Raw genomic sequence first — 288,358 nt, 5'->3', positions numbered from 1 at the left:
CTCCTATCAGGCACTAAACTGTTTTATTGTAAGGATCACTTACAGTATCTTCTTGATATTTTCTATTCTATATTATTTATATCATTGACCTTCCACTTTCCCACTATATTAAGAGTATGTACTCTTAATATTTAAATGTTTTCATCAAATATAACACATTCAAAAGTGCTTTACAAAAATGAAAGACATTAAGAAAAAGGCATTTTAAAACAGTCATTAAAAAGCAACCCAATCTACCTGCATTGCATTACTCTAAACGTGTAATAACGTGCTTTAACCAGTAGGAGGTGCGGGTTAAAAAGCTGTCAAGTTTACAGTGTTAACAAAATAAAATATACTGCTGTTTCTGGTTTAGTTTACGACGGATATATTCTGTTATTGTTTTGATATTTGTAACACAAAAGCGATGTAAAAAACCCACAGTAACACAGAAAAGATGGTCTTAACATGACCCAGCGGTCTAGTAGTTCATAAAAAACAATAATATCAAAACAAATTATTACTACTAACTTTATTGTGAAATTAAAATAGAACGGTAAAAGAATAGTTTCCGGTCTATTCTGAGGCCCGATCTCTGTAGATAAATAAAGAACTACGACAGATGTGTAATGTTTAATGCAGCCAAACCATTCATTACAATGCATTCATGTGATGACTTTCAAAGAGTAAAGCAAGCACTGCTGAATAAAGTATGATTTGATCTTTTACGAAACGTTTTTTTCATTGTAATGCAGTTGGAGGTCAACCAATCACAGAGCTTGAGGCAAAGCGGAACAATAGCTGAGGATTCTGGGTAGTGTAGTGTCTTCTACCATCCACACACTACGAACAAATATTTATATCGCATGATAGTCCATAGTTAATCGCGATTAATCGCAAATTAATCGCACATTTTTTATCTGTTCTAAATGTACCTTAGAGGGATATTTTTCAAGTTTTTAATACTCTTATCAACATATGAGTGGACAAATATGCTTTATATGTTTGTTTATTATCATTTGAACAATGACAAATATTCTCATGAATATTAAACACAACAACCTCTGAACATTACAAATATTCGCCTCAATTCAACCTAGAACCTCTCTCATACAATACTGTGTGTGTGTGTGTGTGTGTGTGTGTGTGTGTGTGTGTGTGTGTGTGTGTGTGTGTGAATGTGGAGGATCGTTGGAGCTATGTGCAGCTCAAGGCATATATGCCTGTGTGTATGAGCTGTGTTGCGGCACTGTCCGTGCTGAGTGTGCTGTCTGGCTACCTGCATAAAGTCAAGTGCTCGGCGCAGTTGTCGGCGAAATGTCGCTCCTCTGTTTTCATTGAAACAGCTCCTTATATCCGTTAGCTCAGCTAGCTAGCACCAGATGCTAACAACAACACGTAAGGTGTGCTTCGCTCGCGCCACACATACACACTCCCTCCCGGTCCTCCCGATGGCCAGTCCGGGCCTGCCGGTGAGCGTGGAAGTGTGGTCTGCCACAAGCGGGCAGCAGGAGCGGGGCTGTCAGCATCAGCTTGTAGATGGTATTTTAAACTCGATGCGCTCTGAAACTACGGCGGCCGAGGACAAAAAATACACATGCGTTAATCGCGTTAAAATAATTAGTGGCGTTAATTTTTTTTTGCGTTAACGCGTTATTAACGCGTTAACTTGACAGCCCTAATAAAAATCCAAATGATGGAAGAGTATTTAGAGGTAAAACACTTTTACGTAAATATTGTAAATTATGATATATTGTGGGGTATAAGACATAGTTGAGACTTGGTTGTGTTATAATATAGTAGTATATATATATATCAATATATATTATAGCAGAGGTGGGAAGTAAAGTACATTTACTCAAGTACTGTGCCATCGTTAGCATTACAGATCGCCTACCAGCAGGGTAAGGCTACATAAAGGGTTACACTAGCAATGCTAATTCATGCTAACTGCTAGCTAGCTGGTGAATCTGATAACATTTAAATATTGTCCTCTTGCTGGAGCTTGACTCACTTTTTATTTGGATCATTCCAGAATTTGAGGACATTTAGACATCCAAACATTTGATTAAATTAAGCCTTTTTTTGTTTTCTGTGTATTCAGTATATTTGAGAAATATGAAGACTTCAAAAAATTGATCAGTCCAGCTCAGACATCAATGGTTCTCTTTGTATCTGATGTTTAATTTGTTGCTTTTTAACAGCGCTCAATGGTGGGTTGAAATCATTAGAAAGCCGATTTTTTCCGGCTGTGTATTTTCAAATTCTAGCGCACTCGAGCTGGTTTCTCCAAAATTACCTACCCCACCTTTAAGTTAATTGTGAAGAGTAAATGTTAATGTGGTTGTAACCTCAACATGCAGAGGCACACATTCTGTATTCTGGGAACATACAGTAATATATGCAATCAATGCAGCAGGGTTATTAATCCAGAAACATATATATATATATATAATAGGGAACAATCTTATGCACCGTTAACAATAGAGTACTTAAATACCTACACACTTTAACTTAAAGTGGACCTATCATGCTATATTTAAATGATATATTGTAGGGCCATACCTATATAAGGTATATTTATACGTTTCTGTTTTCAAAATACCAAACAGATCATGCATTTTAGCCATGCCTCATTTCGCTCTATGTGCTGTTTGCTGTCTACGGGTCTGATTCTGCTGACCACGCCCCCCTGCAGGAGAGGGGAGACGTGCTCTGATCAGCTGCTGGGCTGTCAGAAGAGGGGGAGAAAAAGAGATCTCCATCCTCCGTGTTTTATTATATAGAGTTGTTATTCATTTGTTTTAAAGCTCAATAAATAACAAAGAAGACCTTTGACCGGCACTTTTCTAATTTTGTCCAGAAGATTTAAACTTTAACGGACATCTTGACCGGCGAAACAAACTGACACTGAAAACTTGGAAGAGGCGGAGAGGTGGGTGTTTGTCATCTGCTAGTGGACTACCGGAGAGAATTACAGTGCTTGCCTCGACGGGGAGGGATTGCATTGAATTAAAGCAGCGGGAGCAAACGCTTGCCTCGGGGAGGGAGAAAAAAAGCCACAGCGGAGAATAAACAGAAGGGTAATGTTGATAATTCGTGATCTTCTCGTTCCCAGGAAAGAAACTTAAAATAACGAGACTAATGGAGTCTCTGAAAAGGTTCAAATGGGTAGTTTAATTAAGTAACGTGGTAAAAGAATAAGCATTGGGTAAGGGAGAGACAAAGCCGGCGTTGTCTTCAGGGAGGCTGCAGCGAAGAAAAGGGGCGAGCGGTCCTCTGTCCGCTGTTTTTATCCATGTCTCGTCGTCTCCCGCTGTGCAAATAGTGGGTGGCCCCCTACTCATTTGCCGGTTCGATATCGCGAGAGCACAGATGATTTCGACATTGATATTCTCTGCCTACTTCCTTAAGCATTTTCTCCTCATTATCTCTGTCATGACTTTCTATTTAATACCTTATAAACAGCTGTAATACTTAGTTTAGAAGTCCTAGTGGTTCCGCTCCGGCAGTTCTTATTTTACGGAAATTCCCTCTGACGTCATAGCTTCTCACGTATCTGTAAACACTACGATCAACTAGACCATTTAATATTCAGCAGTAATAATATCTTAACGTCTATCGATGTAGTGTTAAAGTCCGTACGATTTGGTGTGTAACACTCCAAGTCATTTTCACTTTACATTCAGAAAACGCAACATTAGTCACAAGCTAACCGGATAAAGGATTTTTCAGAATAAAAGCTTGGCATTGATTTCCTGAGAACTTCCGGGCTTTTCCACAATAAAACAGCTTTAAACTGACGATATGTTTTAGACTGAATTATGCTGTTTAACATTGATTTTAATTTCTAACAATCCCTCCTTTCACACCATTTAAGGTGTGAACACAATACTAAAAGTAATAAGTTCTTCATCTGACTGCTTTTAAACTGACGGTATGTTTTAGACTAAATCATGCCATAAAACATTGAATTTTAATTTCTAACAATCCCTCCTTTCACACCTTTTAAGGTGTGAACACAATTTCATCATTTGAAATATCACATGATTTGGACATTCTTTGAACAATCTCATCATTTATCATCCATATCATTTAACATCATTTACACACTGTCTTCATTTTCATCAATATCTGTATATGGGTTGAGTCGTCTTGTTCTGCTAGCAATTGAAACTGTTCCCTTATGAGAAATTTACCCTCCCCCCTTTCATACTTTTTAAAGTATGAAAGTAATATGTTCTCTAGAAAAGGCCGTGGTGATCAATCGGTACGTTAGGGTGCGGGTACATGGAATGCAACTAACATCTAGCACTCCCCTGGGCCCCCCTATGCTATCCTTACCATCAAACATCTACGCTGGGATACGGCATTTCAGACAGTCATTTCTGGGAGAAGATTTTGGTCAGTTACAACAATTGGAGAATTTCATCACTTATGGTTCCTACTTCATTACCTGTGGTCTGTTCTAATGCAGTGATAAAGTTCCTTAGATGGTGTGAAAACCGGTGGAATATCAATAACTCATTATACTCTTCAAACATAAAAGTTTTTCCTTGTGCATAACTTCTAGTTTTAATCATTCAATATAGCAGCAACTTGTGGTATTGGAACATTTCTTACTCCCTCCTTTCACAGAAACCGTTCCCATACCACATTCAGTTGTTAAGGCACTTGTTATACAAAGTATAAAAACATATCATTTGAGAATCGCATCAATAATAACAGTATAAAACATAAAAAAGAAACTATTTTAGAATAGTGTGGTAAGAAAAAGAAAAAACACAAAACTTGGTGTAGGAATGGTATAAAGTAAATAAAAAATAAACTATTCTTGGAATAGTGTACAGTAAATTGAAATGGATTCACTCCATTTTAGTATTGCAACTGGTTCACTTTTTTACAAGATTTCATCATTTAAAGGATCAGCTTAGCTGGACATTCGCTGGACATTCATTGAACAATTTCATCTCTGAACATCCCTATCATTTAACATCATTCAAACAAACTCATCATTTTCATCTATATCTGTGTACGGGGGTGGGTTGTCTTGTTCTGCTAGTATTTGAAACGGTCCCCTCATGAGATATTGACCCCTAGTGTATTCCTGGTTGAGGGCCCCATTAACCAGTCGGTTTGCAAAAGTGCGGATGCATGTTGAGCAACAACAACAACACAGTACCAATATCACGACCACACCTGAGATAGACATCAGTCCACTCAGTACTAGATTCTTGTATTTTCCCAGCAGACCATCAAAGAAATCTCCTAAAGGGTTTTGTCCTATCCCACTATTGTCTGCCATCTCCCTACTCAAAACAGCGAGTCCCTTTAGTGCCTTTGTTACTGATCCGTCAGGTGCTGTATTATTTGGGATGAAGGTACAACATAATGTTCCGAAAATTTCGCACACACCCCCTTTTTCTGCCAGAAGCATGTCTAGAGCCATTCTGTTCTGTAAAGACATGATGCTGGTCTTGTCCAGTTGTTCATGTAGTCCCCTAAACGCATCTAAGGAGTGATTTATGAACCTCTGCTGATTGTAGTAGATATAGTTAATCCAGTCAACATTCTTATTTACTGTGGGCCAAAGGAAAATGGATTCCAATCCTGCGAAGATCTGGTTTCTAGCTTTAAACTCGTCTGGTACTCCCCTAGGCACCCCTATGCTGTCCATGTACACAGTGGAATCAAAACTCCCTCTAGGGGCTGACCTTTTGGCCCTGGTTGCTTTGGGTTGGAGTGCCATTCTTATCAGTTGCTCGGCCGTCATTGGTACTGCATAAAAAGGCATCACTAGCTGTACCATAGCACAGGTCCCCGTCCAATCCCGTGGTAAAACTGGGTACAAGGTTTTAGTGCCGCAATACCACCACACATCTGCTCTGGGAAACTGGGTAATGGGCATAGCTATGCCTGGGAGAAACTCCTGGTTCATTACAACCTTTGTAGAATTGCACCACTTAAGAGTTCCTACTTCAGTACCTTTTAGGTAGTTCCTTGTGATGCAGTCATAAAGTCCCTCGTAAGACGTGAAGGCAGGTGGAATGTCATTATTGTTTACCACTGGATACTTTTGAGAAATGTCAACACAATCTGCTGGGGATTTTTGTCCATAGAGTTTGTACATACAGATCTGTCCTCGTGGGTTATTGTGGGCGTTAAATGGAAATGGTACTGTTCCCAAACTTGGTCGAGCAGCCGCACAGGCCAGACAGTCCGCCATATTGCTCTGCTTAACAGAATACACAACCCAGTCTAACCAGGAATTTTTGTCCTCGTATCCCGTTTCCACTGCCATGGCTTTCTGTATAGAAGTCGTACTCAGATAGGTGACCAGTGGATTGTTCTCGGATTTCGCAGGGGGTACTTCTGGTTTTGGCTGGAGAAAGGATTCAGTGTGTGGGGCGAGATCAGGGATTACATCAGCTTGGGGTTCAATTATTTTCACTAAAATTGATCCCATTGGGTCTTTTCCAGGAACTTCTATCCCTATCAGTAAATGAAATGCAGTGACATCTCCCTTTTTCTTAAAGACGGGAGTGAGTTCACTTTTAAAAGCAATTATTATTGGATAATAATTGCTCATATCTCCACTATGGCGACCTTTGGAAAAAGATAGCTGAGACCTAAACGCCAAACCAGGGGGATTGTTATTTCCTTGAGCCCTAGCACTCCAATATACCTTCTCTGAACTGGGACACCATGAATTATCATCTGGCCGTCCCCAAGCATGGATGCACCCATAAACGTCATGGCCTGTTTTGTCATGCAAATCTCCACAAACAACCACATCACAGACATCAAGACTGACCGTAACTGCTTTACCTCTTGGAATGAGTATTTCTAACATCTCTTTTTTCGGCTCAGCGGATCTTTTGGCTCTGGGGGTAAATGGAAGTTTCTGAATCACAGCTTGAGTTTTGTTAGTGTTATTGGCACTTTCTATGAGTTCACAAATGGATTCGGGTTTTTCACGATGCTGTACTCCCCACCCGATCAGAAAGATGCCAATGGTAATGAATAAAACTAACAATGATATCACAATTCTTATCCCTAGGGGGCCCCTCAATTGCTCTGACTTTTTCAATGGCATTTCATCAATTTTATCCATGGTTATATCAGTTACAGAGTTCTATAATGATGAGTTTAAAAATAACAGACACCAAAATAAAAACAAAATCTTGGACTACACAGAAATAAAAACAAAATCTTGGACTACACAGAAATAAAAACAAAATCTTGGACTCTTTTTTGTGCACAACAAAAATAGGTTTCAGATGAAAAAACAGAAATAGTTATTCTGCTTTAGTGATCAATCTATAATCTAAAGACAATTGGTCTTTTGAGCTGTTTCTATCTGAATGTCTCTTGATCTGATTTTTATTTATCGTTTTGTTCCAGCTCTGCCAAATCAGTCCTAACTTCCGAGAGCTTTCTGGAAGGTGCCAGTGCAGGGCGACAATGTGTCAGGTGGTGCCAATTTGCTCCTTTTTTACCTTTTATCCGGAGCGCGTGTGAAGTTCTTTCAACAACTTCCCACGGTCCAGTCCACCTGGGTTCAGCCCACTTTCTTTTGTGAACTTTCAACCTCACCCAATCACCCGGCTTTAGAGGAGTCTCTTCTGGTGCTTCGTCTGGTTTCTCTGCAGTTCTTTGAACCTGTGTAGACAAAACTTGGATAATGTTACTCAGAGCCCTGACATATTCATCAACTTCTATTTGTCTGATATCTAAAGCTGGGCCACTCCCTCCTTCTCTAGGAGGACCTGGCATTGGCCTACCAGTCAACAACTCATGGGGCGAAAGATGTGTTTTAGCACCCTGAGATGATCTCATTGACATGAGTGCCAAAGGCAAAGCATCAACCCATTTGATTTTTGTACCAAAAGTGACCTTTGCAATTTTCCCTTTTAATGTTCGGTTTGCTCTTTCTACAATACCCTGAGACTGTGGGTGGTATGCTGACCCAAACTTATGAATTATACCGAAATATAACTCTACTTCCTCTAAATGTTTGCTTGTGAAATGTGTGCCATTGTCTGACCTTATTATCTTTGGCACTCCATAGCGGGGTATAAGTTCTGTTTTAAGCCACTTAATGACTGTCTTTGCATCTTCTTTCTTACAGGGAATGGCTTCAATCCATCTGGTATAACGATCAATCATTACCAACATATACCTAAACCCTCTAACTACATTCTCTGCTCCCATGTCTGTGTAATCAATACAAATGTCTTTGAATGGGGCTTCTGGGACTGGATATCTTCCCATTGGGCATTTGTATGGCTTTCTTACATTAAATGCATTGCATGTGTCACAGTCGTTTACAAAGTTTTCAACCATGTCTTTCATGTAAGGATGCCACCACTGTTGTTCAATGTCTTTTGTTGTTCTTGCTTTGCCTACATGAGTGGGACCATGTGATTGTTCTATTAGCAGGTGGCATAACTTTGCAGGTGCAACTAAACGGCCATCGTGGGCTCTCCATAGACCATCTACTTCTTTTGCTCCTTTCTGACTCCATTGATTCTGTTCATACACTCCAGCATATTTCTGCATGTCTATGATGTGTTCGGTGGTTAACTCTTCTTGAGTATTGGCCTTCGTACATATCATTTGCTTGCTGTACCCTCCTGCCTGCTTTGCTGCTTTGTCTGCTGCATCATTTCCTCTGGATATTGCATTGTCCAATGTTTGATGTCCTTTGCATTTCATCACTGCTACTTGTGATGGCAACAGTACAGATGTTAGCAGGAGTTTTAGCGCTTCAGCATGTTTTACTGGTGTTTTAGCAGATGTTAGAAACCCTCTTCTGATCCACTGTGGTCCGTCTATATGCACTGCTCCATAGGCATATGCTGAATCTGTATAGATATTGACTCTTTGTCCCTCTGCATGCTCCAAAGCTTTGGTGAGTGCCACAACTTCTGCCAGTTGGGCCGAAGCAGGCTGGGAGATGATTTCTGCTTTTATGACCTGTATCGTGTCTCCCTTCTGCTGGACTACTGCATAGGAGGCCACATTTCCGTCGTCTCCCTTGTAACAACAGCCATCACTGTATAAAGTGAGATCTGGCTTGTCCAAAGCGTCTATCTCTAAATCAAATCTTATCTTGAGATCATTTCGGGAGACAAATTCACAGTCATGGGGTGTGTGTTCATTTGTACTCAATCCTGTAGACATGTTTGTTAACCCTGCTTGGTACGTTATGTGTGGTTTCAACAGGCTACTCTGAATCTTAATTTTCCTGATTGGAGAAAATGTAAATGCCTGTGAATTTATAAATGCTACTACTCCATGTGCTGTGTTGACTTTCAATGGGTGGCACATTACCACGTGTGCAGTTTTCTCGATGACTTTTGCTAGTGCAGCTAGATGTCTTGCACATCCTGTCTGGCCTAGTTCTATATTGTCCAACTTTGAGCTATGGTACATCAGTACCTGTCTCACTCCCCCTTTTTTCTGAAACAGGACTCCATTGACTATTCCACCTGATTCAGAAACATCAAGGAAAAAATCATTGTCATAATCAGGAGTGGAGAGGTGTGCCGCTTGACTCAGGGCTTGCTTCGTCTTCGTGAAAGCTTCTTCGGCTAACGTTGTCCACTCGAGAGTAGCTTTAAGATTTCTGTTTCCTGCTTCTGCAATTATGTGTCTCAGTGGTTGTGTCAAATCCACATAGTCAGGTATGTAGGTCCTGCTGTATCCTGTTAGGCCCAAAAATGCTAGCATCTCTTGCACTGTTTTAGGCTTCGGTTGGGAGAGGATGGAAGATCTTTGTGCTGGTGTCAGAGTCAGGCTGTTGGAGGAAATCATTCTTCCCAGGAATGTAACCGTTCTCCTTGCGATTTGAGTCTTCTCTCTCTTCACCTTGTATCCAACATTGGCCAGTAGGATTAGCAATTTCTGTGTCACAGCGAGACATGTTGCTGCATCCGGTCCGGCTAGGAGCAAATCATCGACATACTGTATTAGAGTCACTCCTTCTGGTAGTTGTAATGCACTGAGATCTTGTTTTAACGCCCGATTAAATAATCCCGGACTATCTTTGTACCCCTGTGGCATCCTATTGTAAGTGTATCTCTGTCCCTGGTAGGTGAAAGCAAATATGTCCTGGACATTTGGATCTAATGGCAAGCAAAAAAATGCATTAGCTAGATCTATGACTGTGAAATATTTGTGACCTGGATTAAGACTTTGTAATGCCACATGTGGATCTGGGACCGGGATATTTGCAGTTTTAGTGACTTTATTGATTTCTCTTAGATCATGGACCATCCTCCAACCCTTGTTCCCAGCTTTTGGTACTGGCAAGATGGGGGTATTCCATTCTGAGCAGGTGTGTCTGATTACTCCAGCTTGCAACAATCCTTGGATGGTATTTCCGATCCCCTCAATCTGTTCTTGTTTCAATTTGTATTGAGGGCGCCAACATGGTCTGTAATCTTCCAACATCTTCACTGAGACTTCATGATTTACTAAACCAACATCATAGTCTCCAGTAGTCCAAAGATATGTTGGCACTTGTGACAGCATGTCTTCTGTGTCTGGATGGTTTGTGTGTTCTCTTCCATGATCTCTGTCCAATTCCTGTTTTTCCAATAATCCTTTTTCCTTGCTATTGTTTCCAATCCTCCACATCGTTTTGTCTGTTGATTGCCACAGGAAAGGTGATTCTGTTGGCAACCAGTCTGCGTTCAAGGCAGTCTTTATCATTGGACCCAATGATCTAGATTCCGCTCCTATGGTCATGGCAAGCGTGACATGAGGAACAGCTTCTTCAGATAAATTGTACCATTGTCTTTGTTCTGATGAGAGTTTTACAGCTGCTGCTACACCCTGCGGTCCTACATAGATGTCCGCCACTGTCAAATCTTCCATCATTCCCTCTTTATCTTCCAACCAAGCGTCTTGATATTCTTCGTCCGGTCTTCTTAGATAATTGTACGTACAATGAAGGGGATCTTGTGGGGGCCCATAGGGTCCTAGTGTATTTATCCATGGCTTCCAGGCCATGTAGGTTCTTTGCACATGTGGAGTATCGATTTCAGTGGTGATCAGGCGGCTCCAGTACACTGTAGTTGTGTCATTTTCTTCATCGTTCTCTGGATTTGCTGCCATCAACATGATTCTTTGTTGGCCGGCATACGTTTGGTAGAGTGGTATTTGTCCTGGGAATTGGATTATGAGTCCATCTGGGGTGCACAAAATTCTTGCTCCTGATTTTACTAGGAGGTCTCTTCCCATCAGATTTATGGGACAATTTGGTGCATAGAGGAATGGATGTTGGAGAAGCTGCTTTCCAATTTTTGTGACCAATGGTAATGTATATGTTTGTACATCAATTTTTCCCGAGTATCCAACTGTTTTGAGGGTGTGTTTTGAGAGTGGAGGTGGTTTTCCTTTCAAACTAGTTAAGCAGGAAGCTGTGGCTCCTGTATCCACCATCATTTCCACCTTTTCTCCCTCAATCTCACAGGTGACCATTGGTTCATCTTGGGCTGGAATTACGTCACCTGTGATTGGATCCTCTGGGCCTCCTCATTGGTATGGACCACTCCAAGCTGTCAGAGGCATTTGGTTCATGTTTGGCACCCCTCTTCCTCCTGGTTGTCCTTGAAATCCTCCGCCACCACTGGGACCTCCCCTCTGTTGATACATGGGTGCTTGCGGCTGTAGTTGGACAGGAGTATACACAGGTGCTTGCTGTTGCTGTACTTGGGGATAATACTGTTGTGCCTGGGGCTGCTGAAATTGTGCAGGATCGAATCCTGGTGCTTGTGGTGGGTATTGCGTTAGTAGTAGCGGACAATCTTTGGCCCAATGGCCCAGTTGGCTGCAATAGAAACATCCTTGAAACCGGATGTTTTTTCCTCTGCCTTTTCCCCCTCGGAAACCTTCTCCTCCTCCTCCTCTTTGTTGGTTCTGCTGATAATTGTCTTGGACTTGCATTTGAACTGGTAAAGGTGCCTGCACTGCATTCTCCGTTGTTTTGGCCATGTCTGTCGTAGCTACTATCATCTGCCTTGTGGCTTTCTTGTTTTTATTAGCTTCGTTATCTCTCTCAGCTACTTGCATCTTCAAAAGTCTTTTTGCTAGTTTTCTTGTATCTTCATCATCTTCCTCCTTTAATTCCTGATGTTTAGTGTCATGGTGAATGAGATGTAGTCTCCATTCTTCTGGGAGTTTCACTTCTAGTCCCACCACGTCTCTTAGGCGTTCCTGGACTGATTTAGGAAGGGCGTTAATGACCGCATTCTTCCACAACATTATGACAGCCGGAGAAGCGTCATGTCGTTCTCCAGTGCAGTCCTCCCACAGTCCTTCACATCTCTTCAGGAAAGCATGCATGTCTTCCCCCGGTTCTTTTCTCAGGCTGTTGAGGGCTTGTAAACTGCGTGTTGTTGGGTAGATGCTACGAATAGCAGCCCAATACCTCGACCTGATTTTGTTGAACGAAATGTCATCTGGAGAGTTGGTGCATTTGGCCTTGGAATCTACTGCTCTTGCCTCTAGTCTTCCTTCTATCCGTCCAAGCAGTGCCCTTATGTCTCCCAGGCACAGGTGGTCTTGGACAGTATATTTCTCCAGATCATTTACCCACTTCTGTCCTCCTTGGGTGAGTGGCGGTAGCTTTGCCACTAACGACTCCATGTCCCTGTGTGTCCATGGTTGGTAGTCAAATCCTCCTCTTCCAGCCGCTATCAATGGCATGGAGGTATGAACACGGGTCTTGGTTCTTACAGGTTTGGGGCATGTGTCAGGGTGCTGTTGCTCGATTTCGTCACTACTACTGTTCTCTGGGGAAGATACAATACTGCTTCGTTGGTGTAACTGTTCTTGGTATGGGGAGTGTCTACTGGTTACACACTGTGCACTGCCGCCGTCCTGTTCTTGTCCTTTGGAATAATCTTTGTCAGGAGAGTAGTTTGTTCGGCGTGATGTTTGAGCTTCTTCCCATTTTTTAGTTACTCGTTTTCTTTCTTTCTTTTCTCTGTCTTGCTCATGTTTGTTTTGTCTTTCTTCCATCATCATTTCTTGGGATCCTTCATCCTCTTGACGTCTTCGCACCTGACTTTCTTGGTAATCCTCTTCTTTTCTTGTTCTTCCTGCCATCCTGTCATTATATGCCTCCTCTTGCTTTCGTCTTTCTTCTGCAGCTTGTCTGTGTTCCTGTTGATCTATGAACTTTTCCTGTGCGTCTCTCCCTGCCGCTGTTGGTAGTAGTAGAGAGAAAGACGGCATGTCTAAACCTGCCGGCGATAATGCCTCAGCACTGAGAGGTTGGTTGCTGGGCTGGAATGACATGGGTGTTCGCAATGTGCTTTGCTGCTCTCTTTGATCTCTAGTCATGTCCTTTATCTCTTGCATGTTTTGTTCGAGGTGGTCAGACTTACTGTGTAGCATTCTTACTTCATAATCTAACTCTTTAATACTTCTTTCCGTAGGGACGTCGTCCAACTTCAATATTCCTTCTGAGACATGAAATGTTGGGGCTTGTATTGAGGTATGAGAGGAAAGATCTGTTCCTGTCACGTAAGGAGGAGGTGGCTCAGACAGGCTTGGGTAGAGCCTTGCAGTTTGGATCACTGGAACATCTTCTGTTGTTTCTGCTGTGTCTTCTTTTGCTGGCAGACCTGCTTCTTGAATCACATACATGCTGTTTGTCGATTCTTTGCAGACATATTTCAGATGGAGTATCAGAATTGTAACGGTTGTTTTCCTGTTTTCCGCTTTTTTAATAGCGCTTCTTCCAGGCTTATGCCAAGAAATTCGTCCGGCTTTCTCCCAATTTTCATGCTGAAGTAGGTATTCTCCATTTTCATAGTCAACTACAGCTTTTCTATGGGCTTTTGTTGGGCCAGGTTGGTCATCTGCTGGAATCAATCCTCTCGTCTGCCATTGATCAAACAATTCCTGTATCTGTTTCCAGATCTTTTGTCTGTCTGATGCATGTGTTGTGGCATCTGATCTGACATGTACCTTTGCCTTGATGTCTGCAGTTGACCCTGGCTCTGCGGGTGCTCCTAACTTAATGTATTTTGGCGACATATTGCTTAAGTAGTTGGATATAGTTATTAAATGTATCAAAGATGAATCACTAATCTTCTGAATAGTACCTGCGCTCCTGATAAAAAATATCCTATGTCATCCGAACTTAACTTCAATACCTGGGATTCTTTCTTTTTTTTTTTTTTTTTTTTTTTTTAGATTAATAAAGTAAAGATAAAAATTATGCAAATTTTACAAAAAGATTTGAAAAATAAAAAATTGTACAGTGTATAGTTCTTGACTTTGAAATATGAGTGTATTTAATATACCAATGTGCATGAAATTATGCTAATATCATAAACTGTGTTCACTTCAATTATGTGGTGTTTTAGATATTCTACAGTCTAGGTTGTAAAAAACCCCTGTGATTCTATCTATGTGTGATGAAGTACTCGTTCATTTATAACACTTGAAAGTAAACTTTAGCATATTATTATAATTGGTGATATTTCTATACGTGTTTCTTTTTTACCCCTTTGGTGCAACAATTCTGTACAACCAGCAGAGTGCGCTGTTTGTAATTTTTCAGTTTTATCCACCCTTTTTAGCCCTCCTTAAAACGGACTTCTTTTTAACAAGAAGCTTATTTTCTTAATAACTACCTTTGATATGGGAAGGAAATTCACTTTATGATTAAACAGTAAAAGCATCAGCCATCACATTTGCAAACACGATTTAAACAGTATGGAATAAACCAGCCAAATACAATCACAATGCTTAAGGATTTAAACAATAACACATAATCCAGCCATCACATTTGCAAACACGATTTGAACAGTATGGAATAAACCAGCCAAATACAATCACAATGCAATCACAATTTTTAAGATCAGATAGTGCTGGTTGCAATCTCCGAGAATTGTTTAGAAACACCAAACACCAACTCCAATATCTATAGATAACCTGATTTATCAAAATGTACTATTTCCTAAATCCAACTGGGTCAAAAAGAATGGTTTGTTCTTCACAAGATGGAGGTCAGAAAAAGGACTTGGCCTCATGTGAGTGAAACCACATGGATTACAAAGAACAAAGGAGTCTGTCGAATTAGCATTTCTTGAAATGGCGACTGCCTTGTGTGAAATACAGTCAAAACAAGATGGCTACTGATTATTTCGAACTCTGACCCCCAGAACAAAGAGATGTTGAAATTATCCCATGTGGTTCTCACTGATACGTTCAAATAATGGCTTGGTGATCTTTAAATGGACAAATGGAAACCCTGGTGTGGTATGACAAAGTTGAAAAATGCAACACAAAAACTATACTTTATATTCAAAATAACATTTCAATGAATATGGGCTTTATCCTAGAGATATCCTATCTTAAAATGAGGATCCCTTACGTCATAAGCCTTAAACCTATCCACGTAATATTTGACCTTATGGTCTGGTGATTATCTGATGTTGTTTAAATACGCTAGTGTGGGACCAATATGGAGACCTATCAGCTACCAAGAACAGACCGTCGTCATATATAACGTAATGCTGCTGTAACTCCTATTACCGTAATCCACTCTACAATATCTTGGTTGAAAACACAACAGTATAACACCTACTAGCCTTCCTTACTAGTTTTGTCGTCCCTAACGACTTTCACACCCTCCGTGTCTTTTAATATTGTCCTACACAATATTTATCGTCCCTAACGACTTGTATCGGCTGAACCGACTTTAAAAGATTAATATTAAAAACATGCAGTTGGTTAATGAATCAAAGAAAGGAATAGAGACTTACCCTTTGCTTGCTCTAAAACAACGCCACGTGGTTTGGTTTAAATTGAGTTATTTAACATTAAATTAACAGCTGTTCTCAGGATGTCCTGCTCGCCACAAAACACACAAATCTAAATGGTTCTATATAAGCTATTGAAGAATTTGATATAACTGGCTTCTTCTTACCGTTTGCATATGGGCCCTTTGTGTGTCTTTTGGTTCGCAAAATCTCCGTCGAAACTAGCGATTTCTCTCCCAGTGTCGATATCACATGTCAGGGTCACCAAGTTGTTGATAATTCGTGATCTTCTCGTTCCCAGGAAAGAAACTTAAAATAACGAGACTAATGGAGTCTCTGAAAAGGTTCAAATGGGTAGTTTAATTAAGTAACGTGGTAAAAGAATAAGCATTGGGTAAGGGAGAGACAAAGCCGGCGTTGTCTTCAGGGAGGCTGCAGCGAAGAAAAGGGGCGAGCGGTCCTCTGTCCGCTGTTTTTATCCATGTCTCGTCGTCTCCCGCTGTGCAAATAGTGGGTGGCCCCCTACTCATTTGCCGGTTCGATATCGCGAGAGCACAGATGATTTCGACATTGATATTCTCTGCCTACTTCCTTAAGCATTTTCTCCTCATTATCTCTGTCATGACTTTCTATTTAATACCTTATAAACAGCTGTAATACTTAGTTTAGAAGTCCTAGTGGTTCCGCTCCGGCAGTTCTTATTTTACGGAAATTCCCTCTGACGTCATAGCTTCTCACGTATCTGTAAACACTACGATCAACTAGACCATTTAATATTCAGCAGTAATAATATCTTAACGTCTATCGATGTAGTGTTAAAGTCCGTACGATTTGGTGTGTAACACTCCAAGTCATTTTCACTTTACATTCAGAAAACGCAACATTAGTCACAAGCTAACCGGATAAAGGATTTTTCAGAATAAAAGCTTGGCATTGATTTCCTGAGAACTTCCGGGCTTTTCCACAATAAAACAGCTTTAAACTGACGATATGTTTTAGACTGAATTATGCTGTTTAACATTGATTTTAATTTCTAACAGTAACCATGGTAACAATGGGCGGGAAGTCTTCTTCGCTGCTTTTGTGGCAGACTACAGCGCCACTTACAGGCCTGTTGTCCTGACGTCAGGACAGTGTTCAAATCTGGATCAGTTTTTATCAGATCCGTTGCAGCCCCTTTTTTAGAGATTTGGGTATGGAGGAAAATAGAGAGGGTTGTGTTTTCTGACACTTGGTGAGTTCCCTGGAACACCGGGGACACATATTCATGTATAAAAGACGTACACAAGTGCATTTTGCATGATAGGTCCCCTTTAAGTGAGGTTTTGAATGCAAGATGTTCACTGGGTTATTTTTTGTTATCACACTGTGGTTTTAATATGTTTATTTCAATAACTTTGTTGAGCTTGTGTTTAGCTCTATTTCTATCTCACTGAACATAGTCTCTGTGTGTGAACTGGTTCAGCTGATAAGGCTGGTTATGAATCAAGAGGAGAAGCTGCAGACAGGAAGGGAAGTCGAAAGTGAAAGTAGGAAGTCAGACTTGTCAGAGTGCCAGAAGCCATTTTACAGCTCGACGGAGCAGGAGGACAACAGGTGAGTGTTAACACCAGGATCTGCTTTTTAACACATTATTTACTCTGTTTTACTGGATGTCAGAACATCAGCGTCCTAGAGTCCAAAGAGACTTCTACAAGTGGTGTAAACTCTTTTTATTTCCTGTTCTGACTCATCAAAGCAACATAACATGCGACAGCTCAGCGCAGTCAAAATGGGGAGCGGCCTGTCTGAAGTCTGACTGATTTGATGTATTTGAACCAAGTGTTAAACTTTCCTGTCGGCTCCCAGACCGTAGTGGAGGAAACAGGGGTGACTCTCTGCAGTCTTCCAGGACCGAAGCAAGAAACGTTGGGTTCAATAACCCACTTTTCAATAAGGCAGACAGGCGAGCTCTTCTTTGGGAGGCCGTTGCATTTATTAAGGTCTTTGTTACAGATCTAACTTTGAAGACACACGACAGACCTTTGCTGCTGCTTCGTTCACTTCACCAACCCACCCCCCCCTCTCTCTCTCTCTCTCTCTCTCTCTCTCTGCTCTTCTCTTCTCTTCTCTCTCTCTTAAAGGGACAGCTGCCTGACTCTGCATGACCCTAATATCATAACACAAGTTTATTATTATGATGGTTACGATTTGTGTGTGTGTGTGTGTGTGTGTGTGTGTGTGTGTGTGTGTGTGTGTGTGTGTGTGTGTGTGTGTGTGTGTGTGTGTGTGTGTGTGTGTGTGTGTGTGTGTGTGTGTGTGTGTGTGTGTGTGTGTGTGTGTGTGTGTGTGTGTGTGTGTGTGTGTGTGTGTGTGTGTGTGTGTGTGTGTGTGTGTGTGTGTGTGTGTGTGTGTGTGTGTGGTGTGTGTGTGTGTGTGTGTGTGTGTGTGTGTGTGTGTGTGTGTGTGTGTGTGTGTGTGTGTGTGTGTGTCTCTCTCTCTCCAGTGTTACTAGTTTATCTCTCAGACTGGAGAAGATGAGTGGTTTAAAAGATGAGGAAGAGGACACATCTTCAGTCTCCAGCTGTCTGTCTCTGAAGAGTGACCGGTCTATAGATCACCCTATATGCTTCAGTAATGAACCTGGACCCTCAGACACAAAGTAAGAGTTTCTGCTGTAACCTGACCTGAAGAGGATTCAGTTTTTCTGTAATCTTATAATCTAACCTGTTCTTTAATGATCGCAGTAAAGAAACTTAGTAACAGTACAGTAACAACGTTTAAACTCTTGATCCCTGGCGTCATCAGCGATAGTAAATAATCTACATACAGACAGAAGTCAAAATGTGCTCTCTGAATGAACTAATGATGTTTAAAACATGTGTTGTTTCCACAGACAGAGAGCAGAGTCTCCAGTCCCCAGCTGTCTGTCTCTGGAGAGTGACTGGTCTAAAGAGTCTCCTCCAGACTTCAGTAATGAACCTGGACCCTCAGACACAATGTAAGAGTTGCTGCTGTAACCTGACCTGGGGCCTCATTTATAACGCCTTGCATAGGATTCACGTGGGAAGGTTGCTTACGTAGTACAAAGCAAAAAAATAGGTACAGAAATGTTCCGACATTTTCCGATTCACAAAACATACCGGCGAGGGAAGTGCGTACGGCACTTCCTACGCCTGTTTCCCTTTATAAATCACAATCAACTCGAAATGCGGCGCAGCTTTTGCGGGCTTCCCGTCACACCCATATTTGCCCATAAATAGTCATTGATACGCCCATAATGAATATTCATCAAACCGATTTCAGGCAAAAACGAACATGGCAAAGACAGAAAAAAGAGGCAAGAAAAGAAACTTCAATAACTGAAGTTGAAATCCTTGTTGGAGAAGTAGAGACAAGGCAAAACATTTTGTTTGGTGGCCATAGTATTAAATGATAATTAATATTGCTATTTAATTTACATTGTTGTAGCCTACTACTGTTAAAAGTTATTATCGATAATTGATTTTAGACCATGCAAGCTTTTTTAATCACAGAAACGTATATAGGCTAGTTGCACACCGAGGTGTGCCCGCCACCAGACGCACAGGATAGCCTACCTCAGATGTAACGTAATGTTCTTCCCTTTTTAGAAAAACTGAACCGAGTGCAATTAAGCTGGGTTAGCACATGCATGTAAAACAGTTGGGGCTTTGTTTACAAACGTGGTTTGTGTTCCAGCTGCCGATCAGCTGTGCGCAGCGGCTCCACTGCACCATCAATCAATCAATCAATAGGATACGGCTGTAGTAGGCCTAAGGCCTTTTAGTCGCTCATAAATAAGTAGATCACTGTTCTTATATACTATGGATGCTGGCAACAGTCACATAGTCCAAAGTGAAGGTGATGTTTGACCAGTAATAGTCGAGGTGGGACTTGAGACAGTTAACTGTCTTGGATGTGACAACGCTTTCTGGCAGATCATTCCACAAGTCGACCACACGCAGGCTGAAAAAGTTGCGGCGGATAGCCAGTCTTGAGTACTGTTTCTTCAACTTGAGGCAGTGTCCATGTGTGTCTCAACGCCACCGCAACAACTCTACCCACCACTTAAATGAAATAAAACAAATGTGTTGTGTTAAATCAGCTGTACAATTATCCAAATATATGGTGTTCTTAGTTTCCATACCTCCTGTGTTTTACGAGCGACTTATCAAGTCTTGGCAAACGGCATAAAACACGATTAAACGTGATAGTATATAAAACCATGCTCGTATCTACAACCTATAGAAATGCAAAACGGCGTCAGTTTAGACGTTATTCTGTCCTCCAGGAGGACAGAATAACGTCTAAACATATTTGATAAATGAGAGGTAACATTTTATTTATAGTATTATTTCCACATATTTCTCTCCATTCTTCCTTCTGCCAACGGTGTCGCAGTTTCTCGTCTCTCCCGTGTGTGTGCTTAGTGCGTACGCATGGGTTAGAGTTTGCGTGGAGGACCGCACATTTTCCCGTCAAGTTAGTATTTTATAAATTGCAAACATTGCGTAGAAACTGGCGCACGCCATTTTTTGAGCGTATATCCCTTTATAAATGAGGCTCCTGAAGAGGATTCAGTTTTTATGTTATCTGATCATCTAACCTGTTCTTTAATGATCGCAGTAAAGAAACTTAGTAACAGTACAGTAACAACGTTTAAACTCTTGATCCCTGGCGTCATCAGTGATAGTAAATAATCTACATACAGACAGAAGTCAAAATGTGCTCTCTGAATGAACTAATGATGTTTAAAACATGTGTTGTTTCCACAGACAGAGAGCAGAGTCTCCAGTCCCCAGCTGTCTGTCTCTGAAGAGTGACCGGTCTAAAGAGTCTCCTCCAGACTTCAGTAATGAATCTGGACCCTCAGACACAAAGTAAGAGTTTCTGCTGTAACCTGACCTGAAGAGGATCCAGTTCTTATATAATCTAATATATTAAACTGTTCTTTAATAATATCATGTGTGCAGTATAGCACAGAACAAAGGCAGCAGAGTACAGCAAGCTAACATTATTTGAGGATATTTCAATATGCATTTATAGCATCATTGTATCAGTGGCATAAAAAGGTTTTAAATGGCAAAGATATTGATAAATATTCACTAAAAACTAAATATATCGTCCAAAACATTATTTACTACTTGGGCATGTTTATGATATGTATTTTAAAGATGTTTATTAATGATAGTGATAACCTGGTGAGCTGGTTGTGTTTCGCATTAGCAGATATAACAGAGCTTTGTGTGATTACCAGAGGTGGGAGTAAGTCCTACATGTGCAAGTCATGAGCAAGTCTCAAGTCTTGACCTACAAGTATCAAGCAAGTCCCAAGTCACTGTGGTGAGAGTCAAGCAAGTCAAGTCAAGTCATTGCTCAGGTCAAGTCAAGTCAAGTCAAGTCATACGAAATTCTGATCAATAAGCCCAGTTTCCGCATTTAAATCAGTTAAAAGACAGTGGTTATGAAAATGGATTTAACCCACACTATGATCTTCATTACATACACAGTTAATCATTTGAAATCCTATTTAGACCGATGACAATCATATTAGATTCATATTAACCCTAGAACTGCAGACAATATAGCTAGGACTCAATCAAACAGTCTGTTCAAAAAGGCAGAATTCCAGGTAAGAAAATCGTATATGGCATTTGCCATTACACATATTTAATTTAAATGTCTGTTAACACTAGAACCGCCAACAGCATCAGCACCTACATAGATATAATTTTCAAATCATTTAATTTGTTCCTCTTCATCATTTCCTTATAAACTAAGCAGGACGATTTAAAACTCACTTAATTGGGTTAATTTAGAAATAGCTTCAGTTTATCATCATAACAGATCAAAAAGTTCAGATTCATTTTACAATAAATCAAAGAATGATGCACTTCTACAAACAAAAACAACATTAAAACATTTAAACAAAGTACTAAAAGTAGATGAACTACATTATTCAACAGTTTACAGTAACTTCTGATAATAACACAGGGGAAATAAACGAGGCATCTCTTTTCCTCTCTCTCTCTCTCTCCCTCTCCTGACAGCCCGTCAGTATCAGGGTTAGTCAAAATGAATCCCTTGGCGGTTCTAGAGTTCATTTACCGTTTTGTCTTCTCTTTGCAATGCTTAATCGATTTGAAACCAAGTCTAACGTAGCTTAAACTTAACGTTAGCTTTCTAGCTAAGACAACACATTCACGCACCTTTCTCTGTGGGGTTTTTTGTAGTGACGAATGAAGTTGGATGTTGTGGTGGTCGTGTCACTGATCTTTATGCTGCAGACCCTGCATACCGCTGTTCTCTTCTTATTAGCGTCATCGACAACATAATCCTTGAATCCAAACTTCACTATTTTTGGAGTAACGCTAGCCGCTGCCATGTTAACTGACTCTCCTGCCGTCTAGTGGGTTGCCAGGTTTGCGCGCATGGCGCTATAATCACCCAATCACGTTTTTCGAAAAAACTAAACGTAATATCTCAATACAAAAACAAATGCAAATATTTAATTTTAAACAGACAAGTCCTTTCAAGTCATCTGTCTCAAGCTTAAGTCAAGTCTCAAGTCATGAATACCAAGTCAAAGTCAAGTCTTTTATCAATGTTAGTCAAGCAAGTCTCAAGTCAAAAAATATGCGACTCGAGTCTGACTCGAGTCAAGTCATGTGACTCGAGTCCCCACCTCTGGTGATTACATGTAGAGTCAATGCAAAGACCCAGATCCGTACCTGGAGACACCAAGAAAGTGAAGAGGTGAAATTCATGTCACCTGCGTATTCGTGCAGCGTGACACATTTCATCTTGAGAGTGACGTTTGTGACGCTCTGCCCATTGGTGAGAATCAGCTCCACTAATGTGACGTGCTGTAAAGGATGTGTTCATCTCCACAGAGGGAAGAGGAAGAGTGGTGTTCCTGTGGAGGAGCAGCTGTCCAGCTGTGCTCTGTGTCAGGACGTCCTGAAGGATCCAGTCTCTACCAGCTGTGGACACTGGTTCTGCAGACAGTGCATCACCTCATACTGGGAGCAGAGACCTCCACCAGGAGACCCCTCCTGTCCCCAGTGTGGGAAAAGATCCAGAACCAGAGCTGGCCTGCTGACAGCCAGTCAGACCAGCTCTGTACGAGGTAAGAGGCCGAACACATGCAGCGTCTTATTCCTCTTCCTGGTTCATTTGTTTCTGAACAGGTATACTGTTGTAGAGCATAGACAGTAAGCTGTTTATAAAACATTTAAACTCAGTCTGTTTTTTGTTGTTTTATTGTTATAATTAGATTCTCAGAGCATTTTCCTCATTCTCTCATGTTTCCTTCTCTTCCAGCAGATAGTGGTCTGCAGGAGGTTTTAGATGAACATAGGCTCAGTCTGAGGAGGAGATGTGAACGTGTGACTGAAGGAACTGATCAAAGTGAAACCCTCCTCAACAGGATCTTCACTGAGCTCTACATCACACAAGGCCAGAGTGAAGAGGTTAATACCCAACATGAGGTGACGCAGCTGGAGACAGCTTCCAAGAAGAAGCCCCTCCATGACACTCCAATCAAGTGCCAGGACATCTTTAAAGCCTTACCTGACCAACAGACTCTCATCAGAGCGGTCCTGACCAACGGAGTCGCTGGAGTTGGAAAAACCTTCTCAGTGCAGAAGTTCACTCTGGACTGGGCCGAGGGTTTGGGAAACCAAGATGTCAGTCTGGTGATCCCGCTCTCCTTCAGGGAGCTGAACCTGATCAAAGGTGACCAGTACGGTCTTCTCAGGCTGCTCCATGTTTTCCATCCAACCTTACAGAAGGTCACAGCAGAGCAGCTGGCTGTCTGCAAAGTGCTGCTCATCTTTGACGGCCTGGATGAAAGCAGACTTTCTCTGGACTTCAGAAACAATGAGGTTGTGTCTGATGTCTCACAGCAGTCCTCAGTCAACGTGCTGCTGACAAACCTCATCAGGGGGAAGCTGCTTCCCTCGGCTCTCGTCTGGATAACTTCCAGACCTGCAGCGGCCAATCAGATCCCTCCTGAGTGTGTGGACAGGGTAACAGAAGTACGAGGCTTCACTGACGCCCAGAAGGAGGAGTACTTCAGGAGGAGATGGAGTGATGAAGACCTGTCCAGCAGAATCATCTCTCACATCAAGAGCTCCAGGAGCCTCCACATCATGTGTCTGATCCCAGTCTTCTGCTGGATCACTGCTGCAGTTCTGGACCACATGTTGACTACAGACCAGAGAGGAGAGCTGCCCCAGACCCTCACTGACATGTACTCACACTTCCTGCTGGTCCAGACCAAGAGGAAGAAGCAGAAGTATGAAGAGGGACATGAGACGAGTCCACAGCAGCTGACGGAGGCTGACAGGGAGGTTCTTCTGAAGCTGGGGAGGCTGGCGTTTGAACATCTGGAGAAAGGAGACATCATGTTCTACCAAGAAGACCTGCAGCGCTGTGGTCTTGATGTCACCGAGGCCTTGGTGCACTCAGGAGTTTGTACAGAGATCTTCAAAAGAGAGAGAGTGATCTTCAAGAAAACAGTCTACTGCTTTGTTCATCTGAGCATTCAGGAGTTTCTGGCTGCAGTCTACATGTTGCACTGTTACACCAACAGAGACACAGAGGTACTGAAGGATTTCCTGAGGAGAGACCGGGAACAAGACAGTGATAGCAGTGATGATGATGATGATGATGACCAATCCCTGAAGGACTTCCTGCTGAGAGACTTTAACAACAGCAGTGATGATGATTACCCATCCCTGCCTGTCTTCCTGCAGAGAGCCATGGAGAAATCCCTCCAAAGTGAAAATGGCCACCTGGACCTGTTTGTCCGCTTTCTCCACGGCCTCTCTCTGGAGTCCAACCAGAGACTGTTAGGAGGCCTGCTGGGTCGCACAGACAACAGACCAGAAACCATCCAGAGAGCCATCAGCAACCTGAAGGAGATGAGTAGTGATGAAATCTCTCCTGACAGGAGCATCAACATCTTCCACTGTCTGACAGAGATGAAGGACCACTCAGTACATCAGGAGATCACAGAGTTCCTGAAGTCAGAGAACAGATCAGAGAAGGAACTCTCTGTGATCCACTGCTCTGCTCTGGCCTACATGCTGCAGATGTCAGAGGAGGTTCTGGATGAGTTGAACCTGGATCAGTACAACACATCAGAGGAGGGACGAGAGAGACTGATTCCAGCTGTGAGGAACTGCAGGAAGTTCAAGTAAGTCCAGATGTGATTAACTTTATAAACTAATGTGGATCAGGAGTTTAATTATTCAAATAAACACTATAACATTTCTGCTGTTTAAATACTGAGAAAATAAAACCAACACTGATCTTCTATTTATTTATAATAATAGTTAAACTGAACTGTTCCTCTCTTCATATTGAGTGATGGAGGCGACATGTCAAACACATGAAGGACTTTAGAGGTTTCTCAGCATGTGATCACACCACACAGCAGGACTTACAGTTATCACAGAAACATGTTATTATTACTTTCTAGTAGTTTCTTTATCATTAAACACGTTTTTATCACAATGTGTTAGAGTTTAAAATCAGATCTATATCATTTCCCACCAATAACAGAGTTATGTCTTAATGCTGATATACTGGGAACATCTGATGGTATCAAGTTGAACATATTGAAACTTTATTGGTTTGTTAATTGTGTTTGTGTGCGCAATAAATGTTCAGATGCTCAGAGAAGCCAAAACATCCTTCATCCATCATTCACATCCACATATTAACTAACATTTAAATATGTACATCTCTAATATTGTCAAGTGATTCATTTAATTTCTGTTTCTTTTGGTAACAGTCAGTGACAGCAGGAGCACAGACATGTGATCAGATCACACTGACAACTCATTACACTCTATTATCATATATTATTATATATTATATTAAATGGACTAAAAGCAAATGTCTATCAGAACATGTCAAATCTTTTTTCATCAAATGCTTGATGTTAATATAATGTTTCCTCTTTTTTAACACATGTTGTAATATATGTTTTATTATAGATTTAGTGGCTGTGTTCTCTCCATTCCTGGATGTGAAGTCGTGGCCTCAGCTCTGAAGTCTGAGCCCTCCCATCTGAGAGATCTGGACCTGAGTCAGAACACTCTGATGGATTCAGATGTGGAGCTGCTGAGTTCTGGACTAAAGAGTCCAAACTGCAGACTGGAGGCTCTCAGGTCAGTTCACTGACTGCAGTTCATATTGATCTGTTTGTGTTTATGATTTTCTGAATTTGAACAAATACAATGTTATTTTTATTTGTTCCATGTTTGCTAATGACTGAATATTGATCAGAGTAACAGAGAGAAGGTGAATGTGTGAGGGAGAGTGTTTGAGCTTCCACAGACTCACTCTGTGCTCCATGAGTCAGTGGAGATGCTGTCAGTACTGATGAGCTGTGAGGGAGATGAAGGAGTTGTTCAACATCTGATCAAAGTTAAAGTTCCAGATTATCAGTGGATTGTTTCTGCATCATCTCTGACATTAAAACCCTGTTTCACTCTGAACAGATTATTAAACCTGAAGTTATTTCAAACAGGAAAATTGTTTTCTAAAGTTACATCATGTTTTCTTTATTCAGACTGGAGGGCTGCAGTTTGTCAGAGATCAGCTGTTCTGCTCTGATCTCAGCTCTGAAGTCCAACCCCTCCCATCTGAGAGATCTGGACCTGAGTCACAACTACCATCTGCAGGATTCAGGAGTGGAGCTGCTGAGAGATCTTCTGGAGAGGCCAGACTGCAGACTGGAGACTCTCAGGTCAGTTCACTGACTCTCTGTTACTGCTGGAGATCTCACATGTTCACTTTGGAATTTAACCTCATTTATATTCATTAATAACTTACATCCATAAAGTTGTAAATGTCCTTATATTCATATTTCATTTTAAAGATTAAGAAGTAAGAACTGCAGACATACATGTTGACTGTTTCTTGAAGGAACTGTAATAGATGTTAGTTGTGAAAAGTAAATCTATGTATTTAATATTTAGTAAACGATAAAGTCTGAATAAAGGTCATCTGAAGTCATTTTAGTTTTACATGATAAAGTTACATTTTTGAAGTGGACAGATTTGTCTGTTCAGATTCATTTAAATGTTGAGTAACATCTGATTGGATTATAAACAGATTTGTATCCTCATCATGTTTTCTTTATTCAGACTGGAGAGCTGCATGTTGTCAGAGATCAGCTGTTCTGCTCTGGTCTCAGCTCTGAAGTCCAACATCCATCTGAGAGATCTGGACCTGAGTCACAACGATCTGCAGGATTCAGAGGAGCTGCTGAGAGATCTTCTGGAGAGTCCAGACTGCAGACTGGAGACCCTCAGGTCAGTAAGGGGTCTCTGCTGGTTCAGCAGTATTGTATGAAACACAGGGAGGTGTTTCTCTCACTGGGGAATCACAACAGATCAGTGATGTTACCCACTGACTGCAGGCTCTGTCATTCTTCCATCAACTATAGAAGGCCAGCTGAAAATGCAAAGCCACATTTAGTAAGTAATCAACTTTCCACCAGACATATGGGATTTGACAGAAGAGTGGAAAAGGTAGTCTGTTTTTGATGGGATGTTTTTAGCTCCTTGACTAATGACTGTTACTTCCTGTAATGTAGCTGAGAGCTGTGGCAGTCAGTCGTAGTGTTTGCAGAGAAGATATGATGGGATGTAAAGCATGAGATCAGTCAGGACTCTGAAGCTGACTCAAAGAACAAACACTTATTTTAAACTGGATCCATAACTGTTGGATTGTGTTCATCCCTACAGGATCAGAGATTATGAGACGATCAGAGCCAAGATCCAGAAGAACTGTGAGTACTGAATATCCTCCATTCATCAAGATATGAAACTCTTTCATGGAGCATGTCCTCAGAGGAAAACAACACTCTTGTTTTTCTCTCTTCATCATTTTGGCTGTTTCTCTTCACAACAACTGTCTATCAAAACAGTGACGCGTTCACTGACACTCTGTAAAATGTAAATAAACTCTGAAGAATAAAACACATGAAAACATCAACATTAGAACCAGTCTGTTACAGTATTACCATCAAAATATACTTGAGTAAAAGTAGAAGTACTCAGATCTTGTACTTGAGTAAAATTAGAAGTACTTAGATCTTATACTTGAGTAAAAGTAGAAGTACAAGAGTGTAGGAATACTCTGTTACAGTAAAAGTCCTGCATTCAAATGTTACTCAATACAAGTAGAAAAGTATTAGCATCAAAATATAGTTAAAGTACCAAAAGTAGTCATTGTGCAGATTGGTCCATTTCAGAATAATATAAGTTTAAGATAAGTTTTATAATTATTGATCATATCAGGTATTAAATACATGTAGTGGAGTAAAAGTACACCATGTACCTGTGAACTGTAGTGGAGTAGAAGTACAAAGTAGCATAAAATGGAAATACTCAGGAAAGGTACAAGTACCTCAACATTGTACTTAAGTGTGGAGGCGTGTGGCGCAGTGGATAGAGCGTTGGTGTTCGGATCAAGGGAGCACAGGTTCAAACCCCACTGCAGTCAGCATGTCGTTGTGTCCCTGAGACACTTCACCCCAAATTGCTCCTGCGGGGATTGACCACAGTATTGAGCAGTGTTGTAGTCAAGTCACCAATTCACGAGTCCAAGTCACTCTCGAGTCACCACTCTTCGAGTCCGAGTCCAAGTCCGAGTCACCCAAGGAGTGTCCGAGTCGAGTCCGAGTCCGAGTCATCATTACCTGTGTTCGAGTCCGAGTCACCCAAGGAGTGTCCGAGTCGAGCCCGAGTCCGAGTCATCATTACCTGTGTTCGACTCCGAGTCACCTAAGAAGAGTCCAAGTCAAGTCCGAGTCACAAGTCTTCATGTATTAATCTTCGTGGATATATGTGTTGAAATGTAGCTGCTCCTCTACATTACTTTTATCCTGTCATGTTATACTAATCTGTCTATTGAACTGCTGTGAAGCCAGTTTGGCTACAATTCTTGTAATAGGTGCTATACAAATATAAAGCTTATTACTGTGGAGGAAACTTCTGTGTAGTAATGCATGGAGTCACCGACTCAGGAAGGAGACACGGTGAGAGTTGGAGCTTTGATGTCAAACACTGATGGGTTTATTCATAGTATTCGGCCGGAGGATTCACATCACAAATCAAAGAGTCAGAGGTTCCGACTTCACGGTAGAGTTGCCACGTCAATTCTGAAGAGCCTCTCTCTATGCTAGACCTTTTAACAGGTTCACAGAGAATCAACATCTCTGAAGGAGTAGACTAAACAGCTGGGAACACTGAGCCACCTGCGTCCGACACTCATGGCCTCAAAGATTTCACATCTTAGAGTCCACAAACACCGATAAAGAAGTGCCTCAGCGTTCTCACAACAATTACCATTCGTGCCAGACAAGTTGACCGGTCACAAACTGGTGACAACAACACATATGGCACCAATGCCTTTCCTTAAAGGAGATAACAGACGTCAGAGTAGATCATAAAACATCACAGAGCAAAAGGTTAGATATCTAGAAGAATTATTCCTTAACAATTACTAATATTAATATTATTATTATTATATATAAATAAACTATATTTAAAATGAGTTACCTTTTAGAGAAGTGATTATATTTGTATGCCAATATTTTCCTATGGTAAAGTTTTCGTTTTGCACTTTTATTTTGATATTAATAAGATCGGGACTCTTATTTTGAAGGAACTTTTACCGGTTAAATCGGTTTACTGATAAAGATTTAGCCCCAGAAAGCACATGGCTACTTAGCATGCAAAATGACGTCATTCTGCATGTTAAGTAGCCGTGTGCTTTCGTGTTATCGGCTGAATCTTTATTTATTGATTAGATCACGTTACTCTGATGATAGTGTTCAAGACAGCCTATATGTCTGAACTCGATGTTTAGAGTAATGTGTTACGGAGCCTTCTCTTCAATATTGTTTCCACATAGAGCATTTTGCGCTGCTCTTTTCCAATGTGGAAGCAGAATGTGTGAAAGCATACAGCACGATGCGGGGTGTGTCTCTAGACATCTTTAGACTGGAATAGCGGGGCCCAGTACGTGAACTCGCCTCGCAGCCGGTGCACACGCCAGGATAGAGGACATCAGACTCCATAGAAAACTTGCTCGAGTCCGAGTCCGAGTCCAAGTCGGAGCGTCAATGTACAAGTCGAGGCCGAGTCATCGTGGGGGGAAAAATTCACGAGTCCGAGTTCGAGTCCAAGTCCAAGTCAGCATCCAAGTCAGCGTACGCGATAATTCACGAGTCCGAGTCCAAGTCATCGTGCGCGAGAATTCATGAGTCCAAGTCCGAGTCGCGTCAATCAGTGCGCGAGTCTGAGTCGAGTCACGAGTCCCGAAAATCGGCACTCGAGTCCAACTCGAGTCCGAGTCCAGGACTCGAGTACTCCATCTCTGATATTGAGTATGTAAGTCACTTTGGATAAAAGCGTCTAACAAGTGACATGTAATGTAAAAGTACAGTGCTTGAGTAAATGTACTTATGGCGCATTTCCACTACACGGTCGGCCTCGGCCACACTCGGTACGGCTCGGTACGGCTTGGCCGCGTTGGGCCTTAACAGGGCCGACTCACTTCATGCTGCGCTTCCATTACAGTTTAGGAACTGGGTAGTAACGCAGTGTAGGCGGAGCCGTGACGTCATCTTCAATGAGAAATCCAGAAACACAACACAGCCGTTAGCTGTGAGCACTCAGAGCTCACAGCTCCTTATATATGTTCAGAAACTCGACAAAAGTTAAACAAGTACACACCACAGACTGCCTGTGTCATGGTGAATACAGTCGCTGCTTAATTTATGTCTGTATAGGCCGTTGTTGTGAGTGTGGACGGTCGGGGACATATACTGCGTTAGCTTAGCCAATCTCCATCTAGAAAAACACGAATTTTAAAAGGTTTTTCGCCTGCCGTCTGTCTGCAGACTTGACAAAGCATTAATTCATGGTTTTTACTAACCGGTATCAGTATGTTGTTACTTCGGCATCATTTTGAAACGTGTATTACAATTAAATCACGGTCAAATATGTCCATCTTGTTGTAGTTCTAGCCCTCTTGCCAGCGCTCCTCTCTCTAGTTTAGCATACTCAGCCCGACTCAGCCCTGTTTGTTGGCCCCGATAGAACCACAATTTTCTAGGGCCAGAAAAGAGGGGAAAAAGTGGCCCCGCGCCGTGCCGCGCCGGAACGAGGCCTAGTGGAAGCACAACCAAAAAAGGGGACGGCACGACACGGCACGCTTAAAGCGAGCTACGCGCTGCAATGGAAATGCGCCATTAGTTCCTCTCCTGATCTGTAAAGCTCTCCCAACATATGCAGGTTAGCATCCGGCAGCTTCTATGTGCTGGGGACCCGTACTGTACATTTCTCTCATCACACTTTGGGCTCCTCAACATGTGTGGGTTCCCAGCAGGACTCTCTGAGCTGCAGACACATTCTTTCTGTGACTTTGTTCCAGATATTTGGAGCATAATAACTGAAGCTGTTTCTCCATGTTCAGGAACTCCCATCCCCCGAGTCCTGCGGCAGGAAGCGCTCCTTCTCTCCAAGAACTCCTGGACCCTGCAAGCTGCTCCAGAACCAGAGTCCCAGTGAGGAGTCCAGCCAGTCCACCTCTCATAGTTAAACTAAACTACAACATTATTAAAGATCATGTTTAAAGTTAAAAAAGGATGCTTTCAGACTGAATCCAGAAGTTTCTCAAGCTGCAGTCAAAACAGATCATTTGAGAAATATATAAAACAATTATAAAACTGTAATAAGAATTACTCTGAATACTTTCTTTGGACATTTTATTTACATTTATTTTAAACAAATATTTCAAATGTTTCTGACTTTCTATCCGAGTGCTTTTCTCATGAATTAACGACTTCATTTCATTTCCATCTTTATTTCGAACAGATTAAAAAAACAAATAAAAAATAACAAATGTGAAAAACAGAATACCGTATTGTTAGAATACAGTATTCATCAATATTCATAATAATAATAATAATAAATCATATGTGTCCGAAAGGGAGCGGGAGGAAGCAAATGCTTATTAATTCCCACCCCTTACTTACCGCTGATCAATGATTATCCTTTAAATCATTTCTGCAAGTTATTCCTACTTACATATTTACATTTATACATACATTTACAATAATCTCTCATCTTCAATCACCTTAAATCATTCTCATAGTTTTCCAAGAAAGTGTTTCTGTACATCCTTTTAAAGTGAATTATATTTGTGCTTTGTTTGAACTCCTGCTCCAAACCGTTCCATCAAATCACCCCACAGATTGTTCTACTCATACTTCTCACAGTTGTTCTGACCTTGAGTTGTTTCAAATGTAGATTTCCTCTCAAATTATACCCGCCCTCTCTGTCTATGAACAATGTTTGTAATTTCCTAGGAAGTAGATTATGTCTTGCTCTGTACATGATTTGTGCCGTTTTAAATGTAACCAGATCAGTGAACTTCAGTGTGTGTGACTTCAAGAATAATGAATGAGTGTGTTCAAGATATCCAACATTATTGATTATTCTTATAGCCCTTTTTTGTAATGTGCATAACGGCTGTAGGTTGGTTTTGTAAGTGTTTCCCCAAATCTCCACACAGTAACTCAGACATGGCAATATGAGTGTATTATACAGAGCATAATGAGTTGTAGTCCAGAATGTGTCTTGCTTTCCCCAATATTGAGATAGTCTTAGCCAGTTTTGCTTTTACATGATTGATATGAGGTTTCCAGCTGATCTTGTGCTCTCAAACCACACCAAGGAACTTCATTTCATATACTCTTTCTATGTTTATGTTATCTAGTATTAATTGCACCTGAGGATTTGTTTTATGTTTTCCAAATAGCATAATATTTGTTTTGCTTATATTTAATGTTAATTTGTTCTTAAATCTTTTTTTTTTTTCTTGTGTATTTCATAAACAGGATATTTGATTTTTTTATAATAAATATTATTTTCTCAGCTCTGTGATAAAAAAACACATTTTAAAAATAAATATCCCACTTCTTGTACTTATATCCTGATTGATGAGTCAGCAGTAAAGCAGCCAGGCGTTAACGGTCAGCTGGCATGTGTATCTGTTCATTGGCTCATATGTGTAGCATGTTTAATGGCAGTGTGTTGAAAATGGCTGACAGGTGAATATGTCAGATCTCTGTGTGTTACTCAGAGAACCGTGTGCAGTGTTTTAGAAAGTGCAGAGTTGAATTGCAGATTGTGTGCAGAGCTGAAAATGTGTTTAGAGTTCTGTTTGATTTGATCCAGCCAGTTCTGCCGCAGCAAAGCATAAGGGCTCAGAGCTTGGACCTATTGTGTTCACATTATATACGCTTCCTTTAGGCAATAAGGAATCACTCGGGACATTTTCATTGTTATGTGGATGATACTCAATTATACACAATATAGACAAAAGTATTGGACCACCTACACATGAGAGAGATACCGCAGGTCCTTCCTTCCTGCAGCGGTCAGACTATATAACCACCACGACCCCTAGTAGACCCCCCACACAACAACACAGATTATAACGCCTATTATAATTTCTTTTTAAAATCTTTAATACTTTGTTGTATGCATGCTTTAGGTAACATGAAGCTGTCTCTGGCTCTTTCTGCTGTAACAATGTACATGTATCCTCTGTGGGACTAATAAAGGGATTCTGATTCTGATTCTGATTCTGATTCTGATTACACCTCCAGGAGCTTTCAGGACATCCCATTCCAAACTCTTGGGCATTCATTTGAACTTGGTCCCCCTTTGCAGCTATAACAGCTTCCACTCTTCTGGGAAGGCTTTCTACAGATCTTGGAGTGTGTCTGTGGGAATTGTTGCTCATCCAGAAGAGCATTAGTGAGGCCAGTGGCGGTTTTATATGAACAAAAGGGGTGGGGTACGAACGGCGGGGGGGAATTACATAATGTCGGAAGCCATGAATGAAGAACACGGAGCAACACTGTCAGCGCATACATTTACGTGCACAGCGTGGGGATGTCATATTGCAATGCACCTTAATACATGCAGTAAAGGGCACCATCACAAAGCAATACTTAACAATAACAACAACCGTAATGCTTCAGCATTAAACACCAGACTGTAAATATAAGTATCACCGAGGTCACAATATCAATGGATCCAGCAGAGCAATAGCCTAAAGGCAAAACACAGAAGATCAACAAAATATATGACATAAAATGAACTTACCAAAGCTGAAGTAGACGGTCAACTTCATTCATTTTCTTTCCGTTTGACTGATTGTAATCGCTCTACGCTGCTCTCTCTCGTCTCCTCTTCACAACTACACTTTTCGCAGCACACGTACTTACAGCCAATCAGCTCTGAATTATGAGATGACATTTTGGTGGGGTTGCCAGCACTTTGCCCCACTTGTGATTATTTTTTGGCCGCACACATTAAATACAAAAATACTCTGAGCAGGCACAGTGTAGTTTTTACATTCATTCATTTCTACAGCGAGAGAGGGGCTAGATCGAGGCTTGTCCCACATCGCTCTACACAGCTCAATAGGTACACTGTAGACACTAATTAGCAAAATAGCAATGTACAGACGAATCAGATGACTAAACATGATCTTAAAATATATTTTAAGATGTATATTCTTTGCATATTTTTGGAATTATTATTTTAATTACTTTCTGCTGACACTAGGTGGGGCTGTGTCCCTAATGACGAGTCGCCACTGGTGAGGTCAGACACTGATGTTGGACGAGAGGCTGGCTCTCCGTTCTAGTTCATCCCAAAGGTGTTCAGTGGGGTTGAGGTCAAGTTCTTCCACACCAAACTCATCCACCCAGGCCTTGATGGAGCTGCTTTGTGGGGCTACGTCATGCTGGAACAGAAAGGTTCTTCCTCCCCAGACTGTTTCCACAAAGTTGGAAGCATAGAATTGTCCAAAACGACTTGGTAAGATGAAGCTTTAAGAATCCTCTTCACTGGAGCTAAGGGGCCGAGGCCAACCCCAGAAAAACCACCATAGCATTACCCCTCCTCCACCAAACGTTACAGCTGGCACGATGCAGTCAGGCAGGTAACGTTCTCCTGCATTCCCCAAACCCAGCCTGGTCCATCAGAGGTCCTTCACATGCTGATATCCAAGAGAGGGAGTTACACAGTCACAAGATGGAGGAATATAAAGCAGTATTCAATGTTTACTTCAGATTAGCTCCACGTCAGAAATGATCATGCTGGTCATATGTCTATCTCCATAGAGGCTGAATCATCATGTTAATCACATAGCTATCATATGCCTAAAACAGTCCTGATGCTCTTCTAGGTAATCATACATCCTGTCATGTACACAGATACAGTTGGGATACCTTTGTTATCATGCTACTCTGATGTTGGAAGAGGACATTCAGAATTTTCCCAACAGTGGAATATCTAGGAGAGAAGACATTTCACAAACTGACTTGTTGCAATGGTGGCCTCCTATTACAGAACCACGTTGGAATTCAGCGATGTCTTTAGAACGACCCATTCTATCACAAATGTTTGTAAAAGCAGACTGCATGGCAAGGTGCTTGATTGTATACAGCTGTGGCAATGGGACTGAATGAAACACCTGAGTTCATTGATTAAACACCTGAGTTCATTGATTAAGAGGAGTGTCCCAATACTTTTGTCTATATAGTGTGTGTCATAGTGTATAATGTCGAAAAAATCAATCTAAAAGTCAATCATCTTCCACAGCAAACACCAATCTAGGAGTTACTGACAGAACCAGGTATTTTGTCATTTTTGAACAATATACGATAATACTTTATTTTGAAGGATTGTCTTTTAGATTAATTTTTTCATCATACTATACTTTGACTTTTTTTGTCGTACTGTAATGTGTAATGTTTTCTCAGCTCTTTTTACATACTATACTATTAATTATATTAATATACTATTAGTTAATGGGTTAAAAACGATTACAAAGGGTTTAACACAAGAACATATGTAGGCGAATCATCACAGATGAGAGAGAGGGGGGGGGGGGTCTTATATAATGGAGACTTTACTGTAGAATCAACAGCTTCATAAACTTTATTAATTATTCAATGTTTACTTAAAAACAAACGCAAAACTCAGGACGACTGTGCAGTTTCTGAACATTTGATTTAAAAAACATTTATTAGTGTAACAATGATTTTTCACCCATTTGACACCATACAAGTACAACATGAGCAGTTATATATCTGGACGTTGATCGTAATACATGTATTTTACCACTGCAAACAATAACATCATCAACATTTAATCAGCAAGACTCTGAAATGCCAACATTAAATATGACATCAAAGAATAATAAAGTACGTGTCATTTAAATAGAAGTAATTACAGAAGATGATTGAATTTAGATTTCTTTTTTAAATACTATGTTTTTTTCCTGGTATTTTCAACATTGTACACTATATATATATATATGACATTTCTCTCATCTCTATTTACATACTACATTATGACTTTTAGTTAAAGGTCAATGAAATGAAATAAACAATATATAGGGGTTGCTTCTTCTCTGAACTTCTATGTATACTGCATCCCTCCATATAAAATAAACCATAAACTAATACATAAAGTCGTGTTCACTGCAGCGATCTATTTCACCAGGGTTGCCAACTTTGGGTACCTGGCTGGAGTGAGATTTTGATATCATGGGTTTAATTCGGTTTAATTACACATATGCGCACGAAATGACTGCTATCGTGTCAGCAGCGGGAGCTTAGCATATATATAGGATATATACAATATATACAAATACACAATAATGGACACAGACTATAAAGGGCACACAGTTTCATTCACTAATGAAAGTCAAACATGTTTGTTTCCACTGTTTTATTGTGTGCCTGTCGCGATAAGCAATTCATTGACTTATCGTACGATAAATAAAAATGAACTCGATAACTTTTCTGACCTCGATAAATTGCCATTTACATGAGGATGTGACTAGCAGTTTGAAAGGATGTACTTGAATTATTATTATATATTATCATGTCAGTGGTCTAAAATGGTCATACAACGGTGCCGACAATATTATCGTTTACGCAATAATTTCCGGGAAGATGTATCCAACAAAATTAATTATCGTGAGAGGCCTATACATGAAACACACACACAAACAAATCTACAGACTTACTCCAAACTGCCAAATATATTAATTAACACACTCTCACTCTCATATACTCTTTGACTCTATTTTGGCCTAGTAGAACAATAAGCAGCAGACTTTTACTTTTTTATCATTTCTACTGGATCTTAGATCTGCGCATGCGCAATACGGGTCGGCAGTTGCGGCTCCAGAGTATTTTTGTTGGGTAATCTATGGTAGGGCTAACCCATACAGTGGTGGGGCTCAAGTCAGTATTTGCAATGTAATTACATACACGCTCCCCCCGACAGTGAAACGCCACGCGTGAGGTTTAGATGATCAAATTAAAACTATAAATTGCGTCACTCGCTACTCTCTTTATAACATGTAAAATCACATTACAACGTACCCCAGTCCATCTGCCTACCCTTTAGCAAGTAGGATAGCTGCCAGAAGTGATCGTTTGGCTCAGGGGAGGGGACGCGGATCAGTGAAACTTCCTGCAGACTCGTGGGGACTCAGAGGAGCCGACGGCTCCTAGTCCTAACCGTAATAGCATAGCAGATCCAGAGATCCATACTCGTCATGTGCACGAGCATAGCCCCTCCTCCAGCACCCGGCTCCCGCGGCTATATTATGCACGAGTCAACAGCAGACTCGCAGATTCGCAGATTCGCAAATCCTGACTCACTGTGCAAAACATAGCAGACTCGTGCGGACTCAGAGCCGTAACCGTATAGCAGCAGATCCAGAGATCCAGCAGACTCGTCCTCATGCACGAGTCAACAGCAGACTCAGTTTCGCTAAATCGCAAAATGACCCTTTTTTTTGTGATCAATATGTTTTATTAAAGCAAAAGACACCACTTTACACACATTTAACACATACAAACACCAGTATTGCAATGATTACGCAGTCCATGAGAAAATATGGGCGGCATATGATTAGATATAATTATATGTTTAATAATAATAATAATTGTATAATTAAGACATTTTATATATTCTAACTGTTTTGCAATCATTTGTCATTGTTTGTTTCTTTTTGTGTGCTATGTTCAAAATAAACGTTTTGCCAAGTAAGATCCTTATTGGAAATGCAGCTATTACACGCAGGAGACTGTTGCACAACATGACAATTTTGTTAGAAGTCTACACTGAAACTTCATTTAGAGCCGGAAACATAATGGACTTAATCAAAATCGCGGGATCCGTGAATCCAGGTCAATGATCGAGAGAGACCAGTAGCCTACGAGTTAGTCAGCGGAACTTCACAGACTCAGATTCGCAAATCCTGACTCACTGTGCAAAACACAGCAGACTCGTGCGGACTCAGAGCCGTAGCCATATAGCAGCAGATCCAGAGATCCAGCAGACTCGTCGTTATGCACGTGTCAACAGCAGACTCAGATTTACCAAATCGCAAAATAACCCTTTTTTTGTGATCAACATTTTTTATTAAAGCAAAACTACACTACACTACACGACATATTTAAAAAAATGAATGCCATTTTAGTTTTTTGTTACTTTGTTCTGAAAGCTGAACCTGCTGCTCCTCACAGATACCCCATTCACACCAACGGTGTTTCAGGGCCGGTTCGGAGCTGGAGCTTGAAAAGCACCGGGTTTTCCTGTTCACACCGCAGCGGAGCAGCCTCTAAGCTCCGGAATCCGGTTTGTTTCGAGCACCAAAAAGTTGTCCGTCTAGAAGCAAGAACCGCATACGTCACGCTTACGTCGGAGGGGGGCGAGATTAACCTGAGCTAACACTTAAGGCGAGTACGGCAAATAAAAGTTGTAACAAGCAGTAGTGCTGAGCAAAGTGACTAGAACGCAACCACACACTTGTAAAAAAAAAAATGTTAAACAGTAAGAGTAGTAGTCATATTTCGTGAACCCTTTGAAGAGTACTGTCACCGGTGTGGTCATTCTATAATACACAATTTAAGCCCGGGGGAGAAATGCTAACGCTAACGCTAGCAATCTTTTCTACTTCATGCTATCTGCACAAATGGTTGACATTAAACATTAAAACGACCAGGCAGTTCAGAGAGAATCAAAGGAAGGCAGGCAGGCAGCTTTGCATGACATTCTTCAGGACGTGTTTCATTGTGGTGATAGTGAGGGTAGTCAATCGTTTTGTTGACAAGACAGTAGTGACGGCCATCTTGGTGACGTGTGTTGTTGACCAGAGATGTAGTTCATTGAGCGTTTCACACAAACAAATGTGTTACTTCACAGTTTTACGACACATTTTTTTTTTTGACTTGCAAAATTATCTTTTAAATTGACAAACATCATATGTGTAATTCGTGGCACAATTCAAACGGGATCGAAAGATAATCTTTCTCTTTCCATTGACTTCAATACATAATTTTTGCGAAATAAGGTCCCATGGAGGTCCACCGGAAGGGGAGGGACTTCGCCACTCTATACATCGATACAACATTACGTGTTGATTGAAATCAACACGTAATGAAATAAGACCCCACGGTTTGATGATTGATAGGTGTGTGGGCTGTCTTTCATTTTGACACACAGAACAATGGGGGCAATCTACGCTTATCCACAATGTAAAGTAATTCACACAGCCTCTTCCCTCTTCTCTCTGTGAGGAGCAGCAGCTTCAGCTTTCAGAACAAAGTAACACAAAACTAAAATGCCATTCATTTTTTTAAATATGTCGTGTAGTAATAGATTTATTTATTTTTCTTCTCAAGAGAGTACCAGAATGTGTATTTTATTTTAGTATTTAAAAAAATCTCCTGGGGGTGAATCCCCCCAGACCACCCTGCAGGGGTCGGGTCTTCAGCATGTCAACTCTTTCACCTGTGGGGAAGTTGCAGGATTGGCTCCAGGTCGCCCTTTTTATTTACTACAAGACAAATGTGCCTTTTTATTTCATACAGTTCAATTTGGATTGAGAGAGACAGGGAAATCATCTAAACCTCACGCGTGGCGTTTCACTGTCGGGGGGAGCGTGTATGTAATTACATTGCAAATACTGACTTGAGCCCCACCACTGTATGGGTTAGCCCTACCATAGATTACCCAACAAAAATACTCTGGAGCCGCAACTGCCGACACGTATTGCGCATGCGCAGATCTAAGATCCAGTAGAAATGATAAAAAAGTAAAAGTCTGCTGCTTATTGTTCTACTAGGCCAAAATAGAGTCAAAGAGTATATGAGAGTGAGAGTGTGTTAATTAATATATTTGGCAGTTTGGAGTAAGTCTGTAGATTTGTTTGTGTGTGTGTTTCATGTATAGGCCTCTCACGATAATTAATTTTGTTGGATACATTTTCCCGGAAATTATTGCGATAAACGATAATATTGTCGGCACCGTTGTATGACCATTTTAGACCACTGACATAATGATAATATATAATAATAATTCAAGTACATCCTTTCAAACTGCTAGTCACATCCTCATGTAAATGGCAATTTATCGAAGTCAGAAAAGTTATCGAGTTAATTTTTATTTATCGTACGATAAGTCAATTAATTGCTTATCGCGACAGGCACACAATAAAACAGTGGAAACAAACATGTTTGACTTTCATTAGTGAATGAAACTGTGTGCCCTTTATAGTCTGTGTCCATTATTGTGTATTTGTATATATTGTATATATATCCTATATATATGCTAAGGTCCCGCTGCTGACACGATAGCAGTCATTTCGTGCGCATATGTGTAATTAAACCGAATGAAACCCATGATATCAAAATATCACTCCAGCCAGGTAACCAAAGTTGGCAACCCTGTCTTTGTTACAGATCTAACTTTGAAGACACTCGACAGACCTTTGCTGCTGCTTCGTTCACTTCAAAAACACATACCACCGCTCGCTCACTCTCCCTCGCTCTACCATGCGCACACACATGCACGCGCCACCCCCCCTCTCTCTCTCTCTCTCTCTCTCTTAAAGGGATAGCTGCCTGACTCTGCATGACCCTAATATCATAACACAAGTTTATTATTATGATGGTTATGTTTGAAACGTGTGTGTGTGTGTGTGTGTGTGTGTGTGTGTGTGTGTGTGTGTGTCCAGTGTTACTGGTTTATCTCTCAGACTGGAGAAGATGAGTGTTTTAAAAGATGAGGAAGAGGACACATCTTCAGTCTCCTGCTGTCTGTCTCTGAAGAGTGACTGGTCTAAAGATATACCTCCAGGCTTCAGTAATGAACCTGGACCCTCAGACACAAAGTAAGAGTTTCTGCTGTAACCTGACCTGAAGAGGATTCTGTTTTTATGTTAGCTCATACTTTGCTTAATATATACAGGTAAGGGTGGGATAATCAATGTTACAAAACCAGTCGCAAAGCAATCTCGCCTCTGATATTAATATTATAGCTTACCTGTGGTTAACTTGCCAGCCGAAAATGGCATGCGCGCCTCGAGAACGGCACTCGTGGTCGTGGAGCAGTAAGGTGCGCACACTGCGCAGGTCGGATGTGACGCAGCAAAAGTGTTCCGGCAGTGCTCTGGTATATTACAGGTTCCCCCGCCACCCCCCACCTCCGCCACTGCATTCATATTATGGGTAAATACAGTAATATCCAATAAATGCAGCAGGGTTATTAATTCAGAAACAAATATATATATAGGGAACAATTTAATCCACCATTAACACTAGAGTATTTAAATACCTACACACTTTAACTTAAGTAAGGTTTAAATGCAATTTATGTAAACAAATATTTGTTTACATAAAAACAGGCAGGGGTTAAATTGGGCCGGGGCTGTCCGGAGCTGTCCGGGGATCAGCCCCGGCACATAGGACGATGCTCTGACATTATCACCCTCGCTCATTTGTCATTTGTTTAAGCCATATGTTAAAACATCTTTCGTTCTTAATATAGACTTTATTTAGGGTCGATATCTGTTGACTTTACTTGAAAATAGCAGATCTCTGTGAGGATATCGTTTTTCCGCTTAGTGAACGTGTGTCTCTACTCCGATCAGGAGCTGCAGCACCGCGACTCCTTCGTGCAGAGAGTCTGCAGCGGTGTGTGCGTGTGTGTGTGCAGAGAGTATGCAGCGGTACCGCCAAACCCCCGACCCGTCTTGTAACACGGAGCCCGTTTCCTACACCATCAGGGCCGGTTCTAACCAATTTGCTGCCCTAGGCGAGATTTTAGCATATCCAAGGAATACACAATAGAATATATAAAAAATAAATGAAAAATCTCTACAAAAGACCAATACACTACAAAAACAGAAACGTATTGACATAGGTAATATACATCAAAAAGGCTTCAAATGTATTCAGTATTGTATGAACATGTTTTAATTGGGGTGTGGACGTCAAATCCTCTAGGGGGGTCCGGGGGTATACCCCCCCGGGAAGAAATGTTTGAAAATGTAAAGTAAAATGCTTCAATCTGGTGCACTTTAAGCACACATTACTAGAGACCTGATCTACTGTAGGGGGTACAACTCCAAACACCCATATGAAAAAGATCGGTTTACATTTTAATAACCAAATATGTGAACATAACCAATAACCTGCTGCGGGAGTGTCTGAGTGCGCATCTCTCCCAGATGAGCTGAACAGTTTTTTTGCACGCTTTGAGAGCAGCCAGGCTGTGGAGGTACAGAGGGACCAGGAGCTAGAGCCCTGCCCTTTTGTTTTCAACAGGGCAGATGTGTGTAAATCCTTTAAAAGGGTTAACCCACACAAGGCTCCTGGACCTGATGGCTTCCCTGGCCGTGTTCTCAGGGTGTGTGCAGTTCAGCTGGCAGAGGTGTTCACAGACATCTTCAACAGGTCCCTGTTGCAGTCTGTAGTCCCCACATGCTTCAAACACTCCACGATCGTTCCTGTCCCGAAAAAGACAATAATCACCTGCCCCAACGACTACCGCCCAGTAGCACTCACCTCCATCATAATGAAGTGCTTTGAGCGGTTAGTCAAATCATTCATCACCTCCTCCCTCCCTGAATCTCTGGACCCCCTGCAGTTTGCCTACAGAGCAAACAGGTCCACAGACGACGCCATAGCCCTCACCCTCCACACTGCCCTCTCACACCTGGACCCGAAGAACAGGAACACATATGTGAGAATGCTGTTCATTGACTACAGTTCAGCATTCAATACCATTGTGCCCTCCAAGCTGGCCATCAAGCTCAGAGACCTCGGGCTCAACAGCGCCCTCTGTGACTGGATCCTGAACTTCCTGACGGGCAGACCCCAGGCAGTGCGGGTGGGAAACATCACATCCTCCACCCTGATCCTCAACACCGGTGCCCCTCAAGGCTGCGTGCTCAGCCCTCTCCTCTACTCCCTGTTCACTCACGACTGCGTGGCCACACACAGCTCCAACACCATCGTGAAGTTTGCTGATGACACGACCGTCATCGGCCAGATCACAGACGATGACGAGACGGCGTACAGAGAGGAGGTCGAAAACCTGACATCTTGGTGCCAGGATAACAACCTCCATCTCAACATCAGCAAAACAAAGGAGCTGATTGTGGATTACAGGAAGCAGCAGGGAGAGGGACACGCCCCCATCGCCATCAATGGGACTACGGTGGAGAGAGTCAGCAGCTTCAGGTTCCTTGGGGTCCACATCACCGAGGACCTGACATGGTCTCTTCACACCACCACCATCACCAAGAAAGCTCGACAGCGGCTCTTCTTCCTCCGCAGGTTGAGGAGGTTCAAAATGGATTCCAGGATACTCTGCAACTTCTACAGGTGCACGATAGAGAGTATCCTCACTGGCAGCATGACGGCCTGGTACGGCAGCTGCACCGACCTCGATCGTAAGGCTTTACAGAGGGTGGTGAAAACTGCACAGCACATCACCAGGACGGAGCTGCCATCCATGGAGGACCTTTACTCCCAGCGGCTCAGGAAGAAACCACTACGGATTATCAAAGACCCCCATCACCCCAGCCACAAACTGTTCTTTCTGTTGCCGTCTGGCAGACGTTACCGCAGCATCCTGGCAAGGACAAGAAGATTCGGAGACAGTTGCTTCCTGCGGGCAGTGAGACTGTTAAAAAATTGAACTGTTGAAACAACATCAAAACATTCTTCAGCTACTCAATAATATGTATCTAATACCTAATATATATATATCATTCCAATAACTTGTATATAGACTCGTATTGCAATATTCCACACCATCACTTTATTTTATAACCATTTTTCTTTATGTATTATGTTATTATGTTGCATTGTTGGAGAAGCCTGTGACATAAGATTTTCAACTACATAATTACTCTGTAGCTATGTCAGATTGACAATAAAGAACCTTGAACCTTGAACCTTGAACCTACCACAGCCAATAACAAATAAATGTAACTTATTTTATTTTTGTTATTCATTCATATCTTATTTTACCTAGTTAACATTTATGTATGCATATTTTGTATCTCTCAAGTTTTAAATGATATTTCTGGTTTACTGTCCTATAGTATACATTGAAATGATTTCAAACCTGTTTATCCAAATAATTATAAAGGAGTGCCTTGGAAATATTTGTTTACATAAATTGCATTTATCTCTCTCGCTCGATCCCACGCCCACTTTGGCTGTGAGCTGCGGATGCCTGATAAGCCAACACTGGTTCAGCTGATAAGGCTAGTTATGAGTCAAGAGGAGGAGCTGCAGACAGGGAGGGGAGTTGAAACTTTAAGTGAAAATAAGAAGTCAGATTGCCAGACGCCATTTTTCACCTGGACGGAGCAGGAGGACAACAGGGTGAGTGTTAACACCAGGATCTGCTTTCTAACACATTATTTAGTCTGTTTTACTGCATGTCAAAACCTCAGCGTCCTAGAGTCCAAAGAGACTTCTACAAGCAGTGGCGTTTTCTCCCGAAGGCCAAGGGAAGCCAGGCTTCCCCTGTTTTTTCGGATTGTAGTTATAATTTAAATAAATAAATAAAAACACTTTGTTTTGTTTCGATCATTCTCCTTTGCTGTTGCTGCCGGCCCGTCTCTCCCCCACTCTCATTGAGTATTTTACAAAGAGTGAAACAAACAGCGCCCCTCTAGATGTTATGGTGAAACAGTAGATTGCATTCACTGTTTCGAGAGGAGGCCAGCCGAATCGGGCTTCCCTTGGTGACATTTTTTTTAGAGATTGACCAATCAGATGAGGCCCACGTGATGCCCCTGCTAACCTGTGATTGGTCAGGGCCATGCCAAGGGAAGCCAGCCGCCTCTGGCTTCCCTTCAGAGGCGGCTGGCGGCTGGCGATTTGATTGGACACTGCCATCCAATCAAATCACATCAACATCAGTTTTACTACGTACTGTAGTAGCCTACTCTAACTGTCATCACCGCCGTTTGAAATTATCAAGCAAATGAAGCATTATGGAGGGTGGAGATTTGGCGTACTTAATCAAACATAACTTTAATAAACTTCCGCTACAGCAGGAACTAAAAATTAAATCAGATGACAGACCAATGCCCACACTCGAGCTGTGTACACAGAGGAAAAAGGGAGCGAATCGGACGTTCAATGAGGACAATTATGTCCGCACGGAGTGGCTAACTGGAAGCGCTAAACTTCAGCGTCTATTTTGCTGGCCATGTCTTCTTTTTGACAAGGATTCGTGCTCCCTGAACAATCCTTGGGCAACTTCAGGATTCATTGACCTTGCCAACCTGTCACGGACAATTGAGAGGCACGGTAAATCCAAAAATCACATAGATTGTGCTGTTTCGGCTGGAGAGTGCGTGCGGAAGTCCTGCATCTGTGTGATACAAATGTGTGTAAAATGATACCGGGCGCTGTAATCACTCATCTGGTTACGTTATTGACCACCCCCCCCAACCCAAAAAAATGGGCTTCCCCTAAATGTTTCCCCACGCCACGCTACTGTCTAAAAGTGGTGTAAACTTTATTATTTCCTGTTTTCGGACTCATCGAAGCAACATAACATGTGACAGCCTAGCGCAGTCAAAATGGGGAGCGGCCTGTCTGAAGTCTGACTGATTTTATGTATTTTAACCAAGTGTTAAACTTTCCTGTCGGCTCCCAGACCGTAGTGGAGGAAACGGAGGTGACTCTCTGCATTCTTCCAGGGCCGAAGCAACAAACTTCGGGTTCAATAACCCACTGTTCAATAAGGCAGACAGGCAAGCTCTTCTTTGGGAGGCCGTTGCATTTATTAAGGTCTTTGTTACAGATCTAACTTTGAAGACACACGACAGACCTTTGCTGCTGTTTCGTTCATGCACCCACACACATGCACGCTCCGCCCCCCCCCCCCCCCTCTCTCTCTCTCTCTTAAAGGGATAGCTGTCTGACTCTGCATGACCCTAATATCAAAACACAAGTTTATTATTTGTGTGTGTGTGTGTGTGTGTGTGTGTGTGTGTGTGTGTGTGTGTGTGTGTGTGTGTGTGTGTGTGTGTGTGTGTGTGTGTGTGTGTGTGTGTGTGTGTGTGTAGAAGATGAGTGGTTTTAAAGATGAGGAAGAGGACACATCTTCAGTCTCCAGCTGTCTGTCTCTGAAGAGTGACCGGTCTAAAGAGGAACCTCTATACTTCAGTAATGAACCTGGACCCTCAGACACAAAGTAAGAGTTTCTGCTGTAACCTGACCTGGAGAGGATTCAGTTTTTATGTTATCTGATAATCTAACCTGTTCTTTAATGATCGCAGTAAAGAAACTTAGTAACAGTACAGTAACAACGTTTAAACTCTTGATCCCTGGCATCATCAGCGATAGTAAATAATCTACATACAGACAGAAGTCAAAATGTGCTCTCTGAATGAACTAATGATGTTTAAAACATGTGTTGTTTCCACAGACAGAGAGCAGAGTCTCCAGTCCCCAGCTGTCTGTCTCTGAAGAGTGACCGGTCTAATGATCAACCTCTAAACTTCAGTAATGAACCTGGACCCTCAGACACAAAGTAAGAGTTTCTGCTGTAACCTGACCTGAAGAGGATCCAGTTCTTATATAATCTAATATATTAAACTGTTCTTTAATAATATCATGTGTGCAGTATAGTACAGAACAAAGGCAGCAGAGTACAGCAAGCTAACATTATTTGAGGATATTTCAATATGCATTTATAGCATCATTGTATCAGTGGCATCAAAAGGTTTTAAATGGCAAAGATATTGATACATATTCACTAAAAACTAAATATATCGTCCAAAACATTATTTACTACTTGGGCATGTTTATGATATGTATTTTAAAGATGTTTATTAATGATAGTGATAACCTGGTGAGCTGGTTGTGTTTAGCATTAGCAGATATAACAGAGCTTTGTGTGATTACATGTAGAGTCAATGCAAAGACCCAGATCCGTGCCTGGAGACACCAAGAAAGTGAAGAGGTGAAATTCATGTCACCTGCGTATTCGTGCAGCGTGACACATTTCATCTTGAGAGTGACGTTTGTGACGCTCTGCCCATTGGTGAGAATCAGCTCCACTAATGTGACGTGCTGTAAAGGATGTGTTCATCTCCACAGAGGGAAGAGGAAGAGTGGTGTTCCTGTGGAGGAGCAGCTGTCCAGCTGTGCTCTGTGTCAGGACGTCCTGAAGGATCCCGTCTCTACCAGCTGTGGACACTGGTTCTGCAGACAGTGCATCACCTCATACTGGGAGCAGAGACCTCCATCAGGAGACCCCTCCTGTCCCCAGTGTGGAGAAAGATCCAGAACCAGAGCTGGACTGCTGACAGCCAGTCAGACCAGCTCTGTACGAGGTAAGAGGCCGAACTCATGCAGCTTCTTATTCCTCTTCCTGGTTCATTTGTGTGATGATTAGATTCTCAGAGCATTTTCCTCATTCTCTCATGTTTCCTTCTCTTCCAGCAGATAGTGGTCTGCAGGAGGTTTTAGATGAACATAGGCTCAGTTTGAGGAGGAGATGTGAACGTGTGACTGAAGGAACTGATCAAAGTGAAACCCTCCTCAACAGGATCTTCACTGAGCTCTACATCACACAAGGCCAGAGTGAAGAGGTTAATACCCAACATGAGGTGAGGCAGCTGGAGACAGCTTCCAAGAAGAAGCCCCTCCATGACACTCCAATCAAGTGCCAGGACATCTTTAAAGCCTTACCTGACCAACAGACTCTCATCAGAGCGGTCCTGACCAACGGAGTCGCTGGAGTTGGAAAAACCTTCTCAGTGCAGAAGTTCACTCTGGACTGGGCCGAGGGTTTGGGAAACCAAGATGTCAGTCTGGTGATCCCGCTCTCCTTCAGGGAGCTGAACCTGATCAAAGGTGAGCAGTACAGTCTTCTCAGGCTGCTCCATGTTTTCCATCCAACCTTACAGAAGGTCACAGCAGAGCAGCTGGCTGTCTGCAAAGTGCTGCTCATCTTTGACGGCCTGGATGAAAGCAGACTTTCTCTGGACTTCAGAAACAATGAGGTTGTGTCTGATGTCTCACAGCAGTCCTCAGTCAACGTGCTGCTGACAAACCTCATCAGGGGGAAGCTGCTTCCCTCGGCTCTCGTCTGGATAACTTCCCGACCTGCAGCGGCCAATCAGATCCCTCCTGAGTGTGTGGACAGGGTAACAGAAGTACGAGGCTTCACTGACGCCCAGAAGGAGGAGTACTTCAGGAGGAGATGGAGTGATGAAGACCTGTCCAGCAGAATCATCTCTCACATCAAGAGCTCCAGGAGCCTTGACATCATGTGTCTGATCCCAGTCTTCTGCTGGATCACTGCTGCAGTTCTGGACCACATGTTGACTACAGACCAGAAAGGAGAGCTGCCCCAGACCCTCACTGACATGTACTCACACTTCCTGCTGGTCCAGACCAAGAGGAAGAAGCAGAAGTATGAAGAGGGACATGAGACGAGTCCACAGCAGCTGACGGAGGCTGACAGGAAGGTTCTTCTGAAGCTGGGGAGGCTGGCGTTTGAACATCTGGAGAAAGGAGAGATCATGTTCTACCAAGAAGACCTGGAGCGCTGTGGTCTTGGTGTCAACGAGGCCTTGGTGCACTCAGGAGTTTGTACACAGATCTTCAAAACAGAGAGAGTGATCTTCAAGAAAACAGTCTACTGCTTTGTTCATCTGAGCATTCAGGAGTTTCTGGCTGCAGTCTACATGTTGCACTGTTACACCAACAGGAACACAGAGGTACTGAAGGACTTCCTGCAGAGAGACTATAGCAACAGCAGAGATCAGGATTACCCATCCCTCAATGACTTCCTGAAGGGAGCCATGGAGAAATCCCTCAGAAGTAAAAATGGCCACCTGGACCTGTTTGTCCGCTTTCTCCACGGCCTCTCTCTGGAGTCCAACCAGAGACTGTTAGGAGGCCTGCTGGGTCGCACAGACAACAGACCAGAAACCATCCAGAGAGCCATCAGCAACCTGAAGGAGATGAGAAGTGGATCCTCTCCTGACAGGAGCATCAACATCTTCCACTGTCTGACAGAGATGAAGGACCACTCAGTACATCAGGAGATCACAGAGTTCCTGAAGTCAGAGAACAGATCAGAGAAGGAACTCTCTTTGATCCACTGCTCTGCTCTGGCCTACATGCTGCAGATGTCAGAGGAGGTTCTGGATGAGTTGGACCTGACGAAGTACAACACATCACCGGAGGGACGACAGAGACTGATTCCAGCTGTGAGGAACTGCAGGAAGTTCAAGTAAGTCCAGATGTGATTAACTTTATAAACTAATGTGGATCAGGAGTTTAATTATTCAAATAAACACTATAACATTTCTGCTGTATAAATACTGAGAGCAAAATAAAACCAACACTGTTCTTCTATTTATTTATAATAATAGTTAAACTGAAGCGTTCCTCTCTTCATATTGAGTGATGGAGGCGACATGTCAAACACATGAAGGACTCTAGAGGTTTCTCAGCATGTGATCACACCACACAGCAGGACTTACAGTTATCACAGAAACATGTTATTATTACTTTCTAGTAGTTTCTTTATCATTAAACACGTTTTTATCACAATGTCTTAGAGTTTAAAATCAGATCTATATAATTTCCCACCAATAACAGAGTTATGTCTTAATGCTGATATACTGGGAACATCTGATGGTATCAAGTTGAACATATTGAAACTTTATTGGTTTGTTAATTGTGTTTGTGTGCACAATAAATGTTCAGATGTTCAGAGAAGCCAAAGCATCCTTCATCCATCATTCACATCCACATATTAACTAACATTTAAATATGTACATCTCTAATATTGTCAAGTGATTCATTTAATTTCTGTTTCTTTTGGTAACAGTCAGTGACAGCAGGAGCACAGACATGTGATCAGATCACACTGACAACTCATTACACTCTATTGTAATATATTATTATATATTATATTAAATGGACTAACAGCAAATGTCTTTCAGAACATGTCAAATCTTTTTTCATCAAATGCTTGATGTTAATATAATGTTTCCTCTTTTTTAACACATGTTGTAATATATGTTTGTTTATAGATTTACTGGCTTAGGACTCTTAGAGGCTGAATGTGAAGTCGTGGCCTCAGCTCTGAGGTCTGATCCCTCTCATCTGAGAGATCTGGACCTGAGTTGGAACCCTCTGAAGGATTCAGAAGTGGAGCTGCTGAGTTCTGGACTAAAGAGTCCAAACTGCAGACTGGAGGCTCTCAGGTCAGTTCACTGACTGCAGTTCATATTGATCTGTTGGTGTTTATGAATTTCTGAATTTGAACAAATACAATGTTATTTTTATTTTTTCCATGTTTGCTAATGACTGAATATTGATCAGAGTAACAGAGAGAAGGTGAATGTGTGAGGGAGAGTGTTTGAGCTTCCACAGACTCACTCTGTGCTTCATGAGTCAGTGGAGATGCTGTCAGTACTGATGAGCTGTGAGGGAGATGAAGGAGTTGTTAAACATCTGATCAAAGTTAAAGTTCCAGATTATCAGTGGATTGTTTCTGCATCATCTCTGACATTAAAACCCTGTTTGACTCTGAACAGATTATTAAACCTGGAGTTATTTCAAACAGGAATATTGTTTTCTAAATGTACATCATGTTTTCTTTACTCAGACTGTGGCACTGCTGGTTGTCAGAGATCAGCTGTTCTGCTCTGGTCTCAGCTCTGAAGTCCAACATCCATCTGAGAGATCTGAACCTGAGTGAGAACGCTCTGCAGGATTCAGGAGTGGAGCTGCTGAGAGATCTTCTGGAGAGTCCAGACTGCAGACTGGAGACCCTCAGGTCAGTTCACTGACTCTCTGTTACTGCTGGAGATCTCACATGTTCACTTTGTCATTGAACCTCATTTATATTCATTAATAACTTACATCCATAAAGTTGTAAATGTCCTTTTATTCATATCTCATTTTTAAGAGTAAGAAGAAAGAACTGCAGACATACATGTTGACGGTTTCTTGAAGTAACTGAAATAGATGTTAGTTGTAAAAAGTAAATCTATGTATTTAATATTTGGTAAACGATAACGTCTGAATAAAGGTCATCTGAAGTCATTTTAGTTTGACATTGTGATGGGAATTTATTCATCAAATGTGGAGAGAGAATCAAAGCATTCAGCTCTTTGTCGTATTTTATTTCTTGAAGAAAGTTCAGTCAGTCACACAGAGAGCATACAGTCTGCAGAGAGGAAGAGTAGAGTTTGGGTTGCATATTTAAACACAGAGAGAGGAGAAAGGGAGGGGGGAAGCTTGGTGATGATGAAGGAGCATTCTGGGAGTTAGGGAGTTAGGGAGGCCGTATCAGGAAGTCCTCAGTTCACCTGAGGTGAAGGTCATACTGTTGGTGCACATAGAGAGTCACTAACAACACTGCAACACATCTTCTTCATAAGGACTTTCCCCAAGCTTAGCTAAGAAGAGTGAGAAGTAGTAAATATAGATAAACATTAGCAAATAAGAATCACACAATGATATTATTAAAGTAAGTAAGTGAGTATAATTGTTGTTGTTGTTGAGTAACATCTGATTGGATTATAAACAGATTTGTATCCTCATCATGTTTTCTTTATTCAGACTGGGTAACTGCTGGTTGTCAGAGATCAGCTGTTCTGCTCTGGCCTCAGCTCTGAAGTCCAACATCCATCTGAGAGATCTGGACCTGAGTCTCAACGATCTGCAGGATTCAGGAGTGGAGCTGCTGAGAGATCTTCTGGAGAGCCCAGACTGCAGACTGGAGACCCTCAGGTCAGTAAGGGGTCTCTGCTGGTTCAGCAGTATTGTATGAAACACAGGGAGGTGTTTCTCTCACTGGGGAATCACAACAGATCAGTGATGTTACCCACTGACTGCAGGCTCTTTCATTCTTCCATCAACTATAGAAGGCCAGCTGAAAATGCAAAGCCACATTTAGTAAGTAATCAACTTTCCACCAGACATATGGGATTTGACAGAAGAGTGGAAAAGGTAGTCTGTTTTTGATGGGATGTTTTTAGCTCCTTGACTAATGACTGTTACTTCCTGTAATGCAGCTGAGAGCTGTGGCAGTCAGTCGTAGTGTTGGCAGAGAAGATATGATGGGATGTAAAGCATGAGATCAGTCAGGACTCTGAAGCTGACTCAAAGAACAAAGACTTATTTTAAACTGGATCCATAACTGTTGGATTGTGTTCATCCCTACAGGATCAGAGAGGATGAGACGATCAGAGCCAAGATCCAGAAGAACTGTGAGTACTGAATATCCTCCATTCATCAAGATATGAAACTCTTTCATGGAGCATGTCCTCAGAGGAAAACAACACTCTTTTCTCTCTTCATCATTTTGGCTGTTTCTCTTCACAACAACTGTCTATCAAAACAGTGACGCGTTCACTGACACTCTGTAAAATGTAAATAAACTCTGAAGAATAAAACACATGAAAACATCAACATTATAACCAGTCTGTTACAGTATTACCATCAAAATATACTTGAGTAAAAGTAGAAGTACTCAGATCTTGTACTTGAGTAAAAGTAGAAGTACTCAGATCTTGTACTTGAGTAAAAGTAGAAGTACTCAGATCTTGTACTTGAGTAAAAGTAGAAGTACTCAGATCTTGTACTTGAGTAAAAGTAGAAGTACTCAGATCTTGTACTTGAGTATAAGTATAAGTACTCAGATCTTGTACTTGAGTATAAGTAGAAGTACTCAGATATTGTACTTGACTAAAAGTAGAAGTTCTCAGATCTTGTACTTGAGTAAAAGTAGAAGTACTCAGATATTGTACTTGACTAAAAGTAGAAGTTCTCAGATCTTGTACTTGAGTATAAGTATAAGTACTCAGATATTGTACTTGACTAAAAGTAGAAGTACTCAGATATCGTACTTGAGTAAAGGTAGAAGTACTCAGATCTTGTACTTGAGTAAAAGTAGAAGTACCAGAGTGTAGGAATACTCTGTTACAGTAAAAGTCCTGCATTCAAAAATGTTCTTCAAGTAAAAGTAGAAAAGTATTCTCATCAAAATATAGTGAAAGTAGCGACAGTAAAAGTAGTCATTGTGCAGATTGGTCCATTTCAGAATAATATATATGATATGTTTTATAATGATTGATCATGAAAGTGTTCTCAAAGCTGGTAAAGGCGCAGCTAGTTTGAATGACTTTGTATACTGCAGGGTAGCTTGTGAATTTACTCCAGGTGGAACTAAAGTCTGATTTAACACTTGATTATATTTCACATCATTCATCCAGATCTGTGAAGTAACTAAAGGTATTAAATACATGTAGTGGAGTAGAAGTACACCATGTACCTCTGAACTGAAGTGGATTGGAAGTACAAAGTAGCATAAAAGGGAAATACTCAGGTAAAGTACAAGTACCTCAACATTGTACTTAAGTACAGTACTTGAGTAAATGTACTTAGTTCCTCTCCTGATCTGTAAAGCTCTCCCAACATATGCAGGTTAGCATCCGGCAGCTTCTATGTGCTGGGGACCCGTACTGTACATTTCTCTCATCACACTTTGGGCTCCTCAACATGTGTGGGTTCCCAGCAGGACTCTCTGAGCTGCAGACACATTCTTTCTGTGACTTTGTTCCAGATATTTGGAGCATAATAACTGAAGCTGTTTCTCCATGTTCAGGAACTCCCATCCCCCGAGTCCTGCGGCAGGAAGCGCTCCTTCTCTCCAAGAACTCCTGGACCCTGCAAGCTGGTCCAGAACCAGAGTCCCAGTGAGGAGTCCAGCCAGTCCACCTCTCATAGTTAAACTAAACTACAACATTATTAAAGATCATGTTTAAAGTTAAAAAAGGATGCTTTCAGACTGAATCCAGAAGTTTCTCAAGCTGCAGTCAAAACAGATCATTTGAGAAATATATAAAACAATTATAAAACTGTAATAAGAATTACTCTGAATACTTTCTTTGGACATTTTATTTACATTTATTTTAAACAAATATTTCAAATGTTTCTGACTTTCTATCCGAGTGCTTTTCTCATGAATTAACGACTTCATTTAATTTCCATCTTTATTTCGAACAGATTAAAAAAACAAATAAAAAATAACAGATGTGAAAAGCAGAATACCGTATTGTTAGAATACAGTATTCATCAATATTCATAATAATAATAATAATAAATCATATGTGTCCGAAAGGGAGCGGGAGGAAGCAAATGCTTATTAATTCCCACCCCTTACTTACCGCTGATCAATGATTATCCTTTAAATCATTTCTGCAAGTTATTCCTACTTACATATTTACATTTATACATACATTTACAATAATCTCTCATCTTCAATCACCTTAAATCATTCTCATAGTTTTCCAAGAAAGTGTTTCTGTACATCCTTTTAAAGTGAATTATATTTGTGCTTTGTTTGAACTCCTGCTCCAAACCGTTCCATCAAATCACCCCACAGATTGTTCTACTCATACTTCTCACAGTTGTTCTGACCTTGAGTTGTTTCAAATGTAGATTTCCTCTCAAATTATACCCGCCCTCTCTGTCTATGAACAATGTTTGTAATTTCCTAGGAAGTAGATTATGTCTTGCTCTGTACATGATTTGTGCCGTTTTAAATGTAACCAGATCAGTGAACTTCAGTGTGTGTGACTTCAAGAATAATGAATGAGTGTGTTCAAGATATCCAACATTATTGATTATTCTTATAGACCTTTTTTGTAATGTGCATAACGGCTGTAGGTTGGTTTTGTAAGTGTTTCCCCAAATCTCCACACAGTAACTCAGACATGGCAATATGTTATACAGAGCATAATGAGTTGTAGTCCAGAATGTGTCTTGCTTTCCCCAATATTGCGATAGTCTTAGCCAGTTTAGCTTTTACATGATTGATATGAGGTTTCCAGCTGATCTTGTGGTCTCAAACCACACCAAGGAACTTCATTTCATATACTCTTTCTATGTTTATGTTATCTAGTATTAATTGCACCTGAGGATTTGTTTTATGTTTTCCAAATAGCATAATATTTGTTTTGCTTATATTTAATGTTAATTTGTTCTTAAATCTTTTTTTTTTTTCTTGTGTATTTCATAAACAGGATATTTGATTTTTTTATAATAAATATTATTTTCTCAGCTCTGTGATAAAAAAACACATTTTAAAAATAAATATCCCACTTCTTGTACTTATATCCTGATTGATGAGTCAGCAGTAAAGCAGCCAGGCGTTAACGGTCAGCTGGCATGTGTATCTGTTCATTGGCTCATATGTGTAGCATGTTTAATGGCAGTGTGTTGAAAATGGCTGACAGGTGAATATGTCAGATCTCTGTGTGTTACTCAGAGAACCGTGTGCAGTGTTTTAGAAAGTGCAGAGTTGAATTGCAGATTGTGTGCAGAGCTGAAAATGTGTTTAGAGTTCTGTTTGATTTGATCCAGCCAGTTCTGCCGCAGCAAAGCATAAGGGCTCAGAGCTTGGACCTATTGTGTTCACATTATATACGCTTCCTTTAGGCAATAAGGAATCACTCGGGACATTTTCATTGTTATGCGGATGATACTCAATTATACACAATATAGACAAAAGTATTGGACCACCTACACATGAGAGAGATACCGCAGGTCCTTCCTTCCTGCAGCGGTCAGACTATATAACCACCACGACCCCTAGTAGACCCCCCACAAAACAACACAGATTATAACGCCTATTATAATTTCTTTTTAAAATCTTTAATACTTTGTTGTATGCATGCTTTAGGTAACATGAAGCTGTCTCTGGCTCTTTCTGCTGTAACAATGTACATGTATCCTCTGTGGGACTAATAAAGGGATTCTGATTCTGATTCTGATTCTGATTACACCTCCAGGAGCTTTCAGGACATCCCATTCCAAACTCTTAGGCATTCATTTGAAGTTGGTCCCCCTTTGCAGCTATAACAGCTTCCACTCTTCTGGGAAGGCTTTCTACAGATCTTGGAGTGTGTCTGTGGGAATTGTTGCTCATCCAGAAGAGCATTAGTGAGGCCAGTGGCGGTTTTATATGAACAAAAGGGGTGGGGTACGAACGGCGGGGGGGAATTACATAATGTCGGAAGCCATGAATGAAGAACACGGAGCAACACTGTCAGCGCATACATTTACGTGCACAGCGTGGGGATGTCATATTGTAATGCACCTTAATACATGCAGTAAAGGGCACCATCACAAAGCAATACTTAACAATAACAACAACCGTAATGCTTCAGCATTAAACACCAGACTGTAAATATAAGTATCACCGAGGTCACAATATCAATGGATCCAGCAGAGCAATAGCCTAAAGGCAAAACACAGAAGATCAACAAAATATATGACATAAAATGAACTTACCAAAGCTGAAGTAGACGGTCAACTTCATTCATTTTCTTTCCGTTTGACTGATTGTAATCGCTCTACGCTGCTCTCTCTCGTCTCCTCTTCACAACTACACTTTTCGCAGCACACGTACTTACAGCCAATCAGCTCTGAATTATGAGATGACATTTTGGTGGGGCTGCCAGCACTCTGCCCCACTTGTGATTATTTTTTGGCCGCACACATTAAATACAAAAATACTCTGAGCAGGCGCAGTGTAGTTTTTACATTCATTCATTTTGACAGCGAGAGGGGCTAGATCGGGGCTTGCCCCACATCGCTCTACACGGCTCAATAGGTACACTGTAGACACTAATTAGCAAAATAGCAATGTACAGACGAATCAGATGACTAAACATGATCTTAAAATATATTTTAAGATGTATATTCTTTGCATATTTTTGGAATTATTATTTTAATTACTTTCTGCTGACACTAGGTGGGGCTGTGTCCCTAATGACGAGTCGCCACTGGTGAGGTCAGACACTGATGTTGGACGAGAGGCTGGCTCTCCGTTCTAGTTCATCCCAAAGGTGTTCAGTGGGGTTCAGGTCAAGTTCTTCCACACCAAACTCATCCACCCAGGCCTTGATGGAGCTGCTTTGTAGGGCTACGTCATGCTGGAACAGAAAGGTTCTTCCTCCCCAGACTGTTTCCACAAAGTTGGAAGCATAGAATTGTCCAAAACGACTTGATAAGATGAAGCATTAAGAATCCTCTTCACTGGAGCTAAGGGGCCGAGGCCAACCCCAGAAAAACAACCACAGCATTACCCCTCCTCCACCAAACTTTACAGTTGGCACGATGCAGTCAGGCAGGTAACGTTCTCCTGCATTCCCCTAACCCAGCCTGGTCCATCAGAGGTCCTTCACATGCTGATATCCAAGAGAGGGAGTTACACAGTCACAAGATGGAGGAATAGAAAGCAGTATTCAATGTTTAGTTCAGATTAGCTCCACGTCAGAAATGAGCATGCTTGTCATATGTCTATCTCCATAGAGGCTGAATCATCATGTTAATCACATAGCTATCATATGCCTCAAACAGTCCTGATGCGCTTCTAGGTAATCTTACATCCTGTCATGTACACAGCTACAGTTGGGATACCTTTGTTATCATGTTACTCTGATGTTGGAAGAGGACATTCAGTATTTTCCAAACAGTGGAATATCTAGGAGAGAAGACATTTCACGAACTGACTTGTTGCAACGGTGGCCTCCTATTACAGAACCATGTTGGAATTCAGCGATCTCTTTAGAACGACCCATTCTTTCACAAATGTTTGTAAAGGCAGACTGCATGGCTAGGTGCTTGATGTATACAGCTGTGGCAATGGGACTGAATGAAACACCTGAGTTCATTGATTAAGAGGAGTGTCCCAATACTTTTGTCTATAGTGTGTGTCAGTGTATAATGTTGAAAAAATCAATCTAAAAGTCAATCATCTTCCACAGCAAACACCAATCTAGGAGTTACTGACAGAACCAGGTATTTTGTCATTTTTGAACAATATACGATAATACTTTATTTTGAAGGATTGTCTTTTAGATTAATTTTTTCATCATACTATACTTTGACTTGTTTTGTCGTACTGTAATGTGTAATGTTTTCTCAGCTCTTTTTACATACTATACTATTAATTATATTAATATACTATTAATTAATGGGTTAAAAACGATTACAAAGGGTTTAACACAAGAACATATGTAGGCGAATCATCACAGATGAGAGAGAGGGGGGGGGGGGTCTTATATAATGGAGACTTTACTGTAGAATCAACAGCTTCATAAACTTTATTAATTATTCAATGTTTACTTAAAGGGGACCTATCATGCAAAATGCACTTTTGTACGTCTTTTATACATGAATATGTGTCCCCGGTGTTCCAGGGAACTCACCAAGTGTCAGAAAACACAACCCTCTCTATTTTCCTCCATACCCAAATCTCTAAAAAAGGGGCTGCAACGGATCTGATAAAAACTGATCCAGATTTGAACACTGTCCTGACGTCAGGACGGTGGCGCTACGGCTATTGGGCCAACTCCACCAATCAGGAGGAGACAGCCACGGCCATTGCCGTTCGAAAGCGCTGGAGACGCTGTAGTACATATGCCAGGCCTGTAGATGGTGCTGTTCTCACTGAATCAGCCCTTGCTAAAACAGGGGTAAAAAAGTGCAAATTGAGCAAAATGAGGCATGGCTAAAATGCATGATCTGTTTGGTATTTAAAAAAAAAAAAAAGTATAAATATGCCTTATATAGGTATGGTCCTACACTATATTATTATAATATAGCATGATAGGTCCACTTTAAAAACAAACACGAAAATCAGGACGACTGTGCAGTTTCTGAACATTTGATTTAAAAAACATTTATTAGTGTAACAATGATTTTTCACCCATTTGACACCATACAAGTACAACATGAGCAGTTATATATCTGGACGTTGATCGTAATACATGTATTTTACCACTGCAAACAATAACATCATCAACATTTAATCAGCAAGACTCTGAAATGCCAACATTAAATATGACATCAAAGAATAATAAAGTACGTGTCATTTAAATAGAAGTAATTACAGAAGATGATTGAATTTAGATTTCTTTTTTAAATACTATGTTTTTTTCCTGGTATTTTCATCATTGTACACTATACAATATATATGACATTTCTCTCATCTCTATTTACATACTACATTATGACTTTTAGTTAAAGGTCACCTATTATGCAAAATCCACTTTTTAATGTCTTTTCTACATCAACATGTGTCCCCTCTTCTTCATGTCTCTTCTTCATCAACATGTGTCCCCTCTTCTTCATGTCTCCTCTACATCAACATGTGTCCCCTCTTCTTCATGTCTCTTCTACATCAACATGTGTCCCCTCTTCTTCATGTCTCTTCTACATCAACATGTGTCCCCTCTTCTTCATGTCTCTTCTACATCAACATGTGTCCCCTCTTCTTCATGTCTCTTCTACATCAACATGTGTCCCCTCTTCTTCATGTCTCTTCTACATCAACATGTGTCCCCTCTTCTTCATGTCTCTTCTACATCAACATGTGTCCCCTCTTCTTCATGTCTCTTCTACATCAACATGTGTCCCCTCTTCTTTTTGTCCTGATCCATTTATATAAAAACCTGTCTGAAAATGAGCTGATCAGATTTTGGCCACTTGTGTAACCATTAGCCAAAAAATACTCACCAATATTTCCTGTGTATTTATTTGAGATACTTTATTAAGTCGTTTTTTCTGATATTTTAGAGATACTGTACTATGACTTTTTTTTTTGAGTTTTCTTTTACACACAAAAATGTTCGACATACAATACTGGGACTATTTATTCGAGATACTATACTAAGTCGTTTTTGTCTGATATTTTCAACATACTATAGTTTGACTTTTTAGTTAACAACCTCTACAGTGATGTTTTTAAACAGACTTTAATATGGACTTGAAACACTATGATTTTTTAAAACGTTTTTTTCAGACTTTTTTCTGAAATGTCAAGGAATCTAAATAAATCTTCCTCCACAGCAAACATCAATCTAGGTTTTATTGACAGAACCATGTATTTTGTAATTTAACACAATATTTTGTACGATATACGATACGATAATAATGTAATGGTTAGATCAAGTCTGACATGTTACATCACAGCAGCTCCATTTGCAACATCAACAAGGACAGATATGAAGACATGATATTATTTAGATTTCTTGACATTTCAGACAAAAAAGTTGAAAGAAGTCATCGTATAGTATGCCGGAAAATAAATCATGGAAGATGATTAACTTTAGATCTATTTTTCAGACATGCTATGTGTTTTTCATCATCATGTCTTCATATCTGCCCTTGTTGATGTTTCATAAACTAGTATGTAAAAAACGATAAAGTATAGTATTTCTAATATTTAAAAAACGAGTATAATAGTACATTGAATATTTAAAATAATGACATAGTTTTTCAGCAGGAAATACCTTTTCTAGCCTAACCTGTTATTTAATGATCGCAGTAAAGCTAAATGTGCTCTCTGAATGAACTAATGATGTTTAAAACATGTGTTGTTTCCACAGACAGAGAGCAGAGTCTCCAGTCCCCAGCTGTCTGTCTCTGAAGAGTGACCGGTCTAGAGATCAACCTCATATATACTTCAGTAATGAACCTGGACCCTCAGACACAAAGTAAGAGTTTCTGCTGTAACCTGACCTGAAGAGGATCCAGTTTTTATATCATCTAATATATTAAACTGTTCTTTAATAATATCATGTGTGCAGTATAGTACAGAACAAAGGCAGCAGAGTTCAGCAAGCTAACATTATTTGAGGATATTTCAATATGCATTTATAGCATCATTGTATCAGTGGCATAAAAAGGTTTTAAATGGCAAAGATATTGATAAATACTCACTAAAAACTAAATATATCGTCCAAAACATTATTTACTACTTGGGCATGTTTATGATATGTATTTTAAAGATGTTTATTAATAATAGTGATAACCTGGTGAGCTGGTTGTGTTTAGCATTAGCAGATATAACAGAGCTTTGTGTGATTACAAGAGTCAATGCAAAGACCCAGATCCGTGCCTGGAGACACCAAGAAAGTGAAGAGGTGAAATTCATGTCACCTGCGTATTCGTCTCCGCCTCAGTTTACAGTCCACTGAAATCTACTTGTTGTTGCTCACATACACATTACCCCTTTCCTTCCAAGACTTGGCAAATTATACATAAATACAGATATTCATTTAAAGGTAGGGTAGGTAAGTTTGAGAAACCGACTCGAGATCGCTAGAATTTGAAAATACACAACCGGAGAAAATCTGCCACTTCCTTACAAAGCCCCTCCTCCAACACACACGAACGCGCACATGACCAATGAGGGCACGAGATAAGTTTGTGCACAGATGGAAGGCTGACAGGCACGTCGGCCATCCAGTTATTTTAGCCGGGCCGGCTAAAATGATTGGTCGTACTTTTTACAGTGCTACGGCTTCCACAGATGATATTTTTTATGGATTTTTTGTCAAAGCACTTAAGATATTCATTGCTATCGGGATGTTAAGAGCATTCCATGGAATATAACACAAAGTGTATCTCGAGCCGGTTTCTCAAACTTACCTATCCTGCCTTTAACCTGTTACGCACCGCCCCCCCGGTACCGGGCGGATAAACGCGTCATTTGCAGGAAACAACGTCTAAGGAATCTTAATATTTAATAAACTATGAATGTGTTATATCCATGTAAAGGGAAGAAACTCAGCTAACTGATCTTTTTAAAAAAAAAATCTAAAAAAACCCCACAATGCTAACACTCAGCCTCTGAATTAGCCACAAGCGAAAAAATTTAACCTATCACTGCACCTAAACTCACTCATAACCAGAGTTGGGTGTAACGCGTTACACCCAACTCTGTAACGCGTTACAAAGTAACGCGTTACTGTAATAATATTACTTTTGTCGGTAACGGAGTAGTGTAACGCGTTACTTTTATAATTCAGTAATCACACTACAGTTACTAACATTGCCCCGACACGCGTTACTTCGTTACTTTTATAGAATCAGTCATCACACTGACAGACAAGAGGGGTTTCCGCCGCAGGTTTCTATGTACGTAATCTGCGCGACTTGCGCGTCCACATCTCCGCGTGCAGTGCTGCATAAACATGGCAGAGTCAGCGATAACTTTCGAGGGGTGGAGGTATGCCCATTATTTTGAGTTCGTCCGAAGAATAGACAGGAATGTGACGGTGAGGTGCAAACTGTGTCCAGGCCAGAAGCTGTTATCCACTGCTGCAAACACCACGTCAAACCTCAACAAACACCTGCAAAGAACAAATGCTAAGGTGAAGCTAATAGCTAAGGACCCCCGAACCCAGAGTGAGGATGTTGTGAGTGCACCGCCGCCGAAGCAGAGATGGACAGGCTTGTACCATCCTTCATAGTAGAGGTAATGTTGCCCATTTGCACAGTGGAATCACCATCGCATCGTTCAGAGATATACTGCGCAAAATACAGATAGCAGGAGACAGAGGACAGCCATAGTCAGAGCTATCTGGATCAGTCTTATGCGACAATGGAAACTGAACTAAAGAGAACATTTGAAACTTTAGCAGTCTGCGTGATCTGCCTGTAGGGAGGGGCGGGCCGGCCCTGCGAGTAAAGTAACGAGTGAAGTAACGAGTAAAGTAACGAGTTACTTTATGTAGAGAGTAACGAAGTAGTGTAATATATTACTTTTTTTTAAAGTAATATGTAATATGTAATATATTACTTTTTTTTAGTAACGACCCCATCTCTGCTCATAACTCCCTTATTACTTATCCTAGATGCACAGCCAACCCCTCGATTAGCATCTCCTGGAGACACAGAATCTGTGGGTGCCCACCTCAACACTCAGTGATAAACATTTGCGACGCTATAAACGAAAGCGTACATCAAAACATGTGGAGCTAGGTAGCTACAAACGCTAACATGTCTTACCTTGGTCAAAACTGGTCTTCAATGGCATTAAAACGATAAAAAAATGATGCTGCAGTTAATCCATAGGTTGATCCAATGTGTCTGTGTCCTCTTTGAAATGATTTCTGATAATCCATAAGCAATAAAACTGCTTTTTCGTTTCCAAATGTCAGAGCGAGAGATCGCTTCACTCTGGTGCAAACCTGCATGCGGGAAGCCCCCACCGTTTGTTTTCACAACGAGTGTGTGTGGGGGACTCCCCCTTCGATCCTATTGGCTCTAACGGTCAGAAAGAGGTGTCAACCATCCAAATCGACCAAGGGGGGCCAGAGATATGGAAAGAAAACCATTTTCACCCAAATCACTTCAGAGGTGGAGTAGTTTTGGCTAAACCTCTCTAAAAAGGTCAAATGTCACTTGTTTTGCATCAATCTTGATACAGGGTACTTACTATATGTTGTACTTTGGATTCCTAAAGCTTTTAGTCTACTAACCCATCATCCAAGGGTAGTTTTCACTATCTGTAAAAAAGAATTTTTGGACGGACACTATAATTTACAGTTTTTTACTATGTAAAATCTGAATTTTCTTTAAAATAAAAAACATCTATATTGATTCTGACACTTCTACATCCAACTCACAGATGTAACCTTGCTTTGATAAAAGAAATTATTCATAAAACCCTTTTAGAAGTTAAGTTGTAGTCATTTGTTTTGGGCATGTCATTTTCGAGCCTGAAACATGAAAAACAGGCTTGGTGCTTAACAGGTTAAAACTCTCTGACCTTTCCCTGGGTAGTCGTTGCAGACAGGTATGCTTACAAATCCGGAACAGGTGCTTGTTAAACATTTAATATAAAAGAAAATAATAACCAACCAAAAAGAATATGTAAATAAAATAAATATAAAAAGGAGGTGTTTAGAACTCAGATATCACTTGTGTTATCGGTTTCCATCTTCTCTCAAATGTTTCTAGTTTCAGTCGTAGTCTTGCTGTAGTTTTTTCCACAATAAAGAGCTTTTTACTCTGTCTCTCCATTGCGTGATGTTGGGGGTTGTGGTTTCAACCTCACAATTGTGATTATTTCCCCCAACCTTCCCACAATTCCTCCAACATAGATCAGACGTTTTATTATATTTTGAGGTGATAGATGGGGTGTTAAAATAACGCATCTTCACCTTCCAATCAAACTCCCTGCACGTTGGACTGTTAGTTAATTTATGTCCAGACCTGAATGTCTCCTCCCAATCATCATCCGTTATTATTACATTTGCTTCCAGTTCCCATTTTTCTTTAACATCCATATTATTGTCATTGGATTCATCTTTTAGTGCTTTATAGGTCTTTTCTAAATTAGCCCTTTTTTTTACTCTTCCTCTGTAAATGTCATTAGCAATTCTTCAACTTTGGTTGGTTCCTTGCATATTTGTTCCCACTCAATATGTTTCTGGAGGTAGTGTCTCAGTTGCAAATATTTATAAAAGTCATTATTTGGTAAAGTAAATTCCTGTTTGAGTTGTTCAAATGATTTAAAAATGTGCCCCTTAAAAACTTGTGCTATAAATATTAACCCCTTGTTTGTCCATTTCTCGAATCCTGCGTCTATATTACCTGGTATCAAATCTGGGTTTGTGGCTATTTTTGTAGCTTTGCTTACAGAGCTTGATATATTACATTTATTTTGTATTGTCGACCATATTTTCATTGTTTCTGTAATGCACTCATTTAGAATCTTAAGGTAAAGAGGCCTTCTTCAGATTTTAACATTAGTGTGTATTGTGCAGCTCGTTAAGTCTAGACATGGGCGTAGGAAGCATCCTGAATGTGGGGGGGACATTTTTATTTTATTTTTTTTGGGGGCGAAAAAAAATATAGATTTCCTGTATTCTGGTGCATTTTAACAGGTGGTTTGATACTTTTATGTGGCTATACGAGCAAGAGGAAAATGATGGGTACATTTTGTAATTTCATCCAGTAGTAAAGAAAGGAAACATATTTGATTATTAATTCAGAGCTGTCTTTGAATGAATAAAAAGCAGTTTAAATGCCCATTTTTTGTACATTTATATACAACAATAAATATTTGTGAGTGCATTGAGAGATATTGTTGTGGAGAGTCATTTATATATAAATCGCAAAATACATTTGTGAATCCTTCTGTGAGCATTTATTAATATTGAGACTGATCTGACTCCATACGGATGTTAAGTTCACCTAGGAATGGTATCATTGACTTAAATGTTCAAATACATGTTGCTCTTCTGTCTATATTAGTCATATGATGCCCCTTGACTGAAATGTTTCCTGTTCAATATCCCCACTGATTTCCTTAAAATCCTGGGATGAGAGTCCACATCACAATTTACTCTCAACTGTCATTTCCCTTTCATCACTCACCTCAGCAATGGACCTCTCTCCACTGTCCCTGTATTCTGCCTCTGACTCACTCTCAAGTGCCTAGATGTGAAGTGATAATTATTTATTGAGCAGTATACTCTTTCACATTGAATCATGTAAATACAACTGACTCTAAAGTAAGTCCCAGTCTGTGACATTGGACATTTTGAAGACTCAAAGTCCCAAGCAGTAGGTAGAATATTAGCTAGTCTATGTAATGTGCACAGAAAATAAATAGTTAACTGAATACTGGGATGGAAATAGCCTATAAGCACTCAGTAAAACATAAACACACACAAAAAGCTTCTGAATGATAAGAAGTATAATTAAAACATAATGCACATTACCATTTTGAGAGAGAGTACCTAAGTTAAAGAACTCAGAAAATAATCTCTCATCGAACTGAGGCTCCAGTAAAACACACTGACTGCGTCTCTACATGGACATCAGTAAGCCGTTTATGAGTATTATCCTGATTATGATCATATTGGGGATATGGTGTTTACATGAGCAGAGAGATCGGGTTATTCATGTTCCCTGTTTACATGATAAATACTAGTAACCTGGCATTTCAATGCCTTTTCTCATCTAAACTATTCAGTGTTTGTATCTCTCTATCATGACATGAAGACGAAACTCCTCTCCAGAATTGAGACGCCGCCATCACTGTTAACTGATTAACTGCTACCAGCTGATGACTTATTTTCCTCTTCTTTGAAAAAAATGTTCTTATGTCCATGTTGTCTGGGGGAGAAAACATATCAAACCAAGAGATCGTCAGCTTTGATTTTCGCTGTATTAACCATTTCCTGAACATTTGGTGTGTGTGCCTTACCTCCGCTACCGGCATCGCTTCATACAACAGATCTGAGCTGTCCAACTATGACAACACTCCTTGAACATGCGCGCGCTATGTGAGAATCTGCCTTGGTACAAAGTAGCAGTGAAAACATGGTACGGAGTTTCATTGATTTGGGCATTCTCTCAATAAGCAAGTGGAATGGATTTCATTTGATAGTGAAGCACTGACACAGCGCTCTACAAAGTGTGGCGAGTGGATAGACCTATTCACGGACTTTCCGCATAGTAAAAGTGGGGGGGTCTAAACTAATCATTTGAAAAAGTGGGGGGGACTTGTCCCACCCTCATATAATGGCTGCGACACCCATGAGTCTAGAGTGCTTTGATCTCAAAACAGAGTGGAGGAGAGCTTGAAATTCGCCTAAAAACAAGAAATGTTAAACCTGCCGTAAGTCCCAAACTCTGCACTCATTTGTTGATGAAAATGTAGGAAGACATCTCTTAGGTTGAAAAATAAAAACATTTAAGTATAGAATTTGAAATAAAGGCTGTTGAAGGCGAGGATGTGACAAAAACTTTTCACATGAAACCCTCTCCTTTCACTGATCACTACACAGCTACAGTCACCATTCAGCTATTCAGATATTCAGCTTTCTCTGCATTTTCAGCAAAGCTCAGCAACACATTTGAGCAGCTTTCAGCATTCACACGCATTTTCAGCAGGAAATACCTTTTCTAGCCTAACCTGTTATTTAATGATCGCAGTAAAGCTAAATGTGCTCTCTGAATGAACTAATGATGTTTAAAACATGTGTTGTTTCCACAGACAGAGAGCAGAGTCTCCAGTCCCCAGCTGTCTGTCTCTGAAGAGTGACTGGTCTAAAGAGTATCCTCCAGACTTCAGTAATGAACCTGGACCCTCAGACACAAAGTAAGAGTTTCTGCTGTAACCTGACCTGAAGAGGATCCAGTTTTTATATCATCTAATATATTAAACTGTTCTTTAATAATATCATGTGTGCAGTATAGTACAGAACAAAGGCAGCAGAGTACAGCAAGCTAACATTATTTGAGGATATTTCAATATGCATTTATAGCATCATTGTATCAGTGGCATCAAAAGGTTTTAAATGGCAAAGATATTGATAAATACTCACTAAAAACTAAATATATCGTCCAATACATTATTTACTACTTGGGCATGTTCATGATATGTATTTTAAAGATGTTTATTAATAATAGTGATAACCTGGTGAGCTGGTTGTGTTTAGCATTAGCAGATATAACAGAGCTTTGTGTGATTACATGTAGAGTCAATGCAAAGACCTAGATCTGTGCCTGGAGACACCAAGAAAGTGAAGAGGTGAAATTCATGTCACCTGCGTATTCGTGCAGCGTGACACATTTCATCTTGAGAGTGACGTTTGTGACGCTCTGCCCATTGGTGAGAATCAGCTCCACTAATGTGACGTGCTGTAAAGGATGTGTTCATCTCCACAGAGGGAAGAGGAAGAGTGGTGTTCCTGTGGAGGAGCAGCTGTCCAGCTGTGCTCTGTGTCAGGACGTCCTGAAGGATCCAGTCTCTACCAGCTGTGGACACTGGTTCTGCAGACAGTGCATCACCTCATACTGGGAGCAGAGACCTCCATCAGGAGACCCCTCCTGTCCCCAGTGTGGAAAGAGATCCAGAACCAGAGCTGGACTGCAGACAGCCAGTCAGACCAGCTCTGTACGAGGTAAGAGGCCGAACTCATGCAGCGTCTTATTCCTCTTCCTGGTTCATTTGTGTTTGAACAGGTATACTGTTGTAGAGCATAGACAGTAAGCTGTTTATAAAACATTTAAACTCAGTCTGTTTGTTGTTGTTTTATTGTTATAATTAGATTCTCAGTGCATTTCCCTCATTCTCTCATGTTTCCTTCTCTTCCAGCAGATAGTGGTCTGCAGGAGGTTTTAGATGAACATAGGCTCAGTCTGAGGAGGAGATGTGAACGTGTGACTGAAGGAACTGATCAAAGTGAAACCCTCCTCAACAGGATCTTCACTGAGCTCTACATCACACAAGGCCAGAGTGAAGAGGTTAATACCCAACATGAGGTGAGGCAGCTGGAGACAGCTTCCAAGAAGAAGCCCCTCCATGACACTCCAATCAAGTGCCAGGACATCTTTAAAGCCTTACCTGACCAACAGACTCTCATCAGAGCGGTCCTGACCAACGGAGTCGCTGGCGTTGGAAAAACCTTCTCAGTGCAGAAGTTCACTCTGGACTGGGCCGAGGGTTTGGGAAACCAAGATGTCAGTCTGGTGATCCCGCTCTCCTTCAGGGAGCTGAACCTGATCAAAGGTGAGCAGTACAGTCTTCTCAGGCTGCTCCATGTTTTCCATCCAACCTTACAGAAGGTCACAGCAGAGCAGCTGGCTGTCTGCAAAGTGCTGCTCATCTTTGACGGCCTGGATGAAAGCAGACTTTCTCTGGACTTCAGAAACAATGAGGTTGTGTCTGATGTCTCTCAGCAGTCCTCAGTCAACGTGCTGCTGACAAACCTCATCAGGGGGAAGCTGCTTCCCTCGGCTCTCGTCTGGATAACTTCCAGACCTGCAGCGGCCAATCAGATCCCTCCTGAGTGTGTGGACAGGGTAACAGAAGTACGAGGCTTCACTGATGCCCAGAAGGAGGAGTACTTCAGGAGGAGATGGAGTGATGAAGACCTGTCCAGCAGAATCATCTCTCACATCAAGAGCTCCAGGAGCCTCCACATCATGTGTCTGATCCCAGTCTTCTGCTGGATCACTGCTGCAGTTCTGGACCACATGTTGACTACAGACCAGAGAGGAGAGCTGCCCCAGACCCTCACTGACATGTACTCACACTTCCTGCTGGTCCAGACCAAGAGGAAGAAGCAGAAGTATGAAGAGGGACATGAGACGAGTCCACAGCAGCTGACGGAGGCTGACAGGGAGCTTCTTCTGAAGCTGGGGAGGCTGGCGTTTGAACATCTGGAGGAAGGAGACATCATGTTCTACCAAGAAGACCTGCAGAGCTGTGGTCTTGATGTCACCGAGGCCTTGGTGCACTCAGGAGTTTGTACACAGATCTTCAAAAGAGAGAGAGTGATCTTTGAGAAAACAGTCTACTGCTTTGTTCATCTGAGCATTCAGGAGTTTCTGGCTGCAGTCTACTTGTTGCACTGTTACACCAACAGAGACACAGAGGTACTGAAGGACTTCCTGCAGAGAGACTATAACAACATCAGAGATCAGGATTACCCATCCCTGGATGACTTCCTGAAGGGAGCCATGGAGAAATCCCTCCAAAGTAAAAATGGCCACCTGGACCTGTTTGTCCGCTTTCTCCACGGCCTCTCTCTGGAGTCCAACCAGAGACTGTTAGGAGGCCTGCTGGGTCGCACAGACAACAGACCAGAAACCATCCAGAGAGCCATCAGCAACCTGAAGGAGATGAGCAGTGATTCCTCTCCTGACAGGAGCATCAACATCTTCCACTGTCTGACAGAGATGAAGGACCACTCAGTACATCAGGAGATCACAGAGTTCCTGAAGTCAGAGAACAGATCAGAGAAGAGACTCTCTGAGATCCACTGCTCTGCTCTGGCCTACATGCTGCAGATGTCAGAGGAGGTTCTGGATGAGTTGGACCTGGATCAGTACAACACATCAGATGAGGGACGACGGAGACTGATTCCAGCTGTGAGGAACTGCAGGAAGGCCAAGTAAGTCCAGATGTGATTAACTTGATAAACTAATGTGGATCAGGAGTTTAATTATTCAAACAAACACTATAACATTTCTGCTGTTTAAATACTGAGAGAGCAAAATAAAACCAACACTGTTCTTCTATTTATTTATAATAATAGTTAAACTGAAGCGTTTCTCTCTTCATATTGAGTGATGGAGGCGACATGTCAAACACATGAAGGACTCTAGAGGTTTCTCAGCATGTGATCACACCACACAGCAGGACTTACAGTTATCACAGAAACATGTTATTATTACTTTCTAGTAGTTTCTTTATCATTAAACACGTTTTTATCACAATGTGTTAGAGTTTAAAATCAGATCTATATCATTTCCCACCAATAACAGAGTTATGTCTTAATGCTGATATACTGGGAACATCTGATGGTATCAAGTTGAACATATTGAAACTTTATTGGTTTGTTAATTGTGTTTGTGTGCGCAATAAATGTTCAGCTGCTCAGAGAAGCCAAAGCATCCTTCATCCATCATTCACATCCACATATTAACTAACATTTAAATATGTACATCTCTAATATTGTCAAGTGATTCATTTAATTTCTGTTTCTTTTGGTAACAGTCAGTGACAGCAGGAGCACAGACCTGTGATCAGATCACACTGACAACTCATTACACTCTATTATCATATATTATTATATATTATATTAAATGGACTAACAGCAAATGTCTATCAGAACATGTCAAATCTTTTTTCATCAAATGCTTGATGTTAATATAATGTTTCCTCTTTTTAACACATGTTGTAATATATGTTTTATTATAGACTTACTGGCTGGGGACACTATGGACTCTCAGAGACTCACTGTGAAGTCGTGGCCTCAGCTCTGAAGTCTGACCCCTCCCATCTGAGAGATCTGGACCTGAGTGGCAACCATCTGAAGGATTCAGAAGTGGAGCTGCTGAGTTCTGGACTAAAGAGTCCAAACTGCAGACTGGAGGCTCTCAGGTCAGTTCACTGACTGCAGTTCATATTGATCTGTTTGTGTTAAGGATTTTCTGAATTTGAACAAATACAATGTTGCTGCCCTTTTTATAGACTTATCCAAGGCATTTGATACTGTGGACCATGGCATTCTAGGCCAGAAGTTATCTTATATAGGCCTGTCTGACCAAGCTGTTGGTTGGTTTGCAAACTATCTTTCGAATCGCAAGCAATGTGTAAAATTCAGCGGTCTCTCCGCAAGCTTTCTTAATTTAACCAGAGGTGTTCCTCAAGGTTCGGTCTTGGGACCGACCCTTTTTACTATTTATATAAATGATGTGGGTCAAAGTATTGATGCCTCTGTACATCTATATGCAGATGATGCTGTTGTGTACTGTTGTGCTAGCACTGTTGCCCTTGCATTTGAACGTCTGCAGTCTGCTTTTGACACTTTTCAGTCACATCTGTTCCACCTTAGGTTGGTGTTAAATTCAGACAAGACAAAAGTCATGTTGTTTTCCAATAAGAAAAGGTTACCAACTGTTCTTCCCTGCATCATGTCTGCACAGCATAACCCCATTGAAGCTGTTAACACCTACAGATACTTAGGCATTACTATAGATGAAAATCTCTGTTTCAAACCACATATTGACAATCTCTTAAGGAAATTGAAATTAAAACTGGGATTCTTTTTTAGAAATAAGGCCTGCTTCTCCACAAGTGCGAGGAAACGGCTTGTAGCTGCCACATTTTTGCCGCTCTTGGACTACGGGGATGTTTTGTACATGAACGCCTCAGCTCACTCACTTCATCTGCTGGACGCTGTCTACCATGGGGCTCTGAGGTTCATAACCAACTGTAAACCCCTCACACACCATTGCACGCTGTACTCTTTAGTCAACTGGACATCATTATCAATGCGCAGATCACTGCACTGGTACAAACTCATCTATACCGCTATGCTTGGACTGCTGCCCCTCTACATATCCACTTACATATCACACAAACAGTACAGCTATAGCCTACGATCTCAACATTACATCACTCTGTCCGTCCCCTCAGTACGCACGGTGCTTGGGAAAAAAGCCATATCATACTCTGCCCCCTCGACCTGGAACACACTTCAGCAGGAACTTAAGCTGACCAGTTTGATACCCATCACAGATTTTAAACTAATTTAAAAAAAGCTGGAGAAATCATCTGTGGGTGTTTGCACCTGCTATATCTGAATACTTTCTATGGATTTCAATGACTACTTTTTTACGATGTTGTATTTTATTGTTGCCTCTGTGTTTAGTGTCCTGTCTGTCTGTAACTTTGTGTGGTAGTGTTACCACTGACAGGTCTCTCTTGCAAATGAGACCTTGTGTCTCAATGAGATTTTACACCTGTATAAATAAAGGCTAAATAAAAAAAAAATGTTATTTTATTTGTTCCATGTTTGCTAATGACTGAATATTGATCAGAGTAACAGAGAGAAGGTGAATGTGTGAGGGAGAGAGTTTGAGCTTCCACAGACTCACTCTGTGCTCCATGAGTCAGTGGAGATGCTGTCAGTACTGATGAGCTGTGAGGGAGATGAAGGAGTTGTTCAACATCTGATCAAAGTTAAAGTTCCAGATTATCAGTGGATTGTTTCTGCATCATCTCTGACATTAAAACCCTGTTTCACTCTGAACAGATTATTAAACCTGGAGTTATTTCAAACAGGAACATTGTTTTCTAAAGTTACATCATGTTTTCTTTATTCAGACTGGAGCACTGCAATTTGTCAGAGATCAGCTGTTCTGCTCTGGTCTCAGCTCTGAAGTCCAACATCCATCTGAGAGATCTGGACCTGAGTCACAACAACTATCTGAAGGATTCAGGAGTGGAGCTGAGAGATCTTCTGGAGAGTCCAGACTGCAGACTGGAGACTCTCAGGTCAGTTCACTGACTCTCTGTTACTGCTGGAGATCTCACATGTTCACTTTGTAATTGAACCTCATTTATATTCATTAATAACTTACATCCATAAAGTTGTAAATATTCTTTTATTCATATTTCATTTTTAAGAGTAAGAAGAAAGAACTGCAGACATACATGTTGACTCTTTCTTAAAGTAACTGTAATAGATGTTAGTTGTAAAAAGTAAATCTATGTATTTAATATTTAGTAAACGTTAACGTCTGAATAAAGGTCATCTGAAGTCATTTTAGTTTGACATTGTGATGGGAATTTATTCATCAAATGTGGAGAGAGAATCAAACCACTCAGCTGTCTTTGTCGTATTTTATTTCTTGAAGAAAGTTCAGTCAGTCACACAGAGAGCATACAGTCTGCAGAGAGGAAGACGAAGAGTAGAGTTTGGGTTGCATATTTAAACACAGAAGCCTCGTCTCAATACCCCTCCTCGACTCCTCTTTTCCCCTCCTCCGGGACTTGACCCGGAAATCGATCAAGACACGCCATTTTGAAGGACGTTTTTTTGAGGGGTGAGGGAGGAGGGGTGCGGGAGGAGACCAAAGGGAGGATACACGAGAGCAGACTACGCGGAAATGTTTTCACTACTCGCGTATAAAAGCCCCGCCCCCACCTTCACAGCTGGTCGATTTCAAGAGAGGAAAACGGAGAACTGGAAGAATGAGTGGAAAAGCTTCACATAAATGTATAAGTGCTCACAGCTCCGTGGGAATTATTATGTGCAATTCATTTCTTAAGGTTATACTAACAATTTAAGTCATGTTTAATGATCTTGAACGTCACTAAAACATAGCTATTAAGAAAGCTATTTCATAAATGGCTAGATCTTGATAAATAACAATTATTTGTTTTGTTTTGTGTTAAAATATTGAGTAGTTACATTTTTTAAAATGCAGTCCTGAATGTCGGGATCTACAGGACACACATGTTCAGAGTAAAGGCTTTCACATTACTATAATTATAATTTTATTGAAATGTACATTTGACACCAAAACGTAACACAAAAGCAGGACCAACCATCATACATTGAATTCCTTGACTAACAAGAGAAAGATTCATCATTTAAATAAATATTTAACAACAAATGGGCCGGTTCTAAAGGTTATTCAGTTAAGCCCGATGAGAGGGGATACAGCTGTGCACATGTCATCATTAACAGACGTCGTTTAAGAGTGACGTTTGAGTGAACGAGGACATCCCAATTAATACCTGAGGACTCCTCTGTCCTCGCGTCTCCTCCTCGTGTCTCTCGCTCGCATCTTACGGAGGCGGAGCTAAGACGCAAGGAAGGGACGCGAGTGAGGGAAAGGAGGAGTCGAGGAGGGGTATTGAGATGAGTCTCGAGAGAGAGAGGAGAAAGGGAGGGGGGAAGCTTGGTGATGATGAAGGAGCATTCTGGGAGTTAGGGAGGCCGTATCAGGAAGTTCTCAGTTCACCTGAGGTGAAGGTCATACTGTTGGTGCACATAGAGAGTCACTAACAACACTGCAACACATCTTCTTCATAAGGACTTTCCCCAAGCTTAGCTAAGAAGAGTGAGAAGTAGTAAATATAGATAAACATTAGCAAATAAGAATCACACAATGATATTATTAAAGTAAGTAAGTGAGTATAATTGTTGTTGTTGTTGAGTAACATCTGATTGGATTATAAACTGATTTTTATCCTCATCATGTTTTCTTTATTCAGACTGAGGAACTGCAGGTTGTCAGAGATCAGCTGTTCTGCTCTGGCCTCAGCTCTGAAGTCCAACATCCATCTGAGACATCTGGACCTGAGAGGAAACGCTCTGCAGGATTCAGGAGTGGAGCTGCTGAGAGATTTTCTGAAGAGTCCAGACTGCAGACTGGAGACCCTCAGGTCAGTAAGGGGTCTCTGCTGGTTCAGCAGTATTGTATGAAACACAGGGAGGTGTTTCTCTCACTGGGGAATCACAACAGATCAGTGATGTTACCCACTGACTGCAGGCTCTTTCATTCTTCCATCAACTATAGAAGGCCAGCTGAAAATGCAAAGCCACATTTAGTAAGTAATCAACTTTCCACCAGACATATGGGATTTGACAGAAGAGTGGAAAAGGTAGTCTGTTTTTGATGGGATGTTTTTAGCTCCTTGACTAATGACTGTTACTTCCTGTAATGCAGCTGAGAGCTGTGGCAGTCAGTCGTAGTGTTTGCAGAGAAGATATGATGGGATGTAAAGCATGAGATCAGTCAGGACTCTGAAGCTGACTCAAAGAACAAACACTTATTTTAAACTGGATCCATAACTGTTGGATTGTGTTCATCCCTACAGGATCAGATATGATGAGACGATCAGAGCCAAGATCCAGAAGAACTGTGAGTACTGAATATCCTCCATTCATCAAGATATGAAACTCTTTCATGGAGCATGTCCTCAGAGGAAAACAACACTCTTGTTTTTCTCTCTTCATCATTTTGGCTGTTTCTCTTCACAACAACTGTCTATCAAAACAGTGACGCGTTCACTGACACTCTGTAAAATGTAAATAAACTCTGAAGAATAAAACACATGAAAACATCAACATTATAACCAGTTACAGTATTATCATCAGAATATACTTGAGTAGAAGTACTCAGATCTTGCACTTAAAGTGGACCTATCATGCTATATTTGAATAATATAGTGTAGGACCATACCTATATAAGGCATATTTATACTTTTTTTTTTTCAAAATACCAAACAGATCATGCATTTTAGCCATGCCTCATTTCGCTCAATTTGACAATTTCTAGCTCTGTGTTTGTAAGGGCAGATTCTGCGAGAACAGCACCATCTACAGGCCTGGCATATGTACTACAACGTCTCCAGCGCTTTCGAACGGCAATGGCCGTGGCGGTCTCCTCCTGATTGGTGGAGTTGGCCCAATAGCCGTAGCGCCACCGTCCTGACGTCAGGACAGTGTTCAAATCTGGATCAGTTTTTATCAGATCCGTTGCAGCCCCTTTTTTTGAGATTTGGGTATGGAGGAAAATAGAGAGGGTTGTGTTTTCTGACACTTGGTGAGTTCCCTGGAACACCGGGGACACATATTCATGTATAAAAGACGTACAAAAGTGCATTTTGCATGATAGGTCCCCTTTAAGTACTCAGATCTTGTATTTGAGTAAAAGTAGAAGTACTCAGATCTTGTGCTTGAGTAAAAGTAGAAGTACTCAGATCTTGTGCTTGAGTAAAAGTAGAAGTACTCAGGTCTTGTACTTGAGTAAAAGTACAAGTTCTCAGATCTTGTGCTTGAGTAAAAGTAGAAGTACTCATATCTTGTACTTAAGTAAAAGTAGAAGTACTCAGAGTGTAGGAATACTCTGTTAAAGTAAAAGTCCTGCATTCAAAATTGTACTCGCGTAAAAGTAGAAAAGTATTATCCTCAAAATATAGTGAAAGTAGCGACAGTAAAAGTAGTCGTTGTGGAGATTGGTCCATTTCAGAATAATATATATGATATGTTTTATAATGATTGATCATTAAAGTGTTCTCAAAGCTGGTAAAGGTGCAGCTCGTTTGAATGACTTTGTATACTGCAGGGTAGCTTGTGAATTTACTCCAGGTGGAACTAAAGTCTGATTTAACACTTGATTATATTTCATCATTCACATCACATCATTCATCCACATCTGTAAAGTAACTAAAGGTATTAAATACATGTAGTGGAGTAAAAGTACACCATTTACCTCTGAACTGTAGAGGAGTAGAAGTGCAAAGTAGCATAAAATGGAAATACTCAGGTAAAGTACAAGTACCTCAAAGTTGTACTTAAGTACAGTGCTTGAGTAAATGTACTTAGTTCCTCTCCTGGTCTGTAAAGCTCTCCCAACATATGCAGGTTAGCATCCGGCAGCTTCTATGTGCTGGGGACCCGTACTGTACATTTCTCTCATCACACTTTGGGCTCCTCAACATGTGTGGGTTCCCAGCAGGACTCTCTGAGCTGCAGACACATTCTTTCTGTGACTTTGTTCCAGATATTTGGAGCATAATAACTGAAGCTGTTTCTCCATGTTCAGGAACTCCCATCCCCCGAGTCCTGCGGCAGGAAGCGCTCCTTCTCTCCAAGAACTCCTGGACCCTGCAAGCTGGTCCAGAACCAGAGTCCCAGTGAGGAGTCCAGCCAGTCCACCTCTCAGAGTTAAACTAAACTACAACATTATTAAAGATCATGTTTAAAGTTAAAAAAGGATGCTTTCAGACTGAATCCAGAAGTTTCTCAAGCTGCAGTCAAAGCAGGTCATTTGAGGAATATATAAAACAATTATAAAACTGTAATAATAATTACTCTGAATACTTTCTTTGGACATTTTATTTAAACGACATTTTAAACAAATATTTTTAAATGTTTCTGACTTTCTATCGGAGTGCTTTTCTTATGAATTAACGACTTAAATCTTGTTTTCTTTCTTGTGTATTTCATAATCCTACAGGATATTATATATTTTTTCACGTAACTTTAAGACTAAATATTATTTTCTTCCATAAATATCCCATTTGTTGTACTTATATCCTGATTGATGAGTCAACAGTAAAGCAGCCAGGCGTTAACGGTCAGCTGGCATGTGTATCTGTTCATTGGCTCATATGTGTAGCATGTTTAATGGCAGTGTTTTGAAAATGGCTGACAGGTGAATATGTCAGATCTCTGTGTGTTACTCAGAGAACCGTGTGCAGTGTTTTATAAAGTGCAGAGTTGAATTGCAGATTGTGTGCAGAGCTGAAAATGTGTTTAGAGTTCTGTTTGATTTGATCCAGCCAGTTCTGCCACAGCAAAGCATAAGGGCTCAGAGCTTGGACCTATTGTGTTCACATTATATACGCTTCCTTAGGCGATAAGGAATCACTCGGGACATTTTCATTGTTATGCGGATGATACTCAATTATACACAATGTAGACAAAAGTATTGGACCACCTACACATTAGAGAGATACCGCAGGTCCTTCCTTCCTGCAGCGGTCAGACTATATAACCACCACGACCCCTAGTAGACCCCCCACACAATAACACAGACTATAACACCCCTTGCTGTTAAATACCAACTATGTGCAAGATGTGCAATATACAATATATATATATATGCCGTTAAAAACTGTGTATTTTGTAAAACGTGTAACTTTTTTTAAATTATAATTTCTTTTTTTAATCTTTAATACTTTGTTGTATGCATGCTTTAGGTAACATGAAGCTGTCTTTGTCTCTTTTCTGCTGTAACAATGTTCATGTATCCTCTGTGGGACTAATAAAGGGATTCTGATTTTGATTCTGATTTTGATTCTGATTCTGATTCTGATTACACCTACAGGAGCTTTCAGGACATCCCATGTTGGACGAGAGGCTGGCTCTCCGATCTTTTACAAATATTTTAAACATAGTATATGCAGTATACAAAGTCATTCAAACTAGCTGCACCTTTACCAGCTTTGAGAACACTTTAATGATCAATAATTATAAAACATCATATATATTATTCTGAAATTGACCAATCTGCACAATGAATACTTTTACTTGTGGTACTTTAACTATATTTTGATGCTAATACTTTTACTTTGACTTGTAACCGAGTATTCCTACACTCTGGTACTTGTACTTTTACTCAAGTACAAGATCTGAGTACTTCTACTTTTACTCAAGTACAATATCTGTGTACTTCTACTTTTACTCAAGTACAAGATCTGTGTACTTCTACTTTTACTTCAAGATCTGAGTACTTCTTCCACCTCTGATAGTAGAAAATGAATGAATACTCAGCTTTGTGTTGTACTACTCACCATAACCGCAAGATGGCGGTAGTGACCCCCGGCTGTAATATAACACCACGAAGAAGACGAAGAGTGAACCAGAAGTGACGTCAGCTCCCTTTTCCTGCTACGAAGCTAGATAAACAAACAAAAGCAATACATTAATTTAATATATTAACGAGTCTGAGGTCATTTTATATTCCTCCTATGTAAATATATGTCTACCAGGAACTCTATGTTTTCATGAATCCTCTACAAGTGAAGGCTAATACAGGTTAGCATTGGTTTTAGCTGTCTGTCAGTAGTTAGCTTCGTTAGCTCGTGATGTTTGTTTTACGTCTGGGAAGAAGCGACATGAAAAACAACGTTAAGATAACACTGACTTAACAATTACCAACATGGAGAATATTTCATTCAGATGTTGTATGATATGTTTTAACCCTTTAAGGCAATCACATATGTTGGAGAATTCATTGATTGCCATTATCTACATAACACCTATATCACACTGTTATTAAACCCAAATTATACATGAATACACCAATGTTACACCATTAAAACACCTATATTATACACATGTTACACCATTATTACACCATGTTACACTGTTATTAGACCTATATTATACCCATGTTACACTGTTATTAGACCCACATTTTACACAAAGATACAGCCTATCAAATGACTGCATCCCCCAGGATACAGAAACTATTTAATAATAATAATAATATATTTATTTTGTTAGCGCTTTTACAGGTGCTCAAAGACACTTTACAGATATAGTGAAAATAAAATAAAAGAACAACAAATACATATATATAGTTAAAGTTAGAGTACTTAAAGTTAGGGTAGGTAAGTTTGAGAAACCGGCTCGAGATACACTTGTTGTTATATTCCATGGAATGCTCTTAACATCCTGATAGCAATGAATATCTTAAAAAATCCATAAAAAAATGTCATCTGTGGAAGCCGTAATACTGTAAAAAGCACGACCAATCATCTGAGCCGGCCCGGCTAAAATGACTGGATGGCCTACCTGCCTGTCAGCCTTCCATCTGTGCACAAACTTATCTCGTGCCCTCATTGGTCATGTGCGCGTTCGTGTGTGTATACAAAAACAATCACACATTAAAAGCCAGATTGAAGAGGTGAGTTTTTGTAAGTTGTTTGAAGCTGGTGAGGTCAGTGCAGTCTCTGATGGGTTGTGGGAGTGAGTTCCAGAGGGAGGGGGCAGCGACGGAGAAGGCTCTGTCCCCCCAGGTCCGGTGATTGATGCGGGTGGGGATGGATAGGAGGTTGGCTTCTGATGAGCGGAAGCAGGGGGAAGGGGTGTGGTGGTGCAGCAGGTCTGTGAGGTAGGGGGAAGGGGTGTGGTGGTGCAGCAGGTCTGTGAGGTAGGGGGAAGGGGTGTGGTGGTGCAGCAGGTCTGTGAGGCAGGGGGAAGGGGTGTGGTGGTGCAGCAGGTCTGTGAGGTAGGGGGAAGGGGTGTGGTGGTGCAGCAGGTCTGTGAGGTAGGGGGAAGGGGTGTGGTGGTGCAGGAGGTCTGTGAGGGGGGGCTGGTTGGTGAGGGCTTTGTGAGTAATGAGGAGGACTTTGAAGTGGATTCTTTGATGGACGGGGGAGCCAGTGGAGGTTCTGGAGGACGGGAGTGATGTGGTCTCGGGAGCGGGTGTGGGTGAGGAGGCGGGCAGCAGAGTTCTGGATATGTTGGAGTTTATTGAGGAGGTTGGATGGTATGCCGTAGAGCAGGGGTGTCAAACTCAAGGCCCGGGGGCCAAATCCGGCCCGCGACTTCATTTTATGTGGCCCGCAAGAGCTTGCAAAGAATATAATACATTTATTATATGGTCACATGCCACTTTACAGAAGCAGGTTGCCCATAAACTACATGTCCCACAATGCATCTCATTTTGTGACATGCGCACTGAAGAGACTTGCAATTATTTGCCCTGGAATTCTGCTTTCAGACGTAGTTAATTATGAAGTTATTACCCTATCCGATAATAATCCAATGCAGAGGCAATAATGTAATATAATACATTATTTTATGTATATTATATATTTATATATGTATAGTTATATAGTTACAACCGGCCCTTTGAGTGCAACCATAATGCTGATGTGGCCCGCGATGAAATTGAGTTTGATACCCCTGCCGTAGAGGATGCTATTGCAGTAGTCGAGTCGTGATGTGATGAATGAGTGATGGGGTATTTAAGGGGTAAATGTGATATTTAAACTTACATTTGGGGCTCTATTTTAGAAATAAATCCTGTGGTCTTTATATTGTTGCATCGACTCAGTTGTCTTGTGTCTTATCTTATCTGTCAGAGAGAAACCATTATTTATTTTATTTCTATTATCATACCTTTGACCTCCTTGTGTCTATCTGATCAAATGTTATATTTTGCTGCATGTACCTTTTTAAAGTTCTTAACAAATAATCTGAGGGGAATTTCTTGGTGTTTGTTTGTGATGTGTCATTTTGTAAAGCACTTTGAGCTGCATGTGTTGTATGAAAAGTGCTGTATAAATAAAGCTTTATTATTATCTTCTTCTCCTCTCTCCTCCACAGATTGTCAGGTTGTGGGAACCTTGGCGCAGGTTTTAACCCGAAGTGCTCTCCTTTCATCTGGTCTTCATGGCGTGGGCTCTGAAGCTTCCTCTCACGGACGAGGTGATCGAGTCTAGTTTGGTGCAGGATTTCGATGCCAGTCTGTCGGGCATCGGGCAGGAGCTCAGGGCGGGGGCGTACAGCATGAGGTACTGCAGACATCTGAATCAGAAACCCTTTACTAACGGGAAGGGGGTTGAATATTCTATATCAGCGGTTCCCAACCTTTTTCAACTCAGGGCCCACTTAAGAATACAAAAAAATATATATAAAAATGTTTCGTGGCCCACATCGAACAATAAACAATACGGAGGCTAAATAAAGTTCTGATTGGTCGATTCAGAACAGGGTTTCCAGGGTCTCCAAGGTCTTCAGGGTCTCCAGGGTCTCCAGGGTCTCCAGGGTCTCCAGGTCCAGACCGTGACCCCCCAGCTGGTTCTGAACTCTCAGGGTCAGATCATCGCCACGCTGGGAAACGGATGTGCTGTGACGTCGGCTGCAGTTCTGCCCAAAGTCGCTGCTACTCCAACATTCACCAAACCCATCTCACAGGTACAGCCTGTCTGTGATTGGGTGGAATACAAAGTGGTTTCTGCTTTGAAACAGACCGAAAGCTACTGAAAGCTTATAAAGTGGTGCAGTGATGACGTATTTTTGTAGGCCGCATGGGTTCCCTCGACAAAAAAAGCAACGGGATTTCTCCATAGGATTTTGGAATATTGTAAAAATGAAGATCTGTGGAAAACGAACCTGTTTGATAAATGCACGTTTTGTTCAGCCGGATAATCTCCACATGTCTTCCCTACTTATATAATTTTTCAAATCATAAATCTAATCGCCAGAAGCAAAATGCTAACGTTATGCTATAAAGGAACTACAGCCGAGTCCAGGGTTGCGTTCGAATACTCCAAAAAAACAGCTCCTAAGTTCTAACCCTATCGTCTATTCCTTGACCTCTGAGTGAAACGTCATGGGGTTAAGGGATAGTGGATAGGAGAATTCAAAAGGATTTAGGAGAAGAGACTGCGGCACTTTAGAGAATCCGACTGCACTTTCACTATCCGACGTGTTTATGATGCGCCAGCAGAGGTCATAAATGTGCGCCTGCTGCTGTGGGGAAACTATGGAAACTACAGTTTTCTATACAGCGGACTACAACATGGATGTTTAATAAGAACGAGGGACTACTGTAAACTCATCTAGAGACTCTGCACCGTGCTCTGATGCTGTTGTTTTATGCTTTATGAACGGGGACAACAGAGAAACATATTCTTCATGACCAAAGTTGGAATTGAAATAAAAAAGGAAAGTGAAACTTATGCTCGTCACCCTCTCCCTCCGGTCCACATTAATACAAATGATCCCAATACGTATGATTGTATGAAAAGATCTTAAAATCAATACAAATGTATTTATTATAAACGTTAGTCCTTAACATCTATCACTGTGTATCACCATTCAAACATCTTTTAAAAGTTGAACAAACCCCACACAGCTCAGTAAAGACTGTGAAATGTTGACTTTATTTGATCATTTCAGTAAAAACTAACGTTCATATTTCTCTTTTTGATTATAATACTGATGAACGTTCAAAACAAAGCACTTTGGCAACTTACCACATACGTTTTAAAATGCTTAATAAGCACCGTAACTTTCATGATATCATTTCTCGTTCATAATCGGTTGTTTCCGTGGACGGCCGACTGTTGTGTGACGGCAAATGCTGCGGCCGCAAGGCATTGTGGGGCAGCATTTTCTCCTCTCCTTTCGGTTAGGGAGGTCCAGTGGTTCCTAAGCTAAAGGAGGTTATAAAGGAAGTTTGAAACCTCCTTTCCTTTTAATTTAGAGAATTCGAACGGCACTTATCATGGCTGCCACTGAGGGACTTCCGGGTCATTTCACTCCGTTAGGAAGGTTCCTAAGCTATATGGACTATTCGAATGCAACCCAGCAGCACGACTTCAACGTCACGCCAACTTAAGATCCATATTCAAACATACAGACTCTAAATGGTACGAGTTGAAGCGTTTGTTTGAACAGTTTGCAGGAGGCAGGTACTTGCTTTCAAGCAGAACAGGGCAAACAAACTTAGAGGAGTGTTTACGTGTTCGGCGTAATGACGTACAACGGCCTCCACAACTTCTGTAGTCCTATTCAGCCACTTGGTAACAACCATCGTTTTTCAGACACGTCAACTCTTCACAAATCACCAGTGGGGTCACTGCTGATGGATTTAATGTCGTAGAACAAAACGTGATCCGTCTCTTCAATGTGTCTCAACCACAGACCTTATTTCCAGATATTTTCCAAAAACTAGTTAAGTTAAAAACCCATTGACTCGAGGGAACAGGAAGTGGGGAAATGTTGACGCACTTCCGGGTTTTAGGACTCGTTCCTGCACCACTCTATACCGCGTCTAATGTGAGTGTAGTGGGAGTCTCTTCTAACTGTTTCTGTTCCCCCAGGCTTCAGTAACGACCGTCAGTCAGTCCCCGATCGTCATCGCCCCGCAGCCGTCCCTCATGAAGCCCCCGCTGCCCCCCGCGGTGAACATCAGCTGTGGAGACATGGCTAAAGTGGGCCAGCTCATCGGCAGTACGTCCCCCCCCCCCTCTCATCCACTCACTGATCCACACACTGATCCACTCACTGATCCACTCACTGATCCACTCACTGATCCACACACTGATCCACACACTGATCCACACACTGATCCACTCACTGATCCACACACTGATCCACTCACTGATCCACACACTGATCCACTCACTGATCCACTCACTGATCCACTCACTGATCCACACACTGATCCACTCACTGATCCACTCACTGATCCACACACTGATCCACACACTGATCCACTCACTGATCCACACACTGATCCACTCACTGATCCACTCACTGATCCACACACTGATCCACACACTGATCCACACACTGATCCACTCACTGATCCACTCACTGATCCACACACTGATTCTACACTGTAGCTTTGTGCAGATGACAATAAAACCTTTGAATCTTTTGAATGTAGAGCCGCAACAGGTCATCAGCGGCGAGGAGGGGATAAATCTGGACGAGATCCGAGAGTTCGCCAAAAACTTCAAGATCCGCCGGCTGTCTCTCGGTCTCACGCAGACGCAAGTAGGCCAGGCGCTCACCGCCACCGAGGGCCCGGCGTACAGCCAGTCCGCCATCTGCAGGTACTTCACTGAACCCAACATGAAGCCCTGATTCCCTCAGTAATGTAGGGTAAAGAAACAGCAACTATTCTCTCTTTATAATGGAAGTTGTTTCCATCCATTAAAACAGACATTTCTCACGCGTTATCTTTTTATTTATTCGTTTTACTAACAGCTGTTTCAGCTTACGTCTGAATCACAGTTTTCACATCAGACATCAAATCCTGAATACAAAATGTTGAATCTGGCCTGATGTTCATGAAACTTGTGTTAATCACACGTTCAAAAATAATTCTTCCATCACACATTCCCAAGAGAATAAAGGCCTTTACATTAGTCAAACAAACCCAGACAGAAGAGGCAACACTCAAATAAAATGATAAACTAAATGACATCATCTTTCTTTCTCTTTTATGGTTTATGTTATATAATTTAACTTTTAAAAAACTATGTCTCGACAGCTTTTTATGTCTCTTAAAATCTGGCTATATCATTAACATACCCTCACTAAAGAGATGTATTGTTAGATTAAAGCTGATGTAATTACAGTAATATATATCCTGCTGAATATCTTTGGCTCCGCAGGTTTGAAAAGCTGGACATCACCCCTAAGAGCGCCCAGAAGCTGAAGCCGGTTCTGGAGAAGTGGCTGGCCGAGGCGGAGCACTGGAACCAGAAGGGACAGCAGAACCTCATGGAGTTCGTCGGCGGAGAACCGTCCAAAAAACGAAAGCGACGCACGAGCTTCACGCCGCAGGCCATCGAAGTCCTGAACTCATACTTTGACAAGAACGCGCTGCCGACGGGACAAGAGATCACGGAAATGGCTCGAGAGCTGAACTACGATCGAGAGGTGGTGAGAGTTTGGTTCTGCAACAGGAGACAAACGCTGAAGAACACGAGCAAAATCAACGTCTTCCAGGTCCAGTAGCAACGTCCTTCTGGAGATATTTCACACAGAAACGCAGGGAAGGACTGTGAGGAGAATACAAGCCAAGTGGAAACATATGAACTTTGGTAACACTTTATTTTAAGGTACACATATTCGCCATCATCTAGTTCAGGGGTGCCCAACCTTTTTTGAACCAAGAGCTACTTTTAAAGTTGCCAGTCTGCCGAGATCTACTCGCTTCTTTGCTTCTGCCATAATTGCGGTCTTGTGTGTGTGCGGACTGTCACTCCTGTTGCCACGGACAACGTCAGCGAACAAGAGCCCACTGCCCACTAGCCACGCCCCGACACATGGGGTCACGCCAATCACAAAGCTGTGGTGCGTTCAAGTGCATTATTCTGGCACAGGAAGATTATGTTATAGGACATTAACGATAAAACAGAATATTGTTGTTCTATTTTTAGACACATCTCGCGATCGACTGGGATCGACTGGTTGGGCACCCCTGATCTAGTTGTTAATTAACATGCATATTAGCAGTATATTGGCTCTGTATTAGTCATTATAAAACACGTATTAATGCCTTATTCTACATGACCATATTCTACAGGCCATTGGTTAAGAGTTTGTCCTCAATAACCCTCTAATTAGTGCTTATTTATTGTAAGTAAGGACGTTGTTGTGCATGAGTTAGGGTCTTAATATGCTCAATATGGGCCTAATAACTCTCATAATAACACTTAACAAATATGGTCTATTCTTATGTAACAAGACATGAAACTACAAGTGTTAATTGTGTCAAAATAACTCAAAATGAGGTTTTTCTAACTCAGAATAAGTTCCCTATTTTAAAGTGAAGTCTTGTTCATAACCAATAAGCTAGTAGTTTGACTCTAATATGTAAATGATCAACTAGTTGATGGTGAATATGTGTACCTTAATCTAAAGTGTTACCTGAACTTTTTAAGAACAATGAAGAGAAATTACACATAAAAGAGTTCTAATAACAAGTTTCTATCGTATTTTAAGATATGTGTACACAACTCCTGTGAAGTCAAACTGCATGGTCCTTTTATCATATAGAGTGATGATAATAACATTTCATATTTAATAATATTTGAACTTTTATACAAGTGGTTTTATAGGAAAATCCCTCTGAATGATCAAAGTGGCAGTGCATTGAGTCACATTGATTTTAGTCGCATAATTGTCACTTTACGCTGATATTTGAATAACCACCATGGATGTTTTGAAAAATTCTCATTTATTTTATATTCCCGTGGTAGTTGTGCTACATTGGCAGCTTGTAAAACCTAAATAGGATGCTGTAGACTGAAAAACAACCCTTTATTAATCAGAATTCGTCGTCTAATTAACACCAAAAATGAATTTTCCATCCATGACTCTGCAGCCATGTTTGGGGACAATCACCATTTTTATATTTCTTATTGAAAATCACCGAAAATCTGCATTAATTTCCTCTCGTTCGGCTTTCATATTTTTATTGAGCAGCATAAAAATAAATGTGCCACACCGTCGGGGGTCCAGAGGGAATGATTTCTGACAGAAACTTGACTATTGCCCACGAAGCCACAACTGTAAACTAATCAGTTTTTATAATGTTACTTTCATACTGTGTGTGTGTGTGTGTGTGTGTGTGTGTGTGTGTGTGTGTGTGTGTGTGTGTGTGTGTGTGTGTGTGTGTGTTTTGTGTTCACACTTTAATGTGCTTTAATACTCTGAGAGTGTGTGGTGTTTCCTCCCATTTCTCTGTTTTAACCGGTGCTTCTGCTGCATTTTTAATCTCAAGTTAGATTAAGTTTATTGTCACAATAGACGCTTAAAGTACGGTGGCCGACGGGAGCGAACGCGCTACTACGGCCCAAAACATTTCCATCAGGAGAAACGCTCTGCAGTTTCAGAAACGATGCAAATATAAAAACACAAATGTGCCAAAACATATGCAAAGAAATGAAGAAACATGAGCACCAACTTGAGCAGTGTTTACTAAAAGCTGCATAAAGGAAACGCTCAAAACACAACGGAAACCAGGGGACACTAAAGAGTGACGCACACAGCTGGGAGACCAGGGGACACTAAAGAGTGACGCACACAGCTGGGAGACCAGGGGACACTAAAGAGTGACGCACACAGCTGGGATACCAGGGGACACTAAAGAGTGACGCACACAGCTGGGACGGAGCGCTTGGTGACGTTCAGGATGATAAAGCAGAACAACTGTCTCTGTGTCAGAGTCAGTCTGTCTCATAACTGTCAGTGTTTGTCAGGATATCTGAAATGACTAGGTTAGCTACGTTAGCTAGCTAGCTTACAGCAGATCTGCAGTAACATCAGAAGGAGTCATGTGATCACATTGTTAAAATAAGACCATAAAACCTTTTAGGTAAGTTTCCAACAACAGAGACAGTTGTCACTCTTTAGTGTCCCCTGGGGTCCTTCTCAGGTCGATTAAATGGAATCCTTGCGTCCCTCACTTGCGTCGTTTCCCTGCGTTTAGTCCCTCCCACCAGGGAAGCATGGAGAGACGCAAGGAAACCAGGAGAAGCAGGGAAATGAGTTTTAAGAGCAATGGGACGTCCTTTCCTCCGGAGCGTCACCTGAAGCGATGTCCGTTTGTGATGACGCCGCACAGCTGTTCGTCTGACAGCAGCTCTGTCCCCGTTATTTTCACAAACACCCCCGCCTCTGTTAGTACACATTTACTGACACAAACATTTGTATCATCTGTTGTAGACCCAAATACATCAAATCAAATAAGAACTCATTCTCACAAAAGATAAACGCCATTCTTAAAATGTATAAACGAACAATAGTTGGATTAATATTGATTAGAGTGCACAATAGAAATAAAAATAATTCAGAGAAGAAAAAGAGATATGTTATCTATCAAAACCCAGTTAGATTAACATTCATTAATCATTGGATTGCACACTTTGTTTGTGTGGATATGTAGCAAATTAACATGTTAAATAGCACTTAATGACTGACTGAATGGAAATGACAATAAATGAAAATGTAAAACGAAAAAGCGATCATGAAAATGTTTCCAATAAATGAATAAAATAATTTTTGACCACTTTGTTGTTCAGATATATCACATATTTGTAACTGAATGATGCATTCATTGAAACAAAACACAGTATAAACTGAGGAGTGAGTCCCGTGAGTTTCATGTGTTTTCTTCACTTCGCTGGGAAACTTTGCTCTCATGTCAAGAAGCATCAGATCAGTGCATGCGCTGCATCGTCCAATCAGTGAGCGATACACAGTAAGGGGGCGGGGAGAGTATCTGAGGATTTCACCGGAGGATGGTCTGGTGGTTCCTCGGTTATCGCTCCTCCATTATCGCTCCTCGCTCCTCGATCCTCGGTCCTCCGGCAGAAATAAGAGCCATGGGACGCTACTCAAGATGGCGCAGACAAATCCCTGGGGTCCTTCTCAGGTCGACTATTTTCATTTTCTCGGTCCTCGGTCCTCGGTATCACCGGAAGTTGATTTGTCTGCGCCATCTTGAGTAGCGTCCCATGGCTCTTATTTCTGCCGGAGGACCGAGGATCGAGGAGCGAGGAGCGATAATGGAGGAGCGATAACCGAGGAACCACCAGACCATCCTCCGGTGAAATCCTCAGATACTCTCCCCGCCCCCTTACTGTGTATCGCTCACTGATTGGACGATGCAGCGCATGCACTGATCTGATGCTTCTTGACATGAGAGCAGAGTTTCCCAGCGGAGTGAAGAAAACACATGAAACTCACGGGACTCACTCAGTTTATACTGTGTTTTGTTTCAATGAATGCATCATTCAGTTACAAATATGTGATATATCTGAACAACAAAGTGGTAAAAAATTATTTTATTCATTTATTGGAAACATTTTCATGATCGCTTTTTCGTTTTACATTTTCATTTATTGTCATTTCCATTCAGTCAGTCATTAAGTGCTATTTAAAATGTTAATTTGCTACATATCCACACAAACAAAGTGTGCAATCCAATGCATGTTAATCTAACTGGGTTTTGATAGATAACACATATCTCTTTTTCTTCTCTGAATTATTTTATTTCTATTGTGCACTCTAATCAATATTAATCCAACTATTGTTCGTTTATACATTTTAAGAATGGCGTTTATCTTTTTTGAGAATGAGTTCTTATTTTATTTAATGTATTTAGGTCTACAACAGATGATACAAATGTTTGTGTCAGTAAATGTGTACTAACAGAGGCGGGGTTGTTTGTGAAAATAACGGGGACAGAGCTGCTGTCAGAAGAACAGCTGTGCGGCGTCATCACAAACGGACGTCGCTTCACGTGACGCTCCGGAGGAAAGGACGTCCCATTGCTCTTAAAACTCATTTCCCTGCTTCTCGTGGTTTCCTTGCGTCTCTCCATGCTTCCCTGGTGGGAGGGACTAAACGCAGGGAAACGACGCAAGTGAGGGACGCAAGGATTCCATTTAATCGACCTGAGAAGGACCCCGGGTCTCCCAGCTGTGTGCGTCACTCTTTAGTGTCCCCTGGTCTCCCAGCTGTGTGCGTCACTTTTTAGTGTCCCCTGGTCTCCCAGCTGTGTGCGTCACTCTTTATTGTCCCCTGGTCTCCCAGCTGTGTGCGTCACTTTTTAGTGTCCCCTGGTCTCCCAGCTGTGTGCGTCACCTTTTAGTGTCCCCTGGTCTCCCAGCTGTGTGCGTCACTCTTTAGTGTCCCCTGGTCTCCCAGCTGTGTGCGTCACTTTTTAGTGTCCCCTGTGTTTTGGAACATTTGTGTTTTTATATTTGCAGTGTTTGCAAGCTGCAGCAGGTTTCTCCTAATGGAAATGTTTCTGGGCGGTTGTAGCACGTTTGCATCAAACACCGTATTAATTGGCCTAAAATGAACTTAAAATGGTCTCATGTTGCCTATAATCGTTAGCAACCATTTATATACTTTGAAAGCCTAAAATCAGTCAAATGACTGAATCACACATTGTAAGGACCTGTTCAGCCAATGAGAGGTGATGTTCTCTAATATGTTTAATCTGAATGAGTGTTTGCATGCGCAGTGTGAAATTATTTTGGTGTTTTTTTCTGTATCTTTGCCAATTCTTCACAAATTCTTTGCACTTTAGTGAAAGCAGGGAAAGCAACAAAGGGAAATGAATGGTTTGAATACAGGTTTCATTTATGTGTGGGAGAATTTGATTTCTGCATTTTCATGTAGCAGTAATGGTGACAAATGCAATCATCAACTTAACTATCATTAAGATTAATGTAATTTAAAATAATAATATCATTCAGTGAACTATAAGGTGCATTTTATGATCTACATCATATTTTCCTTTTGAATCATTTTAAACAAGTCTCTCTATATTACAGTGGACATACAGTGAAATACAAAATAATTGATATTGCAAAGATTACGCTTTAAAGGTCCCCTATTATGCTCTTTTCAACAATATATTATAGGTCTCAGATATATACAGAGCCTGTCTCTGATTGGCTGAAACACCAAACAGATCATTGCAGCATCCCATAATCCCCTCTGTTTCAGCCCTGTTTCCAAAGTGCTGATTCTGTGTCTGTTACTTTAGATGAAAATAAGGAGCCCCTCCCCACGCCCCTCTGAGAGAGATTTGGTTACAAAGAACACAATGGTGCTCTAGGAGGAGATTCAGGTGATAAGGGGGGGGGGGGTTACCTTGGTTGGTGATTGGCTAATGGTTACACAAGACAAAACATCGTTAGAATCTCTTTACACAGAGGGGACACATGTTGATGTAGAAGAGACATGAAGAAGTGGATTTTGCATAATAGGGGACCTTTTAAAATGTGTGTTTCTGTTTTGTTCAATAAGAAAGAACAACGTCAATTCTGAAGAACTCTACCCCAGACCCGTGTATTTAGCTAGTTCAGAGAGAATAATCAACATTGTGGATAACAAGATAGAATCATAACACCTCTATCAGCTGACGCCAACAGGCAGGAACAGGGAGGCAAAACACTGAGAGCACAGCAGCCAAGGTTACAGGCATGGGCGTAATTTCCACTGGGGACAGGGGGGACATGTCCCCCCCACTTTTCAAAATCCCATTTGTGTCCCCCCCACTTTTTAATTATTATTATTATTTTTTTTTTACGCAAGCGGTCATCGTCACCGAGGAGCGTCTGTGTGTGTGTGTGGCACGAGCGCATCTTGTGAGAGAGAGATAGAAAGAGAGAGAGACAGAGAGAGAGAGACATAGAGAGTTACGGGGGTTGTTGTTAGCATTTGGTGCTAGCTCGGAGCTAATGGAGATTAGTAGCTGTTTCAACAATAAGGAGAGGGAGAGCTCTTTCCTGTCGGACTTTGAGAGACTGAGAGAGACAGAGAGAGAGACAGAGAGAGAGACAGAGAGAGAGAGAGACAGAGAGAGAGAGAGAGAGACTGAGAGAGTTACGTGGGTTGTTGTTAGCATCTGGTGCTAGCTCGGAGCTAACGGAGATTAGAAGCTGTTTCAACAATAAGGAGAGGGAGAGTCCTCTCCTGTCGGACTGAGAGAGATAACGTCAGCTCAGGGAGGTAAAGGACTCTCTGAGTGATTAGGTTGTAAACTTTAGTCTAGTTATCTCAGTGGGTCTCAAACGGTTTGGTCATCTATGTAAACAAATATTTCCATCTATGTAATATATAGTTGTATATCAAATAAGTTAAGAAATCCTTCCAATGTGTACTATAGGTCAGTACAAAAATAAAAAACACAGTTTGAAAGGGGAGTGATTAGTCAAATATGCATAAATAAAAAGAAAAAATGCAGACTAGGTAAGATAAAGATAGGAGAGAGGAGTTTATCAATGATTTGTTATTGGTTGTGAGCATATTCTAATGGCTTTTTGATTATTGAAATATATACAGTTCTGTTTCATATGAGTGTTGAGAACTGTATCCATAAATCTCTTAATGTTGCCCTCAAAGTGCACCAGATTGATGCATTCAACTTCAATTTAAAGAAACAAATCTTCCCGGGGTGCATGCCCCCGGACCCCCCTAGAGGATGTCAGGTAATCACAAATAAAACAGGTTCACATGGATAGGATACTAGATAAGTGTGCACACTCATTATATACACTACACATTTTTCTTGGATTTGTTAACACTATAGTCCCTAATATATTTGTAGAAAGGCAGGAAATGGAATTAAATTGAGAAAATATTTCATTGCGGAGGACCCCCTGTTTTGTGTCCCCCCCACTTCTCAAACCAAAGTTACACCCTTGGTTACAGGTGCCTGCGCTCAGTCAGGACAGTATGAACTGATAAACTGGGTCAAAGCTATGGGCTTTGGAAAATATTTCCCCAACACTAACTATCATTTTAACTCAGTTGTGTTTGTCTTAAGTTAATTGTGAAGAGTAAATGTTAATGTGGTTGTAACCTCAACATGCAGAGGCACGCATTCTGTATTCTGGGAAAATACAGCAATATATGCAATCAATGCAGCTGGGTTATTAATCCAGAAACATATATAAATATTAGGGCTGTCAGTCGATTAAAATATTTAATCGCGATTAATCGCATGATTGTCCATAGTTAATCGCGATTAATCGCAAATTAATCGCACATTTTTTATCTGTTCTAAATGTACCTTAGAGGGATATTTTTCAAGTTTTTAATACTCTTATCAACATATGAGTGGACAAATATGCTTTATATGTTTGTTTACTATCATTTGAACAATGACAAATATTCTCATGAATATTAAACACAACAACCTCTGAACATTACAAATATTCGCCTCAATTCAACCTGGAACCTCTCTCATACAATACAAAGTGTGTGTGTGTGTGTGTGTGTGTGTGTGTGTGTGTGTGTGTGTGTGTGTGTGTGTGTGTGTGTGTGTGTGTGTGTGTGTGTGTGTGTGTGTGTGTGTGTGTGTGTGTGTGTGTGAGAATGAATGTGGAGACACTGTGATGGATCGTTGGAGCTATGTGCCGCTCAAGGGATATGCTCGAACGGGAGCTGCCTGGATGCTGCAATCATGTAGCGCGTACTATCCGTGCTGAGTGCGCTGACTTTTCGTACAATGTCCCACTGTCTGGCTACCTGCATAAAGTCAAGTGCTCGGCGCAGTTGTCGGCGAAATGTCATCGAAACAGCTCCTTATATCCGTTAGCGCAGCTAGCTAGCACCAGATGCTAACAACAACAACAACACGTAAGGTGTGCCTCGCTCGCGCGAGTCGCGCCACACATGCACACACCCTCCCGGTCCTCCCGATGGCCAGTCCGGGCCTGCCGGTGAGCGTGGAAGTGTGGTCTGCCACAAGCGGGAGGCAGGAGCGGGGCTGCCAGCATCAGCTTGTAGATGGTATTTTAAACTCGATGCGCTCTGAAACTACGGGGCGGCCGAGGACAAAAAATACACATGCGTTAATCGCGTTAAAATAATTAGTGGCGTTAATATTTTTTTGCGTTAACGCGTTATTAACGCGTTAACTTGACAGCCCTAATATATATATATATATATATATATATATATATAATAGGGAACAATCTTATGCAGGAGGACAACAGGGTGAGTGTTAACACCAGGCTCTGCTTTCTAACACATTATTTACTTTGTTATACTGGATGTCAGAACATCAGCGTCCTAGAGTCCAATGAGACGTGCTTTCAACTTTTTTTATTTCCTGTGTTATGATTCATCAAAGCAACATAACATGTGACTCTCTGCAGGCTTCCAGGGCCGAAGCAACACACTTCGGGTTCAATAACCCACTTTTCAATAAGGCAGACAGGCGAGCTCTTCTTTGGGAGGCCGTTACATTTATTAAGGTCTTTGTTACAGGTCTGACTTTGAAGACACTCGACAGACCTTTGCTGCTGCTTCGTTCACTTCAAAAACACATACCACTAGAGATGGGCGAGTCCTGATTCATCCGGATCATTAACCCGGATCCTAGAAATGAGCTGGTCGTGACGAGTCTCCCCTCTCCATTAACCCGAGTCCTTGAGTCCCACACTTGGTGTGACGTACAAATTAAAACTATAAATTGCGTCACTCGCTACTCTCTTTATAACATGTAAAATCACATTACAACGTACCCCAGTCCATCTGCCTACCCTTTAGCAAGTAGGATAGCTGCCAGAAGTGATCGTTTGGCTCAGGGGAGGGGACGCGGATCAGTGAAACTTCCTGCAGACTCGTGGGGACTCAGAGGAGCCGACGGCTCCTAACCGTAAATAGCATAGCAGATCCAGAGATCCATACTCGTCATGTGCACGAGCATAGCCCCTCCTCCAACACCCGGCTCCCGCGGCTATATTATGCACGAGTCAACAGCAGACTCGCAGATTCGCAAATCCTGACTCGCTGTGCAACACACAGCAGACTCGTGCGGACTCGGAGCCGTAACCGTATAGCAGCAGATCCAGAGATCCAGCAGACTCGTCCTCATGCACGAGTCAACAGCAGACTCAGATTTGCCAAATCGCAAAATAACCCTTTTTTTTGTGATCAACATTTTTTATTAAAGCAAAATACACTGTGTAGCGGAGGTTAATATAACGTCAGTTTAATAGATAGATAGATAGATAGATAGTACTTTATTGATCCCAAATTGGGAAATTGTTGTTGTTACAGCAGCATAAAAGGCATTTTACAATAAATCAAAACTACAAAATATACAAGAATAGAAATAAAAATAAAATAAAATATAAAATATACATGTCGAAATAGAAAATATACATGCAGATATTATATATATATATATATATATATATATATATTCAAAATATATGGAATAATAATATGCTCGTGAAATGCAACAACTTTTCGGTTTCACCAATAGGATTTCTACGGTCTTGGTGATGCTGACTCATATGACTCAAATGACTCGTATGATCCGGATCTCTTCAATGACTGACTCAGAAGACCCTGAGTCCGTAAAAGGATCCGGATTTGCCATCTCTACATACCACCACTCGCTCACTCTCGCTCGCTCTACCATGCACACACACATGCACAAGCCAACCCCCCCCCCCCCCCTCTCTCTCTCTCTCTTAAAGGGATAGCTGCCTGACTCTGCATGACCCTAATATCATAACACAAGTTTATTATTATGATGGTTATGATTGAAACAAGTGTGTTATTATATTGTGTGTGTGTGTGTGTGTGTGTGTGTGTGTGTGTGTGTGTGTGTGTGTGTGTGTGTGTGTGTGTGTGTGTGTGTGTGTGTGTGTGTGTGTGTGTGTGTGTGTTTGTGTGTTCACTAGAGAACAAGGAAGTGTGAAGAAACTTTAAATGAATTGACAGAAAGTGTAAGATAACTTCACGTTTTATTTGTTATGTGACAGAGTTACTTCCTTCCTCTTCACCAATAAACTGATAATGAGCATTTATATGTAGTGTATGACATACAATGAGACACCTGTGTGTGTTTGCAGGCAGCATAGAGATAGATATACAAGATAAAAGCAAAAAAGTGTTTTACAATGTTGTACTTGAGTATTTCCATTTTATGCTGCTTTGTACTTACCCCACTTCAATTCAGAGGTAAATGGTGTACTTGTACTCCACTACATGTATTTAATACCTTTAGTTACTTTACAGATCTGGATGAATGATGTGAAATATAATCAAGTGTTAAATCAGACTTTAGTTCCACCTGGAGTAAATTCACAAGCTACCCTGCAGTATACAAAGTCATTCAAACTAGCTGCACCTTTACCAGCTTTGAGAACACTTTCATGATCAATCATTATAAAACATATCATATCTATTATTCTGAAATGGACCAATCTGCACAATCACTACTTTTACTGTCGCTACTTTCACTATATTTTGATGAGAATACTTTTCTACTTTTACTTGAGGAACATTTTGAATGCAGGACTTTTACTGTAACAGAGTATTCCTACACTCTGGTACTTCTACTTTTACTCAAGTACAAGATCTGAGTACTTCTACTTTTACTCAATCTGTACTTCTCGCTCCTGTGTATTCCTCTTCAGGACAGAAAAGGCACATATATGGATGTTTGTGATTAAATGCAGAAACTGATGTAACACCGACCTCTAGTGGTCAAGGTGATTACAAGTACATTTACTCAAGTACTGCACATCAAAAACATTTAAAGGTAGGGTAGGTAAGTTTGAGAAACCGGCTCGAGATACACTTTTTGTTATATTCCATGGAATGCTCTTAACATCCCGATAGCAATGAATATTTTAAGTGCTTTGACAAAAAATCCATTAAAAAATGTCATCTGTGGAAGCCGTAGTACTGTAAAAAGCACGACCAATCATTTTAGCCGGCCCGGCTAAAATAACTGGATGGCCTACCTGCCTGTCAGCCTTCCATCTGTGCACAGACTTATCTCGCGCCCTCATTGGTCATGTGCGCGTTCGTGTGTGTTGGAGGAGGGGCTCTGTAAGGAAGTGGCAGATTTTCTCCGGTTGTGTATTTTCAAATTCTAGCGATCTCGAGCCGGTTTCTCAAATTTACCTACCCTACCTTTAAACATAATATACTTTTTATCAATACGTTAATCTGTCTAGATCGGACAAGGTTTCTATACTGACTGCAAACAGTCTGAATTTGAACATGCAAAAGCTCTTGGGAAATCTGTTGAGCGAGCTAAAAAACAGTACGACAAAAACATTTGTCAAACCCAACACAAAGTGAGAGATGCAGTCTGGCACCTGATTAAAGGCACCACAAGGGTTAAAAACAAGGTACGAAGGTTTCTGCCATCCTACGAGGGTCCTTACTTCATTGTAGGCATGTTGGATGACCTGATCTATAGACTCAAAAAGAGCCTGTTGAGATCTTCATATTAGGTTGAATACTTAAAACGAAAGTTAATTATAATCAAGTATAATCAATTATATTCTTGTATAACCCACAATGAAAATGCATCATATGTTATGATTTTCTATATTTACAGTATAAACAAAGTGGTTTGTTAAGTTGAGTGTGAGGCCTATGATGGTTCATGGGTGTCACTGATAAGAGAAGAGGCAGTTTCTTCCCTCTTCCTACAGCGGTGCACAAGGAGGGGGGCTCTGGACTTAGTGATAAAGAACTAAGAGGCCCCAAAAAGGTGTTTTTGCCATAGCCGAGAATAATGTTTTAGTTCTGTACATTAGAGGTCATGAACTTTTGTTACATAAGCCTGAGAGGGTGTGTCTTGGGTTTTCTGCCCTGTTTTGAGCTTTAAAACACTGGGCTTTTACTACAAGATCTGAGTATTTCTACTTTTACTCAATCTGTACTTCTCGCTCCTGTGTATTCCTCTTCAGGACAGAAAAGGCACATATGGATGTTTATGATTAAATGCAGAAACTGATGTAACACCGACCTCTAGTGGTCAAGGTGATTACAAGTACATTTACTCAAGTACTGCAACTCAAAAACATTTAAATATAATGTATCGTTTTATCTGTACGTTAATCTGTCTAGATCGGACAAGGTTTCTATACTGACTGCAAACAGTCTGAATTTGAACATGCAATGGCTCCCTGGTGCCTGTAACAAAAAACACCATTCATATTCTGGGAAAAATACAGTAATATATGCAATGCATGCAGCAGGGTTATTAATCCAGAAACAAATATATATATAATAGGAACAATTTAATGTGATGTTAACATTAGAGTACTTAAATACCTACACACTTTAACTTAAGTGAGGTTTTGAAGACAGCATGTTTACTTGTACTGGATTATTTTCACACTGTTTTAATATATTTATTTCAATAACTTTGTTGAACTTGTTTTTAGCTTTATTTGTATCTCACTGAACATATGTGAACTTGTTCAGCTGATGAGGCTGGTTATGAAACAGAGAAGGGGGGGGGGCTGCAGACAGGGAGGGAGGGAAGTTGAAAGTGAAAGTATGAAGTCAGACTTGTCAGAGTGCCAAACGCCATTTTACAGCTCAACGGAGCAGGAGGACAACAGGGTGAGTGTTAACACCAGGCTCTGCTTTCTAACACATTATTTACTCTGTTTTACTGGATGTCAGAACAACAGCGTCCTAGAGTCCAATGAGACTTCTACAAGTGTTGTGAACTTGTTTTATTTCCTGTTTTCTGATTCATCAAAGCAACATAACATGTGACAGCCCAGCGCAGTCAAAATGGAGAGCGGCCTGTCTGAAGTCTGACTGATTTGATGTATTTTAACTAAGTTTATTATTATGATGGTTTAGATCAGGGGTGTCAAACTCACATCCCGCCACTTCATTTTATGTGGCCCACAAGAGCTTGCAAATAATATAATACGTTTATTATAAGGTTACGTGCTGCTTTACAGGAGCACGTTGCCCATAAACTACATGTCCCACAATGCATCTCATTTTGTGAGCTGCGCACTGAAGAGACTTGCAATTACTTGTAATTATGTGCCCTAGACTTCTGCTTTCAGACGTAGTTAATTATGAAGTTATTACCCTATCTGATAATAATCTGATGCAGAGGAAATATTGTAAAATAATACATTATTTTATATATATTATATATATTTATCTATGTATATTTATATAGTCTTTAAGTTACCACCCTTTGAGTGCAACCATCATTCTAATGTGGCCCGCGATGAAATTGAGTTTGACATTCTGTGTGTGTGTCAGAGTTTCCGTTAGCCGGTAATTACCGGACTATGACCGGTAAAATATGCTGAAGACCGGCAAATCTAAATCTCTCCGGTCAAAATGTCCGGTCAAAAATAATTTCCCTTTAGCACAATACCGCATCAGTTGCACCGCTTATGTGACAGACAAGAATAGTATGTGACAGACAAGAATAGTCAATTCTAATGTCTAACATTTAATGTGGAGAAAGAGTGTCCTGTATGGGTTGATTGTGCGTTGATCTGTTGGTAATGCCTCGGGGTTCCGGTGGGCATGTAAACAAATGCATAATGCTGCGCTATACTTTGTGGCCTCACCCGGTTGCATAGCGACGCTTATTGTTTAGGTGTCTTTTAATAAGCAGGTATTCATATCATTAGCTAGAACTAGCTAGATCTGATCGATATGGACATAAACGCGAGTAAAGTCTAATCTGACGGGAGAGAGAGATCAGCTGCTGCTGACGAGTCGACACGCAGCTCTGCATGATAACATGCAGCGGTGAGCGGAACAAAACACACACTTAGGTTAGAATATCACGTAGCTATTTTAATTACCTCTCAAACTACCTAAACTAGTTATAGATATGTTTAGTTTTACTGTCGGGTCACTCATTACTGGATCCGCGAGCTGCATGATACTGACGGGCTGTCAGGAGAGGGAGAGAGAGCGCTCCGTTTATTATTCCCGTGTTATAAATTACTGTACACTTTTGAATAATGTAGTTAATCTACTAGAATTAGTTTGTTTAATATCGAATCATATCAATTTGTTTAAAAGCTCAATAAATAACAAGGAAGACCTTTGACCGGCACTTTTCTCATTTTGTCCGGAAGATTTCAACTTTAACGGACATGTTGACCGGCAAAAAAATATTCTAACGGGAACTCTGGTGTGTGTGTGTGTGTGTGTGTGTGTGTGTGTGTGTGTGTGTGTGTGCGTGTGTGCGTGTGCGTGTGTGTGTGTGTCATAATTACTGACATTATTAATACAAACGCTTTAATCTTAGAGCAGCTTTTTTACTCCTTAATATAAAGTTAGATAGTTTAGTCCAGAGGTTCTCAACCTAAGGGTCGGCCCCCTCCAAAGGTCACCAGGTAAATCTCGGGTGGAAAGAAGCAAACGATTTCTAAAACATAAATCTGTTTTCCCTTTCTAGACATGTCTCCAACATTGTATTTGTAATGAAATAATGATCATTTGTTATTTAGATGAAACCATGTGGGTTCGATAAATGTAGTCAGTAATAAGTGCAATTTTTCCCTCTGAGATGTATTGGATTAAACAAAAACAACGTACAGTACTTGAGGAAATATACTTAGTTACAGTCGGCCACTGGTAATATTAAAGCATTTAATGAAGTGAAGCTTTAGAGAAATGTTCATTAACTGAGAACATATTGTGTGTATTTACCACGTGTTGTTCCTGTGTTTCCAGCAGGGGGAGACACATCCTAATGAACACGTGGTGATCAGAGATCTGACCCTAACATACCAGCAAGTAACAGACCGACATTATATTACATTACATTACATGAAATAATATGATGATACACAGCATGTGTGTGTGTTGATCTGTGGCTAACAGGAGTAAACAAGTGTGTTGTTTTTGCAACTTTTTTACATTTTTACTAGGGCTGTCAGTCGATTAAAATATTTAATCGCGATTAATCGCATGATTGTCCATAGTTAATCGCGATTAATCGCACATTTTTTATTTGTTCTAAATGTACCTTAGAGGGATATTTTTCACGTTTTTTTATCAACATATGAGTGGACAAATATGCTTTATATGTTTGTTTATTATCATTTGAACAATGACAAATATTCTCATGAATATTAAACACAACAATCTGAACATTACAAATATTCGCCTCAATTCAACCTGGAACCTCTCTCATACAATAATACTGTGTGTGTGTGTGTGTGTGTGTGTGTGTGTGTGTGTGTGTGTGTGTGTGTGTGTGTGTGTGTGTGTGTGTGTGTGTGTGTGTGTGTGTGTGTGTGTGTGTGTGTGTGTGTGTGTGTGTGTGTGTGGTGTGTGTGTGTGTGTGTGTGTGTGTGTGTGTGTGTGTGTGTGTGTGTGTGTGTGTGTGTGTGTGTGTGTGTGTGTGTGTGTGTGTGTGTGTGTGTGTGTGTGTGTGTGTGTGTGTGTGTGTGTGTGTGTGATCGTGATCTCTCAGACTGGGGAAGATGGGTGGTTTAGAAGATGAGGAAGAGGACACATCTTCAGTCTCCAGCTGTCAGTCTCTGAAGAGTGACTGGTCTAAAGATCAACCTCCATACTTCAGTAATGAACCTGGACCCTCAGACACAAAGTAAGAGTTTCTGCTGTAACCTGACCTGAAGAGGATTCAGTTTTTCTGTTCTCTGATAATCTAACCTGTTCTTTAATGATCGCAGTAAAGAAACTTAGTAACAGTACAGTAACAACGTTTAAACTCTTGATCCCTGGCGTCATCAGCGATAGTAAATAATCTACAAACAGACAGAAGTCAAAATGTGCTCTCTGAATGAACTAATGATGTTTAAAACATGTGTTGTTTCCACAGACAGAGAGCAGAGTCTCCAGTCCCCAGCTGTCTGTCTCTGAAGAGTGAGCTGTATATGTGGCTTCCTCCATACTTCAGTAATGAACCTGGACCCTCAGACACAAAGTAAGAGTTTCTGCTGTAACCTGACCTGAAGAGGATCCAGTTTTTATGTTATCTAATAATCTAACCTGTTCTTTAATGATCGCAGTAAAGAAACTTAGTAACAGTACAGTAACAACGTTTAAACTCTTGATCCCTGGCGTCATCAGCGATAGTAAATAATCTACAAACAGACAGAAGTCAAAATGTGCTCTCTGAATGAACTAATGATGTTTAAAACATGTGTTGTTTCCACAGACAGAGAGCAGAGTCTCCAGTCCCCAGCTGTCTGTCTCTGAAGAGTGAGCTGTATATGTGGCTTCCTCCATACTTCAGTAATGAACCTGGACCCTCAGACACAAAGTAAGAGTTTCTGCTGTAACCTGACCTGAAGAGGATCCAGTTTTTATATCATCTAATATATTAAACTGTTCTTTAATAATATCATGTGTGCAGTATAGCACAGAACAAAGGCAGCAGAGTACAGCAAGCTAACATTATTTGAGGATATTTCAATATGCATTTATAGGATCATTGTATCAGTGGCATCAAAAGGTTTTAAATGGCAAAGACATTGATAAATACTCACTAAAAACTAAATATATCGTCCAATACATTATTTACTACTTGGGCATGTTTATGATATGTATTTTAAAGATGTTTATTAATGATAGTGATAACCTGGTGAGCTGGTTGTGTTTAGCATTAGCAGATATAACAGAGCTTTGTGTGATTACATGTAGAGTCAATAGCCGTGTTCACACCGGAGTACTTTTCACCGTACTTTTCGAGTTTAGTTCCGTTAGTACCCCTTATGTCGCGTTCACACCAAAAATCGTACTTAATCTCGGGAACTTTTACCCCCATTTTTAGTGCCCGCTGAGAGATCGTACTTTCCTGTGGGTAAAAAGTGCCCCAGTGCTGATTGGCTGGGCGAATTGCAAACCACGCCCCGTACAACTGTGAAAATGTTGTGTAGAGCCGCCATTGTTTTTCCTCGCTACAAAAACCCAGCGCACCGACGGAGAGTAGTTTGTTTTTGAAAGCAGTTATGGCAAGCATCAAGAAATGATGAGGAGGTGTCGGCGCTTCTGGAGATCTACGCCGAGGACGCGACCCAGGGAAAGCTACTGAAGCCAGTTCAGTAGCTTTCACTCGACCTGGGAATCGTGCACCGCGCCACGGCATACCGGATAAAAATAAATAAACTCAGGCAGGACTACAAACGGCGGATTCAGTGGCCAACGATGACGACCACGACGAAGGTAAAATCAACTACATGCACTGGGGTTTTAATCTGCACAATAATGGTCTCAGATGTACTTTTATTTGCTCAGTAGATCAAGCTAGCCATGCTAGGCTGAATAGGCTAACACCGGCCCCGAGCTAGCTACATCTAGCTAGCTAGATATTCTCGGCCGTATGAAAACGTTTTGTCTTGTGAATAACTGTGCAGTGTTTCTGTAATTTGCTTCACTAACTCATGGAACTAATCGTCTGTTTCAGGCGAGGATGGACAACTCTCGGGATTTTAAACAAGCGAGCTTTGCATTCTAGATCACAGCGCTTGGTCGTCCTCCTTACCAGCAACCAAACGCAAAGGTACACACACTGTAACTTTGTCTTGAAAGAACGTTACGCATCGAACTGATGTTCACAATCATGTTTATTTCCTTCTTGGTACAATTATGAAACAGCGTGAAAACGTATTCGCCTAGACCGGCATTTACAAATGTTCGCGCCTTTTTACTCTCTCACAAACATTGTAAACATCCGTGCTAGAGGTCACATGACTTCCGGTAAGAAAACTTGCCTCAACAACATTAAACAAAGTTCAAGCATACATGAAGCACTCTTCAAAAAGGAACAATCCTCCGTGTTTGAACCTCTTAAATCGCTGCATAGCCGATTTATTTGGACTGGATTATCCCAGAGAGGCTAAACATTCTTTATAACACAGTTTCAGATTTGTGAAACCTTAATTATATTTGTGAAAATACAAAAAAGGGGAGATTTCAGTGCTTTTTCGCATCCTGGCCACATTAGACCAGGGGCCTCATTTATAAAGGGATATACGCTCAAAAAATGGCGTACGCCAGTTTCTACGCAATGTTTGCGATTTATAAAATACTAACTTGATGGGAAAATGTGCGGTCCTCCACGCAAACTCTAACCCATGCGTACGCACTAAGCAGACAAACGGGAGAGACGAGAAACTGCGACACCGTTGGCAGAAGGAAGAATGGAGAGAAATATGTGGAAATAATACCATAAATAAAATGTTACCTCTCATTTATCAAATATGAAGAATTCATTTTCAAACATTGATTAAAGCCAATCTTTAAATGATTAAACAAACGCCTGTTTGAGACTCCTCAGTGCACACAAAAACATAACTTGGAGAAATAAATAAATACGGATATGTTATTTAAAACCACCTCGAATATGTTGTGTTAATGTTATGAAATGTTTTCTCATAAATGATGCGGTAAGCAGGAGGACAGAATTACGTCTAAACTGCATTGCATTTCTATAGGTTGTAGATACGAGCATGGTTTTATATACTATCACGTTTAATCGTGTTTTATGCCGTTTGCCAAGACTTGATAAGTCGCTCGTAAAACACAGGAGGTATGGAAACTAAGAACACCATATGTGGTAAATTGTACAGCTAATATAACACAACACATTAGTTGTATTTCCTTTAACTGGTGGATTATGGATATATAGTTGCTGATCGACAGCTGGAACACAAACCACCAAATACAACAAAATAATTCAGATCCAGTCGTCATGACTACACTCCGGAGGGATTCCCCGATCATTTCTTACAGTTTCTCATCAAGGGGGGGGTCTCCTGTCCCCGGGACAAACACACTGCCTGAGGAAGGTTATGTGTATTTTTTTTGTCATTAACTTTTTTCGGACCACTTATTTATTTATTTTGGTGACGATCCGACCTCCATGCTGCTACTCTGGTTCAAACTGCATCCACCAAACAATATGATTTATCTCCACCTCCCCACAATAACCAAAATCTGACACGGTGTGAGATGTCTTTTTTAGCTGTTCGGTCCTCATTTCCTGCGATCTTCTTCATGCAGTCAGTCACAATGAATGAATGAATGGGCGTTTCTTTGACTATGTATAGGCACATATGGGCGTTACGAGTTGATTGTGATTTATAAAGGGAAACAGGCGTAGGGAGTGCCGTACGCACTTCCCTCGCCGGTACGCAATGTTTTGTGAATCGGAAAATGGCGGAAAATTGATGTACCTATTTTTGTGCTTTGTACTACGTAAGCAACCTGCCTACGTCAATCCTACGCAAGGCGTTATAAATGAGGCCCCAGGTCCTGATCTAAAACCACTATACCTAGACTCATCAAATCTGGACTGGATTATCCCAGAGAGTCTAAACATTCTTTATAACACAGTTTCAGATTTGTGAAACCTTAATTCTATTTGTGAAAATACAAAAAACACATTCCTAGTATGTTGTAAAACTACATGGCGACTAAACAGATCTTGTATCTTGCTTATTTTCCCCTCTTAGGAAAGCGGACACGGGATGCGAATTTCTTTGACACCGTCCAGGCGTTGGAGGACCGGCGTGCCGTGGTGAAAGAGTCGATGCACGGGGATCAGATGGTGCTGTTCACCAAGGCCCAGGAAACGGAGGACAAGATGCTCACCAGTTCATTTTATATTATTGTTATTACTGTTATTATATAGTCTTGATACAACTGACACTTTATTTTATATTGATAATGTTAATTTACATAAACATCTATTTTATTTACATTAAAAATGTGAACTTCTATTTACTGTTAAACAGATCCTGTAGCTTGCTTATTTCTCCTGACACTTTATCTTTAGTGACCGTAGCATCCTATACATCACATGTAAGTGATTATTCTGATACCATCATGTTTCATCGGTTATAAACTGGCAAAGCTTTATTTGTCATTTATTTATCATCAATGTTGCAACCTTGTGGAGGAATGGCAGGGGCACATACACAAATATGATAATTGATATCATTTTAAATATTATTTGACCTAAAACTAAATGTTTTTATGATTGTCCTCTGAGGAGGACATGGGGATTTGCAAACTTTTAATTCCCCCCCCATTTTACACAACACAAAATGGAGTCCACTATGGGTCGAAACTAACATGTATGTTTCCATAGTGTTTATGGCAGACGGATGCAGTGGGTCTCAGGAAGATAAATAATAACGGTGGGTTTGCTGCTGAGCCTATTTACTGTGCATACAACACACCTGGCACAGTGTATTGTTATTATATTGCCACACTGTACACTATTGTAATGTTGCCTGTCTTGACTGGAAAATAAAAGAGAAACAAAAGCACTGTACAAAAGATCATCTTTATTGTCAAAATGTTTACAATTTACACGCTGTTCAGATGCCTCATAAAGCTGGGTCGCCGGTAAGGCAGTCCATTCGTCCCTGTACTCATTACTTTCACAAAGGTTATGTAATATGCAACATGCTGCCACCTGGATTTTGATCTTGTCCATCTTGCAGTCGTTTCTTTTCATCAAGCACCGCCACCTGCCCTTCAGTCTGCCAAAAGCGTTCTCCACCACCACTCGTGCTCGGCTTGTTTTGTTATTGTACGCAAGTTGCTCAGGCTGCATTAACTCAGTTACAAAGCTGTATAACATGAGCACAAACAGCACAACTTCAGTCGACTCCATCTCCATCATGTCTGAGGTCGGAAGGTAAACAACAGACGCCTAATGTACAGCGAGTGGGTGGGCGTCGCAGTATACGCGGGAAGTTTTTTTTCTTCTTCTCTTGTTTTGCAGCGGATTGCAAACAACTTTAAGGTGCATACCGCCACCTACTGTACTCGCCGTGAAGTGGTTTGTGGCCTGCCAGTAAAGCCAAAGCAGAAGAAGAAGAAGTGACGTCAGCGGCTCATTTGCGTAATCTTCCCTCAGGGAAAAGTACTCCGGTGTGAACGCGATCTGTACTAAGTGCCCTGGGGTGAAAAGCGCCGGGGCTCTTAGTGCCGGAACTAAGTACAGGAAAGTACTTGGTGTGAACGCGGCTAATGCAAAGACCCAGATCCGTGCCTGGAGACACCAAGAAAGTGAAGAGGTGAAATTCATGTCACCTGCGTATTCGTCTCCGCCTCAGTTTACAGTCCACTGAAATCTACTCGTTATGGCTCACACACACACACACACACACACACACACACACACACACACACACACACACACACACACACACACACACACACACACACTACCCCTTTCCTTCCAAGTCTTGGCAAATGATACATAAATACAGATATTCATTTAAACTCTCTGACCTTTCCCTGGGTAGTCGTTACAGACAGGTATGCTTACAAATCCGGAACAGGTGCTTGTTAAACATTTAATATAAAAGAAAATAATAACCAACCAAAAATAATATGTAAATAAAATAAATATAAAAAGGAGGTGTTTAGAACTCAGATATCACTTGTGTTCTCGGTTTCCATCTTCTCTCAAATGTTTCTAGTTTCAGTCGTAGTCTTGCTGTAGTTTTTTCCATAATAAAGAGCTTTTTAGTCTGTCTCTCCATTGCGTGATGTTGGGGGTTGTGCTTTCAACCTCACAATTGTGATGATTTCCCCCAACCTTCCCCCAATTCCTCCAACATAGATCAGACGTTTTATTATATTTTGAGGTGATAGATGGGGTGTTAAAATAACGCATCTTCACCCTCCAATCAAACTCCCTGCACGTTGGACTGTTAGTTAATTTATGTCCAGACCTGAATGTCTCCTCCCAGTCATCATCCGTTATTATTACATTTGCTTCCAGTTCCCATTTTTCTTTAACATCCATATTATTGTCATTGGATTCATCTTTTAGTGCTTTATAGGTTTTTACTAAATTAGCCCTTTTTTTTACTCTTCCTCTGTAAATGTCATTAGCAATTCTTCAACTTTGGTTGGTTCCTTGCATATTTGTTCCCACTCAATATGTTTCTGGAGGTAGTGTCTCAGTTGCAAATATTTATAAAAGTCATTATTTGGTAAAGTAAATTCCTGTTTGAGTTGTTCAAATGATTTAAAAATGTGCCCCTTAAAAACTTGTGCTATAAATATTAACCCCTTGTTTGTCCATTTCTCGAATCCTGCGTCTATATTACCTGGTATCAAATCTGGGTTTGTGGCTATTTTTGTAGCTTTGCTTACAGAGCTTGATATATTACATTTATTTTGTATTGTCGACCATATTTTCATTGTTTCTGTAATGCACTCATTTAGAATCTTAAGGTAAAGAGGCCTTCTTCAGATTTTAACATTAGTGTGTATTGTGCAGCTCGTTAAGTCTAGAGTGCTTTGATCTCAAAACAGAGTGGAGGAGAGCTTGAAATTTGCCTAAAAAAAAGAAATGTTAAACCTGCCATAAGTCCCAAACTCTGCACTCATTTGTTGATGAAAATGTAGGAAGACATCTCTTAGGTTGACAAATAAAAACATTTAAGTATAGAATTTGAAAAAACGCTGGTGAGGATGTGACAAAAACTTTTCACATGAAACCCTCTCCTTTCACTGATCACTACACAGCAACAGTCACCATTCAGCTATTCAGATATTCAGCTTTCTCTGCATTTTCAGCAACACATTTGCGCAGCTTTCAGCATTCACACACATTTTCAGCAGGAAATGCCTTTTCTAGTCTAACCTGTTATTTAATGATCGCAGTAAAGAAACGTAGTAACAGTACAGTAACAACGTTTAAACTCTTGATCCCTGGCGTCATCAGCGATAGTAAATAATCTACATACAGACAGAAGTCAAATTGTGCTCTCTGAATGAACTAATGATGTTTAAAACATGTGTTGTTTCCACAGACAGAGAGCAGAGTCTCCAGTCCCCAGCTGTCTGTCTCTGAAGAGTGACCGGTCTAAAGATCAACCTCATATATACTTCAGTAATGAACCTGGACCCTCAGACACAAAGTAAGAGTTTCTGCTGTAACCTGACCTGAAGAGGATCCAGTTTTTATATAATCTAATATATTAAACTGTTCTTTAATAATATCATGTGTGCAGTATAGTACAGAACAAAGGCAGCAGAGTACAGCAAGCTAACATTATTTAAGGATATTTCAATATGCATTTATAGCATCATTGTATCAGTGGCATCAAAAGGTTTTAAATGGCAAAGATATTGATAAATACTCACTAAAAACTAAATATATCGTCCAATACATTATTTACTACTTGGGCATGTTTATGATATGTATTTTAAAGATGTTTATTAATGATAGTGATAACCTGGTGAGCTGGTTGTGTTTAGCATTAGCAGATATAACAGAGCTTTGTGTGATTACATGTAGAGTCAATGCAAAGACCCAGATCCGTGCCTGGAGACACCAAGAAAGTGAAGAGGTGAAATTCATGTCACCTGCGTATTCGTCTCCGCCTCAGTTTACAGTCCACTGAAATCTACTCGTTATGGCTCACACACACACACACACACACACACACACACACACACACACACACACACACACACACACACACATTACCCCTTTCCTTCCAAGTCTTGGCAAATGATACATAAATACAGATATTCATTTAAACTCTCTGACCTTTCCCTGGGTAGTCGGTACAGACAGGTATGCTTACAAATCCGGAACATGTGCTAGTTAAAAATTAAATATAAAAGAAAATAATAACCAACCAAAAATAATATGTAAATAAAATAAATATAAGAAAAAATTTAAATAAACATAAAAAGGAGGTGTTCAGAGCTCAGATATCACTTGTGTTCTCGGTTTCCATCTTCTCTCAAATGTTTCTAGTTTCAGTCGTAGTCTTGCTGTAGTTTTTTCCACAATAAAGAGCTTTTTACTCTGTCTCTCCATTGCGTGATGTTGGGGGTTGTGGTTTCAACCTCACAATTGTGATGATTTCCCCCAACCTTCCCCCAATTCCTCCAACATAGATCAGACGTTTTATTATATTTTGAGGTGATAGATGGGGTGTTAAAATAACGCATCTTCACCCTCCAATCAAACTCCCTGCACGTTGGACTGTTAGTTCATTTATGTCCAGACCTGAAAGTCTCCTCCCAATCATCATCCGTTATTATTACATTTGCTTCCAGTTCCCATTTTTCTTTAACATCCATATTATTGTCATTGGATTCATCTTTTAGTGCTTTATAGGTTTTTACTAAATTAGCCCTTTTTTTTACTCTTCCTCTGTAAATGTCATTAGCAATTCTTCAACTTTGGTTGGTTCCTTGCATAATAGTTCCCACTCAATATGTTTCTGGAGGTAGTGTCTCAGTTGCAAATATTTATAAAAGTCATTATTTGGTAAAGTAAATTCCTGTTTGAGTTGTTCATTGCCATTGAGATGCGCCGGTGAAGATGGCCGCATCGTCTTTGTGCTCCTCTCCAACTTTGCCCATTTTCGTATTTTGTACATATTTATTTTACTTTTGCCGTTTTACTTTTAACATGGTTCTCAACATGCTAGCCGACCGCACCTACTCTGCCATACAATATAGCAGAGAGGAACTTCTCCAATTGCGAAACTTCGTGGACAATAATAACCCTCCGACAAACAATGGAGATTCACCATGGCTACCTGTTGCTGTTCTACCTGAGAGACGCAAGAAGAGGACAAAGCGCGGATGCCGGGCCGGGCTGCTGGTCAGACTGAGGAAACGACAGAATCGACCCCCTCTTCCGAGTATTCTTCTGGCTAATGTTCAATCCATTGAAAATAAGCTAGATGAACTCAGAAGCCGGATTGCTTTTCAACGTGACATTAAGAACTGTAACGTGTTAATTCTCACTGAGACTTGGCTCAACCCCGCTATCCCGGACTCCGCCATTGTCCCTGATGGATTCTCTATTTTTCGTCAGGACCGGACTGCTAACTCGGGGAAAAGTAAGGGAGGCGGTGTGTGTGTAATGACTAACAACAACTGGTGCTCAGATGTGAAGATTATTTCATCGGACTGTTCCGCACATCTAGAGCACCTCATGATCTCATGTCGGGCCTTCCATCTGCCGAGGGAATTCACATCTGTTGTGATAACAGCAGTGTATATCCCGCCGCAGCCACTCGCCGACAACAACACGGCACTCGATCAGCTGTTTGGGATTATTGATAAAACCGAGACTTCACGGCCAGATGCGGCGTTCGTTGTGGCCGGAGATTTCAACACCGCCAACATGAAGAAGGTTTTGCCAAAATATTACCAACACATCAGCTTCCCGACGCACGGGGAAAACATACTGGACCATGTTTATTCCCCTTTCCGGAATGGATATAAGGCTCTCCCTCGCCCTCCCTTCGGCAAATCAGACCATATCTCACTACTGTTGTTGCCTGCGTACAAGCAGAAACTTAAAAGGGACAGACCGGTAATAAGGACAGTACAGCGATGGAGCGAGGAGTCAGATTCAGCACTGCAGGATTGCTTTGCATCTACGGATTGGAGTGTGTTTGAGGACAACAACATCAACACACACACGGACACTGTCATCTGCTACATTGGGAAATGCATCGATGACGTGGTACCGAAGGTTTCAGTACGGACATTCCCAAATCAAAAGCCCTGGGTAAACTGCAATGTGCGCGGCAAGTTGAAAGCGCGCACTATCGTGCGCACAGCGGGTGATTTGGAGGAGTACAGGAAGTCTAGGTATGATCTCCGGAGAGCAATTAAAAATGCAAAGAGACAGTACAAAGAGAAGGTGGAATCTGACTTCAAAGGCTGTAACACTAGGAATATGTGGGCGGGACTAAGAACAATGACTGACTACAAAGGAGCAGCGGGGGGTGCTGCGGGAGTGTCTGCGTGCGCATCTCTCCCAGATGAGCTGAACAGTTTTTTTTGCACGCTTTGAGAGCAGCCAGGCTGTGGAGGTACAGAGGGACCAGGAGCTACACTGCCCTTTTGTTTTAAATAGGGCAGATGTGTGTAAATCCTTTAAAAGGGTTAACCCACACAAGGCTCCTGGACCTGATGGCATCCCTGGCCGTGTTCTCAGGGTGTGTGCAGTTCAGCTGGCAGAGGTGTTCACAGACATCTTCAACAGGTCCCTGCTGCAGTCTGTAGTCCCCACATGTCTTAAACACTCCACCATCGTTCCTGTCCCCAAAAAGACAATCATCACCTGCCCCAACGACTACCGCCCAGTAGCACTCACCTCCACCGTAATGAAGTGCTTTGAGCGGTTAGTCAAATTATTCATCACCTCCTCCCTCCCTGACTCTCTGGACCCCCTGCAGTTTGCCTACAGAGCAAACAGGTCCACAGACGACGCCATAGCCCTCACCCTCCACACTGCCCTCTCACACCTGGACCCGAAGAACAGGAACACATATGTGAGAATGCTGTTCATTGACTACAGTTCAGCATTCAATACCATTGTGCCCTCCAAGCTGGCCATCAAGCTCAGAGACCTCGGGCTCAACAGCGCCCTCTGTGACTGGATCCTGAACTTCCTGACAGGCAGACCCCAGGCAGTGCGGGTGGGAAACATCACATCCTCCACCCTGATCCTCAACACCCGTGCCCCTCAAGGCTGCGTGCTCAGCCCTCTCCTCTACTCCCTATTCACCCACGACTGCGTGGCCACACACAGCTCCAACACCATCGTGAAGTTTGCTGATGACACGACCGTCATCGGCCAGATCACAGACGATGACGAGACGGCGTACAGAGAGGAGGTCGAAAACCTGACATCTTGGTGCCAGGATAACAACCTCCATTTCAACATCAGCAAAACAAAGGAGCTGATTGTGGATTACTGGAAGCAGCAGGGAGAGGGACACGCCCCCATCGCCATCAATGGGACTACGGTGGAGAGAGTCAAAAGCTTCAGGTTCCTTGGGGTCCACATCACTGAGGACCTGACATGGTCTCTTCACACCACCACCATCACCAAGAAAGCTCGACAGCGGCTCTTCTTCCTCCGCAGGTTGAGGAGGTTCAAAATGGATTCCAGGATACTCTGCAACTTCTACAGGTGCACGATAGAGAGTATCCTCACTGGCAGCATGACGGCCTGGTACGGCAGCTGCACCGACCTCGATCGTAAGGCTTTACAGAGGGTGGTGAAAACTGCACAGCACATCACCAGGACGGAGCTGCCATCCATGGAGGACCTTTACTCCCAGCGGCTCAGGAAGAAATCACTACGGATTATCAAAGACCCCCATCACCCCAGCCACAAACTGTTCTTTCTGTTGCCGTCTGGCAGACGTTACCGCAGCATCCTGGCAAGGACAAGAAGATTCGGAGACAGTTTCTTCCCGCGGGCAGTGAGACTGTTAAAAAATTGAACTGTTGAAACAACATCAAACATTCATCAGCTACTCAATAGTATGTAACTAATACCTAATATATATATATCATTCCAATAACTTGTATATAGACTCGTACTGCACTATTCCACATCATAACTTTATTTCATTTTATAACTATTATTATTTTTGTATTGCTCATGCTCTTATTGTTATTATGTTATTATGTTGCATTGTTGGAGAAGCCTGTGACATAAGATTTTCAACTGCATAATTACTCTGTAGCTATGTCAGATTGACAATAAAGAACCTTGAACCTTGAACCTTCAAATTATTTAAAAATGTGCCCCTTAAAAACTTGTGCTATAAATATTAACCCCTTGTTTGTCCATTTCTCGAATCCTGCGTCTATATTACCTGGTATCACATCTGGGTTTGTGGCTATTTTTGTAGCTTTGCTTACAGAGCTTGATATATTACATTTATTTTGTATTGTCGACCATATTTTCATTGTTTCTGTAATGCACTCATTTAGAATCTTAAGGTAAAGAGGCCTTCTTCAGATTTTAACATTAGTGTGTATTGTGCAGCTCGTTAAGTCTAGAGTGCTTTGATCTCAAAACAGAGTGGAGGAGAGCTTGAAATTCGCCTAAAAAAAAGAAATGTTAAACCTGCCATAAGTCCCAAACTCTGCACTCATTTGTTGATGAAAATGTAGGAAGACATCTCTTAGGTTGAAAAATAAAAACATTTAAGTATAGAATTTGAAAAAAGGCTGTTGAGGGCGAGGATGTGACAAAAACTTTTCACATGAAACCCTCTCCTTTCACTGATCACTACACAGCTACAGTCACCATTCAGCTATTCAAATATTCAGCTTTCTCTGCATTTTCAGCAAAGTTCAGCAACACATTTGCGCAGCTTTCAGCATTCACACGCATTTTCAGCAGGAAATGCCTTTTCTAGTCTAACCTGTTATTTAATGATCGCAGTAAAGAAACGTAGTAACAGTACAGTAACAACGTTTAAACTCTTGATCCCTGGCGTCATCAGCGATAGTAAATAATCTACACACAGACAGAAGTCAAAATGTGCTCTCTGAATGAACTAATGATGTTTAAAACATGTGTTGTTTCCACAGACAGAGAGCAGAGTCTCCAGCCCCCAGCTGTCTGTCTCTGAAGAGTGACTGGTCTAAAGATCAACGTATATACTTCAGTAATGAACCTGGACCCTCAGACTCAAAGTAAGAGTTTCTGCTGTAACCTGACCTGAAGAGGATCCAGTTTTTATATAATCTAATATATTAAACTGTTCTTTAATAATATCATGTGTGCAGTATAGTACAGAACAAAGGCAGCAGAGTACAGCAAGCTAACATTATTTGAGGATATTTCAATATGCATTTATAGCCAGGGGTGCACACAACTTTCTCAGGTGGTAGTGGAGTACAGAGCTTCGTGACCGCAGAGCGTGTGAACGTTGTGATCAGCTGTTTTAGCGCACTGCTGCTGTACAGACCGACGTTAACAGCAGCCCTGTCTGTGCACACGGAGACCGACTCTGTCACTCCGCTGATCTAACCGCCTTCTGGAAAAGCTTCACAAGTACGTCGGTACGCAAATGCGCTTTGTGACACAAGTGACGGTACGCATTTCAGATTGTTGCCGCGCATGCGTACCTGCGTACCAGTTATGTGCACCCCTGGATATAGCATCATTGTATCAGTGACATCAAAAGGTTTTAAATGGCAAAGATATTGATAAATATTCACTAAAAACGAAATATATCGTCCAATACATTATTTACTACTTGGGCATGTTTATAACATGTATTTTAAAGATGTTTATTAATGATAGTGATAACCTGGTGAGCTGGTTGTGTTTAGCATTAGCAGATATAACAGAGCTTTGTGTGATTACATGTAGAGTCAATGCAAAGACCCAGATCCGTGCCTGGAGACACCAAGAAAGTGAAGAGGTGAAATTCATGTCACCTGCGTATTCGTGCAGCGTGACACATTTCATCTTGAGAGTGAAGTTTGTGACGCTCTGCCCATTGGTGAGAATCAGCTCCACTAATGTAAAGTGCTGTAAAGGATGTGTTCATCTCCACAGAGGGAAGAGGAAGAGTGGTGTTCCTGTGGAGGAGCAGCTGTCCAGCTGTGCTCTGTGTCAGGACGTCCTGAAGGATCCAGTCTCTACCAGCTGTGGACACTGGTTCTGCAGACAGTGCATCACCTCATACTGGGAGCAGAGACCTCCATCAGGAGACCCCTCCTGTCCCCAGTGTGGAGAAAGATCCAGAACCAGAGCTGGACTGCAGACAGCCAGTCAGACCAGCTCTGTACGAGGTAAGAGGCCGAACTCATGCAGCGTCTTATTCCTCTTCCTGGTTCATTTGTTTTTGAACAGGTATACTGTTGTAGAGCATAGACAGTAAGCTGTTTATAAAACATTTAAACTTAGTCTGTTTGTTGTTGTTTTATTATTATAATTAGATTCTCAGAGCAGTTTCCTCATTCTCTCCTGTTTCCTTCTCTTTCAGCAGATAGTGGTCTGCAGGAGGTTTTAGATGAACATAGGCTCAGTCTGAGGAGGAGATGTGAACGTGTGACTGAAGGAACTGATCAAAGTGAAACCCTCCTCAACAGGATCTTCACTGAGCTCTACATCACACAAGGTCAGAGTGAAGAGGTTAATACCCAACATGAGGTGAGGCAGCTGGAGACAGCTTCCAAGAAGAAGCCCCTCCATGACACTCCAATCAAGTGCCAGGACATCTTTAAAGCCTTACCTGACCAACAGACTCTCATCAGAGCGGTCCTGACCAACGGAGTCGCTGGAGTTGGAAAAACCTTCTCAGTGCAGAAGTTCACTCTGGACTGGGCCGAGGGTTTGGAAAACCAAGATGTCAGTCTGGTGATCCCGCTCTCCTTCAGGGAGCTGAACCTGATCAAAGGTGAGCAGTACAGTCTTCTCAGGCTGCTCCATGTTTTCCATCCAACCTTACAGAAGGTCACAGCAGAGCAGCTGGCTGTCTGCAAAGTGCTGCTCATCTTTGACGGCCTGGATGAAAGCAGACTTTCTCTGGACTTCAGAAACAATGAGGTTGTGTCTGATGTCTCACAGCAGTCCTCAGTCAACGTGCTGCTGACAAACCTCATCAGGGGGAAGCTGCTTCCCTCGGCTCTCGTCTGGATAACTTCCAGACCTGCAGCGGCCAATCAGATCCCTCCTGAATGTGTGGACAGGGTAACAGAAGTACGAGGCTTCACTGACGCCCAGAAGGAGGAGTACTTCAGGAGGAGATGGAGTGATGAAAACCTGTCCAGCAGAATCATCTCTCACATCAAGAGCTCCAGGAGCCTCCACATCATGTGTCTGATCCCAGTCTTCTGCTGGATCACTGCTGCAGTTCTGGACCACATGTTGACTACAGACCAGAGAGGAGAGCTGCCCCAGACCCTCACTGACATGTACTCACACTTCCTGCTGGTCCAGACCAAGAGGAAGAAGCAGAAGTATGAACAGGGACATGAGACGAGTCCACAGCAGCTGACGGAGGCTGACAGGGAGCTTCTTCTGAAGTTGGGGAGGCTTGCGTTTGAACATCTGGAGAAAGGAGACATCATGTTCTACCAAGAAGACCTTCAGCGCTGTGGTCTTGATGTCAACGAGGCCTTGGTGCACTCAGGAGTTTGTACACAGATCTTCAAAAGAGAGAGAGTGATCTTCCAGAAAACAGTCTACTGCTTTGTTCATCTGAGCATTCAGGAGTTTCTGGCTGCAGTCTACATGTTGCACTGTTACACCAACAGAGACACAGCGGTACTGAAGGACTTCCTGCTGGGATACTTTAACAACAGCAGTGATCAGGGTCACCCATCCCTGGATGACTTCCTGGAGGGAGCCATTGAGAAATCCCTCCAAAGTGAAAATGGCCACCTGGACCTGTTTGTCCGCTTTCTCCATGGCCTTTCTCTGGAGTCCAACCAGAGACTGTTAGGAGGCCTGCTGGGTCGCACAGACAACAGACCAGAAACCATCCAGAGAGCCATCAGCAACCTGAAGGGGATGAGCAGTGATGAAATCTCTCCTGACAGGAGCATCAACATCTTCCACTGTCTGACAGAGATGAAGGACCACTCAGTACATCAGGAGATCACAGAGTTCCTGAAGTCAGAGAACAGATCAGAGAAGGAACTCTCTGAGATCCACTGCTCTGCTCTGGCCTACATGCTGCAGATGTCAGAGGAGGTTCTGGATGAGGTGAACCTGAAGAAGTACAAAACATCACTGGAGGGACGACAGAGACTTATTCCAGCTGTGAGGAACTGCAGGAAGGCCAAGTAAGTCCAGATGTGATTAACTTGATGAACTAATGTGGATCAGGAGTTTATGAATTCAAACAAACACTATAACATTTCTGCTGTTTAAATACTGAGAGAGCAAAATAAAACCAACACTGTTCTTCTATTTATTTATAATAATAGTTAAACTGAACCGTTTCTCTCTTCATATTGAGTGATGGAGGCGACATGTCAAACACATGAAGGACTCTAGAGGTTTCTCAGCATGTGATAGCACCACACAGCAGGACTTACAGTTATCACAGAAAGCTGTTATTATTACTTTCTAGTAGTTTCTTTATCATTAAACACCTTTTTATCACAATGTGTTAGAGTTTAAAGGGCCCATGTCATGGCCATTTCCACTGATCATAATTACATTGTTGAGGTATACTAAAATAGATTTATACTGTGCAATTTTCCAAACTGACATTGGTTTCGCATACAGCATCTCTGTAAAGTATGTGTATTCAGCAGTATTCACTCTCTCCACTAAACGACTCGTTGGAGCTCTTGCCCCCCCCTCCCTGTGAGCCTATTGTGCTCTGATTGGTCAGCTCGGCCACTCTGTTCTGATTAGTAAACCACCAGAGAGGCTCCGCCCATGTCTAACAGTGCTTTTTTCGGCTCGCTCTCGGAACATCAGTCTTATAATGGCGTCGGTACAGCCGTATATTTTATACGCTAACTAACCGAACTGTACCTACAACTGTTGTTATAGAAGAGTAAGTTATTTTTACCTGTAATAAACTACTACTGTTTGATGAAAAATCAAATCATGGTTTGCTATATATGAATGATATGTTATAGGCAGGGGTGCACATAACTTTTTTAGTGAGTTACTCAGATGAGTACCAAGAGACAGCGTTTGGTACTCACCCCACACGAAGCGTGGTCCTCCTCAGTGTCTCCTTCACTGTCCTCAATTTACACTTCTTGCATGCTAGATGATGAAGATGATGAAGATGCACCTCCCTGTCTCTTTTTAAGCCTCCGATTTGCTTTCTCCAAAACTTGTTGCCAAAACTGTGAAGTCCTTGCATTTCCTGAGGCCAAGTTGAAGGATCAAATACTAAGAAATGATCACATGACTTGAAGTCATATCTGATTTCAAATGTGGGAAGTAACAAAGCACACTTATTTACTCAAGTACAATTTTGAGATACTTGTAGTTGACTTGAGTATTTCTATTTTATGCTACTTTGTACTTCTACTTTTACTCCACTACATGTATTTAATCCCTTTAGTTACTTTACAGATGTGGATGAATGATGTGAAATATACTCAAGTGTTAAATCAGACTTTAGTTCCACCTGGAGTAAATTCACAAGCTACCCTGCAGTATACAAAGTCATTCAAACTAGCTGCTCCTTTACCAGCTTTGAGAACACTTTAATGATCAATCATTATAAAACATATCATATATATTATTCTGAAATGGACCAATCTGCACAATGAATACTTTTACTGTCGCTACTTTCACTATATTTTGATAATACTTTTCTAATTTTACTTGAGTAACATTTTGAATGCAGGACTTTTACTGTAACAGAGTATTCCTACACAAGATCTGAGTACTTCTTCCACCTCTGTCTGATTTCAAACTCTTCCATAACACCCTGAGTAAGTTTGCAGCTGTGTGTTTCACTCCACTTTGGTGTAAATAAAACTGCAGCAGCTTGACCACAGAGCGTGAACGTTGTGATCAGATGATTTTGCGCAGTTCTCCAGTGTGTGCGCGGGGCACAGAATGTGCACAGGGGAGTCTCCCACCGCAGCCAGTTGGCGGACTTTTGGCACAATTCTGTTGTTTATACGGACGTTAACCCTGTCTGTGCACACGGCGACCAACTCTGTCGTCCAGTGATCTAAGCCTCTGCCTCCTGGAAAGCTTCACAGGTCCGTCGGTTATGTCCTGCGCGGCTCACCCAGCTCCAGTTCAATCAGTCATAGAAAGACTTTTTGCAGGGAGCGAAACGGCAACGTAGCTGCTTAATGTCTTTGGGTTTTTTGACATGCCTAGTAGTTTACTCCATTGAGTGTTGACAAGAAACACGTGTAGACGAAATATGTGTTTTGTTTTGATGTTTTGAGGTACGCAAAGGCGCGTAGTGACACAAGTGACGTTACGCAATTCAGATTTGTGCCGCGCATGCGTACCTGCGTACCAGTTATGTGCACCCCTGGTTATAGGAGCAAATCATTCAGGGAAGAAAGGATAGGCCTACTAAGTATTTCCATCATACTTTATTTTTAGAAATGTACAAAATGAACATGCGTAAATATATATATATACACTGTATATCATCCATTCCTCCCCTTATAGGCGTTTTCGGCATCTTGCCTATCGCAGCTTTGTAAGCGGCTGCCGGGGCTTTTTAGGACGAGGCATCAGAGTGGGTCATCCCGTGTGTGTGTTGTCCGCCAGATACGCCAGGAGTTTCCTGATCTGGCTGGACGAAATCAAATGCAAATCACAAAATATTAGAGAAACTTAGTTGTTTTAGATTCGTTAGTAGTAGTTGTGGTAGGAGTGTGGATCTATCTAATCCATCTATCTAATCAACACAGTAAACTTGCCAGCTAATATGCTAACCTAGCTTTCTTGTTTACCTTGGTAGCAAACACGATATGAACGGTATCTCGGAGGAACGGCAACTATAATGTAGTGTAATAAAACTACTATGAACAAAAGCTAGTGGTTCATATTAGGCTAGCAATAACGTGTTTATAATTGCAATCTTTTAATACGGGTAGTCTGCTACGTTCGGTTATTCATTGTAACTGGCATGAATACGATGTTTTCCGCTAGCATGTATAGCTAGCCTCGTTAGCTAGCCAACTGTAATGTACCCGGAGTATACTGTATGAGTATTCCGTGTGTGAATGCAGACATTCTCCTGCCATGACAAACATGTAAGGCCATCTGCTGACATTGTAGTTGAGATATTTAAACGCTAGCAACGTCGTTAGCCCAGTAAGCACTGTGTCAAGTGTTTTCCCGAGCAAACCCATGTCTAGCTCCGTTGGTAGCCTTGTTGTTTAGCTCGGTAGCATACACGCTCGGAACGCCAGCTATTATGTAATTACGTTTCGCGACTGACCGTACGGTAAATCACCTGGAGTATACTGTCTATGAGTATTTCGTGTGTGAATGCAGACATTCTCCTGCTATGAGATACATGTATGTAAGGCCATCTGCTGATATTAGAGTTGATATGGAAACGCTAGCAACTTAGTTAGCACAGTTAGCACTGGCTTAGCAGTCCGAAACACGTTTACACATTTAAACAGTCGTGGTAGATACCTTGTTTGGGAGACATTCCTAACGAAATGAAGTGCCAATCACAAAATATTATTGAAACTTAGTTGTTTGATGTTCGTCAGCTTGCCAGCTGGATTACAATGCTAATCTACGTTTGCTAGTTGTTCAGTTGTTCAATATGCTATACTATACTATGAACAACAGATAGTGGTTCATATTAGGCTGTCAAGCACATGTTTACAATTGCAATCTTATATGGGTAGTCTGCTACATTCATTGTAGCTGGCATAAAAACAATATTTTTCCGAGCAAACTCATGTCTAGCTCTGTTGTTTAGCTCGGTAGCATACACGCTAGGAACGCCAGCTATAATGTAATTACGTTTCGCGACTGACCGTACGGTAAATCACCTGGAGTATACAGTCTATGAGTATTTCGTGTGTGAATGCAGACATTCTCCTGCTATGAGATACATGTACTGTATGTAAGGCCATCTGCTGATATTAGAGTTGATATGGAAATGCTAGCAACTTAGTTAGCACAGTTAGCACTGGCTTAGCAGTCTGAAACACGTTTACACATTTAAACAGTCGTGGTAGATACCTTGTTTGATAAATACACAAATAACAATGCAAACTTACAGGTTGTGTACCCGAATCTTCCCCTGCTCCAAACGGTACAAACAAACTAGGAATAGCATCGTCCTTCAGTTTCAAATGCCGTGCATATCCGGCTTCAAACTGGGCAATGTTTTGGAAGCTTTCGTCTGTGAAATGCCGCGCACACAGTAACGTTCTTCGAACCTCTGAAGGAACAGTGTTAAAAATACATTTCTTCCGTCGGTAGGACAAACAGCTCAGATTTCTCCTCACATTTCAGGAAACAGGTCCTTGGCATTGGCATGACTGGATCGATTGTGAACTGAACCAGAGCTTCCAACAGTAAATGTTAGGCTGGCAGAGGGTGCGGCCAGCGCCGCTGGGTGTGGCCATAGCTCTTCCCGGATTGGTCCATCTTGTTCCGGGTACCGCATGACATCATGCGGTACCCGGAAGAATCAAATGGGCAGTGACGTATCTCCAACGAGGCGTTTTGGGGAGGTATTTTCTGTGTTAGAGTTTTACTCGCTACAGGGTGTACTTTGAGGGTTTTGACTCTTCACACCGTTTACATGCATAAAAACCTTCATAACACACTAGGGGACGGGTAATAAACGGAAAAGCATGACATGGGCCCTTTAAAATAAGATCTATATCATTTCCCACCAATAACAGAGTTATGTGTTAATGCTGATATACTGGGAACATCTGATGGTATTCAGTTGAAAATATTGAAACTTTATTGGTTTGTTAATTGTGTGTGTGCGCAATAAATGTTCAGATGCTCAGAGAAGCCACAACATCCTTCATCCATCATTCACATCTACATATTAACTAACATTTAAATATGTACATCTCTAATATTGTCAAGTGATTCATTTAATTTCTGTTTCTTTTGGTAACAGTCAGTGACAGCAGGAGCACAGACATGTGATCAGATCACACTGACAACTCATTACACTCTATTATCATATATTATTATATATTATATTAAATGGACTAACAGCAAATGTCTATCAGAACATGTCAAATATTTTTTCATCAAATGCTTGATGTTAATATAATGTTTCCTCTTTTTTAACACATGTTGTAATATATGTTTTATTTTAGACTTGCTGACTGTGGACTCTCAGAGACTGTCTGTGAAGTCGTGGTCTCAGCTCTGAAGTCTGACCCCTCCCATCTGAGAGATCTGGACCTGAGTGACAACTATCTGAAGGATTCAGATGTGGAGCTGCTGAGTTCTGGACTAAAGAGTCCAAACTGCAGACTGGAGGCTCTCAGGTCAGTTCACTGACTGCAGTTCATATTGATCTGTTTGTGTTTATGTTTTTCTGAATTTGAACAAATACAATGTTGTTTTTATTTGTTCCGCTTTTGCTAATGACTGAATATTGATCAGAGTAACAAAGAGAAGGTGAATGTGTGAGGGAGAGTGTTTGAGCTTCCACAGACTCACTCTGTGCTCCAGGAGTCAGTGGAGATGCTGTCAGTACTGATGAGCTGTGAGGGAGATGAAGGAGTTGTTAAACATCTGATCAAAGTTAAAGTTCCAGATTATCAGTGGATTGTTTCTGCATCATCTCTGACATTAAAACCCTGTTTAACTCTGAACAGATTATTAAACCTGGAGTTATTTCAAACAGGAACATTGTTTTCTAAAGTTACATCATGTTTTCTTTATTCAGTCTGAGGCGCTGCTGGTTGTCAGAGATCAGCTGTTCTGCTCTGATCTCAGCTCTGAAGTCCAACATCCATCTGAGAGATCTGAACCTGAGTGAGAACGCTCTGCAGGATTCAGGAGTGGAGCTGCTGAGAGATCTTCTGGAGAGTCCAGACTGCAGACTGGAGACTCTCAGGTCAGTTCACTGACTCTCTGTTACTGCTGGAGATCTCACATGTTCACTTTGTAATTGAACCTCATTTATATTCATTAATAACTTACAGCCAAAAAGTTGTAAATGTCCTTTTATTCATATTTCATTTTTAACATACTGAGATAAGAACTGCAGACTTCAATGTTGATGTTAGTTGTAAAAAGTTAATCTATGTAATTAATATTTAGTAAACGATAACGTCTGAATAAAGGTCATCTGAAGTCATTTTAGTTTTACATGATAAAGTTCACTTTCTGAAGAAGCCAGATTTTTCTGTTCCCATTCATTTAAATGTTGAGTAACATCTGATTGGATTTGTTACAAAGTGAGGTGCAGGTGAAAGAACGATACGTGGAGAGAGGGTTTTCTTGCAAAAATAAACAGGCGTTTTATTCTTAGCCTTCCACATTATTGCACAGAAACAAAAACTGCATGCCTGGTGCTGCGTTCACCAGCAAGGAACAAACTAGTGATGGCAGTTTGACACTGAAGCTTCAAACGGAGCTTCAACCCTGGACTTCCTATTCCATAGAAGCAGTGATTCGAAGCTTGCTTAAAATCACGTGACATATGACGTCAGAAGCAGCAACTGCTTCAAATCACGTGACATGTGACGTCCGAACCAGTAACTGCTTCATTTCCTGAATGAATCAACTCACTGGTTCGCCGTCCAATCAGGTGATTCAATGCACTGCCTCGTCTCTATTCTGACAGGTGACAGGTTGAAACAGTTTCGAATTTGAGCGCTTCAACACTTTATAACCGCTCTAAACAATGCGCAATGTGTGGGTTGTTGTCGTAGTTTACGTTGTTGCTGTTGAGTTGTTGTTGGTATTGCATTTTAATTGGGTCATTATAGAGCAAGCCAGGAAGAAAGATAGGTCGTTCTGGCTCGGGAAACACTTCGAAATGTGGAGAAGTTGTGAACAAAAAGACAATTATCATTAATATAAAAACCGTTCAATAGTTTAAGGAATAGATAGCCCAGTGGATAGAGCCTGCGGCCCGGATGCGGCGATGTCCTCCACGCAGCTGGTTCCAAACCCGGAATGGGTGAACTTTTAATCATTGCTTTTCAACTTTAATACTTTAATAACTGATAAAAGGCCCTCTCCGCCCAAAAAAATTTCCAGCACTCTCTAGTCTCTTCTCAATAACCCAATACACACAATTATCAATCTTTAATTGCAAATAGAACATGATATTCAGTCTTAGTGTGTGTGTGTGCATCGAATATTTTTCAAGGCAAAGATACGTTAAACCCACTGCAGCCTTGCACTTCGCCAGGAGAGGTCGCTGTAACTGAAGCTTCGAGAAATGAACCGATTTCCGACACAATTGTCCAAGTGGTTCGATGCTTCATTCAAAGCTTCATTTTGCCATCACTAGAACAAACACCAAATGCTCCCCTCCCCTCTCTTCCCAACCACATTTATAGGAGACTGCCCGCCTTCCCAATCCAACCTGGCCAATCAGGTCATGGTTCTGAAAGCGGAGTGAAGGGTTAAATACAAAATTAAACACTGTGGTCTACATTTAATAAAATCCTAAAGGCTTAAGTAAATTCATAATTGCATCAACATAAATATTGTACCTTCAAAAACAACAAGGTCTGCTTAAAACTGACAGTTTTTAACCTAATTGACACTCATAAAATCACACATTTCCTGACCAATCACGTCCAAGACTCCGCCTACTCATACGGCACATATAAGGAGTACTTTGGAGGCGTGCTCCCCCTTTGAGCAGTGACACAAAATGGCTTCCAGGTCTGAACAAAGGAAATGGTGATTACTTTGTGATTGTGTGTTTTACAGACTGACAAATTAATTTAGATGCATTTTATTAGTTTTTCTATGTAAACTGTTTTTATAACTTTAACTGAAATAAAGACAACTGAAGAAATATGTACTACCTTTCTTAACAAACAAATAGTTAAGCCAAAATGTTAGTGAGGGAATGTGTGCGCTTCCTCACAGGATTATAAACAGATTTGTATCCTCATGTTTTCGTTATTCAGACTGAGGCGCTGCAGGTTGTCAGAGATCAGCTGTTCTGCTCTGGCCTCAGCTCTGAAGTCCAACATCCATCTGAGAGATCTGGACCTGAGATACAACGCTCTGCAGGATTCAGGAGAGAAGCTGCTGAGAGATCTTGTGGAGAGTCCAGACTGCAGACTGGAGACCCTCAGGTCAGTAAGGGGTCTCTGCTGGTTCAGCAGTATTGTATGAAACACAGGGAGGTGTTTCTCTCACTGGGGAATCACAACAGATCAGTGATGTTACCCACTGACTGCAGGCTCTTTCATTCTTCCATCAACTATAGAAGGCCAGCTGAAAATGCAAAGCCACATTTAGTAAGTAATCAACTTTCCACCAGACATATGGGATTTGACAGAAGAGTGGAAAAGGTAGTCTGTATTTGATGGGATGTTTTTAGCTCCTTGACTAATGACTGTTACTTCCTGTAATGCAGCTGAGAGCTGTGGCAGTCAGTCGTAGTGTTTGCAGAGAAGATATGATGGGATGTAAAGCATGAGATCAGTCAGAGGCCTGTACTACGAAGCCGGATTTTCGCTTTTAGCCGGCTGACTTCAGGGAAAATTCGGGCTTTCCGGTCCTACGACGCTGGTTCTCTTTTTAGCGGGCTAGATCTCCATGGTAACTTATGCTGAGTGGCTAACCTCCTCGGGAGGAGGTTAGGTTGCAGGCTAAGAGATCAACTCAGTGAAAGCAACGCCTGCTGACCAATCAGAGCTCCGTGTCATATTACAGGATAGAGGAAATACAGAAAAACTGCCGTTGCAGGAAAGACGGCCGGCAAAAATCAACTGACTGTGTGAACGTGAAAATTAATAGAATATCCCCTCCCATCTTCAGAGCAATCTGACTATTATAACATTAGCGTTAAGAAAGCTTACTTAAATATCTGCCACAACATAAGTAACCGGATCAGAGTAACATTAAGTACAGTCCGCGGCACTGTGAGTGCAGATGTCGATGTGTCCCATTATCATTCATATCATATCACATCATAATGTATCATATTTCCTTATCTGAGTCAGCTTCTTGAGCCGTATCTGGCCGTGCAACACTCACAGTGTCACATACTGTATGCAGAAGTATTATTTTAAGCAACACATTAAGTTGACGAAACACTCGAGTCAAATGTAATTAATTTTAGTTAATGTACGCATTCAAACGCTTTTTCTTTTACCAGCTGTATTCACCTTGCAGGTGCAGCTATGTGGCTTTTATCCTGGATAAAGTGTTTAAGTCATGGATGTTTAAAGTTTAACTTCTTCATATTTGTCTAATATTAAAGTTCACTTTTCATTCAGGAAGTATGACGCTGCGCTGTCAGTACGCTTGTCCATGTTTGAGATTGGTCGAATGCTCCAAATACCACCCCTTTCATGTGAACGCGCCCCTAACTAGATAGGACACGGCTGGCTTGAGCGATCCACTTGATATCCAGCGTTGTAGTACAGCTTAGCGAGAGCGCGTATGTTTTGGCTTGGGCCAACCGGCTAACTCAAACATATCCAGGTTAGGTTGAACCAGCTTCGTAGTACAGGCCTCAGGACTCTGAAGCTGACTAACTCAAAGAACAAACACTTATTTTAAACTGGATCCATAACTGTTGGATTGTGTTCATCCCTACAGGATCAGAGATGATGAGACGATCAGAGCCAAGGTCCAGAAGAACTGTGAGTACTGAATATCCTCCATTCATCAAGATATGAAACTCTTTCATGGAGCATGTCCTCAGAGGAAAACAACACTCTTGTTTTTCTCTCTTCATCATTTTGGCTGTTTCTCTTCACAACAACTGTCTATCAAAACAGTGACGCGTTCACTGACACTCTGTAAAATGTAAATAAACTCTGAAGAATAAAACACATGAAAACATCAACATTATAACCAGTCTGTTACAGTATTATCATCTAAATATACTTGAGCAAAAGTAGAAGTACTCAGATCTTGTACTTGAGTAAAAGTAGAAGTACTCGGATCTTGTACTTGAGTAAAAGTACTCCGATCTTCTCCTTGAGTAAAAGTAGAAGTACTCATATCTGGCACTTGTGTAAAAGTAGAAGTACTCATATCTGGCACTTGAGTAAAATTAAAAGTACTCAGATCTTGTACTTGAGTAAAATTAGAAGTACTCAGATCTGGCACTTGAGTAAAAGTAGAAGTACCAGAGTGTAGGAATACTCTGTTACAGTAAAAGTCCTGCATTCAAAATATTCCTCAAGTAAAAGTAGAAAAGTATTCTCATCAAAATATATTTAAAGTAGCGACAGTAAAAGTAGTCATTGTGCAGATTGGTCCATTTCAGAATAATATATATGATATGTTTTATAATGATTGATCATGAAAGTGTTCTCAAAGCTGGTAAAGGTGCAGCTAGTTTGAATGACTTTGTATACTGCAGGGTAGCTTGTGGATTTACTCCAGGTGGAACTAAAATCTGATTTAACACTTGGTTATATTTCACATCATTCATCCACATCTGTGAAGTAACTAAAGGTATTAAATACATGTAGTGGAGTAGAAGTACACCATGTACCTCTGAACTGTAGTGGAGTAGAAGTGCAAAGTAGCATAACATGGAAATGATCAGGTAAAGTAACTCAACATTGTACTTAAGTACAGTACTTGAGTAAATGTACTTAGTTCCTCTCCTGATCTGTAAAACTCTCCCAACATATGCAGGTTAGCATCCGGCAGCTTCTATGTGCTGGGGACCCGTACTGTACATTTCTCTCATCACACTTTGGGCTCCTCAACATGTGTGGGTTCCCAGCAGGACTCTCTGAGCTGCAGACACATTCTTTCTGTGACTTTGTTCCAGATATTTGGAGCATAATAACTGAAGCTGTTTCTCCATGTTCAGGAACTCCCATCCCCCGAGTCCTGCGGCAGGAAGCGCTCCTTCTCTCCAAGAACTCCTGGACCCTGCAAGCTGGTCCAGAACCAGAGTCCCAGTGAGGAGTCCAGCCAATCGACCTCTCAGAGTTAAACTACACTACAACATTATTAAAGATCATGTTTAAAGTTAAAAAAGGATGCTTTCACACTGAATCCAGAAGTTTCTCAAGCTGCAGTCAAAGCAGATCATTTGTGAAATATATAAAAAAATTATAAAACTGTAATAACAATTACTCTGAATACTTTCTTTGGACATTTTATTTAAACGACATTTTAAACAAATATTTTAAATGTTTCTGGCTTTCTATCTGAGTGCTTTTCTCATGAATTAACGACTTAAATCTTGTTTTCTTTCTTGTGTATTTCATAATCCTTCAGGATATTATATATTTTGATATCCCATTTGTTGTACTTATATCCTGATTGATGAGTCAGCAGTAAAGCAGCCAGGCGTTAACGGTCAGCTGGCATGTGTATCTGTTCATTGGCTCATATGTGTAGCATGTTTAATGGCAGTGTGTTGAAAATGGCTGACAGGTGAATATGTCAGATCTCTGTGTGTTACTCAGAGAACCGTGTGCAGTGTTTTAGAAAGTGCAGAGTTGAATTGCAGATTGTGTGCAGAGCTGAAAATGTGTTTAGAGTTCTGTTTGATTTGATCCAGCCAGTTCTGCCACAGCAAAGCATAAGGGCTCAGAGCTTGGACCTATTGTGTTCACATTATATACGCTTCCTTTAGGCAATATTATATATATATATATGCCGTTAAATACTGTGTATTTTGTAAAACGTTTAAAAAAATTATAATTTCTTTTTTTAATCTTTAATACTCTGTTGTATGCATGCTTTAGGAAACATGAAGCTGTCTTTGTCTCTTTTCTGCTGTAACAATGTACATGTATCCTCTGTGGGACTAATAAAGGTATTCTGATTCTGATTCTGATTCTGATTCTGATTACACCTGCAGGAGCTTTCAGGACATCCCATTCCAAACTCTTAGGCATTCATTTGAAGTTGGTCCCCCTTTGCAGCTATAACAGCTTCCACTCTTCTGGGAAGGCTTTCTCCAGATCTTGGAGTGTGTCTGTGGGAAGCCCTTTCATCCAGAAGAGCATTAGTGAGGTCACACACTGATGTTGGACGAGAGGCTGGCTCTCTGATCTTTAAAAAATATTTTAAACATAGTATATGCAGTATACAAAGTCATTAAAACTAGCTGCACCTTTACCAGCTTTGATAACACTTTAATGATCAATCATTATAAAAATCATATATATTATTCTGAAATGGACCAATCTGCACAATGAATACTTTTACTTGTGGTACTTTAACTATATTTTGATGCTAATACTTTTACTTTTACTTGTAACCGAGTATTCCTACACTCTGGTACTTGTACTTTTACTTGCAAGATGGCGGTAGTGACCCCCGACTGTAATATGCAACAAGGGGTGTTTCTCAATCGCGAGTAAAGCTGCTTCAGAGCCACTATTTCAAGCATACTACGTCATCGAGTGCCGCCGAAGTACTGTTCCAATCTCCAGTATACTTGGAAATCTACCGAGCCCGGCGTACTCCGTTTGGAGAAATATCGAGTGTGCACATGAGTAGACTTCGCGGTCTTAAAATCCCCACAATGCTTTGCGCACGGACCAATTTCCCCAAATCTGTGGCGGGCGGAAGATGTAAGGCGGGGCCTCTCATATGACGCACACCTGCACACTTGCTAGCGTGTTCCTCTCTTTGTTTTCCGAATGTCAGGAAGTATTCTTGACTCGCTTCTGAAGCAAGATGCTCGGCAGACATGTGCTACCAAGCAAGCGTACTCGCGATTGAGAAACACCCACAGTCTCACGGCATTTTGTTTGTTTATCTAGCTTCGTAGCAGGAAAAGGGAGCTGACGTCACTTCTGGTTCACTCTTCTTCTTCGTGGTGTTATATTACAACCCAGTCTCACGGCATTTCGTGTTATAGTCACGAAATTAATCTATTGATTGGTGTTCACAAACACGATTTCGCCAATTTTTTCTTTTTCGTGTCACACAGAACGATTTTAAAAGCAATGTAAATAATAACAAATTAGAAGGAAAAAGACATTTAAAAAAATACAGATTTAAGTATTCTGACACAGAACGATTTTAGAAGCAATGTATTTATATTGGTAGTATGTTTCGTGCCTGCACCAAATAATAACAAATTAGAAGGAAAAAAAGATGACATAAAATACAGATGTCAGTATTCTGAGGCTCTGAGCCATTTCTTTTCCTCACTGACGGCAAAAAAACTCAGACATTATACAATTATGCAAGAACCAGGTAAGAACATGTTTTTATGAACCACACAGCTTCTGGTCTTCCAAGACCCGACCGGACAAAAAGACGTGTTGCAGGCACGAAACATACTACCAATAGAAATACATTGCATTTAAAATCGTTCTGTGTAACACGAAAAAAAGGTGAAAATCGTGTTGGTGAACACGAATCAATAGATTAAATTATTATTAAAAATGTCGTGACTAATAACACGAAATGCCGTGAGACTGGGTTGTAATATAACACCACGAAGAAGAAGAGTGAACCAGAAGTGACGTCAGCTCCCTTTTCCTGCTACGAAGCTAGATAAACAAACAAAAGCAATACATTAATTAAATATATTAACGAGTCTGAGGTCATTTTTCATTCCTCCTATGTAAAGATATGTCTACCAGGAACTCTATGTTTTCGTGAATCCTCTACAAGTGAAGGCTAATACAGGTTAGCATTGGTTTTAGCTGTCTGTCAGTAGTTAGCTTCGTTAGCTTGTGATGTTTGTTTTACGTCTGGGAAGAAGCGACATGAAGAAGATGAAGAAGCAGTGTTAGCATCTGCTGCACAACTGAAGGTAAGATATGTCTATTTAATATCATTTCTAACTGATTTAAATACATGAAAAGCACAAAAAACTGTCCTTTTACTCAAGTTATTATTGTTGTTGTGCATCAGTGCATGGTTGCTTACAGCGTGTGAAACGTCACCACTGCAGTGTTTTTAAAATAATAATAATAATACATTTTATTTATATGGCGCTTTTTTATGGTACTCAAAGACACGTGACATGTTTACATTCTTAACAGCAACATTTAAAATAACATATATAAAACACAACGTTAAGATAACACTGACTTAACAATTACCAACATGGAGAATATTTAATTCAGATGTTGTATGATATGTTTGAACCCTTTAAGGCAATCACATATTTTGTAGAATTCATGGATTGCTATTATCTACATAACACCTATATCACACTGTTATTAAAATTATACATGAATACACCAATGTTACACCATTATTACACCTATATTATACCCATGTTACACCCTCATAACACCCGTATTACACCTGTATTATACCCACATTACACTGTTATTAGACCCATATTACACATGAATACACCCATGTTACACCATTATTACACCTATATTATACCCATGTTACACCATTATTACACCTATATTATACCCATGTTACACCATTATTACACCTATATTATACCCATCTTACACCATTATTACACCTATATTATACCCATGTTACACTGTTATTAGACCCACATTTTACACAAAGATACAGCCTATCAAATGACCGCATCCCCCAGGATACAGAAACTATTTAATAATAATAATAATATATTAATTTTGTTAGCGCTTTTACAGGTGCTCAAAGACACTTTACAGATATAGTGAAAATAAAATAAAAGAACAACAAATAAATATATATAGTTAAAGTCAAATTAAAATCAAGCAATACAAAAACAATCACACATTAAAAGCCAGATTGAAGAGGTGAGTTTTTGTAAGTTTTTTGAAGCTGGTGAGGTCAGTGCAGTCTCTGATGGGTTGTGGGAGTGAGTTCCAGAGGGAGGGGGCAGCGACGGAGAAGGCTCTGGCAGGGGGAAGGGGTGTGGTGGTGCAGCAGGTCTGTGAGGTAGGGGGAAGGGGTGTGGTGGTGCAGCAGGTCTGTGAGGCAGGGGGAAGGGGTGTGGTGGTGCAGCATGTCTGTGAGGTAGGGGGGGGGGGGCTGATTGTTGAGGGCTTTGTGAGTAATGAGGAGGACTTTGAAGTCGATTCTTTGACGGACGGGGAGCCAGTGGAGGTTCTGCAGGACGGGAGTGATGTGGTCTCGGAAGCGGGTGTGGGTTTGGGTGAGGAGGCGGGCAGCAGAGTTCTGGATATGTTGGAGTTTATTGAGGAGGTTGGATGGTATGCCGTAGAGCAGGGGTGTCAAACTCAAGGCCCGGGGGCCAAATCCGGCCCGCAACTTCATTTTATGTGGCCCGCAAGAGCTTGCAAAGAATATAATACGTTTATTATATGGTCACATGCCACTTTACAGAAGCAGGTGCCATGTCCCACAATGCATCTCATTTTGTGACATGCGCACTGAAGAGACTTGCAATTATTTGCCCTGGACTTCTGCTTTCAGACGTATATAATTATGAAGTTATTATCCTATCCGATAATAATCCAATGCAGAGGCAATAATGTAATATAATACATTATTTTATGTATATTATATATTTATATATGTATAGTTATATAGTTACAACCGGCCCTTTGAGTGCAACCATAATGCTGATGTGGCCCGCGATGAAATTGAGTTTGATACCCCTGCCGTAGAGGATGCTATTGCAGTAGTCGAGTCGTGATGTGATGAATGAGTGATGGGGTATTTAAGGGGTAAATGTGATATTTAAACTTACATTTGGGGCTCTATTTTAGAAATAAATCCTGTGGTCTTTATATTGTTGCATCGACTCAGTGGTCTTGTGTCTTATCTGTCAAAGAGAAACCATTATTTATTTTATTTCTATTATCATACCTTTGACCTCCTTGTGTCTATCTGATCAAATGTTATATTTTGCTGCATGTACCTTTTAAAGTTCTTAACAAATAATCTGAGGGGAATTTCTTGGTGTTTGTTTTTGATGTGTCATTTTGTAAAGCACTTTGAGCTGCATGTGTTGTATGAAAAGTGCTGTATAAATAAAGCTTTATTATCTTCTTCTCCTCTCTCCTCCACAGATTGTCAGGTTGTGGGAACCTTGGCGCAGGTTTTAACCCGAAGTGCTCTCCTTTCATCTGGTCTTCATGGCGTGGGCTCTGAAGCTTCCTCTCACGGACGAGGTGATCGAGTCTGGTTTGGTGCAGGATTTCGATGCCAGTCTGTCGGGCATCGGGCAGGAGCTCGGGGCGGGGGCGTACAGCATGAGGTACTGCAGACATCTGAATCAGAAACCCTTTACTAACGGGAAGGGGGTTGAATATTCTATATCAGCGGTTCCCAACCTTTTTCAACTCAGGGCCCACTTAAGAATACAAAAAAATATATATAAAAATGTTTCGTGGCCCACATCGAACAATAAACAATACGGAGGCTAAATAAAGTTCTGATTGGTCGATTCAGAACAGGGTCTCCAGGGTCTTCAGGGTCTCCAGGGTCTTCAGGGTCTCCAGGGTCTCCAGGGTCTCCAGGTCCAGACCGTGACCCCCCAGCTGGTTCTGAACTCTCAGGGTCAGATCATCGCCACGCTGGGAAACGGATGTGCTGTGACGTCGGCTGCAGTTCTGCCCAAAGTCGCTGCTCCTCCAACATTCACCAAACCCATCTCACAGGTACAGCCTGTCTGTGATTGGGTGGAATACAAAGTGGTTTCTGCTTTGAAACAGACCGAAAGCTACTGAAAGCTTATAAAGTGGTGCAGTGATGACGTATTTTTGTAGGCCGCATGGGTTCCCTCGACAAAAAAAGCAACGGGATTTCTCCATAGGATTTTGGAATATTGTAAAAATGAAGATCTGTGGAAAACGAACCTGTTTGATAAATGCACGTTTTGTTCAGCCGGATAATCTCCACATGTCTACCCTACTTTTATAATTTTTCAAATCATAAATCTAATCGCCAGAAGCAAAATGCTAATGTGATGCTATGAAGGAACTACAGCCGAGTACAGCAGCACGACTTCAACGTCACGCCAACTTAAGATCCATATTCAAACACACAGATTCTAAATGTTACGAGTTGAAGCGTTTGTTTGAACAGTTAGCAGGAGGCAGGTACTTGCTTTCAAGCAGAACAGGGCAAACTAACTTACAGGAGTGTTTACGTGTTCGGCGTAATGACGTACAACGGCCTCCACAACTTCTGTAGTCCTATTCAGCCACTTGGTAACAACAGTAGTGTTACCAATCCCGCTTCAATCACATTAGTATGCATAAAAAAGTGACAGGTCACACCTTCTAAGTCCCGCCCCCTAATTATGCTAATGAGCCCCCTTTGATATGCTAATGAGCCCCTTTGTTCGAGGTGTTATCGCGTATAGGTGTTACATCCCCCCGGTAGCCCCCACCCCCCTCAGCCCGCCCCCCTCCCCCTCACATACAGGTGTTACATCCTCACCGGTAGCCCCCACCCTTCTCAGCCCCCACCCTTCTCAGCCCCCACCCTTCTCAGCCCCCACCCCGCTCAGCCCCCACCCTCTCAACCCACCACCTCCTTACAGCAGGTTTCACATCCCCCCTGTCGCCCCCACCCCCCTCCTCAGCCCCCACCCCTCTCAACCCCCTCCTCCTCCCCCCTCCTGTCCGGTCGGCATGTTCGTTACAGTTTAAATCTTCCGGGGCAGAATTAGAAAAGTGCCGGTTAAAGGTCTTCTATGTTATTTAATGAGCTTTGAAACAAACTGATATGATTCGATATTAAACCAACTAATTATAGTAGATTAATTAACTATTCAAAAACGTGTACAGTAATTTACAATAACACGGGAATAATAAACGGACTGCTCTCCCCCCTCCTGACAACACGTCAGTATCAACGTCGCGGGTCCAATAATGAGTGACTCGACAGTAAAACTAAAACATATCTATAAATAGTTTAGGTAGTTTGAGAGGTAAATAAAATAGCTACGTGTGATATCTGAAGAGTGTGTTTTGTTCCGCTCACCGCATGCAGAGATGCATGTCGAATAGTCCGCAGCATCGGATCTCCCCCCGTCAGCAACAGCGGGTCTCCCCCCGTCAGATTAGACTTTACTAGCGTTTATGTCCATGCGCAATCAGCCCATACAGGACATCTTTTGTCTGTCACACACTATTCTTGTATGTCACATAAGTGGTGCAGCTGATGCTGTATTGCGCTAAAGGGGATATCATTTTGGCCGGAGAGATTTCCCTCCACACACACACACACACACACACACACACACACACACACACACACACACACACACACACACACACACACACACACACACACACACACACACACACACACACACACACATACCCGTATTCCCCTCCTACCCAGCCCCTTTTTATTTATTTTTAATAAGAGTTGGGTTAATAACTAAGGAGGCTCTCTTGAAGTGTACGGATGGTGAACTAATGTTTAATTACTAAACTAACTATAAGGGCCTCTCTTATTGAAAGGAGGGGTAATCTGGTAATAAATGCAACAAAGTCTCTCTGAAGAGGTTGGCAATAAATTAAAGATCTTAATGACCCCATGGTGTTTGGTTTTTTCTTTATGTTTAATTACATCAATCCATTAATAAAATAATCCCTATATGAAGTTATATGTGTCATCTTTCCTGAAACTGACGTGCTGTCCGTTTTACAAACAAGTTATCTTTCTGCTTCTTCACCCCTGAATTTTCCTCCCCCGTCCCTATTACTTCAGCCATCACAACAGCAATCAAGTCAGATCTGTGAAATTAAACACCTCTTCCCAAAGCGTGACTTCCCTATTGGGGGAGTGGGGCAGTAGGGCCTAACCCGATTTGGCCAAATATACTAACATGCAGAACATATGGTATGTTTGAAAAAAGACTAACCATCTATCCAGTTCAAGCTGTCTTTAAGATGTGACATTGCGCTCTGACTTTTTCCCGTAAAATCGTGACAAACTATTACTTAAATTTGACCTCATACTGCTTGGTTGAAAATGATAGATGAGCATTTTACCAACAGATCAACGCGCAATCAACCCATACAGGACATCTCTTTCTACACATTATGTGTTATCACTATAATATCATGTCATTATTTAATGTTGTTTTGTTTGTGTGTGTGTGTGTACAACGAAGTCTCTTTGAGAGGAAAAATTATAATTTAAAGATCTTATTACCCCCTTATTGTTTAACTACTTCACACAACTATTAAAGAATCCCTATATGAAGTTACATGAGGCTACATTTACTGGTGTGCTTCCCTAGATGATGTAAATAGTCTAAGTGTCATGTTAGGGGGGCATTACGGACCTCAGGAGTCCGCCCTTGGAGGCTTGGAGAGCGGATAAAGAGAGGTGTATTTTACTGGTGTTGAGCGCTGGATGATGTAAATAGTCCAAGTGCCATGGAACTCAGGAGTCCGCCCTTTGAGGCGTTGTTAACATTAATGCTTTTTGCTTTTGTTTTTGTTACTAAGATACTTTTTAGCCTTATGATAGGATGAACTTAAGCTGTAGTCAATAAAGACATGTTTAATAGAGTGTTGCTGGTAGAGAACATACCTGCGCAGCACTCCACCACGTCGTGGCTTTGGCTTCATGGCCTTCACTGTCCTCTCCCTTTGAGTTTTTTCAAAGGCTGGGATACATTTTCCAAATGATCACTTGTTACATGGTGACAAACATATGGTTATATAACCTTAAAGAACTAACAAAAAATAATTAAGTATTTGCAATGCATAAACATAGAAGTTATCACTGTCATATTATGATTACTTAATGTAAGTAAGTTTAAGTAAAACTAACACAAGTCAATATTATTCACCTGGGCATTAGTGGGCTTGAGGGTCTCAGGGAGCGTGGACAAAGTGACTTGTCTCTGTATTTGAGGATTCTCAGTGCAGGCACTAACAGGAAGCTGCTGTGCATTAGTGGAGAGTCCTCTGAAGGCAGCTGTTATTTCATTCACACACTCATCTGTTACCTGCTGACTCCTCATAGTAAGTCTAGCCAAGTCAGCTGTTAAGTTGTCCATACCATCGCTTGATAACTGGTAACTTTTGATTGACAGTCCAGCCATGGCAGCTGCCAACTCGTCCATATAATTCTTAAGAACGTGGTGACAATACTACAAAAAAGTGTATATATTAGGTCAGTTAACCTTGAAGAGCTAAACAGTTCAAGTGGTAAGTAACTAAGTATTTGCAATGAATAAACATAGAAATGATCACTGTCATATTATATAATCACTTAATATGGAGATAAGTAAAACTGACACAGACAGTTTAAACTGCTTGTTAAAACGCTATTGCTTATTGTGTTTTCTCAGCACACTAACATAAATAAGGATGTATAATATAAAAAACTAGAAAACGATATAGTATTTTCAAGTCTTAATTTAGTATGGTAAAATTAAGAATAAGTCACATTAAAGTGTGTCATGATTTTCCGTAAAAAAGTCAAGTATAGTTTGTCAAAAGAATATGAAAAAATCATTTTGTAGAGTAGTATGTTGAAAATCTCAGTGTTTAACTGAACACACCTACATGTGATAACGCCTCGAACAAAGGGGTAATTAGCATACAAAGGGGGGTCACTAGCATCAGAGGGGGAAAGGTGCTACGGGAATGAACTTTGAGGAGGGGGAACTTGTAAGAATTTCCAGCTTTTGAAGACAATTATATGGTACCCGTCCTTACAGCTAAACAAATCCTATGCCAGGTATTCTACAGACCACAAGAAGCACAAGAAGCCCCAGAAAGGATTACATTCAGAGCTAATAATGGTGAAACCGAAGAAGAAGCAAAGCAGATTATAATCGTTGCGGGTGAAAGGATAGAGAATTTGCAAGTGATGTTAATGCACTTATCTGATATAAAAAAAAATGCATTCATTTACTTCCAAGAGACCCCTAAACATCTACTTGGGCAATGTGAATTGAACGATAAACCGATCACTGTAAATGAAACGCGGAGAGAAGCAGCAGTGCAAATCGTTAAGTCTATTACCTTGAATGCACTACGACATTAACTTGGTCAAATGTAATATGTCTTTCTGAAAATGTGGCGAATGGTGTGTTTTTCAATTAAGCAACCATAACAAATGAAAATGTGTTTTATTTTTGCTTTCATATATAGTAATAGTATTAACTCCTTTGACTAGACTGTACTAAAATAAGACGTTTCACTGTTAAATAAAAAATGGAAGTAGAAAATCGAGATAATGATGAGGTTCGTTATGTATCCAGTAACTATGAACAGCAGTTGAAAATGTTATTTAACCCTTTAACTCTAATAGACAAATCTAAAATAGCCTCTAGCTTATCTATACATTTGGGATTTTAACACTTATTCACTGACACAAGGCAGATTATGGCTTTTTTCTCATGCCAAGATACTTTTAGACACACTCTGAGGTATGCAAAACCTTAAAACTAGAAAATGAAGTACATTGTCTGATTAGATTTTTTCGTAAAGACTGTTTCTCTAAAAGGCAAGTTTGTGATTTTTAACACTTATTTACTGACACAAGGCAGATTTTGACTTTTTTTCTCTTTTCATGTGTTACCAAGATACCTTTTAGATACACTTTTATGTATGCAACACTTAACAAAGGGGTATAATATGAAGTACTTTGTAAGGGAATGGGGGTTTCTTTAATACCCCTTTTTTATTTCTAAAAAACACTTGTACAGTTAAATAATGTAGGTTTTTCTCTGATATTCTAGTTATTTTCAGCTACCAAGATACTTTTGTTGATACACTTTTATGTAGGAACATTTGGCAACTGGTAGAATGTCAATTATTTTGTAACAAAAATGTATTTTCTTAAAGACTGTGACTCTAAAAGGGAAGTTGGTGATTTTAACACTTCTATTTTTCCCCCGTTGTCTTTCACTTACTGTTTTGATACAGTTTTATGTATGACAACTTTACAACTGGTAGAAAGTTAAGTACTTTTTCTTTCATATTATTTTAACACAACATTACTTTTTTCATATTTTTCAACATACTGTGATATATATATTTTTTTTTTCTCTCCATTATATTTTGATGTGGCGAATGGTGTGTTTTTCAATTAAACAACCATAACAAATGAAAATGTGTTTTATTTTTGCTTTCATATATAGTAATAGTATTAACTCCTCTGACTAGACTGTACTAAAATAAGACGTTTCACTGTTAAATAAAAATGGAAGTAGAAAATCGAGATAATGATGAGGCTCGTTATGTATCCAGTAACTATGAACAGCAGTTTGAAAATGTTATTTAACCCTTTAACTCTAATTGACAAATCTAAAATAGCCTCTAGCTTATCTATAAGTTTGTGATTTTAACACTTATTCACTGACACAAGGCAGATTATGGCTTTTTTCTCTTGCCAAGATACCTTTAGACACACTCTGAGGTATGCAAAACCTTAAAACTAGAAAATGAAGTACATTGTCTGATTAGATTTTTTCGTAAAGACTGTTTCTCTAAAAGGCAAGTTTGTGATTTTTAACACTTATTTACTGACACAAGGCAGATTTTGACTTTTTTTCTCTTTTCATGTGTTACCAAGATACTTTTTAGATACACTTTTATGTATGCAACACTTAACAAAGGGGTATAATATGAAGTACTTTGTAAGGGAATGAGGGTTTCTTTAATACCCCTTTTTTATTTCTAAAAAACACTTGTACAGTTAAATAATGTAGGTTTTTCTCTGATATTCTAGTTATTTTCAGCTACCAAGATACTTTTGTTGATACACTTTTATGTAGGAACATTTGGCAACTGGTAGAATGTCAATTATTTTGTAACAAAAATGTATTTTCTTAAAGACTGTGACTCTAAAAGGGAAGTTGGTGATTTTAACACTTCTATTTTTTCCCCCGTTGTCTTTCACTTACTGTTTTGATACAGTTTTATGTATGACAACTTTACAACTGGTAGAAAGTTAAGTACTTTTTCTTTCATATTATTTTAACACAACATTACTTTTTTCATATTTTTCAACATACTGTGATATATATATATATTTTTTTCTCTCCATTATATTTTTGAATATACAGCAAATGTATTGCTTGCCTCGACGGGGAGGGATTGCATTGAATTAAAGCAGCGGGAGCAAACGCTTGCCTCGGGGAGGGAGAAAAAAAGCCACAGCGGAGAATAAACAGAAGGGTAACCATGGTAACAATGGGCGGGAAGTCTTCTTCGCTGCTTTTGTGGCAGACTACAGCGCCACTTACAGGCCTGTTGTCCTGACGTCAGGACAGTGTTCAAATCTGGATCAGTTTTTATCAGATCCGTTGCAGCCCCTTTTTTAGAGATTTGGGTATGGAGGAAAATAGAGAGGGTTGTGTTTTCTGACACTTGGTGAGTTCCCTGGAACACCGGGGACACATATTCATGTATAAAAGACGTACAAAAGTGCATTTTGCATGATAGGTCCCCTTTAAGTGAGGTTTTGAATGCAAGATGTTCACTGGGTTATTTTTTGTTATCACACTGTGGTTTTAATATGTTTATTTCAATAACTTTGTTGAGCTTGTGTTTAGCTCTATTTCTATCTCACTGAACATAGTCTCTGTGTGTGAACTGGTTCAGCTGATAAGGCTGGTTATGAATCAAGAGGAGGACCTGCAGACAGGGAGGGAAGTTGAAAGTGAAAGTAGGAAGTCAGACTTGTCAGAGTGCCAGAAGCCATTTTACAGCTCGACGGAGCAGGAGGACAACAGGGTGAGTGTTAACACCAGGATCTGCTTTTTAACACATTATTTACTCTGTTTTACTGGATGTCAGAACATCAGCGTCCTAGAGTCCAAAGAGACTTCTACAAGTGGTGTAAACTGTTTTTATTTCCTGTTCTGACTCATCAAAGCAACATAACATGCGACAGCTCAGCGCAGTCAAAATGGGGAGCGGCCTGTCTGAAGTCTGACTGATTTGATGTATTTGAACCAAGTGTTAAACTTTCCTGTCGGCTCCCAGACCGTAGTGGAGGAAACAGGGGTGACTCTCTGCAGTCTTCCAGGGCCGAAGCAAGAAACTTTGGGTTCAATAACCCACTTTTCAATAAGGCAGACAGGCGAGCTCTTCTTTGGGAGGCCGTTGCATTTATTAAGGTCTTTGTTACAGGTCTAACTTTGAAGACACACGACAGACCTTTGCTGCTGCTTCGTTCACTTCAAAAAACAACACACCACCGCTCGCTCACTCTCCCGCTCGCTCTAACATGCGCACACACATGCAACGAGCCAACCCACCCCCCCCCCTCTTCGCTCTCTCCTCTCGCTCTCCTCTCTATCTCTCTCTCTCTCCTCATCCTCGTCTCTCGCTCTCTCTCCTCTCTCTCTCTCTCCTCTCTCCGTCGATCGTCTCTCCGTCTCTCGTAAGCTCTCGTCCTCTCTCGTCTCTGCTCTTCTCTTCTCGTCTCTCTCTCTTAAAGGGGACAGCTGCCTGACTCTGCATGACCCTAATATCATAACACAAGTTTATTATTATGATGTTACGATTTGTGTGTGTGTGTGGGTGTGGTGTGTGTGTGTGTGTGTGGTGTGTGTGTGTGGTGGTGTGTGTGTGTGTGTGTGTGTGTGTGGTGTGTGTGTGTGTGTGTGTGGGTGTGTGTGTGTGTGTGTGTGTGTGTGTGTGTGTGTGTATGGGTGTGTGTGGTGTGTGTGTGTGTGTGTGTGTGTGTGTGTGTGTGTGAGAGACTCGGCTCTATTATAGAACGAAAAAAGCAAACATCAAGAACTTCAAAGTAAAAGTCTTTAATTATTCAATTTTTAAAAGGAAAAAGTCCCGTCAAAATAACGAGATGATCCAATCACAGAGCTCCAGTGCTCTGTCACTTATTTCATAAAATAGATCACCAACATATTTGTATATAAAGGAGAAAATATCATACATAAGAACACAAATATACAATAAATATATTACACTTCCAATAAATTCAATAATTATTTTTATTTTTGCGAAATAAATAAATATAAATACCATTTGAACTCTCATTGCAAACAGTTGATTAGTGGAAAGCTTTAAAAACATGAATACACATTCCCTCCCCCTCTGACATCTCTCCCCTGACCTCTCCACCCTGCCTCCCACCTTTCCCCCTGCCCCAAATGGTCCTGGACTTTAATAACTATTCTAATAACTGATCTAATAACTATTCTAATAACTGATCTAATAACTGTTCTAATAATTGTTCTAATAACTGATCTAATAACTGATCTAATAACTGATCTAATAATTGTTCTAATAACTGTTCTAATAACTGATCTAATAACTATTCTAATAATTGTTCTAATAACTGATCTAATAACTGATCTAATAACTGTTCTAATAATTGTTCTAATAACTGATCTAATAACTGATCTAATAACTGTTCTAATAACTGATCTAATAAATATCCAGACTGAGTACAAGTTGCTCACTCTGACTTGTTTTGATGTCTAAATATATTGGTTCTCAGTGATCAGCTGATGTCAGAGCTGCTGAGTCTTCTTCACTTTTTAGTCAAGTAGACTATGTACTCGGGGATGTTCCCGACGGCGGCGGTTGAAGAAGGCGTTGAACCAATTCAACCGCCGCGGTGTGCTCGTCGGCTCCTCCACCTGCACAGCCTCCTCCTCCCCCACCTCCACCTGCACCCCACATCGTAGCTTCAGCGTCCGGTTCTCCTCTCGCAGGCGGGCGATCTCCAGATCCTTCTCCTCTTTCTCCACATGGAGCTTTCTGTTGATCCTCAACAAAGTGACGATGTCCACATTATTCTCGTCAGCAAACAGTTCTCTCAGATCCTGGTTCTCCTTTCTCAAGATGTCCATCTCTGCTTCGGCCTTCATCTGCGTCTTGAGGAGATTTCCATATCTCAGGTTCAGGTTCTCCAAGTCATCCCTCAAGACGGGAATCTCCATATAAACCTTTGCTTCCTCACAAGGTTCTTTAGGTTCTGTGAGATCCTGGTTCCCCTCTAGCAAAGCATCTATCTCTCCATCCTTTACTTCCTCACAAGGTTCTTTAGGTTCTGTGAGATCCTGGTTCTCCTTTAGCAAAGAATCTATCCCTCCACCCTTTACTTCCTCACAAGGTTCTTTAGGTTCTGTGAGATCCTGGTTCTCCTCTAGCAAAGCATCTATCGCTCCTTTCTTTACTCCCTCACAAGGTTCTTTAGGTTCTGTGAGATCCTGGTTCTCCTCTAGCAAAGCATCTATCTCTCCTTTCTTTACTCCCTCACAAGGTTCTTTAGGTTCTGTGAGATCCTGGTTCTCCTCTAGCAAAGCATCTATCTCTCCTTTCTTTACTCCCTCACAAGGTTCTTTAGGTTCTGTGAGATCCTGGTTCTCCTTTAGCAAAGAATCTATCTCTCCTTCCTTTACTTCCTCACAGGATTCTTTAGGTTCTGTGAGTTCCTGGTTCTCCTCTAGCAAAGCATCTATCTCTCCTTTCTTTACTTCCTCACAAGGTTCTTTAGGTTCTGTGATATCCTGGTTCTCCAAGTAGACTATGTACTCGGGGATGTTCCGACGGCGGCGGTTGAAGAAGGCGTTGAACCAATTCAACCGCCGCGGTGTGCTCGTCGGCTCCTCCACCTGCACAGCCTCCTCCTCCCCCACCTCCACCTGCACCCCACATCGTAGCTTCAGCGTCCGGTTCTCCTCTCGCAGGCGGGCGATCTCCAGATCCTTCTCCCCTTTCTCCACATGGAGCTTTCTGTAGATCCTCAACAAAGTGAGGATGTCCACATTATTGTCGTTAGCACACAGTTCTCTCAGATCCTGGTTCACCTTTCTCAAGATGTCCATCTCTGCTTCGGCCTTCATCTGCGTCTTGAGGAGATTTCCATATCTCAGGTTCAGGTTCTCCAAGTCATCCCTCAAGACGTTCCGCTGAATCTCCATATAAACCTTTACTTCCTCACAATGTTCCTTCTGTTCTGTGAGATCCTGGTTCTCCTCTAGCAAATCATCTATCTCTCCATCCTTTGCTTCCTCACAAGGTTCTTTGGGTTCTGTGAGATCCTGGTTCCCCTCTAGCAAAGCATCTATCTCTCCATCCTTTACTTCCTCACAAGGTTCTTTAGGTTCTGTGAGATCCTGGTTCTCCTTTAGCAAAGAATCTATCCCTCCACCCTTTACTTCCTCACAAGGTTCTTTAGGTTCTGTAAGATCCTGGTTCTCCTCTAGCAAAGCATCTATCTCTCCTTTCTTTACTCCCTCACAAGGTTCTTTAGGTTCTGTGAGATCCTGGTTCTCCTTTAGCAAAGCATCTATCTCTCCTTTCTTTACTCCCTCACAAGGTTCTTTAGGTTCTGTGAGATCCTGGTTCTCCTCTAGCAAAGCATCTATTTCTCCATCCTTTGCTTCCTCACAAGGTTCTTTAGGTTCTGTGAGATCCTGGTTCCCCTCTAGCAAAGCATCTATCTCTCCATCCTTTACTTCCTCACAAGGTTCTTTAGGTTCTGTGAGATCCTGGTTCTCCTTTAGCAAAGAATCTATCCCTCCACCCTTTACTTCCTCACAAGGTTCTTTAGGTTCTGTGAGATCCTGGTTCTCCTCTAGCAAATCATCTATCTCTCCATCCTTTGCTTCCTCACAAGGTTCTTTGGGTTCTGTGAGATCCTGGTTCCCCTCTAGCAAAGCATCTATCTCTCCATCCTTTACTTCCTCACAAGGTTCTTTAGGTTCTGTGAGATCCTGGTTCTCCTCTAGCAAAGCATCTATCTCTCCTTTCTTTACTCCCTCACAAGGTTCTTTAGGTTCTGTGAGATCCTGGTTCTCCTCTAGCAAAGCATCCATCTCTCTTTTGGTCTCATTGGTTAAGACTCTCTTCTCCTCCTTCAGGTCTTCCTCCTCCGTCTGGGAGGCCTGCTCCTGCATCTTCTCCTCCTTCTCCTCCTTCTCCTCCTTCAGGTCTTCCCCCTCCGTCTGGGAGGCCTGCTCCTGCATCTTCTCCTCCTTCAGGTCTTCCTCCTCTGTCTGAGAGGCCTGGTCCTGCATCTTCTCCTCCTTCTCCTCCTTCAGGTCTTCCTCCTCCATCTGGGAGGCCTGGTCCTGCATCTTCTCCTCCTTCTTTCTTCTTAAACTCCTCTCCAGCTCCAGCTTCCCGTCCTGAACCTGTTTCCTCAGAAGTTGGATCTTAAACTCATGCACTTTGCAGCCCTTTGGTTTCACTGGAGGCGGATTTTTCCTCAGAGGAACATCTGAAGGAACATCTGAAGGAACGTCTGAAGGAACATCTGAAGGAACATCTGAAGGAACGTCTGAAAAACTGACCGCCAGCTGCTCTCTGTTGTCCTCCATCTCTATGAATGAGCTGCTGTTTAGCTAACAGGGGCTAAATGTACTTATTGGACTTTAAGGTCTACAGTGAATTGACTAAGTGTTGTTCACCTGTGAAGATGACCTGACTAAACTATACGTGCAAGTATCCTAATGTTCGCTGACCACAAACCCTGTTTCTGCTGCTCATGCTGTGATGACCTGTCTCTCAGAGATACCTGTAGACTCTGTAGATTCTCACAGACTCTGAGACCAAAGCTTCTGAGGTCATCATTCTGAGGGTTCCATCTCAGGGACCAAAGCCAGCCAGAGATGAGGTCATCAGTCTGAAGGTTCCATTCTAGATAAGGAGTGATTGACAGCAGCTGACCGTGCTGTTGCCTGGCAACGCAGTTCTGTTCAAATCATATTAAGAAATGTAAACATCAATAAAAAATACTTTATTGATCCCAAAAACACAGGAAGTTAAAGTACTGAGCCAGGCCCGGTTCTACGGGGGTGCATAGGCATGCATTGCACCCTCAGTTGAATGTTATGCACCCTCTATTCAAAAAAGAGAAGGGATCGAAAAATATTATACAATATAAAACAAATTGTGTCAGGTGCGCGTGACCTGCGCCGCTGTGCGAGCATCATTTCCAAAGTGCTTCCACAGCAGGGACACACATCTGTAGATGATCACAGATATACGAAAATGGTTAAAGCAACCATCACTAAATGCCAGCAACACTGCATCTACTGCAGACAATAGCAAAAGGTTGGATGGGGACATCACGTAACCCTCCGTCGTGGACACTAGGTTACTACCGCCCGACTCGCCGCCCCCGGAGCAGCAGTCTTCGTCGCCCGAAACAACGCCACCCCTCGGAGGCCCGCGGGTGCCAGGGGACCTCGGCAAAACAGAGCCTGCCCAGGTATATCTAAACAAGTACCCGCCTGTACAGTGGGGGAAGGCGTCATTTTGTAGCTCGTGGTATAAAAATAGACTATGGCTAGAATATTCATGTGAAAATAGTGCCATATTCTGCCATGCCTGTAGAAATGTTGGATCAAATAATGCATACAGATGGAGCCTCTTATTTTGGACGCCAGCATACAGCTTCCTGCCTACTGCCAGCCAGTTACCTGCCTAAGACCTGCCAAAGACCAGTATCCAGGAATGTTAGGCCCTCCCACTATTCTCCAATTTCAGGGTTTAACCTGGAGATGGCGCTATATATTAAATAACTAAGACTTAGTTTTTCACAATAGAAAATGCAGATATTATATAAAAAACTAAAGTTAAAATCTTGTTTTTAATGCCCCAAGAGCAATAACATCTTGTCACAAGCTTTTTGGAAGAAAAAGACTGACCCAAGAGACCTGTAGTTGACTAATTACAGGCCTCAATAAAGTTCTGCCATTGGTTGTGAAAAACAACGGTGGACAAAGTGGAAAGTGAAATTGACATTGTCGAATTTAATAAAAATACAAAATAATGTATCTGTGTACGTGTTTTACTATGTGATCTGCACTTATCAAACATCTAATTAAAGAATGGTAGCTGTACCTCTCAAACAACCTAAACTAGTTATAAATGTTTATTTTAAATAAAAATAAAAGATATCTTGGTTTGATTTGGAGAAGGCTTTTAAAGTATACTAACTCTAACTCTATTGTATACTAACTCTTCCCGTCAAGAATATGAATAGAACTTAGATAGATCACTTTACATTTCTGCGAATGAATAGCTTAGCTACTTGGCACTAAGAGTACAGATATTTCTACCCTTTCTTTTCAGAGTGTAATATCTGCATTTTCTCTTTTGGTTTGAATAGGAGAAGGGCAATGGTTATCGATGGTGCTTTTAATGCCTATTGTATACGAACTGTGTGATTTATATTGCTTTTCAAATGCATATAAGCCCCCCATTTACACTGCACTTCCCCGTCAAGAAAATGAATAGCACTTAGTTAGATCACTTTACAGATCAGGTTGGACCAGCCCTGTCGCTACTCTCTGCATTTCCTACTGCAGATTAAAAAAAAGCTACAAATATGTATTTCTTAATAAACTAAATAGTCCACCATTGGTAGCAGTTCTCCTTATATACTTCTCAGTAACTGCTCCCCTTAAATTAAATGTATTCTGTAGAGAAATGTAAACGTTCACCATCCCCCACCCGCCTACTGTATGTTGCTTTTTGACATGTAAATGAAACTACCCCCCTCTGAGTGAATACCTGTTGTACCTGTCCGGGGCTAAGCCCATAGGACGATGCTCTGATGTCATCACCCTCGCACATTGGTCATATGTTTACAAAAAACGATGTTAACACTTTCTCGTTCTTAATATATGCTATATTTAGGGTCGATATGTGTTGAATTTACTTTAAAATAGCAGATCACTGTGATTCACTTCTGGCAAGAGTGGCAAGGGGCTGCTTTTGAACTTTTCGTGAAGATGGCCTTATTCATTTTTAATACAACTGAGATGTTGGGAATCTATTTATAGACAATTTATTGTGGCTCAGGTTAAGATTCCTCAAGTGAGAATCCAAACATAAATAGTCTTGCAATGGTCTTTGACAGAAGAGAGTGACAGCTTCAAAGACTGGCGCATGGCTCCCTCTTTTCTGTCTTTTGAGGCGACTGCAACAAAGGCTCCCCACTGTTGTGTTCGCAACAAAGCATGACTGATTGATTGATTGATTGAAAAGTTTATTAACAGCTTGTATATTGGGTACAGTACAGTACAGCTCAGTACACATATTCCAGGAATGTAGCTCCTCAATTTCTATTTCATGTCCACAGTATTAGAAAAGATTATTATTCCACAAATGTATTCTCTCTAGTGATTACCTTGATGCCAAGGAAGTGCTCAGTGTATGTCTTATGACCATTTAAATAGTTAATGTGTTGTCTTGTGTTGACCTGCAACCGCATCTTTACACCTCCATGTTCACATTTCCATTACCTAGAGCAGGGGGTGTCAAACTCAATTTCATCGCGGGCCACATCAGCATTAAGGTTGCACTCAAAGGGCCGGTTGTAACTTTAAGACTATATATATAAATAATGTTTTATATTACATTATTGCCTCTGCATTGGATTATTATCGGATAAGGTAATAACTTCATAATTAACTATGTCTGAGAGCAGAAGTTTAGGGCAAATAATTTCAAATAATTGCAAGTCTCTTCAGTGCGCATGTCACAAGATGCATTGTGGTACATGTAGTTTATTGACATTGTGCTTCTGTAAAGTGGCATGAAACCGTATAATAAACATATTATATGTTTTGAAGCTCTTGCGGGCCAAATCAAATGAAGTCGGGGGCCGGATTTGGCCCACAGACCTAGAGAGTACCAAAATACAGTGAGTCCTAAACACAAGTAGTCAGGGTTCATTTATAACGCTTATTTTGATTTATTTTTCTCAAATGATGCTGTATGTTTCACTTTCTGAAAGCGTTAGAATCGCACATGAAAAATATTGAAAGCTGCCAGCTGCCCTCGGCCATGTCTTTGGCGGTGATCCAAGCTTCGGTACCACAGTGGATAAAGTTAGTAATACATTTATACTGATCAAATGTCAATACATTACATAAGTCTTATTCTCATTCATACTTAATTTATTTCTTCTTCTGTCAGTATGAACACAAAAAACTAACCGGTATTACATTTCATTCTAAAGTTTACGGTCTAAAAAGGTATTTAAAACAGATAATTTGTCGTTGCTTTTGGCATAAGCAGTCAGAGGAAACAACATTCTCAGTAAGATTCCTTGAAGAACTAGAGCACAAGAACCAAAGTAAGCTTTACTTTCAATGAACCTTCAATATAGACCTAACATGTGAAGAAACATACTTTATTTAAAATAAACATTTATAACTAGTTTAGGTTGTTTGAGAGGTAATTGAAATAGCTAAGGGTGATGATCTGCGAACACAAACTACAGACTGCTGGAGAAGAGATATCACAGGGGGGGGGTTGGGACACACACATTCCGATGGCCAATTCGTTTTAAACAAAGAGTAGGCTATACTCAACATAGTGGGGTGGGGGCTGGTGAACGGTATGGTCAATGTTTGTAAACACTGACATTTTGACTTTATTTGATCATTTAAGTTAAAAACTAACGTTCATATTACTGTTTTGCCTGGCTGGACCTGTAATTTACAGGAAAGGAGTGCACGCTACTAAAGAGACACGCTACCATGGAAACCAAACAATGGTGTTGCTGTATTGAAGTCCGAGTGGAAACAGTCATATTTGGAGCGTTATGTTAGAATGAAACAGCGAGGTCGTGACAATTCGGCGAACATAAACGATTAAATTAGGATTAAAAATCGAGAGCCGGCTGCTGTTCGTTTTTTTCGACTAAACAACATTATTTTGTTAAATAACAACATGGTGATGTTTTGTAAATGATTACATGTCTTATTTAGCACAGACTATGATCCTATCCGTGACATATGGATCTTAACAAAGATCCGCTATACATTAGTACCAGACATACTGTACAAGACTCCACACATGACTCCAGTGTGGAACCCCACTGCACCCCCTGGTGGATCAATGATCCATTGCAGCTGGCTTCACAATAATTAAATTTATTTATCTATCACGGGGGCGGTATCAAGTCAGACTGGGGACCGGCCGGCCATCACTGTCAGGGTTGAGTAGCAGGCAGGACCCAAATGCAGATCTCCAAGAATATTCCTTTATTTCAAGGTACGAAGTAGAACACAGAACACTACCCTGTGACACACAGTCAAATACCAACAATGAACCAACAATGACAGACAGAAAAACCAGAACTAAAATACACACAAGACCAATCACACAAACAAGACACAGGTGAGGAGGGAGGAGAAAACACAGGGGCACCAGGTGAACACAATCGGGCAATCAGGCAGGACAGGGGTGAACACTTTTCAAAACAAAACAGGAAACCAAAGACAGAAAAAGACAAGACAAAACCCAACACAGACAGATCGTAACAGTACCCCCCCCCCTCAAGGGACGGATCCCAGACGTCCCAAAAAGTCCCAAAAAGTCCAAAACATTCCAGCAGGGTGGGTGGAGGGGGTCTGGAGGAGGGACGCACAACCAGGACCAACAGGGTGGGTGGAGGGGGTCTGGAGGAGGGACGCACAACCAGGACCAACAGGGTGGGTGGAGGGGGTCCGGAGGACGGGCCCGGAAGGGGTCCCGGGCGGACGGCCCGGGAGCAAGGCAGAGTCCAAAAAGGGGCGAAGGCCACAGCGGGCGAACTCGGGGACCCAGGCATGAGAGCGAAGGCAGTGGTTGGGAGAGTCAGGGGGCCGGGCTCGAGGGCGAAGACCACGGCTGGGGAACTCAGGAGGCCGGGCTCGAGGGCGAAGACCGCGGCACTCAGGGGGCCGGGCTCGAGGGCGAACAAGAAGGCGTCTACGGGACAGCTCCGGAGGACGGGCAGGAAGGCGCTGACGGGACAGCTCCGGAGGCCGGGCAGGAAGGCGCCGACGGGACAACTCTGGAGGCCGGGCAGGAAGGCGCCGACGGGACAGCTCCGGAGGCCGGGCAGGAAGGCGCCGACGGGACAGCTCCGGAGGCCGGGCAGGAAGGCGCCGACGGGACAGCTCCGGAGGCCGGGCAGGAAGGCGCCGACGGGACAACTCCGGAGGCCGGGCAGGAAGGCCCCGACGGGACAGCTCCGGAGGCCGGGCAAGACCCAGTATCGGCCGGACAGGAACCGGAGCCGACGGGACAGGCGTAGACGGGATCCTGAACATGACAAGGGCTGGTGTCAATGGGACCCCGGATGGAGCAAGGGCTGGTGTCGACTGGACCCCCAACGGAACAGGACACAGAGTTGGCAGGACCCCCGGCGGGACAGGTGTCGGCGGGACCCCCAACAGGACAGGATCTGGTGTCGGCGGGGCCCCCAACAGGACAGGACATGGGGTTGGCAGGACCCACAGCGGAACAGGTGTCGACAGGAAACCCGGCGGAGCAGCAGTCGGCGGGACCCCCAACAGGACAGAATCTGGGGTTGGCAGGGCCCACAGCGGAACAGGTGTTAGCAGGATCTCCAACGATACTGGACGTGGAGTTGGCAGGACCCTCGGCAGGAGAGTTGTCGGCGGGACCCCCAACGGGACAGGACATGGAGTTGGCAAGACCCCCGGCAGGAGAGTAGTCGGCGGGACCTCCAACAGCACAGGACATAGGGTTGGCAGGACCCCCGGCAGGAGAGTAGTCGGCGGGATCCCCAACGGAACAGGACATGGAGTTGGCAAGACCCCCGGCAGGAGAGTAGTCGGCGGGACCTCCAACAGCACAGGACATAGGGTTGGCAGGACCCCCGGCAGGAGAGTAGTCGGCGGGACCTCCAACATCACAGGACATAGGGTTGGCAAGACCCCCGGCAGAAGAGTAGTCGGCGAGATCCCCAACGGAACAGGACATGGAGTTGGCAAGACCCCCGGCAGAAGAGTTGTCTGCGGGACCCCCAACGGGACAGGACATAGGATTGGCAAGACCCCCGGCAGAAGAGTAGTCGGCGGGACCCCCAATGGGACAGGACACGGAGTTGGCAAGACCCCCGGCAGGAGAGTAGTCGGCGGGACCTCCAACAGCACAGGACATAGGGTTGGCAGGACCCCCGGCAGGAGAGTAGTCGGCGAGATCCCCAACGGAACAGGACATGGAGTTGGCAAGACCCCCGGCAGGAGAGTTGTCTGCGGGACCCCCAACGGGACAGGACATAGGATTGGCAAGACCCCCGGCAGAAGAGCAGTCGGCGGGACAGGACATGGAGTTGGCAAGACCCCCGGCAGGAGAGTAGTCGGCGGGACCTCCAACATCACAGGACATAGGTTGGCAAGACCCCCGGCAGGAGAGTAGTCGGCGGGACCTCCAACGGTACAGGACATGGGGTAGGCGTCGGCCGTAGAGCCAACAGGACACGGGGGGCTGGCGTCGGCCGGAGAGCCAACAGGAGACGGGGTGCTGGAGTCGGCCGGACCACCGACAGGACACGAGGGGCTGGAGTGGGCCGAACCACTGACAAAACACGGGGTGCTGGAGTCGGCCGGACCACCGACAGGACACGAGGTGCTGGAGTCGGCCGGACCACCGACAGGACACAAGGTGCTGGAGTCGGCCGGACCACCGACAGGACACGAGGGGCTGGAGTGGAATCCACAGGTGGACTGGAGGAGGCAGGAAATGCAGCAGAAGACGTCAAAGTCGAGACCCGAGCAGCGAGGCCCGGGAAGCATAGAGCCAAGGACCGCTGGCTTTCCTCAAAGTCTCGCCACGCCTGCTCATGTTCCTGAGAAATGGCGTGCTGGAACGGAACAGAGGGCGGAACCATGGCTGCCGGGGCCAGAACTGGGGCTGGAACCATGGCTGCATGGGCCGGTTCTGGAGCCGGAACCATGGCTGTTGGGGCCAGAACTGGGGCTCGAACCATGGCTGTGTGGGCCGGTTCTGGAGACGGAACCATGGCTGCTGGGGCCTGTACTGGAGCCCAAAGCATGGCTTCTGGGGGTCGGGCTGCTAGCCTGGACTTGCGACTCCTTCTCCTAGGAGCCTTTTGGAGGCTCCGTGGACCTCCAAAAGCCAGATGAGTGCCCGCGAACGGCTCCTGGACAGGAGCAGGAAATGGGGAAGAAGCAGGGGTTGACTTCAGACGGAACACACCGAGATGTATGGTGTTAGGTTGGGAGTTGGGAGGCAGGGGGCTAGCATGCCTGGGGCTAGCAGGCCGGGAATCACACGTCGAGAGGAAATCCAAAATCCAGTCAGGTAAGAACTTAACTAGAGATGGATCCCCTGTTGCCACCTGGTGAGCCTCTGCCAGAGCAGCCTCTCTCTGCTGAACACTGGACGCTCCCCTCCACCTACTATAGCAGCAAGCCAAAGAAAAGGTAAAATGTTGTAATTCCACCTCAAATGGATCTGCTGGGCCCATTTCTGGTTGGTTCATTCTGTCAGGGTTGAGTAGCAGGCAGGACCCAAATGCAGATCTCCAAGAATATTCCTTTATTTCAAGGTACGAAGTAGAACACAGAACACTACCCTGTGACACACAGTCAAATACCAACAATGAACCAACAATGACAGACAGAAAAACCAGAACTAAAATACACACAAGACCAATCACACAAACAAGACACAGGTGAGGAGGGAGGAGAAAACACAGGGGCACCAGGTGAACACAATCGGGCAATCAGGCAGGACAGGGGTGAACACTTTTCAAAACAAAACAGGAAACCAAAGACAGAAAAAGACAAGACAAAACCCAACACAGACAGATCGTAACAATCACGGAACGTGCACGAACCGATCACGACCCTCGCATTTTAAACTGTCCAAAATAAGATGCTTCATCTGTACAATAGCACAAATGCCTTTACCACGACTGGCTACAAAAATATCTCATATCCCAAGCTTATCAACGAGCTAATGTTGCAGCTGAAATGTTCTCCAGGTCACAAAGTCAACCTCACATGATGATGTGATCCAGTTTTCAAGCACAGTAGATATTCTCTTCCCAGAGTATATGATGGGACCAAGGTGATGATGTAGTACATGGTTTTAATAATACTTTTGCCTTTCAATGTTTGACATTTCAAACCATGAGCTGGTTCAAATAATATTTGCCTTGATATACAATATGTTCTCATTTGTTTTATCAGTGTAATTTTGCAGCTATTGTGCTTTTCTTTGCCATAGTCCACTTTGGACTGTCAGCTGTGTTTACTAGCACCATTCAAACAAGACGCGCTGGCTCGGGGGCTACAACTACAACACAATTAACATATTTTACCGTGATTTAATTATAATACACGTTTCAAAATGATGCCGAAGTAATAACATACTGATACGGGTTAGTAAAAACCATGAATTAATGCTTTGACAAGTCTGCAGACAGACGGCAGGCAAAAAAACCTTTTAAAATGCTTGTTTTCTGAATGAAGATCGGATCGACCAGGCTAAGCTAACGTTGTATATGCTCCGTCCACACTCACAACAACGGCCTACAGACAGAAATAAAGCAGCGACTGTATTCGCCATGACACAGACAGTCTGTGGTTTGTACTTATTTAACTTTTGTCCAGTTTCTGAACAGATATGAGGAGCTGTGAGCTCTGTGTGCTAACTGCTAACAGCTAACGGCTGATGTTTTCTGGTTGAACGTCAGTGACGGCAGGCTGAGATCCTCACCGCTGATTGGCTACCGCGAGATCGCGTCACGCGAATATGACGCTTGAGTTGAAAAAATTGAACTTGAGCGTTTGTCGCGGCCCCCTTCAATCGCCTCAAACATCGCATCGCCTCCGGTGTGAACGCAGCTATAGAGAACAGTGTTATATTTCTTAATAGAGAGGCGAAGTCCCTCCCCTTCTGGTGGACCTCCATGAGACCTTATTTCGGAAAAATGATGTATTGAAGTCAATGGAGAGAGAAAGATTATCTTTCGATCCCGTTTGAATTGTGCCACGAATTACACATATTATGTTTGTCAATTTAAAAAAAAATATTTTGCCGTAAAACTGTGAAGTAACACATTTTTTGTGTGAAACCGCTCAATGAACTACATCTCTGGTCTCGCATAACAACCCACGTCACCAAGATGGCCGTCACTACTGGCTTGCCAAACAAGGGATTGACTACCCTCACTATCACCACAATGAAACACGTCCAGAAGAATGTCATGCAAAGCTGCCTGCCTGCCTGCCTTCCTTCGATTCTCCCTGAACTGCCGGATCTTTTTAATGTTCAATGTTAACCATTTGTGCAGATAGCATGAAGTAGAAAAGATCACCGATGCTAATGTAGCGTTAGCATGTCTCCCTCGGGGGCATCCGGGCTTAAAGGTGTATTATAGAATGATCACACCGGTGTGACAGTACTCTTCAAAGGGTTCACGAAATATGACTACTACTCTACTGTTTAACACTTTGGTGTTACTTCATGTTAAGGCTAATATAAATGACAAGGCTAAGCCGGCTGTAATGCTAACTAACGTGCTTGCTACTAGCTAACTTGATCCAGCCACTCTGGTCCTTTCATCAGACGGGAAGCGAAAGAACGAGTAAGACCCATTGCTGGTATGATTACAGCCTGGTACAAAGCACACAGGCATATTGTTAAAGTTATCTTAGCTATCTCTTATATTTAGTGGAGGAAAACAACTATGACATCACTTACGCGACTCTGGGATTTGTAGTTTTTCTAGTTGCATATTTTTCATAGTCTTATATTTCAACAGTTTTACGACAAACTCTGACTTTTTTGACATGGAAATTATTTTTAAGATTGACAAACATCATATGTGTAATTCACGACACAATTCAAACGGGATCGAAAGATACGTTTTCTCTCCCCATTGACTTCAATACATAATTTTTCCGAAATAAGGTCCCATGGAGTGGAAGTAGATGGGCGGGACTTCGCCTCTCTATTGGGGGGTTTAAGATAAAAATAGGATAAGATAAGATAAGATAAGAAGTACTTTATTGATCCCAATCTGGGAAATGTTTGCATTGCAGCAGCATAAAAATACATGGCGTTGCACATTAGAGAAATTAAAAGACTAGAAATAAACAATCCAAAATGTAAACATCTCAAATAGAAATAAAAGAGCATTAAAAAAGTAGAAAATGTTCATGTTGTTTTACAGGATTTGAGGTGTTATTTTATTTATATTAATTTAATAATTATATCATTATTATATTCCCTCTGGAGCCGACAGGTGGCGGCGATGCGCCATTACACTCCTAACCGCCGGGAACCCGAAGAACAAGAAAGGAGTTCTATTTTGAAACTCGAGGAAGCTAATATTTACATCTGAGCGGTGACTTTATTTAACTCTAAAACAGACCGAAAATAAAGGAAAACACGTGAGGAACATGGAGGGAGCTTCTACTAAAGGTAAAGGAGAGTGTGTGTGTCAGTACGGATAGTTAGCTGGCTGCTAAGCTAACTGTTATAGTTTGTTGTGATGCTTCGTTAGCTTTAATGCTAACTGAAGCTAAACTTGTCCCTACAAGTCTTTGAGTTTAAATATCATTTATTTATTTCGGTTTTGTGAGAGTTAACCTTCCTGTCATGTTCTTTCTATGTTGTTTAATGATCCTTACAGCCCAGCTATCTATACATGTATTATGTCCTAATGTGCATACATGCCAACCTTTCCAAATCCAAAAGAGGTAGGTTTGCGCGCGGCAAATGTGCACGCCCAAATTAGGTAATCAGAAGAAATGGAACCACAGTAATTACATGTATAAACCATGTATTTAACATATATTGCATCATTTTATGCATTTTTCAGAAAAAGTGGTAGTTTGGTAAACAGTGACATCAACGACATGTTTGGTCTGTAAAATGCCAGAAAAGTAAAAGAATGGGAGATAAATATCCCAAAGTCTCCACATTTTATTATATTTTTAATGTGTTTCTGGTCCTCTTTCAGTTGCATTGTTGGAGAAGCCTGTGACATAAGATTTTCAACAACATAATTACTCTGTAGCTATGTTAGTTTGACAATAAAGAACCTTGAACCTTGACATTGTAGATCAGGGGTGCCCAACCTTTTTTGAACCGAGAGCTACTTTTAAAGTGGCCAGTCTGCCGAGATCTACCAGTCCAAATAGAGAGGTGTAGCCATTACTGACAGCCTACAACCAGGTAAATACACACTTCTACTTGTATAAAACTGACCTTTGTACGATTAATACTTCATAAAATACTGCAGATCCTTTATCTTACCTCTTTCTAATCTACACACATACAAGTATTTAACTGAAGTTACACAACAGTGTTGTTGATACAGAGTTGGAGTTTATTCACACGTCACAAACTACAGTGGGTAATGTTTTCAAGAAACATTTAACAGTGCTGCCACATATGACACAGGAGAAAAAGAAAAGACTCTGAACCCTTTCTTTGCCATTATATAAAAATAGTGTTGCTACAAAAGTATAAATTAGTTTTACTAATAAGACAACTCAGATCTGAAGCTACACAGGAATCTGCTGCCAAAGTGCAATAAAAAAGACAAAATTAATAGAATCAAACCCTTTTTGTTGCATTTTAGTAGAGTATAAAAATAAATGCCTTTAAAATAGGATGCAAGCAACACTAGTTTCTTAACCTGAATTGATAATAGACTATAATCAATTTAAACAGAACAGATCTTAAAGTTTGCATTCTTATACCATTTTGTACAATCATTATAATGAATAAGTTCAAACAAACTAAAACGTACAGCTGATTAATAACGGTATCTAACTTGAGTTTTTATTAAATGCCTGTTGAAATGCTACTGTTATTTTTACTGTCTCCAAAAAGCGCGTCGGCAGCCTCCAGGAATGCTTCTTTCACAACTTCGCCGTCTTTGACAGACTTCATGTGTTTCGCAAGAACGTGACTGACACGATAAGATGCTATGGTAGCAGCCTTGCTCTTGTTGTTGGGCCTGGTGAAAATGGACTGCTGTGCATTCAGCTGTCCTTTCAGGTCCCTCACCTTTTGGGAGCGTAGGGCAGAATTAGGAGGGAATTCCGTCTCGTAGCGTTTGTGCACTGTTTTGAAATGCCGCTCCTAAATTACCCTTCTTCGATAAAGCCACGCTCGCATTGCAGATGAGACAGATGGACTTTGAATTGGAATAGATACAAAAATAATCATCCTCCCACTCGGAGTGAAAATTATATATTTGGGGCTCTTTTGCTTTTGCCATAATTGTGGTCTTGTGTGTGCGGACTGCACAGCAAACTATTGCCCACTGCCCACCAGCCACGCCCCGATACATGGGGTCACGCCAATCACAAAGCTTTGATGCGTTCAAGTGCATTATTCTGGCACAGGAAGATTATGTTATAGGACATTAACGATAAAACAGAATATTGTTGTTCTATTTTTAGACACATCTCGCGATCGACTGAAACACAGAGGACTGTTTGTATGATGGGATCACAGACACGCTGCAAACGGTGTCCGCCAAAAGTCGAGTCCAGTGTCTATGTAGTGTCATTTTTATTTGTTATAGTTTGGGAAGATTGAAAATCGGTAGGGAGAGTCAGCTAAATCGGTAGGCGGTAGAAACATGTCAAAAGCGGTAGACTACCGCCCAAATCGGTAGGGTTGGCAGGTATGAATGTGGTGTTGATATTGTCATTATTGGGAATATTGCCTGAAAGTACACAACTCATATTATAATAATACATTTTAAAAAGCACAATGATCGGATTATTTTGACTATAAAAAACACTAATCGGGATTATATTGTGCCTATTATCACCGAGTACTTAATGTCAGAGAAACCCAGTGGTGTAAAGTAACTAAGTACATTTACTCATGTACTTTTGAGGTACTTATACTTAACTTGAATATTTACATGTTATGCTAATGTTTACTTCTACTCCACTACAGTTATTTAATACCTTTAGTTACTTACAGTCCTCTCCTGCTGATGTTAGTGTTTCATTTATGAAAAGAAGTCACAAATTAACAGAAAGAAATGGGTTATTCTCTTAAATGTAATTGTTTAAAATGTACGTAAAACCAGTCACACATTTCCAAAAAACAACGTGCATCATCTCTGTAATTTAAGGGGTATGTTTACAAGATACAAACTCAAAGTTATGAGGAAAATCTTGGCTATTGTGTGAAGTTTGAGTGGTTAAATGTAATTGTTTAAATTGATGTAAAACCAGTCGCATTTTATGCTACTTTGTACTTCTACTACTCTACAGTTCAGAGGTAAACTGTGTACTTTTACTCCACTACATGTATTTAATACCTTTAGTTCCTTCACAGATGTGGATGAATGATGTGAAATATAATCAAGTGTTAAATCAGACTTTAGTTCCACCTGGAGTAAATTCACAAGCTACCCTGCAGTATACAAAGTCGTTCAAACGAGCTGCACCTTTACCAGCTTTGAGAACACTTTCATGATCAATCATTATAAAACATATCATATATATTATTCTGAAATGGACCAATCTGCACAATGACTACTTTTACTGTCGCTACTTCAACTATATTTTGATGAGAATACTTTTATACTTTTACTTGAGGAACATTTTGAATGCAGGACTTTTACTGAAACAGAGTATTCCTACACCCTGGTACTTTTACTCAAGTACAAGATCTGAGTACTTCTACTTTTACTGAAGTACAAGATCTGAGTACTTCTACTTTTACTCAAGTAGATCTGAGTACTTCTACTTTTACTCAAGTACAATATCTGAGTACTTCTACTTTTACTCAAGTACAAGATCTGAGTACTTCTACTTTTATCTAATGGTAGGGTTTCTGTTTGTTCCCCCTCAGGTATTCTGAGTCACCTGAGTCTGCTGGAGGTTCAGGTGAGGAGTCGGACAACTCAGCGACAGCAACCGAGTCGAGTGAAGGAGCTTCAGGAGAAGACTGCTGCTCTGAGGAGACAGAAAGAGCAGCTCGAAGCAGAGATACAGACACACACAACATATATGACTTTACATCTTTCAAAGAGTCCTCTCCTGCTGATGTTCAGGTGTATATCAGTATGTAGTGTATCTACTTTAAAGAGTCCTCTCCTGCTGATGTTCAGGTGTATATCAGTATGTAATATCTCTACTTTAAAGAGTCCTCTCCTGCTGATGTTCAGGTGTATATCAGTATGTAGTGTCTCTACTTTAAAGAGTCCTCTCCTGCTGATGTTCAGGTGTATATCAGTATGTAGTGTCTCTACTTTAAAGAGTCCTCTCCTGCTGATGTTCAGGTGTATATCAGTATGTAATATCTCTACTTTAAAGAGTCCTCTCCTGCTGATGTTCAGGTGTATATCAGTATGTAGTGTCTCTACTTTAAAGAGTCCTCTCCTGCTGATGTTCAGGTGTATATCAGTATGTAGTGTCTCTACTTTAAAGAGTCCTCTCCTGCTGATGTTCAGGAGTATATCAGTATGTAGTGTCTCTACTTTAAAGAGTCCTCTCCTGCTGATGTTCAGGTGTATATCAGTATGTAGTGTCTCTACTTTAAAGAGTCCTCTCCTGCTGATGCTCAGGTGTATATCAGTATGTAGTGTCTCTACTTTAAAGAGTCCTCTCCTGCTGATGTTCAGGTGTATATCAGTATGTAGTGTCTCTACTTTAAAGAGTCCTCTCCTGCTGATGTTCAGGTGTATATCAGTATGTAGTGTCTCTACTTTAAAGAGTCCTCTCCTGCTGATGTTCAGGTGTATATCAGTATGTAATATCTCTACTTTAAAGAGTCCTCTCCTGCTGATGTTCAGGTGTATATCAGTATGTAGTGTCTCTACTTTAAAGAGTCCTCTCCTGCTGATGTTCAGGTGTATATCAGTATGTAGTGTATCTACTTTAAAGAGTCCTCTCCTGCTGATGTTCAGGTGTATATCAGTATGTAATATCTCTACTTTAAAGAGTCCTCTCCTGCTGATGTTCAGGTGTATATCAGTATGTAGTGTCTCTACTTTAAAGAGTCCTCTCCTGCTGATGTTCAGGTGTATATCAGTATGTAGTGTATCTACTTTAAAGAGTCCTCTCCTGCTGATGTTCAGGTGTATATCAGTATGTAATATCTCTACTTTAAAGAGTCCTCTCCTGCTGATGTTCAGGTGTATATCAGTATGTAGTGTCTCTACTTTAAAGAGTCCTCTCCTGCTGATGTTCAGGTGTATATCAGTATGTAGTGTCTCTACTTTAAAGAGTCCTCTCCTGCTGATGTTCAGGTGTATATCAGTATGTAGTGTCTCTACTTTAAAGAGTCCTCTCCTGCTGATGTTCAGGTGTATATCAGTATGTAGTGTCTCTACTTTAAAGAGTCCTCTCCTGCTGATGTTCAGGTGTATATCAGTATGTAGTGTCTCTACTTTAAAGAGTCCTCTCCTGCTGATGTTCAGGTGTATTTCAGTATGTAGTGTCTCTACTTTAAAGAGTCCTCTCCTGCTGATGTTCAGGTGTATTTCAGTATGTAGTGTCTCTACTTTAAAGAGTCCTCTCCTGCTGATGTTCAGGTGTATTTCAGTATGTAGTGTCTCTACTTTAAAGAGTCCTCTCCTGCTGATGTTCAGGTGTATATCAGTATGTAGTGTCTCTACTTTAAAGAGTCCTCTCCTGCTGATGTTCAGGTGTATATCAGTATGTAGTGTCTCTACTTTGAAGAGTCCTCTCCTGCTGATGTTCAGGTGTATATCAGTATGTAGTGTCTCTACTTTAAAGAGTCCTCTCCTGCTGATGTTCAGGTGTATATCAGTATGTAGTGTCTCTACTTTAAAGAGTCCTCTCCTGCTGATGTTCAGGTGTATATCAGTATGTAGTGTCTCTACTTTAAAGAGTCCTCTCCTGCTGATGTTCAGGTGTATATCAGTATGTAGTGTCTCTACTTTAAAGAGTCCTCTCCTGCTGATGTTCAGGTGTATATCAGTATGTAGTGTCTCTACTTTAAAGAGTCCTCTCCTGCTGATGTTCAGGTGTATATCAGTATGTAGTGTCTCTACTTTAAAGAGTCCTCTCCTGCTGATGTTCAGGTGTATATCAGTATGTAGTGTCTCTACTTTAAAGAGTCCTCTCCTGCTGATGTTCAGGTGTATATCAGTATGTAGTGTCTCTACTTTAAAGAGTCCTCTCCTGCTGATGTTCAGGTGTATATCAGTATGTAGTGTCTCTACTTTAAAGAGTCCTCTCCTGCTGATGTTCAGGATCTCCTGACTCTGAGGGCGTCTCTGGACAAACGGCATGATGACGATGAAGAAGATGAGGAAGAAATGGAGGAAGACTCTGAGAACTCAGATGTTTTGCGACTGATGGCTCGGCACACTCAGAAAGACCTTCTGAACGCTCACACCATCGGTACTCTTTTATTATTATTAAATATTTATGGCCCCAAACTGTGTTTTAGATTTACATTTTTGGGGGGATTTAGATTTTCTTTTGGACTGCGTTAAGCATGAAAGGTGCTATATAAATAAAGTTTATTATTATTTGAGATGTTCTCTATACTGAAACCCCTCTCTTTTTGCCTCTCAGGTGGGTACGACTTCACAAAGACTCGTCGGGGAAAAGGACTTTGTGTCTCGATAGCGACGGCGTTTGAAGGCGTTTATTTGGAGACGTTCAGTCTGGAGTTTGACGTGAAGCCGGCACTGAGACTCGTCCGTCACGACGTCCCGCCCTTCATCCCGCTGACCCTCCTCATCGAGCAGAGCCGGATTCAAACCGACATCCGGACGCTGCTGGACCCCCTGAGCCGCCAACTGAACGCCTTCACAGCGAGGAAGAGGCAGCTGCAGCTCCTCAAGGTCTCACACCTAAAAGTTTTAAAACGCAGGGTATTGTCTGTGGAGGTGATGGAGAGTAACTGTGTTCAGTTAGTTTAATCTCTCTCTCTCTCTCTCTCTCTCTCTCTCTCTCTCTCTCTCTCTCTCTCTCTCTCTCTGTCTCTGTCTCTCTCGGTCTCTCTCATCTCTCTCTCTCGTCTCCTCTCCCTCTCTCTCTCTCCTCATTCTCTCTCTCTCTCCTCCTCCCTCTCTCAGTCTCTCTCTCTCTCTCTCTCTCTCTCTCCCCCTCCCGTTTGTTGTTCAGAGGCTTCATGAGACTGTGAAGGTGATGGAGAGTAACGTCCTGTGTTCGTTAATCGTCCTGTGTTCGTTAATGGTCCTGATGTTCGAGCTTCCTGTGGAGAAGAAGGTCGTTCTCTGCTCGCTCCATTACTGCGACACCAGCCGGAGTCTCCCAACACGCGTCTCCTTCCAGTGTGACGGTACTTTACTACGAATATGATCATTATGGGAACTGAACGTTCCCATAATGATCAGAACCAGAGTTAAAGTACAAAAGCAGGTTTACACATAGGAGGAATTTGCTTGGTGTGAGCAAAACATTGTAATATTTAACTACTTTAAAGACTCAGAATTTTCACTTTCTCAGAATTTTCACTTTTCTCAAAAATGTTCTGAGCAAAAATAAATTATATTTTAAAAACTACTTTTAAGACTATTATACCAAATTGGAAAATAAAGACAATATTTCAAAATATAAATATGTTATAAATTGAGAACAGTAAAATAAAATATGACATGCTATAAATTCAACGTGGAGAGCTGTGCAGATTTAAATATAGGTTGTGTGGAGTGTAAATGTACAACATGTGCAGGATTTATATCGTAATAATGTCCATTAAAGACCCAATTTGTGAGTTAATCAGTTAGTGCAGCGGTTTTCAAAGTGTGAGGCGAGCCTCCCTTAGGGGGCGCCAGAGAGCTTCAGGGGAGGCGCAGCCTGAGAAAAAAATAACGAGAAACAGTGAAATCTAGCTAACTTTATGCGAGCGGCTCAGTGTGCGAAAAAGCACACGTCCGATCGTCCGGGACGTGTTATTTATAATATCGGACAAATACATCTTTCCATTGACGTGTCCGACGGACAAGTGACGTTTTTCGCCCATAAATGTTAGTTTTGGTTCTGCTTGTCGATTCCTAAGGAAATGCATCTCGCCGCTTTCTGTACTGTTAGACGGAATTAGATTCAAACTAGGGCTGAACGATTAATCGATTTTAAATCGAAATCGCGATTTTAAATGATTCAATTATCAAATCGTTTTTTTTGTTCTTGTGTGTCAGTCATCCACACCAATCAGAAGTGCTGTGCTCCACATGTACCAGCCATTGTTAACCAATCAGAAGTGGCCCATGATAGTAGGTGATAGACAGATTGATCCAATCACCTGCCAAGTGTTTTTGAAAGTGCCTGCCTTTTCCAAATGGCTTCCAATGGAGCTTTCCTAGATGGTTTCTGAGTCAGGTTAGTAATGCTCCATCACATGTTTCTATTACAGGGTGAATCTGAAACTGAAGCTTGACTTTAAAGCAACCCAACGGAAGTTTCATGTAAGTTTAGTTCTTTCACTCGTAGCTCGGGCTGCGGGGGTGCTAGAGACGGGAGCACGTTGATGCGACCTTCCTAGCCGGAGATATGGCCGCATTTTACAATAAACTTCCGTTGGGTCGCTTAAAAACAAATATCGCAAATCGAATCGCAATCGCAATATTTGTCAGAAAGATCGCAATTAGATTTTTTCCCAAAATCGTGCAGCCCTAATTCAAACACACAGAGACGAGACAAGAAGAGAGAAACAGTCGGAGTAATTTCAAATGGCGTGCTCAAAAAAGAGAGAGGTAGACAGCGAAAACAGAGCATTTAATGACATGTTCTCTCACTGGACCTCTTTGAAATGCAATTGAATGCCCCTGCCCCGGCGCGGCTGTTCTTATGTTCTCTGAGGGGAGGCTCACCTTCCCATACTTTGAAAACCCCTGAGTTAGTGCATTGATGCAAAATCTATTGGCATTAGTTTTGATAATATTAGTAGTTTTTGTCGAGCCTTTTCTTTTCTAAATCCTAGGAAATGTGATATATCTGCAGGATTCTTTAACCAACAAAATCATTTAAATTAATCCAGAAAAATGTCTATTATACTTTTATATATTTAGCATTAGAGCACTCTTACTCGTGCAATAATAAAATACTAAATGTATGACTGGAGACAAACAGAGATGACACGCTGTATGTAGAATATTCCCTCCTTTATAAATGTGATTATTATGCATTTATATATTTGTGTTTTCTGCAGATAAGGCTCTTCCTGATTTTCCGGAGTGGAAGAAGACCCTCCTGGAGACCCCGCTGCACAAAGCTCTGAGCACCATGAGGAACATGGGAAACATCCTGTAGTTTAATCAGAGACATAATGAACATTTCCACATTTAAAATGCACAGTTCTGGTTTTTAGAAGTGAGGGATATTAGCAGAAAACAGCAGCTAAGTTATATGACTCCTGTGGACGAGCTGCAGTCACATAAAACACGTTTATATTTAAACTTTATTTAGAATATTTCCCCTCTTGACCTTGTTGTTATCTATGCTTTTTTTTAAAGATACCAGGCTCCATAGAAATCTCATAATATCAGAACTTTGTTGTTGAAATACCAGAACTATTTTCTGTTTTGTACAATGATTGTTTAAATTGTAACTGCAACAACCTATTATTAAACATCCATAAAACATGTTATATCTGTTTATATTTAAGCTTTATTTAGATTATTTCCCCTCTTTACCTTGCAGCTCTTTCTGATGGTATCTGGGCTTGATGTCTAAATCTATTGGTTCTCAGTGATCAGCTGATATCAGAGCTGCTGAGTCTTCTTCACTTTTTAAGTAAGTCAAGAAGACTATGTACTCGGGGATGTTCTGACGGCGGCGGTTGAAGAAGGCGTTGAACCAATTCAACCGCCGCGGTGTGCTCGTCGGCTCCTCCACCTGCACAGCCTCCTCCTCCACCACCTCCACCTGCACAGCCCCCACCTCTTCCTCCTCCTCCCCCTCCTCCTCCTCCACCCCACATCGTAGCTTCAGCGTCCGGTTCTCCTCTCGCAGGCGGGCGTTCTCCAGATCCTTCTCCTCTTTCTCCACATGGAGCTTTCTGTTGATTCTCAACAAAGTGACGATGTCCACATTATTGTCGTCAGCACACAGTTCTCTCAGATCCTGGTTCTGCTTTCTCAAGATGTCCATCTCTGCTTCGGCCTTCATCTGCGTCTTGAGGAGATTTCCATATCTCAGGTTCAGGTTCTCCAAGTCATCCCTCAAGACGTTCCGCTGAATCTCCATATAAACCTTTGCTTCCTCACAATGTTCCTTCTGTTCTGTGAGATCCTGGTTCTCCTCTAGGAGCTTTGAATATTTCCTGTTCAGCTTCTCATAGGTTAAAACTCTCTTCTCCTCATGTGAAGGAACGTCTGAAGGAACATCTGAAGGAACATCTGAAGGAACGTCTGAAAAACTGACCAACAGCTGCTCTCTGTTGTCCTCCATCTCTATGAATGAGCTGCTGTTTAGCTAAATGTACTTACCGTGCTGTTGCCTGGCAACACAGTTCTGTTCAAATCATATTAAGAAATGTAAACATCAATAAAAAATACTTTATTGATCCCAAAAACACAGGAAGTTAAAGTACTGAGCCAGGCCCGGTTCTACGGGGGTGCATAGGCATGCATTGCTCCCTCAGTTGAATGTTATGCACCCTCTATTCAAAAAAGAGAAGGGATCGAAAAATATTATACAATATAAAACAAATTGTGTCAGGTGCGCGTGACCTGCGCCGCTGTGCGAGCATAATTTCCAAAGTGCTTCCACAGCAGGGACACACATCTGTGGATGATCACGGATATACGAAAATGGTTAAAGCAACCATCACTAAATGCCAGCAACACTGCATCTACTGCAGACAATAGCAAAAGGTCGGATGGGGACATCACGTAACCCTCCGTCGTGGACACTAGGTTACTACCGCCCGACTCGCCGCCCCCGGAGCAGCAGTCTTCGTCGCCCGAAACAACGCCACCCCTCGGAGGCCCGCGGGTGCCAGGGGACCTCGGCAAAACAGAGCCTGCCCAGGTATATCTAAACAAGTACCCGCCTGTACAGTGGGGGAAGGCGTCATTTTGTAGCTCGTGGTATAAAAATAGACTATGGCTAGAATATTCATGTGAAAATAGTGCCATATTCTGCCATGCCTGTAGAAATGTTGGGTCAAATAATGCATGCATGTACAATAGCACAAATGCCTTTACCACGACTGGCTACAAAAATATCTCATATCCCAAGCTTATCAACGAGCTAATGTTGCAGCTGAAATGTTCTCCAGGTCACAAAGTCAACCTCACATGATGATGTGATCCAGTTTTCAAGCACAGTAGATATTCTCTTCCCAGAGTATATGATGGGACCAAGGTGTTGATGTAGTACATGGTTTTAATAATACTTTTGCCTTTCAATGTTTGACATTTCAAACCATGAGCTGGTTCAAATAATATTTGCCTTGATATACAATATGTTCTCATTTGTTTTATCAGTGTAGTTTTGCAGCTATTGTGCTTTTCTTTGCCATAGTCCACTTTGGACTGTCAGCTGTGTTTACTAGCACCATTCAAACAAGACGCGCTGGCTCGGGGGCTACAACTACATCACAATTAACATATTTTACCGTGATTTAATTATAATACACGTTTCAAAATGATGCCGAAGTAATAACATACTGATACGGGTTAGTAAAAACCATGAATTAATGCTTTGACAAGTCTGCAGACAGACGGCAGGCAAAAAACCTTTTAAAATGCTTGTTTTCTGAATGAAGATCGGATCGACCAGGCTAAGCTAACGTTGTATATGCTCCGTCCACACTCACAACAACGGCCTACAGACAGGAATAAAGCAGCGACTGTATTCGCCATGACACAGACAGTCTGTGGTTTGTACTTATTTAACTTTTGTCCAGTTTCTGAACAGATATGAGGAGCTGTGAGCTCTGTGTGCTAACTGCTAACAGCTAACGGCTGATGTTTTCTGGTTGAACATCAGTGACGGCAGGCTGAGATCCTCACCGCTGATTGGCTACCGCGAGATCGCGTCACGCGAATATGACGCTTGAGTTGAAAAAATTGAACTTGAGCGTTTGTCGCGGCCCCCTTCAATCGCCTCAAACATCGCATCGCCTCCGGTGTGAACGCAGCTATAGAGAACAGTGTTATATTTCTTAATAGAGAGGCGAAGTCCCTCCCCTTCTGCACTGTAAGACCGAACATTACAAGCTTCTGAAAGAAAATGGGTTGTTTTAACTCAAACCCTTAAAAAAGTTAATTCACCGCTAATGTTTTGATGACTATGAACTGATTTTTAATATTGTGTATACAGTTGTTACAGGCTTGGCCTGTCACTTTAAGAGTAGCAGCCGCAAGGGGTTGTGGGTTTTTGGAAGTCCGGTGTGTGTAAAATGTGATGGCCAAGGCGAAGTGCGGAGGTATGAAGAGAGAGACGAAAGTATAGAGAAAGTGGTCAGAAAAGGAGTATAGTGTCTAGTTTGTATGTATTCAATTCAGTGTCCATGTAATTGAAGAACGTAAATAAACGGAGGTTCTTCCCACGGCACCCGAACGCATCGTCTTCATCCTTTTTCCCCTCGAAATATCTGGACAGCTAGTTACCGGCTGACAACGAGCCAAGTCAGAAACCACCGGTGTGTATCCGAAACTACGGTTTCGGTGCCGAGATACCGTCAGTATAAAAGGTAACATTGGGGGCTCGTCCGAGATTTTTTTTTTTCTACGGGGGAGAAGAGTGGAGTGGATTTAATGGCAGCGTTCGGAGCTAACGCTAATGCTAATCACAGACTGAGACAAGCTGATGCAGCTAACGGAAAAAGCCCACGGAAAAGCTCTAATCCATTCTTGGTGAATATTGATGAGGCTGTTCAAAGTCAGGTGGACATGTTTGACCAGACAATTATGGATTATACTGGGTATGGGGACTGCACCAACCCCTTTCTGACTAGCATGGAGCTAACGCTAGCCGGAGCCGCAAGCTACGCCACGCCGCTGGAAGCATCACTGGCGCCAACTAACCCTTTCATCATGCCGACAAAGGAGCAAGCACAGCCAAATAGTGAGTTTCTCACCCCCTTTCCACCAAAATGTGACCGTTTAATGAGCATGGTATCAACTTCAGCTAAACCAGCTAATCCTTTCACCTCCATGGACTATAGCCACTCTATGCCGACCATCCCAAGTTACTCAGCTCATTCACAGTGCCTTCAGCCGCCAGTGTCACCATTAACACCCTGTATGCAGCAGCCTGCCACACTGCCTTGTAAAGTACAAGCTCACACATGCTCAGCTGTGCACTGTGGGACCGCACCTGGCCAGTGTGAGTGCGATCAGCCTAACATGAGGAGAGCTTGGTCTGAACCACGCAGCTCTGCAGCTCGTGCAGCACACAGAGAGGACTATATGGACACAAGTGATGAAGATGAACACCGTGGACACAGAGAGAGAATACCAACATTACGCCCAAGCCAGTTTGATGGGGCTGGCTCGTGGAGAGACTTCCTCTTCCATTTTAAAGGATGTGCTGAGGCTAACCACTGGTCAGAGAGGACTATGGCTGTGCATCTCAGATTCAGCTTGACTGGACCCGCGGCTGCCATCATCCACAAGAACCCCAGATCTACTCGCTGGAGTTATCAGCGGATGGTGAGTGAGATTGAGGCGGCCTACGGACCGTGTTCAGAACATGCTGCTGCCATAGGCATTGAACTGAGACAGAGAGTCAGAGGACCGGGGGAGGCCCTGCACCTGTTAAGAGACGACATCTATGAAAAAGTGTCAATTGTGTATGCTGACCGTAATGAGCCGGAGCAGGACGTCATCAGTGTGGAGATTTTCACCAACGCCCTTGCCGATGCAGAAGTGATCCAAAGACTACTGGAGGACAAGCCGCGCACCTTGGCTAGAGCCTACGAGATAGCCCACAGGTATGAAGCCACCAGACGGGCTGCCAGAGCCGTCACACAGCTAATGCAGTCTGGTTATCGCAATGCTGCAGAGCGGAGACCCAGGGCAGCTATGGTGCACGAAAATGCTAATGTTTCCGCCTGTATGGAGGCTTTCGGGGTGGCTGAAGAGTGGGCCCGCTAGCACCCAGAGTAAAGCACAGAGGTTTAACCAGCAGTGGTCGCCTAACAGAGCTAAACCTGTACAAATGAACTCTAGAGAAGTCATCTGCCACAACTGCTCTGGTGTGGGGCACATACAAAGGAACTGTCCCTCTTCCCGAAAACGCAAACAGCATGCACCTAATAACACTCCAGCTCCTGACTCAGGTACGGTGGTCACATGCAATAAAGGCTCTGATGATGACATGAGTATCCGGATACTGATACAGGGACATGAACTGTGTGCTCTGCTCGACTCTGGCGCTCGGAGGAATGTACTCCCCCTCCGCCACTTCAACGCCATTCCTGTTGAATCGAGGCCTCAAATCCAGCCATCCATCGTACAAGTATTACAAGGCATCGGTCCCGAGGGCATCGCTGTCCGAGGGGAAGTCAACCTGCCAGTTCAAGCCGGAAGCAAGGTAACCAATGTGAACTTTATTATAGCAGACACAGCTGAAAATACAGAGGTTATCCTGGGGCACCCTTTTCTGCTGCAGTCACATGCTCACTTGGACTATGGTCGCAGGGAAATCACCCTCTTCGGTGAGAGAGTGCCTCGCTCAAAACCCAGCAGACAGCCTGAAGTGCACCTCGTCAGGGTATCCCGCACAACAGTATTGGAGTCGGGGTGTGAGTATGTGGTGCCTGGTACTGCCCGCCTCCGCTCTGCTGTTAACAAAGATATGATGCTGACCCCCACTAAAGGCTTTGTTGAGAGACAGCACGTCCTGGCAGCCCACATTGTTGTACAGACCCGGCATTCCTCCAACATTCCCATGCGGATTTACAATCCTGGTCCTGCATCTGTTACTCTGAAGAGAGGGGTGGTGGTCGGAGTTCTTCAGCCAGCGGAGGTGTTGGGAGAAGTGGATCTCCATCCGACCAAGTCCCCAGTAACATCAGACCCCAATGACTTTCCTGTTATATCTGTGCCCAGTCATCTACAGGACATGTATGCAGAGAGCTGTGCTCACCTGTCTGAGGAGGACAGAGCCGGGCTAGCTCACGTGCTACGGAGGTTCGGTGATGTCTTCTCCACCGGGCCCACTGACCTTGGCCGCACCAGCTTAGTGCAGCACGACATACAGACTACTCCTGGGCAGCCTGTGAAGCAGCCGCCACGCAGAATGGCCAGAGACAAACAGATTGCTGCAGATCTGCAGGTACAGCAGAGCCTGGAGTCTGGTGTAGCTCGTCCCAGCAACAGCAGCTGGGCTGCACCTATTGTCATGGTGAGGAAGAAAGACCAAAGCCCGCGATTATGTGTGGATTACAGACCCCTTAACGAAAGGACTATTAAAGATGCCTATCCCCTGCCACGTATTCAGGACACTCTGGACACACTCTCCAATGCCAGGTACTTCAGTACACTAGACTTGACTTCAGGCTACTGGCAGGTGGAATTGACACCAAGGGCCCGCAAAGCCGCAGCTTTCTGCACTCGCAAGGGGCTATTTGAATGGAACGTCATGCCCTTTGGACTGTGCAATGCACCGGCCACGTTTCAGAGGCTAATGGACAGAGTATTAGTGGGATTGCAGTGGGAGACCTGCTTGGTGTATCTCGATGACATCATCGTCCTGGGACGGGACGGTTCCGAAATGCTAAGCCGGCTCAGTGAAGTGTTCGCCAGGCTACGAGGAGCTAACCTGAAGCTGAAACCGTCAAAGTGCTGCCTTTTCCGGGAGAAGGTGGGTTACCTTGGCCACATTGTCTCAGCCCAGGGTGTGTCTACTGATCCAGAGAAGGTGAAGAAAGTGGCAGAGTGGCCTACGCCTCGTAACATCTCTGAGGTACGTCAGTTTGTGGGCCTGGCATCATATTACAGACGCTTTGTGGAAAACTTTGCTACGATAGCTAAACCTCTTCACGAGCTGACCAAAAAGTATGCACGATTTAATTGGACAGAGGAATGCCAGGAGGCATTCACAGAGCTGAAAGGACGACTGTCAACAGCTCCTGTCCTAGGCTACCCCCTTGACAGCGGCGAGATGCTTCTCGACACCGATGCTAGTGACTGGGGAATCGGAGCAGTCCTCTCCCAAATCCAGGGGGGTGAGGAGAGGGTGCTAGCCTATGGAAGCAGGAGGTTGTCAGCCACAGAACAAAACTATTGCACCACCAGACGTGAACTTCTGGCAGGCGTGGAGTTTGCCTGTCACTTCAGACAATACCTGCTTGGCAGACCATTCACTCTCCGGACTGATCACAGCAGCCTGCGCTGGTTAACCAGGTTAAAAGAACCAGAGGGACAGCTGGCCCGCTGGCTAGAGAAGATGGCAGAGTATGATTTTCAGGTGGTTCATCGACCGGGGAGACACCACCAAAATGCAGACGCACTTTCCAGGAGGCCCTGCAGGGAGTCGTGCCCCTGCACAGTGCCAGAGCATGACAGCGAGCGACACCAGCATAAGGGGGTCCAGTGTGACCTGACAGACAGTACAGCTGAAGTTGCCATATATACTCCCACAGAGCAACCTCTAGTGGGGGTAGCTGAGCCAGAGTTTCCTCCAGTGGGGGTAGAGGATGCCTGCAGTGACAACAATAACAACTATGACCTGCTAAATCCAAGCATCAACTGGGTGAGTGATATTCCCAACACCAGTTTATTCTCTGGGTGGACTCAAGAACAGCTGAGAATGGCTCAGGAATCTGACCCTGACATTGCACCAGTAAAAAAGTGGATGGATGAAGGGAGAGGCCGGCTGCCATATGCAGACATAGCCCACTTGAGCCCCGCTACCAAATCATACTGGGCACAGTGGAATAGACTTAACCAGAAAGATGGAGTGCTAATGAGGAAATATTATAGCACTGAAGGAACAATGTTTTACCCCCAGATTGTGCTGCCTCATATGTACCGCAGTTCAATGATGGAGCAGATGCATGATGGTCCTGTGGGAGGCCATTTTGGAGTAGAAAGAACTCTCACACGCCTGCAAACCAGATATTTCTGGTATAACATGAAGGACGATGTCACACTCTGGTGCCGCACCTGCCCCAGCTGTGCTGCTAAAGCTCGCCCGAAGAAAACTCCTCGAGCGGCTATGGGCACGGTGCGAGTCGGTGCCCCCATGGAGAGGATTGCAGTTGATGTGATGGGCCCTTTAAATGAAACAGAGAGACACAATAGCTACATACTAGTAGTGCAAGACTACTTCAGTAAGTGGGTAGAAGCCTATCCAATCCCAGACCAGCAAGCATCCACGGTGGCAGAAAAGATCGCCTCTGAGTGGGTGTGTAGGTACGGAGCTCCCCAGTGCTTGCACAGTGACCAGGGCACAAATTTCGAGTCAGCTGTTTTCCAGGGGATGTGTGAGCTGCTGGGGATTGACAAGACTCGAACTACCCCATTTCACCCACAGTCTGATGGACAGGTAGAGCGCTTTAATGCCACTCTGCAGAAAATCCTGGCTACTACTGCAGACAGATGTCACTGGGACTGGGATCTCATGATGCCTTATGCACTCATGGCTTATAGAGCAACTCGACACAGCTCCACCGGATTGACACCAAATATGATGCTTTTTGGAAAAGAAGTCACTGAGCCAGTCGACCTGGTCGCTGGTTTGCCACCTGACAATGACAATATCGACACTAACACCCCCCCTCAATATGTCATGAAACTGAGAGAACGTCTGGAGCTGTCTCACCAGCTGGCACGAGAAGCTCTTGGGAAATCTGTTGAGCGAGCTAAAAAACAGTATGACAAAAACATTTGTCAAACCCAACACAAAGTGGGAGATGCAGTCTGGCACCTGATTAAAGGCACCAAAAGGGTTAAAAACAAGGTACGAAAGTTTCTGCCATCCTACGAGGGCCCTTACTTCATTGTAGGCATGTTGGATGACCTGATCTATAGACTCAAAAAGAGCCCCAGAGCCAAAGTCAAAGTTGTCCACCATGACAAGCTCAAGCCTTATAGCCTGGACATTTTTATGGACATTGCCTCATGATTCAAGCTGTTTCCACAGCAAGGAAGACGCCTTCAAGGACTGTGGGAAATGGGGTTTATTGTGGGGAATGTGTTGCCATTAATGTTTCATGCTTTCCTTTTATAATGTTTACATGCTGGAGTGATGTTAAGGGTTGTTTTATCATCATCCAGAGTGGGGGTAGTGTTACAGGCTTGGCCTGTCACTTTAAGAGTAGCAGCCGCAAGGGGTTGTGGGTTTTTGGAAGTCCGGTGTGTGTAAAATGTGATGGCCAAGGCGAAGTGCGGAGGTATGAAGAGAGAGACGAAAGTATAGAGAAAGTGGTCAGAAAAGGAGTATAGTGTCTAGTTTGTATGTATTCAATTCAGTGTCCATGTAATTGAAGAACGTAAATAAACGGAGGTTCTTCCCACGGCACCCGAACGCATCGTCTTCATCCTTTTTCCCCTCGAAATATCTGGACAGCTAGTTACCGGCTGACAACGAGCCAAGTCAGAAACCACCGGTGTGTATCCGAAACTACGGTTTCGGTGCCGAGATACCGTCAGTATAAAAGGTAACACAGTGTTCAACCACTTTGGGTCATATTGGTGATTGTACTCAAACATTTTTACTGAATCTGTCTGACGCTGGTCTGACGTCATCACATATGTGCTCCGCCCCCGACGTGCGTAGACGTTCTCTCACCCATGCCTTCACCAGAGTCGCCATTAGCTCCTCGCCTCGGTTGAAATCGCTCATACTTTTAAGAATACTTTCCCCACCTTGCTGATTGCACTCACTGCCGGAATCTTGATCCTTTTTTTGGCCGCACTACTCTGGTGAGTTACGTCTTGCCTTTGCACAGTATTTAAATGATGTTTTATTAATTTCTGCATCTAATGCACTTTGTGTTGCATGGTGTGTTAGTTTGATTTGAGCTCTTGTTAGCTAGCCTACATTTAATATCTGCCTCACTTGAAAAATGATTTAACTTACGTGTAAGACAGTATTTCTATATTGTTTTAAGTTATATCTCAAAGTGGAACGTTTGTGTTGCAAAAGTTCTCTGGAAAATTCGAACCTAAAATGGCGGAAGGCCGCGCGTTTTCTTTCTTCTTTTTTTTTTACTGCATGTTTTATTAACTTAGAGGCATAGAGGATTTACGTTCATTTGATCCACTACAATGTACCATAACCGTGCGTTCTGCATGTTAGTAAAAGCAAGCTAACTTGAAACAATAGACTATTCATTTTACAAGGTAATTTATACCCCCCAGCGTTTTCAATTACATGTAACTTAGCAAAGGTAATGATTGCACAGTGATGATACTAATACTTCTAGAATCTGTGGAATCTCAGCTTTAATCTGATAAGTAATAAAGTATTTCTACCGTGAGTTAGGCATTTGTTCGCCCAGGGCTAATTTAGACGCTTCTTGTGAGACTTGTGTTTTGTTTCGGTAAAAATGGTTCGTATCGTCAGTTAGGTGAGTTTCGTTAAGTGGGGGTGACACATTAATAGGTTTTTAAATGTTAAGAAGCCCTGAGACAAAGTTCGTGAACAAAAAGCCCTCTGTACCGGTGGCTGCCCGGTTTAACAGATTAATAGTCTAGTGTTTCAAGTTAGCTTGCTTTTTACAAACATTCAGAATGCACGGTTATGTTAAAACGTTAGTGGATAAAATTAACGTAAATCCTCTATGCCTCCAAGCTAATAAAACATGCACAGACATGCATGCGGTAACAAAAAAGAAGAAAAGCGAGTGTCCTGCCGCCATTTTCAACCCAGTCTCACGGCATTTCGTGATATTAGTCACGAAATTAATTTAATCTATTGATTCGTGTTCACCAACACGATTTTAAATGCTATGTATTTCTACTGGTAGTATGTTTCGTGCCTGCACCACGTCTTTTTGTCCGGTCGGGTCTTGGAAGACCGGAAGCTGTGTGGTTCATAAAAACATGTTCTTACTCAATATCTTACCCTAAGCCTAACCCTATCCCTTTTATTTTAAATTGTATAATGTCTGAGTTTTTTTGCCGTCAGTGAGGAAAAGAAATGGCTCAGAGCCTCAGAATACTGAAATCTGTATTTTATGTCATCTTTTTTTCCTTCTAATTTGTTATTATTTGGTGCAGGCACGAAACATACTACCAATAGAAATACATTGCTTCTAAAATCGTTCTGTGTCAGAATACTGAAATCTGTATTTTTTTAAATGTCTTTTTCCTTCTAATTTGATATTATTTACATTGCTTTTAAAATCGTTCTGTGTGACACGAAAAAAATGGCGAAATCGTGTTGGTGAACACGAATCAATAGATTAATTTCGTGACTATAACACGAAATGCCGTGAGACTGTGTTGCCATTTTAGGTTCGAAAATAGTGTTTCTCAGATCATTTTGTGAAAACTTTGCAACCCAGCTAACCTTCAATGTTTTTTCTCTTTAGGAAACTGAAGCAACTGGCAGATATATGGCTTCTTCAATCTGACTCTAACATCAAAAGACCAAAGAGGGCAGAGGTGAATTTCTTGCCTAATTTCCCACTGGGTGAAGATGGTACAAGCCTTGAGCGATTGAGACTCCAAATCGTAGATGAAGTTACGAGGAGTGATAAAAACCTTCCCTTGATTGAAAAGTTAATGCAGACTACCTTTGCCCTGCGGCGCAATGAGATCATCAATGATGAGCTACCTATTGGAGAGATCCTGGAACGCTGGCCTGCCTTGAAAATGGAGTCACAGGTGAAAATATTGTATTTATTACCACTATATAATTATTTTGTGTGCCTTTGTCACTAATAACTTTGACATGTTTACTCAGTTTTAGCATGTTATGTTTGTGTTTATCTCTGCTGCCTTCAGTCCACATCTACATTGTACTGTGAATTAAATAGTCATTTTATATTTTGGCAGATTTGTGCAGAGTTTCACAGGATAACAAACCTCAACCTGAAGAACCACTTCTATGCGGAGTTGGATAGACATGCCCCCCGTCTTCAGAGCCTGTTCAGGAAGAAGGCGGCAAGCAAAGGGAAGGTAGCTGAAGTTCTGATTCAGCTATTCGTCTCCTATGACCTCCAGGTGAGTCGGTTATGCCTCTTGGTGTTTTATTCTCATACTAGAGTGGATTATCTTTGTCAAAATGGTAATCTCTTCAGTCATGGAAGAGCCCTTTCTTGTGATATCAATTGTTGTGTGGCTATACTGTTTAGCATCCAAAGTAAAACAAAGATATGTTCTCACACTCAAGGAGCAAGGTGACGTCCATGTCCGACGTGCTGCTGTCCTCCGTGCTCTGCCTGCATATCTGCATGAAGATGACTCCACGTTTCTGAGGCTGTGGCATGTAAGTCAGCATAATAACTGTTTTGAATGTATGTGACAGGTCATCAAAAAATATAGTTTATCTTGTTACATTGTTTCAGGAGCTCTATCGCAGGAAGACAATTATTTGAATTTTTATAGTGAAAACATTATAATAAATGATAGATTTAGTTTGAAAAAGTATGAACTGTCCTGGTGTCATCAAAGCTTGATTCTGTCACTGAGGTTATATTACTCAAACATTATCTCTTGTGTTGCTCACATCCCATTCAGGTTCTAGTTCCAAGATTTGAATATTGCCATAAGAATTGTAATTATTGTAAGGTACACAATGGATATGTTGAATATAATCTCCCTTTACTTCACTACTTTAGGATTTATTTGAAAGCTCTTTAGGTTTCAGTGTTAAAAATGGGCTCACGTGATTTAATAAAATATACAATTAAGAGAGGGCTTTCTTTCCTGCAGCATCAGTGTTCAATACAAAAGAATCTCTAGTGTTCCCCATATTTTTGTATGTGTAGTAGGGAGAGATTATACTGTAAATATATATTCAGTTGCCAGTTTATTAGGTACAACTAGCGAATAGTAACACAGTCTAATACAGTGATAAAATAAATCCTACCCTTATGAAGGTTATAAATGTTTTTTTTGTAGAAAGCATTTATGTCAACTGATTGGTTATTTTGGAGGCTGAAGTTTCTGGGGCTGTAACATTATGTTGTGCAATGCTGATAGGTGTTTCCTTAACCCTTTAGCTGCCAGCGCCACCATTTGGTAGAGCACATTTTGTGTCTTGATATCTTGTTTAAAAAAAGAAGTTGAACTCCATCTGATTCAGCCAGCTCTACCATATGGTTGACGTGTTATGCACAAAACAACCTCTAGATGTCACTTTGGCTCAAATAGAATGCCCTTCAGCTAGCTTCCACTGAGAAAGTTGGCAATGCTAAAAATCACTGCTGAAGAAATCTCTTTTTGGTCAACTTTTGTAAGGTAACCATATCAATTTTGACATATTTTAGTGTCAGAGCACTGACTGAACATATTAAAGATAACTTGATGCACAAAAAAAGTTTTAACAAGGGTGTAATTATTTTTTGGAAAATATGCTCAACCAATCGGTGGAATTGGCTTTTTATGGTAAACTAGCAATATGACTTTTTCAGAGTTTCAGAGATGTTTTCCAATAAAATATGGTAAATAAATGGCTAGATTCATGGTAATATTACTAAATCTAATACTGCCTTATGAGTCTCAGAGTGAAAGAGTGATAATAATTTATATAGCACCTTTCATGCATGGCATTCAGCCCAAAGTTGCTCACAGATGAGCAAGTTAGGCCAACACAGGATATAGACATTTGCTGTTAGGCCAATTCAGCATCTACAGTAAGATGAGCAAGTATTTTTTTTATTATGAAAAACACTTTTTTTTTTTTACAATTATAATGCATTATCTTTTATGAATATATCTGGTTGTATATATTGCTCATTTTCCATAAAAGAAACAAATGTATTTCAGTTTGTGTTTTATTTGAGTTTGATGCGTACAAATACTGTACTGTATATGATGATTCTTGAAAATGCACTTTTACCATAAAAGGCCAGCTCGACCAGTTGGTAGAGGCTCATAAAAACAAAACTGTGGGGTCAGTCAAAACATTTTTTTTTATTTGTGGCCCATTTGATAAAAAAAAATGCAAACAAATAATTTTTCCATAGCTTTTTTCTTGGTCTGGCAGTTAAAGGGTTAAAGCCACGTTATGCACAAAACATTAGGTTATTTGATGTGATATGTCACTGATGTATTTTTCAGAAAACAGATTTCTGAGATAGCCAAGGCAATTTGGGGTAATGGGTAACGTTTATCTGTTCTTGTCATCAGGTGGAGCAGTCTGATGATCCAGACATAGAGGACATCGCGGTCGGACTTCTCATGATCAGTGCCAGGTCAACAGATACCACGCTCTTCTGCCCAGAGAGGATCGCTGTTGTCATTGAGGGTAACAAGAGTTATCGAACTCCCTACACTGGCTGACGCATTCATCCTGCTTTTTGCACTGACCTTTGCCCTGCATCTGAGCTATCCAAAAGACTTGGCCAACACTTTTGACTTCACCCAGAAAGTGTTGATGGGCCTTGATGAGGGGAACTTGAAGAATTTGAAGCCCAGGGTGTTGAGCCTGAAAAATGAGCTTTTGGCAGTGTAATACTACCAACGTGCAAAGTTGCACTTTAACAATCACACACACACACACACTAAAATAAACAACTTCTTTACCGAAGACTTGTGTTTACGGAAGACAGGCAAGATATCTTCCGGCTGTGATTGGTTGTTCGTAGTCACCTGGCAAGCTGTGCTCTCGGCTGAGTTCAAAAGTTAAAGTTCTTTAAACTAAAGATGCAGTCATAGTGTCCTGGTCACGCCTTGTGAAATTGGGGTGTCTTTATTGACAACAGTGGATTTGAGCAAGGGTACCGCCCCTATGCAAACTGCCAACATTATTTTTCTCAGAAAAAAACCACACACACACTCTGTTCTCCTGTTCACATCCTGCTGCTTTACATCTGTGTTCTGTATTGCATTGACAGATTTGTTACTGTTCAGCTTCAAGTTGAAGGACTGTTTGTAGATGTTGTTTTATACTTTTATATGTATTGGGTCTTTATGTGTTAAATTAATACGCAGAACTGTTCCTGAAAATTGTGTTTAATTCTTGCCAACACAAGCACATTATGTGTCTATGCTGGTTTTGTTAAATGTATTCAGTACCTATTCATTTTCATATGCCTTGGTAGGCTTGAAGACATTGGACCCTGTATGTGTAAGTGATCTTTCATCTGAACCTGGTGTGTCTCTCGTGGTAGACTGATTTCATAGAAGAGTCTCTTTTAACTTGAGGAGGAGCCTTTCACATAATAACTTTTAGAGCCAAAGTTTGTTTCTTTTGAAACTATTGTGGTTAAAAAGGCCCTAGCACTGTTTTTAAGGTATATATTTTATTTAAAAGAGTTATTTGCTATAATGTGTATATGTGTATATGTATATGTATATATATATATATATATATATATATATATATATATATATATATATATATATATATATATATTGTTTCTTAATAAAACAGTGATTTGCATTTAAATTGTCAGTGTAAAAGTGCTTTTGAATGTTTACTCAATGTTAACTTAGGGATTTTGAGTTACACTTATCTGAAAATATTTATGTAATCGGTTTCAAAAAATGTTTTAAGTACTCTACATTCAGTCAGTTTTGAGTACTAATCAATTGACGTTTTTAATTCATATCGCGTTTTATACAGCGAAAAGTTTTTTATTTAGAGATAATACAAATATTCAAGTTAAATATATTTGATTTTCATATGTACTGTGCTAACAAAATAGCTAGTTGAAAAGATATGAACATTTTTAAGTCAACAATACTTGATCTTTATATGTACAGTGTTAACACAAATTATTAGTTAAAAGAAACTTAATATATAATGTTTCTTTAACTTACAAACAATATGTTTGTGTGCCTTGAAAATTACTACTAAATAGAACTCAATTGATAAGATTATACTTTAACTTAAAACATTTCAGTTAAGGTATAAGTATTACTCAAAAATTTGTATGTAATCAGTTTCAAAGAAACTTTTGAGTTCTATTAACTTGTCAGGTTTTACCTCCATGAGACCTTATTTCGGAAAAATGATGTATTGAAGTCAATGGAGAGAGAAAGATTATCTTTCGATCCCGTTTGAATTGTGCCACGAATTACACATATTATGTTTGTCAATTTAAAAAAATATATTTTGCCGTAAAACTGTGAAGTAACACATTTTTTGTGTGAAACCGCTCTATGAACTACATCTCTGGTCTCGCATAACAACCCACGTCACCAAGATGGCCGTCACTACTGGCTTGCCAAACAAGGGATTGACTACCCTCACTATCACCACAATGAAACACGTCCAGAAGAATGTCATGCAAAGCTCCCTGCCTGCCTGCCTTCCTTCGATTCTCCCTGAACTGCCGGATCTTTTTAATGTTCAATGTTAACCATTTGTGCAGATAGCATGAAGTAGAAAAGATCACCGATGCTAATGTAGCGTTAGCATGTCTCCCTCGGGGGCATCCGGGCTTAAAGGTGTATTATAGAATGATCACACCGGTGTGACAGTACTCTTCAAAGGGTTCACGAAATATGACTACTACTCTACTGTTTAACACTTTGGTGTTACTTCATGTTAAGGCTAATATAAATGACAAGGCTAAGCCGGCTGTAATGCTAACTAACGTGCTTGCTACTAGCTAACTTGATCCAGCCACTCTGGTCCTTTCATCAGACGGGAAGCGAAAGAACGAGTAAGACCCATTGCTGGTATGATTACAGCCTGGTACAAAGCACACAGGCATATTGTTAAAGTTATCTTAGCTATCTCTTATATTTAGTGGAGGAAAACAACTATGACATCACTTACGCGACTCTGGGATTTGTAGTTTTTCTAGTTGCATATTTTTCATAGTCTTATATTTCAACAGTTTTACGACAAACTCTGACTTTTTTGACATGGAAATTATTTTTTAAGATTGACAAACATCATATGTGTAATTCACGACACAATTCAAACGGGATCGAAAGATACGTTTTCTCTCCCCATTGACTTCAATACATAATTTTTCCGAAATAAGGTCCCATGGAGCGGAAGTAGATGGGCGGGACTTCGCCTCTCTATTGGGGGGTTTAAGATAAAAATAGGATAAGATAAGATAAGATAAGAAGTACTTTATTGATCCCAATCTGGGAAATGTTTGCATTGCAGCAGCATAAAAATACATGGCGTTGCACATTAGAGAAATTAAAAGACTAGAAATAAACAATCCAAAATGTAAACATCTCAAATAGAAATAAAAGAGCATTAAAAAAGTAGAAAATGTTCATGTTGTTTTACAGGATTTGAGGTGTTATTTTATTTATATTAATTTAATAATTATATCATTATTATATTCCCTCTGGAGCCGACAGGTGGCGGCGATGCGCCATTACACTCCTAACCGCCGGGAACCCGAAGAACAAGAAAGGAGTTCTATTTTGAAACTCGAGGAAGCTAATATTTACATCTGAGCGGTGACTTTATTTAACTCTAAAACAGACCGAAAATAAAGGAAAACACGTGAGGAACATGGAGGGAGCTTCTACTAAAGGTAAAGGAGAGTGTGTGTGTCAGTACGGATAGTTAGCTGGCTGCTAAGCTAACTGTTATAGTTTGTTGTGATGCTTCGTTAGCTTTAATGCTAACTGAAGCTAAACTTGTCCCTACAAGTCTTTGAGTTTAAATATCATTTATTTATTTCGGTTTTGTGAGAGTTAACCTTCCTGTCATGTTCTTTCTATGTTGTTTAATGATCCTTACAGCCCAGCTATCTATACATGTATTATGTCCTAATGTGGTGTTGATATTGTCATTATTGGGAATATTGCCTGAAAGTACACAACTCATATTATAATAATACATTTTAAAAAGCACAATGATCGGATTATTTTGACTATAAAAAACACTAATCGGGATTATATTGTGCCTATTATCACCGAGTACTTAATGTCAGAGAAACCCAGTGGTGTAAAGTAACTAAGTACATTTACTCATGTACTTTTGAGGTACTTATACTTAACTTGAATATTTACATGTTATGCTAATGTTTACTTCTACTCCACTACAGTTATTTAATACCTTTAGTTACTTACAGTCCTCTCCTGCTGATGTTAGTGTTTCATTTATGAAAAGAAGTCACAAATTAACAGAAAGAAATGGGTTATTCTCTTAAATGTAATTGTTTAAAATGTACGTAAAACCAGTCACACATTTCCAAAAAACAACGTGCATCATCTCTGTAATTTAAGGGTTATGTTTACAAGATACAAACTCAAAGTTATGAGGAAAATCTTGGCTATTGTGTGAAGTTTGAGTGGTTAAATTATGAAAAAGAAGTCACAAATTAACAGAGAAAATAAGGTTATTCTCTTAAATGTAATTGTTTAAATTGATGTAAAACCAGTCGCATTTTATGCTACTTTGTACTTCTACTACTCTACAGTTCAGAGGTAAACTGTGTACTTTTACTCCACTACATGTATTTAATACCTTTAGTTCCTTCACAGATGTGGATGAATGATGTGAAATATAATCAAGTGTTAAATCAGACTTTAGTTCCACCTGGAGTAAATTCACAAGCTACCCTGCAGTATACAAAGTCATTCAAACTAGCTGCACCTTTACCAGCTTTGAGAACACTTTCATGATCAATCATTATAAAACATATCATATATATTATTCTGAAATGGACCAATCTGCACAATGACTACTTTTACTGTCGCTACTTCAACTATATTTTGATGAGAATACTTTTATACTTTTACTTGAGGAACATTTTGAATGCAGGACTTTTACTGAAACAGAGTATTCCTACACCCTGGTACTTTTACTCAAGTACAAGATCTGAGTACTTCTACTTTTACTGAAGTACAAGATCTGAGTACTTCTACTTTTACTCAAGTAGATCTGAGTACTTCTACTTTTACTCAAGTACAATATCTGAGTACTTCTACTTTTACTCAAGTACAATATCTGAGTACTTCTACTTTTACTCAAGTACAAGATCTGAGTACTTCTACTTTTATCTAATGGTAGGGTTTCTGTTTGTTCCCCCTCAGGTATTCTGAGTCACCTGAGTCTGCTGGAGGTTCAGGTGAGGAGTCGGACAACTCAGCGACAGCAACCGAGTCGAGTGAAGGAGCTTCAGGAGAAGACTGCTGCTCTGAGGAGACAGAAAGAGCAGCTCGAAGCAGAGATACAGACACACAGGGTACACACAACATATATGACTTTACATCTTTCAAAGAGTCCTCTCCTGCTGATGTTCAGGTGTATATCAGTATGTAGTGTCTCTACTTTAAAGAGTCCTCTCCTGCTGATGTTCAGGTGTATATCAGTATGTAGTGTCTCTACTTTAAAGAGTCCTCTCCTGCTGATGATCAGGTGTATATCAGTATGTAGTGTCTCTACTTTAAAGAGTCCTCTCCTGCTGATGTTCAGGTGTATATCAGTATATAGTGTCTCTACTTTAAAGAGTCCTCTCCAGCTGATGTTCAGGTTTATATCAGTATGTAGTGTCTCTACTTTAAAGAGTCCTCTCCTGCTGATGTTCAGGTATATATCAGTATGTAGTGTCTCTACTTTAAAGAGTCCTCTCCTGCTGATGTTCAGGTATATATCAGTATGTAGTGTCTCTACTTTAAAGAGTCCTCTCCTGCTGATGTGCAGGTGTATATCAGTATGTAGTGTCTCTACTTTAAAGAGTCCTCTCCTGCTGATGTTCAGGTATATATCAGTATGTAATGTCTCTACTTTAAAGAGTCCTCTCCTGCTGATGTTCAGGTGTATATCAGTGTGTAGTGTCTCTACTTTAAAGAGTCCTCTCCTGCTGATGTTCAGGTGTATATCAGTATGTAGTATCTCTACTTTAAAGAGTCCTCTCCTGCTGATGTTCAGGTATATATCAGTATGTAGTGTCTCTACTTTAAAGAGTCCTCTCCTGCTGATGTTCAGGTGTATATCAGTATCTAGTGTCTCTACTTTAAAGAGTCCTCTCCTGCTGATGTTCAGGTGTATATCAGTATGTAGTGTCTCTACTTTAAAGAGTCCTCTCCTGCTGATGCTCAGGTGTATATCAGTATGTAGTATCTCTACTTTAAAGAGTCCTCTCCTGCTGATGTTCAGGTATATATCAGTATGTAGTGTCTCTACTTTAAAGAGTCCTCTCCTGCTGATGTTCAGGTGTATATCAGTATGTAGTGTCTCTACTTTAAAGAGTCCTCTCCTGCTGATGTTCAGGTGTATATCAGTATGTAGTGTCTCTACTTTAAAGAGTCCTCTCCTGCTGATGTTCAGGTGTATATCAGTATGTAGTGTCTCTACTTTAAAGAGTCCTCTCCTGCTGATGTTCAGGTGTATATCAGTATGTAGTGTCTCTACTTTAAAGAGTCCTCTCCTGCTGATGCTCAGGTGTATATCAGTATGTAGTGTCTCTACTTTAAAGAGTCCTCTCCTGCTGATGTTCAGGTGTATATCAGTATGTAGTGTCTCTACTTTAAAGAGTCCTCTCCTGCTGATGTTCAGGTGTATATCAGTATGTAGTGTCTCTACTTTAAAGAGTCCTCTCCTGCTGATGTTCAGGTGTATATCAGTATGTAATATCTCTACTTTAAAGAGTCCTCTCCTGCTGATGTTCAGGTGTATATCAGTATGTAGTGTCTCTACTTTAAAGAGTCCTCTCCTGCTGATGTTCAGGTGTATATCAGTATGTAGTGTCTCTACTTTAAAGAGTCCTCTCCTGCTGATGTTCAGGTGTATATCAGTATGTAGTGTATCTACTTTAAAGAGTCCTCTCCTGCTGATGTTCAGGTGTATATCAGTATGTAGTGTCTCTACTTTAAAGAGTCCTCTCCTGCTGATGTTCAGGTGTATATCAGTATGTAGTGTCTCTACTTTAAAGAGTCCTCTCCTGCTGATGTTCAGGATCTCCAGACTCTGAGGGCGTCTCTGGACAAACGGCATGATGACGATGAAGAAGATGAGGAAGAAATGGAGGAAGACTCTGAGAACTCAGATGTTTTGCGACTGATGGCTCGGCACACTCAGAAAGACCTTCTGAACGCTCACACCATCGGTACTCTTTTATTATTATTAAATATTTATGGCCCCAAACTGTGTTTTAGATTTACATTTTTGGGGGGATTTAGATTTTCTTTTGGACTGCGTTAAGCATGAAAGGTGCTATATAAATAAAGTTTATTATTATTTGAGATGTTCTCTATACTGAAACCCCTCTCTTTTTGCCTCTCAGGTGGGTACGACTTCACAAAGACTCGTCGGGGAAAAGGACTTTGTGTCTCGATAGCGACGGCGTTTGAAGGCGTTTATTTGGAGACGTTCAGTCTGGAGTTTGACGTGAAGCCGGCACTGAGACTCGTCCGTCACGACGTCCCGCCCTTCATCCCGCTGACCCTCCTCATCGAGCAGAGCCGGATTCAAACCGACATCCGGACGCTGCTGGACCCCCTGAGCCGCCAACTGAACGCCTTCACAGCGAGGAAGAGGCAGCTGCAGCTCCTCAAGGTCTCACACCTAAAAGTTTTAAAACGCAGGGTATTGTCTGTGGAGGTGATGGAGAGTAACGTCCTGTGTTCAGTTAGTTTAATCTCTCTCTCTCTCTCTCTCTCTCTCTCTCTCTCTCTCTCTCTCTCTCTCTCTCTCTCTCTCTCTCTCTCTCTCTCTCATCTCTCTCTCTCTCTCTCTCTCTCTCTCTCTCTCTCTCTCTCCTCCCGTTTGTTGTTCAGAGGCTTCATGAGACTGTGAAGGTGATGGAGAGTAACGTCCTGTGTTCGTTAATCGTCCTGTGTTCGTTAATCGTCCTGATGTTCGAGCTTCCTGTGGAGAAGAAGGTCGTTCTCTGCTCGCTCCATTACTGCGACACCAGCCGGAGTCTCCCAACACGCGTCTCCTTCCAGTGTGACGGTACTTTACTACGAATATGATCATTATGGGAACTGAACGTTCCCATAATGATCAGAACCAGAGTTAAAGTACAAAAGCAGGTTTACACATAGGAGGAATTTGCTTTGGTGTGAGCAAAACATTGTAATATTTAACTACTTTAAAGACTCAGAATTTTCACTTTTCTCAGAATTTTCACTTTTCTCAAAAATGTTCTGAGCAAAAATAAATTATATTTTAAAAACTACTTTTAAGACTATTATACCAAATTGGAAAATAAAGACAATATTTCAAAATATAAATATGTAATAAATTGAGAACAGTAAAATAAAATATGACATGCTATAAATTCAACGTGGAGAGCTGTGCAGATTTAAATATAGGTTGTGTGGAGTGTAAATGTACAACATGTGCAGGATTTATATCGTAATAATGTCCATTAAAGACCCAATTTGTGAGTTAATCAGTTAGTGCAGCGGTTTTCAAAGTGTGAGGCGAGCCTCCCTTAGGGGGCGCCAGAGAGCTTCAGGGGAGGCGCAGCCTGAGACAAAAATAACGAGAAACAGTGAAATCTAGCTAACTTTATGCGAGCGGCTCAGTGTGCGAAAAAGCACACGTCCGATCGTCCGGGACGTGTTATTTATAATATCGGACAAATACATCTTTCCATTGACGTGTCCGACGGACAAGTGACGTTTTTCGCCCATAAATGTTAGTTTTGGTTCTGCTTGTCGATTCCTAAGGAAATGCATCTCGCCGCTTTCTGTACTGTTAGACGGAATTAGATTCAAACTAGGGCTGAACGATTAATCGATTTTAAATCAAAATCGCGATTTTAAATGATTCAATTATCAAATCGTTTTTTTTGTTCTTGTGTGTCAGTCATCCACACCAATCAGAAGTGCTGTGCTCCACATGTACCAGCCATTGTTAACCAATCAGAAGTGGCCCATGATAGTAGGTGATAGACAGATTGATCCAATCACCTGCCAAGTGTTTTTGAAAGTGCCTGCCTTTTCCAAATGGCTTCCAATGGAGCTTTCCTAGATGGTTTCTGAGTCAGGTTAGTAATGCTCCATCACATGTTTCTATTACAGGGTGAATCTGAAACTGAAGCTTGACTTTAAAGCAACCCAACGGAAGTTTCATGTAAGTTTAGTTCTTTCACTCGTAGCTCGGGCTGCGGGGGTGCTAGAGACGGGAGCACGTTGATGCGACCTTCCTAGCCGGAGATATGGCCGCATTTTACAATAAACTTCCGTTGGGTCGCTTAAAAACAAATATCGCAAATCGAATCGCAATATCTGTCAGAAAGATCGCAATTAGATTTTTTCCCAAAATCGTGCAGCCCTAATTCAAACACACAGAGACGAGACAAGAAGAGAGAAACAGTCGGAGTAATTTCAAATGACGTGCTCAAAAAAGAGAGAGGTAGACAGCGAAAACAGAGCATTTAATGACATGTTCTCTCACTGGACCTCTTTGAAATGCAATTGAATGCCCCTGCCCCGGCGCGGCTGTTCTTATGTTCTCTGAGGGGAGGCTCACCTTCCCATACTTTGAAAACCCCTGAGTTAGTGCATTGATGCAAAATCTATTGGCATTAGTTTTGATAATATTAGTAGTTTTTGTCGAGCCTTTTCTTTTCTAAATCCTAGGAAATGTGATATATCTGCAGGATTCTTTAACCAACAAAATCATTTAAATTAATCCAGAAAAATGTCTATTATACTTTTATATATTTAGCATTAGAGCACTCTTACTCGTGCAATAATAAAATACTAAATGTATGACTGGAGACAAACAGAGATGACACGCTGTATGTAGAATATTCCCTCCTTTATAAATGTGATTATTATGCATTTATATATTTGTGTTTTCTGCAGATAAGGCTCTTCCTGATTTTCCGGAGTGGAAGAAGACCCTCCTGGAGACCCCGCTGCACAAAGCTCTGAGCACCATGAGGAACACGGGAAACATCCTGTAGTTTAATCAGAGACATAATGAACATTTCCACATTTAAAATGCACAGTTCTGGTTTTTAGAAGTGAGGGATATTAGCAGAAAACAGCAGCTAAGTTATATGACTCCTGTGGACGAGCTGCAGTCACATAAAACACGTTTATATTTAAACTTTATTTAGAATATTTCCCCTCTTGACCTTGTTGTTATCTATGCTTTTTTTTTAAAGATACCAGGCTCCATAGAAATCTCATAATATCAGAACTTTGTTGTTGAAATACCAGAACTATTTTCTGTTTTGTACAATGATTGTTTAAATTTTAACTGCAACAACCTATTATTAAACATCCATAAAACATGTTATATCTGTTTATATTTAAGCTTTATTTAGATTATTTCCCCTCTTTACCTTGCAGCTCTTTCTGATGGTATCTGGGCTTCCTTCAAAGGTACCAGACTCCATAGAAATCAGTAATGTTACCTCTCAGAACAAAAGAGTTTCTGTCTCCAGTTCAATCAGGAGAGACGGTGTTGATGGAAGAATACATATTTATTGCCAGGAATACACAAATGAATGTAATGGAGTTTTGGCGATTAGGCCCCGTTGTGCAGGAGTATCATTCGGGAGGGCAGAACCGATCCGATGAAACCCCCCGGGGTCTAGACACTGGTGGTGGTGAATGGATGGTTGGGTCGGTCTGAAGGGGAGTGGCTTAGCTTGACCCTGGTGGTGAATGGATGGTTGGGTCGGTCTGAAGGGGAGTGGCTTAGCTTGACCCTGGTGGTGGTGAATTACTAGGCTTGTTTGAGACAAGCGAGACCTGCGCAGACCTGCGCAATTGCGATCAACGTCTTGCTAGTGCGTTGCATGATGGTTAGTCATTTTGTCCGACTTGCTCTGGAGGCTCGCCTACATGAGACGTTGAAATCTCGCGGGACAAAGACGCCCGCAGACTTGAGAGCGAGGCGCGGCGAGGCGGCGCAGTTTCTCTCCACGGGCTGCGGAAGCGAAATGCTTGATGGGAAACGACTTGCTGGTATCTCGAGCTGAGCGCTCATTGGTGGGTTTTACCCCGTGCTGGTGATGAAACTCTCCATTGGCTCGGCAAAAGTGTGTTGTTGTTTTGTGTCAGTTTTACGTCGCCACTTCCATTCACATTTTTCATCATTGTTCCACAATGTTTATCATCATGACATTAATATCTATATATTTGTATACTATACTTGCACTGCTTACCGTTGTCATACTTTATCTTAGCATATTCATACAACACACTGTTCATACTAGGCTAGGCTACTGTTTATAGTGTATTCATACCCCTCACTGTTTTTTCATCATTCAATTCATTCTATATTTTATTCTGTAGATTGTGTACATTACTTTTCACTTTACTGCTTTATGCACTCCTGATTAGAAGCTAAACTGCATTTCGTTGTCTCAGTACCTGTTCAAGGTTCAAGGTTCAAGGTTCTTTATTGTCAATCTGACATAGCTACAGAGTAATTATGCAGTTGAAAATCTTATGTCACAGGCTTCTCCAACAATGCAACATAATAACATAACATAATAACAATAAGAGCAAGAGCAATACAAAAATAATAATAGTTATAAAAATGAAATAAAGTTATGATGTGGAATAGTGCAGTATGAGTCTATATACAAGTTATTGGAATGATATATATATATATATTAGGTATTAGATACATACTACTGAGTAGCAGTTGAATGTTTGAAGTTGTTTCAACAGTTCAAATTTTTTAACAGTCTCACTGCCCGCGGGAAGAAACTGTCTCCGAATCTTCTTGTCCTTACCAGGATGCTGCGGTAACGTCTGCCAGACGGCAACAGAAAGAACAGTTTGTGGCTGGGGTGATGGGGGTCTTTGATAATCCGTAGTGATTTCTTCCTGAGCCGCTGGGAGTAAAGGTCCTCCATGGATGGCAGCTCCGTCCTGGTGATGTGCTGTGCAGTTTTCACCACCCTCTGTAAAGCCTTACGATCGAGGTCGGTGCAGCTGCCGTACCAGGCCGTCATGCTGCCAGTGAGGATACTCTATCGTGCACCTGTAGAAGTTGCAGAGTATCCTGGAATCCATTTTGAACCTCCTCAACCTGCGGAGGAAGAAGAGCCGCTGTCGAGCTTTCTTGGTGATGGTGGTGGTGTGAAGAGACCATGTCAGGTCCTCAGTGATGTGGACCCCAAGGAACCTGAAGCTTTTGACTCTCTCCACCGTAGTCCCATTGATGGCGATGGGGGCGTGTCCCTCTCCCTGCTGCTTCCTGTAGTCCACAATCAGCTCCTTTGTTTTGCTGATGTTGAGATGGAGGTTGTTCTCCCTGGCACCAAGATGTCAGGTTTTCGACCTCCTCTCTGTACGCCGTCTCGTCATCGTCTGTGATCTGGCCGATGACGGTCGTGTCATCAGCAAACTTCACGATGGTGTTGGAGCTGTGTGTGGCCACGCAGTCGTGGGTGAACAGGGAGTAGAGGAGAGGGCTGAGCACGCAGCCTTGAGGGGCACCGGTGTTGAGAATCAGGGTGGAGGATGTGATATTTCCCACCCGCACTGCCTGGGGTCTGCCCGTCAGGAAGTTCAGGATCCAGTCACAGAGGGCGCTGTTGAGCCCGAGGTCTCTGAGCTTGATGGCCAGCTTGGAGGGCACAATGGTGTTGAATGCTGAACTGTAGTCAATGAACAGCATTCTCACATATGTGTTCCTGTTCTTCGGGTCCAGGTGTGAGAGGGCAGTGTGGAGGGTGAGGGCTATGGCGTCGTCTGTGGACCTGTTTGCTCTGTAGGCAAACTGCAGGGGGTCCAGAGATTCAGGGAGGGAGGAGGTGATGAATAATTTGACTAACCGCTCAAAGCACTTCATTATGATGGAGGTGAGTGCTACTGGGCGGTAGTCGTTGGGGCAGGTGATGATTGTCTTTTTGGGGACAGGAATGATGGTGGACTGTAATCTGTGCAATAACAATAAAGTTGAATCTAATCTTGAGCAGGAACAAATATATTTACTTAGTACATATCTGACATTAACGATTAAACACATTTGTCCATTCTTTATCAATCAATCAATCAATGTTTATTTATATAGCCCAATATCACAAATGTTACATTTGTCTCAGTGGACTTCACAGTTTGTACAGAATATCAGTATGACAATACGACACCCTCTGTCCTTACGTTTCACATCATACAAGGAAAAACTTCCAGAGAAAAACCCACAGTTTAAAGGGGAAATGGGAGAAACCTCAGGGAGAGCAACAGAGGAGGGATCCCTCTCCCAGGACGGACAGACGTGCAATAGATGCCGTGTGCATTTATAAATGCAAACCGAGTCAAGCCGACTCCGGAGGTGGCGGTATGCACCTTAAAGTTGTTTGAAATCCGCCAAAATACCGAGAGAAGAAGAAGAAGAAGAAGAAGAAGAAGAAGCCGACTCCGAGCTGTCCGACTTAAGGCGAGCTTTTTGAGACCTCCCCCGGCTGCGATCGGCTATTCTCGTCTACTTTCGAGGCGAGCCGCAGCTCGTCTCAAACAAGCCTAATGGTTGGGTCGGTCTGAAGGGGAGTGGCTTAGCTTGACTCTGGTGGTGGTGAATGGATGGTTGGGGTCGGTCTGAAGGGGAGTGGCTTAGCTTGACTCTGGTGGTGGTGAATGGATGGTTGGGGTCGGTCTGAAGGGGAGTGGCTTAGCTTGACTCTGGTGGTGGTGAATGGATGGTTGGGGTCGGTCTGAAGGGGAGTGGCTTAGCTTGACTCTGGTGGTGGTGAATGGATGGTTGGGGTCGGTCTGAAGGGGAGTGGCTTAGCTTGACTCTGGTGGTGGTGAATGGATGGTTGGGGTCGGTCTGAAGGGGAGGGGCTTAGCTTGACCCTGGTGGTGGTGAATGGATGGTTGGGTCAGTCTGAAGGGGAGTGGCTTAGCTTGACCCTGGTGGTGGTGAATGGGTAGTTGGGGTCGGTCTGAAGGGGAGGGGCTTAGCTTGACACTGGTGGTGGTGAATGGATGGTTGGTTCGGTCTGAAGGGGAGTGGCTTAGCTTGACCCTGGTGGTGGTGAATGGGTAGTTGGGTTCGGTCTGAAGGGGAGGGGCTTAGCTTGACACTGGTGGTGGTGAATGGATGGTTGGGGTCGGTCTGAAGGGGAGGGGCTTAGCTTGACCCTGGTGGTGGTGAATGGGTAGTTGGGGTCGGTCTGAAGGGGAGGGGCTTAGCTTGACCCTGGTGGTGGTGAATGGGTAGTTGGGTTCGGTCTGAAGGGGAGGGGCTTAGCTTGACCCTGGATTCAGAGGGACAGGGGGGGAGGAGGGTTGCGTCGAGTCACCTGAAATGACACCTCTCAGAGGGGAGAGCAGATTTAAAGGGTTAGCGGAGCGCTATGATAGGCTTGAGAGAATAGAGTGAAGTGATTGGTTAAGCTGGGGAGTGACGCCCCCGATCACTAATTGAGAGGAGAGAGAGTAGTAACATAGAAATAGTAAATTAATGAGTAAAGACGGTCTTCCTGGTTGAACTTGCGATGAGCTTCATTTAGTTTGTGTTTTTGTGAGAAAAATCTGTCATAACGTACAAATATTTTAAAGTAATCTCATGAAAAAATAAAAAAATATCACATTTTCGTCGTTGAAATACCACACCTTTTATTCTGCTGTGTTAAGTTATTGTTTAAGTTTTTCTTCCAACTGCAACAACCAACAACCCTATTATTAAACATACATAAAACACGTTATATCCAGGGGTGCACATAACTTTTTTAGTGAGTTACTCAGATGAGTACCAAGAGACAGCATTTGGTACTCACCCCACACGAAGCGTGGTCCTCCTCAGTGTCTCCTTCACTGTCCTCAATTTACACTTCTTGCATGCTAGATGATGAAGATGATGAAGATGCACCTCCCTGTCTCTTTTTAAGCCTCCGATTTGCTTTCTCCAAAACTTGTTGCCAAAACTGTGAAGTCCTTGCATTTCCTGAGGCCAAGTTGAAGGATCAAATACTAAGAAATGATCACATGACTTGAAGTCATATCTGATTTCAAATGTGGGAAGTAACAAAGCACACTTATTTACTCAAGTACAATTTTGAGATACTTGTAGTTGACTTGAGTATTTCTATTTTATGCTACTTTGTACTACTTTTACTCCACTACATGTATTTAATCCCTTTAGTTACTTTACAGATGTGGATGAATGATGTGAAATATACTCAAGTGTTAAATCAGACTTTAGTTCCACCTGGAGTAAATTCACAAGCTGTGACTTATCCGACCGGCCCACATCGTCCGACCGGCCCACTTCAGTACCGGCCCATCGGGATTTGTCCCGAACGTCCCGATGGCCAGTCCGCCCCTGCCTGCAGTATACAAAGTCATTCAAACTAGCTGCTCCTTTACCAGCTTTGAGAACACTTTCATGATCAATCATTATAAAACATATCATATATATTATTCTGAAATGGACCAATCTGCACAATAAATACTTTTACTGTCGCTACTTTCACTATATTTTGATAATACTTTTCTAATTTTACTTGAGTAACATTTTGAATGCAGGACTTTTACTGTAACAGAGTATTCCTACACAAGATCTGAGTACTTCTTCCACCTCTGTCTGATTTCAAACTCTTCCATTAACACCCTGAGTAAGTTTGCAGCTGTGTGTTTCACTCCACTTTGGTGTAAATAAAACTGCAGCAGCTTGACCACAGAGCGTGAACGTTGTGATCAGATGATTTTGCGCAGTTCTCCAGTGTGTGCGCGGGGCACAGAATGTGCACAGGGGAGTCTCCCACCGCAGCCAGTTGGCGGACTTTTGGCACAATTCTGTTGTTTATACCGACGTTAACCCTGTCTGTGCACACGGCGACCAACTCTGTCGTCCAGTGATCTAATGGCGCATTTCCACTACACGGTCGGCCTCGGCCACACTCGGTACGGCTCGGTACGGCTTGGCCGCGTTGGGCCTTAACAGGGCCGACTCACTTCATGCTGCGCTTCCATTACAGTTTAGGAACTGGGGTAGTTACTATAGTAACGCAGTGTAGGCGGAGCCGTGACGTCATCTTCAATGAGAAATCCAGAAAAACAACACAGCCGTTAGCTGTTAGCACTCAGAGCTCACAGCTCCTTATATATGTTCAGAAACTCGACAAAAGTTAAACAAGTACAAACCACAGACTGCCTGTGTCATGGTGAATACAGTCGCTGCTTTATTTATGTCTGTATAGGCCGTTGTGAGTGTGGACGGTCGGGGCATATACTGCGTTAGCTTAGCCAATCTCCATCTAGAAAAACACGAATTTTAAAAGGTTTTTCGCCTGCCGTCTGTCTGCAGACTTGACAAAGCATTAATTCATGGTTTTTACTAACCGGTATCAGTATGTTGTTACTTCGGCATCATTTTGAAACGTGTATTACAATTAAATCACGGTCAAATATGTCCATCTTGTTGTAGTTCTAGCCCTCTTGCCAGCGCTCCTCTCTCTAGTTTAGCATACTCAGCCCTGTTTGTTGGCCCCGATAGAACCACAATTTTCTAGGGCCAGAAAAGAGGTGAAAAAGTGGCCCCGCGCCGTGCCGCGCCGGGACTAGGCCTAGTGGAAGCACAACCAAAAAAGGGGACGGCACGACACGGAACGCTTAAAGCGAGCTCCGCGCTGCAGTGGAACTGCGCCATAAGCCTCTGCCTCCTGGAAAGCTTCACAGGTCCGTCGGTTATGTCCTGCGCGGCTCACCCAGCTCCAGTTCAATCAGTCATAGAAAGATTTTTTGCAGGGAGCGAAACGGCAACGTAGCTGCTTAATGTCTTTGGGTTTTTTGACATGCCTAGTAGTTTACTCCATTGAGTGTTGACAAGAAACACGTGTAGACGAAATATGTGTTTTGTTTTGATGTTTTGAGGTACGCAAAGGCGCGTAGTGACACAAGTGACGTTACGCAATTCAGATTTGTGCCGCGCATGCGTACCTGCGTACCAGTTATGTGCACCCCTGGTTATATCAGTATAGCAAGTGAACACAGCAGCAGGACGTTGAATATCACTTAGTTATTCCCAGAGGTGGAAGTAGTGGAGTACAAATACTTTCTTACTCTACTTAAGTACATGTTTCTGGTATCAGTACTTTACTCCACTACTTATTTTTCTGACGACTTTTTACTTTGACTTCTTACATTTTGAACACAAATACCTGTACTTTCTACTTCTTACATGTTGAACACAAATACCTGTACTTTCTACTTCTTACATGTTGAACTCAAATACCTGTACTTTCTACTTCTTACATGTTGAACACAAATACCTGTACTTTCTACTTCTTACATTTTGAACTCAAATACCTGTACTTTCTACTTCTTACATGTTGAACTCAAATACCTGTACTTTCTACTTCTTACATGTTGAACTCAAATACCTGTACTTTCTACTTCTTACATGTTGAACTCAAATACCTGTACTTTCTACTTCTTACATGTTGAATACAAATACCTGTACTTTCTACTTGTTACATTTCCCAAACAGGCTGGTTCCTTTAGTTTGAATGTGTGTTTGGTGGCGTGATCATTATTATTTAGAGTCATTGCGTGCCTATTGATTTGAACACGATCCGTGTATCCATCATTTCCTGGTCTTCTCTAAAGAAGAGGGACCAATGAAAACGTTGTCATGTTGCCGTTGTTCAGCATGGAAACATTCATTAGCTAACAATGACATTATTGTTCTATTGATATAAAGGGAGGTCAGGTACTCTTTAAAACAGCTGGGAGTTATGGGTACTTTTTACTTAAAGGGGACCTATCATGCAAAATGCACTTTTGTACGTCTTTTGTACATGAATATGTGTCCCCGGTGTTCCAGGGAACTCACCAAGTGTCAGAAAACACAACCCTCTCTATTTTCCTCCATACCCAAATCTCTAAAAAAGGGGCTGCAACGGATCTGATAAAAACTGATCCAGATTTGAACACTGTCCTGACCAGGGGCGTCGCCTGGACCTGAAAACATTCGGGGCTTAGCCCACAGTGGCGGCGGCGCTACAGTGGAATATTCTACTGCAACACTCCCCACACGCACACACACAGTATACCCGCGACTGTTACAATGAAGGCTCGATAATCAGCTCACGGCATATAGGCAAGACCCCTGTGGATCTTCTAGGATGAGAAACTCTCACCTGGGGGTCCGGAGCCCGTCGTCCAATCGGATCAGAGCCCCTCGGATCAATTAAAGCCAGTGTCCAGTGTACCAACCGCCCAGATCCCCCCCACCCCAAATGCTCTTTGACACCCCCTGCTGGCTGCATGCTTGATATGACAAAGAGATGTTATGAAGTTGTGAAAAGAAAGAAATAAGCAGTCAGAGATATTCAAGTTTAAAAATACCTTTTTATTTATTTACAAGTTTTACACTTTATGTATTTATGTATTTAATGTTATAAAGTTTTACACTTTATGTATTTATGTATTTATGTTATGTTATGTTATAAAGTTTTACACTTGTATTTATGTATTTTATTTATCTTCATCCTCCACCCTGCCGTGGAGCAGGAGCAGCAGGACGCCGTGGAGCAGGAAGAGGAGCAGGAAGATGAAAGAAATCCTCTCTTGTCATATCCCTCCTCCTCCTCCTCCTCCTCCTCCTCCTCTTCAACAGTCACCTCCTCGCTGTCATCGGGCACATCGGGATCATCAGGGAGGGGCTGCAGAACCTTTCCCGTCTGATTGTACAGGTAGCTGATCCCGATGAGCTCACCTGAGGAAGAAAAGAGTAACTAGATTCTTAATATCACAGTTGTTCTTCAATGTTCTCAAACAGAAACCTTCCAGAAGCATCGGCTCTGAGTCTGAAGTATCACCTGTGTACTGCAGCGGCTTCACGTGGCTCTCCACCAGCGTGGTGTGGAAGAAGTGCTGCTTGAGCTGGTGGAGAGTGTACTGCAGCGACGTGCAGTCAGTGGAGGCAGAGCCTCACCTGTCATACTCCAATGTAACGGAAAAACAATTAAAGAAAAACTAAATAATAATAATAATAATAAACTCCACTGATCTGTGTTGTAAGTGTGATTTCTGTATGATTCCAATCGCATTTTATAGTCAAAATCAGCAAATTTGCCGAGCTCCGCTACGGGAGCGATGAGAAGTGAGGCAGGCACGAGCACTGCCTCTCGTAAGCCCACAGTAACTTGCTGGAGCACGGGCACTAATTTAGCGCGGCCACTTATTTTGTGAGCGCGCTCAAGCCATTTACTGTGGGTTGACGCATTCTCAGGTGAGGCACAGATGAGCCCTGCCTCAATTCAGAATGCTTCACCCCACAGAAACTGGCTGGAAAGCGGGCCCTAAGCGCATGCCTGTTACCATCTCACTGTAGGTCACCAATGTAATGTTTGTAGATCCCTTTATTACATTTATCCTCGCCATCCATAGTCTCTAAATAACTTATTTCACGTATATATGATATTTATGCTCGCTGGTCTCATCATACAACGGCAATGAAAAAAATCACAAGGGGAGGCAGCCATAACCTCTGCCGCACTGAAGGGGGCGCACGTGAGCCCACAGGTTCTTGTTGCTACTGTTATTCTACCGCAAACAACAAAGAAACTAGACTTTTGAAACTACAGGAAGATAAGGAGGACTTTTACAAAACAGTAATAGAGATTGTTGTCCAGAAGGATAGCATGGACTTATATTCATCTTCAAGTCAAGGTAAGACCACAACTGTAATGAAAATGGGATCTTACTTAGAAAGAACAATCCAATATTTAGATTTTGGGTATCCTTTTGTTGATCGGTCTGTTTAAAATTAATCATAGCATCAGACTAAAAAAGCTTTTGAAAATAACAGAATATTTCGATTAAGGTCAAAATAGGCTATAATATTTGTAAATCTGACTCTGAAAGAGTCAGCGCCTCACCAGCCATGAACCTCACCGCACGTCACTGGTGTACTGCTGCTGGCCGCTGTAGCAGTTGATGCCGGTGTTCCGGATTAACTGGTTCCCCGATCAACTGGGGCACAGATGTGAGGGGCGTGGCCTTCGACTGAAATACACATTTCGATCGCTTCTTCTGTCGTTTACATAAATGTTTTGGTATATTTGGCTCGGTAGGAAGACTTTGATGCACATTCAGTACCAGTGTGTGAGGTTGTGGTTACGATGGCGATATCCGGACGCGAACAGCGAGGACTACAAAAAAAGAAACGAGTTGACTGGGGATGTCTGTTCAAAACATTGCGAGCTCCAATAAATCATTTAAACCAGCTATTGTTGCCAGAGTTATTACTGATTATCGTTCTTAATGTGATACCAAGTCCATCTGAGACCTGTGTACACCTTCAGATAGCCTCCAAGTGAAGCGTACGTTGTTTACTCACAGTTTGAAAGCAGCGTGGAGAACTCCTCAGCTGTGGTAAGCTGTGATCCGCTCCAATAAATCATTAAAACCAGCTATTGTTGCCCGATTTATCACTGAATATCGTTCCTAATGTGATACTAAGTCCATCTGAGACCTGTGTACACCTTCAGACAGCCTCCAAGTGAAGCACACGGTGTTTACTCACAGTTTGAAAGCAGCGTGCTGGAGAACACTTCATCTGTGTTAAATTGTGACCCGCTCAGGTAAACGGCGATTGATTGATTGATTGAAAAGTTTATTAACAGCTTGTATATTGGGTACAGTACAGTACAGCTCAAAACATACAATTGTTAAGGGAATGCAGACCAGAGAAAGACTTTCGTCTTGTTTACATCAGGGTCCCCCATTTCCAATTCATCATATCATTTAAGACATATAAGACATATTTGACATACAGATGGCTTATTTACAATTTACATACAGGTGGTTTTTTTACATACAGATGGCTTATTTACAATTTTCATTTTAGATTTCGTTCTAATACATCCTAACCGGACATTTAAGACATACCAAGTCTACAGATATACAGTTAGTAACAGAGTCTAAAATGCGAGTATATACATAGATGGGGGGGGGAAGCTGTCCATTGTACGACAGGTTGAGATTTGTACCATTACCGGGGCCAGTTTTGCAATGCTTTCCCCCGAAGGTGCTCTTTAAGAGAGGTTTTGAAGGTAAGTATAGTTTTACTTTCCTTTACAGTTGTGGGAAGAGCGTTCCACCTTGATGTGGCATAATTGCGAAACGTGTATTCCCCTTTTTTTGTGCCAAATCTGGGTTTTACATGATTTGTGGAGCTCCCTCTGGTGTTATGATCATGGTATTCCTTGACCTTTGGGAAGAATTTTGACATGTACATGGGTACCATAGAGGTGTAGTGGATCTTGTAGACCAGGCCCATTGCAAGTAGCTGTACTCTGTCGTCTACTCTAAGCCATCCTAGGTTGTCAAAGTGGGCAGAGGTGAGGTGGGTTCTAGATGAAAGGTCAAGCAGTAGTCTGACCAGTTTATTTTGCGATGTTTGAAGTTTTATTTTTAGCGCCTTGGAGGTGCTATGGTACCATGACGTGCAAGCATAGTCATAGTACCCTTGAATGAGTGCTCCTGCCAGAGTTTTCAGGGTGTTTTTGTTTACCAGAGAGGAGATCCGGTATAGGAATCTAGTTCTTTGATTGACTTTTTTATTACATTGGATGCCATTTTGTCACAGGAGAGGTTTGCCTCAAGAATAGATCCTAGGTATGTAATTTCCTTCTTACTTGTGACAATAATGTCACCCACTGCAACTGAGAAGTCGTCGGATTTGCTGAGATTATGTTTCGAACCGAAGAGAATGGACTCTGTTTTACCCAGGTGTAATGATAATTTATTATCGGCGAGCCAGGTGCAGATTCTGCCGAGCTCGGAGCTGAGGGTTTTTTCAACCTGCAATCTGCTCCTGTCAGAGACCAGCAGGGCTGAGTCGTCCGCGAACAGGAACAAGTTGCAGTCACATGCTGATGACATGTCATTTGCATAAATTAGGAACAGTAACGGACCGCCCAGGGAACTGGGACCCGCCCATGTTAAACTGTTATCCACCCAGGTTAAACTGTGTTAAGACTTCTGTGGCTATCTACCAGCGATCATGTTTAATATGAAAGACTACACACACATTTATCCCTTATAAAAACAGTATTCTGCAGCACTCATCCAGATAAGATGTGACTGTTAACTCGTTTTACAAAGATAGCAGCAGAAATGTCATTGCTGCATGTGCAGGGATACTTAGACTTTAAAATGCTGATGGGTCATTAATGTTGGTCTCGGCAAACAATAGTAGGAGTCCTCTATTCAAACGTAATATTCAGTGTGTAGCGACATGAAAATAACAAAAAAGTTCATGCTGGACTCAAACCCGAATCCCAACAGCAAATTTCACTCCAGCCCTACGCGTTATGAGTGCGCCACGGACCCAACACGATACCTTCTGGAGAATCATAAACTAAATCATTGTGTTGAAAACACTGACGTCAATTACATTGCATTTACTAGACGCTTTTATCCAAAGTGTTTCTAGCGCAACAGCTTTGATCCAGGTTTACATCCTATCAGCTTCTGCATTAGCAGACATAGCAACAGGAAATGGGGGGCCTATTTAAAAAGTTTGTGTTTAAAAATGTCTATATTGTGAGGCTAAATATTATATTATAGCATAATGTTGCATGGCAAATGTAACAACACACATGGCCTGATTTGCATATTGGAACTTTATGTGTGCACTAGAACACATTTATATGTACAATTAAAAGTTATCACAACATAATGTGGGCTCGCAGGCTGATAAACTAGGATATCTGATCTCGGTGGGTCTTAATGAGGCTTGATACAGACCTTAGTCAGTAGCCTATACTATTTCTAAGCAAATGCCTACTATAATATGTATATTATAAGTGTAGATACATTCGCTCACATAATAAATGATGGTCGGGTTGCATCTTTCTGGAACTTTTTAACAAGGTTATAATGCAATATATTAAAGTCTAGTGGTGTAACACTTTGAGTAGATCAGTGGCGCACTAGTAAAGCGCAGGGCCCGAGTGAAATTTGCTGTTGGGATTCGGGTTTGAGTCCAGCATGAACTTTTTTGTTATTTTCATGTCGCTACACACTGAATATTACGTTTGAATAGAGGACTCCTACTATTGTTTGCCGAGACCAACATTAATGACCCATCAGCATTTTAAAGTCTAAGTATCCCTGCACATGCAGCAATGACATTTCTGCTGCTATCTTTGTAAAACGAGTTAACAGTCACATCTTATCTGGATGAGTGCTGCAGAATACTGTTTTTATAAGGGATAAATGTGTGTGTAGTCTTTCATATTAAACTTGATCGCTGGTAGATAGCCACAGAAGTCTTAACACAGTTTAACCTGGGTGGATCACAGTTTAACATGGGCGGGTCCCAGTTCCCTGGGCGGATCGCCGTTTACCTGAGCGGGTCACAGTTTAACACAGATGAAGTGTTCTCCAGCACGCTGCTTTCAAACTGTGAGTAAACACCGTGTGCTTCACTTGGAGGCTGTCTGAAGGTGTACACAGGTCTCAGATGGACTTAGTATCACATTAGGAACGATATTCAGTGATAAATCGGGCAACAATAGCTGGTTTTAATGATTTATTGGAGCGGATCACAGCTTACCACAGCTGAGGAGTTCTCCACGCTGCTTTCAAACTGTGAGTAAACAACGTACGCTTCACTTGGAGGCTATCTGAAGGTGTACACAGGTCTCAGATGGACTTGGTATCACATTAAGAACGATAATCAGTAATAACTCTGGCAACAATAGCTGGTTTAAATGATTTATTGGAGCTCGCAATGTTTTGAACAGACATCCCCAGTCAACTCGTTTCTTTTTTTGTAGTCCTCGCTGTTCACGTCCGGATATCGTCATCGTAACCACAACCTCACACACTGGTACTGAATGTGCATCAAAGTCTTCCTACCGAGCCAAATATACCAAAACATTTATGTAAACGACAGAAGAAGCGATCGAAATGTGTATTTCAGTCGAAGGCCACGCCCCTCACATCTGTGCCCCAGTTGATCGGGGAACCAGTTAATCCGGAACACCGGCCCCCCCCGCTGCCGCCTTTCCCCGGTCCTCGTTCCACCTCGTGAGCCCCTCCAACAGTAACATTTGGAGGAATGTCCCCCTCGCAGAGGAGCCTGCAACATGACACACAAACGTCAGGATTTTACACCCAGGGAGAGAGAAAGTGTAAAACTCTTAGAGCACGGTGCCTCACCCGGGATGAACCTGTGGAGGTGCAGGTGGAAGGACTCCAGGGACGTGGAGCCGCGGGCACAGCGGTAGACGGGCAGAGACACCCCCCCCCGGGTCAGCTGTCCCGTCTTGGTGTACAGGCAGAGACCAGCAGGATCCTGAAGGGGAGAGGCTCTGATTATTCAGTGTCTGAATTCATGTCTGAACATGAAACATGTTGAATTGTTTCCTGTAAGAGCTGTACCTGAATGCAGGGGATGTGATGCCTCTGTGTCTCCAGGATCTCCTCCATGCGGCGTCGGTCCAGCAGGGGGACGTTCATGGCATCGGTGGCCCCCTTGAACGCCTCCACCGCCTCTCCAAGGAGACGCTCGGTCTCCTGAGCCCCACGCGTGCGGCGGCGGCAGTGCCGACCCAACTCCTTGCTGGACGGCGTCCTTCTGGACCCGCCCGCCTGCAGGGCCGTCTCCAAGAGGGACAGGTCCTCCGGGTCCCACTCGAAGATGCAGCTGGAGAGACGCCGCATGAACTCGGGGTAGAGGGGGTGGCTCTCGGAGGTCACGCCTACTGCCAGTCGGCGTATAAAGTGCCAGATGTCCAGCCTGACAGCCAGGCGTGGCCAGGCGGGGAAGAGAGCAGCTGCAGCGCAGGTGCCTCCGTCCCTCCGGCAGCAGTCCCTGTCCACATACAGGACCTGTGGAGGCTCCTTCCCTGCCAGCTGGTACCGGTTCTGCAGGCCCTGCGCCATGTCTCTCAGGCCGTAGCCCTCAGCGGCCGTCAGCACGGACATCAGGACCTGCCCCAGCTCGTTCCCCACGCTGCTCATCCACAGAGCGGTACCAGCGTCTGCTCCCGCCAGCTTCTTGGTCACCTGTGTCAAATGATCATATAATCATTTAAAAAAAACATATAGTCTTATACTCTGATTGCCTTTTACACTGTTACATTGTATTGTTAGTCTTGAATCATTTATCAGTTTCTCTTAAGACGTTCCTCCACAACCTGCAGGGGAGAAGAGGGTCTCCTCCATCAGTCAGGGTGCAGCCATGACACCTACAGTGTACATAAGTAACATTACATTTCTCACCTTCTTGGTGGAGTCCATTTTGAGAATGGAGCCAAAGGTAGAGGTCACCTTGGCCTTCAGCTCCTCGATCCTCGTAAAGGACTCCAGGACGAAGGTGGACAGAAGCCAGCCGCTGCTGGGGACAGGCACCATCTGTGGTGGAGGCTGAGGAGGTGGCATCTGCACACCTGCAACCACAAACTTCCTGCAGGTGTTTAGGTAGTGGATGCTCCTCGTCATCCACTCTGTCGTGTGCTGCTCCACCAGGTAGGAGTGCAGCCGGCTGGCGCTGTTGTCCAGCGTGCGCCCCTTCAATTGAGCCAGCACACTCCGGTCACAAGAGAGCCTGCAGCACAAACACAGACGCAGAGGTGAACACTAAACCATCTCAATGTCCTTCAAACACCACTGTGTCCAACAGCGTGATGTTTACCTGTAGGTCAGCACAGCAGGGAAGAGCAGCTGGTGGTCCAGGTCCAGCTGGCTCCTGATGTTCGCTGCCCAGCCGGCACACTTCTTTGTGCAGGAGCTGGGACAGAAAGGTGTATTGGTGTATCTGCTACTACTGCTACTTATAGTTATAATCATAACAAAAAGTACTTGTATTATTTTACAATGTCTATTTAACCAAAGCATCAAGCACACAGAGTATGCTTGTAAATGTATCAGTACCTGCACTCCAGGTACTCCGACCCCATGTAGTACCAGCCGTTGGTGTCCAGAACTCTGCGCACGGTCTTGTAGAGACCACTACCCGTCATCTTGTGTGCGCAGCTTGGGCACTTCAGGTGGTACTGCCACATTTTGTTCGGCGCCCAGAAGAAGAAGGGCCGCTGGAAGAAAGCATCTGGGGAGGAGGGCCGCTGGTGGTACTTCAGCCGGGGGCCGGGGGGGTGGTGCCACAGCTGATAGTCCGTGGACAGGACGGGCCACCCTGACTTGTAGCCCACAAACAGAGCCCTGCTGACCCACTCGTGCTGCTCTGCAGGGAGGCTGCTCCTCCAGGCTGCCGGCAGGAGCAGCTGCAACACACACACAGGTCACTGAGCTGCAGCTTCACACTACACACTGATACTAGATGTTTACAACAACATTATTACAGACCTGAGGGGGAGGAGCGACGAGTTGAAGAGGAGGTGGTGCCAGAGCTCTCTGCTGCTGGGCAGGACGAGGAGGCGGCGGAGGAGCAGGAGGAGGAGGAGGAGGAGGAGGAGGAGGAGGAGGAGGAGGAGGAGGAGGAAGAGGTGGAGCAGATGCTGTGCACAGCAGAAAAACACACTTGACATACCAAATAGATTTGATTATACAAAGCTTAATAATGACTCGAAGCACAGACTTACCTAAAGCAGCCTCCACCTGAGCCGCAGCCTCCACCATCAGATGGTCGTCTTCGTCCTCTGAGGAAGTGGAAATGTTCACTCATCACACATCACCTGACTGACAGTAACACTCCACTGACATGATACATACACAGGACCACTGGCTTTCTCTTCCTCCGCTGTTTGGGGGGAGATGTAGTGGAGGGGGAGACAGCTGAGGAGGTGGCGGCTGCTGATGCAGCTGAGGAGGCGACAGACTGCTTCTCCTTGTCCCTTCTGTCTATGTAGTCCTTCAGCTGCCCCAGTTGGGACCTGAGCCACTTCCTGTACCTGACATTGAGATTGAGAGGCAACAGTTAGATTGATATCACATCAAGTGTTTCTACAGCTAGTGATGAAAGTCACACATGGCCTTACGTGCTTGGCTCCCTCTCTGCAGTGTCGTACAGGTCCCTGTACGTCATGGCTGACCAAGTCCCAAAGCCCACCAGCTGCTCGTGCTCTGCAGCCGTGCGCGGTGCTCTCTTCCTGCTCACGGCTGCCATCACTAGGGCGAAGAGGCTGGCGTACTCCAGCAGAGCATCTTTGTTCCACATGAGGGGGGTGCTGCTGACATCCCCCCCCCCTCACGCTCTCCCTGATGGCCTGCCAGAATGGTTGCCGTGTAGCCCACGTCATTTGACAGCAACCACTGGAGAGTCTGGCCCCGGTACTGACCAAACTGGAGCTCGGTCTGGCTGAGGAGCTGCCAGCGGTCCACCGGGTTGCCCCCCAGCGCTGTGACCCTTGACACAGCTTGTGCCTCAGCCACCTCCCTGGTGTCGGAGGTGAGGCGCGGGGCTGCCCTCTTCAGATTGTGTTTCGAGACTTTGCCAGCTTCTGTGCTGGCCATCAGCTGCAGGTCTGATGTACCAGCCTGGAACGCGAAGGACGGTTTGTGATCCATTGTTCTGAAATCACATCAAACACACGTCAGAAGCTAGCAGGCAAGTACTTCACAAGTACATGTCACATCAAACACACGTCAGAAGCTAGCAGGCAAGTACTTCACAAGTACATGTGAAGTACAGCAAACACCTTGAACCTTTAACCTAGCTAGCATACAAACAAAGCCTCTCTTTGGATGAGATGGACCTTTGAATTCAGGTGTTGCAGCAGGAGAGAAACACAGATAGTACACAGGAAGAACAGTCTGAATAGAAATAAGAAAAATAACATGAGTAAAACCTGGTTCTGATTGAAAAGAGAATGCTATCTTAGTGCTATCATGTAATAATGTAATAATGTAATAATGTTAGACAACACTTTTCCATCAGCTCAACAGTAACCTCAGAGGTCTGACTTTAAATGAATGATGGCCTTCATATAAATGTTAACTTTATTAAATAGCCAAGTGTCTATGACTGTTAACCCTCCGTCCACATCTGTGAACGGATGTAAGCATTAACTTCATGAACATATACGTTAGTGCAAAGTAAAAAGCGTTACGTGTTTGCATCTAGCAAAGTGCAGGAGCAATGCATGTTGTTGCCGCAGTTCTAAGACTACATGGCGGAGTGGCAGCTTTTAATCACGAATGGTGCATATAAATGTTAACTTCATAAACATTAGCACATAGTAATAAGCATTAAATGACAAGTATTTATGGATTTCAACGGCCAGAAAGCTCCGGTGTGTTGCCGGCGTAAAGCCTCGGTTTAGCGGAAACTTTTTACCAATGCGAATATGCGCGAACGTTAAAAGACAACACATTGGCATTCATCTACTGTAATAGCAGAGGACAACAAAATACATTCCCATTCATCTGTTACTGTTATATTACATTATAACGGACTGTCTAGCGGAGGGTATCTTACCTTTTCAAAAACCTCTCAGTTGTAAATGATGCCTGGAAACTTTCAGTGAAAACTCCTCCCCGCTCCTCCCCGTTTCAATGAAACGTCAGTGGGACAACCAATGGGTGGACACAAGATTAAAGTGAGAATGCCATAAGAAATGAACGGGAGGGGCGGGGCTAAAGTGGGACTGAGCAGCCCCGATTATCCTCGCCCCCTGGACGCAAAGGATACTGCCCATTCTTCTCTATGAAGCAGGGGGGCAAGGAGAGGAAAGTGGGCCCAAAAAGTGAAAAAAAAAAAAAAATGTGGGGAGCGGAAGGTCCGCGGTTCGATCCCCAGCTGTGGCAGAGATGAGGAAGAGCTGAAGAGATGATGACAGCCAGCACTGACTGACACATAGTGACTCTAAAACAGGGGGTTTAAATTAAAGGGTATAAATTATAAATATATAAATGTATATTCTGTGAAAAATTCACACATTTCTCACAAACTGAGCAGCCAAAGGGTTTCTCTCCTGTGTGGATTTAGATCTCTTCTATGTCTAAAAGCTTTCTTACAGACTGAGCAGCTGAGTGGTTTCTTTTCAGCACTACGTCGTGGATCACTGACAGATTCTTGTCTATTTTTCAGTGACTTTGAGCCTGAGGCAGGTTCTCTGGTCTCCTTCCAATCAGCACTGTGTTCAGCGTCAGGTTCAGAAGAGTCTCCAGTGTCGTCCTCAGTCTTTGGTTGTAAACTGCTCTCTGGATCTGAGTTCGAGGAGGAGGAGGGGCAGCCATGAGAGCCAGCACTGACTGACACATAGGTGCGTTCACACCGGAGTACTTTGGTGTACTTTTCCCACAATAGTTCATCAGAACTACGATATATTTGCGTTCACACCAAAAAGCCCCAGGAACTAAATTAGCTCAACTTAGTTTGTGAGACTCGCTTATCAGTCCCTGCTACAGAGCAGGGTCTGTTGTGGGAGAAAGTAGTTCGTACGTCTGATTGGCTGTGCGGAATGCAAACCACGCCCCGTACAACTCCTGAAAAGTTGTATAAAGTAGCCATTTTACTTGCACGCATTAAAATCTCAGCGTAGCAACGAAGAGATATTTTTTTTGCAAAACCAGCAGTTGGCATTATGACAACACCGAAGAGATCAGTGGAGCGATGGACCGATGATGATGTTTCGGCGCTTCTTGATATCTACGCGGACGACGCGATCCAGGCACTTCAGCTCAAGGCAGTTTCCAACGCGAAAATGTATGAGTGCATTTCGCAGGAGTTAGCGGCCATCGGGATCATTCACGGCGCTAAATCATGCCGGCACAAGATCAAGAAGCTTAAGCAGGACTTCAAAAAAATAAAAGACCACAACAACAAGAGTGGTAACGGTCGGAAAACCAGCAAGTGGTATGATCGTTTGAATGCTTTGCTTGGCCACAGACCGTCATTCCGCGGCACCGCGAAGACCATCGATTCGAGCACGACGGGGTGGGAGGATGCAATGGCGGGGGAATTGTCCAAGGAAGACGACGAATTAGGTAAAATATACTACATGCACTGCACTGTTTTAATCTGCACAATAATGGTCACATATGTACTTCTAAGGCTCGGTAGATCGAGCTAGCCATGCTCGGCTGAATTGGCTAACAGCTAGCTAGCTAATCTCGGCCGCTATCTCATTTGCTTCACTAACTCATGGCACTAATCGAATGTAAAATATACTACATGCACTTTACTGTTTTAATCTGCACAATACTGGTCTCAGATGTACTTTTATTTGCTCGGTAGATTGAGTTAGCAATGCTAGGTTGAATTGGGTAACACTGTTAGCAGGCCACAACATAGCTAGCTAATAACAGCTAGCTAGCTCACTAGCTATTCTTCCGCTATAAAAACGTTTTGACTTGTGAATAAGTGTGCCATGTTCTGTAATTTGCTTCACTAACTCATGGCACTAATCGTGTGTTTCAGGCAACGTGGTGTTTCCCCTGGAATTGGAAATCAGTGAGCTTTCCCCTCCGGAAATCCACGGTAGTGCCTCCTCATCTCCCTTTCCAACAACCAGACGCAAAGGTACATATAAACACACTGTAACTACTCTGGCCTTGAAAGAAGGTTACGCATCGAACTGATGTCCACTAATCACGTTTATTTATTTCTTGGTACAATCATGAAACACCGTGAACATACATCGTTTACACTTTTCGCGCCCTTTTCACTCTCTCACAAACGTAAACATCCGGGGCTAGAGGTCACATGACTTCCGGTAAGAAAGCTCTTAATCATTTTTTGACAAAATAAAATTCTAGCATACATCAAGCACAAAACAATAAATAAGGGCACTTTGAGCGTCAGCTATTTGATCCTATCTTATATTAGCTAGTAAACACATTCCTAGTAAGTTGTAAAACTACTTATTTCTCCTATTAGGAAAGAGGACACAGGATGACCGCTTCCTGGACACCATCACGGCGATGGATGACCGGCGTGCCTTGGCCAGCACGGAAAATGAGGACCGGCATGCCATGGCCAACAAGGAGATGCAAGACGAACGGCTGCTGCATGATCACAAGGCCCAGGAATCGCAGGACCAGCTCTTAAAGGTGATGGCTGACTCGGCGGAGGTGGCGGCGCGCCAGGTGGAGGTGGCGGCGCGCCAGGTGGAGGTGGCGGCGCGCCAGGTGGAGGTAGCGGCGCTCCAGGTGGAGGTAGCGGCGCTCCAGGTGGAGCAACAAAATAGCTTTCAGGCTGGGCTTCTGGGAGTGCTAAGCGAGCTGGTTAAATCCAACAGGCCTACAATTAAAAAGAAAAAAAAAACTTGTCGTCGTTAGTCAACTATAGAATGACTTGTTGGGAGGCGTGTGGCGCAGTGGCTGAGTGCGTTGGTGTTCGGATCAGGGGAGCAGAACAGGTTCAAACCCCACTGCAGTCAGCATGTCGTTGTGTCCCTGGGCAAGACACTTCACCCCAAATTGCCTACATCTGGGACAGTACATTTTGTATTATTGTAATATATATATATATATATATATATATGCCACTGTTATTAATACTGACACCTAACTTTGCACAAAGATGTGTCTGCTGCTGAGTCTATCCCCACATCTGGGACAGTCAATTTTGTATGAAAATACATATATATATGCCACTGTTATTAATAGTGACACCTAACTTTGCACTAAGGTGTGTCTGCTGCTGAGCCTATTATTGTTATTTTATATATATATATATATTGCCACTGTTATTATATTGTTTTGATACTACTGACACTTATTGATCTGCTGCTGATAAATAAAAGAGAACCTACATGGCGATGTCTTGCGTGTCTTGCTTATTTCTCCTGACACTTTATCTTTATGGTGACCTGTGTAGCATCCTATACATCACATGTAAGTGATTATTCTGATATCATCATGACACCATGAAACTGGCGAAGCTTTATTTATAGTGTCCCACCCCATACATGTGGCTTTGAAAAAGATCATTCCATTGTATTTCAAAATGGCGTCCATCAACACAAACACTATTTAAATAAATGGTTAAGTTTGTAATTAACAGTGTTGTGAGTTCAATATTTTAATTAATTATAGTAAGGGAACATAGGAGTTCGTGAACTGAGTTCCTCTCAGGAGGATATATAATAAAGGTGTTAACTGGTGAGCCTATTTACTGTGCAATACTACAGACATGTTAGTGGTATTATTTCTTATCTAACTCTTTCCTATGGTCAGACAAATCAGAAGTCATTTAAACTTAATTTGAGATTTTGTTTTTTTTTGTTTCTCAATTGATTTTCCAGAATATGCACCACCTAGGCATAGACTTTATATCACAAATGAATGACATGTACTACAGTAATTGATTATATTGATATTGCCTACTCAGATATAAATGTCTATAAAATGAAATCAATTCAAAGTTTCTTGCTGCTTTTAATGCAATTCATGGCTGCAGGGCACACGTCCAAAATCCTTATTCTACAATCATTTAATCAAGACACTTGTGTATATTTTACTTTAATTTGTAATAAACAAAAAAATATGAATGGTTGTCATCATTGCTCAGTATTACTTAGCTATTTTAAAGTACTTAAAAACTATTATAAATATTGAAAAGTCATGACTGATGAAGTGCATTGTTCTGCTGACAGTATTTCTACTCAGTATTTCACCTGTATGGTGCGGTCCTGGGCGACAACACACAGTGAAGATGATCTGCTGCACGTACGTAGTTCTTCAGGTGTGTATGCTTAACATGTATGTATTTATCACAGTAAAGATGGTATCCAAAAGCTTTTTTAAGAGCCTTCAACCTCATCCCATTGTCTTTAACACACATTCAACATAATAATATACTCATTAATATACAAAGATACAGTATGAGTACTGTTTTGATACTGACATTTTATCTTTGCACAAAGGTGTGTATGCACTATTGTAATTTTGTCTGTTGACTGGGGTAAATAAAAGAGAGAACCAAAAGTACAAAAGATCAGCTTTATTGTCAATTTACATGTTCAGATGCGTCATAAGAGCTGTGCGCGTGTCTTGCCCCCCAGCCTCAACAATGTCTGGCGCTGGCCCATCAAGCTGGGTCGCCGGTAAGGCAGTCCATTCCTCCCTGTACTCATCACCACGACGCTCACATAGGTTATGCAATACGCAACATGCTGCCACCTGGATTTTGATGTTGTCCATGTTGCAGTCGTTTCGCTTCATCAAGCACCGCCATCTGCCCTTCAGTCTGCCAAAAGCGTTCTCCACCACCACTCGTGCTCGGCTTGTTTTGCGGTTGTACACATGTTGCTGGGGTGTGAGCCTTCCTTGGAAAGGTTTCATCAGCCATCTTTGCAGGGGGTTGGCTGAGTCACCAAGGATATAGTAACCCACATCATGTCCACCAATACTCTTTGTTACATGAGGAAGTAGACCACCTCTATCCACACAACTAACCAGTGATGACAAGCTGAACACTCTGCTATCATGCATGCTCCCTGGTAAGCCAACAAAAACACTCCAAAAGAGGCCCTTACCATCCACAACACCCTGCAGGATGACCGAGTGCCAGCCTTTGCGGTTGAAATACTCGTTGTGGTATTCCTCTGGTCTCAGAATAGGGATGTGTGATCCATCTACTGCACCTACACACTGTGGCACACCCCATCTGCCCTCAAAATATAACGCCATCTCCTCTAACTTCTCAGAGTTCGGCCATGGCATGAACTCAGGAAGGAGTAGCGTCACAACAGCGGAACAGAACTCCTGCACACAGCAACACACCGTAGATCTGCCGACTCCAAACAAATGAGAGATGGTCCTGTACTCAGAGTTGGTCGCAAGTTTCCACAGTGCTATGGCGATTTTTTTAGGCACGGGTACACACAAGTTGGTGTCGCGTCTCCCCAACGTTGCTTCCAGGCGCATACAGAGCAGTTGAAAAGAGCACTTGGACATTCGGAAATCTTTGATCCACTGCTCATTGCCTGCTGAAAAAACCAGCTAAGACCAACAAGGCTGGTCAGGCTGGTCAGGCTGGTAAACCAGCCTGACCAGCCAGTCAATATTAGGCTGGATTAGTTTGCTGGTTAAGAGGGGTTTTGGACACTTTAGCTGGTCAGGATAGCTGGTTTGGTCACAGTGGTCTAGCTGGTCACCATTAGCTGGTCGGGATAGCTGGTTTAGCTGGTAAAAGCTGGTGGTCACAGTGGTCTAGCTGGTCAGGATAGCTGGTTTGGTCACAGTGGTCTAGCTGGTCACCATTAGCTGGTCGGGATAGCTGGTTTAGCTGGTAAAAGCTGGTGGTCACAGTGGTCTAGCTGGTCACCATTAGCTGGTCGGGATAGCTGGTTTAGCTGGTAAAAGCTGGTGGTCACAGTGGTCTAGCTGGTCAGGATAGCTGGTTTGGTCACAGTGGTCTAGCTGGTCACCATTAGCTGGTCGGGATAGCTGGCTTAGCTGGTAAAAGCTGGTGGTCACAGTGGTCTCGTAGCTGGTCACCATTAGCTGGTCAGGATAGCTGGTAAAAGCTGGTGGTCACAGTGTTCTAGCTGGTCACCATTAGCTGGTCAGACTTGTATGATCTTGAGTAGAACTTTAGCTGGGATTACTTGATGGTTAAGCTGGTCATATATGATGATGAAATACTCTCACCCAATTGCAGTAGCTCAATCTATCATTTCAGATCAGAGCACCTACCTTACCAGAAAGGTACCAGAATGTATAGAATGTATTGTCTGTAAATAAATACTCATACATCAAATGATTAGAAGCAGGAAAATAATTTATAACACACAATGAACATTAACACAAATTTGAAAACATTTTCAAAACACCCATTACTTCATATTTTTAAGCAGTTTCCTTCAACTGTTTCTTTCCGCTTTTCACAAGGTCCTGTATTTTTTGTGAAATGTAGTAACCGGCCAACTTTTCCCTCTCGGTCTTCTCCGCGTTTTGTGAATTCAGCCATCCTCTGAAGCACTCTTGAAAAGAGAAAGGAAAAACAGATTAACTTTTAGCTTTGTGTTATGATTACTTAAAGGGGACCTATCATGCAAAATGCACTTGTGTACGTCTTTTATACATGAATATGTGTCCCCGGTGTTCCAGGGAACTCACCAAGTGTCAGAAAACACAACCCTCTCTATTTTCCTCAATACCCAAATCTCAAAAAAAGGGGCTGCAACGGATCTGATAAAAACTGATCCAGATTTGAACACTTTACTGACGTCAGGAAAGTGGCGCTACGGCTATTGGGCCAACTCTCCACCTATCAGGGGAATGTGGGGTTGGGCCACGGCCGGCCATTGCCGCTCGAAAGCGCTGGAGACGCTGTAGTACATATGCCAGGCCTGTAAGTGGCGCTGTAGTCTGCCACAAAAGCAGCGAAGAAGACTTGGTTACCATGGTTACCCTTCTGTTTATTCTCCGCTGTGGCTTTCTTTCTCCCTCCCCGAGGCAAGCGTTTGCTCCCGCTGCTTTAATTCAATGCAATCCCTCCCCGTCGAGGCAAGCACTGTAATTCTCTCCGGTTAGTCCACCAGCAGATGACAAACACCCACCTCTCCGCCACTTCCAAGGAACGAGGGGACCGTGCGGTAGAGTTTCAGTTTCAGTTTCTTTCGCCGGTCAAGATGTCCGTTAAAGTTTAAATCTTCCGGACAAAATTAGAAAAGTGCCGGTCAAAGGTCTTCTTTGTTATTTATTGAGCTTTAAAACAAATGAATAACGACTCTATATAGGCTATAATAAAACACGGAGGACGGAGATCTCTTTTTCTCCCCCTCTTCTGACAGCCCAGCAGCTGATCAGAGCCGCTCCCCTCTCCTGCAGGGGGGCGTGGTCAGCAGAATCAGACCCGTAGACAGCAAACAGCACATAGAGCGAAATGAGGCATGATCTGTTTGGTATTTCGAAAACAGAAATGTATAAATATTAGGGTTGTCAAGTTAACGCGTTAATAACGCGTTAACGCAAAAAAAAATTAACGCCACTAATTATTTTAACGCGATTAACGCATGTGTATTTTTTGTCCTCGGCCGCCCCGTAGTTTCAGAGCGCATCGAGTTTAAAATACCATCTACAAGCTGATGCTGACAGCCCCGCTCCTGCCGCCCGCTTGTGGCAGACCACACTTCCACGCTCACTGGCAGGCCCGGACTGGCCATCGGGAGGACCGGGAGGGAGTGTGTATGTGTGGCGCGACTCGCGCGAGCGAGGCACACCTTACGTGTTGTTGTTGTTAGCATCTGGTGCTAGCTAGCTGCGCTAACGGATATAAGGAGCTGTTTCAATGACATTTCGCCGACAACTGCGCCGAGCACTTGACTTTATGCAGGTAGCCAGACAGTGGGACATTGTACGAAAAGTCAGCACACTCAGCACGGATAGTGCGCGCAACACGATTGCAGCGTCCAGGCAGCTCTCCACATTCTTTCACACACACACACACACACACACACACACACACACACACACACACACACACACACACACACACACACACACACACACACACACACACACACACACACACACACACACACACACACACACACACACACACACACACACACACACACACTTTGTATTGTATTATTGTATGAGAGGTTCCAGGTTGAATCGAATATTTGTAATGTTCAGAGGTTGTTGTGTTTAATATTCATGAGAATATTTGTCATTGTTCAAATGATAATAAACAAACATATAAAGCATATTTGTCCACTCATATGTTGATAAGAGCATTAAAAACTTGAAAAATATCCCTCTAAGGTACATTTAATTAACTATTTTAATCGACTGACAGCCCTAATAAATATACCTTATATAGGTATAGCCCTACAATATATCATTTAAATATAGCATGATAAGTTTCCTTTAAATATGTGCACTGTGAGATGAAAAAGAAAAATGTATCAAATTTAGTTTTGAACATTCACTGTGATTGGGTCTATTATCCACGCAATACACCATATTACATTTTTTTCTTAATTTACATTATTTAATTTCATATTCTGTTCTTGTAAATATCATATTCTATTATATTAAATGTATATAAACTTTTTGCACTACTTTTTATTTTGTATTTTATTGTATATGTTGCATTGTTGGAGGAGCTCAGGTCAGAAGAATTGCATTGACATTTCTACACTGTAGCTGCTGAGCATATGAGAATAAAACCTTTGAATCTTGAATCCAACACTTTTTTCAGTGGAAAATCCTGAATTGTAGGATAGTTTGGCCATAATAATGCTTTATGATTACATTTCTAGTGAGAAGTGTATATTTTACTTTCAGAATCTACCTCCAGTGGATGTGTAGGATCTACACAGGGTATATGCAGGAATCCTGAAGTCAGATGTAAAACCTTTTAAGACCTTTTTTAAGACCCTCTCCATACATTTTAAGACCTCATCGCCACTTGGAGTTTTAATCGGTTACCTTGGCGACACACTTTACCTCACATTTACTATATACAGTATTGATCGTCCTTCCTCCTTATCTTCCAACCATTTGGACGCAGACTTGCATTTCCCCATAACGATGTTGTTTAACAACCGGCGTAAACGGACCTTCGTGCGCTATCAAGCAGTGAGCGTGCGATGTCCTGTTCAGATGACGTCAAATCCAACGGGATGCCATAAATAAACTACACAGAATCACACTACACACCTACGCAATGATTACATTCAGGCAGACTGTAGAATACAACCTCTTTGGACAATTTATATACTTATTGAAAACAAGCTACAAAATGTAATACCTTGGAAAATGCCGTTTAATACTTTTTAATAGCCTTCATTTTCGCTAAATTGATTTATCAACTTTTAATACTTTTTGAGACCCCGCGGACACCCTGCTACAGTATGATAGATATATTACTTTACACCCGGAAGTATGTATTGTCAATCTTATTGTCGATAAATTGAGGGATATACGCTATATTTTATTAACACCAGTATGTACTTTATACATCCACCTCGAGTGTTTGTCTCTGCACCGGAAATAATGTAATTTTAAAGTTCAACCGCATATTATATAGACTATATCAGCGCCACACCTGCGTAACACATGGTGCCTCTTGTCTGAACTATTTTTTAAGCGATTTGTAATCTATTCTTGTCGACTTGCAGCCTAAATACAAAGATAACTCCACTCTCCTACCACTGCTTACCTCTAATGAGCCTTGGTAGAGCCTTGATCAGGTGTTTGATGTGGGCTGGCATGATCCTTTCTGCAGCGATGAAGAAAGAAAACAAAGAAAACATTTTTAATAATAGTAATGATGGTAACAACAATAATATTAGTATAACTATTTATATAGCACTTACACAATTGCAAAGTGATTCTCCCAACAAAAATAAAGAACAAAACAATACCAACAATAAAAAAACAAATGATTATAGGAAAGTTAAGAGACAAAGAAATGATAAACATTCTGAGAGGCCGACTACAAAAGGTAGACTCAATGGCTCTTGATGACATCAATGCGCAGTCCCAATAGATGCTGTAGTATAAAAATAAATAGATTTATTCTATTTTGTGTTGGATGATTTGATTTATTGATTGCTGATGGATGTATATATATAGGGTTTATTGAACAGCAGTAAAGCATTAAGTTGCTAAATTAACGTACACTGAACTGTAAAACAACTTACCACTATTTAGGAAAGGCTCAGGAGGGTTGACTAGTAGGACAGCAAAGAGGTGGAGGAGGTCTCTGTACAACCATTGGTAGATGTTACACCTGAAAGAAAGATAATGAAATAAAAGAAGACAGGAGTACAAACATCCTCTTAAAGGTGGGGTAGGTAAGTTTGAGAAACCGGCTCGAGATACACTTGTTGTTATATTCCATGGAATGCTCTTAACATCCCGATAGCAATGAAAATCTTAAGTGCTTTGACAAAAAATCCATTAAAAAATGTCATCTGTGGAAGCCGTAGTACTGTAAAAAGCACGACCAATCATTTTAGCCGGCCCGGCTAAAATAACTGGATGGCCTACCTGCCTGTCAGCCTTCCATCTGGGCACAAACTTATCTCGTGCCCTCATTGGTCATGTGCGCGCTCGTGTGTGTTGGAGAAGGGGCTCTGTAAGGAAGTGGCAGATTTTTTCCAGTTGTGTATTTTCAAATTCTAGCGCACTCGAGCTGGTTTCTCCAAAATGACCTACCCCACCTTTAAGTAAAAGACCAAATCATGTCAAGCTTTAACTTGAGCCTGTTTTTTCAGTCTTTACAATGCACTGTTGGAAAATACCTTCCAAAGGCTAAATTCAAACTCAATACCATAAATAACTGGGTACCAAAGTGCTTTACCTGATAGAACACGTTCCACATGGAGCAGCAACCATCCGGCTCGGCCTTTTGCTGCATATCATCTCCTCCCTCTCCACTGTTTCCATTAGATCTCTACTGTCCAATAAAACTGAAATTCCCCAAAAAATCATATTAAAAAAGTTTAAAACAATAACTTGCTTTTGGCATTGAAATGGATTAGAATCTCACCATTTTCCTGGATGTCAGGAAGGCCAGGAAGTAATTCCCTTCAAGACCGCAACCAGTCACAGGAGTTCAAATGCAAAGCCTGAACGATGACAAGAGCGGGAGACTTACATTTTACAATTATATTTTTAATTAATACCAGAGCAGTGTGTACATAGGCCCTGTACGACATGCAGAGAACAGATCAAATCCCCTGACAGAATCACACACTTTGGTGATATCCTCTTCTGATAATGTTTCATTTTTTAGCAGCAAAGTAACATTACTCAAAGTATGTCAGACCCAACTCATTTACAGTATGTTTTGCATCTCCTCAACAATGGTCTGTATCATTGAGTAGAAAAAAACTGTCCCTACAATTTCAGGTAGATTAACACACATTTGTAAGACAAGTTTACAATGAAGCACAAAAACCCTCTTTGTATTCAGCGAGCTGCCACACAAAGTACAGCTTAACATGCTAACCTTTGGTAGAGAGCTACAGTTAGCTAACTTCATGTTCAACACAAAACCTCTAATGGCATTACATTGACAATTTTAAACAAAACGTAACTCTCTCAACTTGTAAGATAACGTTAAGTTAACTTACCCTTAAATAACTACATCACCTTTTTCAGGGGAAACACAAACTGCAGAAAACGTTAGCTGCTAACTGTTGATAGCTAAGACAGCTAGCCTCCTAGCAAACGTAATATTAAGTTAACATTAACGTAACGTTGTAAGAAAGCAAAACGAACCTTCGAGAAAGCTTTTACTCTCAGACTTGGTGAAATTGTGTAGTGTTGCTTACCTCCAAAAGGACTTTTAGCGCGTTTCCCAGTAGACAGAGCTGTCAGAGCGGTGCCTCTCAGAAGAGCAGCCGCTGGGCGGAGTCACAGAAACGCTCAACTGATCTTCTTCACTCCTCAACCGTTGTGCCGTTAGTGCCAGTCAAAACATACCGCTTTGTTTCAACCACTGCCGTCTCGCCGTCCCCCGACCTCTCTGTCTGTCTGTGTCTGTTTCAGTTTAGCCAGTAAGACTGCTGGTAGACCAGCATAAATACCAGCTTCACCAGCATCCAGCTTAATTACCAGCTAAAACCAGCATAGACCAGCATGACATCCATGCTGGTCTATGCTGGTTTAGCTGACCAGGCTGGTCTTGAACCAGCCATAACAGCTTGTCCAGCCTGGTAAACCAGCCTTAAACCAGCCTAACACCAGCCTAACACCAGCCTAACACCAGCTAACACCAGCTAACACCAGCTAACACCAGCTAACACCAGCTAACACCAGCTAAAACCAGCTAAAACCAGCAACCATCTTAAGCTGGTCTATAGCTGGGTTTTTCAGCAGGGTGGGAGACCAGGGGACACTAAAGAGTGACGCACACAGCTGGGAGACCAGGGGACACTAAAAGGTGACAACTGTCTCTGTTGTTGGAAACTTACCTAAAATGTTTTGAGGTCTTATTTTAACAATGTGATCACATGACTCCTTCTGTTGTTACTGCAGATCTGCTGTAAGCTCACTAGCTAACGTAGCTAACCTAGTCATTTCAGATATCCTGACAAACACTGACAGTTATGAGACAGACTCACTCTGAGACAGAGACAGTTGTTCAGCTTTATAATCCTGAACGTCACCAAGCGCTCTGTCCCAGCTGTGTGCGTCACCCTTTAGTGTCCCCTGGTCTCCCAGCTGTGTGCGTCACTCTTTAGTGTCCCCTGGTCTCCCAGCTGTGTGCGTCACTCTTTAGTGTCCCCTGGTCTCCCAGCTGTGTGCGTCACTCTTTAGTGTCCCCTGGTCTCCCAGCTGTGTGCGTCACTCTTTAGTGTCCCCTGGTCTCCCAGCTGTGTGCGTCACTCTTTAGTGTCCCCTGGTCTCCGAGCTGTGGGAGACTTTTTAGTGTCCCCTGGTCTCCCAGCTGTGTGTGTCACCCTTTAGTGTCCCCTGGGGTGTTTCTCAATCGCGAGTAAAGCTGCTTCAGAGTCTACGTGTCTACGTGTCTACGTGTCTACGTGTCTACGAGTCTACGTGCTCCTCTCCAACTTTGCCCATTTTCGTATTTTGTACATATTTCATTTACTTTTGCCGTTTTACTTTTAACATGGTTCGCAACATGCTAGCCGACCGCACCTACTCTGCCATACAATATAGCAGAGAGGAACTTTTCCAATTGCGAAACTTCGTGGACAATAATAACCCTCCGACAAACAATGGAGATTCACCATGGCTACCTGTTGCTGTTCTACCTGAGAGACGCAAGAAGAAGACAAAGCGGGGATGCCGGGCCGGGTTGCTGGTCAGACTGAGAAAACGAGAGAATCGGCCCCCTCTTCCGAGTATTCTTCTGGCTAATGTTCAATCCATTGAAAATAAGCTAGATGAACTCAGAAGCCGGATTGCTTTTCAACGGGACATTAAGAACTGTAACGTGTTAATTCTCACTGAGACTTGGCGCAACCCCGCTATCCCGGACTCCACTATTGTCCCTGACGGATTCTCTATTTTTCGTCAGGACCGGACTGTTAACTCGGGGAAAAGTAAGGGAGGCGGTGTGTGTGTAATGACTAACAACAACTGGTGCTCAGATGTGAAGATTATTTCATCGGACTGTTCCGCACATCTCGAGCACCTCATGATCTCATGTCGGGCCTTCCATCTGCCGAGGGAATTCACATCTGTTGTGATAACAGCAGTGTATAACCCGCCGCAGCCACTCGCCGACAACAACACGGCACTCGATCAGCTGTTTGGGTTTATTGATAAAACCGAGACTTCACGGCCAGATGCGGCGTTCGTTGTGGCCGGAGATTTCAACACCGCCAACATGAAGAAGGTTTTGCCAAAATATTACCAACACATCAACTTCCCGACGCGCGGGGGAAACATACTGGACCATGTTTATTCCCCTTTCCGGAATGGATATAAGGCTCTCCCTCGCCCTCCCTTCGGCAAATCAGACCATATCTCACTACTGTTGTTGCCTGCGTACAAGCAGAAACTTAAAAGGGACAGACCGATAACAAGGACAGTACAGCGATGGAGCGAGGAGTCAGATTCAGCACTGCAGGATTGCTTTGCATCTACGGATTGGAGTGTGTTTGAGGACAATAACATCAACACACACACGGACACTGTCATCTGCTACATTGGGAAATGCATCGATGACGTGGTACCGAAGGTTTCTGTACGGACATTCCCAAATCAAAAGCCCTGGGTAAACGGTGAGGTGCGCGGCAAACTGAAAGCGCGCACTCTCGCGCACACAGCGGGAGATTTGGAGGAGTACAGGAAGTCTAGGTATGATCTCCGGAGAGCAATTCAAAATGCAAAGAGACAGTACAAAGACAAGGTGGAATCTGACTTCAAAGGCTGTAACACTAGGAATATGTGGGCGGGACTAAGGACAATGACTGACTACAAAGGAGCAGCGGGGGGTGCTGCGGGAGTGTCTGCGTGCGCATCTCTCCCAGATGAGCTAAACAGTTTTTTTGCACGCTTTGAGAGCAGCCAGGCTGTGGAGGTACAGAGGGACCAGGAGCTACACTGCCCTTTTGTTTTAAATAGGGCAGATGTGTGTAAATCCTTTAAAAGGGTTAACCCACACAAGGCTCCTGGACCTGATGGCATCCCTGGCCGTGTTCTCAGGGTGTGTGCAGTTCAGCTGGCAGAGGTGTTCACAGACATCTTCAACAGGTCCCTGCTGCAGTCTGTAGTCCCCACATGTTTTAAACACTCCACCATCATTCCTGTCCCCAAAAAGACAATCATCACCTGCCCCAACGACTACCGCCCAGTAGCACTCACCTCCATCATAATGAAGTGCTTTGAGCGGTTAGTCAAATTATTCATCACCTCCTCCCTCCCTGAATCTCTGGACCCCCTGCAGTTTGCCTACAGAGCAAACAGGTCCACAGACGACGCCATAGCCCTCACCCTCCACACTGCTCTCTCACACCTGGACCCGAAGAACAGGAACACATATGTGAGAATGCTGTTCATTGACTACAGTTCAGCATTCAACACCATTGTGCCCTCCAAGCTGGCCATCAAGCTCAGAGACCTCGGGCTCAACAGCGCCCTCTGTGACTGGATCCTGAACTTCCTGACGGGCAGACCCCAGGCAGTGCGGGTGGGAAATATCACATCCTCCACCCTGATTCTCAACACCGGTGCCCCTCAAGGCTGCGTGCTCAGCCCTCTCCTCTACTCCCTGTTCACCCACGACTGCGTGGCCACACACAGCTCCAACACCATCGTGAAGTTTGCTGATGACACGACCGTCATCGGCCAGATCACAGACGATGACGAGACGGCGTACAGAGAGGAGGTCGAAAACCTGACATCTTGGTGCCAGGAGAAACAACCTCCATCTCAACATCAGCAAAACAAAGGAGCTGATTGTGGACTACAGGAAGCAGCAGGGAGAGGGACACGCCCCCATCGCCATCAATGGGACTACGGTGGAGAGAGTCAAAAGCTTCAGGTTCCTTGGGGTCCACATCACTGAGGACCTGACATGGTCTCTTCACACCACCACCATCACCAAGAAAGCTCGACAGCGGCTCTTCTTCCTCCGCAGGTTGAGGAGGTTCAAAATGGATCCCAGGATACTCTGCAACTTCTACAGGTGCACGATAGAGAGTATCCTCACTGGCAGCATGACGGCCTGGTACTGCAGCTGCACCGACCTCGATCGTAAGGCTTTACAGAGGGTGGTGAAACTGCACAGCACATCACCAGGACGGAGCTGCCATCCATGGAGGACCTTTACTCCCAGCGGCTCAGGAAGAAATCACTACGGATTATCAAAGACCCCCATCACCCCAGCCACAAACTGTTCTTTCTGTTGCCGTCTGGCAGACGTTACCGCAGCATCCTGGCAAGGACAAGAAGATTCGGAGACAGTTTCTTCCCGCGGGCAGTGAGACTGTTAAAAAATTGAACTGTTGAAACAACATCAAACATTCAACTGCTACTCAGTAGTATGTATCTAATACCTAATATATATATATATATCATTCCAATAACTTGTATATAGACTCATACTGCACTATTCCACATCATAACTTTATTTCATTTTTATAACTATTATTATTTTTGTATTGCTCTTGCTCTTATTGTTATTATGTTATGTTATTATGTTGCATTGTTGGAGAAGCCTGTGACATAAGATTTTCAACTGCATAATTACTCTGTAGCTATGTCAGATTGACAATAAAGAACCTTGAACCTTGAACCTTGAACCTTGAACCTTGAACTATTTCAAGCATACTACGTCATCGAGTGCCGCCGAAGTACTGTTCCAATCTCCAGTATACTTGGAAATCTACCGAGCCCGGCGTACTCCGTTTGGAGAAATATCGAGTGTGCACATGAGTAGACTTTGCGGTCTTAAAATCCCCACAATGCTTTGCGCACGGACCAATTTCCCCAAATCTGTGGAGGAAGATGTAAGGCGGGGCCTCCCATATGACGCACACCTGCACACTTGCTAGCGTGTTCCTCTCTTTGTTTTCCGAATGTCAGGAAGTATTCTTGACTCGCTTCTGAAGCAAGATGCTCGGCAGACATGTGCTACCAAGCAAGTGTACTCGCGATTGAGAAACACCCCGGGTCTCCCAGCTGTGTGCGTCACTTTTTAGTGTCCCCTGGTCTCCCAGCTGTGTGCGTCACTCTTTAGTGTACCCTGGTCTCCCAGCTGTGTGCGTCACTCTTTAGTGTCCCCTGGTCTCCCAGCTGTGTGCGTTACTCTTTAGTGTCCCCTGGTCTCCCAGCTATGTGCGTCACTTTTTAGTGTCCCCTGGTCTCCCAGCTGTGTGCGTCACTCTTTAGTGTCCCCTGGTCTCCCAGCTGTGTGCGTCACTCTTTAGTGTCCCCTGGTCTCCCAGCTGTGTGCGTTACTCTTTAGTGTCCCCTGGTCTCCCAGCTGTGTGCGTCACTTTTTAGTGTCCCCTGGTCTCCCAGCTGTGTGCGTCACTTTTTAGTGTCCCCTGTGTTTTGGAACATTTGTGTGTTTTTATATTTGCAGTGTTTGCAAGCTGCAGCGGGTTTCTCCTAATGGAAATGTTTCTGGGCGGTTGTAGCACGTTTGCAACTATCAAACACCGTATTAATTGGCCTAAAATGAATTTAAAACTGTCTCATGTTGCCTATAATCGTTAACAACCATTTATATACTTTGACAGCCTAAAATCAGTCAAATGACTGAATCACACATTGTAAGGACCTGTTCAGCCAATGAGAGGTGATGTTCTCTAATATGTTTAATCTGAATGAGTGTTTGCATGCGCAGTGTGAAATTATTTTGGTGGTTTTTTTATGTATCTTTGCCAATTCTTCACAAATTCTTTGCACTTTAGTGAAAGCAGGGAAAGCAACAAAGGGAAATGAATGGTTTGAATACAGGTTTCATTTATGTGTGGGAGGATTTGATTTCTGCATTTTCATGTAGCAGTAATGGTGACAAATGCAATCATCAACTTAACTATCATTAAGATTAATGTAATTTAAAATAATAATATCATTCAGTGAACTATAAGGTGCATTTTATGGTCTACATCATATTTTCCTTTTGAATAATTTTAAACAAGTCTCTCTATATTACAGTGGACATACAGTGAAATACAAAATAATTGATATTGCAAAGATTACGCTTTAAAGGTCCCCTATTATGCACTTTCCAACAATATATTATAGGTCTCAGATATATACAGAACCTGTCTCTGATTGGCTGAAACACCAAACAGATCATTGCAGCATCCCATAATCCCCTCTGTTTCAGCCCTGTTTCCAAAGTGCTGATTCTCTGTCTGTTACTTTAGATGAAAATAAGGAGCCCCTCCCCACGCCCCTCTGAGAGAGATTTGGTTACAAAGAACACAATGGTGCTCTAGGAGGAGATGCAGGCGATAAGGGGGGGGGGGGGGGGGGGGGTTACCTTGGTTGGTGATTGGCTAATGGTTACACAAGACAAAACATTGTTAGAATCTCTTTACACAGAGGGGACACATGTTGATGTAGAAGAGACATGAAGAAGAGGGGACACATGTTGATGTAGAAGAGACATGAAGAAGAGGGGACACATGTTGATGTAGAAGAGACATGAAGAAGAGGGGACACATGTTGATGTAGAAGAGACATGAAGAAGAGGGGACACATGTTGATGTAGAGGAGACATGAAGAAGAGGGGACACATGTTGATGTAGAAGAGACATGAAGAAGAGGGGACACATTTTGATGTAGAAGAGACATGAAGAAGAGGGGACACATGTTGATGTAGAAGAGACATGAAGAAGAGGGGACACATGGTGATGTAGAAGAGACATGAAGAAGTGGATTTTGCATAATAGGGGACCTTTTAAAATGTGTGTTTCTGTTATGTCCAATAAGAAAGAACAACATGTTATATTGTAAGCTAAGAGAAAATAAGTTATAATAATAAGATATCTGTTGGCAGTCATTTCATTCTGCAAAGCACATTTAAAGTTCAGACAGAAGGGAAAACAGAAGTTTGATGGTTTTGTTTTGTAATTATCTGTCAGGTGAATTAAATAAACCCTGTTTTTATTAATCATTTCTTATTGTTGTGTATTTATTTATTTGTAACCTTTACGTTGGATTACATCAAGATGCACCTTCATTAGATCCACGAGGAGGAAATCCAGTTATTGCAACCGGACGGAGAAAAACGCAGGTGAAGTAAAATAAAATAAGATAAATATAGAATAAAAATCAAAATGATGGAAGAGTGTTTAGAGGTAAAACAAGTTTATGTAAATTATGATATATTGTGGGGTATAAGACATAGTTGAGGCGTGGTTGTGTTATAATATAGTAGTGTATATATCAATATATATTATAGCAGAGGTGGGAAGTATAACTAAGTACATTTACTCAATACTGTGCCATCATTAGCATTACAGATCGCCTACCACAGGGTAAGGCTACATAAAGGGTTACACTAGCAATGCTAATTCATGCTAACTGCTAGCTAGCTGGTGAATCTGATAACATTTAAATATCGTCCTCTTGCTGGAGCTTGACTCACTTTTTATTTTGATGATTCCAGAATTGGAGGACATTTAGACATCAAAACATTTGATTAAATTAAGCCTTTTTTTGTTTTCTGTGTATTCAGTATATTTGAGAAATATGAAGCCTTCAAAAAATGGATCAGTCCAGCTCAGACATCAATGGTTCTCTTTTTATCTGATGTTTTATTTGTTGCTTTTTAACGCTCAATGGTGGGTTGAAATCTATTTTAAAAAGGTCTATTAAACTCTTGATCTAACTGTAATTTAAACTCAGTTGTGTTCGTCTTAAGTTAATTGTGAAGAGTAAATGTTAATGTGGTTGTAACCTCAACATGCAGAGGCACGCATTCTGTATTCTGGGAAAATACAGTAATATATGCAATCAATGCAGCAAGGTTATTAATCCAGAAACACATATATATAGGGAACAATCTTATGCACCGTTAACACTAGAGTACTTAAAGGTGGGGTAGGTAAGTTTGAGAAACCGGCTCGAGATACACTTTTTGTTATATTCCATGGAATGCTCTTAACATCCTGATAGCAATGAATATCTGAAGTGCTTTGACAAAAAATCCATTAAAAAATGTCATCTGTGGAAGCCGTAATACTGTAAAAAGCACGACCAATCATTTTAGCCGGCCCGGCTAAAATAACTGGATGGCCTACCTGCCTGTCAGCCTTCCATCTGTGCACAAACTTATCTCGTTCCCTCATTGGTCATGTGCACGTTCGTGTGTGTTGGAGGAGGGGCTCTATAAGGAAGTGGCAGATTTTCTCCGGTTGTGTATTTTCAAATTCTAGCGATCTCGAGCCGGTTTCTCAAACTTACCTACCCTACTTTTAAATACCTACACACTTAGTGTATGTATGTAGGAGTGGACCTATCATGCTATATTTGAATAATATAGTGTAGGACCATACCTATATAAGGCATATTTATACTTTTTTTTGGTCAAAATACCAAACAGATCATGCATTTTAGCCATGCATCATTTTGCTCAATTTGAAATTTTATAAACTTTTATTATTTCCTGTTTTCTGATTCATCAAAGCAACATAACATGTGACAGCCCAGCGCAGTCAAAATGGGGAGCAGCCTGTCTGAAGTCTGACTGATTTGATGACGTTTTTTACCAAGTTTATTATTATTGTATGTGTGTGTGTGTGTGTGTGTGTGTGTGTGTGTGTGTGTGTGTGTGTGTGTGTGTGTGTGTGTGTGTGTGTGTGTGTGTGTGTGTGTGTGTGTGTGTGTGTCAGTGTCACTGGTTTTTCTCTCAGACTGGAGAAGATGAGTGGTTTTAAAGATGAGGAAGAGGACACATCTTCAGTCCCCAGCTGTCTGTCTCTGAAGAGTGACCGGTCTAGAGATCAACCTCCAAACTTCAGTAATGAACCTGGACCTTCAGACACAAAGTAAGAGTTTCTGCTGTAACCTGACCTGAAGAGGATCCAGTTTTTATGTTATCTGATAATCTAATCTGTTCTTTAATGATCGCAGTAAAGCAACGTAGTAACAGCACAGTAACAACGTTTAAACTCTTGATCCCTGGCGTCATCAGCGATAGTAAATAATCTACATACAGACAGAAGTCAAAATGTGCTCTCTGAATGAACTAATGATGTTTAAAACATGTGTTGTTTCCACAGACAGAGAGCAGAGTCTCCAGTCCCCAGCTGTCTGTCTCTGAAGAGTGACTTGTCTAAAGATGATCCTCTAAACCAGTGGTTCTCAACTGGTCAGGCCTCGGGACCCACTTTTTACTTGGTCAATACATCGCGACCCAACATTTTGAAGCACTCAAATCTATTCAACAAAATATCGTGCTGTAATATATACGCTTTTGAGCATACAATATTAATGAAAGTGAAGTACAGTGCATATATCCCTTATTTCCCTTCACAGAACTAAAGTATGCTTTTAAAAAAGGTTTAATGAGATGATGGAATCAAAGCTGAACTATATAAAAAGGCACACATGCTGAAAACCCAACCCCAGCAGGGGGGTCTGGGGGGATTCTCCCCCAGGAGATTTTTAGAAATACTAACATAAACTACGCATTCTGGTACACTCTGAGAAGAAAATAAATAAATCTATTACTACCGACATATTAATAATATTTTATGCCATTGTTTGTTTTTCACTTTGTTCTGATATAATAATAATAATGCATTCAATTTATAAAGCACCTTTCATTGCTAGCAGCAATCCCAAGGTGCTACAGGAGGCATAATAAAAACAAACAAAATAAACAAAAGTTTTAATCAAAAGCTTTTTTTTTTTTAACTTGCTGCGAGAAGAGTAAAGAGGAGATTTTTAAATTACTTTAAATTGTGGGTAAGGGTAGATAGCTCCCATTGCTCTGTGACCTGTCAATCATCAAACCGGGGGTCATATTTCATTATGTGTTCATTTTTATCTGAAGTTGTACCCATGGATGTATTAAGATGTACAATCTTGATTCTGATTGGCCAGAAGACTCGAAAAAACATCAGCAAAGATATTTTATTGAGAAGATGATCGTGACAGAAGTTTTCAAAACCCTTTATAGTCTCCGGTACTTCCAGTCCAACGCCGACTGCATGCACAGCGTTAGAAAATCGGGCCTTCAAAATAAAAATTTCACTTTCCCCCAAAAAAAAAAAAAAATTCCAATTTTTTTTTTTCAACTTTTTTTTCTTCACTCACACATCCGCGACCCACTCGAAACGGGTCCGCGACCCACTTTGGGGTCGCGACCCACCAGTTGAGAACCACTGCTCTAAACTTCAGTAATGAACCTGGACCCTCAGACACAAAGTATAAGAGCCACATCATAGAGTGAAGTCACACAGTGTTTAATTTAACTGGGTTGATTAACTACATCACAGTATGTTATGTACATGTCAGTATGTGTGTTTATACACCTTTGAAACGTTTAAATAAAAAAATAAAGGATCTATGCAGTATGCTTCGTGGACATTTTTATGGACATTGCCTCATGATTCAAGCTGTTTCCACAGCAAGGAAGACGCCCTCAAGGACTGTGGGAAATGGGGTTTATTGTGGGGAATGTGTTGCCATTTATAGCCGCGTTCACACCAAGTACTTTCCTGTACTTAGTTCCGGCACTAAGAGCCCTGGCGCTTTTAACCCCAGGGTACGTAGTACAGATCGCGTTCACACCGGAGTACTTTTCCCTGAGGGAAGATTACAAGTACAGTAGGTGGCGGTAAGCACCTTAAAGTTGTTTGCAACCCGCTACAAAACAAGAGAAGAAGAAAAACTGATACAGGATCTGTTTAATCGCCATGTCGGTTTTCTTTATTGCACTCTCAAGACATAACATTAAATAGAAATATTTTAAATGTAACTAAAGTGTCAGTTGTACATGTCAGTAAACATTGTCAATATAAAATAAAGTGTCAGTTGTACTATATAATAACAGTAATAACAATATAAAATAAACTCCCAGCTGTAGGGAGTCTCAGCAGCAAACCCACCTTTATTATATATCTTCCTGAGACCCACTGCATCCGTCTGCCATAAACACTATGCAAACATACATGTTAGTTTTGGCCCATAGTGGACTCCATGTTGTGTTGTGTGAAATGGGGGGGAATTAAAAGTTTAGGTCAAATAATATTTAAAATTATATAAATTATCATATTTGTGTATGTGCCCCTGCCATTCCCCTACAAGGTTGCAACATTGATGATAAATAAATGACAAATAAAGCTTTGCCAGTTTATAACCGATGAAACATGATGGTATCAGAATAATCACTTACATGTGATGTATAGGATGCTACACAGGTCACAAAAGATAAAGTGTCAGGAGAAATAAGCTTAATCGCCATGTCGGTTTTCTTTATTGCACTCTCAAGACATAACATTAAATAGAACAATTTTAAATGTAAATAAAGTGTCAGTTGTACATGTCAGTAAACATTATATATAAAATAAAGTCATAACAGTAATAACAATATAAAATAAACTGTCCCAGGTGTAGGGATATTCTCAGCAGCATGCACACCTTAGTGCAACGTTGTGTGTCGTGTGTCAGTATTTACAAAAACTATACCAAATAAACTGTTATTAAATGCAGTTTGTCGCTCATCCTGCCGCTGCGCCGACGCTTCCTCATGGCGCAGCGCCCACACTTCATCCTGGTGCTGCTGGCGCTCCATCTGCTGCTTGAACACTTCTGCCTGGCGCTCCATCGAGGTGAGCATCTTGTCCTCCGTTTCCTGGGCCTTGGTGAACAGCACCATCTGATCTCCACGCAGCGACTCATTCACCACGGCACGCCGGTCCTCCAACGCCTGGGCGGTGTCAAAGAAATTCGCATCCCGTGTCCGCTTTCCTAAGAGGGGAAAATAAGCAATATACAATATACAAGTTTAGTCGCCATGTAGTTTTACAACATACTAGGAATGTGTTTTTTGTATTTTCACAAATAGAATTAAGGTTTCACAAATCTGAAACTGTGTTATAAAGAATGTTTAGACCCTCTGGGATAATCCAGTCCAAATAAATCGGCTATGCAGCGATTTAAGAGGTTCAAACACGGAGGATTGTTCCTTTTTGAAGAGTGCTTCATGTATGCTTGAACTTTGTTTAATGTTGTTGAGGCAAGTTAAACATAAAATATGATGAATATTATGAAATAAACATGATTGTGAACATCAGTTCGATGCGTAACGTTCTTTCAAGACAAAGTTACAGTGTGTGTGTACTGTGTGCTCGGGGCCGGTGTTAGCCTATTATGGCTAGCATGGCTAGCTTGATCTACTGAGCAAATAAAAGTACATCTGAGACCATTATTGTGCAGATTAAAACCCCAGTGCATGTAGTTGATTTTACCTTCGTCGTGGTCGTCATCGTTGGCCACTGAATCCGCCGTTTGTAGTCCTGCCCGAGTTTCTTTATTTTTAGCCGGTGTGCCGTGGGGCTGTGCACATTCCCAGGTCGAGTGAAAGCTACTGAACTGGCTTCAGTGCATTCCCTGGGTCGCGTCCTCTGCGTAGATCTCCAGAAGCGCCGACACCTCCTCATCATTTCTTGATGCTTGCCATAACTGCTTTCAAAAACAAACACAACGCACGGAGCGTTGTGTTTTTGTAGCGAGGAAAAACAATGGCGGCTCTACACAACATTTTCAGAGTTGTACGGGCGTGGTTTGCAATTCGCCCAGCCAATCAGCACTGGGGCACTTTTGGAGAACTTTTCACCCACAGAAAAGTACGCTCTCTGAGTTGGCTCTAAAAATGGGGGTAAAAGTACCCGAGATTAAGTACGATTTTTGGTGTGAATGCGACTCACGGAACTAAAACGCGAAAAGTACGGTGAAAGTACTCCGGTGTGAACGCGGCTAATGTGTCATGCTTTCCTTTTATAACAGAGTATTCCTACACTCTGGTACTTCTACTTTTACTCAAGTACAAGATCTGAGTTCTTCTACGTTTACTACAATATCTGAGTAGGCCTACTTCTACTTTTACTCAAGTACAAGATCTGAGTATTTCTACTTTTACTCAATCTGTACTTCTCGCTCCTGTGTATTCCTCTTCAGGACAGAAAAGGCACATATGGATGTTTGTGATTAAATGCAGAAACTGATGTAACACCGACCTCTAGTGGTCAAGGTGATTACAAGTACATTTACTCAAGTACTGCAACTCAAAAACATTTAAATATAATGTATCTTTTTATCTGTACATTAATCTGTCTAGATCGGACAAGGTTTCTATACTGACTGCAAACAGTCTGAATTTGAACATGCAATGGCTCCCTGGTGCCAGTAACAAAAAACGCCATTCATATTCTGGGAAAAATACAGTAATATATGCAATACATGCAGCAGGGTTATTAATCCAGAAACAAATATATATATATATATATATATATATATATATACTATATATATAATAGGGAACAATTTAATGTGATGTTAACACTAGAGTACTTAAATACCTACACACTTTAACTTAAGTGAGGTTTTGAAGACAGCATGTTTACTTGTACTGGTTTATTTTCACACTGTGGTTTTAATATATTTATTTCAATAACTTTGTTGAGCTTGTTTTTAGCTTTATTTGTATCTCACTGAACATATGTGAACTTGTTCAGCTGATGAGGCTGGTTATGAAACAGAGAAGGGGGGGGGCTGCAGACAGGGAGGGAGGGAAGTTGAAAGTGAAAGTGTGAAGTCAGACTTGTCAGACTTGTCAGAGTGCCAAACGCCATTTTACAGCTCAACGGAGCAGGAGGACAACAGGGTGAGTGTTAACACCAGGCTCTGCTTTCTAACACATTATTTACTCTGTTTTACTGGATGTCGGAACAACAGCGTCCTAGAGTCCAATGAGACTTCTACAAGTGTTGTAAACTTGTTTTATTTCCTGTTTTCTGATTCATCAAAGCAACATAACATGTGACAGCCCAGCGCAGTCAAAATGGAGAGCGGCCTGTCTGAAGTCTGACTGATTTGATGTATTTTAACCAAGTTTATTATTATGATGGTTTAGATCAGGGGTGTCAAACTCACAGTCCGCCACTTCATTTTATGTGGCCCAGAAGAGCTTGCAAATAATATAATACGTTTATTATAAGGTTACGTGCTGCTTTACAGGAGCACGTTGCCCATAAACTACATGTCCCACAATGCATCTCATTTTGTGAGATGCGCACTGAAGAGACTTGCAATTACTTGTAATGATGTGCCCTAGACTTCTGCTTTCAGACGTAGTTAATTATGAAGTTATTACCCTATCTGATAATAATCTAATGCAGAGGAAATATTGTAAAATAATACATTATTTTATATATATTATATATATTTATCTATGTATATTTATATAGTCTTTAAGTTACCACCCTTTGAGTGCAACCATCATTCTAATGTGGCCCGCGATGAAATTGAGTTTGACACCGTGTGTGTGTGTGTGTGTGTGTGTGTGTGTGTGTGTGTGTGTGTGTGTGTGTGTGTGTGTGTGTGTGTGTGTGTGTGTGTGTGTGTGTGTGTGTGTGTGTGTGTCCAGTGTTAATGGTTTATCTCTCAGACTGGAGAAGATGAGTGGTTTTAAAGATGAGGAAGAGGACACATCTTCAGTCTCCAGCTGTCTGTCTCTGAAGAGTGACCGGTCTAAAGACTTTCCTCCACACTTCAGTAATGAACCTGGACCCTCAGACACAAAGTAAGAGTTTCTGCTGTAACCTGACCTGAAGAGGATCCAGTTTTTATGTTATCTGATAATCTAACCTGTTCTTTAATGATCGCAGTAAAGAAACTTAGTAACAGTACAGTAACAACGTTTAAACTCTTGATCCCTGGCGTCATCAGCGATAGTAAATAATCTACATACAGACAGAAGTCAAAATGTGCTCTCTGAATGAACTAATGATGTTTAAAACATGTGTTGTTTCCACAGACAGAGAGCAGAGTCTCCAGTCCCCAGCTGCCTGTCTCTGAAGAGTGACTGGTCTATGGGTCGTCCTCCAAACTTCAGTAATGAACCTGGACCCTCAGACACAAAGTAAGAGTTTCTGCTGTAACCTGACCTGGGGCCTCATTTATAACGCCTTGCGTAGGATTCACGTGGGAAGGTTGCTTACGTAGTACAAAGCAAAAAAATAGGTACAGAAATGTTCCGACATTTTCCGATTCACAAAACATTGCGTACCGGCGAGGGAAGTGCGTACGGCACTTCCTACGCCTGTTTCCCTTTATAAATCACAATCAACTCGAAATGCGGCGCAGCTTTTGCGGGCTTCCCGTCACACCCATATTTGCCCATAAATAGTCATTGATACGCCCATAATGAATATTCATCAAACCGATTTCAGGCAAAAACGAATATGGCAAAGACAGAAAAAAGAGGCAAGAAAAGAAACTTCAATAACTGAAGTTGAAATCCTTTTCGGAGAAGTAGAGACAAGGCAAAACATTTTGTTTGGTGGCCATAGTATTAAATGATAATTAATATTGATATTTAATTTACTTTGTTGTAGCCTACTACTGTTAAAAGTTATTATCGATAATTGATTTTAGACCATGCAAGCTTTTTTAATCACAGCAACGTATATAGGCTAGTTGCACACCGAGGTGTGCCCGTCACCAGACGCACAGGATAGCCTACCTCAGATGTAACGTAATGTTCTTCCCTTTTTAGAAAAACCGAACCGAGTGCAATTAAGCTGGGTTAGCACATGCATGTAAAACAGTTGGGGCTTTGTTTACAAACGTGGTTTGTGTTCCAGCTGCCGATCAGCTGTGCGCAGCGGCTCCACTGCACCATCAATCAATCAATCAATAGGATACGGCTGTAGTAGGCCTAAGGCCTTTTAGTCGCTCATAAATAAGTAGATCACTGTTCTTATATACTATGGATGCTGGCAACAGTCACATAGTCCAAAGTGAAGGTGATGTTTGACCAGTAATAGTCGAGGCGGGACTTGAGACAGTTAACCGTCTTGGATGTGACAACGCTTTCTGGCAGATCATTCCACAAGTTGACCACACGCAGGCTGAAAACGGCGTCAGTTTAGACGTTATTCTGTCCTCCTGCTTACCGCATCATTTATGAGAAAACATTTCATAACATGAACACAACATATTTGAGGTGGTTTTAAATAACATATCCGTATTTATTTATTTCTCCAAGTTATGTTTTTGTGTGCACTGAGGAGTCTCAAACAGGCGTTTGTTTAATCATTTTAAGATTGGCTTTAATCAATGTTTGAAAATGAATTCTTTATATTTGATAAATGAGAGGTAACATTTTATTTATGGTATTATTTCCACATATTTCTCTCCATTCTTCCTTCTGCCAACGGTGTCGCAGTTTCTCGTCTCTCCCGTGTGTGTGCTTAGTGCGTACGCATGGGTTAGAGTTTGCGTGGAGGACAGCACATTTTCCCATCAAGTTAGTGTTTTATAAATCGCAAACATTGCGTAGAAACTGGCGTACGCCATTTTTTGAGCGTATATCCCTTTATAAATGAGGCCCCTGAAGAGGATTCAGTTTTTATGTTATCTGATAATCTAACCTGTTCTTTAATGATCGCAGTAAAGAAACTTAGTAACAGTACAGTAAGTAAGGGCCATACCTATATAAGGCAATATTGATAGATACTCACTAAAAACTAAATATATCGTCCAAAACATTATTTACTACTTGGGCATGTTTATGATATGTATTTTAAAGATGTTTATTAATGATAGTGATAACCTGGTGAGCTGGTTGTGTTTAGCATTAGCAGATATAACAGAGCTTTGTGTGATTACATGTAGAGTCAATGCAAAGACCCAGATCCGTGCCTGGAGACACCAAGAAAGTGAAGAGGTGAAATTCATGTCACCTGCGTATTCGTGCAGCGTGACACATTTCATCTTGAGAGTGACGTTTGTGACGCTCTGCCCATTGGTGAGAATCAGCTCCACTAATGTAACGTGCTGTAAAGGATGTGTTCATCTCCACAGAGGGAAGAGGAAGAGTGGTGTTCCTGTGGAGGAGCAGCTGTCCAGCTGTGCTCTGTGTCAGGACGTCCTGAAGGATCCAGTCTCTACCAGCTGTGGACACTGGTTCTGCAGACAGTGCATCACCTCATACTGGGAGCAGAGACCTCCATCAGGAGACCCCTCCTGTCCCCAGTGTGGAGAAAGATCCAGAACCAGAGCTGGACTGCAGACAGCCAGTCAGACCAGCTCTGTACGAGGTAAGAGGCCGAACTCATGCAGCGTCTTATTCCTCTTCCTGGTTCATTTGTTTTTGAACAGGTATACTGTTGTAGAGCATAGACAGTAAGCTGTTTATAAAACATTTAAACTTAGTCTGTTTGTTGTTGTTTTATTGTTATAATTAGATTCTCAGAGCATTTTCCTCATTCTCTCACGTTTCCTTCTCTTCCAGCAGATAGTGGTCTGCAGGAGGTTTTAGATGAACATAGGCTCAGTCTGAGGAGGAGATGTGAACGTGTGACTGAAGGAACTGATCAAAGTGAAACCCTCCTCAACAGGATCTTCACTGAGCTCTACATCACACAAGGCCTGAGTGAAGAGGTTAATACCCAACATGAGGTGAGGCAGCTGGAGACAGCTTCCAAGAAGAAGCCCCTCCATGACACTCCAATCAAGTGCCAGGACATCTTTAAAGCCTTACCTGACCAACAGACTCTCATCAGAGCGGTCCTGACCAACGGAGTCGCTGGAGTTGGAAAAACCTTCTCAGTGCAGAAGTTCACTCTGGACTGGGCCGAGGGTTTGGGAAACCAAGATGTCAGTCTGGTGATCCCGCTCTCCTTCAGGGAGCTGAACCTGATCAAAGGTGAGCAGTACAGTCTTCTCAGGCTGCTCCATGTTTTCCATCCAACCTTACAGAAGGTCACAGCAGAGCAGCTGGCTGTCTGCAAAGTGCTGCTCATCTTTGACGGCCTGGATGAAAGCAGACTTTCTCTGGACTTCAGAAACAATGAGGTTGTGTCTGATGTCTCTCAGCAGTCCTCAGTCAACGTGCTGCTGACAAACCTCATCAGGAGGAAGCTGCTTCCCTCGGCTCTCGTCTGGATAACTTCCAGACCTGCAGCGGCCAATCAGATCCCTCCTGAGTGTGTGGACAGGGTAACAGAAGTACGAGGCTTCACTGACGCCCAGAAGGAGGAGTACTTCAGGAGGAGATGGAGTGATGAAGACCTGTCCAGCAGAATCATCTCTCACATCAAGAGCTCCAGGAGCCTCCACATCATGTGTCTGATCCCAGTCTTCTGCTGGATCACTGCTGCAGTTCTGGACCACATGTTGACTACAGACCAGAGAGGAGAGCTGCCCCAGACCCTCACTGACATGTACTCACACTTCCTGCTGGTCCAGACCAAGAGGAAGAAGCAGAAGTATGAAGAGGGACATGAGACGAGTCCACAGCAGCTGACGGAGGCTGACAGGGAGGTTCTTCTGAAGCTGGGGAGGCTGGCGTTTGAACATCTGGAGAAAGGAGACATCATGTTCTACCAAGAAGACCTGCAGCGCTGTGGTCTTGATGTCACCGAGGCCTTGGTGCACTCAGGAGTTTGTACACAGATCTTCAAAAGAGAGAGAATGATCTTCAAGAAAACAGTCTACTGCTTTGTTCATCTGAGCGTCCAGGAGTTTCTGGCTGCAATCTACATGTTGCACTGTTACACCAACAGAGACACAGAGGTACTGAAGGACTTCCTGCAGGGAGACTTTAACAACATCAGAGATCAGGATTACCCATCCCTGCCTGTCTTCCTGAAGGGAGCCATGAAGAAATCCCTCCAAAGTGAAAATGGCCACCTGGACCTGTTTGTCCGCTTTCTCCACGGCCTCTCTCTGGAGTCCAACCAGAGACTGTTAGGAGGCCTGCTGGGTCGCACAGACAACAGACCAGAAACCATCCAGAGAGCCATCAGCAACCTGAAGGAGATGAGCAGTGATTATATCTCTCCTGACAGGAGCATCAACATCTTCCACTGTCTGACAGAGATGAAGGACCACTCAGTACATCAGGAGATCACAGAGTTCCTGAAGTCAGAGAACAGATCAGAGAAGAGACTCTCTGAGATCCACTGCTCTGCTCTGGCCTACATGCTGCAGATGTCAGAGGAGGTTCTGGATGAGTTGGACCTGAAGAAGTACAACACATCATGGGAGGGACGACGGAGACTGATTCCAGCTGTGAGGAACTGCAGGAAGTTCAAGTAAGTCCAGATGTGATTAACTTGATAAACTAATGTGGATCAGGAGTTTAATTATTCAAATACACACTATAACATTTCTGCTGTTTAAATACTGAGAGAGCAAAATAAAACCAACACTGTTCTTCTATTTATTTATAATAATAGTTAAACTGAAGTGTTTCTCTCTTCATATTGAGTGATGGAGGCGACATGTCAAACACATGAAGGACTCTAGAGGTTTCTCACCATGTGATCACACCACACAGCAGGACTTACAGTTATCACAGAAACATGTTATTATTACTTTCTAGTAGTTTCTTTATCATTAAACACGTTTTTATCACAATGTGTTAGAGTTTAAAATCAGATCTATATCATTTCCCACCAATAACAGAGTTATGTCTTAATGCTGATATACTGGGAACATCTGATGGTATCAAGTTGAACATATTGAAACTTTATTGGTTTGTTAATTGTGTTTGTGTGCGCAATAAATGTTCAGATGCTCAGAGAAGCCAAAACATCCTTCATCCATCATTCACATCCACATATTAATTAACATTTAAATATGTACATCTCTAATATTGTCAAGTGATTCATTTAATTTCTGTTTCTTTTGGTAACAGTCAGTGACAGCAGGAGCACAGACATGTGATCAGATCACACTGACAACTCATTACACTCTATTATCATATATTATTATATATTATATTAAATGGACTAACAGCAAATGTCTATCAGAACATGTCAAATCTTTTTTCATCAAATGCTTGATGTTAATATAATGTTTCCTCTTTTTAACACATGTTTTAATATATGTTTTATTATAGACTTACTGGCTGTATGATCTCAGAGACTCTCTGTGAAGTTGTGGCCTCAGCTCTGAAGTCTGAGCCCTCTCATCTGAGAGATCTGGACCTGAGTGAGAACCCTCTGGAGGATTCAGATGTGGAGCTGCTGAGTTCTGGACTAAAGAGTCCAAACTGCAGACTGGAGGCTCTCAGGTCAGTTCACTGACTGCAGTTCATATTGATCTGTTTGTGTTTATGATTTTCTGAATTTGAACAAATACAATGTTATTTTTATTCTTTCCATTTTTGCTAATGACTGAATATTGATCAGAGTAACAGAGAGAAGGTGAATGTGTGAGGGAGAGTGTTTGAGCTTCCACAGACTCACTCTGTGCTCCATGAGTCAGTGGAGATGCTGTCAGTACTGATGAGCTGTGAGGGAGATGAAGGAGTTGTTAAACATCTGATCAAAGTTAAAGTTCCAGATTATCAGTGGATTGTTTCTGCATCATCTCTGACATTAAAACCCTGTTTCACTCTGAACAGATTATTAAACCTGGAGTTATTTCAAACAGGAACATTGTTTTCTAAAGTTACATCATGTTTTCTTTATTCAGACTGGAGGACTGCAGTTTGTCAGAGATCAGCTGTTCTGCTCTGATCTCAGCTCTGAAGTCCAACATCCATCTGAGAGATCTGGACCTGAGTGAGAACGTTCTGAAGGATTCAGGAGTGGAGCTGCTGAGAGATCTTCTGGAGAGGCCAGACTGCAGACTGGAGACTCTCAGGTCAGTTCACTGACTCTCTGTTACTGCTGGAGATCTCACATGTTCACTTTGTAATTTAACCTCATTTATATTCATTAATAACTTACATCCATAAAGTTGTAAATGTCCTTTTATTCATATTTCATTTTTAAGAGTAAGAAGTAAGAACTGCAGACATACATGTTGACTGTTTCTTAAAGTAACTGTAATAGATGTTAGTTGTTAAAAGTAAATCCATGTATTTAATATTTAGTAAACGTTAACGTCTGAATAAAGGTCATCTGAAGTCATTTTAGTTTGACATTGTGATGGGAATTTATTCATCAAATGTGAGCCGCTCTATCGAAATCAGTCGGAAGTTGCAACGGCTCATTTCAAAATAAACGTGGATTTGCGTAAAAAACTATTTTTTCGGGGTTCGGGTGTTTTGTTTGATTTTAAATAAACAAAGTCTTGGCTTTCAGAATATGAAACTTTTATTTCCAAAATCACACGATAAATACATGTTTGAAGCTTGTAAAGGGAAGATGACAGCTCTCACTCGCACTCTGCTGTTCCGTAGCGTAGCCCCCCCTCCCTCCGGCTGACATTATGAATGTACAGTAAGGCGCATAGTAATCATAGATAACACGGCAGGGTCCGTGACAGTTTGTTTTCATCTGATTTCAAATAAACAAAGTCTTGGCTTTCAGAATGTTAAACTTGTTTCGGCAAATTTAGATGATAAATACAACTATGAAGCTTGTAACGGCATAATTACAAGTGGAGAACGGAGTAATTTAACGTCACAGCAGGCATTACAACAGCCGGTGTTTCTCGTGAGTGTTTTCCCCGGGAAACAAACACAATATACACTTACGCAAAAATACACAAACACACACACACACATACACACATACACTCGCGAGCTTCCCCCAGACCAGTATCCAAACGGAAATATTTTCCCTCCGGACTATTTTGATCATTTGCTCCGCTAATAATCAATCAGATCGATGGATTCCAGAGAAGAGGAAACTTTGAAGGCCTTTTTCTCCAAACGATGACTCGGTGACAGTCTTTATATAATGTGACATATTTTGCTTAATATTTGGAGTACAAAAACAATCCTGATATCATTAGAAAGCTAGGAATCTCCTCTTTCCAACAGTGTATACAACTCAAAATGTGTCTTCGGGTCAATGCGACTGATTTCGATGGAGCAGGTCACAAATGTGGAGAGAGAATCAAAGCATTCAGCTGTCTTTGTCGTATTTTATTTCTCGCAAGAAAGTTCAGTCAGTCACACAGAGAGCATACAGTCTGCAGAGAGGAAGAGGAAGAGTAGAGTTTGAGTTGCATATTTAAACACAGAAGCCTCGTCTCAATACCCCTCCTCGACTCCTCTCTTCCCCTCCTCCGGGACTTGACCCGGAAATCGATCAAGACACGCCATTTTGAAGGAGGTTTTTTTGAGGGGTGAGGGAGGAGGGGTGCGGGAGGAGACGAAAGGGAGGATACACGAGAGCAGACTACGCGGAAGTGTTTTCACTACTCGCGTATAAAAGCCCCGCCCCCACCTTCACAGCTGGTCGATTTCAAGAGAGGAAAACGGAGAACTGGAAGAATGAGTGGGAAAGCGTCACATAAATGTCTAAGTGCTCACAGCTCCGTGGGAATTATTATGTGCAATTCATTTCTTAAGGTTATACTAACAATTTAAGTCATGTTTAATGATCTTGAACGTCACTAAAACATAGCTATTAAGAAAGCTATTTCATGAATGGCTAGATCTTGATAAATAACAATTATTTGTTTTGTTTTGTGTTAAAATATTGAGTAGTTAAATTATTTAAAATGCACAGTCCTGAATGTGGGGATCTACAGGACACACATGTTCAGAGTAAAGGCTTTCACATTACTATCATTATATTTTTATTGAAATGTACATTTGACACCAAAACGTAACACAAAAGCAGGACCAACCATCATACATTGAATTCCTTGACTAACAAGAGAAAGATTCATCATTTAAATACATATTTAACAACAAATGGGCCGGTTCTAAAGGTTATTCAGTTAAGCCCGATGAGAGGGGATACAGCTGTGCACATGTCATCATTAACAGACGTCGTTTAAGAGTGACGTTTGAGTGAACGAGGACATCCCAATTAATACCTGAGGACTCCTCTGTCCTCGCGTCTCCTCCTCGTGTCTCTCGCTCGCATCTTACGGAGGCAGAGCTAAGACGCAAGGAAGGGACGCGAGTGAGGGAAAGGAGGAGTCGAGGAGGGGTATTGAGATGAGGCTCGAGAGAGGAGAAAGGGAGGGGGGAAGCTTGGTGATGATGAAGGAGCATTCTGGGAGTTAGGGAGGCCGTATCAGGAAGTCCTCAGTTCCCCTGAGGTGAAGGTCATACTGTTGGTGCACATAGAGAGTCACTAACAACACTGCAACACATCTTCTTCATAAGGATTTTCCCCAAGCTTAGCTAAGAAGAGTGAGAAGTAGTAAATATAGATAAACATTAGCAAATAAGAATCACACAATGATATTATTAAAGTAAGTAAGTGAGTATAATTGTTGTTGTTGAGTAACATCTGATTGGATTATAAACAGATTTGTATCCTCATCATGTTTTCTTTATTCAGACTGGAGGACTGCAGTTTGTCAGAGATCAGCTGTTCTGCTCTGATCTCAGCTCTGAAGTCCAACATCCATCTGAGAGATCTGGACCTGAGTGAGAACTTCAAGCTGAAGGATTCAGGAGTGGAGCTGCTGAGAGATCTTCTGGAGAGTCCAGACTGCAGACTGGAGACTCTCAGGTCAGTTCACTGACTCTCTGTTACTGCTGGAGATCTCACATGTTCACTTTGGAATTGAACCTCATTTATATTCATTAATAACTTACAGCCATAAAGTTGTAAATGTCCTTTTATTCATATTTCATTTTTAAGAGTAAGAAGAAAGAACTGCAGACATACATGTTGACTGTTTCTTAAAGGAACTGTAATAGATGTTAGTTGTAAAAAGTAAATCTATGTATTTAATATTTAGTAAACAATAACGTCTGAATAAAGGTTGGGTAAAGTAATTTTTGTTTTACGTGATAAAGTTTAATTTCTGAAGTAGACAGATTTTTCTGTTCCCATTAATTTAAATGTTGAGTAACATCTAATTGGATTATAAACAGATTTGTATCCTCATCATGTTTTCTTTATTCAGACTGGAGGACTGCAGTTTGTCAGAGATCAGCTGTTCTGCTCTGATCTCAGCTCTGAAGTCCAACCTCCATCTGAGAGATCTGGACCTGAGTGGCAGCGCTCTGCGGGACTCAGGAGTGAGGCTGCTGAGAGATCTTCTGGAGAGTCCAGACTGCAGACTGGAGACTCTCAGGTCAGTTCACTGACTGCAGTTCATATTGATCTGTTTGTGTTTATGATTTTCTGAATTTGAACAAATACAATGTTATTTTTATTTGTTCCGTTTTTGCTAATGACTGAATATTGATCAGAGTAACAAAGAGAAGGTGAATGTGTGAGGGAGAGTGTTTGAGCTTCCACAGACTCACTCTGTGCTCCATGAGTCAGTGGAGATGCTGTCAGTACTGATGAGCTGTGAGGGAGATGAAGGAGTTGTTAAACATCTGATCAAAGTTAAAGTTCCAGATTATCAGTGGATTGTTTCTGCATCATCTCTGACATTAAAACCCTGTTTAACTCTGAACAGATTATTAAACCTGGAGTTATTTCAAACAGGAACATTGTTTTCTAAAGTTACATCATGTTTTCTTTATTCAGACTGGAGGGCTGCAGTTTGTCAGAGATCAGCTGTTCTGCTCTGATCTCAGCTCTGAAGTCCAACATCCATCTGAGAGATCTGGACCTGAGTGACAACTACGATCTGCAGGATTCAGAGAAGCTGCTGAGAGATCTTCTGGAGAGTCCAGACTGCAGACTGGAGACCCTCAGGTCAGTTCACTGACTCTCTGTTACTGCTGGAGATCTCACATGTTCACTTTGTTATTGAACCTCATTTATATTCATTAATAACTTACAGCCAAAAAGTTGTAAATGTCCTTTTATTCATATTTCATTTTTAAGAGTAAGAAGTAAGAACTGCAGACATACATGTTGACTGTTTCTTAAAGTAACTGAAATAGATGTTAGTTGTAAAAAGTAAATCTATGTATTTAATATTTAGTAAACGATAACGTCTGAATAAAGGTCATCTGAAGTCATATTAGTTTTACATGATACAGTTTACTTTCTGAAGTAGACAGATGTTTCTGTTCCCATTCATTTAAATGTTGAGTAACATCTGATTGGATTATAAACAGATTTGTATCCTCATCATGTTTTCTTTATTCAGACTGAGGAAGTGCTGGATGTCAGAGATCAGCTGTTCTGCTCTGGCCTCAGCTCTGAAGTCCAACATCCATCTGAGAGAGCTGGACCTGAGACTCAACTATCAGCTGGGTTCAGGAGAGGAGCTGCTGAAAGATCTTCTGGAGAGTCCAGACTGCAGACTGGAGACCCTCAGGTCAGTAAGGGGTCTCTGCTGGTTCAGCAGTATTGTATGAAACACAGGGAGGTGTTTCTCTCACTGGGGAATCACAACAGATCAGTGATGTTACCCACTGACTTCATTCTTCCATCAACTAGAGAAGGCCAGCTGGAAATGCAAAGCCACATTTAGTAAGTAATCAACTTTCCACCAGACATATGGGATTTGACAGAAGAGTGGAAAAGGTAGTCTGTTTTTGATGGGATGTTTTTAGCTCCTTGACTAATGACTGTTACTTCCTGTAATGCAGCTGAGAGCTGTGGCAGTCAGTCGTAGTGTTTGCAGAGAAGATATGATGGGATGTAAAGCATGAGATCAGTCAGGACTCTGAAGCTGACTCAAAGAACAAACACTTATTTTAAACTGGATCCATAACTGTTGGATTGTGTTCATCCCTACAGGATCAGATATGATGAGACGATCAGAGCCAAGATCCAGAAGAACTGTGAGTACTGAATATCCTCCATTCATCAAGATATGAAACTCTTTCATGGAGCATGTCCTCAGAGGAAAACAACACTCTTGTTTTTCTCTCTTCATCATTTTGGCTGTTTCTCTTCACAAGAACTGTCTATCAAAACAGTGACGCGTTCACTGACACTCTGTAAAATGTAAATAAACTCTGAAGAATAAAACACATGAAAACATCAACATTATAACCAGTCCGTTACAGGATTACCATCAAAATATACTTCAGTAAAAGTAGAAGTACTCAGATCTGGTACTTGAGTAAAAGTAGAAGTACTCAGATCTTGTACTTGTGTAAAAGTAGAAGTACTCAGATATTGTACTTGAGTAAAAGTAGAAGTACTTGGATCTTTTGCTTGAGTAAACGTAGAAGTACTCAGATCTTGTACTTGAGTAAAAGTAGAAGTACAAGAGTGTAGGAATACTCTGTTACAGTAAAAGGCCTGCATTCAAATGTTACTCAATACAAGTAGAAAAGTATTAGCATCAAAATATAGTTAAAGTACCAAAAGTAGTCATTATGCAGAGTGGTCCATTTCAGAATAATATAAGTTTAAGATAAGTTTTATAATTATTGATCATATCAGGTATTAAATACATGTAGTGGAGTAAAAGTACACCATGTACCTCTGAACTGTAGTGGAGTAGAAGTACAAAGTAGCATAAAATGGAAATACTCAGGAAAGGTACAAGTACCTCAACATTGTACTTAAGTGTGGAGGCGTGTGGCGCAGTGGATAGAGCCTTGGTGTTGGGATCAAGGGAGCACAGGTTCAAACCCCACTGCAGTCAGCATGTCGTTGTGTCCCTGAGACACTTCACCCCAAATGGCTCCTGTGGGGATTGACCACAGTATTGAGCAGTGTTGTAGTCAAGTCACCAATTCACGAGTCCGAGTCCAAGTCAGCGTCCAAGTCAAGGTACGTGATAATTCACGAGTCCGAGTCCAAGTCGCGTCAATCAGTGCGCGAGTCCGAGTCGAGTCACGAGTCCCGAAAATCGGCACTCGAGTCCGACTCGGGTCCGAGTCCAGGACTCGAGTACTCCATCTCTGGTATTGAGTATGTAAGTCACTTTGGATAAAAGCGTCTAACAAGTGACATGTAATGTAAAAGTACAGTGCTTGAGTAAATGTACTTAGTTCCTCTCCTGATCTGTAAAGCTCTCCCAACATATGCAGGTTAGCATCCGGCAGCTTCTATGTGCTGGGGACCCGTACTGTACATTTCTCTCATCACACTTTGGGCTCCTCAACATGTGTGGGTTCCCAGCAGGACTCTCTGAGCTGCAGACACATTCTTTCTGTGACTTTGTTCCAGATATTTGGAGCATAATAACTGAAGCTGTTTCTCCATGTTCAGGAACTCCCATCCCCCGAGTCCTGCGGCAGGAAGCGCTCCTTCTCTCCAAGAACTCCTGGACCCTGCAAGCTGTTACAGAACCAGAGTCCCAGTGAGGAGTCCAGCCAGTCGACCTCTCAGAGTTAAACTAAACTACAACATTATTAAAGATCATGTTTAAAGTAAAAAAAGGATGCTTTCAGACTGAATCCAGAAGTTTCTCAAGCTGCAGTCAAAGCAGATCATTTGAGAAATATATAAAACAATTATAAAACTGTAATAAGAATTACTCTGAATACTTTCCTTGGACATTTTATTTAAACGACATTTTAAACAAATATTTGAAATGTTTCTGACTTTCTATCTGAGTGCTTTTCTCATGAATTAACGACTTAAATCTTGTTTTCTTTCTTGTGTATTTCATAATCCTTCAGGATATTATATATTTTTTTCACATAACATTAAGACTAAATATTATTTTCTTCCATAAATATCCCATTTGTTGTACTTTTATCCTGATTGATGAGTCAACATTAAAGCAGCCAGGCGTTAACGGTCAGCTGGCATGTGTATTTGTTCATTGGCTCATATGTGTAGCATGTTTAATGGCAGTGTGTTGAAAATGGCTGACAGGTGAATATGTCAGATCTCTGTGTGTTACTCAGAGAACCGTGTGCATTGTTTTATAAAGTGCAGAGTTGAATTGCAGATTGTGTGCTGAGCTGAAAATGTGTTTAGAGTTCTGTTTGATTTAATCCAGCCAGTTTTGCCACAGCAAAGCATAAGGGCTCAGAGCTTGGACCTATTGTGTTCACATTATATACGCTTCCTTTAGGCAATATTATATATATATATATATATATATATATATATGCCGTTAAAAACTGTGTATTTTGTAAAACGTGTAACTTTTTTAAAATTATGATTTATTTTTTTAATCTTTAATACTTTGTTGTATGCATGCTTTAGGAAACATGAAGCTGTCTCTGGCTCTTTCTGCTGTAACAATGTACATTTCTCCTCTGTGGGACTAATAAAGGGATTCTGATTCTGATTCTGATTCTGATTACACCTACAGGAGCTTTCAGGACATCCCATTCCAAACTCTTATGCCGCGTTCACACCGGAGTACTTTTCACCGTACTTTTCGCGTTTAGTTCCGTGAGTACCCCTTATGTCGCGTTCACACCAAAAATCGTACTTAATCTCGGGTACTTTTACCCCCATTTTTAGAGCCCGCTGGGAGAGCGTACTTTTCTGTGGGTGAAAAGTGCCCCAAAAGTGCCCCAGTGCTGATTGGCTGGGCGAATTGCAAACCACGCCCGTACAACTGTGAAAATGTTGTGTGGAGACGCCATTGTTTTTCCTCGCTACAAAAACCCAACGCACCAACGGAGCGGGGGAAATGATGAGGAGGTGTCGGCGCTTCTGGAGATCTACGCCGAGGACGCGACCCAGGGAATGCTACTGAAGCCAGTTCAGTAGCTTTCACTCGACCTGGGAATCGTGCACAGCCGGCTAAAAATAAAGAAACTCAGGCAGGACTACAAACGGCGGATTCAGTGGCCAACGATGACTACCACGACGAAGGTAAAATCAACTACATGCACTGGGGTTTTAATCTGCACAATAATGGTCTCAGATGTACTTTTATTTGCTCAGTAGATCAAGCTAGCCATGCTAGGCTGAATAGGCTAACACCGGCCCCGAGCTAGCTACATCTAGCTAGCTAGATATTCTCGGCCACTATGAAAACGTTTTGACTTGTGAATAACTGTGCAGTGTTTCTGTAATTTGCTTCACTAACTCATGGCACTAATCGTCTGTTTCAGGCGAGGATGGACAACTCTCGGGATTGGAAACAAGCGAGCTTTGCATTCTAGATCACAGCGCTTGGTCGTCCTCCTTACCAGCAACCAAACGCAAAGGTACACACACTGTAACTTTGTCTTGAAAGAACGTTACGCATCGAACTGATGTTCACAATCATGTTTATTTCATAATATTCATCATATTTTATGTTTAACTTGCCTCAACAACATTAAACAAAGTTCAAGCATACATGAAGCACTCTTCAAAAAGGAACAATCCTCCGTGTTTGAACCTCTTAAATCGCTGCATAGCCGATTTATTTGGACTGGATTATCCCAGAGAGGCTAAACATTCTTTATAACACAGTTTCAGATTTGTGAAACCTTTAATTCTATTTGTGAAAATACAAAAAAAGAGAGATTTTAGTGCTTTTTCGCATCCTGGCCACATTAGACCAGGTCCTGATCTAAAACCACTATACCTAGACTCATCAAATCTGGACTGGATTATCCCAGAGAGTCAAAAGATTCTTTATAACACAGTTTCAGATTTGTGAAACCTTAATTCTATTTGTAAAAATACAAAAAAGGGAGATTTCAGTGCTTTTTTACATGTAGACCACATTAGACCAGGTCCTGATCTAAAACCACTATACCTAGACTCATCAAATCTGGACTGGATTATCCCAGAGAGTCAAAAGATTCTTTATAACACAGTTTCAGATTTGTGAAACCTTAATTCTATTTGTAAAAATACAAAAAAGGGAGATTTCAGTGCTTTTTTACATGTAGACCACATTAGACCAGGTCCTGATCTAAAACCACTATACCTAGACTCATCAAATCTGGACTGGATTATCCCAGAGAGGCTAAACATTCTTTATAACACAGTTTCAGATTTGTGAAACCTTAATTCTATTTGTGAAAATACAAAAAAGGGAGATTTCAGTGCTTTTTTACATGTAGACCACATTAGACCAGGTCCTGATCTAAAACCACTATACCTAGACTCATCAAATCTGGACTGGATTATCCCAGAGAGGCTAAACATTCTTTATAACACAGTTTCAGATTTGTGAAACCTTAATTCTATTTGTGAAAATACCAAAAAAACATTCCTAGTATGTTGTAAAACTACATGGCGACTAAACAGATCTTGTATCTTGCTTATTTTCCCCTCTTAGGAAAGCGGACACGGGATGCGAATTTCTTTGACACCGTCCAGGCGTTGGAGGACCGGCGTGCCGTGGTGAAAGAGTCGATGCACGGGGATCAGATGGTGCTGTTCACCAAGGCCCAGGAAACGGAGGATGCTCACCAGTTCATTTTATATTATTGTTATTACTGTTATTATATAGTCTTGATACAACTGACACTTTATTTTATATTGATAATGTTAATTTACATGTACAACTTCTATTTTATTTACATTAAAAATGTGAACTTCTATTTACTGTTAAACAGATCCTGTAGCTTGATTATTTCTCCTGACACTTTATCTTTAGTGACCGTAGCATCCTATACATCACATGTAAGTGATTATTCTGATACCATCATGTTTCATCGGTTATAAACTGGCAAAGCTTTATTTGTCATTTATTTATCACAACATGGAGTCCACTATGGGCCAAAACTAACATTTATGTTTCCATTTTTTATGTTTTTATTTCCAAAATGAAACCATAAAAAAACTAGGGTTGTGAATGCTAGGTTAGTATCATCATAGGGCAAAATAAAGACTTTGATGCACCAAATGAAACTAGGGGTAGATGGTGACTTAGTTTGAATACAGTCACGTCACGTTCAAAATGGCCCATGTAAAAAGTAAAGTGCTCAAAAGCAGCTAGTTTACTATGAATTCAAGTTTACATTAAAAAGCAGAACAATTATCAATACATTTCTGAAGTTATTTACCGATTTCTACATTCCCCTCGTCTCCGTTTTCAAGATTTATTGACAGCAGAGCCGTATAATAGAAGAGTTACGACATAAAAATTGTTCTATTTCATGTTATGTCTTGAGAGTGCAATAAAGAAAACCGACATTTTATATTGACAATGTTTACTGACATGTACAACTGACACTTTAGTTACTAACATGTATGTTAGTTTTGGCTACTATTACACTATTGTAATGTTGCCTGTCTTGACTGCAAAATGAAAGAGAGAAACAAAAGCACTGTACAAATGATCAGCTTTATTGTCAATGTTTACATTTATTGTTTACAATGTACAATTTACACGCTGTTCAGATGCCTCATAAGGGCTGTGCGTGTGTCTTGCCCCCCAGCCTCGGCAATGGCTGGCGCTGGCCCATCAAGCTGGGTCGCCGGTAAGGCAGTCCATTCGTCCCTGTACTCATCATCATTACTTTCACAAAGGTTATGTAATATGCAACATGCTGCCACCTGGATTTTGATCTTGTCCATCTTGCAGTCGTTTCTTTTCATCAAGCACCGCCACCTGCCCTTCAATCTGCCAAAAGCGTTCTCCACCACCACTCGTGCTCGGCTTGTTTTGTTATTGTACACAAGTTGCTCGGGTGTGAGCCTTCCTTGGAAAGGTTTCATCAGCCATCTTTGCAGGGTGTAGGCTGAGTCACCAAGGATATAGTAACCCACATCATGTCCACCAATATTCTTTGTTACATGAGGAAGTAGACCACCCTTATCCGCAAAACTACACAGTGATGACATGCCAAACACTCTGCTATCATGCATGCTCCCTGGTAAGCCAACAAAAACATTCCAAAAGAGGCCCTTACCATCCACAACACCCTGCAGGACGAGCGAGTGCCAGCCTTTGCGGTTGAAATACTCGTTGTGGTATTCCTCTGGTCTCAGAATGGGGATGTGTGATCCATCTACTGCACCTACACACTGTGGCACACCCCATCTGCGCTCAAAAAATAACGCCATCTCCTCTAACTTCTCAGAGTTCGGCCATGGCATGAACTCACAAAGGAGTATGCTCACAACAGAGGAGCAGAACTCGTGCACACAGTAACACACTGTAGATCTGCCGACTCCAAACAAATGAGAGATGGTCCTGTACTCAGAGTTGGTCGCAAGTTTCCACAGTGCTATGGCGATTTTTTTAGCCACAGGGACACACTCCCGGAAGTTGGTGTCGCTTCTCCCCAACGTTGCTTCCAGGCGACTACAGAGGTATTGGAAAGAGTGCTTGGACATTCGGAAATCTTGGATCCACTGCACATTGGTGTACGTTGGCACCACGTTCTCCCACCAGGCCAAGGTTCTATTGTTCACCCAGAGAGAGCGCGGGACACGACGCGTCCCGTAGTATTTGCATATCTGGAACACATACAAAGGGCGCAAATTAGCTCTACATAACTCCACAAATTCTACATTAGATAGTATTAATAATTTACTGAACTTACCATTGCTGTTCTTAGGGCGTGAAAACGCTCATCGTCATCAGCCATCCTACGGTGAAACATGGCAGTCATGTGTGCTTTCCGTCGGCCAATCCTTTTCCTAAGGCTTTTAAACTGCCTTTGATGCTGAAGAAACTTTGCGATTATAGCATTCAACGTGTGGCGGCTCCGGATTTGTGTCGGACGCCTAATAGGCTCAGGCTCTGGCTCAGGCCGCATTAACGAAGTTACAAAGCTGTATAACATGAGCACAAACAGCACAACTTCAGTCGACTCCATCTCCGGAAGGTAAACAACAGACAGTATACGCGGGAAGTTTTTCTTCTTCTTCTTGTCTTGTAGCGGATTGCAAACAACTTTAAGGTGCATACCGCCACCTACTGTACTCGCCGTGAAGTGGTTTGTGGCCTGCCAGTAAAGCCAAAGCAGAAGAAGAAGAAGTGACGTCAGCGGCTCATTTGCGTAATCTTCCCTCAGGGAAAAGTACTCCGGTGTGAACGCGATCTGTACTAAGTGCCCTGGGGTGAAAAGCGCCGGGGCTCTTAGTGCCGGAACTAAGTACAGGAAAGTACTTGGTGTGAACGCGGCTCTTGAGTAAATGTACTTAGTTCCTCTCCTGATCTGTAAAGCTCTCCCAACATATGCAGGTTAGCATCCGGCAGCTTCTATGTGCTGGGGACCCGTACTGTACATTTCTCTCATCACACGTTGGGCTCCTCAACATGTGTGGGTTCCCAGCAGGACTCTCTGAGCTGCAGACACATTCTTTCTGTGACTTTGTTCCAGATATTTGGAGCATAATAACTGAAGCTGTTTCTCCATGTTCAGGAACTCCCATCCCCCGAGTCCTGCGGCAGGAAGCGCTCCTTCTCTCCAAGAACTCCTGGACCCTGCAAGCTGCTCCAGAACCAGAGTCCCAGTGAGGAGTCCAGCCAGTCCACCTCTCAGAGTTAAACTAAACTACAACATTATTAAAGATCATGTTTAAAGTTAAAAAAGGATGCTTTCAGACTGAATCCAGAAGTTTCTCAAGCTGCAGTCAAAGCAGATCATTTGTGGAATATATAAAACAATTATAAAACTGTAATAAGAATTACTCTGAATACTTTCTTTGGACATTTTATTACATTTGTTTTCAACAAATATTTCAAATGTTTCTGACTTTCTATCCGAGTGCTTTTCTCATGAATTAACGACTTAATTTAATTTCCATCTTTATTTCGAACAGATTAAAAAAACAAATAAAAAATAACAAATGTGAAAAACAGAATACCGTATTGTTAGAATACAGTATTTATCAATATTCATAATAATAATAATAATAAATCATATGTGTCCGAAAGGGAGCGGGAGGAAGCAAATGCTTATTAATTCCCACCCCTTACTTACCGCTGATCAATGATTATCCTTTAAATCATTTCTGCAAGTTATTCCTACTTACATATTTACATTTATACATACATTTACAATCATTTCTCATCTTCAATCACCTTAAATCATTCTCATAGTTTTCCAAGAAAGTGTTTCTGTACATCCTTTTAAAGTGAATTATATTTGTGCTTTGTTTGAACTCCTGCTCCAAACCGTTCCATCAAATCACCCCACAGATTGTTCTACTCATACTTCTCACAGTTGTTCTGACCTTGAGTTGTTTCAAATGTAGATTTCCTCTCAAATTATACCCGCCCTCTCTGTCTATGAACAATGTTTGTAATTTCCTAGGAAGTAGATTGTGTCTTGCTCTGTACATGATTTGTGCCGTTTTAAATGTAACCAGATCAGTAAACTTCAGTGTGTGTGACTTCAAGAATAATGAATGAGTGTGTTCAAGATATCCAACATTATTGATTATTCTGATAGCCCTTTTTTGTAATGTGCATAACGGCTGTAGGTTGGTTTTGTAAGTGTTTCCCCAAATCTCCACACAGTAACTCAGACATGGCAATATGAGTGTATTATACAGAGCATAATGAGTTGTAGTCCAGAATGTGTCTTGCTTTCCCCAATATTGAGATAGTCTTAGCCAGTTTTGCTTTTACATGATTGATATGAGGTTTCCAGCTGATCTTGTGGTCTCAAACCACACCAAGGAACTTCATTTCATATACTCTTTCTATGTTTATGTTATCTAGTATTAATTGCAGCTGAGGATTTGTTTTATGTTTTCCAAATAGCATAATATTTGTTTTGCTTATATTTAATGTTAATTTGTTCTTAAATCTTTATTTTTTTTCTTGTGTATTTCATAAACAGGATATTTGATTTTTTTTATAATAAATATTATTTTCTCAGCTCTGTGATAAAAAAACACATTTTAAAAATAAATATCCCACTTCTTGTACTTATATCCTGATTGATGAGTCAGCAGTAAAGCAGCCAGGCGTTAACGGTCAGCTGGCATGTGTATCTGTTCATTGGCTCATATGTGTAGCATGTTTAATGGCAGTGTGTTGAAAATGGCTGACAGGTGAATATGTCAGATCTCTGTGTGTTACTCAGAGAACCGTGTGCAGTGTTTTAGAAAGTGCAGAGTTGAATTGCAGATTGTGTGCAGAGCTGAAAATGTGTTTAGAGTTCTGTTTGATTTGATCCAGCCAGTTCTGCCACAGCAAAGCATAAGGGCTCAGAGCTTGGACCTATTGTGTTCACATTATATACGCTTCCTTTAGGCAATAAGGAATCACTCGGGACATTTTCATTGTTATGAGGATGATACTCAATTATACACAATGTAGACAAAAGTATTGGACCACCTACACATTAGAGAGATACCGCAGGTCCTTCCTTCCTGCAGCGGTCAGACTATATAACCACCACGACCCCTAGTAGACCCCCCACACAACAACACAGACTATAACACCTATTATCATTTCTTTTTTTTTAATCTTTAATTCTTTGTTGTATGCATGCTTTAGGTAACATGAAGCTGTCTCTGGCTCTTTCTGCTGTAACAATGTACATGTATCCTCTGTGGGACTAATAAAGGGATTCTGATTCTGATTCTGACTCTGATTCTGATTCTGATTCTGATTCTGATTACACCTACAGGAGCTTTCAGGACATCCCATTCCAAACTCTTAGGCATTCATTTGAACTTGGTCCCCCTTTGCAGCTATAACAGCTTCCACTCTTCTGGGAAGGCTTTCTACAGATCTTGGAGTGTGTCTGTGGGAATTGTTGCTCATCCAGAAGAGCATTAGTGAGGCCAGTGGCGGTTTTATATGTACAAAAGGGGTGGGGCACGAACGGCGGGGGGGGGGGGAAATTACATAATGTCGGAAGCCATGAATGAAGAACACGGAGCAACACTGTCAGCGCATACATTTACGTGCACAGCGTGGGGATGTCATATTGTAATGCACCTTAATACATGCGGGCACCATCACAAAGCAATACTTAACTATAACAACAACCGTAATGCTTCAGCATTAAACACCAGACTGTAAATATAAGTATCACCGAGGTCACAATATCAATGGATCCAGCAGAGCAATAGCCTATAGGCAAAACACAGAAGATCAACTAAATATATGACATCAAATGAACTTACCAAAGCTGAAGTAGACGGTCAACTTCATTCATTTTCTTTCCGTTTGACTGATTGTAATCGCTCTACGCTGCTCTCTCTCGTCTCCTCTTCACAACTACACTTTTCGCAGCACACGTACTTACAGCCAATCAGCTCTGAATTATGAGATGACAGTTTGGTGGGGCTGCCAGCACTCTGCCCCACTTGTGATTATTTTTTTGCCGCACACATTAAATACAAAAATACTCTGAGCAGGCGCAGTGTAGTTTTTACATTCATTCATTTTGACAGCGAGAGAGGGGCTAGATCGAGGCTTGTCCCACATCGCTCTACACAGCTCAATAGGTACACTGTAGACACTAATTAGCAAAATAGCAATGTAGAGACGAATCAGATGACTAAACATGATCTTAAAATATATTTTAAGATGTATATTCTTTGCATATTTTTGGAATTATTATTTGAATTACTTTCTGCTGACACTAGGTGGGGCTGTGTCCCTAATGACGAGTCGCCACTGGTGAGGTCAGACACTGATGTTGGACGAGAGGCTGGCTCTCCGTTCTAGTTCATCCCAAAGGTGTTCAGTGGGGTTCAGGTCAAGTTCTTCCACACCAAACTCATCCACCCAGGCCTTGATGGAGTTGCTTTGTAGGGCTACGTCATGCTGGAACAGAAAGGTTCTTCCTCCCCAGACTGTTTCCACAAAGTTGGAAGCATAGAATTGTCCAAAACGACTTGGTAAGATGAAGCATTAAGAATCCTCTTCACTGGAGCTAAGTTGCCGAGGCCAACCCCAGAAAAACCACCATAGCATTACCCCTCCTCCACCAAACTTTACAGCTGGCACGATGCAGTCAGGCAGGTAACGTTCTCCTGCATTCCCCTAACCCAGCCTGGTCCATCAGAGGTCCTTCACATGCTGATATACAAGAGAGGGAGTTACACAGTCACAAGATGGAGGAATATAAAGCAGTATTCAATGTTTAGTTCAGATTAGCTCCACGTCAGAAATGATCATGCTTGTCATATGTCTATCTCCATAGAGGCTGAATCATCATGTTAATCACATAGCTATCATATGCCTAAAACAGTCCTGATGCTCTTCTAGGTAATCATACATCCTGCCCTTATGAAACAAAAATATATTGTAATATATTGGTAAATATAATACAATATACTGGATCATACATTTCCATATATGGGAAAGTAGTCCTTATATTTTTAAATATATTGCAATATATGCATGGACCATGTATGGCTATATATTGATACATATAAAAAAAATATATTGCAATGAAAACAAAAACTGCACTATACATTTATATGTAATAGTTTTATTGAAACACTCATTTATCTTTCATGAGTTACACAAGTTTACATAAAATTGAACAGATATTCATAAACAGTTATCTCACTTCGTTTTGTATAGTTACCCACTTTATATATGAACATATGTTTGATGGTAGCCTATATATAAAAAAAGTACAAATTGTCCATTGAATGATGGAAAATAATATACAGTTTATAAATATATATAGACACACACATATATGCACGCATATATATATGCATATATGCACGCATATATATATATATATATATATATGCATAAATATAAATATGCATATATATATTCACATATATATATATATATGCATATATGCACGCATATATATATGCATATATGCACGCATGTATATCTATGCATATATTACGGCCGACCGGCTATTTGGAGTGGAACGCAGCCCATCCACGGCAGACAGCCCAAACAGTATTCGAATGCGCCACTTCCGGCTGATTTTCGGGGAGCCCCCCCCCCCTCTCCAGCAATAGATTGATCTGAATTGGCAGATTCAAATCTGCGTTGCTGCCTCTGTCTGTTGATTCTGTCGCTGAGTGTCAAAGAGAAAGCATTCATCAGGTGCTTCGAAACGGAAAATTAAAAAGAAACGAGAGGAAAATACAGCACCAGAGTCAGGTATGTGTGTGAGCATTTAAAACTATTTTAAATTGAAATAATTCTGCATGTACACTACAAGTAGTCTAGTTGCTTAATCCGTATGTCCCGTCTCTCGGCACTACACCAGCTACATTAGCTAACGTTAGTTAAATTAGCTATGTTAGTTCCCTCGTGTATGAGTGTATAACCGGTCCGCAGCTTTGTGAACATTCAATTTCGAAGATTTTCGATGTTACAGTCAACTGAAGTCGACCCAAAACAGCCAAAAATAGCGGACCTTTAGATCGCTAACATTTTAGCATAAGTCAATGGAGTTTAACATAGCGAAAACTAGCCCCACGGCTAACGGACATTTTCTGACTGGTGACGATGAGTTAAGTAATGTAACCACAGTTAGTCTATGTGTTGTAAATTCCCCTTGTTCTCCTTGATCTGCATTATATCGTTCGTGTTTTAGTCAGGCACATTTAGGGACAGCTAAAGTAGTGCAGCTACGGGTCCTCGAGCTGGTTACACATGTGCGTTCATGACAGGACATTATTGCAGTCCCATCGTCACATGCATAATTACCATCGTCACAGAGAGAATGCGTTCGTGAAGAATGTGAGCATATATGCAGATCTTTAGTGTTGGTAATGTTATAAGATTGTATGCATAGTGTCCTGCTCAGTCAGTGTGTTAATGAGTCTTGATGTCCCGTTTTTAGTTGCTATGTTGTTCAGGAATTGAGCTAATGCTAGCAAGTTAGCTAAGTTAAGCTATTCAGTGATAGTGTGTGGATGAGATGCTAACTTAGCTTTTATTAGCCGTGTGTTTGCAACGTGTCTAATGTGTTTTAGCAACAATTAGTATTGCTGTTGCTTATTATTAATAACCATAGTCTGGTTAGTTATTGTAATTTGAACCTTATTTCTATTTCTGTGTATTTTGCAGAAACCATTCATTCATTCTCTACTCTACGTTATCATTATCATCATACTCATCAACCCATTCAACATCCTGTATGTGATTCCACATCAAGCATGATGTATTCTGTGTTGATGATCAGAACCAAGCTAATATAAAGTCCAAAGACTGTACTTCCTGTCTCCGTGTCAACTCTCTAACCGGAGTGCTGTTTTGGATAAAGCGGCTCCAGCACAAACATCACAAAACACATAAGATTCCCCAATACTATGTGTTCTGATGTTAGTAACTATGTAGGCTAACATTAGTTAGGCTATGTGTTGTGGACTAATGCATTCAATTTAGTTCACATTTTAGTTGTTATTGCCCCTGCTGACAATTGTGTGGATAATATGTAGCCTACAGTCAATGGCATTTCACATTTTGCTCTCCAGTGTATGTTATTTTAATGTTGACCCATAATACTATATATCTATATATTTTACAGGAGCATTGTTGAAATTCATAGGTCGAACTAAACCTGCAGAACCACAAGTCAAGAGGACAGAGGAGCCAGATAGCAGTGGTGACTGAGACAGAATAAATAAGGAGAGAGGGCCCATGCAGAGGCAGACATCAGTAGTGAGGAATCAGACCCAAAAGACACGAGGACAGAGGAGCCAGATCGCAGTGGTGAGGAACGCACTGTCATTTAATTTCACTGTAATTTTACTTTTCACATATCACTTTATTCACTATTCAGCTTAGTTATCCTTGCCATGAAGGAATGAATGATTGAATGGATGAATGTTCTATATTATTTTAATGACAGATTGAACCACAGCAATATTGTTTTAGAGATTTTATATGTTTAACTGCTATGCCTGTCATCTCTGCTCTGTGTCATTGTGTTGTCTCCTGGGTTCTGTAGTGCCCGGAGTCTGTCTTTTTATTTTTTTCCTCCAAACCCCATCCCCTCAGGACGCCTTTTGCCTCCTGTCAGGTCATCATTGTAATAAGAATTTGTTCTTAATTGATTTTCCTGGCTAAATAAAGGTTCTACTACTATTTATTCAGTTATTTTATTACTGGTACTGCTAATTGCATTATGCGTATTGTTGTATATTGTATATACGTATGTATTTACTACTACTACTTACAAAATCGAGGGTTGTAGCTTTGTGTCAGTACATATTTCAGGGTTTTTCTATGCCTTTGTTAATCTAAATTCTAATACTCATAGGCGACTACCACTCCTGCCGATGCCGAGGCCCAGTTCTCCCTTCCCACCACCCCAGGCTCATTGTGCTAGGTAAAACTCTCATTCAATAAAAGTAGTCTTTTAAAGGTGGGGTAGGTAATTTTGGAGAAACCAGCTCGAGTGCGCTAGAATTTGAAAATACACAGCCGGAAAAAATGTGCCACTTCCTTACAGAGCCCCTCCTCCAACACACACGAACGCGCACATGACCAATGAGGGCACGAGATAAGTTTGTGCACAGATGGAAGGCTGACAGGCAGGTAGGCCATCCAGTCATTTCAGCCGGGCCGGCTAAAATGATTGGTTGTGCTTTTTACAGTACCACGGCTTCCACAGATGATATTTTTTTATGGATTTTTTGTCAAAGCACTTCAGATATTCATTGCTATCGGGATGTTAAGAGCATTCCATGGAATATAACAAAAAGTGTATCTCGAGCCGGTTTCTCAAACTTACCTACCCCACCTTTAAAGATGAATGCAATTACATTTAAAAAAGTTTTAAACAGAACTGTTGCAGATGCTTGGTCCAAATTCCATAAAATATACCAACCAGTAGCGCCACACTCAGACGAAAATGTACAAAGCCTATTCTTCCACTATTTGTATTCCCACATTATTCACCAAGCCAGCCCATGCTTTAATATAGATATTATGGATATTGTTATAATTCCTGCTGTCTTTTGTGAACTTCTAATTATTTGTAATTGTTCTGTTCCACAGATGCTGTAGTAAACCACCATCCAGGGACCAAGACATCAGATATAAGAACATCCATTAACACAAGAATTTGTGAGTTAAGGCACGAAAAAAACAAGATTGACGATCAAATAGGGTACAAGACTGTTTTTTTGGCCCTGTTCCGGACCTTGTTTTAATGAGTGATCAGCTCATGTTTAAAGTTGTCACCAGGTGAAACAAAAAACAAGATTGTTAAATAGGATAACAGACTGCTCTTTTTGGCCCTGTATGAAATAACAATGCATCATTTATTAACTATACCTATACAAAATGTAATACATTTTCCCTTCATTATGTAACAACACCTCCTTTTGTAATAATTTGCCCATTATGTAGTAAACAAGTTCAATGCAAATATGTAATACATGTTGCCACATTTTGAAATATATTATTACATATTGCTGTGGTTATTACAAAATGAGTTGCAAACAATAACATTACAACTGTTTATTTATTTATTCAACCATGAATCATCCTTACTCATAATTTAAAAATATTTCAGTAGAATATCTTTCATTGGCCAAAACTAGATCAAGTGTTACCATATTCATTAGCCAACATGTATATCAACATCAATTTTGGGATATATTTACAGTTTTTTAAAAGGGCAACTCACGCATTTTGTAATAACCATTGCAAAATGTAATAATTTATTACAAAATGCAGGGAAATGTATTTTATATTGCGTTCAGGCTGTTACAGACTGCAGCAGATTATTACAAAATGTGGGTTTTATTACATAATTACATGAAAATGTTCTTGAGTCATGACATAATGTGTTGTTTATAGGCCTTTTCTTTTATTCTTTCCTTGTCCTTCTTTTAATGAGTATTTTGATAACTGTTACACATTGATAGAAAAAAACAAATTAAGCTTCTCATTATTCAGACTCAGCTCTCAGCGCTTAAGCTTCTTTTAAATGTTGATAAAACCAAGGTAATGCTCTTTTCAAAAGCTAAAAAGACACCAGAGCCTGCTTTAGATATTGTAATTACGCAAGGAATAAAACTTGAAGTGGTTACCTGTTACAAATACCTTGGTATCTGGCTTGATGATTGTCTCACTTTTAAACGTCATGTCAATAACCTGCTTAAAAAACTGAGGGTTAGGCTAGGTTTCTTCTACAGGAACAAGTCCTGTTTCTCGCTCGAGGCCAGAAAAAGGCTAGTCACTGTGACCTTTTTACCTGTACTTGACTATGGTGATCTGATTTATATGAATGCACCTGCCAATTGCCTGGTCAAGTTAGATGCCGCCTATCACAGTGCACTGAGATTTGTGACAAACTGTAAAGTATTAACCCATCACTGTACCCTGTATGCAAGGGCAGGTTTGCCTTCACTAACTGTACGGAGGCTCAGTCACTGGTACATTTTTATATACAAAGCCATGTTAGGGAAACTTCCTTCCTACATCTGCTCCCTGATCTCACGGCGAATTGTAAGTGGGCTACTGCCTGAGATCGAATGCTGTGATTTTATTAAATGTGCCAACTGCTAGGACTGTCTTAGGGAAGATAGCTTTTAGATGCGCAGCTCCGCTAACTTGGAACAGTCTGAGCAATTTGGTTCCGCTAAATGTTTTTATAGCAAGGATAGATATTATCCAATCGGAAACTGTTGGAACCTTTAAATGTTACTAGCTATGTAAACTGTAGTCACTGTAAATATGCTGTATGATGTCCTTTTTTGTTTTTCTGTTATGTTTATATGTATTCATGTGGAACCTACTTGCAGCAGGTCACCCTTGAAAAAGAGATCAATGATCTCAATGGGATACACCTGCATAAATAAAGGTTTGAAATGAAATGAAAGATTTTTTTTATCAGAACATGCATTTCTCCTCATTGTGAACATATATTGCACTCATGTTCAGAATATATGGTACGTACATGGTCTTTTATAAATCTGAATATATAGTGCATACATATCCCCATATAATTGTGAATATATAGCGCATACATGTCCCCATATAATTGTGAATATATAGCGCATACATGTCCCCATATAAATCTGAATATATAGTACATACATGTCCCCATATATTTGTGAATATATATAGTACATGTCCCCATATAATTGTGAATATATTCTACATACATGTCCCCATATAAATCTGAATATATAGTACATACATGTCCCCATATATTTGTGAATATATATAGTACATGTCCCCATATAAATGTTAATATATAGTAAATGTATGTTCACATATATACACAACCAATATATTATATATATTTACATATATTACTCAATATATGGAAAGCGGCAATTACTGATGTATTATGCCATATATTGCAATATATTAACACAATATATTATTCTATATATCAATATATTGTAATATATTAACACAATATATTATTCTATATATCTTCAATATATTTTGTAGATATGAATAAATATGTTTTTCATGTTGATTATTAATCAGTATCAGTTGGTGTAGCCAACAGCTAGATTTCCTTTATTAAATCTTTTCAATTAACCAGTAAATCAGAAAACAAAATAATGCAATATATTGACAGTTAATATATGGGGAAATATATTTTCTTTGCGTAAGGGAGGGAAGTTGAGAGTGAAAAGAAGAAGTCAGACTTGTCAGAGTGCCAGACGCCATTTTAGACCTGGACGGAGCAGGAGGACAACAGGGTGAGTGTTAACACCAGGCTCTGCTCTGGGTGTATGGCAAGCCATTTGAGTATTTATTCCATATCCTTGATATCAGACGGCAGCTGCCTGCACTAGTTGGCTCTTTGATTTCACTTGTTAGATATATGGTCAAACTAGTGTGGCACTCTGCTTTACTAGTTAAATAAAACATTACACGAGTCACTCTTTTTCAGCAACTAGTGGCACTTTTGTCCGACTAGTTAGCACAGAAGCCTTACTAGTTACGCCAGGAGCAGCACTTGTAGCACCAAAGTCCCAACTTGTAAGCTTTTTGATGAACTAGTGGCCCTCTGACCGTACTAGTGACGCTAAAAGTCTTACAAGTTAACTAGTGCGCTGCAAAAGCTCTGACATGTTAACTAGTTACACAAAAGAAAGCACAACTAGTTAACTAGTGCAGACAAATGTATGCCACTAACTAGTTGTGCTTTATGGCAAGCCATTTGAGTATTTATTCCATTTCCTTGATGTCAGACGGCAGCTGCCTACACTAGTTGGCTCTTTGATTTCACTTGTTAGATATATGGTCAAACTAGTTTGGCACTCTGCTTTACTAGTTAAACAAAACATTACACTAGTCACTCTTTTTCAGCAACTAGTGGCACTTTTGTCCGACTAGTTAGCACATGAGCCTTACTAGTGACGCCAGAAGCAGCACTTGTAGCACCAAAGTCACAACTTGTAAGCTTTTTGATGAACTAGTGACCCTCTGACCGTACTAGTGACGCTAAAAGTCTTACAAGTTAACTAGTGCGCTGCAAAAGCTCTGACATGTTAACTAGTTACACAAAAGAAAGCACAACTAGTTAACTAGTGGCATACATTTGTCTGCACTAGTTAACTAGTAGCACCCAGAATCACTCACTAGTTAACTAGTAAAGGCAAAAGGTTCACTAGTTAACTAGTTGACGCCTCTTTTGACCTTACTAGTTAACTAGTGGGGCTCAAAATGTCTACACGTTAACTAGTGAACCCTTTGCCCTTTACTAGTTAACTAGTGAGATACATTTAAATTCAACGAGTGAACTAGTGAGGCTTAAAATGTTCACTAGTAGTACTAGTGGATCCCAAATGTGCACTAGTCACACTAGTCGCACAGAATGCTAATGAGGAGGAGGGGAAAGAAGGCATCGAGGTCTCCTATTGTCCCTAAGCTATAGAGCGCCACCCAGCCCAAATAGTTTCTTTAAGAGCTTAAATACACTGTGTTTTAAAATACAGTCATATGACCATATTTACAAAAATATAAAACAAAAGTATTTGTGTAATTATGATCATATGACTGTTTATCAAATTAGGTAATAACATTGAATACTTTGTTAAAATTAGAAAGTTGCCTTAGGACTGCAGACAGGAATATAGATCCTCTTTAAAACATTTTATTAAACTGCAATTTGAAAGGTGCTTGGATTAGAATAGCATTGTGAAAACAGAGTGACATTAGTGATGGATAGAAAGATGGAATAACCCTCTTCGGATCACAGCTTTGAGAGATCGCCGTGACTTCCGTAAATATTAGTCTTGGCAAATATGGAGAGGTTGTTTATCTTCATACGGACCTATCGTTATCCTGATTTTAAGATCTGTCCAGTGTTTCTGCTTTATTCATTTCATGAGCACCGCTTATAAAATGTCCCACGATCATATACTTTTGTGTCTCGAGTGCCGGTGTTCTCACACACAAGCGTACGCACACTCGCACCAACAGAAACACACACACAAAGCGGAACAAAGCAGAAACAGAAACATGTATTTTTCTAGGCAAAACACACACTGACTGACTTCCCACGGACAATATGTTAACAGGAGGCACTAAATACCCGACTGATGCACCTCACGTCTTCCAGACGTTGCTAAAAACATTGCAGGAGAACTCCCCCGAAGGCTCTCCCTCACAGAGCTGAACTGACCAATCAGAATCTGGGTCCCGCCTGCTTCATTTGCATATGGCTGACTAGTTAACGTGTCGGCCATATGCACGGCAACTAGTTAACTAGTGGATACATATTGCAGCTTACATGTTAACTAGTGAAGGCAAAATGTTCACTAGTTAACTAGTGAGGTCCAAATTGTCCACTAGATGCACTAGTACAATTGTTTGTACCTTACTAGTTAACTAGTTACACACACTTTGTCTCACTAGTTAACTAGTGAAGCCTTAGAGGAGTCACTAGTAAACTAGTGACACAGATGTTTTTCTCACTAGTTAACTAGTGGAGGGCATTTTTTCTCACTAGTCAGGTTCTGTTATGAACATGTTAGACTTTGACCGTACGTGTTACACATTTTTCTTACATGTAAGGCCTTTCCTTCAACTAGTTTGGCTTTTTGTGCACTAGTGAGCAACTGTATGCAACTAGTTAGATGTTGATTCGACATGTATGGCTTTTTCCTAAACTAGTGGATATGTTCAGCCCACTAGTTGTGGTTTTCTTCTCACTAGTTCAACACAATGACTAACTAGTTGACATGTACGTGCAACTCGTTAACTAGTGAATTGTTTCAAAGTCATACATGTTGACTAGTGCATTTTTTGACAATTCACTAGTTAACTAGTTGCACGTACATGTCAACTAGTTAGTCATTGTGTTGAACTAGTGAGAAGAAAACCACAACTAGTGGGCTCAAAATATCCACTAGTTTAGGAAAAAGCCATACATGTCGAATCAACATCTAACTAGTTGCATACAGTTGCTCACTAGTGCACAAAAAGCCAAACTAGTTGAAGGAAAGGCCTTACATGTAAGAAAAATGTGTAACATGTACGGTCAAAGTCTAACATGTTCATAACAGAACCTCACTAGTGAGAAAAAATGCCCTCCACTAGTTAACTAGTAAGAAAAACATCTGTGTCACTAGTTTACTAGTGACTCCTCTAAGGCTCCACTAGTTAACTAGTGAGATAAAGTGTGTGTAACTAGTTAACTAGTAAGGTAAAATCAATTTTACTAGTGCATCTAGTGGACAATTTGGACCTCACTAGTTAACTAGTGCACATTTTGAGCCTCACTAGTCAGCTTGTAAGACCAAAAGACGCTTCAACTAGTGCGACTAGTGCACATTTTGCCTTCACTAGTTAACGTGTAAGCTGCAATATGCATCCACTAGTTAACTAGTTGCCGTTCATATGGCCAACACGTTAACTAGTCAGCCATATGCAAATGAAGTAGGCGGGACCCAGATTCTGATTGGTCAGTTCAGCTCTGTGAGGGAGAGCATTCTCCTGCAATGTTTTTAGCAACGTCTCGAAGACGTGAGGTATCAGTCGGGTATTTAGTGCCTCCTGTTAACATATTGTCCGTGGGAAGTCAGTGTGTGTTTTGCCTAGAAAAATACATGTTTCTGTTTCTGCTTTGTTCCGCTTTGTGTGCGTGTTTTTGTTGGTGCGAGTGTGAGAACACCGGCACTCGAGACACAAAAGTAGAGGAAGTGATTGTGGGACATTTTATAAGCGGTGCTCATGAAATGAATAAAGCAGAAACACTAGACATATCTTAAAATCAGGGTAACGATAGGTCCGTATGAAGATAAACAACCTCTCCATATTTGCCAAGACTAATATTTACGGAAGTCACGGCGATCTCTCAGCCCAGTTAAGGGGAAAGTTAAGGGAAATTTAATTTACAGCGCTGAGCGAACAATCCTCCGTGTTTGAACCTCTTAAATCGCTGCACAGCCGATTTATTTGGACTGGATTATCCCAGAGAGTCTAAAGATTCTTTATAACACAGTTTGAGATTTGTGAAACCTTAATTCTATTTGTGAACATTTTAAAAAGGGAGATTTCAGTGCTTTTTTCGCATCTAGACCACATAAAACCAGGCAGGGCCGGCCCTAGACATTTTGGTGCCCTAGGCGAGATTATGATTTGGTCCCCCCCCCCTGCAAGCAATACACAATAGAATATATAAAGAATAAATGAAAAATCTCTACAAAAGACCAATACACTACAAAAACTGAAACGTATTGACATATTGGTTATATACATCAAAAAGGTTTAAAATGTATTCATTATTGTATGAACATGTTTTAATTGGCGGGTGGACGTCACATCCTCTAGGGGGGTCCGGGGGTATGCCCCCCCCCCCGGAAAGATTTGTTTTAACATTTTAAAGTAAAATGCTTCAATCTGGTGCACTTTGAGCAGAATTACTAGACTAGATCTAGGGGGTACAACTCTAAACACCCATTTGAAAAAGAGCGGTTTACATTTTAATAATCAAATAAGTATGTGAACATAACCAATAACCCATAGCCAATAACAAATAAATGTAACTTATTTTATTTTTTGTTGTTCATTCATATCTTATTTTACCTACACTGTAAACATTTTTTTTTTTTTACAGTTTTTCCCCCAAAAAAATTACAGTTTTTTATTGTATTTCATAATTACAGAAAATCATATTCAATTCACAAGAATAAACGGTTTATTGAAATGTGTCATGTATTTTAACAAAAAAAAACTGTAGAAATGGAATACATTATTTATCTGTTTTTTAGCAGTTTTTTAGCAGTTTTTAAATGCGAATTTAACAAAACTAACCGTAAAAATAAATGATTTTCTGTTGGCAAAATTAGCTGCATTTTCTGTAATTTTACTAAAAAATACTTTTGTTATGGCTATATATAACTGTCAAATACATAACAAATACTGTTAATACTCATTTAAAAAATGTATAATTGCAAGAAAATATATGAGTAAAGAAAGAAATATTTAGTAATTTTGCTTAATTTAACCACTACTTTACATTGATAAACTGAAAAAACACAGGTATTGACTATCCTATTATAGTAAAAAAAAACTACATTAACACATTTTGACTTTCACTTTATTGCTACATTTGTATTAATTTGAAGATTTAATTGTTAAATATGTGAATTTCATGTTATAAAAACTGTGTAAAACCATAGAGTTAAAAAAAAATTTGACTGTTAGCATGTTGGGTGCGAATTCCTACCAGAGCACAATTCAGATATAAAATGATACTATAACCCACCAGTAACAGCCTGTGGGTTATATAGGAGACATTTGGCTATGCCATGATACATCTATAAACTAGCTCATAGCTGTCAGCATTCACTGCAGGCAAACCTAATGTGACCATTCACTTATGATTTCTAAGTAGAAGAAGAAGAAGAAGAAGATATCATGTATTCATCACTCAGAGGGAAATGTCTTCCCCCACTCTGTTGTGTTTAAACACATTACACACACAGGGAGGATATACTGTACATGCACAAACACACAGAGCATATACATGCACAAACACAACCACATGCGGATAGGAGAGGGGATCGCAGAGAGGCTGCCAGATAGCCGGCGCCAGGGAGCAGTTTTGGTGTTCGGTGCGTTCACAGCCCAAGTAACATTGACCTGCTGATCTCTTTCCACACAAAAAAAAGTTGTGCCAATTTCTGACATCATTTAGCTTTTCAGATGATCAGAGACGCGAAGCTACCGCAAAGTCACTTGTGCAGCTAACGGTGATTGGCAGACAGTATGCAAAAAACATATTGAGTTTCACTGTAAGCGAAAAATGAAAGGATCTAGAAGTTAAATAACATTAGCATCTTCCCCTAGGCCTTATCACACTAGCATAAGCCCATAACATTGAACATGCTAGCAAGCACTTACAGCCAGCCTACTCTGAATATCAAAACCTTGTTAGCAGTTAGTGCTACCACTATGCTAAATTTGTATTAGCATTGCGATTACAGTAAAGCAACTCTACTAACAAACAACCAACTGTTGTGCGTTCACAACCCAAGTAACATTGACCTGCTGATCTGTTTCAACACAAGAAAAAGCTGTGTACATTTCTGACATCATTTAGCTTTTCAGATCATCAGAGACGTGAAGCTACCGCAAAGTGCCTTGTGCAGCTAACACAGAGTGCATTCTCGTAGCGATTGCTACAACTGCACCATGTTTGTTAGGAAAGTAGCTTTTAGAAATGTATCAATGTTCTAAAATGTGTGACTCAATATTTATGCACAGTATGCAAAAAACATATTGAGTTTCACTCTAAGTAAAAAATGAAAGGATCTAGAAGTTAAATAACATTAGCATCTTCCCCTATAGGCCTTATCACACTAGCATGTACAATTTAGCCCATAACATTGAACATGCACTAACAGCCAGACTCTGAATATCAAAACCGTGTTAGCAGTTAGTGCTACCACTATGCTAAATTGGTATTAGCATTGCAATTACAGTAAAACGAACAATGTTGTCCTTTTAGACGTCTAATAATATCCAACTATTCAATGCATCACATTGAAAGAATAGGCCTTCACCAAAGCATGTTGACAAAGCTAGTAGCTACAGCGAAATACATTTACAATCCAAGTCAATTAACTTAAATATGTATTGTGATAATGTCCCACACAGCTAGTTGGTTACAACAATCTACAGTGATGTCACAGGGATTTCAGGCAGCAGGTAGTTGAAGGTTAAGTACATAAATTCACTTGTTAATCCATTTGCTATGGCTACAACTGCCTCGTGGAACAACAAAGATTTATTTTCTGTTTGTTTAATATAGGAATGCATCTTTGTCTATCACACTTTGCTTCTGTAGATCTCCCATCTGACTTTATTGTGAGCTTGTGTTTTCAAAAAGTAAATTGAGCATGTTTTATGAGACTGAACAGTCTCATGGGGTATTGGACTCTCTTAAAACCCAGGTAGGTGCAGAATAGGTTTCTCAAAAATAAAGCAAACAGGAAGGCAGTACTATGCATGACTAAAAATGATATGTACACGTTGATTAATACCTACTTAACTTGTACTTGGGACAGGACTGCAAAGTACAGATGGGATATTCCTGATCATAATCAAACTTATATAAATGTGCACCAACATTAGTTATCAGTGTTCTCTATTCTCAATTTAAAAGAATAAACTGACAATAAAGAAGTCTTATAACATATTTTGCTTGTGTCTTTGGAAGGCCTTCAGTGTTTGTTTTATTATTTATCAACTAGTTACATTGTCATTTTGTAAATTAAGAAAATAAAATCCAAAGAATTAAACAATTATAATTGCAATGTAAATAGTTTGCACCCCATTTTTTTACTTTTAAATTAATCTTTATGGTGTGGCGTTACCAATTCTTAAAATAATACAAGGATTGGATGTTCATCAAAGGATTTTCAGGGCAATCGATTTGCAGCCAATCAGAGACGAGACTTCTGCTGCACTTACCCATCATGCTTTGAGGCACTGATACTACAGAGACCACTCAGTTAGCACGCAGGAGGTGAAGAGCACTGCACGTGGCTCGCCCAGAGGAGAGGAATAAGCACTTTCAGAGGTAACGGTAAAAACTATTTATCAACGGATTCAAAACACTCAAGACTTAAAACATTGCACACGTCAAAGTCCTAGCTATGGTATATATTTTGTTTAACGACCGAAAACAAAGTAATGTTAGCTAACCGGTAGCAGCTAGCTACCATGCTTTGAAATTGAGCTGTTCTATGCCGTCATTATGCAGGGTGTTACTTTTTTATTTTGTAATGGTGCTCGAGTGGCTGAGCTGATGTGCAGTGAATGTTTCAGAGTTACTTTTTCGCAATATTATTTAATAAATAGTTTAGCTAGCTCACTAGCATACATTGTCACTAACTCCTAATGTTAGCTCAATCCTTAGTTTTATAATCGATTTTTTTTGTGGGCATAATGTTACACACAATGCACATTATCCATATCTTTTAAATCCTATGTTAAGGCTATAATCAGAGGTGGGAGAAGTTCTCTGATCTTGTACTTGAATAAGAGTAGAAGTACTCAGGTCTTATACTTGAAGTGGCAGAGTTCCCGTTAGAATATTTTTTTGCCGGTCAACATGTCCGTTAAAGTTGAAATCTTCCGGACAAAATGAGAAAAGTGCCGGTCAAAGGTCTTCTTATTTATTGAGCTTTTAAACAAATTGATATGATTTGATATTAAACAAACTAATTCTAGTAGATTAACTACATTATTCAAAAGTGTACAGTAATTTATAACACGGGAATAATAAACTGAGCGCTCTCTCTCCCTCTCCTGAGGGAGAGAGAGCGCTCAGTTGAGCAACCCAGTAAAACTAAACATATCTATAACTAGTTTAGGTAATTTGAGAGGTAATTAAAATAGCTACGTGATATTCTAACCTGAAGTGTGTGTTTTGTTCCGCTCACCGCTGCAGATGATCATGCAGAGCTGGGTGTCGACTCGTCAGCAGCAGCTGATCTCTTGCTCCGGTCAGATTAGACTTCACTCGCGTTTATGTCCATATCGATCAGATCTAGCTGGTTCTAGCTAATGATATGACTACCTGCTTATTAAAAGACACCTAAACAATAAGCGTCCCTATGCAACCGGGTGAGGCCGCAAAGTATAGCGCAGCATTATGCATTTGTTTACATGCCCACCGGAACCCCGAGACATTGCCAACAGATCAACGCACAATCAACCCATACAGGACACTCTTTCTCTACATTAAATGTTAGACATTAGAATTGACTATTCTTGTCTGTCACATACTCTTCTTGTCTGTCACATAAGTGGCGCAACTGATGCGGTATTGTGCTAAAGGGAAATTATTTTGACCGGAGAGATTTCGATTTGCCGGTCTTCAGCATATTTTACCGGTCATAACGGGAACTCTGAGTGGTATTACTGTACTTAAAGCTGCTGCTGTGTTATTTAAGTTATTTTTGCTTAAGCATGTGCAAACTTGTGTCTCTTTTTTTTCCCCTCAGCTGTTACTGTAGCTGCAGTACCAGTAATTGCAACCTACCAAGAATAAACAGCAGCCAGAGATCCTCAAGTAACATTTCTTGCCATATTACAAGTGTTATCAATTCTCAATGTCCTATATGGTATTGCTATGCAAACAGTGAAAGGATATGGAAATCATCAAGAGGTGGCTAAAATATGTTTTTTTGCTGACCCTGTCCAGAGCAGTACATTGCTTTGCTTCCAGGTGGTTGCTCGGGGCATCCCGGCCATCAGTGGCGGACTGGCCATCGGGACGTTCGGGGCGAATCCCGATGGGCCGGTCGGGCCACTCGGCCCACTTCGGTACCGGCAGGGGCGGACTGACCATCTGTAGAATCACCGAATGGCCGGGTCGGTTTGCTGTTTTTAAACGGCATCATTGAAGTTAAGCTGACAGGCGACAGAGGTCCACCGTTTCCCAGTCCGCCCCTGCCGGCCATCATCTACTCTAGGTAATACACCGACTATGGATAAGTACCTTTATAAAACCCCACTTTAAACACCCAAACTATCCCTTTATGATGTGACATGTTCTACACTGTTAACATTAGGAAACACTTAAGAAAGAAAAGAAAGCTGCAGGAGCTGATCATTCCTAAAATACAATTGGCCATGTGATCACCAGTAAAAAAAAACAAACAATCTGCACAAAATATTCTTTGGATTTATAAATGTTTTGTGACTTTTTCCTGTTGTGTACCTTAAGGGAGTTCTCCCCTGACAGCTGGACAGTACATGATAGCAGAGGACCATCGTCAGTGACAGTGTCCTGAATGTTGTTGACGCCCTGATGCTGATGTTTGCAGCATATTACTGCCTCAACATCAGTTATCGCTCAGAACTGGGAGCTACCCTGGAGTTCTTGCAGAGGTAAGACTTGAATTGTAATTATGAAGTAATTCCATCTTAAACCACAGAGTAGAGGATTGTGCACATTTCTGACACACGATAAGTGCTCCTGACAATACAAGATAATCGAGATAAAAAGATTATTGTGCTGCATTCTGTTTCGCATTATGCTCTCGTTTTGTCTTGGGTTGTAAATTCAGCGTACCCCTTTCCTTTGCAGTGGTGTGCTTTGGCTCCTCCCTAAAAGCCCAAACTCACTCTTAGCCAATCGGTGGTATGTTTACTTCAGCTCAATGAAAATGACGGAAAGAGGGCCCTTTGTGGACAACAAAAGAAAACCTGGTATTAATGCAGTGAACAAACACATTAAAACTTCTTTCGGTTAACTACGATGCTTTTACACCGCTCACTCTGCTACTGACACGCACCTCATCTGCCCCAGATACACACTAACCTCTCAAGATGGGACTCGTAGCTACCCACATTCAAATGATCTTCAAGTGACCGCTTGCTCCTGTTTACAGACCTGCTGCGATACTGTCCAGTGTGATAGTGATGCCAAGTGACGACTTTATATAACAAAACTATTCAAACCAATGCTTTTAAATGCACAGATATGATGATAACAGTTAATGAAAAGTACATTTAAGAGTAGCATTGCCCTTTGACTTCAAGCTGTATAACTGTAAAGACAATTAATGGCTGTATCATCGTCTTAACAGGTGCCTATTCAAGATCAATCCGGACAATGGGACTAGAGTGGAGAGGAAGGAATACAAACACAAACAGCACTCGATAAAGATAAAGGTGCATTCATTAATTACAAACGTTGCTGACTTTGAATGGAGAGTTGAAACACACACAGTCATGTACACACGCACGCACATAACTGGTAGATTTCTTTAGTGTTTATAATCGTTATCTTTTGAACAAAATGTTGGCTATTGTTAAATGTTTCATTGCCGGTCTATTCTGCTTTATTATTACTTAAAATATATTTTATTTATTGTTTTTATTTTTGTGATGTATATTATTTTCAATAATATATTGTGTATATATATATATTTGTGATTTTTTTTCTACAAAACATCGGACAGTTAATGTAAACTTGGGCTTTTGCAAAGTAAAATGACATGTTTACTTTGTGTTTTACATGTAAATGGTCTTAGATTTCATGAAGTTTGCTGACGACACGACCGTCATCGGCCTGATCACCGACGGCGACGAGACTGCGTACAGAGAGGTCGAAAACCTGACATCTTGGTGCCAGGATAACAACCTCCATCTCAACGTCAGCAAAACAAAGGAGCTGATTGTGGACTACATGAAGCAGCAGGGAGAGGGACACGCCCCCATCGCCATCAATGGGACTATGGTGGAGAGAGTCAGCAGCTACAGGTTCCTCGGGGTCCTCATCACTGAGGACCTGACTCATCACTGAGGACCTGACATGGACTCATCACTGAGGACCTGACATGGACTCATCACACTAACACCAGCACCAAAACAGCGGCTCTTTAAAAACAAAATTGTATTAGTCAATTTATTGAACATGTTAGAAACAAAACAAACAATAATATTTATCGTATTTTAGCTTAAAAACGTTTCTGGTCAGGTCCTACTCGGAACCATTCAGGATTTGGTTTCTAAATAAGAGTTTTAGTTTAGATAAAGTTGCACAGTATTTCAGCTCATCATTACAGTTATTCCACAGATGAAGACCTTCTGTTGTGATGCAATGAAGTTTGGAATTTGTTCGAATGGGTGGTTTTAAAAAAAATGCAGTTTCCTCTCAACATGTGTATGTTTTCTCTCCGTGTGAAAAGTCCCTGGACATTATGATGTAATTGTTCTGCAGGCTGAGGAAGTTCAACATGGACTCCAGGATACTCTGCATCTTCTACAGGTGCACCATAGAGAGTATCCTGACTGGCTGCATCACGGCCTGGTACGGCAGTGCAATCATATTCCGTTTACTTGCATATAGACTCTTCTTGCACTATTTCTATTCTATTTGTTCTATGTTCTATATATATGTTGCACTGTTGGAGGAGCCTGTGACTTCAGTTGTTCATTGCCATGTCTACACTGAAACTAATGTACAAATGACAATAAAGCCTTGAATCTTGAATTTACGGTATTTTTTCAAATGACGACTAATCTTCTTTCTTTCAGCTTCTTTTGATCATTTAAAAAGATATTTATTCAGTTTTTCTAGAGGTGTATAACTATATTCTAACAATTAATATATGTTAAAAGAAAAAGATTTCCTGTGAAATTACAGATGTTTTTTGGCAACTAAGGCTTTTGCAAAGTAAAATGACATTCTTTTCTTTGTGTTTTAATGGTAAATGGTCTTAGATACACGGTACTTTTTTGTAATAATAAAAGTAATTTAATGTATTTTAGCTTTTTTTTTATCATTTTTTAAAGATAATTCCGTTTTCTAGAGGTTTATGACTCTATTCTAACAAATAATATATGTTAAAATAAAAATATTTCATGTAAAATTACAGTAATAGAGGCTACTTGTGGTAAGGTAAGTAACTTTTTTTTTACATGTTATCTCCGTATTTTATTTTACAGTTTTTTTTTCCTTTTTTTAACGGACATTTCTGGCGCCCCCGTCGCCAGAAAATTTCCGTTTTTTTACAATTTTTTTTTTTTACAGTGGTCACAAAAACCAAACATTTTTTAGATTTGTAGGGTTTTAGATTAGGACCTGGTCCAATGTGGTCTAGATAAAAAGCACTAAAATCTCCCTTTTTTATATTTTCACAAATAGAATTAAGGTTTCACAAATCTAAAACTGTGTTATAAAGAATGTTTAGCCTCTCTGGGATAACAGGGTTCCCGCGGGGTCTTAAAAAGTCTTAAAAAGTCTTAAATTTGATAATCTGAATTTAAGGCCTTAAAAAGGTCTTAAATATGACCAAAAAAATAAGAAAGGTCTTAAATATGATTTAGAAGGTCTTAAAAATGATCGGATTTGAAAGGTACTTCTGTGTTGAGATCGCGTCTAAATGTGTTTTGGGGGAAATGTCCGGGCTGCAAAGTAACCAGTACGGTAAGAGCCTTTCAGTTCCCCCCAACAATTTGTATTGAAATAAATCAACATGGAACCAGTAATCACTAACTTTGTTTCCCCCGGCCCCTTATTGGAGAACACCCAGCTAGTAACCTAGCAAGCTTCAGCTAGCGGCAGTCAGAAACTCATGTATCTTAGAATCTACTTAAAAATAAATATGGGGAAGTGTAAGTTCAACCGTATTTTAGCGTTAGCTAGTGCAGCAGCTCCTGCAACAACACCGGCGGACCTCTGGGCGACGTTTGGGTGTATGTCACCCTAAAAGCGGAGGTGCCGTAGACGCTAAATACCGTAGGCTAAACACCAATCATACAACAGCAACGATGAAAGATTGTAGCCAAGGCAGCAGAGCTCTGAATATAGCTCTTGTCTCTCTACGGTTATGAGCCTGCTATAGCTATATCTATCCTCTCGTCCGTCTCTCTATATAGTATCTCTCTCTCTCTCTCTTCTCTTCTTCTATCTTTCTCTCTCTCTCTCTCTCTCTCTCTCTCTCTCTCTCTCTCTCTCACACACACACACACCACACACCACACACACTAGGGTGCTCGAATATGGCAAAATTCATAATCACGATTATTTTGGTCAATAATTGATATCAAGATTATTAAATACGATTATTCATTGACTTTGAAAACATCCATTTATTGAACTTTAAAACAAATAATAATTTGAACAGTATCTTTTTAACTGTTGATTACCCTGAACGTATAATTCAACTGCAAAACCAATACAAAAATAAATTAAATAAATTATACATTTAAATAAATAATATCAAAATAATAAATACCAATAAACAAGATCAACAAATATTTTGGAGCGCACTTCCACAAGCTACTAAACATATATAAATATGATAAATACAAATAAATTAGACTAAAATTAATTAGATCAAATATGTTGTAGTGTACTGTCACAACCGAGCAAAGCTCAATAATTTCGTAATTGTGGCAGGCCAAAATCGTAATTGCGATTTAAAATACGATTAATTGCACACCCCTAACACACACACACAAGCACACACAGACACATACACTTTTTGTCTAACACGCTAACACAGTTCTGTTATGCCTTTACATTTACTTTGTAAGTAATTATGGGACGTATTTCTTCTTTCATAGCAATTTTCCTTCATACTTTCTTGCCGTGAAATAGGTCTTAAATTCTATTCAAAGTGGTCTTAAAAAGGTCTTAAAAAGTCTTAAATTTGAGTAGGTGAAACCTGCAGGAACCCTGGATAATCCAGTCCAAATAAATCGGCTATGCAGCGATTTAAGAGGTTCAAACACGGAGGATTGTTCGCTCAGCGCTGTAAATTAAATGTCCCTTAACTTTCCCCTTAACTGCCAAATCGGAAGCTCTGAATCGGAAGCCAACCGAAGAGGGTTATTCCATCTTTCTATCCATCAATAATGTCACTCTGTTATCACAATGCTATTCTAATCCAAGCACCTTTCAAATTGCAGTTTAATAAAATGTTTTAAAGAGGATCTATATTCCTGTCTGCAGTCCTAAGGCAACTTTCTAATTTTAACAAAGTCTTCAATGTTCTTACCTAATTTGATAAACAGTCATATCATCATAATTACAACAATACTTTTGTTTTATATTTTTGTAAATATGGTCATATGACTGTATTTTAAAACACAGTGTATTTAAGCTCTTAAAGAAACTATTTGGGCTGGGTGGCGCTCTATAGCTTAGGGCCAATAGGAGACCTCGATGCCTTCTTTCCCCTCCTCCTCATTAGCATTCTGTGCGACTAGTGTGACTAGTGCACATTTGGGATCCACTAGTCCTACTAGTGAACATTTTGAGCCTCACTAGTTCACTAGTGGAATTTAAATGTATCTCACTAGTTAACTAGTAAAGGGCAAAGGGTTCACTAGTTAACGTGTAGACATTTTGAGCCCCACTAGTTAACTAGTAAGGTCAAAAGAGGCGTCAACTAGTTAACTAGTCAACTTTTTGCCTTTACTAGTTAACTAGTGAGCGATTCTGGGTGCCACTAGTTAACTAGTGCAGACAAATGTATGCCACTAGTTAACTAGTTGTGCTTCTTTTGTGTAACTAGTTAACATGTCAGAGCTTTTGCAGCGCACTAGTTAACTTGTAAGACTTTTAGTGTCACTTATGGCAAGCCATTTGAGTATTTATTCCATATCCTTGATGTTAGACGGCAGCTGCCTGCACTAGTTGGCTCTTTGATTTCACTTGTTAGACATATGGTCAAACTAGTTAGGCACTCTGCTTTACTAGTTAAATAAAACATTACACTAGTCACTCTTTTTTCAGCAACTAGTGGCACTTTTGTCCGACTAGTTAGCACATAAGCCTTACTAGTGACGCCAGGAGCAGCACTAGTAGAGCCAAAGTCCCAACTTGTAAGCTTTTTGATGAACTAGTGACCCTCTGACCGTACTAGTGACTATGGCAAGCCATTTGAGTATTTATTCCATATCCTTGATGTCAGACGGCAGCTGCCTGCACTAGTTGGCTCTTTGATTTCACTTGTTAGACATATGGTCAAACTAGTTTGGCACTTTGCTTTACTAGTCAATTAAAACATTACACTAGTCACTCTTTTTCAGCAACTAGTGGCACTTTTGTCCGACTAGTTAGCAGATAAGCCTTACTAGTGACGCCAGGAGCAGCACTAGTAGCGCCAAAGTCCCAACGTGTAAGCTTTTTGATGAACTAGTGGCTCTCTGACCGTACTAGTGACGCTAAAAGTCTTACAAGTTAACTAGTGGGCTGCAAAAGCTCTGACATGTTAACTAGTTACACAAAAGAAGCACAACTAGTTAACTAGTGGCATACATTTGTCTGCACTAGTTAACTAGTGGCACCCAGAATCGCTCACTAGTTAACTAGTAAAGGCAAAAGGTTCACTAGTTAACTAGTTGACGCCTCTTTTGACCTTACTAGTTAACTAGTGGGGCTCAAAATGTCTACACGTTAACTAGTGAACCCTTTGCCCTTTACTAGTTAACTAGTGAGATACATTTAAATTCCACTAGTGAACTAGTGAGGCTCAAAATGTTCACTAGTAGTACTAGTGGATCCCAAATGTGCACTAGTCGCACTAGTCGCACAGAATGCTAATGAGGAGGAGGGGAAAGAAGGCATTGAGGTCTCCTATTGGCCCTAAACTATAGAGCGCCACCCAGCCCAAATAGTTTCTTTAAGAGCTTAAATACACTGTGTTTTAAAATACAGTCATATGACCACATTTACAAAAATATAAAACAAAAGTATTTTTGTAATTATGATCATATGACTGTTTATCAAATTAGGTAAGAACATTGAAGACTTTGTTAAAATGAGAAAGTTGCCTTAGGACTGCAGACAGGAATATAGATCCTCTTTAAAACATTTTATTAAGCTGCAATTTGAAAGGTGCTTGGATTAGAATAGCATTGTGACAACAGAGTGACATTATTGATGGATAGAAAGATGGAATAACCCTCTTCGGTTGGCTTCCGATTCAGAGCTTCCGATTTGGCAGTTAAGGGGAAAGTTAAGGGACATTTAATTTACAGCGCTGAGCGAACAATCCTCCGTGTTTGAACCTCTTAAATCGCTGCATAGTCGATTTATTTGGACTGGATTATCCCAGAGAGGCTAAACATTCTTTATAACACAGTTTTAGATTTGTGAAACCTTAATTCTATTTGTGAAAATACAAAAAAGGAAGATTTCAGTGCTTTTTTCACACCTTGACCACATAAAACCAGGTCCTGATCTAAAACCACTATACCTAGACTGGATTATCCCAGAGAGGCTAAACATTCTTATAACACAGTTTGAGATTTGTGAAACCTTAATTCTATTTGTAAAAATTTTAAAAAGGGAGATTTCAGTGCTTTTTATCTAGACCACATTGGACCAGGTCCTAATCTAAAAATGTTTGGTTTTTGTGACCACTGTAAAAAAAAAAATTGTAAAAAAACGGAAATTTTCTGGCGACGGGGGCGCAAATATATTATTTGTTAGAATAGAGTCATAAACCTCTAGAAAACAGAATAATTATTTTTAAAAAATGATTAAAAAAAAGCTAAAATACATAAAATTACAAAAAAGTACCGTGTATCTAAGACCATTTACCATTAAAACACAAAGAAAAGAATGTCATTTTACTTTGCAAAAGCCTTAGTTGCCAAAAAAACATCTGTAATTTCACAGGAAATCTTTTTCTTTTAACATATATTAATTGTTAGAATATAGTTATACACCTCTAGAAAAACTGAATAAATATTTTTTGAAATGATCAAAAAAAGCTGAAAGAAAGAAGATTAGTCGTCATTTGAAAAAAATACCGTAAATTCAAGATTCAAGGCTTTATTGTCATTTGTACATTAGCTTCAGTGTAGACATGGCAATGCACAACTGAAGTCACAGGCTCCTCCCACAGTGCAACATATATATAGAACATAGAACAAATAGAATAGAAATAGCGCAAGAAGAGTCTATATGCAAGTAAACGGAATATGATTGCACTGCCGTACCAGGCCGTGATGCAGCCAGTCAGGATACTCTCTATGGTGCACCTGTAGAAGATGCAGAGTATCCTGGAGTCCATGTTGAACTTCCTCAGCCTGCAGAACAATTACATCATAATGTCCAGGGACTTTTCACACGGAGAGAAAACATACACATGTTGAGAGGAAACTGCATCTTTTTAAAACCACCCATTCGAACAAATTCCAAACGTCATTGCATCACAACAGAAGGTGTTCATCTGTGGAATAACTGTAATGATGAGCTGAAATACTGTGCAACTTTATCTAAACTAAAACTCTTATTTAGAAACCAAATCCTGAATGGTTCCGAGCAGGACCTGACCAGAAACGTTTTTAAGCTAAAATACGATAAATATTATTGTTTGTTTTGTTTCTAACATGTTCAATAAATTGACTAATACAATTTTGTTTTTAAAGAGCCGCTGTTTTGGTGATGGTGTTAGTGTGATGAGTCCATGTCAGGTCCTCAGTGATGAGTCAGGTCCTCAGTGATGAGTCCATGTCAGGTCCTCAGTGATGAGTCAGGTCCTCAGTGATGAGTCCATGTCAGGTCCTCAGTGTTGTGGACCCCAAGGAACCTGTTGCTGCTGACTCTCTCCACCGTAGTCCCATTGATGGCGATGGGGGCGTGTCCCTCTCTCTGCTGCTTCCTGTAGTCCACAATCAGCTCCTTTGTTTTGCTGACGTTGAGATGGAGGTTGTTATCCTGGCACCAAGATGTCAGGTTTTCGACCTCCTCTCTGTACGCCGTCTCGTCGCCGTCGGTGATCAGGCCGATGACGGTCGTGTCGTCAGCAAACTTCATGAAATCTAAGACCATTTACATGTAAAACACAAAGTAAACATGTCATTTTACTTTGCAAAAGCCCAAGTTTACATTAACTGTCCGATGTTTTGTAGAAAAAAAATCACAAATATATACGATATATTATTGAAAATAATATACATCACAAAAATAAAAACAATAAATAAAATATATTTGAAGTAATAATAAAGCAGAATAGACCGGCAATGAAACATTTCAACATTTAACAATAGCCAACATTTTGTTCAAAAGATAACGATTATAAACACTAAAGAAATCTACCAGTTATGTGCGTGCGTGTGTACATGACTGTGTGTGTTTCAACTCTCTCCATTCAAAGTCAGCGACGTTTGTAATTAATGAATGCACCTTTATCTTTATCGAGTGCTGTTTGTATTCCTTCCTCTCCACTCTAGTCCCATTGTCCGGATTGATCTTGAATAGGCACCTGTTAAGACGATGATACAGCCATTAATTGTCTTTACAGTTATACAGCTTGAAGTCAAAGGGCAATGCTACTCTTAAATGTACTTTTCATTAACTGTTATGATCATATCTGTGCATTTAAAGCATTGGTTTGAATAGTTTTGTTATATAAAGTCGTCACTTGGCATCACTATCACACTGGACAGTATCGCAGCAGGTCTGTAAACAGGAGCAAGCGGTCACTTGAAGATCATTTGAATGTGGGTAGCTACGAGTCCCATCTTGAGAGGTTAGTGTGTATCTGGGGCAGATGAGGTGCGTGTCAGTAGCAGAGTGAGCGGTGTAAAAGCATCGTAGTTAACCGAAAGAAGTTTTAATGTGTTTGTTCACTGCATTAATACCAGGTTTTCTTTTGTTGTCCACAAAGGGCCCTCTTTCCGTCATTTTCATTGAGCTGAAGTAAACATACCACCGATTGGCTAAGAGTGAGTTTGGGCTTTTAGGGAGGAGCCAAAGCACACCACTGCAAAGGAAAGGGGTACGCTGAATTTACAACCCAAGACAAAACGAGAGCATAATGCGAAACAGAATGCAGCACAATAATCTTTTTATCTCGATTATCTTGTATTGTCAGGAGCACTTATCGTGTGTCAGAAATGTGCACAATCCTCTACTCTGTGGTTTAAGATGGAATTACTTCATAATTACAATTCAAGTCTTACCTCTGCAAGAACTCCAGGGTAGCTCCCAGTTCTGAGCGATAACTGATGTTGAGGCAGTAATATGCTGCAAACATCAGCATCAGGGCGTCAACAACATTCAGGACACTGTCACTGACGATGGTCCTCTGCTATCATGTACTGTCCAGCTGTCAGGGGAGAACTCCCTTAAGGTACACAACAGGAAAAAGTCACAAAACATTTATAAATCCAAAGAATATTTAGTGCAGATTGTTTTTTTTTTTTTACTGGTGATCACATGGCCAATTGTATTTTAGGAATGATCAGCTCCTCCAGCTTTCTTTTCTTTCTTAACCTCTTAAGCCCGGCGATCCCCCCATTGGACCCCTCCCACTTTTTTTTTTTTAGATAATGTCTCAGGGCTTCTTAAATTTATGAAACTATTAATGTGTAGCACTGTCATAATAATAATAATCTCAGCTAACTGAAGATATGAACCATTTTTAGCTAAAAGAAACACAACAGTAATACCAAGCCTTAGAATTAGCATTTTGCGAAAAAATGCTAACTAATGCTAACGGAGTTTTGCACAGCACTCACTCTCAAAATGCCTTTATTACTTATCGTAACTGCACAAACAAGATATCCGATTAAAGCTGAGACTCCACATATTCCATACATGTAGTGTCATCACTGTACGACCCCGAATTTGCGGAGCTTTCAGCCAGAAAAGAGAAAGTAAACAACATCCGGTTTCAAAAATATTACGATAATTACATCTTACCTTTTTTGATTTGTGATCAAAAGTTGTGTTCAACGGAATAAAAACGCCGCTCAAGGTTAATCCAATGTGTCTGTGTCACGTAGAATTTTTTACTGATAATACATCATCATATTTATGGCAATAAACTGGGTATAAAGTTTTGCAGTCAAGGCTTGTACTTTCAGATGTGCTTCCTTTGTTTCTCTATTACCTCCGCAATGGTAATGTTTACGTAGATTTTGGAACTGCCCATCGGATTCTATTGGATCTAATGGTTAAGAAAAAGGTGTAAATCACTCAAATCGACCAATGGGTTCCATAGATATGGTCCTGCGTAAAGTATAAATTGTGAATCCCAGCGGCACACACATTACGCAGCAGACTCTACGCAGTGTTTACTACGTAAAGAAGAGGAATTGCAGCAGCACCCAGAGCGCAGAGCGGACAGCAGATAACGGAGCAGACTACAAGATTGGCGTTTAGGACTTTTGCTATACTTGCTCTATACTTGTAATAATGGCTTGCAGGAAAGAGATGCTTACGACTTTACAGGCAATGGAAATGGTGACTAATGCTGACAGCGATGCAGACATGTTACCTGTTGATTCTGAGTCAGACGACGAGGACCTCTTGCAGCCAGAACGGAACCCGGAGCGTTGTGACTGATGATGAAATTCCACCACGGGAAAGGTATGTAATCTCTCTGTTTTTATCTATTACTTAGTTATTTGGTGTACGATTATTCATATAGTTAATAAATAATAATACAGCGCTATAATAAAACTATTATTTTCTGCCTTGCTCATGAGAGTAACAGCTGGCGAAATTACAGCCTCGCCTACTGATTTTAATTTAACCATATATCGATCGTCGATTTCAAATGTGTGCTCTAAAATGGTGTTTATAAATGACTATTATCATTATTATAAGCAAGACAATAAATGGCAAACATATGTAGAAAATAAACGTGTTTAGTTGGAGTTTAGTTCTGTGGGAACATCATTTTTAGGAGACAGGGTTGGCATGTTTACTGCCAAGGAAACAGGAATTACAGGAATTAATCTAATCTCTTGGTTTTTCCACATTTCTTTTCAAAGTGATGTAGATGAGAATGAAATGGCTCTATAGTCACTAGATGTGTTGCCTTCACACATTCAAAATGGCATGTTTACTGCCAAGGAAACAGGAATTACAGGAATTAATCTAATCTCTTGGTTTTTCCACATTTCTTTTCAAAGTGATGTAGATGAGGATGAAATGGCTCTATAGTCACTAGATGTATTGCATTCACACATTCAAAATGGCATGTTTACTGCCAAGGAAACAGGAATTACAGGAATTAATCTAATCTCTTTGTTTTTCCACATTTCTTTTCATAGTGATGGAGATGAGGATGAAATGGCTTCACCACTGCCTACTTTCACCCAGCCCACACCTGCCACACCTGCATCACCATCACATTCCTCCAGAAAGAGATCTGCACCAGTATTGGCCACTCAGCCTGCATCCAAAAAGCCCTCACTTCCAAAGCTACCATCGTCTGGTTTCTACCAGCTTTCTGCAGCGTCAGATGCATCTGTAAACCAAAGGAAGCGTGGCCGAGGTGGGGCTCCCGCTCCTCAGCCAGGAAAAGGAAAAGCATCAGATAAATGTGTAAAACGCAGGAAGCGTGGCCGAGGTTCTTCCTCTTCCAGAATGACAGAAGAAGAACTCGGGTGGCACAACAGAGAGGAGAATGACCAAACACCAGAGCCACTGAATTTCACACCAGCCAGGGTCCCAGGCCCAGCGCTCGACCCCACTGTAGCATGGTCTCCCCTCTCCATTTTCAGACTTTTTTTTTAGCGCTTCAGTGGTTCATACAATCATTTCCAACACGAACGCCAACGCCCTGAAAAGACTGCAGGCTGGAAAGAAGCATGTTTGGAAAATGCTGACTGTGAGGGATTTCTATGTTTTCCTGTCCATTATAATTTTCTCAGGCCTCGTCACCGTTCCCAACCGATCGGACTACTGGAGGAAGAAATGGCCATATAACTTCAAATTCCCAGGTGATTCGATGTCCCGGGACCGCTTCGGAGCCATCATGTGGTCACTGCACCTGAGCAACCCTGAAGAAGACGAGGAAAACGTTCGCAAAAGGAACACCGCTGAGTACGACAGACTTTTCAAAATAAAGCCCCTATACACGGACATCGTTACTGCCTGCAAAGCACATTTCCAGCCCCATCAAAACATTTCAATAGATGAGAGGATGGTCGCCTCAAAGGCCCGCATCAGCATGAAGCAGTACATGAAGGATAAACCAACTAAGTGGGGATACAAACTGTTTGTGCTGGCGGATTCCTCCACGGCATACACATGGAACTTCAATGTGTACACAGGGAAGAGTACGTTCTTCTCAGGCCAGGGACTCAGCTACACCTCCGTGACCGACCTCCTGCCCCTCCCTCTGCTCGGTGCGGGCTACACACTCTTTGTGGACAATTTCTACACTAGCCCTGCCCTCTTTGGGGATTTGGCCAAAAGAAACATTGGCTGTTGTGGGACCATTCGAAAAAATCGAGTTGGTTTCCCACAGACTGAGTTGAATGGCCTACCAAAGAAGGCTGAAAGGGGAGAACTGCGGTGGATAAGGGAAGGCAAACTCCTATTCATAAAGTGGATGGACAGCCGTGAAGTGACCATGTGCTCCACAGTGCACGAGGCCTTCAGCGGTCAGACGGTCCAGCGGAAAGTGAAACAGGCTGGTGTGTGGCAGACTAAGACTGTTCCCGTTCCTGACGCTGTGTTGGACTACAACAGAAGCATGGGCGGCGTGGATGTGTCTGACGCTTTGATCGGGTACTACAGCGTTCTCCACAAAACTATGAAATGGTACAAGACTTTTTTTTACCATTTTGTGGACATTGCAGTGGTGAACAGCTTCATTCTCCACAAGGAGCTGCACAAGATGACGAGTGACCCCAGCAGGACAAAGCCACACACCCAGAAGACTTTCAGGGAGCAGCTTGCTGCAGAAATGTTGGAATTTGGAACACCTCCACCCCCCCCCCCCACCACCCCCACCACCACTCACATGCGGGCCCAAGTTTTATGGGAAAGATGTCCGGATCAGGAAGAACTGCAGGAACTGCCATGATGCTGGCAAAAAGAAGGTGAAGACAGCTGTGTACTGCAGGAAGTGTGAGGTCCCTCTGTGCTTCACTTCCAAAAAAAATTGTTACGAGGAATGGCATGCTAAATTGTAAAGTTTTAAATAAATCTGCTCCAGTTGGAGTCAAACTTCATTTTGTATATTTTTTTTTCTTTTTTCTTTTTTTTTTACAACAGTTGTATTTGGATGGAATGAATACCTATAGTGATAATTCAAAGTAATAAAATGATTTTTACAGTGAAAAAGGTCAAATGGAACTGATGGTTCCCAAATTACCCAGAGGTGAGTCCGCCTGGACTTTATTTTTCTAAATCTCTCTAAAAGGTCAAATGTATCTTGTTTTGCATCAATCTTGATACAGGGTACTTATTATATTTTGTACTTTGGATTCCTAAAGCTTTTAGTCTACTAACCCATCATCCAAGGGTGGTTTTCACTATCTGTAATGGTTTTTTTTTTAGGCGGAGATAGAATTTACATGTTTTTACTATGTTCCATATGAATTTATTTTAAAATAAAAACATCTATATTGATTTCTGACACTACTTCATCCAACTCACAGATGTAACCTTGCTTTGAGAAAAAAGATTATTAATTTCCCCCTTTTAGAAGTGAAGATATAGTCTTTGTTGTGTAAGTGGCATTTTCGAGCCTGAAAGCTGAAAAACAGGCTCAGGGCTTAACAGGTTAAGTGTTTCCTAATGTTAACAGTGTAGAACATGTCACATCATAAAGGGATAGTTTGGGTGTTTAAAGTGGGGTTTTATAAAGGTACTTATCCATAGTCAGTGTATTACCTAGAGTAGATGATGGCCGGCAGGGGCGGACTGGGAAACGGTGGACCTCTGTCGCCTGTCAGCTTAACTTCAATGATGCCGTTTAAAAACAGCAAACCGACCCGGCCGTTCGGTGATTCTACAGATGGTCAGTCCGCCCCTGCCGGTACCGAAGTGGGCCGAGTGGCCCGACCGGCCCATCGGGATTCGCCCCGAATGTCCCGATGGCCAGTCCGCCACTGATGGCCGGGATGCCCCGAGCAACCACCTGGAAGCAAAACAATGTACTGCTCTGGACAGGGTCAGCAGAAAAACATATTTTAGCCACCTCTTGATGATTTCCATATCCTTTCACTGTTTGCATAGCAATACCATATAGGACATTGAGAATTTATAACACTTGTAATATGGCAAGAAATCTTACTTGAGGATCTCTGGCTGCTGTTTATTCTTGGTAGGTTGCAATTACTGGTACTGCAGCTACAGTAATAGCTGAGGGGAAAAAAAGAGACACAAGTTTGCACATGCTTAAGCAAAAATAACTTAAATAACACAGCAGCAGCTTTAAGTACAGTAATACCACTCAGAGTTCCCATTATGACCGGTAAAATATGCTGAAGACCGGCAAATCGAAATCTCTCCGGTCAAAATAATTTCCCTTTAGCACAATACCGCATCAGTTGCGCCACTTATGTGACAGACAAGAAGAGTATGTGACAGACAAGAATAGTCAATTCTAATGTCTAACATTTAATGTGGAGAAAGAGTGTCCTGTATGGGTTGATTGTGCGTTGATCTGTTGGCAATGTCTCGGGGTTCCGGTGGGCATGTAAACAAATGCATAATGCTGCGCTATACTTTGCGGCCTCACCCGGTTGCATAGCGACGCTTATTGTTTAGGTGTCTTTTAATAAGCAGGTAGTCATATCATTAGCTAGAACCAGCTAGATCTGATCGATATGGACATAAACGCGAGTGAAGTCTAATCTGACCGGAGCAAGAGATCAGCTGCTGCTGACGAGTCGACACCCAGCTCTGCATGATCATCTGCAGCGGTGAGCGGAACAAAACACACACTTCAGGTTAGAATATCACGTAGCTATTTTAATTACCTCTCAAACTACCTAAACTAGTTATAGATATGTTTAGTTTTACTGGGTTGCTCATTACTGGATCCGCGAGCTGCATGATACTGACGGGCTGTCAGGAGAGGGAGAGAGAGCGCTCCGGTGTTATAAATTACTGTACACTTTTGAATAATGTAGTTAATCTACTAGAATTAGTTTGTTTAATATCGAATCATATCAATTTGTTTAAAAGCTCAATAAATAAGAAGACCTTTGACCGGCACTTTTCTCATTTTGTCCGGAAGATTTCAACTTTAACGGACATGTTGACCGGCAAAAAAATATTCTAACGGGAACTCTGCCACTTCAAGTATAAGACCTGAGTACTTCTACTCTTATTCAAGTACAAGATCAGAGAACTTCTCCCACCTCTGATTATAGCCTTAACATAGGATTTAAAAGATATGGATAATGTGCATTGTGTGTAACATTATGCCCACAAAAAAAATCGATTATAAAACTAAGGATTGAGCTAACATTAGGAGTTAGTGACAATGTATGCTAGTGAGCTAGCTAAACTATTTATTAAATAATATTGCGAAAAAGTAACTCTGAAACATTCACTGCACATCAGCTCAGCCACTCGAGCACCATTACAAAATAAAAAAGTAACACCCTGCATAATGACGGCATAGAACAGCTCAATTTCAAAGCATGGTAGCTACCGCTACTGCTACCGGTTAGCTAACATTACTTTGTTTTCGGTCGTTAAACAAAATATATACCATAGCTAGGACTTTGACGTGTGCAATGTTTTAAGTCTTGAGTGTTTTGAATCCGTTGATAAATAGTTTTTACCGTTACCTCTGAAAGTGCTTATTCCTCTCCTCTGGGCGAGCCACGTGCAGTGCTCTTCACCTCCTGCGTGCTAACTGAGTGGTCTCTGTAGTATCAGTGCCTCAAAGCATGATGGGTAAGTGCAGCAGAAGTCTCGTCTCTGATTGGCTGCAAATCGATTGCCCTGAAAATCCTTTGATGAACATCCAATCCTTGTATTATTTTAAGAATTGGTAACGCCACACCATAAAGATTAATTTAAAAGTAAAAAAATGGGGTGCAAACTATTTACATTGCAATTATAATTGTTTAATTCTTTGGATTTTATTTTCTTAATTTACAAAATGACAATGTAACTAGTTGATAAATAATAAAACAAACACTGAAGGCCTTCCAAAGACACAAGCAAAATATGTTATAAGACTTCTTTATTGTCAGTTTATTCTTTTAAATTGAGAATAGAGAACACTGATAACTAATGTTGGTGCACATTTATATAAGTTTGATTATGATCAGGAATATCCCATCTGTACTTTGCAGTCCTGTCCCAAGTACAAGTTAAGTAGGTATTAATCAACGTTGTACATATCATTTTTAGTCATGCATAGTACTGCCTTCCTGTTTGCTTTATTTTTGAGAAACCTATTCTGCACCTACCTGGGTTTTAAGAGAGTCCAATACCCCATGAGACTGTTCAGTCTCATAAAACATGCTCAATTTACTTTTTGAAAACACAAGCTCACAATAAAGTCAGATGGGAGATCTACAGAAGCAAAGTGTGATAGACAAAGATGCATTCCTATATTAAACAAACAGAAAATAAATCTTTGTTGTTCCACGAGGCAGTTGTAGCCATAGCAAATGGATTAACAAGTGAATTTATGTACTTAACCTTCAA

General features: G+C 41.4%; 7 protein-coding genes, 5 long non-coding RNA genes and 1 pseudogene across 16 annotated transcripts; 12 read left to right on the top strand and 1 right to left on the bottom strand.

Annotated features, from left to right (window-relative positions):
- Positions 1 to 18,367: 18,367 nt before the first annotated feature.
- Positions 18,368 to 22,696, top strand: LOC117483827. The gene is made up of 4 exons (XR_004556036.1): positions 18,368 to 18,408; positions 18,643 to 18,747; positions 20,543 to 20,647; positions 22,661 to 22,696. It is a non-coding gene; the product is annotated as an uncharacterized LOC117483827 (long non-coding RNA).
- Positions 22,697 to 27,050: 4,354 nt separating this feature from the next.
- On the top strand, positions 27,051 to 31,378 carry LOC117483826. Its single transcript, XR_004556035.1, has 3 exons — positions 27,051 to 27,097; positions 27,533 to 27,576; positions 31,272 to 31,378. It is a non-coding gene; the product is annotated as an uncharacterized LOC117483826 (long non-coding RNA).
- Positions 31,379 to 52,413: 21,035 nt separating this feature from the next.
- On the top strand, positions 52,414 to 54,260 carry LOC117483824. The gene is made up of 2 exons (XR_004556034.1): positions 52,414 to 52,460; positions 53,858 to 54,260. It is a non-coding gene; the product is annotated as an uncharacterized LOC117483824 (long non-coding RNA).
- A 13,933-nt stretch (positions 54,261 to 68,193) lies between these two features.
- LOC117483856 (protein NLRC3-like) lies at positions 68,194 to 72,993 on the top strand (the record flags this gene model as incomplete). The annotated part of the gene is made up of 3 exons (XM_034132187.1): positions 68,194 to 69,965; positions 70,775 to 70,893; positions 72,989 to 72,993. Coding segments are annotated over 3 exons (1,896 nt in total), but the record flags the coding sequence as incomplete, so codon positions are not given.
- Positions 72,994 to 74,586: 1,593 nt separating this feature from the next.
- LOC117483823 lies at positions 74,587 to 77,506 on the top strand. The gene is made up of 3 exons (XR_004556033.1): positions 74,587 to 74,755; positions 75,191 to 75,234; positions 76,921 to 77,506. It is a non-coding gene; the product is annotated as an uncharacterized LOC117483823 (long non-coding RNA).
- Positions 77,507 to 81,596: 4,090 nt separating this feature from the next.
- Positions 81,597 to 85,574, top strand: LOC117483822 (POU domain, class 6, transcription factor 1-like). Its single transcript, XM_034132153.1, has 4 exons — positions 81,597 to 81,809; positions 83,723 to 83,852; positions 84,292 to 84,460; positions 85,025 to 85,574. Exons 2-4 carry the CDS (start codon positions 83,780 to 83,782, stop codon positions 85,368 to 85,370), a joined length of 588 nt encoding a protein of 195 aa, XP_033988044.1. The 5' UTR covers positions 81,597 to 81,809; positions 83,723 to 83,779; the 3' UTR covers positions 85,371 to 85,574.
- Positions 85,575 to 98,168: 12,594 nt separating this feature from the next.
- On the top strand, positions 98,169 to 125,752 carry LOC117483821 (annotated as a pseudogene).
- A 4,750-nt stretch (positions 125,753 to 130,502) lies between these two features.
- LOC117483879 (collagen alpha-1(VI) chain-like) lies at positions 130,503 to 133,694 on the top strand. 2 transcript variants are annotated; one of them, XM_034132206.1, is made up of 3 exons: positions 130,503 to 130,656; positions 132,966 to 133,153; positions 133,348 to 133,694. In XM_034132206.1, exons 2-3 carry the CDS (start codon positions 133,032 to 133,034, stop codon positions 133,571 to 133,573), a joined length of 348 nt encoding a protein of 115 aa, XP_033988097.1. In that variant the 5' UTR covers positions 130,503 to 130,656; positions 132,966 to 133,031; the 3' UTR covers positions 133,574 to 133,694. The 2 variants fall into 2 exon arrangements, with proteins under 2 accessions (XP_033988097.1, XP_033988096.1); XM_034132205.1 differs by lacking the exon at positions 130,503 to 130,656 and adding an exon at positions 130,675 to 130,783.
- A 12,182-nt stretch (positions 133,695 to 145,876) lies between these two features.
- On the top strand, positions 145,877 to 165,185 carry LOC117483841 (centromere protein O-like). 3 transcript variants are annotated; one of them, XM_034132173.1, is made up of 6 exons: positions 145,877 to 146,073; positions 159,477 to 159,672; positions 161,839 to 161,995; positions 162,173 to 162,444; positions 162,728 to 162,905; positions 164,775 to 165,185. In XM_034132173.1, the coding sequence occupies exons 1-6, from the start codon at positions 145,877 to 145,879 to the stop codon at positions 164,873 to 164,875; spliced, it is 1,101 nt and encodes a 366-aa protein (XP_033988064.1). In that variant the 3' UTR covers positions 164,876 to 165,185. The 3 variants fall into 3 exon arrangements, with proteins under 3 accessions (XP_033988064.1, XP_033988063.1, XP_033988066.1); XM_034132172.1 differs by having other exon boundaries at positions 159,477 to 159,678; positions 161,845 to 161,995; XM_034132175.1 differs by lacking the exon at positions 145,877 to 146,073 and adding an exon at positions 155,896 to 156,068 and having other exon boundaries at positions 159,477 to 159,626; positions 161,843 to 161,995; positions 164,775 to 165,184.
- Positions 165,186 to 181,961: 16,776 nt separating this feature from the next.
- On the top strand, positions 181,962 to 188,821 carry LOC117483843 (centromere protein O-like). The gene is made up of 6 exons (XM_034132177.1): positions 181,962 to 182,147; positions 183,655 to 183,806; positions 185,519 to 185,669; positions 185,847 to 186,118; positions 186,340 to 186,517; positions 188,383 to 188,821. The coding sequence occupies exons 1-6, from the start codon at positions 182,126 to 182,128 to the stop codon at positions 188,481 to 188,483; spliced, it is 876 nt and encodes a 291-aa protein (XP_033988068.1). The 5' UTR covers positions 181,962 to 182,125; the 3' UTR covers positions 188,484 to 188,821.
- A 13,654-nt stretch (positions 188,822 to 202,475) lies between these two features.
- On the bottom strand, positions 202,476 to 204,889 carry LOC117483855. Its single transcript, XM_034132186.1, has 7 exons — positions 204,814 to 204,889; positions 204,382 to 204,731; positions 204,143 to 204,238; positions 203,731 to 204,055; positions 202,888 to 203,514; positions 202,666 to 202,801; positions 202,476 to 202,585 (listed from the first exon to the last, which is right to left on the bottom strand). The coding sequence occupies exons 2-7, from the start codon at positions 204,510 to 204,512 to the stop codon at positions 202,476 to 202,478; spliced, it is 1,425 nt and encodes a 474-aa protein (XP_033988077.1). The 5' UTR covers positions 204,513 to 204,731; positions 204,814 to 204,889.
- A 30,648-nt stretch (positions 204,890 to 235,537) lies between these two features.
- Positions 235,538 to 246,303, top strand: LOC117483838 (NACHT, LRR and PYD domains-containing protein 12-like; the record flags this gene model as incomplete). The annotated part of the gene is made up of 10 exons (XM_034132170.1): positions 235,538 to 235,576; positions 235,795 to 237,581; positions 238,391 to 238,564; positions 238,969 to 239,139; positions 241,746 to 241,919; positions 242,320 to 242,490; positions 242,895 to 243,065; positions 243,466 to 243,636; positions 244,062 to 244,105; positions 245,490 to 246,303. Coding segments are annotated over 10 exons (2,904 nt in total), but the record flags the coding sequence as incomplete, so codon positions are not given.
- A 24,061-nt stretch (positions 246,304 to 270,364) lies between these two features.
- LOC117483849 lies at positions 270,365 to 272,543 on the top strand. 2 transcript variants are annotated; one of them, XR_004556049.1, is made up of 5 exons: positions 270,365 to 270,538; positions 270,671 to 270,941; positions 271,196 to 271,359; positions 272,061 to 272,145; positions 272,508 to 272,543. It is a non-coding gene; the product is annotated as an uncharacterized LOC117483849 (long non-coding RNA). The 2 variants fall into 2 exon arrangements; XR_004556050.1 differs by lacking the exons at positions 272,061 to 272,145; positions 272,508 to 272,543 and adding an exon at positions 271,559 to 271,674.
- The last annotated feature ends 15,815 nt before the right edge of the window (positions 272,544 to 288,358 follow it).

Source organism: Trematomus bernacchii, unplaced genomic scaffold, assembly GCF_902827165.1.
Source record: "Trematomus bernacchii unplaced genomic scaffold, fTreBer1.1, whole genome shotgun sequence".
Lineage (NCBI taxonomy): Eukaryota > Metazoa > Chordata > Actinopteri > Perciformes > Nototheniidae > Trematomus > Trematomus bernacchii.
This window is presented reverse-complemented; position numbering and strand designations above follow the sequence as displayed.

Bases quoted from the DNA above. Each gene is read 5' to 3' on its own strand.
- LOC117483822 (XM_034132153.1), top strand. From the start codon at position 83,780: ATGAAGCCCCCGCTGCCCCCCGCGGTGAACATCAGCTGTGGAGACATG. The intron at 83,853-84,291 runs GTACGTCCCCCC...TTTTGAATGTAG, and splicing joins AGTGGGCCAGCTCATCGGCA to AGCCGCAACAGGTCATCAGC. The intron at 84,461-85,024 runs GTACTTCACTGA...TTGGCTCCGCAG, and splicing joins AGCCAGTCCGCCATCTGCAG to GTTTGAAAAGCTGGACATCA.
- LOC117483841 (XM_034132173.1), top strand. From the start codon at position 145,877: ATGCCAGCAACACTGCATCTACTGCAGACAATAGCAAAAGGTTGGATG. The intron at 161,996-162,172 runs GTACTCTTTTAT...TTTGCCTCTCAG, and splicing joins TCTGAACGCTCACACCATCG to GTGGGTACGACTTCACAAAG. The intron at 162,445-162,727 runs GTCTCACACCTA...TTTGTTGTTCAG, and splicing joins GGCAGCTGCAGCTCCTCAAG to AGGCTTCATGAGACTGTGAA.
- LOC117483855 (XM_034132186.1), bottom strand. From the start codon at position 204,512: ATGTGGCAGTACCACCTGAAGTGCCCAAGCTGCGCACACAAGATGACG. The intron at 204,239-204,381 runs GTACTGATACAT...TTTCTGTCCCAG, and splicing joins TCGGAGTACCTGGAGTGCAG to CTCCTGCACAAAGAAGTGTG. The intron at 202,802-202,887 runs GTACAGCTCTTA...TCTCCCCTTCAG, and splicing joins ATCACATCCCCTGCATTCAG to GATCCTGCTGGTCTCTGCCT.
- LOC117483843 (XM_034132177.1), top strand. From the start codon at position 182,126: ATGGAGGGAGCTTCTACTAAAG. The intron at 182,148-183,654 runs GTAAAGGAGAGT...GTTCCCCCTCAG, and splicing joins GGAGGGAGCTTCTACTAAAG to GTATTCTGAGTCACCTGAGT. The intron at 183,807-185,518 runs GTACACACAACA...GCTGATGTTCAG, and splicing joins CAGAGATACAGACACACAGG to GATCTCCAGACTCTGAGGGC.
- LOC117483879 (XM_034132206.1), top strand. From the start codon at position 133,032: ATGGCGTGGGCTCTGAAGCTTCCTCTCACGGACGAGGTGATCGAGTCT. The intron at 133,154-133,347 runs GTACTGCAGACA...TGGTCGATTCAG, and splicing joins GCGGGGGCGTACAGCATGAG to AACAGGGTCTCCAGGGTCTT.